Below are 276,602 nucleotides of genomic sequence, written 5' to 3' on the forward strand. Positions count from 1 at the left end.
TATTTTGTTTAACCAAATAACTTATTGAAACTTCTTATTCAATACATGGAATGCGCTGCAAACAAATAGAATAAATTACACATAAATGGTTTCGTTTAACCGAAACTTCTAATTCAGTGCATGAAGGCCACGCGTTGCGAGCACTAACATGAAATTTTATTGAAACTACTCATTTAGTGCATGAATGACACGCGCGGTAAGAATATAAAAACATAAAAAAGAAAGAAGCGAAAAAGCAAAAAGAAAAGAAAAAAAGAGGAAAAAACCTGAAAACTAGAATTTGCTCAGCAAAGCAAAACACACACAGTTGAAAAACAGAGAAGGGAAGCCCTACACACTCTCTCTCTCCCTCTCTGTCTCACTCTCTCTCTGTCCCTTGTCTGTCTGTGTGTGTCTCTCTGCCTTTGATTCTATTTTTGCGCCAATCAAAGTCCCAGCAAGTCTCCAATTCCTTCTCTCTCCTAAAAATGCCAGCTTCTCCTTCATTCCCTTCAGGTAACTCAAACCTAAAACCCTCTCTCTTTCTCTCTCTAAAAATTCAAACTTTTACATTGCAATTAATTATATACACAGCAATTCACAATTCACAATTTTGGTTTTTCACTTCAACAATGTTTGAATTTTCGCAGACTCCCGCGGCAAATGGAGGAAGCGAAAGCGCGACCCCCAAATTCGCAGAGGCAAACGTGAGGAGGACGACGACGAAGACGACGACGCGGTTGCTGCCGCAGAAGACAACGACCTCGAACAGAACGATGACGTTTCAGAGGATCCCCACCATAACCCTCAATCCGGTGCCGCACCGGATCCCGGCCCTCATGAGACCGAGGTCCTCGACGGTGGGGTCCGCCAAAGCGACTTCCCTCCCGTCGTTTTGCGCACCGTGAACAGGCCCCACTCGTCCGTTCTTGCAATTGTGGCGCTCGAGCGAGCCAATCACAGCGGCGGGGACGCCAAGGGCCCCACCAGTCCGATTGTCTTAGAGAATGTGTCGTATGGTCAGCTCCAGGCGTTGTCCGCCGTGCCCGCCGATAGTCCGGCGTTGGATCCGGACCGTGCAGATGGTGCCGGGTCGTCTTACGTGGTCACTCCGCCGTCGATTATGGAAGGCCGTGGCGTTGTTAAGCGGTTTGGGAACAGAGTTCATGTGGTTCCAATGCACGCAGGTATGCATATGTTGGTTAACTATTTGTTTGTGTCTAGTTATTTGTGAGCTATAGAAAGTGGCAAAGAGTTGCTAAAGTTGTAGAGTTTCTGGGTTTTTATGTGATAATAAACTCTCCCCGAATTCTGGGTTGTTTTCAAAATTCGGTTACGCTTAGAACTCTACTACGTCGTGTCTTGAGTGGAATTTTGGTATTTGATGTGTTGCCTTAATTGTTGCCTACTCGTTTTTCACTGTGAACTGCTGCTGGGTTTGTGCAATTAATTTTTTATCATCTGTAGGATATTAATTTGAAGAAATGACTAATTGTCGGAATTTTTTTTGCTGCAAATCTTCTATTAGAAAACAGTTGGAAAGTTTTGATGAGATTGCTATTTGATATTAAATAACTGTTTAGAAGGTTTCTTTATCTGAAAAAAAGCATTTGTACACCGGTAAACTACTCTTTTATGTGGAATCATCATGGTAGGCAAATAATTTAACTGATCTGAGTCAACACTTGTCACTTGTTTGTGGTGCTGACCTGGACTCAAATTATAACATTTATATGATCTGAAAAGGACATAAAGGGAGCTTTTTTTTCTGATTTGCACCCAGACAAAAGATTTACTTTTGGGTTTAGAGGAAGCTAGTCTCTAAAAAGGATTTGGAACTTACTCTGGAAATAGGCCTTGGATTCCTTGATATGAAGTCGGTATCATGTAGATTCTTTATTTTCCATCATCTGTAGGGCCTTAACAAGATAATTGATTCCCTTTTTTCCTCAAATGCTTGGAAGGTGGATGTGTTAAAGCTACATGCTTATTATGCATTTCTGTGTATATATATGCGTATAAATATGGATTTCTGTTTTTGTGGAATTCTCCTGTTAGCAGATTGGTTTTCACCAGCCACAGTGCATCGACTGGAGAGACAAGTGGTGCCACATTTTTTCTCGGGAAAATCGTCAGATCATACTCCTGAGATATACATGCAATGTAGGAATGAAATTGTTGCTAAATACATGGAAAATCCAGAGAAGAGACTTGCATTTTCTGATTGCAGTAGATTAGCATTAGCAGGTCGTCTAAGTTCTGATGATTTGACTCGAATAATTCGTTTTCTGGATCACTGGGGAATTATCAATTACTGTGCTGTAGCACCGAGTCGAGAGCCTTGGAGTGGCAGTTCCTACTTAAGGGAGGAGCTAAATGGTGAAATTCATGTGCCATCAGCTGCTCTAAAATCCATTGATAGTTTAATCAAATTTGACAAGCCCAGATGTAGGCTTAAGGCAGCTGATGTTTATTCGTCTTTGCCATGTCATGATGATGATGATGTCTCTGATTTGGACAACACAATTCGGAAGCGTCTATCTGAAAATCATTGCAATCATTGTTCTTGTTCTCTGCCCGATGTATACTATCAGTCACAGAAGGAGGTACATCTCTATCATCTCAATAATATTATGTTTTTCCTGTCCATAATTTTATCAAATGGATAGTATTTTTCCTTCAAGGGATGAATGAAACTGCAGGAAGTTACTACACCAACATGTGACACAAAAATTTAACACCCATAATTAAATGAACGAAAAGATAACATGTAGATGGAGTTGCATTTATATGTTTAAAAGATAACATGTCATCTTAGATGAGCTTGAATGGTGACAATGGATCCTTATATCTGAACCCAATTAATTAGATGAGCTTGAACGGCGACAATGTATCCTTATAGCTGATCCCAATTAATTAGATTAATGCTTAGTATAGTTTGGCTGAATTCTTATTCACTATACTAACTGATTGGTATCTTATTTTTCAGGTTGATGTACTTATGTGCTCTAATTGCTTCCATGAGGGAAGATTTGTGGTTGGTCATTCAAGCATAGATTTCATACGGGTGGATTCAACAAAAGATTATGGTGATACAGATGGGGAGAATTGGACTGATCAAGAAACCCTTCTGCTGCTTGAGGCAATGGAAATGTACAATGAGAACTGGAATGAAATTGCAGACCATGTTGGTACAAAGTCAAAAGCACAATGCATCCTTCATTTTCTTCGTTTGCCTGTGGAGGATGGCCTGCTGGAAAATATTGAAGTTCCAGGCGTGTCCATGTCTTCCAACTCGTCAGATAGAGATGGTCGTGGAGGATTTCATTCAAACTCAAATGGGGATACGGCAGGTGTTCTTATTTACTTATGGTTCTCATCCTTCAAGTTATCCTGATGTATATTAGACCTTATATGCCAACTTTTTTTTTTTCTTTTTCTCAATTTCTTTTTAGGATCCTGCCCACAAGATGTTGATTCTGAATGCAGGTTCCCATTTGCGAATTCTGGGAATCCAGTCATGTCCCTGGTAGGTGACTAATCCGATGCATCATGGTCCTTTATTTTCTTATAATTCAGTTGAAACATGTGAACGTGTATTCTAAAAAGGTACTGTCCCAAGTACGTAACAGAAAACAAGATTGTATAATTATTTATTTGTTTATTTTTTAACACCCCCAATATCAAAGAGAACTGAATTATGATTTCTTGTGTGATGCGACTTTTTCATCTGTTTGGATAGTGGAAATACTTCAAACAGATGTAGACCGACTATGCAATCAGGATAAATATTTTGATAGAGAGGCAGTTATGGTAATAAACTGAGTGTATTTGATTCTAAGTTACCAACTCAGATGATGAATGCATACATGCTTGTGGGAGTCTTGTAAGACTTTTCCTTGGTTCTTTTTTCATTCTTATTGTGTTGCTGGGACTAGGACCATACATTATTTACAGTTATTCCGAGGTTGCGAAGAATTTACTTTATCATAATTCTTTTACATTCTTGAGAGAGTGGTACAGAGAAAGGATATCTTATCCCTACAACCCGTGAAATATAAACAAAAGAATATGAGATAAAACTTGACAGAGATCCCAGACTTAACATGCGTTCTTGAGTTATAAATGCACATTTAATGAAAGAGATAATGGTTTTCCCAGACTTCACTTGTGTTCTTACACAGCTAACTTGTTGAAAATGTTTGTAGGTAGCATTTCTGGCCTCTTCTGTTGGGCCAAGAGTTGCTGCATCTTGTGCCCATGCAGCATTGACGGTATTTTCTGAGGACAATGGTGTATCTGCTTCTGGAAGTATTTTGCAGATGGAAGGATCAGGACATAGGTGATTTCTCTTTGTTTGTCATATCAAAATAATTCCCTGGGATTTTTTTTGGCTCATGGAGGATTTTTTTAGCTCTGTTAATATACTAAATTTTTTAGGAAATGAGGAGTTTGCTAGTACTGCTAATCCAGTGAAAGCATTGGAAACCCCTTAAAAAGCTTTTCATTCTAATTGTTGCATGTTCTTCATTGATATTGCAAATTTTGTTCCGTTAGCTTAAAATTTATTTTTCACCTATGAAGGATGAACCCTGAGAGCATACATGGTAGAGAAGGTGGGGCTCATGGAAATATTGCAAATTCACTTCAGCAGAAGGGTAGGCATGGAGTTTCATGTGTTCTTTTTCATACTCTCTCTCTCTCTCTCTCTCTCTCTCTCTGACTTTCAGTTATTCATGGATTAAACTTCAGAAGAGAACACAGCAGGACATGGTTCTAGGGGTCAAAATGAGGCAGGGACAATTCCAATACCTGCAGAGAAAGTTATAGCTGCTGCCAAAGCTGGCCTTGCTGCTGCTGCAGTAAAGGCAAAATTATTCGCTGATCATGAAGAACGGGAAATTCAGAGACTATCTGCTAATATCATAAATCATCAGGTATAACTTCTGCTAAATTTAACTGTTTCCTTCTTATTTGTATACTTTACTGAAACTCTTTTCTTGTTACTATTTGGTAAAAAAAAGGCTTGAACCATATTTTTTTTTATCTTCTCATTATTAGTTGCTACCTGTTAGTTGTTAATAGGTGAGGATGGAGATTTTTGTATCAGATTTTTTTTTTTTTTTATAAAAGATGGGCGAAGATGGAGTTGAACCTCTTAAAAAGGCCTGAATCAGGATAAGGGACAAGGTCCTTTTTAGAATCTTGACTTTAGCTGCATACTTAAAAATCATATTTTGAGATGTATCGTTATTTGAAAGATTTAGAGGACTATCAGCATGCTTGTATGGGTTGGAGTTGTCTTTGTCTGTTGTAAGTTGTATCAGTCGTAACACAAATCATTCCATCCTGATTAGCGTTTGGTATATACTATACAGTATCTTGGATATTTTAATTTCAACTGATCTAGTGTGTTTTGGTAGCCTTAACTGGTTATTGATGGACCAAAAAGTATCCTGGGCATACAACTCCAGGATGGATCATCTCTGAGAATAATTGGCCAAATGAGTACTGGCTTATATCCTCAGATCTTTAGTATGGGGTAATTCATTGTGTCGTTGGTCTGAAACTTAACTTCAGACAAAAGAACAACTTATTTTATTTTAAGAGGGACTGCTTTCCCTGTAAATTTTAATTTTGATTTATTTATTAGTGTTGTTATATGGTTAGACAAGTTTATGGACATTATTTTAACACACACATTCATATGCTCTTGATAACTGAATATTCTCTGAAAATCAAAAGCCCATCTGGAGATGGCATTGCCCCAACACCTGACTTGTTTCGACTAGTTTCTGCCTCCCATAGTTTAACCTGTATCTTTGTAAGCAGGGTTTATTTGTTTGCCATTTGAAGTCATACTTAAATTGAATTGGATGAGTATTCTTATCTCTAGTGTGAAATTTATTACAGTTGAAGAGATTGGAGCTGAAGTTAAAGCAGTTTGCAGAAGTGGAAACTTTTCTAATGAAAGAATGCGAACAAGTGGAGAAGACTAGGCAGAGGATGGCTGGTGAACGTGCCCGTCTTATGTCAGCTCGGTTTGGACCTGCTGGAGTCGCTGCACCTATGGGTTTAGCAGGTCTTGGTTCTTCCATGTCTAATAATAACACTAGCACCGGTAGGCAACAAATAATGTCACCTTCAGCTTCCCAGCCAAGTGTATCAGGATACAGCAACCAACCAATCCATCCCCACATGCCATTTGTGCCACGCCAATCAATGTTAGGGTTGGGGCCGAGGATGCCCTTGACATCCATACAGTCATCCTCATCAGCTCCAAATGCCATGTTTAATGCTGCAGGGACTGCCCAGCCGACTCTAAATCATCCAATGTTGAGGCCTGTACCAGGTACTAGCTCTGGTCTAGGTTGAAAGAAAACATGTAGATTTGGGGTTTATGGTTATTCCCTTTGGTCGTTGCTTTCTGCACTGTAACTGAAAGTAGTGGATAACATAGATGTCATTCACGATCAATCTGCCTCACATTCTTTTTTAGTTTTTTTTTTCTATATAGAAGATACCTCCGGCAGATTGTAGGGCCTGTATGTTCATACATTTGATCATTAGAAATTAATTCAGCCAAAAAATAATTGTGTTTCTGAAAGTGATGTTGGTGCAGATGACTTTTTTTTTTCTTTTGGAAAATGTTTCCCGGCTCATTTCTCTCGTCTTGTCTGGAAGAGTAAATTTTCCTCCCCAAAACTCACTTTGCACTTGTGTCTGGTAATACATGGTTGAATGATTTATAACTCCTGTAACTTGTTTTGTTTGGTTTACTGACCGCAAAATGTTGGTCATAAGTATAACAAGCTTTTTATTCCTACATTGATCTCTCTGTAGGAAGAGTTATCATTTAATGCTTCAATATTCTTTCACTCATGATGCCTCCGGCAGTTTGTAGGGCCTGTTTTAATTCAGCCAAAAATGAATTGTCTTCTGGAACTCTGCTTCAATCTTCTGGTTCGAAAGAGAGTTAACTCTGTTGGGAAAATTACGTAGAATTTCTTTTATTTATGCATCTAGAATTTAATGTCGTTAAAAAAAAAAGAACTATATCTTGTTGGCAATACCAAACATCTGCTGAGTATCACTAAAACATCTCCAATGTGCAATGTGCTAGGTACTGTAGATTGGTAACCGATAATTAATCAATGAGCCCTTTTACTAGGGAAAACATCATGATCCAAAATTTCAAATGAACAATTTTATTTGCAACTGTAGACCGATGGGTAACATTCTTTTTATATGATACACTAAATGATTATTCTTCCTTATATAGATAATTATTACCCAATAGAATAAAATAGAACACAAACAGCATACATGTTACATTGATGCAAAGATCAACCAAGAACAAAAAGCCCCTGCTTCTCTAATTCTAACCCCATTACCAATTTAAAGGGCAAGAAAACCCTGAAGCATGTATGTATATAATTATAAACGTGCCCAATTAAGGGCATTGGGTCTCAAATAACCCTCTATTGCGGTAGAGGTATGTCAGCCAAGTCCTCTCTGAAGGGCACTGGGGGCCCACTAGAATAGGGGAGCCCACTTTCCATTTGGTTTTGGGCTGCTGGGTCATTCTTTGTGGGCTCAACAAATGTCACTACACTGTCTTTTCTCAAGGTCAAGTAGATGACTGCAAGGATGTAAATGGCCATCAGGGGAAACACTATGATCCCAATGAACACATTTGCAACTTTTGGCAGGCTGCTGTGGATCAACCACCCCACAAACCCTGTGCTCAGGTAATAGATGTTGATGCCTATGATTCCCATGCCTAGAATCCAAGATACCACAATGATCTTCATGCACAAATCACAATTTTAAATATAAGTATCCGTTACTAAAATACAGATATGTTCGTGAGATTTGAACTCATGACCTCTTTTAATAAAGAACCACTGATTAACTAATTAAGGTTAAAACCACACTCACATAGATTGAGTTCTTGTGGGGTCCCATCTTGGTGGTGCTACTGCTGAATTTGAGTAGTGGGATTAGAGCAAATGGGAGTTCAAAAGACAGTATCATCTGCAAAATACATTAAAAGTTTGCCCTTTAATTAATTATATTTCAGTACTATTTAATTATAATTTTTATATAAAAAAAACCCTAATAGTTTTAATATAAAAATAGTCAACGAACCGATGCAATGATAATGAGTCTGCCTGCTCCTGAAGGGCCGCCGATAATGGAAACAATGAGACTAGGGGTAATTGCTATGCACCTGGTCATTAGGTTTCTAGCCCATTTTTTCATCTTAATGTCCAAGAAACCCTGTAAATCAGCATCAATTTTATGTCAGTTTTCAAACAAATTTAAAGTAATTTTCAAAAGTGCTTTTAAGTTCACATAATTAGTAAAACATAAATCTAACCTGCATGACAAATTGTCCTGCGTATGTGCCTGTAATTGTGGAGCTTTGGCCTGAGGCTAATAGTGCAATTGCATAAATGACTTTGCTTGACCGTCCCAGCACATTCTGCATATACAAAAGAGATTAGTTATCTGGTTTTGTATTCGGAAATACTCCATTGTCAGACATACATTTTATGTTTTTGAAAGTGCTAAAAACGCTTTATAACAATTAAAAGTGTTTATGTAAGCTTTTGGTAAAAATTTCAAAAATATTTCAGAGTCATAAAAAAGTACTTTCACAATAACAAACATGTCATGATTCAAGTAACATAATATGTCAGATATATATCGGTAACAAAATGTTACCATGTATATAAGATTGGTTTTATTTTATCTATAAAGATTATAGTAAAATGAAGGTTAAGTGGTGAGTTTTACCTGGAGAAGGAAAGAGGCAGAATTGAGGGTAAGATCACTGCAAGTTTTGGTGTCCTTATCAGAGAGGTTGGTGTCATGGCAAACCGTGCCGGATACAGAGACGATGGCAACATTAATTAAAAATGCTACAAATAATGCAAATCCACTCTCTATCAAGAAATATCGGCACGCATCCTGCAACAACATAACATTGAATTAGTGTTAATTAAACAAACAGTTTACCAAATTAGCAAGTTTCACTTTATTTATGATTTTTTCTTTTTTTATACTTTTTTTTACCTAGCTCTTCACAACTACAAGGCCAATGGTCAATAAATTTTCTTATATTATAATAACTAGCCTCTTGGCACATGCTCACGCATATGCCAATTGGTTTTATTTTTTATTATTTATTTTATTTTTAGAATTAAGAAAAGATAACATGGGTAGTTATGTTCCATAAAAGTATGACATATTATCTGATTTTCTTTTTTATTTTAATTTTTTTAATATGAAAAAAATGTGAATTTATCATATTATCCTCATTTAATTAATAATTTCAATCCTTAATGTTTGAATTAACCAAGAACATTTTCTGGTATTTTGAATGTTTCACCATTCTCTGCCTTTTGCTTTATATATATAGATTATGTGGGCTTTTTAAAAAAAAATTTATAGTCTAGCATAGTTTTGAAAATAATAATACTAGTCTTACCACATTTTTTATACCACAATTTTATACCACATGATATGGCGGCTGATGTGTACATACCACATCATGTAAAATACTAGTTTCTGTTTTTCAAATTTTATTTATTAAAATACAGTTCATTCATTTAATTAATATATCATATGATATGGACATGCCACATCATGTGGTATAGAAATGTGGGATAATAATATGGTAAGTGTAGCATTACTCTTTTGAAAAACTTATAATAGGTTTTATTTATTTTTAATAATCTTTGTTTGTGATTTTACTTTTGGAAAGTGGATGCATGCATGTCACTTATAATTGGAGTAACTCATTTTTTTTTTCCCAAAAAGGGGAATAGCTAGTGGCGAACCACGACAATCCACCCTCTTTTGGGGCCGGGAAGACTCACACATGCGTTTCAGCTCACCCTTGGCCACGATCAGAAAAAATCAAACTAATATTTGTTTTATATATATATATACATTTACATACTGATAAGTGCTCTAGACAAAGTCATATAAACAATAATGCAACAATGAGTTAATAATTCTATTTTTATAGTTGTTGATTTTCATCCAACGACTTGGATCTTCATGTCATTCAAAGTTATATGCATTAATTATTTATGGCTAGTAATAATGCAAATGAAAGCTAATTAACAAATGGGGCTTACGTTGATGCCATGGACAGATTTTGGAATTTTCCTAGAAAGCACAAGAGCTGAGTGGAGAAAAAGGTTGTGCCTGTCAAAAATAAATTAGAGATGCACGAGAAATGTTCTCTTGTCAGATTATATGTTAAATTTGAAATATTTAAATTACAATAATTAAACGACATAAGCACTTGTCTAACAAAAGATTATGGAACGTACGGCATAACGAGGGCACCCAAGAGGGCAATGGCATCTCCGGTTGCTCCTTGGCCATTGAGCTTTGGGATAAACATGCCTTTGAGCACACCAGATGCTGGAGGCTTCACATAACCCATTTCACCAAAGAAACAGGCAGCCATGACAAACACCAACACTGCTATCAACAATTCCAGCTTTCTAACCTGCCCATGCATATAATATAATGTCACCAAAATATTAAATTAATTTATTAAACTTGGATTAATTTGCAGACTAATTAAAATTACCCCATATCTCTGCAGGCCTAGAAGAAGGAGAGTGCTGAAACCAGTGAGGAGAACTCCGGTCCAAACCGGAATGTTGAACAGTATATTTAGTGCAAAGGCTGTGCCAATCACTACATGCCAAAATTAAGAATCAATATTAGGAAATTTTTTTTTTTTTTAAATTGTACAAATTAAAGACAGAAAAACATAAATTATATATTAGATTTTTTTTTAGTTGAGTTAATATATTTTACCTTCGGGTATATCAGCAGCTATGACGGCAACTTCTGCCAGCAACCACAGACAATACTTCACAAACTTTGGGTACTCCGCCTTGCATAATTCTGATAAATGTTTTCCTGAAAATTCAAGATTAAGTAAATTAATTACTATTATTTAAATTGTAAGAAAACAATATAATCTTCCGTTTATTTTCTCTCATGCTTTCTATCTTGTCTCTATTCTCCCTCTCATTTTTAATTATAAAGAATGTTAAAAAATATAAAGTCCCACGTCGAAAACTTGATAATAAGTGATTTCACTTTTACTAATACCGAGACTTTTTGTGATAAAACCTGTATATATAAATATATATTTGCTATTATTGAGTTAAGAAATATTTTCGTCCTATTTCGTACCGGTGGTCACGCCAAGGTTTGCTGAAAGCGATTGGATTATGAGAGCGAAGATCAGTCCAATAAGAATCACCCAAAGCAGCTGAAAATAGCAAAATTTATTATAAGATAAGACCAATGCTTTAACCTTTTTCTTTTGCATGCTAAATAATGCAAACAACTCTTCAGGATTTTTCTTTTTGTATTTTATTTTAATGTTTGCTTTTAATTTTCCTTTGGCCTTTGTGGCTTTTATTTTACCTCGTATCTGTGATTGGCTCCAGCTTGCAGATCAGTTTCCACTGTGAGATTATGATGTCATAAACAAAAATTTTGTCATTAATAGGAACAAAAATATATACACACTTATACATATAAGCGGTAAAGAGAGTTATTTATATACACACGATAATATTCTTTTGCCAGACTTATGTTATGAAAATATAAATTTAAACTGCGCATTCATGTAAGAATTTAAACCGGCTTAATGGTGGGAATTTGCAGTCTGGTATGTGTTACGACGGCAAAAGAACATTGTTCGTGTATATATACAATGTAATGTTACATGTATGTATAGAGAGAGAGAGAGAGAGAGAGAGAGAGAGAGAGTCACAGTTGCCAGGATCAAGGTAGGCCAAAGAGACAAGGAAGCCAGGGCCTACGTGTGCTAGAAACTTTCTCCATCCAGGCTTCTAAAGATCATCAGAATTAATCAACAAAAACACAAGAAACAAACTCAGATATATTGTTGACAAAATAATCAAAATGAACTCCAGTGTAATTTGATTTGTATCAGACCTGTTGATCATCTTTGGGGTCAATGTTATGATCAACGTCGAAGTGTTTGGTGGGTGGTGGTGTAGCCGCTGAATAGATGGCTGCCATGCGTGTAGCTCCTCCATCTGTACTCACTCTCTGCTGCTGCTCTTGGCTTCCCATCTCTCTTGGCAGTCAATAAGCTAGCTAGCTAATTGATTGAAATGATGCTTGGAAATATGAACAAAGATATACATATATATAGAGGTAGCTCTTGCATGAATTAATTAATATTATTATTAATAATGCATGGAGACTGTGAACCCACCCACTTCCCTGGTTTGTAGACAATTGTGTAGTCGCTAGCTATACTCTAATGTGTCTTCCTCGACGTGGCATAAACGACAGGTCACTAACCTATATATCTTATTTTTTTCCTTTTTTAAAACCTTTGTTTTTGTTTGTAAAAACAACTAATATAATATCTTCAGTTTGTTCCAAATATAGATTAACTGCACACTTCAGTATTACTGGAAAAACAAAATACCATGAATTATTTAATATTGAATGGTATCAGGTGGGATTTATATACTCTTCGTGTTGTTTCTTTCTTAATTCCTCTTTACATTACTCATGATTAGACACAACTAAAAGCGTTTGGCAAAAAACCTTGTAAGTATTTCAGGGTCGTAAAAGCATTTTATGAAGAATTATATCTTTAAAAAAAACTTTTAAGTGTACTTCTTTAAAACCTTGAATTTCTATAAAAAATTTGACATTCTTAACACGGCACTTATAAGCAAAAGTATTTCCTATAGAAGAATATCTTAACTAATTATTTAGTATATTATAATCATACGTCTCACATTTGTCAAAAAGATAAGCATACTAGAAAGAAAGTCAATTAAGATCTTAGAGATTGCATGATCAGTCACATAAGATTAATCAGGAAGTAGAAGTAGTCAAGCTTTCTTGGATAACGTTTTCTATATGGGTCATGTCATGTACATCATCTGCATTAGCGTTAATTTTCTTCAATTCAATTAAAAAAAAAAAAGTACTGGAAGTGACATCTAGAACTTAAGAAGTAAAAATGTTGAAATCTTATCTCTATTTTTTGTTGGGAGCGAAAATGATCAAATGCCATGAATCTTTTTGATCCCCTAATTCACACACTTTTTTGTAGCAATTAAATACATAAATATGTTCAAATCGATACAAACAAGGTTGCCAAGCATATTAAACTTTTGCATATAAGTTACAGATCAAAGATTAGCTAGTATGAGCTCTGCGGTGCTAGCATTTAAGCATGGAGGCTTGTAACTCTAGTAGGAGAGCATACATTTGAGTCGATTTTAACCCTTCTGTCCCCTAAATATCATTTGGCAAGCTAATCTACTCTATAATTATGTTTGGCTCGGGTCAAAGATTTCTTGTAATATTGCAAGGGACTTACTAGTGTAGTGGTTGAAATAAATGCTCTCTCGAGAAAAGGTCATGAGTTCTAGTCCTAGTATCTGTGTAGTGTGTGTGAGTTTAGTATACTATTGTCCCTCTTAATAGAAAAAGTATTTTATTTATTTTTTATTTTAAAAAAAGGCATGTTTGGAGACCCTTTGGTTTATTGATTTTAGAAAAATGGTCTGAACCATGCTGTGCGCCTGAAATCACAAAAAAGTTAATCATATCCTACAAAGATGAGATAATAATTTTTTTTTCAATTTCGAAAACCTCAATCTTCTAAGATCATAAAGTAAATTTGAAGAAATTAAACAACTGATAAATAAATTTTAAAAAAATTAATGAGCCTACTTCTACTCTCATAATGAGTCTAATTAATGAGTCTACTTCTACTCTCTAAAAGAAAAGGACACCAAGAATAGCTTATAGACCTTTGACCTTTAAGCAGTGATCCAAAACCACTCATTTGCACTATAATTAAACTTCCATAATTCAGAGTTTGTAGAATAATTAAGTTGTGAGCATGCCGCTACATCTACTTTCATTTATCTAATGATTCTAATTTTGGTCTCTCACTCCACATGATCCATGCCTTTATTTTCCAAGTAAAGTCCAAAAATTCATGCCCCTCTCAGATTTTTCCACTTCCAATTTTTAATTAGAAATGGCCGAATAGATAGATTCTTAGCCTCATCGTTAGTACTTAAAGTTAGGAGGATTCTCTCTCTCTCTCTCTCTCTCTCTCTCTCGGCTAGAATGGATGTACTCATCACTTTGCACACATGAAAATAAAGAAAACAAAATGAGAACCTGGATCCTATTCTCATGGTATGGAAGACACCTAGACATATTTTCTCTTTCTTAATTTTAAAATGGAAAAAATTAAATTAAAAACAAAAACAACCAATTGGCACGCAGAGTGTGTAATCAAAATTAAATTGGGCTTATAATTAAAGAATTAATGTTGCTATTTGAGTCGTTGGGAGAGGCCCGACTTGCGGTTGCCTTTACTCACAAGTAAGACGAGAGTCCCCTCGCTATCATGAACGACACGATAAGCCTGTTTTTTCGGTTTTGTTAAATAAAAACTTATTCAATTGTTTCTTAAATAAACAAGTGCAATATTCCATTGCTGCCTTCTCCACGCCATCGATCTCATCTATGGAATCATTTTGACTAAAATTCTACGATGAAAGTTGTAAGTTGTGTTAATGGGGGAAGATTTGGGGCTGTTTCCCTCTCGACAATAAAGCTTATCCCCCCTCGTCTCGCTAGTCGACCTTGACCCATGTTATTTTCAGTACATATCATTTTACTTCTTTTCCCATAAATTTGAAAGCTTAAAGAAGACTTAAAATATCAAGCTTTGGCAGGCCAATATACTTCCATTTTATTATAGTCTAAAGAAATGACAAAAGAGTGGTACAATTCGGTAGATTCTCTCTTGATCATGCAAGCATTTGGAGTGAAAAAAAAAAAAACAGTCAGCAAAAGCAAAAACAACAACAACAAACCAACAAAGGAAATATATATATATATATATATTTCCTAATTAATTAATTTGGGCAAGTGTACGGCGAGATGTAACCAATCTTCAACTGATCAGATCAAGAATAGTACACTTCTGCTTTTTTATTCTTTTATAAACCCCTCTTCTAAGCTTCCTTGTATTAAAAAACTAGAATCGGAAACATTTTATACACTTAAATTACTTGTTGTATGTAAATGGAATGCAGTCCATAATAATGTGTTTAATACTTTTAATTCATATTTTTACTTATCAAAAACAATATTGAACAATCATACTATCAATAACTTAAGGGTAGGTATATAGTAAAATTCATATAGTTTATATGCAAACTAACTTTCAAGTAAACGAATAGCCTCCTTTTTTATATCCGTGATCAGACACGATATTTTAGGTGTATGAGTAAATGCTTTTATCCTTAAGATTAGAGATTGAATCTCGTCTTTTTTGGCTTCTAATTGTGATAAGAACCCAACTTAACTTGTGTAAGTAAAATGAGTAACTTTATTGACTCAGAACAATCACAAAACAATTCACCCCCAAAATCAGGACAAAACCAGCTTATAAACTGGGTTAGCAATTGTAACTAATACTCGGGCAGAAAACAGGTGGCTTAACTACTAATCTAACAACCAAAAACCGATTAACAAACTAATCTAACACAACCCCACAAACAATTGAAAGGTGAGAAAGCTGCCACCTGGACCACTCTTCTCTTGCCAAATGGGCCAATGAAATGAATACAAGTAAACCAGCGACTGTCAATTACCAAAAACCGGCCCCAAAAACCAACCTTGTCCACGAGGTTTGAAATCTGGAAATCGACTTTTGAGGCTGTAATAGTCTTCCCACGTTGCATTTTCTTTGGGATGGTAACTAACACTTCAGTCTTCAGTAGCAGCTACATTATTACGTTTAACAATCACTGATTGGAACCCAACTATCTCAATCTTGACACGTGTAAGTAAAACAAGAAACTTTATTGACTCAGAACAATTATAAAATAATTTATACAAATTTATAAATAAACCCAATCCTAGACATGTATTTATAAAAAAACCAAAGCACTATTTAAATATAGAAACACACCCAAAATCAACATCAAAGTTAACTTTTTGGGTGTGTTTATAAATGGATTTTGAGTGTGTGTAATGATGGGTTTTGGGTGTGTTTATATGTTTAAATAGTGCTTGAGATTTTTTATAATTTCAACCCCCATTTTAGGTGTTTTAGTGAAACTCCCAATAATTTACCCCCAAAAGCATTACAAAACCAGTTAGCAATTGGAACTAATATAAAACAGCTGGCTTAACTACTAATCTAACAACCCCCACAACTGAATAACAATTGAAAGGTGAGAAGAAGGCTGCCACGTGGACCACTCTTCTTTTGTCAAATGGGTGAACAACTAAATCAACAACGCTGTGTATCCGAAACATATAACTTTTTTTTTCTTTTCCAAATTAGGGCCTAATTTTGCCGTAAGTCAAAATATTGTTGGTGCCGATTATTTCGAGAATGCTACTATTTCCATTTTATTCTTGATATAATTTGAGAATGTTTAGTAACCATGATTTGCATGGAAGTAGCATTGTGATAGCAAATGGTGTGATCCATGCAGCTCATTTGGTCAACTTTTAACAAATCATACGATCACTTTCACGGGTTTGCATATGCATACAAAAATAGGGATATATGTATTTCAAAAAGCCACCCTTTCTAAATTATTGTAATTTGTATACAACTTATTCTTAGTTATGACTTGCTTGCACCATTAGTTTATATATTTTACAGTTTAGCATATGCCAATTCCCTTTTTATTGGAACCCTACGTTAGCATTTATATATGTTACTGATCTATCGTAAGCATCGTATCTTATCAGATAATCTAATAACAGATTGCATACATATTATATATATATATATCAGAATTCACCATAAGATTTAAGTAAAAATAAACTTAATTAGTACATTCATCTTTGTAATTCAAATCACACATTCAAACAAAAATCAACTTTGGTCATTGTTTCAAATTCGCAATCTGAACCGTATGAAGCAAGATAATATATTTATATATGTGTGGCTACAAACTACTTATAAAATAATACAAGGGTGGTTTCCTACTATGTTGTTTGAGATATTCTAAATTAATTTAGGATAATAATGAAGTTAATTATATATGTATAAACAGTGCTAATTGATTAAAAACGATTTGTTGAGATAATACGTCATGGTAGTTAACGAGTGCTGATCAAATTTATAGTAATTCAACAGAATTTAATATATAAATAGGGAACTTAATTATAGCCTTATTATGTGTGTATGTACGATGTACCCATGGCCATGATATTCCACATAGTCGGAATGGTATTGAAAGAGTCTTTTATATGATATTGCTATAGGGTTTTTAACTGTAGAGGTCCCTGAACTTTACCTCGAGTTACAATTGGGTTCACAAACTTTTTTTTGAGGCAATTAGGTCATCCAACTCTCTCATCAATTCCAATTAAGTCCATCCGTCAATTGGCTGTTAATTTGAGGGCTAAAACCATCCATTTCAATTAAAATATTTTAAATTTTAAAAATTGAAGAAAAAAACTAAAAAAAAGTGAAAATAAAAATAAATTAAAAATCCAAATCCCTCTCTCTCGCAACCCATTTCCCCCTCCTTATCCCACCCCACTCAAAATCCATATCCCAACCTGCAACTTGCAACCCACCCCCCATCTCCCAACCTGCAACCCATCTTCCTGCCTTGGAATGTCGAATGAAATAGGTCGTGCTTGGTGCTTGCGCTAAGCAAGGCGGTCGAAGAAGGCTGCAAGTGGAAGCAACCGATGCTTTGGTCATTCAGTTGGCTTCTTGCTACGAGTCCATGCTTGCTGTCATGCTGGCAAAAGCAAGGGTTGCGAGTGGGTTGAGGTCGCTCCTCTAATTGAAGTATCAGGCCCCTTTTTCGTTGCCTAGGTTACACCTTCGGAATACCCAAAAAGGGAATTTTGCTCTGTTTGGAACCCTATACAAGGGACTGCTTGCTGCTCACCCCTATCTCTAAAGGGGCTTATGCACTCCACTCGTTACCACTAAATGACGAAGCTAGGTCAATCTATGCATTCATCAATCACATTCATGCATGGGCAGTAAATGACAATAATGGAAATGGGCTATAGTTCTATGACCGATTCAGGGAGCTATAAAGTTGGGGAAAAAGTGAGAGAAAATGGTATCTGCTTAGTCTGCCTAATAATGATTAAGAATTTTAATAACCTTGATATCGGCTCTATGATTTGATCTTATTAATCTCCTGTTGTGCATATGTAAATGGAGCCAAGTAAATCATTTGTGGTTTCTACCAATTACAAACTGTTTGATATGAATTTGTATTGTAAACTTGTGAAGATGGAGGTGGGGTTGTTAGGGTTGATGATGGATGAAGAAGGTGGAGTTGGGGTCAATGATGGATAAAGAACCCGAAATGACGCTTTTACCCCCTCACTTTGATAGATAAATTGATAGAGTTGGACGGTTAGACCTAATTAGAACTATTTACCGAGTTAACGGATTTAATTGCCTAAAACAAAAAAAAACAAAAAATCAGGGACTCGATTACAACTCGAGACAACGTTTACAATTAAAAACCCTATTGCCATAATACAAGCTTATAATATAGTCAAAATCTGTTAAAAATAAATGAGGTTTACTACGGCAAATTACTCACAAAGAGTGGAACCCCTACATTTATGCTCTACTCGGACTTGTAAAACCCCTACACTTGTGCTCTACTCGGTCCCACTTTCTGTGAGTGAGCTGCCGCATGGCCAACCTCACCCAAAACTCTTATGTATATCAAAGGGATTGTGACATTGGCGCCATATTTTTAAAATTTTTATTTTATATAGATACAGTTTTCAAGCAATTCAGAGAGTTTATAAAATAAGTTGTTTGAAAGGGGCATGGGCCATCTGGCCTTAGATTTTCGAGAGTGAAAAAAAAAAACAACGGGGAAAAGACTCCAACTACAAACCAAGAAATGGTGAAGTTTCCAAATTTGGTATCTTTCATCTCACATTAAGAAAAATAAAAATGAGAAAAGCCACCGATGGCCGACCAAAGATGGATGCATTGTTGGTGATAGCCTCCCTCTTGAGAAAATTTACACGTAACAGGTATATACAACCTCTCTCACCATAATTCAGACCCAAAAAAAAAAAAAACCTCTCTCACTATAAATATTTCATTTGATACTTGGTGAACAATACTCATGCACTAAATGTTAATGAGAAGAAAATTTTATATACACCCGTTACATGTAAATTTTTCTCTCAACAAAAATATTCCCTGTCTTTTAGTGTTCCGATGAAATAAAAATTTTAAAAATCTTAAGTCACTTTTGAACCCCAACAAAAGATTTCAGGTCATGGATAATGCCCAGATGGAAGGGGCATTCTCATTTAAATTGTGGGTTGTGTGGTTCCTCCAGGATCAAATTTCTTGCAAAATGTAGAATTATTGGTCAGATGGCCCATTTCATGAATCATGATGCAGCTGATTCAGCGGAAGAAAAATTAATAAGAAGAAGACTGGTCACTTGCTATGAATGAGGACCAAGAACTTGTGGCTCTGTACCCCAATCTGTGGAGGACAAAGACTAATAACAACTTGAAGGGAAATGTCGATCGAGATCTTTATAATCAATACATCGTACTAGTTGGGTAGGGTATCCTAACATATTTTGGCTTTCTTTCATCGTTTATGCCTGAAATGATTTATCGAAATGTATTTATTTAGTAAAAACAAAATTCATATTTCGGTTTGAACAAATTTGTCATGATTCTGGGATTAAAATTAACAAGTCATGATTTGTGCTTAACATTTTTTTAAGGCTTAATTATGTACATGCCCCCTGTGCTTTCCAACTTATCTCAGATTACCACCTGTGGTGGAAAAGCGTCTCAAAGTACCCCCAGCGTGCAAAAACTGTCTCACGTTACCCTTTCCGTCGTTTTTGAAGTTCCGTTCTGAATATTCTGTTCATCTCCCCAAAATTCCGAGCAGTAGCCCCTCCCCTTTGTTACTGTTCATCGCTTATTTACCCTCCAAAACTAAGAAATTTCTCCTAACCAACACAACTAGCAGCAAGAACAACTCGAGAGGTTGAAAAATCATACCTGGATAGAAGAAAATGGTGCTCGGAATCGCCCGAACGAGCAATGGAGATTTTGGGTAAAACCGGCCAATTTCTTGCTTTTTTCGGTGATCCAGACGACGGTTGGCAGCGGTGAGATGTGAGGTGGTAGAGGACAACGTCTGGTTCTTTTGATATCCATGTAAAGTCGCTTGGGGTGGCGGAGGAGGCGATAGCGACCCAAAACTGGTGCGATGAGCAGTAAAAAATGGGAGGAGCTGCTGCGGAATTTTGGGGAGATGAGCGATAACGTTAAGCGGACTTCAAAAAGCGCGGAAAGGGTAACGTGAGATTTTGCACGTTGGGGTACTGAGCGTTTTCCACCACAGTGTAATCTGAGATAAGTTGAAAAAGGCATGTACATAATTAAGCCTTTAAGACCCAAATCTTTTTTTAGACCCAACATTTAATTTAAATTTTCATGGTCAGTTTTACATCAAGTTGCAATTACCATTTAAGTACATGTGGGCCGGGTCAGGATGGAGCGTAGTTGTGTAAGGCCTATTTTGTGCTATCGAAGGGGTGAAGCTTGTGGCAACGCCTGCTTGGTCAGCAATTTGGGGTTTGAATTTGAGATACCACACTACCATGGTTTCATAGGATTTCGAACCTGAGACCATTGGACTACCAAATCAAAGCCTTTTTTCACTAGGCTAGACTCCGTTGGCAACTGTCAACCAATTTTAGTTACCTTTTAGGGAGATTCACTATTATACCTAATATAGGGGCTCAAATTATAAAAATATCCTATATGAAATGAACTTTAGAAACACACCCAAAACTCATTTACAACATAACAAAAAAGCTTTTAACTTCTTATAAATTACAAAACTGCCATCAATTTCTTAAAACAAGCCTAACCCCAAAATCTCATAAAAATACTCAAAACACTCAATAGGGCACCAAAGTAATTTAATAATCAATATTAAATTCAATAAGGTCAGCTATCATTTTTTGGGTTTTTTTTTGGGTTTGTTTATAGAAATTCAATGGCGTAGGGTTTATCTATAATATTAGTGCTAAGAATGGATACATCACTAAATATCTCTAATAGGTTTGGTTGGGTGTATAGAGAAAATGAGATGTTGGGTTGGGTTCTTCATGAGTAAGGCTATTTTTGGAACAAATCTTGGGTCTAAAAGAAAGATTGTTGGGTCCAAATAAAATTACCCTATGATTATATACTATTATTGCTGATCTTCAATGCAATTTTGAAGTCTCTAAAACTTGATATTCATCAAAGAAATAAGATGGTATTATAAGCTTTTCATGTTCTTTCAAACTTATCTGCAGAAACAAAGGGATTCACTCTCCAATTACTTGACCATATACCCCCAATGTGAGAAGAACTTCGTGACAGAAGTTGACCAACTTCGACCTTAATTTGGAGCTTGGTTGCGCCTTTTTAACTCTCCCTCATTACAAAAGCAATAGGAGACGATCTTGTCAAAACTGTGCTGATTGTTGAGACCCAAGCATCTAGTCCAGTGAACTAAGCTTTCAGCTCATGGCACCAAGCAATTCAAACTGCTTGAGGCTGACTGAGAATTGCTTAAAACATGCAACACATCTTAAACATCAGCTCCACAATTTTATAACACAATGACAAGGATCATCAGTAAGTTGAGTTGTAGCAATTCGAGCTGCTTGGCGCTGATCCAAAATTGCTTGAAACTAAGATACCTCTTAAGAGCAGCGCCACAAATTTATAACGCGACAACAAGGATCATCAAATAAGTTGTCTCATTACCAATTAATCTTCAATAGATTTTGTATGGCCAGCCAACGGAAGTGCATGAACTTTAGTACCTCCAAATGTTTGTCAAAGAATGACTATAATCTGCAGTTCTTGACCATAACTAGTTTCTTCACAACGTCAAGTTTCCACCATGCTATCGTATCCTTTGCGAGTCATAATCGGCTTCACCTTCATTATCTGCCTATGTCTACTCTCTATACCATATTTTATTCTTCTATGCAGATCATTATCAAGCGAATTGAATTCTCCAGCTGAATTTAGTGCGTTGCAAACTAACTTATAAGTATACTCTCTAGGTATCGAGCCTCCATCAATCAACTCAGCAAGAAAATCCCAAGCCTCTATAACCCTTCCTGCTTCACACAAGGCATGAATGATTGGAGTGTAAGAACTTGAAGTGGGCATTCCATGTTTCATATTTTGCATCTTCCGTAACAAATCAACCGCCTTATCAATCTCATTAACAGCAGAGTAGTATCTAATAAAGGAATCGTAAGTAACCCGATTGGGGGTACAACCCATTCTGTTCATATCATCAAACAACTCCAAAGCCCTCTCGATCCGGTAGGTTTTGCAACAGCCATTGATCAAAGAATTGTAAGTGACAACATCAGGGACAAAGCCTCTGAAAAGCATGTTCCGGAACATGTGGTTTGCTTCCCATATCCGCCTCCTAGTGGCCTTCCTACACCCAGTCTCCAAGCCATATCTACAATAAGAACTAATCAAAATCGTATAAGTGAACACGTCCGGCGGGCATCTAAAGCCCGGCAACTCCATCTGCTCCAACAAAAACCGGGCCTTATTAAAATTCCCAACTCTGCAGAGAGCATAAATAATAGTGTTATAAGCGTACACATCAGGTTTACAATGAAACTGCTTCATTCTATAAAACGCAGCCAATGCATCAGTAACCAGTCCCTCCTCTCCTAGGACTTTTATCAAACACGTAATGGTCTGGGTAGTCACCAGCCCACCACTCCCTCTCTTCGATATTTCTTTAAGAAAATCCCAGAGGGCTTTCAATTTATTCCCTCTAGCCAAAACAACGGCCATATCCCTACAAGTTTGCTCATTGTGAACAAACCCAAAATGGGTTTCGACCCAGTAGAAGAATTCAAGCGCTTTGTCCAATCCCAGCTGAACCTTGTGAAGGTCTCTGTGGGCAGCTGGGCCAAGAACGAGCACGTTGTTATGGAACCTATAAGATTCTTGTCTGAGATTGCGTTGCTTTAACGGAGCACGGTGTCGAAAGCCATGTTGGCGACCGATGGAGCGAGGGGACTGGAAGAAGAATCTGGGTATGGAGATTAGGACTTGGGAAACTGACTCGGAGGTCCATGGCTGAGAGGTGGTGGCTGAGGCAGCGAGCTCGGAATTGAAGGGTTGGTTTTTTAGCATGGCAGTGAGGACTTGGTTCACTACATTGGGTGTGTAATTGCGGCACAGAGGCTTCGAGTGGTTCATGTTTAGCGTTTTTTGTTTTCTTTCTGTGAAAGATTAACTGAGAATCAATAAATATGAAAAATTGATTTCTGGGTTTGATGAGACAAGGGTTTGGTTAAGCTTGCCTAATTCAGCTTTCGAGTGGTTCATTGTTGGAGCTGTTCTAAGTGCTGGTTGGGGACTTTGGGACTTGGAGGGAAGAGGATGTTGTGTAATTTGAAGATGAAAGATACGATTTGAGTTGGGCTTTCAGTTTATAAGGGTCGGCCCATATAAAGTTGCTTCAAAATTGTTGTCCTTTAATTTTTTTTTTTTGGGAATAGTAATTAACACACAAACGAAGGCTAATCCAAATTCATTAACCAATAACTAATAACTCATAATGCATGTGATTGTGCAAATTTCAATTCAAACTTTTTTCCTCACATATTTATTCATGTATAAGTAAGTATTGTTTGATATTGAGGATAGACGGGGAAATAAGTTAGAATTAGATTATGTCAAGGGTTTGATTTATTAGTGAACACGCTTCATATTCTCATTCACAACCTCTACTTTGTTCTTCATGAGTACGTGGCTCACAAACGAAAGCCAATCCAAACCCATTAACCAAAAACTGCTAATGGGTGAGTCATACTTTTTTCCTCACTTATGCACATATAAGTATTACTTCTCAATTGATGATAGATAGGAAAATGAGTTAGGATAAGGTTAGCTTAAGAGTTCAATTCTCTTCTACTAAAACTAAAGAAAAATGTATTATTTTAGTATGGCGTATTCACCCTAACGCAAAGAGAAGCAATATAGAGACTTCATTCGATCATACCCAACATCCTTTACAAACATTGTGGGTACTTTCTTAATCTTTTTATTATAAGTTTTAATGAAGTCAAGTTTATGTAGGAAAAAGGAGTATAAACCTTTCAAAAGGCAACCTTCTATCTTTATTTTCATTATGTATATAAAAAGAAAGGTTATCCCTTCCTTCCCATTTTCATTCCACAACTACATCCAAGATCAAGTATCAACAAAACCTTTTGACTTGACCTACTTTTTGCCATCTGGTACCAAAAAAAACCAAAAACCAAAAACTTCCAAGTACTCTTCTTAGTCTTGTATGACTAGAGAGCTAAGCTTACCCATTAAGGAATTAACCATGTTGGGCTTGCCATAATTACTTACTAATTAAATACAACAGTAAAAAAACTTTTTACTATAAGCTTTCAAAAGAGCCCGAACCCGGCCCACTCAGCGTCACACACGGGTCGAGGGGACGACGAGGAGGACGTGGACGTGGGTGAGTCACGGAACGGTGAGAGCAGTGATTTCCGCGACGACAGAGACCACCGGGCCAGCGTCTCAAGGTCCGAAGTGTAATCGGGTTCGGACTCGGGTACGGGTACCGTTCTAGCTCCGCTCCCCCTTTTGCCATTGCTCGCTGACTTCCGCCTCAGAAGTGGAGACATGAAGCACCCGGCTGAAACGGTGTCGGGTCGTCCGGGTCGCCGGGCAAGGATGTTATCGGGCTGCTCGAATCGCCAGCGCTCGGACCGGGTTCGAGCAGCGGAAGCAGAGCGGAAGGAGCGGCTTCGGGTATGGGGCTCCGGTGGCGGCAGGAAGAGTGACCCGGATGGTGGGGGTTTGAGGTTAAGGTGTTTGTGAATATGCGGATGTGGAGGTGGTGGTAGTGGTTGTTTTTGTTGTTGGGTTTGGATTTTGGGGACGCCGGGTCGGATTTCCCATTTGAATGGGATTGCTCCTGGTTTTGTGAAGGAGTCATCATAATCATCTATTGCCATTTGTTTCATTGTGTTGATATTGGATCATATGGATTTGTATATATAGAGAAGAGTGAGTGTGAGGGGGGTGCCAAGAAAATTGAAAGCTTGCTCCCGGCGGGATTAAAGGCATTAAGTTGGGTAGGTAGGCCATAGGTGTAGATGGGTCCAAACATGCACTTGACTTTAGTTTATAGAATTTGAAATCTCGTCCGTGATTGTGAGTGTTGATACAAAAGAGTTCGCCAATGCATTCATCAATACTATGACTTATATGCACACATTAATCGCAAATAGATACAACAATTTATCAATGGTTAACTCTTGTCAACGTGTGAGCTTCAACATTTAATACAAATAAATTCCACAATTTGATAATATATCAACGACTAGGAGTCATCCAAATGACCGAAATGCCAAAAGAAAGCATTTCAATCATGGCACAAGCACGAGGCCAAGTGGACTTGGACTATTTAGACACATGAATCTTTTAGTCCCATGGCTGCTTGCGTCTTGGACGTGACTTTTGCTCGTTGAGTAGAAATCTCCACCACCCTATTGAAAGAGTCATGAAAAGATGTGCTTGGTGCTTGGTGCTTTGCTTTTTAGATGAATCTGGAGGGAAATTTTGTCTCACAAAGATGGGTTTAAAAAACAGAATCATAGCATTGCAAAAAGCTTAAATGTTTTTCAACGGCATTTGTTTTATTAACAATCTTTTTATTCAACAATTTTCATTTGTGAAATTTGAATTTGGGATTTTCCAACAAAATAATAACTAAATGTCAATTTATTTTTCATCCAATTTAGAACAAATAGGTGACTCGTTTTTAAAATACTTCACGGGTAAATGGCTAACACTTGTCTCTATTTGAATGAGAGTACAGAATTATTGATGTATGGTAGGCCGTAACACATGGCGTCACGGATTCACAGTTTGCCATGGAAGCTGCCAAGTTTCTTTGATTTTCCTGCTCGTGAATCTAAGTAAAATTAGGGTTCCTTCACGGACATTTTGTCCAACAGCAACAAAGATGTAACGCATGTGTACCCCTATCAAATCCAAGCATGATTTTGACCCCGCAGTCTTAGTCTCATTGCTTTGCAAAAATGATGCATATTTCACTAAGGATCGGTTTCATTATGTAAACGTGAAAGGGACTTAATCATGTTGCTTTCAGAAATCATAATCCTCTACAATAACCCCTTATCATGTTTTCCACGTAATGCTCTGCTAATTCCAATTAGCTAAAGCTCTGGTGTGTTGAAAACAAAATAGCTAATAAGTGGTTGGTATATTTCACAAAATAAGTATTTTTTTTCTTCGGAATTTAAGAAACTTTGTCTCTGCAAGATCTAGCAGCGTATGGGTCTGCATCCCGGTTCACAAATTTACCTGAAACCACCTAACATTCCTAAGAGAAATCTTCGGGCATGTTACACATAGCTCGCATTACACTGCTGGCAACATCAAGCAGCTGCAAGTACTCGTCAGCACCGTCAACGAGACGCTGCACATAAACAGGAGCAAAAGTAGAAGTTTGCCCAAGATAGGGCTACATCATCAGTATATTATGCCCAAAAATGTAAAAGTTGATGTCCAGCATCTGAGAGAACACATCCTTTTTAGGGATCCATCAGAATATGAGCCCGTTTAATGAATTTCGAATTATTGAACCTAATAATCTAACACATTTGACATGCCTATAAAATGCAATAATTCGGTCTTACCTTATCTGCTTCACCCATTTTTTTGCATATTCTAGCCTTCTGTTCATCTGATATGTCATCTGATTCAACCACCACCTCAAATAACTACAAGTAACATTGTATTAGTATTACAATCTTACATAAAAGAAAGACCACTAGATTAATTTAAAAGAACAAAAATAAAACCTGTGAAAGCATCTGAGAGACTGGATATCCCTCTGCGATTACATTGTTGACTTCCTTGTTTGCCAAATCAAAGTTATCACCGCTGCAGGCAGCAAAAAATGACTCGACAACCTCCTCCGGGATTACCTAAAGAACTCAAATAATAGATATCAGGACAAGGCAGGGATTTGAAATAAAACAAAAGTATATCTTGGGCTGTCAAACACATATCTGGATTCATTCTTAAGAGAGGCCATTTCATGTTAAATCCTCAATCTAGGATCAAATACAAATCTCCCATCCTAGGATCACTGTACCTAGGACCCCCAATGTAGTGAGACTAAAAATGGGTAATGGCTGGAGTCAGAAGAACATAAATGTTCTGCTGTAATAAGTTTCTTCAGTTGCTAACAAACAAGAAAACAGAAATACTGAATAGCAATGAGACATATACTGATTATCTTGACAAAAGTTGCTAGAATTTGGGATTACAGGAACCAGCTGAGCAAGGATGCAACTTCAAATCAAAAAATACTATTGCCCATTTGTTGCAACTACATAAACTTGTATGCAATAGCATCGAAGGTTACTGCCTGATATAAATAGATAAATAAAATCATCATCAAATTTTCCTCTCCTGTTACTTACCCCAGAGACACTAATCAGCTCCTTCTTAGAAATGGAAGATCCAAATAAGCGCGCAGCTGACTGCAATATTTCAAAAGTACAATTTAGAATTCAAGAATCATACTGTTATCAGTTCAACAATATTCTCATATCATCATACGCAGACCCCAAAAAATATGCATCAAAACAAATATTAAATAAACTTAAAATATGGAGAAATTTTGGGGTGCTAAATTTCAAGAGACAATGCATGAAAGCCAAAGAAATTCTCAATGGAATTTCAACTAGCATCATGCTTTATGAAAAATGCATCATCAATTAAGAAGCAAAAAACATACCAAATACTTGACGTAAACAAGCTACTAAACAAATAACCCATTCAACATAGACAGGCACAACAGTAACACATTCTGTTTCTTGCTGGTAGTTACCTCTCGTGTTTTTCAACAAAAGATATATCAACACGAAAAAAGAGGCAAATTTTCATTGAATAACCCCCACTTACCTGCAAGTATGTAATAGCCCGACGAAGATCACCTTGTGAGATAGAACTTAGTGTTGACAGAACCTACAACGTAGATCATACATTTTGTATAATGATGTCAGAAACCCAACACTCATGCAAAGATCCCCATTTTCAACAAACCACAATATCTAATCCAAGATTTAGCCACATACACACCTCTGGATCTAGGTTGAGGCCTTCTTCTTGGCAAATATGCAATACGCGGCTGATCATGATTTCTTCTGAAAGTGGCTTAAACCTAAACTTTGCACATCTTGAAGCAAGTGGCTCTATGATCCTGCAGAAAGACAACCTCATAGATCACCAACTGCAAGGCCTGCTCTTTGCTAATGTAAATGACAATTTACATTTGATGATATAAAACCTTAGAGCATTTCAATGAGCCTTCCTACATAGACATATAAGTATACATGAACAGTTCATAAAGAAGGTATTATCTCAAAATATTGTAACAGGTTTTATCAGGATAACTTTACATTTTATGCGGCACTGAAAATGATCAAGAACCCTAAATTGATTAGTCGGCACTATTAGGATGCATGCAAGTTCCTCCGAACAAACCCAAACTCAACTATATTTTATCAACCCTGCCCCAAATAGAAAATTAAGAAAGAGGTTGGGGCTACCATAAATATAAATTTAGCAAAAACATAAAAAGGAATTATATATCGCCAAATTAAACAAAGAAAATAGTAGAGAAGGTGCACCTGCTGATATAATTACATATAAAAAAGAATCTTGTGACTTTGGAGTAGGTTTCCATTGTACGTCTTAGAGCATTCTGCATGGCAGAAAGTAATTGTGAGGGCATTCTTAATACTTTTTAAGGAAAAAGAATAAAATAAAGACACTAGAAATGAACAGATAACAAACATACCTGAGCATCTTCTGTCATTGAATCCGCCTCATCTAGGATAATGATCTTAAATGGTGGACAAGGGTAACCCCTGAGGCAGTGAAGAAAGGGCAAATATATCTCAAAAAATTGGAAATGGAGAATATAAGAACTGAGCATGGGAATAAGAGCTCTCAGGTACGAGAACATACCCTTGACGTTGAGCAGAACCCACAGCCACAGCAGCAAAATCTTTGATCTTTGTCCGGACAACATTGATCCCACGATCATCACTTGCATTGAGCTCCAACACTCTAGACTTGTAGAGTTCAGGTCTGCAAAAAGATTGTGGTTAAAATCAAAGAAAATTTTCAAAGTAACGTGTATAGTAAATAAATCCCGGTTCTTGAAATTTGAACTTTTAGTAAAAGGATATAAATAGTGCTGTAGTTCGTATACTTAATCTTTCCAAATAATATCATTTAATTTAAATACCACAAAACCAAAAACCATAACACATCCATAGTGATCAAAGTCCAACCTATATCAACTAAATCCTAGTTTACCCAGAAAGAATATCGCAGGTACTCAACCCAATTGAACATTTCCAAAAGAAGAAAAAGCAATTTGGGATAACAGTTTTTAAGAGTTAAAAGCATATACAGAACCATTGTAATTCTAATAAATGATTGAGCGGGAGGAGGCAAACCCGAAAAGCTGGTGGGCAATGGCGAGAGCAGTGGTGGTTTTTCCGGTGCCCGGTGGACCGTAGAAGAGCATGTGCGGACACTGAAAAATAGAAAAACCCCAATTAATTCAGATGAATAAACTGATGAACAGGAACAAGAGCAGTAGGGTTTTGGAAAATGAAGCTATATATGTTACATTTGAGGTCTCGAGGGTGTTGGTGAGGACCCGAACCACCTCGTCCTGCTGAGCCACATCTTTCACTTGCTTCGGCCGACTGACAAACCCCACAAAAATCAAATTCAAATTCAACAAATTTTTACCCAAATGTGAATATATTGGAGAGAGAGAGAGAGAGAGTGAGTATCATACTATTTTTCGACCCATGGTTGAGAGCTTTGCACTAGTGGCGCCATTGATCCTCTTTTTCTGCAACACTCCCGCCTGAGAAATACTCAGTAGGGCTTTTGCCTTTCCCGCTTTGGGAGACGGGGGAGAACAACAAACAAAAGTCTTTTAACTTCGAATTTTCTACTTTTTTTCTTTTAATATTCACTAAGTAAATAATAACTACTAATCAAAGTAGGGACGGTTGTGGTTCAGTAACTGTGAATTTTTGCTCAAATCATAAACCGACCGACTATTTACAGTATGGTGATTTTTGAAACCGTAAAAAGCGCAAGTTCTTTTTGTGTCATAAAAATCCAATCTTCCACATTTTAGGCCTAATTTTGATGCTTCTTTTGAAGCCTTTTGATTTTAAGCATACTTTAACCCAAAAATATAAATTCACAACCTAAATAAATAAATTCACAACCTCAACTTCTCAAGCATATATAAATTCACAACCTCCTCAACTTCTCAAGCATTCACAACCTAAAGAAAATTAAAGTTACAATTCGAAGCATTCCAATTAAAGTTAAACTTCTCAAGCATTCACAACCTCAACTTCTCAAACATTCCAATTCCAATTCCTTTAAAGTTACAAACCAAAAGGAAAATGCAATGCAAAATGAATTAAAGTTATAACCCAAAGGAAAAATCCAATTCAAAGTTAATTAAAATTACAAACTAAAAGGAAAATGCAATGCACCAATATTACAAATTAAAGTTACAAACTCAAGTGTTGGTGGTGATGAGTGGATTTGAAGGACCCTGTTGTGTTGTTTGAGGACCAATGTTATTTACAAATTGCAATTAAAAAAATATATATATAGTCGCGGTTTGCGGTAACCGTAAGTTTTGAAAATCAAATACCATAACTGCAACCCCCAAATGCGGTTCGGTTTCCCGCGATTGCAGTTCCATTGCGATAAATTATCAGTTGATTTTTGTGATTTTTCAGTCTAAAATGCCTCCCCTAAATCAAAGTAATTAAAAAAGGGAAATCCATATTATGCTACTTAAAGGGTATAGCCGGGCGCGGCTACTTTTAAAATATTTTATTTTTGGGTATAGCCGGACGGCTATACTTTTAAAAAAACCTCTCCCGACGAAAGTTACCTTGCAGACGCAATTTCGTAAGGAGAGGTTAGTTTTAAAAAAATAAATATAAATTTAGTATGTTTCAGTTAATTATTTATTTCATTTTTAGTAATTAAATAATATCTTTTGCCCGATTTAATTAGTCAAATTAGTACTTATATTTTAATTATTATTTCTTTAGTTAATAATTACAGTTTAAATATTTTAATTAACTTTATGAATTACTTAATAAATAGTAATTAAAATGTTCAATTTTTTTAAATAAAATATTTAAATACTAATTATTCACTAAGTAAATAATAACTAAAATATAACTACTAATTAAAGTAATTAAAAAAGAGAAATCCATATGATGCTACTTAAAGGGTATAGTCGCGCAGGTATACCCAAAAATGGAATAGAATAAATAATTAACTGAAACATACTAAATTAGTACTGTAAAAATATTCTATTTTGGGGTGTGTTAATATATAGCCGCACGGCTATACTATTTATTTATTTATTTTTTAAAATGACCCTTCTAGTTGCATTAGTTTATACTTTATATATATTAATTTGTTAGTTTCAATAACTACAAAGCAAATATTGAACATAGAGAAATTTCATAGGAAATTAATTTGAAAGTTCAATTTTTTCTTCTTCTTTTTTTGTGGAAATGTTTGCCTTTGGTCTACCTCATTCTCTCAAGTGCTACTAAATTTTGTTACTACACACATTATTTGTTGTAGAGAATTGCATGCTTTGTTAGAGTGTTTTTGGTAATTGCTTCACATTTCAAACAACACTTTACATGAAGAATACTACCACCTAACTTACTACTATACCCATAAATCTTTGTTTGAAATTGTTGTGATGGTTGGCAAAGAGTTTGCAATATCATCATCTTGCATTTTTGTTACAACAAGTAAGAAATAATCTTAGACTCTCACATTATTTTAGTTAGTAAAATACGGAACGGGAAAAATATGAATACAATACATATGTGTTTTATTGGGCAATATTTTGGCAAATTACAACTGATAAGTTCGGCCACTATATAATATTTTAATAGTTTTTTTTAATATATATTATTTTTGTTCAATAATATGTGAAAATTATGTGTATAATTGAAAATTATGTAAAAAATAAGTGTATTAAACGTAAAAAAATCCATACATATGTGTACAATACGAGTATTAAATGTGAAAAATTCTAAATTCTTTATATGGGTGATAGCTCTAGAAAAGCAAAAACTCAAAAAAGGACAATAGAGACTCGAATAATGGCTTAATAGTAATGGATAATGCTCTAAACTATCCTTATCGATAAACAAAAATCAGGGAAAAACAATTTTAAAAAACAAAAAAATCACAGAGTATAGTCGCTCAGCTATACTATTTATAAAAATATTTTTAAAAGACCACAGTACAGCGGCTATCGTTTTAAAATAATAAAAAACTGCATTATAGCCACCGGCTGACTTTAAAAAAACCGAGTAGAACTATGCGGTGATACTATTTATTTTAAAAAGTGGACCTGCTTGGCACTAGCGCCTGTGTCGCCACGTCAAAAAGGGTATACCCGTACAACTATACTATATTTTTATAATAAAAACTGTAGTATAACCGCGCAGTTATACTTTATTATAAAATAATCCGAGTATAGCCGGGCGGCTATACTCTTTATTATCAAAAAACCCAGCCTGGCACCTAGCGTCCATTTCACCAGGTGTCAAAAATAGTATAGTTGCACTGCTATACTAGAGTCTATATTCTTTTTATTATAAATTAAAAAAACCCCGAGTATAGCCGTGCGGCGATACTATTTTTTTCGCTAATATGCTTATTCTCTCTTCTTCTTTGTTCATCTTCTCTGTCTTTATATATTTCTTCTTTTATTAAATTTTTGTGAAAATTAGGTTATGAGTTTTTCCTTTTGGACATTTTTTTTTCTTGCTGTATTTGAACAAGACATGCGACCTTGTATCCACCTCAATAATCAAATAATCATCATGCGGCTGTGTATCCAACTCAATACATGCTACTGAGTTTTTCTTTGCGTTTTTTTCTTTATGTATTTCATCTTTTTTAGGTATCCAACTCAATAATCAAATTATCATCCTAAGTCAATGATTAGAACAATACATGCGGCTATGTTTTTCTTGCTGTATTTTTTTTAAAAAATTTTACTTTTGGTGCTTTGTTGGTTTGTTTTGTGGTTATTTTCGTGTTACTACTGCTGGCTGTTAGTTCTCTTATTGCTTGCTTTTGTTGGGCTTCAATATATTCTCTTTTTTTTTCTTAATTGTATATATATACAAATTATATTGTTTATATCATCTATATTTCCACTTAAATTATCAAAGAATTTTTTTGTTAAAAAAAGTGTGATTTGATGTTATCCAAAATAGCACCAAACACAATATAACTTAGTCAAACTATTTATCTGGAACAGCACCAAACGCCTTACAATATTATGGATATGTAGTCAGTACTCTATGAAACAGATTAATACTATCCGACAAAAATTAGTTAGTACAATCTGAAGCACCAAACGAGCCTAGTATTACCTTATTACAATATTTGTGTTAGGATTTTTCTAGAATGCCTACAACAATTATGTCTTAAAGCTTGATCTTATTGACTTTGTCAAAGTTAGTGGACATTTCTTGAGTTTTCTACTCTCTTTTTTTCTAGATTTTTCTAAATTCTTCAAGATAAGCATGCATTAAGTTTAACATAAATTATCCAAAAGAGAATCTGAACCACTTGACCTACTCATTTTCATCACATTATTAATTATTTCCTAGTTAAGATGTTAAACCAACAACTAAATAAGTATCACATCACATCACATCAATATGCATTATTGGTAATTGAACTCAAAATAAATTTAATTGAGTATATATATATATATATATATATATATATTTGAGAGACACCCTTGTAGGGCTCATTCCGTATGTATTTCACTAATCTAGACCATCTATTTTGTAGATACTCATTCTAAGATCATTTCTACAAAAAAATAACTTGAATCCAATATTATTTGACCACTCAATTGAATTATTGAAATTTTAATATTTTCTTAAAGCACCGTGTTTATTGATTTTGTAAGACACAATTGGATATCGAAATGGTTTCTGATTTGTCTAATTTTTGGCAAGGATGATCTATAATTTGAAGACCTAAAAAACAGATGATTTGGATTGTTGAAAAAAAATTCGTAGGGCACCCTAAAGGGTGTCCCTCAAATAAAATTATTTGAGGGATATATATATATATATATATATGAGTTTTTCTATTTAAACCCTACACTTTTCTTTGTTCACCCCATGTTCTAGGTTCACCCCAACTTCTAATTCAAATTTTCACAACCCCAGTATCTTCCCAAACTACCCCTAAATACACACCTAGCAAAAAAATAAAAAATATAAGAGTTTTTCTATTTAAAACCCCACACTTTTCTTTGTTCACTCAAATACTTAAATCGTAAAATCCCTAAGATTTATTATTGTGTAAAAAGACAATGTTTTAACTTTGAATATTTATTATATTGTTCTTCAGGCTAGATGGAGGAAGAACAGAGAGCTTAATAAACGGATCTCCTAAAAATGAAGTGAGTGAAATGCACTATTGATATGATAGAAAATAATACTATACTATATGTAGATGATATTGATTAGTGAAGGAATTAAACACTTTATTACATTGAAACACAACAAGTTGAGTATTTAAAGAGGTAGGCTCCTCAACGTTCTACCTGTTTAAAAGAGAAGAGTAATATGGTAATAGGGTGTAGATGAGTTTGTGTTTTTCTAAACTATGAAGAGTGGTGGGGTGTGTGTAGATGTACTTGGGTTAAGTATTAAGTTGGATGACCTTTTTATCTTTTTACACAATGATAAAACTTAAGAGCTTAATAATATAAGTATTGAGGTGAACAAAGAGAAGTGTGGGGTTTAAATAGAATATATATACAGAGCTTCCATTGAAGGATCCTTCAAATAAGCTTATTTAAGGGACACCCCTTGTAGGCTCCACCCCTTGTAGACCATCTATTTTGTAGATACTCATTCAAAGATCATCTTTACAAAAAATAACCTGAATCCGATATCATTTGACCATTCAATTGAGTTATTGAAATTTTAGTACTTTCTTGAAGCACCGTGTTCATTGATATTGTAAGACACAATTGGATGTCGAAACGATTTCCGTTTTGTCTAATTTTTTGTAAGGATGATCTATGAATGAAGACCTAAAAAATAGATGGTTTGGATCATTGGGAAAAAAATTGCAGGGTACTCTAAAGGGCGTCCCTCAAATGAATTATTTGAGGGATCCCTTAATAGAAGGGGACTGTATATATATATATATATATATATCAAGCATCCACTTGGTTTCAAGGTAAGAGGTTCCTTTGATGTTCATAATGCTCCAAATCCAAGTTCCTTCTCTACCTTTCTTTACTTCTTTGGTCATCCTAGTTACCCTAATTATATGTTGGAAGATATTTAAATCCCTTACAGTTAGAGCACCAATTCTTAGGCTGCCTCTAGGGCCATGGAAGCTACCTCTGATTGGAAACTTCCACAATTTGACTGGCTCTTTACGTCACAGCCTAAGAGACTTGGCCAAAAAACATGGACCCATCATGCATCTCAAGCTGGGGCAAGTATCAGCCATTGTCATTTCATCACCAGAATTAGCCAAACAAGTCTTGAAGACTCATGAGACTGCAGCTTTCTCACAAAGGGCTATTGTTCTTGCCGTTGAAGTTTTGTTCTATAATTTCTCAGGCATCATCTTTAGCCCTTATAATGAGTATTGGAGGCAGATGAGGAAGATTTGTGTTTTGGAGCTTCTAAGCGAGAAGCTTGTGCAGTCATTTTCATCGATAAGAGAAGAAGAGGCATGGAACCTTGTTGAATCAATTAGCTTGTCACAGGGCCAACCTATCAACCTCAGTGAGATGATTTTCTCCATGCAAGGCAGCATCATTGCCCGTTCAGCCTTAGGAAAAAATTGCAAATACCAACAAGAGTTTAGATCATTGATTAAGGAGGCATTCATCCTTGGAGACGTCTTTTCTTTGCATGATTTGTTCCCTTCCCTCAAATTCCTCCGTCACGTCACAAGGACGAAGCCTGCACTGGAGAAGATACACTGGAAGATTGACAGAATTCTTGATGAAATCATTGATGATCATCATGAGTTGAAAAGAGTAAAGACCAATATTGTTGCACGTAGCACCACCAGCAATGATGAAGTATTGCAGGAAGGTCTAGTTCATGTGCTTCTACAACTTCAGGAGACTGGTGGCCTCCAATTTGATCTCACCACCAACCACATAAAAGCTGTCATCCTGGTATAAGTTATATGAAATGAATTGCTTAATTTGTCGATGATTTATCTAGTAACGTCCTCTTTCCTGACAAATGTTTATGTTGTGAGACTCTATCTAAATCACCCACGTTCTGACAAGAATTAATGTGATCTCTTTCGTGATCCCTTTTAAGAAGGGGACTATAAATACATAACTAAACAAACCTTTTACAGGACATGTACTTGGCAGGAGCTGAGCCTTCAGCAACAACCACAGAATGGGCAATATCAGAACTTGTGAAAAATCCAACAGCAATGGAGAAAGCACAAGCTGAGGTACGGCACCTGCTTGCAGGAAAGAGGAAAAATATTTTAGAGGAAGACATTAAGAAACTAGACTACTTGAAGTTGGTCATAAAAGAAACTCTACGGCTACACCCTCCTGCTCCCTTAATTCCAAGAGAAGCAACTCAAAGAATCAAAATTGGAGGATATGATATACCAACAGAAGCCAAAGTTCTGATCGATGCTTGGGAAATTGGGAGAGACCCAAAACACTGGGACAATGCTGATTGCTTTCTTCCTGAAAGGTTTCAAGGTTCATCTATCGATTTTCGAGGGACCAACTTCGAATTAATTCCATTTGGGGCTGGTAAGAGAATATGTCCAGGCATCTCATTTGGAATTGCATCGGTTGAGCTTGCACTTTCTCAACTGCTCTACTACTTCAACTGGAAACTCCCCAATGGGAAAAAGGTAGAAGAGCTTGACATGACTGAGTCTTTGGGAATGACCCCTAGGAGGAGGAATGACTTGTATGTAATCGCCACTCCCTTCGTTCCATAATTGAACATTGTGAATTATGGCATATATAGGTCTCTTGCCTGACAGTTCAGCAAAATAAAGCAAGCATATTGTGCATTTAGACCATACATTCAAATAAGAATCAATTAAGTAATCAATAGTGTGGATTTTCAGTTTGGAAATAATATTAATGCTTTATATTATGTTGCCTGACTACGAATCTGTGCTACATATTTATACAAAATTTCAGTGAATAAAGTGGTTTACTAGTGACAAGCTAACAACATATATTATATGCCAAACTGTCTAGCGCTAGCTAGAGAACTTCCCCATATATATATATATGTATCTATTTCAGTGGCCAAAGCTGTTGTACAACAATGGAAGGGCCATGACAATAAGTTTTGGCTTGGCCGGAGTTTGATACTTACAGATGACAGCCCCCTATATATTAATTCAATGTATTAATATTATGCTTGTAGAAAGGATAAAGATCTTTATGTGTATGTGGAATAAATAAATTTATGAATGAAATACAAAGGACAACAGCCAAACTTGTAAACCGGAATTTTAAATGCATAAAGCTGTGTCATCAATGCAACATGTTTTTAGACGGAACATGACAGCATGAATTTATTTACAAAAAGAAGCAATCTTATAATTTCATGAATGTTTTGTGATAAAAAACATAACAATAATTTCCATGTGCGTAAGTTTGGGTAGCTTTCATTGAAAGACGAATTGATTATTGTTACAGCTAGCTAGCCAGCTATCCCAATGACAGTGAAGTGGTGGGAGGATTGATTTTCCGGTCCCTGTGATCAAAACTCGTCGCCGTCAAAATCTTATGAAATTGAGGGCACTAATGATCTCTGGCCCCCCAACTCCGTGACCATAAACTGGAGACTGGAAAGCTTGAAACTTTATGAACCAAAAACCTCAGCCGCCCAAAAATACCACAAAATGCAAACTTCGTTTCACCTATTTCGCCTGCCGACACTTCAAATTTGTCTAAAAACACGTGTGCATGGACACACACATACACACTCCATTATTTGCAGATTGTGTAGAGAGAGAGAGAGAGAGAGAGAGAGAGAGAGAGTATTGGCCAAATAGATGAAAGCTCACTCTCAGTAGCTCCTCTGTGGACCTGCAATTGGTTTACCATCTTCGATTCCCTTTCAGCAGCAGCCAGTAAGTCAGATTCTGATGACCTGCCAGTCTTCTTGGTGATAACCCACTCATAAGAGCTACCCAACTGGAACAATCCAGAGACCAGTGCGTTGAATTTTGTTGCCGACATAGTGTTCTCAAAAAGCAGTAAGGAACAATGAAAGGGAATGATTTGGGGGATGGAAGAATGTTGAGAAATGACATGAAAACGGGCACGTAACAGATGATCGAAATATTCGCGCGGGTGTACTTTTCAAATTTTCTCTTTTTGGTGTATAGCCGCGCGGCTACAATATTTTAGACTATAACCGAAATATTCTATTTAGAACATAGCCGCACGGCTATACTGTTAAAATAATATATGTATGGTGTTTAGCCGGGCGGCTATAGCGTTAATTATACCCGAGCGGCTATACTTACAAGATATTATATTTTTAGGGTATTGCCGAACGGCTATACAGTTACATATTCTAATGTTGTAGTATAGCCGCGCGGCTATACGTTTTAAAATATTATATTCAAAGCAGACAGCCGGGCGGCTACACTATTAAAATATTATTTTCATGGAGTATAGCCGCCCGGCTATACTTTTAAAATATTATATTTATAGAGCACTTTTAAAATATTCTATTTAGGCTATACTCTTAAAATATATGCACCAACAATAAAAATATGGATTTATCTGTAAGCTTATCTTTTGAGGTGCCCTCCGTGAACATCATACATCGAAAATCCACACTCCTATAAAGGTGTGTATAAATAAAGCACTATGATGGTTTGGTAATTTTAGTTAACACTGAATAGTTCGGCTAATGGGCTTGGCTATAGGTTGGGCTTTAGATTTGACTTTGAGTAATAATAATTATATTAATAAAAAATTTGGACCTTAGGGCTCTAAAGAAATTTCATTCAGACACCCAAATGAAAATAAGTAATTTATATTTTCGTTTTTGCGCAGCATAATTTAAATTGAAAATGACAAGACATATCATTTCAATTTAAATTTCAATGAAATTAGGTTTATGACTACTGTGGTTTGAAGGGGTGCAATCAGTACTATAAATACTGAATATCCAATAGCTAGAAACTCACTTACAAGATTTTGAACGTACAAAAATAATACATATGTTTTTAACTTTGCATTTATAGATAGTTGAATTTTGGGAGATAGATTTCATTGAACTACAAGTACTAAGAAGGGGCGAAATTCTGTCTTCAGAACATTGCCAATACGCAAGCCTTTATCTGAAAATAAAGTCAGTGTTCTTTATTTTTCTATGTTATTCTATTCTGCAGTTTGTATAATCTGTTCTTGTATAAACACATTGCTTTTTGTATTAATACAGTGATTCTATACTCTTTAAATATATTATGTTTTAATTACTATTTAATATAACAAAATAAAAAAATAAAGTCCACAAAATAATTTTAAATAATTATTTATTAAATAATTTATGAAATAAGTAACATATTTAAATATTCACTAATAATAATTAAACCAGCCATTCCACATCCTTTGCAACTCTATCTCCTCTCATGTGTCCTGACATTGCTAGTGGCATCGCTTAACTAAGCTAGTAGTCCGGTTAGATACTGACCCCGGTGCCTGAGCATCAACTTCTGCAAGAGTCGGAGCCTCCTCCCCTCACATTCTTTAGGAGCCGGAGCATCTTCCCCTTCACCTTCTTTAGGAGTCAGAGCCTCACTCTCCACCACCTGTACATGTTGGTAACCGTCCGTCAGGATGGAGCAAGCAGCTTCCAATGCCTCCATGTTATTCATCTACGAATTGTTGGCCATGAACTGTGACAAAAATATTCATTAAATTTACATACAATATCTCAAAATGAAACCATATTTAAGTAAGAAATAGGTGATAGCTAGGAATGTGGACATGTTGCTCTCTCTGTTCTTCAATAAACAATTGTATAGGTACCATTTCAAGAGAGAGAACGAGAGGATTTTGAGTTGTAGGGGAAGAAAGGGAGAGATAAGTTGTATGATGTGTATAAAATGGTTGATCTCTTGACTGCCCAAGGTTACATTGATGACAATTTTGCGATAATCGAGAATGTGGTTATGGTAAATGATGAAGAAGATGTTGAGGCAGAAAGATTAGCTAAATTTATGAAGATAAGATAAGAGAAGGATGTTGTTGAGATAAGAAATGAAGTGGATAAGTATTTGTTAGAGCGACGTGAAAACCTTAGAAATACAAATTTTGACTACTTGTCTTGGTGGACAGAGAATAGTCCAAGATTTTCGGTTCTATCCCAAATTGCTAAAGATGTATATTTGGCATTTCAATATCTATTGTGTCTTTGGAATCTGCCTTTAGTTTGGATGGTAGAATTGTAGATCATTTTTGTGTTTCTTTGACTCCAAAAATGGTGGAGGCCTTGGTTTGTACAAGTGATTGGTTGAAAGCCGAGGAGTTTTGCTTTTGCAAGGCCCACTAAGGAGGAACTTTTAATTTTTTATATTTCTTTTTGTTTTCTTGTATGAAATATGTTTATTTTCTTACTTTCATAATTTGTTTAGTGATGTAGAACTGGATTCTAGTTCTCCAATGAAAGGGCAAATAGCTGCTAGTACATCTTGAATGGTACAGTGACTAATAACCTTCTTTTATCTCAAATAACATATTTATTCTTGACTTTGTTTTTCTTTGACTCCAGTACACTAATCAGATTTGGATTGAAGATTACTAGGACTCTTTGTTTCTTTCTTTTTTCTTTTTCTTTTTTTTTTTTTTTTTCTTTTTTTTCTTTTTTGTAATGTTATTAGCTGTTTTGTTATGTATTTTTCATGTTTGTATGTAACTTTAAAACTAAGTTCTTTAATTTCGTACTAGGATGAATTAGACTATTGAATTTTTATCTTTTACATGAATAATTTGGAGTATTTGTTCAAGAAAATATATTATGTGAAATGATTATAAATTGTATTTTATTACATAATTAGTATGTTTTTTTTAATGGAGTTACCGGTTTACTGAACCAACCCAAACTGAATATTAGAGTAACTGATCCGAACAATTAAAGGTCCTAATATGTAGTTAACGGAAGAGAAATTAGCCTACTGAAAATTATGGTTTAGTTAACAGAAGAGGCCTCTATTGTTCCGATTTGGACCCAGGCCTAATTCAAACCAACAAAATTGAGACATTAGACTTACTTTGTTAAGTGTTGTAAATTGCGATGAATAAATTTAGAAAATTAAAATTGTGGTGACCAAATGTCTTTTCCGGCCTAACCCTATTTTTTAACAACAATTTTGTCAATGTCCACAATTTCTTTTTTTTTTTTGGCTAGAAGTGAATTTGTCATAACAAAGATTGTTTGTGCAAATTTTTCACAGGAGAATATTCACTTGTCGATCCTTCACCTTTTGAGCTTCCTTATCTGTCTTCTTCGGTTCTTGCAAAACAAACAAGAGTAAAAGATCACACATGAGGGGTGTTGGCCAAAGGCCTTCTGATGCCTAAGTTAGATCAATTGGATATTTGAGAAACAATAGCTAAAAAAGGATATGGAGTTTTCTCTCACAGGAATAGTTGGGTGCCCGAAGCTGTGTGTGGTGGCGCTTGGCCTTGTGGAAGAGACGAGAGTGGTAAGGCCGGTGGCTAGGGATGCCATCGACTAGGACAGAGAGAGGTTTCGTGGGTTTTGCTAGGTATTTGGAATTAGGTTTAGGATTACCTTGTGTGTTGAATGTGACCATGTATTTATAGGGCTCTAGCCATCTATGGTTTTTCAAAGAATAGCTTCCTATTTGGAAGGTAGATATTCTTTCTCTAAAATGTAGAGATTGAGTCAATTAGGGATTTGATTCATATCAAATCACTAAATTGATGATGTTATCTTTTAATTAGTAATTATATTCCCAAATAAGGATAACATCTCATATTTAAGATAATATCCCTATTTTTAGTATCAATTAATTGGCCAAATAAATAGGCTCAATTAATTAACTTAGGAGATATTCTTTTTGTCCACGTGGCACCTTGTGATTGAAAGCCAGATCATTTGCTCCTATAAAGATGATATTGAAGAAATTGAGCCTAAATTTGACATATATGACAAACCACAACACTGAATTTGACATATAGAAAACTTGGTATTTGTAACTTTTGGCCTATAAAAAGGAAAATAGAAACTCAATAAAAGTTAATTAGATCATATAACCCAAAAGTAAGTATGGAACTCTTTTTCCAAAATCTATGACATAAGATCATGAAATTCCCCCTTTATATGATAAAAGGGTTGACTTTCCTTTTTGATCAAGGGTTGACCTATAAACCATTTTTCAATTAAATCACATACTTTGCATGCATTATTGCAGCCCAAAGCCTATTACTGGGATTAACACCTCCAAACAACCATTTCCTCACAGTACAGACGGTTTAGATTTCTTCTACTACCGCCAACAATCAATCGGCGGTCACGATCTCTCTGCCTTTTAAATCCGTACAACTTCGCGCTTCCACTTAATCCTTCTCTCTCTCTCTCTCTCTCTGCAAAACCCTCCTATGCTCTGTTTCTTCTTTTAGAAGTTAAACTACCTACCTTGGCTTTCTTGCAAAGCAATTCGCCTAGGGTTTGGCCTGAAAATGTCGACCCGAAATCGCCGTCCACCCCCATTATCATCCTCGTCGTCCTCGGCCAAGAGGCCCTCAGTTTCGCGTCAGCCGAACAAGAAGCCCATGGCGACCAGGGCCCAAGTGGCAAATAAGCGCACAGCTCTCGCCGACGTCACGAACCAAAGAAATGGCTCTCAGAGTGGTCCACCGACCTTCATCGCTTCGTCGAAACCTCTGGTTCGTGTACTGTTCATCTTCGCTACGTTGATTAGTATATTCATCTTTGCTACGTTGATTAGTATATTCTATTTATGGATTTTGCTATTATTATAATAGTGATTGTTACTTTATTCTCCTTTCTTTTCTTCTGATTCTTGAAATGGGGATTTCTTGAACCTTGAATTTTTCTATTTACGTAACCCAAACAATTGGGGAACTATAGGAATTCATTTACGCGAATTGACTTGTTTTCGTTTTCTGCTTTTTCCTTTACGTAACCCAAACAATTGGGCTAAATTGAAGTAATTTTCAGTTTCACCATGCAATTAGGGGATATTCCATATTTTACTAAAATGGGTTTCGTTGATTTCTTTGATTTATGAGTCGGACAAATTTCAAAAGAAAAGAAGATTCAGAATCTTACAATGAAACAAATCATGACAAGCTGCAGATCATGTTACTGAAGATGCTAATCTTTTTAATGATTAAGCTTCAATTTAACTGTATCTTTGTTCAATTTTTACAGCATAAGTCTCATACAGCACGTCAAGCTAATTTTTCACTTTTTACAAGTATATGTTTGGCATGGCATTCTTTATCTGGTCTTAGTGAGTAATGGTTTCCTAATTACACATGGGCGTTTTATGTTATAACACTTCATAATTTATACATAATGTATAAATTATGAACTTTCACTTTTTACAACATTGAATGTTGTGTAGTAATAATTTTACTTAAGTAGTTGAATTAGTACATACAATGCAAGTGTATATTTTGCTAAGTAATAATTTAATGTGTGAAGTACAATTGACATGAAATGTTAGTGGAGTTGTTACATCAAATTGCCCTTCAATTTATGGTCATAGTAAAGCATTTTGATCTTTCAAATTGTATTAACATGGATAAGTCATTACCTTTTGACCTTACTACCAGGCAGATAGGTGTACTGATGATAATATTTTGAGAAAATGAGTAACTGTGCTGTATACTTGAAGGTGCCATGTGCAACTAAACTTGCTAAGACAACGAAGGAATTGTCTACTTGCGCGAGTAATACTGACCTGTCAGGGAATGTCTTTCCTCCATCCTTGAGTGCAAAATCAAGCATCGTGGTTCCTTTCAGTGATACATCCTTTTCAGGAAGGAATACGACCACTGAAATAGTTGCCACTAATCCTTCTCCAAGCAGCAGTGTTACTGTTCTTCCTGCTCCCAGTAGCATAGTTCATACATTCAGAAGTAGGGATGGATCTCCAAGAAGATCAGTTAGTGGTTCAGTTTCTTTGGATGAGAACATGTCTACATGTGAATCTTTGAAGAGTCCAGAATTTGAATATATTGACAATGAGGAAATTTCAGAAGTTAAATCGATTGAGAAGAAGACAACTAAAAGCCTCTGCATCTCAGACTATCCAGGAAAAGAAGGTTTCTTCTTTTACACCATAAACAGTTTGGTTGTCAGCCGTACTACATTGCTGAACCTTCTTGAATTTATCTAGCGATTCTTCTTTTCAGGCCTTTCGAAAATAATATTTTCCAATCTTGATTTCAGGAAATATCTGGGAGAAAGATACATATGTCAATGTGGAGACAACAGATAAAATTGTTGATATTGATAACAATCTTATGGACCCACAGTTTTGTGCAACCATTGCATCTGACATATACGAACACTTGCGTGACTCTGAGGTTTGAAATATTTCTTCCGATGAATGATCTTATTTATAAATATTGCTTTTAATTTTGTAAACTTCCTTTATATTACTGATAAACACATTTTACACATAGTTACCTTCTTATGATGTATTAAAGTCTTTCAAGCTTTTTCCAAACATTTGTTAGTATTTTTTGGGAGTTTAGAAATGACGTGTATGCTACATTCTAGAAAATCTTTGAAGGTTGCAGTAGGACAACAGTCTTGCGAACGCTTTTACAAAATTTGATTGAACTCCATCTCTATATTAGATACAGATTCTTAAAATTTTATGCACAAATTTGTCTACTGCACAATAAATTTTCTGCAACTATCTTATCCAGTTATCTTATATCCGTCCTGTTCTAATTCAAGTGCTCATCACTATCTCATGTTCCCTTCCTTTTATCCACTTCTGTGTCATTTGATTTGTTCGATATTTCGGTTTCAGGAAAATAGAAGGCCCTCCATGGACTTTATGGAAAGGATCCAGAAAGACATTAATGCCAGCATGCGCGCAATTCTGATTGATTGGCTAGTTGAGGTAAGTTATGGTGGGCGATGATATTGCCAGGGCGGTTTTTTAATCCAATAAACTCCGCCAACCCACTCTCTGGATTATGTTTACCGTTTGACAACCATTACATATCTTGAACAGTGGGTTTTCCTTGCGTTATTAAAAAAATTTTAAAAAAAATCTCATCGATCTTGACTAGTAATTTCATTTTATAGGTTGCTGAAGAGTTCAGACTTGTACCAGATACACTCTTTCTGACCATCAACTATGTAGATCGTTATCTTTCAGGCAATGCGCTGAATAGGAAACAATTGCAATTGCTGGGTGTTGCCTGCATGATGATTGCAGCGTAAGATTCTAATTTTCTTCATCTTTTCTTTGGGCATGTGGATGTGTTTGACTCTCTAAATATATAAAAGTATTTCAAGATGCAATTTAACTAAATGAATGATAATCTTTCCAGTAAATATGAGGAGATTATTGCTCCTGAAGTGGAACAGTTCTGTTACATTACGGACAATACATACGTCAAAGAGGAGGTAGGGAATTGACTTTTGATCTTAGCTGCAGTTCTATATGCTTGTTTGAGTTGATTTTGATTTAAAGTATGGAATAATACAATGGATGCAGGTTTTGCAAATGGAATCTTCTGTGCTGAATCACTTGAAGTTTCAAATGACAGCTCCAACGACTATGTGCTTTTTGAGGTGATGTCTAGCTTTGTTATTATCACTCAAACAGGCACGTTTATTTTTGTTTCTATGGATATTGATTCCTAGTTCATGACAATTTTTCAGGCGGTTTTGTTTTGTTGCTCAACAGACCGGTGAGGTACCTGTCTTGGACTAGCCTGCTTTTTTTGTTTAATTTCCTCCACTGATAACAGATCTGAGCATGCTTTAACGAAAATAGAAGTGGCTTCCTAGTCTGAATTTGACTTGGATTTGGGCAGGATAATGGATTATGTTGGCTGCTGTTTTCATTTAATGTTATACATCAGGATAATGGATTAGGGTTTCATACATCTTGTTTAACTAAATTCTGATAGTACTGAGACTTCTTGTCTTGTGGTGGTGCTAAAACTTGATATGGTGTGTTGTTGAACCTGCAACTTTTCCTAGGCTCCATCACTGCAGCTCCAGTGCTTGGCCTTCTACATAGCAGAGTTGTCTCTTCTCGAATATAGCATGCTTTGTTATGCCCCGTCACTAATAGCTGCTTCTGCTGCTTTCTTGGCAAAGTATATACTTTCCCCTTCAAAGAAACCTTGGGTATGTTATGAGTTAGAGTATTTGACAGATTTTTCTATTTCCATCCTGTCTAATAAATTTTGGAATATAATTTTTTATTTTCTGGTTCAGAATTCTACATTGAGACACTACACACTTTATCAAGCCGCTGATTTGTTTGATTGTGTCAAAGCGCTGCATCGCCTATGTTGTAATGGTTGTAGTTCTGACTTGCCTGCGGTTAGGGAGAAGTACTGTCAACATAAGGTATGAAGAACCTCTTTCTCTCTCCTTTTTTTTTTTACTCGTCCGATGAGATAGAAATTGGAGCATATAGCACTTCCCCCTTTGCATTCACTACCTTCGTTTAAATTAGATTTCTTTGATTGTCGCATTTCTACAAATTATGCAACCAGGAGATAGGGGAGAAATAGGAAAAAGGAAGTGCATTGTTTAAACTGAATACTTGAGGTTACATGAAAATGATTTGAAGTGGTGATTTATTAGAAGCATGGGGTTATTTTTTTGGTAATTGCCTACTGCATTACCTTTATGGAGGTTTACTTCTTCACTGAGAATCAGTTATGGAATTTAAGTGAATTTATATCCATATTCCTTTCCAAAAAAAAAAAAAAAAAAAAAAAAAATCCATATTCAAATATCCCCGTCCAATCTAAGACATTTTCTTTCTGCTTTAGTACAAGTTCGTGGCCAAGAAGTATTGTCCTCCATCAATACCTACGGAGTTCTTCCAGGATTTAAACAGCTAGAAGCTCACATCACTCACTGTTCCAATTTGATGAAGAGTCATTTCACAATGCCCTATTGCACTCTTTGTATGAATTTCGACACGACGCTGGCTTCTCACTGCACTGTTTCCTTGCTAGAAAACTTACCAGAAGTTAGAATCTTATACAACTTGTGCGATTGTCATTCTTGCTTAGATACTTTATTGTACTTCAAATATCAAAATACGTATAGAACCATTTCTCTTTTGTAGTCTACCTTCATTTTGTTCATATGTTTTTTTCTTAGACCGGAAAGATTGATGTCTACAGCTTTTCACTTAAATGAAGCCCGACTGTTGGTACACCCTTGCAACAGTGTTTTTAACATTGATTTCTTTGTTTCAGGCCAAGCCATGTATGTGATGATGAATGTGTATGTCAAATTAATATGATTGCTATGAACGATGCATCCATACTAGTATCCACATCTAATCAAGTGTCAGATTCCTGTTACAATAACTTAAATAAGTTGACTTTATCCATCGTATTAATTACTGAATGAATTGATCCAAACTTATAATTTCCTATTGGTTTTGAGCCCAGTTATTTTCAAAATTATAAATTAATCAGAAGGATTCTCAAAATAATGATCTTTATACTATTCCTTAAATAGATCTAATTTAAGACCATACAACAAAATGAATAAAATGGGACAAAAATAGGAATTACGTGGCAACGTCATAAAATGAAACTATGACTGTATGTACCATAAACGAGAACGAGTATGACGCTCACGAGTTAGGTCATTTTTGTACGTTGCCGTAGAGTCAAGACAGACTCGCAGACCGTTTGAATTTGAATTCAAAAACCGCAAACAAAAACTTAAACTGACAGCCTGTGACGTACGACGCAAATAACGGACGAATCAGGTTCATCCAAAAAAATAAAAGTCTAAGGTTCAAAAATCACGTGGTCCCCACCCTTGTCCGCTCCTAACGAATACCGAGCACAACCAACGGTCCGGATCTTCTCTCAATTCAAATTATCCAATCTCCCCGCCTAAAAAGTATAATTAACCAATTATTAAATCACTCAACTCTCTCACACTTTCTCTGCTGAAAACCAGAGACACAGTCACTTCAAAGTCTCTTTCTTTCACTCTCTCTCTCTCTCTCCAAGAACGACTCTTTTTTCTTGGGTTTGAGCTTTGCTTTCTTGGGTCTGAGCCAAGAAGGTTAAAACAGGACCAGAATTTGAATTGGGTTTGATCCGAAATGTCGACCCAGAACCGCCGTTCAGCATTTCCGTCGTCTCTGGCAAAACGACAGGCTTTGTCGTCTTCGTCTTCGTCGGCATCGGGGAATGCTGGGAAGGTTGTGGCAGCTGAGCCGCACTTGGCCAAGAAGCGAGCGCCTCTCAGTAACCTGACGAATCGAAACAGTGTGTCTAACAACGGTTTACGGAGCTCAGGGGGGTCATCATGCACTCTGGTAAGTGAAAATTGGTTTTGTATTTGTCGTGTTTGGTTTATGAGAAAACGCTGGAAAGATCAGAAAGTTTGAATCTTTGCTTCTCTTTGTTTGATTGCTATGCCTAGTCTGTCTTTCAGTAGTGTTACTTTTGTTGGTTTTTTTGACTTCTGGGTAATTCAAATTTGGTGTGGTAAAATATATGTTTCCCTTTTCACCGATTTTCTGATCTTTTCTGAAAAAAAAAATTGTTAGACAATGCAAGAAAATGATATTAAAGTTTTATTTTAGTATAGTAAGAAATTAGAGGTAAACTGGGTTGATTAATTGTAGCATATAATATGAGTTGGACATGAAGCATTGATTGTATTATGACCCAATAGAAGAAACTATCTACTGGTCATTTGGTTTTTTAATCATCCTATTCTAAGTTCTGGATGTCTGCTTGTCAATGATAGGAATCAGAAGTATTCATGTCTGCTGCTTTCTGTCCCAATTTGAAATTTTACTCTGTATCAGACACCTTGTGTTTGCATATGAGGAGAAATTGTTCATGGTATCAGATTCTAATAAGCTGAATTTTATATCTGATAGGTACCCTGCACAAATAAGATTGCCAAAGTGAAAAAGGGACCTCCTGCTTGCACTGGTAACAAAGGCATCTCAGCGAGTAGCCTACCTGCATCCTTCAATGTTAAACCAAGTGCAGTTCTTCTTCCAAAGGTTACACCCGGCCCAAGAAGCGACGAAGCAGTCCCTAGCTCTTTTGCCTTACCTGGACCATGCAGCATGGATGTTTCTCCAAGTAAATCCGATGGAAACTCAGTTTCTATGGATGAGACAATGTCAAGTTGTGATTCTTTTAAGAGTCCGGAAGTTGAATACATAGACAACAATGATGTTCCAGCAATTGATTCTATTAACCGGAAGACATTTAGCAATCTCTACATTTCAGACCATGCGGAAACAACAGGTTGCTTATTGTAGCAATTTTTTACTTTCCCGTGGCCGTGCCACTTGATTTCCATGGCTTTGAACTACAATGGATCATTTTTTCTTCATTTCCCAATATAGTTTTTGCTGATTTTCTTGCAGGGATTGCCTGCAAACGAGAAGTACTTGTGGAGTTGGAAGCAGAGGAAAAAATTGCTGATTTGGATAACAGTTTAATGGATCCTCAGCTTTGTGCAACCATTGCCTGTGATATTTACAAGCACTTGCGTGCATCTGAGGTTTGACATCTCTTCCAAGTATATTCAAATTGATATCTGTTCTATATATCTACACTATACACTATCTAGCATATTCAAACTGAGAACAATGTGTTTTAAAAAACTACTTGATACAGGTCAAAATTCAGTTCTAGTTGACACTGTAAAGCTATATTCATTTTGCTTTATCCTTGTTTGATATTTGCTCAATCACCATAAATTTCAGGTAAAGAAGAGGCCTTCCACAGATTTCATGGAGAAAACTCAGAAAGATATAAATCCCAGCATGCGGGCAATACTAATTGATTGGCTTGTGGAGGTAAATGATGTTTCTGGATGGCATGAGATGATTTCCATTGTATCGTTTCTGTAAATTTTCCAAAGGGTTTGCTTGTAATCATGTGAAGGCTGAAATTCAATTCCAACTGCAGGTGGCTGAAGAATACAGGCTTGTACCTGATACATTATATTTGACTGTGAACTACATAGACCGATATCTTTCAGGGAATCCGATGAATAGACAACGATTACAGTTACTTGGTGTTGCCTGCATGATGATTGCTTCGTAAGCTTTTATGGCCCCCATCTCTAGAGTGTTAACTTACGTATGATTTGTTTTATGTTATTCTCCCTTTCTGTTCTCTTGTTCATTGAGTGTATTATTGACAAGAAAAATGGTTTATATTTCCAGAAAATATGAGGAGATATGTGCACCCCAGGTGGAAGAGTTTTGTTACATTACTGATAACACATATTTCAAGGAAGAGGTTGGTTTTACCCTACTTTGGCTGAACTGTGGATTTTAGATTTTTCCTCAAGTTACTCGTTTCTTTCTAAGCCGCATTAACTTAAACTTTTAAATGCTGCAGGTGTTGCAAATGGAATCTGATGTATTGAATTACTTGAAGTTTGAAATGACAGCCCCCACAACTAAATGCTTTTTAAGGTATTGACTAGCTTATATTTATCAACTTTTGCTTTACACATATTCAACTGGTGTTAACCTATGATACATTGATCTGAACTGTAGGCGATTCGTGCGTGCTGCTCAAGGGGCCAATGAGGTATCTTTTTGGAACTTTTCAATGCCCAGTCCGTTGGTTTTACTTATGTTCCTTGTTGTACGCATGACTGATTGCATGACTGATTAAATACTGCCCTGAACATAAATAAATAGAGGTTCTGACCAAATAAATTTGTGTATAAAAAAGATGTACAAAAACAGAAGATGTATAAAAAAAAAGAACTTCCCCTGATGTTCATAATTATATACTGATAGTGAATGGTGTCCTAGTTAAACAGCCAGAAATAATTCAGTGTCACAATCTCCACCCTGAAAATAACTTTGTTCTTTGTGGTGATTTTGTTTTCCATACCAGGGTATATCAATGCATTTGGAGTGCTTAGCAAACTACCTTGCAGAATTATCTCTTCTAGAGTACAGCATGCTTTGTTATGCTCCATCACTTGTAGCTGCTTCTGCAATTTTCCTGGCCAATTTTATACTTCTTCCTTCAAAGAGACCATGGGTATGTGTCCTACAAATCGCAATCACACTTGTGATAACACTTCCTTGTTATACAGGCTGGCTTACTTATCCATTCTTTTCTGTTTTTATCTGTTGGTTTCGGAACCAGAATGCCACATTGCAGCATTACACGCTTTATCAGCCGTCGGATTTGCGTGACTGTGTCAAGGAGCTCCATCGCCTATGTTGTAACAGCCAGAGTTCTAGTTTACCTGCTATCAGGGAGAAATACAGTCAGCATAAGGTAAGAAAAATTCCACAAAGTTTTCTTTCCCACACATCATGTCAACTTGTGCACAAAGGTATGAGTAGCCTAAAAGTGACACTTGTTTTTGTTGAATTCTGCCTCAGTATAAACATGTCGCGAAGAAGTACTGCCCGCCAACAATACCTTCAGAGTACCAAACTTAAGGGCACTAAACATTTACATTACTCTTCCAATGTTCTGTTGGATGAACTTCTGGTGACTTAACTTGTAGCAGCTTTTTTCCTACGTTGTAAATTTTTTTTCCCTCTTTTATTTATTTATTTGGGTTTGTATCTTCAGCATGCCAATAGTTTTGTGCGCATTGGGGCCTAGTGCTGACTGTAGTGTTTTAGTAAACAAAAGCTCAATCTAGTTGATCGGCTTGTATCATGTTCTTGCTATTGGAGTTTTATCCCGCAATTAACTTCTTGATGGAGCCACACGAGAAAAAAAAAAGGACAAAAAGAAAAGGAAATCCAAGAAGACTTTGATAAAGTCCAACAATTGGACCCCAAACAAAAATAAAAATTAAAGACTTACGTTGATTGAAAGTGAACTATTTTGAGGCTGATTTTAGGGTAGGGTTCATTCAAGAAAGGAGCCTCGTCTGAAATATAATTTACAAACTACCTTACGTTGATTGAAAGTGAACATTTTTGTGACTGTTACTTGTCCAGTCAAATCTTGGACTCAAAAGAAAAAGAGTTGCGTAGCTTTCACCTGAGTAAGGATTATGTATCATGTGCTTCTCTAGGTACGACAGAGTCACACTACGCACGGTAAATACATGGACCATTTCCATTGCCTTGTCTCTCCATGTAAGATTTTAAGTTGTTTTTAATGTCTATGATGTCATCGTTGTAAATCTACAGTCGACTTTTTTAGGCGGTGTTAGGGTCGCACTTAAAAGTTTCTCCATAAATAGTTTTAAGTTAAGAGAGAAATTCATTGAAACTTCAGAACAAAGATTACAAACACCAATAACGATTACGATTGTCTTAACAAAAAAGAGACCAGGGGAGCCCTAAGAGTGGCGTCAATAAAACCTTGTCATAAAAACCCCCAAAGGGGGAAATCCAGTCGAAGAAAAAGAGTGCCACACTCCCCACCCACCTAATGTTATAAGTTATTTAAAAAGCAAAACTATTGAGTATTTTAAAATTTGTAAATGCACTTACATCACAAATGTAGTGAAAGAGGCTAAAAGAGAAGTTTTAGAAATTACTAGCCTAATGAACAATTATGTGAGATGCACTGTTAATAGGATGGATTGAACAATTCTAACATATTGCTTTTCTCTATTAAGGATTAATTAAGCTTTTTTCAATTTTCTTTGTACATCACAGGACTGAGTCAAAAGGTTTTCCATTTGGTTTAATTGATCAGAATTTCCCCTACAATAAAATAAAAAGTTTTGTTTTTTTTGGTCAAAATAATAATTAAAAAAATTGTTATTAGCGGTGAAAGATTACAGCTTACCTTGTAAGAAAAGAAATTTGAGAGCTGACCAAAAAAAGTAAACAAAAGGGAAAAGCCAAATATTGCATTCAATTTCTAGTATAAAGACACTGACAAATCAAAATATATGTACAACTTTAACTGCAGTGAGAGTTATAGACTGGTTCAGTCCATATTCAGGTAAGAAAGTGGACATGGCTGCATTGGTTATGGTGTTTTGGTTGTGGCTGGCCTTCAACATTCCTCCTATCACCCCTTCTGGGAGGGGTCTTAGTCACCATGACCAAAAAAGAAAGCTTGCTTCTACTATTCCTGGTACACATATAACTAAACTATTCACAAGCCTAAAGGATTGTTTACCAGTAATTTATGCATCTTTGTTTGTATCTGTTTCATATTAACTGGTATTTTTAACAACCTTTGTACAACAATTTCAAGGTTTCATAAGCGTCGACTGTGGCGCAACTCTGCAGAACTATGATGACTCCAACATGTTTTACCAGACAGATACAGGGTTTATAAGTGCTGGAGTGAATTCACAGATATCCTCAGAGTTCATCAACTCAAGCCTTAACATGGAGCTGAGGACCTTGAGATATTTCCCAGAAGGAGAACAGAATTGCTACACCTTGAAGCCTGAGCAAGGCAGATCAAACAACTATCTCATCAGAGCTGTGTTCATGTATGGAAACTATGATGGCAAAAATCAAACTCCAGTGTTCCAATTGTATCTTGGGGTTAATTCATGGACAACGGTGAAAGACTCATATGTTGTACATGATATCATATATGCTCCCTTGACAGATGCCATACAAGTGTGTCTTGTGAACAAAAACAATGGAACACCATATATTTCTGCACTGGAAGTTAGGCAATTGGACAACTCCCTCTACCAATCAGGTAATGGAGCACTGGCCTTGACTTCGCGAATCAACCTTGGTGGCTCGAATAAGATAATCAGGTGAGCTAGCTAGTTATAGCCCTGGAAACATTTATGTAATTTGGTTTCGAGTAAGCAAATAGTGTTACAGTTTTTATAAATGTGTACTTGGTAACATGGTATAAGTAGAGGATCTTATTTCTTTATCAGGTACCCCGACGATATATATGATCGCAAATGGAATCATGATCAGAAAAATGAATGGATCCCAGTGACATTGGCACCCAACTTGACAATTGAGACCAGCAACAATGGCTACAAAGTACCAGACAAAGTGTTAGGAACTGCTGTCAAGTGTGTCAGTGGCCCCATATACGTCTCATGGCAATCCAAGTTCACAATTTCAAAATTTTATGTTTACTTTCATTTTGCTGAAATAGAAAAGCTTGAGGGTGGGAAACAAAGAACACTCAATATCCGTTTCAATGATTTTTATAACTTGGAAACTCTTACTCTGGACTATCTAAAGACACAAACTGTTGTCAGTTTTGCTCTTACTGGGGAGACAACATATAACTTCTCTATTTCTAGTGTGGACAGTGGCCTTCCTCCTATCCTTAACGCCTATGAAATTTACCAGCACAAAGACTTTTATCGCATGCCAACAATCGAGAAAGATGGTACATTTAACAGTCTAGCTTTCTTCTTCACTGTGCTGGTTACTTACTGATTTTTGTTCTTGTTTGTTATATATGGCGAAGAAATGTCAGATTTTGATAATCCAACATAAGTGTTACCCTTAATTTCTCCATTTTGCATCCTGATGTCCATCTCTTGGTCTCCTTTGACTTTTGAACGAGATCACAGTGGACGCTATCATAAACATTATAAACACATACAGCATAATTGGAGAGTGGCAGGGCGATCCATGTTTTCCTTCTTCATGGAACATTTTGAATTGCAGCTCCATCAGTCCTCCAACTATCATTTCTTTGTGAGTGTTCTCCTTAAAACTCCCAAAATACGTTAGAATATGTATATTTTTATTTTTATTTTGGTCTTTTCTAATATGTTGTTTGAAAGTGGAAATATGTAGTTTTTAAACTATGTAACTCTAACTTGGGTAATTATATAAGCAGGAACCTTAGTTCAAGAGAATTGACAGGAAATATAGCTGTTTCATTCTCCAACCTCAGAACGATAGAATCTTTGTAAGTATAACACATTTTTTCTGTTTTTAAAATATTGCAGGGCAATAAAAAAAGCTTTGAGACTTGAATAATGAATTGACTCTGCCTAAACTACCATACAAATTAATTTAACAAAGTCTTATTTTCTTTAAGAATTATAAGTCTCCTCACACATATTTTTGTTTCTTTGTATTAGCCACTTGGGGTGCTCCTCAGTTTTCGGCATACTTATTTTAAGTTCTTTTACAAAAATTACTGATCCTATTTCCACAATGTTGTCGTTTGTTTCAGGGATCTATCACACAATCAATTGACAGGTCCAATTCCAGAATTTCTAGCTCAACTGCCATACTTGAGAGTCCTGTAAGTTTTCAGCTGTAATATTGTGAGCCTTTTGGTTGAAGATTCTAATGACTTTTTATGCCATCTTGCAGCAATTTAATGGGGAACCAGCTTGAAGATGCAGTTCCCAAGGCTCTTATGGAAAAGCACAATAGCGGAGGGTTAACATTAAAGTATGCCTTCCTTAGAAACATTCAATGCAGTTATATCTTGTGACCTAACAATATGCTTTGACAAGTTACTATTTTCTGCTTCATGCTAGTTTGGATGGAAATCCAGATCTTTGTTTTGGGGGTTCATGCAAAGTAAAAAACAGGAAGGTTGTTGTCATTGTTGCACCAACTGTATCAGTTGTGGTCTTCGTAATACTATGTGCTCTAGCAATCTATCGTATCCGTGAAAAGAAAAGAAGAGGTATTTTCTTGATGCATTTCTCATGATATCAACATTTCTTTGAGGTCCCGGTGCTTATTTTCTTGTTCTTAAAGATTATGAGAAAGAATAGAACTGCAAAATGCATGTTTAGTTGAAAATTTGCTAATTTGTCTTTGCAATCTGCACTTTCAAACGAACGAATCTTGCAGGCAAAAAGTTGCATCTTGGAAAATAGATTCTACATCCTCATGAAAATCTCAATCCTTCTCAATGAATTGTGTATGTTTCCTTTATGATGATCTTTATTGTAGGGACGGGAAGAGAATGGTCACTGAAAGCAAAGAATTGGAGATTTACATACTCTGAGATTGTGAATATCACCAATAACTTCAAATCTGTTATTGGAGAAGGAGGATTTGGAAGAGTCTACCACGGCAGCCTAACACATGGAATTGAAGTTGCTATCAAGGTACTTTCTTCATCATCAAGACAAGGGTCCGACGAATTTCAAAATGAGGTAGATACAAACTGGCCAAATTGTTGCATGCTAGAGAATCTGCAGATATAAACCATATGAATTGCTTCTAAACAGAATTTCATCTTGTTATACTTGGTCACTAAATTCAATTGCAGGTGGAGCTCTTATTGGGAATTCATCACAAGAACTTGGTTTCTCTTTTTGGATACTGCAATGAAGGTGGAAATATGGCACTCGTTTATGATTATATGGCCTGTGGAAATTTGCAACAGCATCTATTAGCAGGTGATTACATATTCTGCTATCAGGGTCATGAGGCTTATCCATCAACATAACCAGTGAACTGCCTCTGCATTATTGCTTGATAAAACTTTTTAAACTTCGATTTGTCAATGAAAATATGTCACATCTTTGTAACAGATGGAAGCACAAACGTTTTAACCTGGAAAGAAAGACTTGAAATTGCAGTGGATGCAGCACGAGGTGGTTGATCTTAACTGATTTGTAAATCTTTTATCTTTACTTGCCCCAAAAGCAAGCAACTGATGGCAAACTACAAATGCAGGATTGGATTATCTGCATAATTGTTGCAAGCCACCAATAGTCCACAGAGATCTCAAGACTGCCAACATCTTACTAAGTGAAGACTTGCAAGCCAGGATAGGCGATTTCGGGCTCTGCAGAGTCTTCACAACTGAAAACGAGACTCATATATCAACCGATGCTAAGGGTACTCGCGGATACGTTGATCCTGAGTAAGTCTTGACAGATTTACCAACTAAATTAGCTAGAAACCCATTGTCTTTTTTATAGCTATCAATTTTATGGTTTTGGGGATTGTTTTATACATCTAACTGCAATCAATTTTCTGTCCAGATATTACCATACTGGGAAGCTGAATAGGAAGAGTGATGTTTATAGCTTTGGGATTGTTCTGTTGGAGCTGATAACTGGCCTGCCTGCAATAATAAAAGGCCCTCCAGTGGAAGAGTTATGTGATTGGGTGGGTCCCCATGTTCAAGGAAAGTGCATTGGAGATATAGTTGATCCAAGATTAGAAAGCTATAACATAAATTCTGCCTGGAAAGCCGTAGAAGTGGCAATGGCTTGCATACCATCAGTAGCAATCCAGCGGCCAGACATCAGCTATGTCTATGATGAGTTGAAGGCATGTTTGAAAATGGAGATGGCTTCTGAGAAACCTCAGATAATGGAAGGCTACCAGACCTGGTCAAGCAGTTCAATTCATACCACTCCTTTGGACCCTAAAGTTGAAATGCACCATACTTGCTAGTTACACTTTATTGTTATTGTGCGAGTGGGCGACTCCTCCTAACATAACTCTATATTGTATACGCACCTCTACTTTTACGGTACATATGAATAACTGTCCCTAGCACTAGTGTATATACACATACCTTCAACTTTTATTGTCACGAATCATGATGTTTGCAGAGTGAGATCTTTATATATAAGTTTTTACTTTTTACATAGAAAAGCTACCGTGGTACATCCAGGATATATATGCACATCTAGTCTAGTACAGAAAACCAATACATCTTACACGCCACATTGAGGCTTGTTTGAGACCCAAGATGCAGCCCCAACACCATAACTTGGTCCCATCTTACTGAGCCACTGCAAGTCCTCAAATTCACAGCCAGGCCTCTCAATTGGCCACTGAACATCAGTGGGCTTAATGAAATGAGGGATCCACACAGGGGTCCCATCCTCATAAGAATTTTGTGTCAACCTCTTAAGATCAGAGCCGTCCAAGTTAATTGTGAAGATCTCACCGTAAGGCTGATAGTGATGCGGGTTTGAGATGGGCTCAGCTGATATAGCCCTATAGTCCGAAGTAAAAACTAGGCTTTTCCCATCCGGGCTGAACCAAGGGTGGTTGGTGCGACCGCCTGATCCACTTTGGATCACTTTCCTCAACCCGGTTCCATTCGGGTGGATCACATACAACTCAAAGCTCCCGCTACCCGGGTCGTCCCGATCCGATGCAAATGCAATCCATTCCCCATCAGGAGACCAATTGCACATCGTGTCCGTCCACATACCCTCCGTTAGTCGTTGGAGCCCACTTCTTTCTCCATCCTCGGCGTCCATGATATACAAGTTCTTATGACCCGACAGACCCGAGCGAAACACGATCCGTTTTCCGTCGGGAGAGGCTGAAGGAAAAGCATTATTTTTCCCATTAGTCGTCAACTTCTTAAAGCTCGCTTGGTCAACGTCATCAACGGTGATGGAGATGATATCAACCTCAGTACTCTCGGGTGCAAAATCAGGTCCAGCCCCAGTGTATAAGACGCCTTTACGCACTGGGTCCCACGCTGTTGAGAAGGCAGCTCCAGGGTACACATGGCGCCGGTTCGAACCGTCCAGGTTCACAACATAAACACCCGGGAAGTTCACGTAAGCGATACGATCACCAGCGGGTGAAAACGAAGGGAACGAACCGTCAATTCTCAAGATCGAGAGGTTAGGGATTGGACTGTCGATGTTCTGAAGAAAAAGCTTGGGGCTTTCTACTCCGTTTCCGTTCACTCTGCACTTGTGATACCCGACCCGACTGGAATCGGGGGATATGAACGGGTTGAAGTGGTGGGTTTGGGGCGAGACGAGCCGGGTCAGCTCCTTGAACTCGTTCCTCACCAAGTCGAATAGCTCCACGTGGCGAAAGCTCGAGGTGGGTCTTCTGGTGGCCACGGCGATGAACTCGCGGTTCCCCGGTGATGTGGCGGGTGTGAACGCGTGGAGACCCGGCGGCGTGACTCGCTGAACCACCACTGACTCAGTCGAACTTGGTCCCTCTCTCCGCAAAATAGCCCTGTAAATACTCCACCACTGATCCTCGCCTCTCCTGTGGAAGTAAATGGTTGACTCATCGACCCAACTCGGCCACCCACCGTGTTCGACCACCTTGACTCTCTGAGTCCCGTCCCTAGTCAGAAAAACGTAGATGTCCGTACTGAGCTCCTCCACCTCCCCGTCCCAGCCTTTCGGTCCGTACGAAGCCACCGCCGTCCAAACCCCAGACGGAGACACCGCAGGGCTGAAGTCAGCGATGCCGTGTGGGGTCAATCTCTGAGTCACGCCCGAGTTGATGTGAGTCGAGTACACCGCGGCCGAACTCGTCCTCGGCACGCCCGAGTCCTCGTGAGTCGAGACGTAAACCAAGTAATCTCCGGTCAAGCTCGGCCGGTCCTTCATAGAAAAACGATTCTGGCCCTGCTCCAAGTTCAATAGCGGGACCTGAATCCGGTCCGAGACTTCGAGAGCGGACCTTCTTCCGCCGATCGTCGTCGGCGAAGTGAGATAAACACCGTCGTAGTATATGTTGGAAAAGCCGTTTCTTTCGGTGACGTAGATGAGGTGGAGTGATGGGTCGGGTCGGGTATGGGATTGGATTCGGGTTAGGTTGGGGAAGTGGCCGTTGAAATTGACGGATTTTGCATCTGTGATTCGGGTCTCGGTGGCTGCGGAAGGTAGGCCCCCCTGAATCGGTAGGGTGAAGATGTCGAAGTAGTAATCTAATCTGCCGAGCGTTGTGAAGACGATGCTGGAGGCGTCGTGGTCCGCCGCTGCACAGAATCGCAGCGCCAGAAAATGGAGGAGCAAAAAGAAAACCGATATGCGTTTCATGGTTTTTGCTTTGATTGTTTCTCTGGTTCAGTGGCTGACTCAGTGAGTGAATGAGTGAGAGAGTCTCCTTGTTTCAGTGGATTGTCGTCCGAGTTCTTCCTACTGAGGTGTTGGAGATAACGTGGTAGTGGAGAGAGGAGTAGATCACAGCACGTGGCAATCTAGGATACGTTGGATATGGAAGTTATTTTCTTGGGTGGGCCCACTATTTGATTGGCGCCTTGTACCAGAGTTATAATGTTGTCTGTTTGTTTGGATTTCCTTATCCACAGACCACAACCATTTTGTTACCGACAAAAGAAAACCCACAATTCGACCGAAATAAATAAATAAAGAAAACCACAACCTCATAGTTTGACACCTAGTCATTTATAGCAAAATGTACAACACAATTCTTCACCATGATTTTTTTTTTTCCGGATAATTGTTTACCGTGGTTATACAATTTTGTATAATGAGTTAGTGCCTCGAGTATTATTGCTACTTATACATACTACTTGCTTTCTTCTATTTCTAACTATAGTATATATACCGTGATTGAGATTATTGATATAATTTGAAGAAAATATAAAGCATCGGTATATATCATTGTCGAATTGAGAGTGTGTAATTGGTACCACTGCATCCGCATGGCGCTTCGTGATTTTTTTGGGTACTTTTATTATTCAAAGTACTTGCACTAGTTACACAAGAGACCCAGACGGAAGATTTGAGTTTTGAGTTAGTAGGTTGTGGAGCCGAGTGATGACAATTGGTGATTGGTCCCCATGACATGGTGGAAGTTTCACATGGAAGAAAATTCAATAATAGTAACTGACATTCACTAAAATAGCTGTACCACAGCATAGAGAGAAACTTAGGCAGCAAGCACATTCGGTCAAAGCTATATATATATTCCCATTTCCACACATTTTCTCCTCCTTTCTCTGTTTCTCTGTTTCTCTCTGTCTTTTAAGTTGAAGCGGAGACTCAGCCATGGCCGTGGCGATTACATTCACAATCAATATATCTTCCCTTTCTGCTAAAACCGTTTGAAGCTTGAACCTCAAAAACCCCCGTGGCCCCCACATTTCTTCTCTTTCCTTTTGCCCTCCTTTGAATTTTGGTTTGTTTTGCTTCTTCTTGGAATCAATCTCGTAAATGAGCTTCTTGAGGCCGTCCGCTCTGCACCAGTGCTTCATTGCGTTCCCTTCGCTGAGGTGGATGCCATGCCAGAGCTGGGAGTTTCTGCGATGGCCGGGGCTTGATGGGCTCTTGAGACTCTTGGTGGTGGTGCTTTTGTGGACTATGTTTTCTGAGATTCGCTTCATTCCTTCCTCTTCTATGTACCCGACTCTTCGTGTTGGTGATCGCGTCATTGTCGAAAAGGTATGAATTTCGGATTATTATTTTTCCTTTTTATTTTCTTTTTCTGGAAAGTATTGTGCAATAAGTTCACACATTTTTTCTATTTTAAGTGGTTCCCATTTCAAAGATTATGGTTTGCTTTGCTTTGTGTTCTTTGTCAAAAAGAAATGCATTTGCCTTTTTCTTTTAAAGAATAATGTGTGAGCTGATTTCCTCACGAGAATATTCGGTTGCAAAGATTCCCCTTTCTTCTTCGCTTCCTCTTTCTCCCCGCACAATAGAACAAATAAGAAGGCCACACCCGGAGGGTGTTGGCCAAAGACCCTCCGATGCCTAAATTAGTTCAAGAGTTTGTAAGAGAAACACTAGCTAATTAGGATACGGAGATGTGTTTAAGGTGTAAACCGAACGGCCGGAACCTTATGTAAAAAAGAGAGAGAGAGAGAGAGGGTGGCTAGGGTTTGAGAGGAATTTTCTGTAGAGTTTTAGTAGAGATTTTAGACATACCTCAACCCTTGTGCGTGGCCATCCTTTTATAATGGTCTCGGAGGGTTAGGGTTTGGAGAAAAATAATCCTTGTTGGGAAAGGAATTATTTTTCTGACTTTAGGAGATTTAAATCAATTAGAGATTTAATGCGAATCAAATCCCTAATCAAGGTAAGAATCCCGAAATCAAATATTCCTCAAATGGACGGAAATATTTGATCTATGGTTTGCTTAAAATTAGGTTCCCACAAATGCCCCACAGCTTCTGCATGGCGCGTGATGGTATGGAGGAGGTGTGAATTACTGTTGGGTTGTCCAGCTGTAATTGGGCTTCCATCTTAGATTTGGGCTCCCAATTGGAGTTTGCTTTTGACTGTTCTTGGAGTTGGGTTCCCAGTATGAATGGGCTTGCGATTCTTTCTTGACCTAGGATACCCAACCTGTATAAATGCAGGACTTCTCTTCACTCTTCTTCACATCGCAAACTTGACTTCTTTACTTTCTAGCTTGAGAGAGATCTTGGAGAATTTGTACTGCTTGTCGAAGAGATGAGTTGTTGTGCATCCTAAGGTAAGTCGAGCACGTATATATATATATATATTTTCTTCTTCTCTTTTCTCGCGAGGACCACTAGGTGGGACCGGGCTAGTTGTCATCACTGGTGGTCAAGACGGTTGGAGTATAGGTGACCACCGTGGTCATGTTGAGTGAGTAGGGAGGAAGTTGGTGGTCTGCCCCGCCTAGTATGTTGAGAGATGATAGCAAAATAGTCTAGACACTGATGATTTGTCGGCTGGGTAGGAGGAGTATTCTGCCGGACTCCTTTTTAAAAAGGAAGGCCGATATGTCAAGTCTTCAAGAAATGAAGCTACGACTTCGTTGGCAAAAGATGTGACTCCTTTGAGAAAAAAGCCAAGGATCTCTTCTTGAGAAGACCTAAGTAAGAGCTGTTCCGCCGCCATCAGCAAGGTTTAAACATCTTGTTGGTGCATATTGCAAGAAGATTGACGGTATACGCAATATTCGGGATGTTCCACTTGAGTCTCCTATAGAAAAGCTGGGAGACCGTGATTTGCTCTGTGAAGTGGTCCGCTTGAGTAACCAGCCGATCTTGATTGTGTGTCTCCTCGGAAATTTATAAGTGCCGGGTCCTCTTAAAGGACTCAGGCATGCTATGCATATCTCATAGGATGTTTTTCTCAGGTTGCAACATGTTTGGCCTATGTTCAGAGACATATCAATGAGAGCGGCCCGTTTGACCTATGTCCAGAGACATGTCGATGAGTGTGACTCGTTTGGCCTACTTCCGGAGACGTGTCGATGAGTGTGGTCCGTTTAGCCTACGTCCGGAGACGTGTCAATGAGAGTGGCCCATTTGGCCTACGTTCGGGGACATGTCGATGAGAGTGGCTCGTTTGACCTACGTTCGAGACGTGTGTGACCTGCTTGGCCTACTTCCGAGATGTGTCGATGAGTGTGGCTCGTTTGGCCTATGTCCGAGACGTGTCGATGAGAGTGGCCCATTTGGCCTACGCTTGAGACGTATCAATGAGAGTGGCCCGTTTGGCCTACGTCCGGGATGTGTCGATGAGAGTGGCACATTTGGCCTACGTTCGAGACGTGTCGATGAGTGTGGCCCGTTTGGCTTACGCTCAAGACGTGTCGATGAGGGTGGCCCGTTTAGCCTACGCCCGAGGCGTGTGAATAAGAGTGGCCCGTTTGGCCTATGTTTGGAGACATGTCGATGAGTGTGGCCCGTTTGGCCTACGTCCGGAGACGTATCGATGAGTGTGGCCCATTTAGCCTACGTCTGGAGATGTGTCGATGAGGATGGCCCGTTTGGCCTATGTCCGGAAACGTGTCAATGAGTATGGCCCGTTTGGCTTACGTCCGGAGACATGTTGATTGCATTTGTGAACACCCCATTAGAAAGAAAAGCTTGAAATTATATTGATGTATGTGTGACTACATTGCTTTATTGCACTAAAGAGATGAGTTGTAGGGGTAACATCAAAAGTAACTTGTCTTCAACGGAGGTGCGGAAGGCTTGGCCGCCTACTTGGAGCCAAGCTGGTAGACGAGGGGCTTCGTGGATAGTACCTTCGGAGGTGATGGGCATTCCATTGTCTTGGAACTTCCTTCCTTTAAAAGAATATGTCAGGATCGTCTTCCATGACTGGGTAGCTGGTGACGGATTGAGAGATTTGCTCTTGTCGCTTGCATGATCTTTCTCTTCTGCTCATCGGTGGTTAGGTCGGGCTCTTAGAGTCGGCTATGATCATGCTGATCCGTATGACTTTTTTTGTGGAGGTTCGTTGGTAGTTGCGTCGCGATCTTTGATTTGATGGATAGCCCCTTTTGCGATGAATTCCTTGCAATGGCCGTCTCCGACCAGTTCTTCAAGTTACTTTTTCCAAGCGAAGCGATTATTTGTGTAATGACTGTGCCCTTCATGGAATTCGCAGTATCTACTGGTATCCTTCTTAGCTTGGTTTCCCTTCAAATGCGATGGTTTCTTCAACCAAGGCATGTTCTTTACTTGGGCTAGGATCTGCTGTATCGGGATAGTGAATTTGGTGTAGCTCTCACCTGTTGGAGCACCTCCCGAGGCTGTAATCGCGCTTGCCTTCATCCTTGTCTTTTATTATACCGTTTCTTTGGCTTGCCCGCTCAATCGTTGATCGGCTTGCTTGGCGCTTTCTTTGTGGGGGTCTGGTCATCATCCCAAAGTGCATAGCGCTCTGCTATCGCGAAGACTTCTACTAGTGTTTGGCAGGAAGAGATGGTCAGCTCGCGATACAGCTCACACTCAATTGGCAAGCCCCTTTTGAAGGCCGATGACGCGATTCGATCGTCACATCCAATGATGTTTGCCCTTTCTGCTTTGAACCTCTTGATGTAATCTCGGAGGGATTCATCGTATTTCTTTCGTAGGTTGAACAAGTGGTCAGGGTTCTTCTTAATTGTCCGATAAGAAGTGTAATCTTTGGTGAAGACGTAAGCTAGCTCTTTAAAGCTTCTGATCGACCCGGATGGTAGGGTGTAAAACCAGTCTTGGGCTACTCCTAACAAGGTCATTGCAAACACCTTGCACATCAGCACGTCGTTGGCCTTGTAGAAGATCATGACACTTTTGAACTGCTTTAGATGGCTCTCGGGATCGGAATCCTCCTTGAAATGAACGAATGAAGGCGTTGAGAATCTCTTTGGCGGAGCATCTTGCTCGATTTTGGCAGTGAAAGGCGTAGAGTTTGCTTGGTCCACCTCCCTGCGTAGAGCATCTTCGAAATTTCCGCCAATCTTTATGTTACAAAGTCGATCGTTTACGAGCTTCTTGACTTCCTCCTCGCACATGGCTTGTCGATCACGTTGGCGACCCTCGTGATTCAAGCAGGGATGGTTGACTTCCTCGTCGACTTGAAGAGGTTGACCTCCTTGGTTGCCCTGCCTATGAGGCAGATTGGTGGATTAAGCTTGCGAAGATTCCTCCATGAGTTGTCGCCGCGAGTTGGTTCTCGAGCAGGTTGGTGAGCGTCGGTCGTTGCCTTCGTCACGCAATTGAGCTCCCTGTGAGCCCAATCTTGAATGGATCGTCGATCGACTCAGAGTACTGCTTGTAGATGTCTGCGTCTTGTCAGCCCGATCTCGTTCTCTCCCAACCAATTTGTCTCGACCGCTAGTCCTGGGATCCTCAAAATGCTCACCAGTATGCTCGCGGTTCCTTCTCTCCTCGCTATGGGCTCCAAAGTTAGGGCATTGATTCAAGTTGATCTACCTGAGTAGTTGGCCAATGAGATTGTTTTGGTCGTCGACCCTCTATGCGAGTTGATCAACCCTTGAATTAAGGCCCACTTGACTGCATAGGTCGGGTAAAGAGGTGTGGATCGGGCCCAATGGCGTATGGGCTAGGGCTCCATTAGATGTGTACACGGGTGCATACGTCAAGTGTGGTTGCAAATGAGGGAGTGAATGGATTTGCTCCAATACTGAGGAATGGTCCGAGATGGCATTGAGGTGGTTACGAATGGCGGCACTGTCATGGGTAGCGGCACCAGTACCTAGGCCTTGCGGTTGCACGACGGAGGAGGCCACAGGGCTGTGTGGCTGCGCTGCAATTTCAGCAGCCACATGGCACAGCTGCTGCTGCGTTCCGGTTGCTATAGCAGTTGTTTGGAGAGGTTGCGTAGCTGCCGGAGGTGGCTGGACAGCATGGGCAGCCACGAGGGGCTGCTGGAATGCGCTGGCAGCCATGGGACGCTGCTGGAAATTGCTGGGAAGCTGTTGGAACGCGCTGGCAGCCATGGGAGGCTGCTGGAACTTGCTGGGAAGCTGCTGGAATGCGCTGGCAGCCATGGGAGGCTGCTGAAACTGGCTGGGGAGCTGCTGGAACGCGCTCGCAGCTATGGGAGGCTGCTGCTAGTCTCCTGGGAGCTGCTGGAACGCGCTGGCAGCCATGGGATGTTGCTGGATCTCGCCGGGAAGCTGCTGGAACATGCTGACAGCGATCGGAGGTTGCTGCAAATCTCTGGCAGCAGCTGTACCTCGTGGTGGCAGCGAGGCTTCGGCCGTTTTGGAGTGCTCCGTCGCGGTGGTTTTGCTCATAAGGCGTTTTCTTCCAACCATGGTTGTTTGGAAGGCTTCGGTGGATTGAAAAAGTAGGTTTGGAGCACGCTTTGAGTATATCTCGTGCTCTCAATGAAAGCACCAATTTGTGTGAGCTGATTTCCTCACGAGAATATTTGGTTGCAAAGATTCCTCTTCCTTCTTCGCCTCCTCTTTCTCCCTGCACAATAGAACAAATAAGAGGGCCACAACCGGGGGGTGTTGGCCAAAGGCCCTCCGATGCCTAAATTAGTTCAAGAGTTTGTAAGAGAAACACTAGCTAATTAGGGTACGGAGATGTGTTTAAGGTGTAAACCGGGCGGCCGGAGCCTTATGTAAAAAAGAGCGAGAGAGGAGGTGGCTAGGGTTTGGGAGGAATTTTCTGCCGAGTTTTAGTAGAGATTTTAGACGTAGCTCAACCCTTGTGCGTGGCCATCCTTTTATAGTGGTCTCGGAGGGTTAGGATTTGGAGAAAAATAATCCTTGTTGGGAAATGAATTATTTTTCTGATTTTAGGAGATTTAAATCAATTAGGGATTTAATTCGAATCAAATCCCTAATCAAGACAAGAATCCCCAAATCAAATATTCCCCAAATGGAAGGAAATATTTGATGTAGGGTTTGCTTAAAATTAGGTTCCCACAGATAATGCATTAACCTTTTCTTTATATATATATATAAAACCTGTAGTCTTCTTGTTGAAGTCTTAGCCTGTTTCCAGGAAAGTAACATCTTGGTTGCAATGCATGTATCCCTGTAAGTGTTTACTGTTTCAAAGGGTGACTTTGTGATTCTATCTGAATCAGGATAAATTCCCACTACTATTGTTTGACTATCCACATTCTTTATTCTTTTCCTTTAACAATATTGTAGTAGCTGACCAATGATTATTTCAGCTCAGGGACCGTATTGAAATTTGATTTCTTTTTCATTTTTTCATAACTGAACAGATGGTACACACACTGTTTTCTTGCATTTTATGGATGGAACTATTTTTTGTTACCGTCAATGTGTCGGGGATATGAGCAACTTTGGGTTCAGTGTATTGCCTTTTGATGGAATTGGAGCTTTTATGTTGCATAGAATTATTCTCTTACTTTATTTTTTTGGAGATCTTTATCGCGATTGATCGATCTTCGACATTGTTTCTGGTTTTCTTCTTTCTTAATTTTACTTTTCGTTAGTACTTGTTAAGTTGTTATAATCAAGTAGCAAAAAGTATATGTTGAATGATATCGATAAGTATTGCCTGCTTATGTAATTGGAGCTTTTATCTTACAAAAGTTAGAAGACCAGTAGGATGAAGAGTGGAAATCCAACCAAATTTCATCTGATATACAGACAAATCATGAATTTCCTTAGCTAGTTCTCTGAAAACCCACCATTTTGAACTTGTGACTTTCCACTCTGTATAGTTACCCCAATTGCTGCAGTGATGAATTCACTGGGGAATGCCTTAGTTCATACCAATACCACTTCAAGCTATAAATAATTTTCAATCTTAAAAGAGCTCTGGAATCCAGTTGGTTATATATTTATGTTAGAGTAATGAGAATCTCTGTTCTGACCCTTTTCATTCAATAATAGTCTTTGTTTCTAGCTTATGATTGTTATTAGCACTTGCATTAACACTGTGGTTACTTGATAACATTTTCAGGCCTCATATTATATTAGAAGTCCTGCTATGCACGATATTGTAACATTCCTGGATCCAACACAGGTTTGTTCATAACTTCACATGGTATAATACTACCTGGCCAAGTCTCTAGGAACAATGGTTTAACTTTTGCTCAAGCCTGTTACTTCTCTGTTTTTCTGTAGCAAACTGGGGACTCGGAACAGATCGTTTTCATAAAGAGGATTGTTGCGAAAGGGGGAGACTTGGTGGAGGCATGTTGAGCAATTAGGCTGTTTTCAGAAGATGATAGACTTTTTCATATTTATTTTCATCTTCTTACATGTTATTCAACTTGTAGGAACCAATTGGAATAACCATGCATCAGGTTCATTGATGTCAACTTTCTCCCAACTCCTTGCAGGTTCGTAATGGATGGCTCTATGTCAATGGAATTGCGCAAAAGGAAGATTTTATCGCAGAACCACCCACATATGTATCAAATTTAACTGTGAGCACCATCTCTACGACTATTTTGTTTTTTGATTTACTGCTCCTTTTATGTGCAATTTTTCAGAAGAACTGTTCATGAACAAAATTATGAGTAGGAACTGCTTATGCAAAAGAACAATCAAATATTGATATATGTAACCTTTCATCATTTATAATTTGGATATTTATGTTAATTGTTAGTTTCTCTTGAGGCTGCAATTTGAAATGGTTGCTTAACACATCATTTAAAAACTTCTGTGGGATTTGCAGTATGTGCCTGAAGGTCATGTATATCTGCTAGGTGACAACCGCAACAACAGCTTTGACTCCCATGTTTGGTTAGTATTACTATTCTCAGTATAATCCAATTTCTATAATATCCCTTCATTATTTTCTTCATTTTCCCATTCTTCCTCTTCTGATCATTTTGCAAATCTTTTCCTTGTCTTCTATGAGCAGGGGAACCCCTTCCCATCAAGAACATCATTGGAAGATATGTAACATGTTGTCATAGGCCTCGCAGTTGATCGGTTTCTGTTTGAAGGTGGGGTAGATACTTGAAACTTTAGCACAGATGACTTGAGGTGGCTTGCACACAATCGAATTTCCGATTCTGATCTGTGATTGCCTTCAATCAAAACAACTGGATGTTGCTCTCTGGATCTATTCGTTTGTTCGTAGTACTAGTACAATGTCTGTAACTTACTGGTAGATAATTGACAGAAATTACTGAACTTCTTGTGAATGCTTTAGCATAGACAATTCTGTATTGTGCTTGCTTCTGTTTAAGTTATGCTTCATATTTGCACTATAATAGATTCTAATTCTGACTCTAACCTACCAATTTGAATTAGAATTAGGCAGGTTTAAGATTTTTTTGGCTACACAGTTAGATTTAGAACCAGACAGGTGCTAACTTCTCTTTTACCTACCAGTCAGTTTCACAATAACAGTGCTAACTTCCATTACCTAGTTGGATGGAATCAATCATATGTTCTGATAAAAGCCTTGAAAGTGTTTTTTATAGTGCAAAAGCTTTTCTCCAACTTTTTGGAAGGTAAGTTCTGCAATGTGGCTGGATCCTCCTATTGAACAAAAAGTATGAAAGAACCCAATCAGATCCGAACCCACCAGCAAAAAAGCTTTTAAAGTTGGGCTTTGCATAAGCTTGAAAGTACACAAGCCCACAATAAATAAAGAAAATGTCTTAGGAAAACTGTGGACAAGGACAGCGCAATAACCCTCTTCTTTCTCTGTCTGGAATCGGACAATGGCATAATGCATTGAGCCTTAATTAGCCTTCTATCTTTTTTGATCGAGAAAGAACAACAAAGAAAACAATGTACAAATAGTACCAAATATGATGCGAAAAGTGATCTCGTTAAAACTTTATCATAAAAAACATTTAGAAGAGAAAAATTCGGTTAAAGAAAAAGAGTGTCACAACATCCAAACAAAAAAACTAAAACAAATGATACAACATCCTGACAAAAATGAAACTTGTAATTGAATGGGAAGAGAACAGTTTTGGAATCTTATGATTGGTCTGTGGCATTTTCTTTAGGCCGAACTTTTTGTTTTGAATTTTAATTAGCTCCGTTCGTCATTGTACTTCGACTCTAAATCTAGTCAAAATGGCACTCTCCCCATACAATACAAAATACACGCATGAGACACGTGCATGGTGGTCAACGTCAGTCCACGCATTACATGAAACTCTAATTCAGATCAATATTCTCCACTCCACCCCAGTCTCCTCCACCAGCACCAGGCCGATTCGCCGCGTGAGTTATATAGAAGGCAGTCTTCTAAATAGTCAAACACACACAAGGGGTAGTGGTGTCAAACAATCAATTCACTGTACTAAAAACGACATCACAACCAACCACTCGTCTTGCTAGCTCGATAAACTTTGGGATAAAATTTTCAGTCATGAAACGTTAACATCACTTGACCTGTTGTGGTGTTACTGAATTTACGGCACGTTATAATTTGAGTGAATTTCATTTCACGTGATTTTAAGTATTGATATTTAAGATTTTTATAACCCAGTTCTCATATCATGTTAAAAATATAAACATCAAACTCAAAATCAATTGACAACAAATGAAAAAGTTCAAAAAAATTTAAACGTTTTCATTTTACAATGTGAAACACTTTTAAAAGCCTAATATTATGCACGAGTGAGTTAAGTCAATTAATCAGAGCACTGAACTTGCTCTTTTACATCCAAGTCTCTTTTTTTTGTAAATTAAATTAATTTAGAGTAATTTAAACTATCACTCGTATGAAAACAACAACCTGATATTATTATTGGTACATACAATGATTCTTCGTACTGCTTCCTCATCCTAAATTTTCATGTTTCTTTCTTTCAATTATTATTATTACTATGATAACAATAAATAATGCGATTGATGAGACAGAGGAAGAAAATGCGCAATCATATATATATTGGCATTAGTCATGGACTGCCATAGTTGACCGCCGTTCGTTTATATCTTTCTTTCTAAATATAAATTGGTCCCTCGTATTACATCGTCGTTGACTCTTTAATTACAATCCAATGAGGCAGCCCAATAAGCTATATTCATTTTTCATTCATTTTCTATCCGAATATCCCAACATGATACAAAAACAATTTGTTCTGGGATCAGTTTTCTTTTGCTAAGAATTTTCAACATCAATTGGATTAGTTAATTCGTTTTTCTTCATTTAATAATGGTTTCAATTTTGATTTAGTCATTATCATCTTCTTCTTTTTTTCTTAAAATCAAAAGCCATTACCAGTTTTGATTTGTCAAGATACATATGCGGAAACTTGTAACGATAATGCACCTAGGTACCTTCTTCTACACTAAAATATCTGCCCTCTTGACTTGTTGTGCAATCAAATCCATATTATACTCAATAAGTGCGATTCCAATTCAAAGAAATGGGTTCTTTTTCCTATCAAACCTATGCAAAAAAATTATATATATAATTCAAATGTCCACACGTTATTATCATGCGGATACTATTGTAAATAAAGAGAAAAACATGAAGGATAGTAAAAATACATGACGTCCGCAAGATAATAACTTCTGGAATACAAGTGATAATAACGTCTGGACTCTGAACGTCCACATGGGAGAATTTATATATACTATATATATTTCTGCATGGTATATTGTAGCCACAACTAAACCTGCAGACTGTTTCTATATTGTCTACCTTAAATCAAGATTTAATTAAGTAGCTTTCGGTCCTAAACTTCAATAGGTTTTGAATTTTATGGATTTGTCTTTTTCCAGAGAAGTTAAAACATTGGTTGCTTTAAAACCAATATATCTAGTGTTACTATAGTTTACTTTATAGTTACTTATATATACAATATATCACACACACAAAGAGCTTTTATTATAGGATCCCTCAAATAAATTTATTTGAGGGAGATCCTTGTAGAGCTTACTCTGCATTGTATTTCACTAATTCAAACCGTCTATTTGGTATTTATTCAAAGACCATCTCTACAAACAAATCGCTTGAATCTGATATCATTTGACCACTCAATTAAATCATTGAAATTTTAGTACTTTCTTTAAGCACCGTATTTATTGATTTTGTAGGATACAATTAGATGTCTCAACGGTTTCTGATTTGTTTGAAAAATTTGTAGGGTAACCCTAAAGGGCATCCCTCAAATAAAATTATTTTAGGGATCCCTCAATAGAAGAGGACTGTATATATATAAATTCTCCTATGTGAACATCCGAATGTTATTATCGTGCGAACGCTATATATTTTGTATTACCCCTCCATACTTTCTTGCATGTTTATAATTACATCTACACGATAATAACATGCGGACATTCAAATAAGAGAATAACTATATATATATTTGAGGTACTGTGCAATTCATAATTATTAGATTAAAACAATAATAATTTGAATAAATGTATTATTAGAAAGATAATAATAAATCCATTAATACTGCTTAAATCTAATGGTTCAAAATTTGTGTCAAAAACATAATGTCACGGATCCGCTTCCATATACTTAAATCTAATGATAAATATGATATATGACAGTCCCCTTCTATTGAGGGATTCCTCAAATAATTTTATTTGAGGGATGCCCTTTAGGGTACCCTACAATTTTTTTTCCAATGATCAAAACCATCTATTTTTTAGGTCTTCATTCATAGATCATCCTTACAAAAAATTAGACAAATCGAAAACCGTTTCGACATCCAATTGTGTCCTACAAAATCAATGAACACGGTGCTTCAAGAAAGTACTAAAATTTCAATAACTCAATTGAATGGTCAAATGATATCGGATTCAAGTGATTTTTTGTATAGATGATCTTTGAATGTGTATCTACAAAATAGACGGTTTGGATTAGTGAAATACAATCCGGAGTGCGCCCTACAAGGGGTGTCCCTCAAATAAGCTTATTTGAGGGATCTCTCAATGGAAGCTCTCTTATATATACATGTATATATCATATTTATCGTATGCTATAAATGTATTTATAGAGTTAAGTTATAACTTGACGTGACACAAAGGAACTTACTTTTGTCAAATTCAACATATTTCTAGACACTGGTTTCTTAATATCTTCGGTTTCAACTTTCAAGTGAAGCAATAGAGCACAATGGTCAATGGGCAGTTGTTTGTCGGTACAATTTGTAGCTAGCATTACTTATTTTTTTTAGTTTTTAATCAAAGCTAACCTTTTTCTTTGCAAAAAAAACTTTTTGACCCATTGAACACTAATTTAGTTTAATATAGTCTAAGAAGATTTTACTAGGGTCCATCCCCATATATATATATACATGATTCCAATATTCCACGTTGAACGGAATTGTTAGGAAAAAAAACGTGGGGGGTTTTGAGAAGGAAAATATTATGAATCTTTGTATAACATATACTTACTGAAAAAACTTGGAAAGGAAATCCTGGCATATGCGGTAATACCAAGTGCAAGAAAAACTAACATGGTCTCATGTGAGAGCATATTATTTATGCGACAAGTTGAACGGTCCTATATGCTTCCTCGTCAATTTTAAAACTCGAAAGTTGTTCAATAATGAACGAAAATAAACTAGTTTCTTCTATACTTGTTCTTCTGATTATGTTAATTAACTTCACTCGGTAAACCAAATCATACGATGCATGCACTACATGAAAATCCACAGCTTATGTATATCCACATATCAGATCAAGGAATGGTTTCCTTATAATAATCATCTTTTCAAGCAATTTGTTAAAAAAGAAAGACTAAAAAATCACTCAAGCAACTTGCAGAATGATCATAAACACAAAGTGCTTGATGCACGCCCAGACACATAACAAATACAAGAAAATCAGAAAGATAACGAAAGATCGTATCTCCTTCTTCTCTTGTCAGTTTTAGTAATGCATATGTACATATAAAAATTGCAAAAACCTTAAATTGATGCTCGTGTTCGCATGTAGCTGATTATTTTTTAATCAAAAGGAGGATTTGTGTGTCGGCACCTTAAGGAATATGTTAATCTGAGACGGAGGCACACAAATTTATTTGGGGACTTAGAGATTTAATCACAAAAATATTACTACTGGGTAGATTTGGGTTAGGTCAAATTGCACCCAAGCTTGATATCTCCATACAATAGAGTAGTTTAGGTTATCATCTTGTTAAAAAAAAAAAATAATAATAATAATAATATTGACCCAACTCGCTAAATGCAGCCAGATATTTAAAAAATTTCAGTCATTGCTTTATTATACACCTTAATATTAAACCTAAATATCCTAAATTCAATACCATTTAGCCATCTCCAGTTATGGGCCATAGGCCAAATGTAGCCCTCAAAACATACAAAATATATCTCCAACCATTGGTTAAAAAACAATTTGGCCAAATTTAGAGGGCCACATTTAGCCATTTAGCCATCCTCTCAGGCCACTTGTAACCTAGGCCAAATTTTTTGTCTTTTTTGTCTTTTAACTTTTAAATGTATATAATTTTTTTTATAAAAATTATATCTATATATATTATAATTATTTGAAACATTAACTTTTTTTTCTTCATCTATTTACATTTTAAATGTATATATAAAATTCTTTGTTTAAAAAAAATTTAAACAATTGGTTCTGACCATTGGGATGGGAGGTCAGAACCTTTTGAAATGTAGCAATTTTTTTTTTCTTTCAAAATTTCCATTGGCTTTCTTTTCCTAAAATATGTCTATAAATACTTCAAAATTTCTTCAAAAAATTTCACACTAATTTCATACCACATTTCTTACAAATTCTATCACATTCTCTACTTATTCAAAACTTTCCACTTTTATTTTTTTGGGTTAAATATTTTCCACACTCATTTCATTCAAACATTTTCTACAAATTTATTCTCTGTACTTATTTTGTTATTCACATTGTTTGAAAAATGTCTCTAAATAGTAATCAAATTTAATTAAACAATACATAGTGTTGGAATGTATGAGTGTTGTACCATATTTTTCTCACAATAATAAAATACAAAGGGCCTTACAATATAGATATGCATGGCTGGAGATGGAAAAATTTAGTCCTGCAATATTCTTAATTTTTTTTTAATATTTTAGAGGGCTAAAATTATAGTCTTAGACTACATTTAGTTCTATGACTGGATTCCTAAAACAATGTCCTTTTTTTAAACACAAAAAAGAAAAGATATGTACAAAATCCAATTTCATATCTACTAAGCTAGTTGTTTGTCCAACAATTTGATTATAGTTATATCCGAAGCAGGTGGCCCCATTCGAGGCTTAAAAAATCTTTGCAACTTGCAAGAAGATATATTTCCTTGGAGATTTGGACACAAAATTTTCTAGAGAGTAACCACCTAATCCTTGTAATTTAAATTATTTAATCATCATTGTCATCTAAAGCTTCTCCAAATGTTTTGTAGGCAATCAATTTAAAATTAGTTGTTGTTAATCATCTATTAGTCCACGTACCCAAACTTTAAGATGAAGAAAGTTCAAATGTTATAATGGTTTATTCATATGCACGTGGCCTTGGAAAGCAAAGCTTAAGGGAATAAACTTAAATTTAATTAGATCAAAGAAACTACCATTTTGTACAAAAAAGGAAAGAAAAAAAAAATAAGAAAGAGAGAAAAGAAAATACAATTTTTTACAGTGAAGATTGAGTTCAATCCCACTTGACATTAAAATCAAACCATTTCATTGGTATTTGGTAGGTACTTCAAAAGCGCTTTAGTTGAGAGTGAAGCAAGCACTTATATCAACATTGCTTTTGCAGATAAAGAATGTTTTTATTCTCTACCTGCCAAACAGAAATTCTAAAAAATTTCAAACATTTCAGCAATTCAGCTGTCCCTAGAAGACCTTTGACTGATGTCATTTTTTTTTTGTTTTAAATTTTATAGTCAAGAAAATCTCTCATCTTTAATTAAAAGAAAAAGAAATCCATAAAACTGCTGCTTAGAACCTCTTCCACAAACAATTCTGTACCCTATTTTCAAGAAATCTTCTGTACATCATGATGCAGCATCAAACTCAAAGCCAAGTTCACACTGTGACTTTTTGAGCTAACTCCCCTACTTTTACATATTTTTCATTTAAATTAGCATATAGTTTAAGATTGTGACTGAATTTTTGTGAATAATTTAATTTTGCACATGCCTGGCTTCAATATCCTCTCTCTCTTTAGATTCATACTCTCATATATATATATATATATATATATAGAGTTATTATCTCATTCGGATGTTCCCACGTTATTACCGTGCAGACATCATAGTAAATAGGGAGAAAAGCAATGAGGGATAATAAAAAAAAATACACGACTTCCGAACAATAATTCATAACGTTCATACATCCGCATAGGAGAATTTCTCCCTATATATATTGGTCATGTATATGTTGTTATCATCAAGTGGAAAAGTTGGGATAGGTATCAACCCTTTGCAAATTAAGTGCTATTATTTGGACTTAAACTAGGGGAAATTCATAATCATATTAATGTCTACATATATTCCCTATCTTAATCAGGTTCCGTAACCATTTTAATATTTTAGACTAGCAGTAGTCATCATCGGTCATCAGCAATCAAGCAAACGAAATTTCAGATAATTTGGCAAATGATGCACTGACAGCAAATCATTTGTCTCCAGCTCAATATATTCTCTGTTGGCTAGCTCCTGCAGACCACAGATTGTTTGGATATGTTCAAACACTCAAATATTTACAGATTGGATAGTCGATCAAGATATTTGATTGAACTAAAGATTCCAAATTGTGCAACGATGTTGAATCCATCTTTACCCAAGAAAAACCTCATTTTGAAGTTGGCTTCCTATAGACTTCCTCCTAGCTGTCTTTTATTTGCAATCAATAAAACCTTTTTCCCAGTGGGGTGGTCAAATCTTGTGCTTCACTGGTTCTTCATTTCAGTACCCTTCCAGCTTTATATATATATTCTCGATTATCAATATCAACCAGTTAATTACTTGATATATATTCAATTTTTGCCCTAGCGGTAAAAAGCTTAAGGGTATCTTGGAATCTTGAAGATAATCGTCTTTTTTGGAAGTAGGAATTCCTACTTTTTTATTAATCACGGTTTGACATTTGTGTAGAGATTGTTATTTTTGTATTTTTTATGAATTATTTTGGCATATGTATCAAACTGTGATTTGCAGAAAGTAAGAATATATCCTTCAATGTCCGTACATATAAAGCATGCACAGAGCATCACCTAAGCCTATGTGTAAATTGCATGGCCTTTTGTAGACTCTAAGCTCTGATACTAGGTAGAAAAGGTAAATTATATAGTTAAATTTGGATTACAATAGAATTACTATAAAATTAGGAAACCCGAACACTAGATTACGTGTTATTAACACCTTTTCTTAGCTCTAAATTATTAAGCTAAGACGAACGTAGGGCAGAATTAGCAGGCCCACGCGAAGGTAAGGCCAACCAGTGCCTAACACTGTCGATATTTTGATACCACCATCACAAAAAAGAAGCAAGTTCACATATAATATCTAACAAGTTATAAATGGCTATATACCTCGCTGTTCATGAGAAGTAATTATGAAACAACCATATTCCCTTCCATTAAAAGGATGGATTCTGCAAAGATCCATTAGTGTAGTGATTTAGAGTAATTGCTCCCTCATACAAATTAAACACAGTATTTTTTAGTACGAATACTAATTTACAGTAACCGAAGATCACCGACAAAACATATATTATTCAATTAATAACTAACTTTCTGTTACTGTAAATTGGTACCGGCTGCCAAAATCTTCCTAATTGGTTTAGTCAACATTTTGTTCATTATAGTTTTCACTTTTACCACAATTGTAGTATAATTAACTACATACAAAACTTGGGTTAACTGAGGACGGTGGCTTAGTCTGAAAAACACGGTACTTTTTGGGTTTGGTGTGTGATTGGCCAGTACCAGATACTTATCTACACTAACTGAAAAGTACTCATAAATAATGATTATCTACTAACTATCCCAAATGTTTCCCTTTTTTTTGGGGTTACTCATTGTTTTTGGATTCCTAGTCCAATTCCTACTTGGATACGGTTTCTATTTTGATTCTATTTTCTTAACCATGTAACCCTAGAACTTATGCACTATAAATAAGGCCTTTAGGGAGCCATATCATTTGTGACTGTGAGTGTGGTAACGAGCCTAATTACGACTTCCTAACACCAAAATACCAAATAATCCTTTACCATTTTGTTTTGTCAACATTTGGTTCATCATATTTTTCACTTTTAACCACAACTGCAGTAACTAACATACAAAACTTGGGCTAACTTAGGCCGGTGGCTTTTACTGAAAGTACTGGGTCTAAGTTTTTCGGGTTGAAAACGAGAGCAGTGAGAAAGTGGTCTCCGGTGGGTCAGTTTGGGTAACTAAATATCAAAGGTTGGGAGAGATTTCGAGAATCTTTTGAGAGTCAAGTTGGAGTTTTGGATTGGGGTCCGTTGCTTGCTCTTGTCGTTGACGTACGCGCTCTTTTGGGGTCTCTTTTAAACCACATGCCCATGAATTTGCTGCCTCAGAGCCCTATATAAACCCCCCATTCCCCATCCTCTTTCACCACACCTCAATTCCATTTTCTGGCTTCTCAGTTTTCTTTTCTCATACATTTTCAAGTCTCTGAGCCTCTCTTTCAGTCTTTTGAAGCCAACCCATCTTTCTAGAACCAGAAAAATCATTTGCGTTTCTGTGATTTTTGGGCTGTGTGTGAAAAATCTCAGTGCCAGGACCTGCAGCAGCAGAGAGATTTGAACAAGCTCACAACTTGGCTTAAACCCATTAAAGAACAAGACCCATCTTTTTCTCTTCCTCACAGATCTTTGCATATATACATTTTGGGCTCATCTATTTTGCTATATTATACAAAAAGGCTCGTGCTTTTGGTCAGTTTAATGGCTAAAATGGGTGATAACCAGCTTAACCACCACCAAGTTTTTGATGTCTCTGTCGATGTGCCTCCAGAGGGAGGCTCCAAGTGCTTTGATGACGACGGCCGTCTCAAACGAACTGGTAAACATTTTCACTTCTCTAACACATTTTACATGTTCAACCATTTTTGTCAAAAAAAAGCAAACACCTTGGAAATGCTATGAATTTTTACTCATTTGTTCTGTTTTGTGTTTTTTTATTTACCAGGAACCGTTTGGACTGCAAGTGCTCACATAATTACTGCGGTAATTGGGTCTGGAGTTTTGTCCTTGGCTTGGGCCACAGCTCAGCTTGGATGGGTTGCTGGTCCTTCTGTGATGCTTCTGTTCTCTTTTGTCACTTACTACACTTCAACTCTTCTCGCTGCCTGCTATCGTACTGGTGACCCTCTCACTGGAAAGAGAAACTATACTTACACAGATGCCGTCCGATCCAATCTTGGTAAATTTTCTGCTAATATTTTTCACTTTTTGACATCCATGTGAAAAAAGTTTGAGTCAAGTTCTTATGTTAATTTGATTTTGAATTTTTTTTTTCAGGTGGGTTCAAGGAGAAAATTTGTGGGTTTGTTCAGTACTTGAATCTCTTTGGAGTTGCCATTGGCTACACAATAGCATCATCTATAAGCATGGTGTAAGTATGAGTGTTTTAAAACTTGATTAAGAACTTTGAATTGATGTTTATATGTAATTTTGGCTAATGGTTTTTTTTGTTGTTGATGTTGATTGTGATTAAACAGAGCAATAAAGAGGTCGAACTGCTTTTACAAAAATGGTGACACAGCACCATGCCATGTAAACAGCAACCCTTATATGATCGCTTTCGGCATAGCAGAAATCATCTTCTCTCAAATTCCAAACTTTGATCAGCTATGGTGGCTCTCCATTGTTGCTGCAGTCATGTCCTTCACTTACTCCTCAATTGGACTTGGCCTTGGAATTGCCAAAGTTGTAGGTAAAAACTAATAGCTCCATAATATTTACTGTTATATTGATAAATTGGTGATCTTCAATCTTAGTTTTTATGATTAAAATTGGTTCTAGTAAATCTGACTTATGAATGATTTTTTGTGATCAATTTTCAGAAACTGGAACTATCAGGGGAAGCATGACTGGGATAAGCATTGGAAATGTGACAGAAACTCAAAAGATTTGGAGGAGCTTCCAAGCACTTGGGGACATAGCTTTTGCATACTCTTACTCTCTCATCCTCATTGAAATTCAGGACACAGTTAAATCCCCACCATCTGAAGCTAAGACAATGAAGAAGGCAACTATAGTGAGTGTAGCTACCACAACCCTTTTCTACATGCTCTGTGGCTGCATGGGCTATGCTGCTTTTGGAGATTCATCTCCTGGAAACCTCCTCACTGGTTTCGGTTTCTTCAACCCCTATTGGCTCATTGACATTGCCAATGCAGCCATTGTCATCCACCTTGTTGGTGCTTACCAAGTCTTTGTCCAGCCCCTCTATGCATTTGTTGAGAAAACAGCAGCAGAAAAGTACCCACATAGCCATTTCATCACAAAAGACATTAAATTCAGAATCCCCTGCTTTGGTCTCTTCAATCTCAACCTCTTCAGATTGGTGTGGAGGACATGTTTTGTGATTTTAACCACCGTGATTTCCATGATCTTGCCATTCTTCAATGATGTGGTTGGGCTTCTTGGGGCTCTGGGATTTTGGCCACTCACAGTTTACTTCCCTGTGGAGATGTATATTGCAGCAAAGAGGATCCCAAAGTGGAGCACAAGATGGATTTGCCTCCAGATCCTAAGTGGTGCTTGCCTTATAGTCACCATAGCAGCTGCTGCTGGTTCAGTTGCTGGTGTGATTAGTGATCTCAAGATCTACAAGCCATTCAAGACCAGCTACTGATTTAGCAAAGAAATGTAACACTAGATGTTGTCATAATTACTTAGTTTCCTAATTTTCAACAAGGAAAAGAGAATTGGTCAGTTTTGATTTCAATTCTTGTTTGTGTTCCTAACAAGCTTAAACGGGTATGATTAATGTTATATATGCACTGCAATTATCACTTGTCAAAGTCGTCAATTTTTGGCCCAACATGAATGAGACTCTAAATTCAAATCTCATAAACGACAATTATGAATCAAGTTACTCGTAATTAATGACGAAAGATACTGAATTAGTTTAAACCAGAAAACGCATGGGACACAATGTGACACATGGTAGTCAATTTGGCTCATGAGTCATGAGTCCATGACATGAAATTAAATGAGAGCTCTGCTCCAGGTGAGTCCAGTCCTAGCCTAGACGACACTGCTCCCATGAGCTATGAATAAAAATTGGAGGCAGTATTCTAAATAGTCAACCACACATATCCATACAACCTCATTTAATAAATATTAAAAAACATTCCATTGAATGAGAAACTCAGAGACGCATCTTCAATACTTGGTACAATCATGCACGAGTCGGTAATGACGATAATTTATGTATCAACGGTTGAGAGTCGTTCACTTTACTTGTACGATTATCCCTAACAAAAATCCTTAGTTGATGACTATGGTGTAGCTAAAACGACACCACAACCAACCATTGCTTCACTCAAGATTCCATGTTTCTTTCAGCTCAATTATTGCTGCTAAAAATGAAGGGTGTGTGAGAGTTGTGAGGCTGTGAAGAGTTTGGCTGTAACCGATGAGATGTGGAAAACAAACGAGCGATCATGGACTGCCTCAGTTGACTGGCATATATCGTTTATTTTTCCCTTAAGTCTTCTGTGGGTCGTACTATCTTACATCATGATTGACTGTTTTATTAACCATCCAATGAGGACCAAGACCAATAGCCATTTCATTGTTTTGTCATCCTCTCTTTTCAATTTTCATTTCTTTCGGGTTTTCCTAGGATAATATTCGTATTCCCTAGAGGTATGTTAACGTCGATCATTTACGAGAGATTTTTAACCGTTGATGTATTTAGAAATCGTTGATTAGAATTCGCCCATGGGCGTGAACGCTTACGATACCAAAAATTTGTTGTGTAACTATAAGGATTCATTTGTTACAATAAAATATCTAGGTATGAGGTGAATTGTGAGACCAATAATTTAGGATCCACATGCAACTTAGAAAACCATTCATTATTCAATAATTTTCAATTTTGATCTTGTTCGTCAGATAAAGCACCCAAAAAAATAAAATAAAAATATCGTCACTCTTCAATCTTTGTCAACATATGCGGAAACTTGTAAAAAACAACTAGCAATAGTACCTAATTCTAACTTTTTCTACATTGAAATATTCCCTTCAATTTGACCTCTGGCATGTGCAAATCAAACTCTACAATCGTAAGAATAATGAATTGCAATTTAATTCCATTTCCTACCAAACATAGAGAAAAACCCATGGTATATTTTAGACACAAGAAAGAAAGAGACCCCAAATTCGTCGGCTGAGATTTTATCTTATTCTGTCACACAAATTCAAGATTAAATTAAAAGTGGCTATAGGTCCTCAATTTCAACAGGTTGTTGTGTTCTGTGCATGAAAGAAACGTCACTAATGCCTTGGCGTGATAAAATTCCACATCAATTGTTCATTCTTGATCGTCTTCTTCTTTCCGGATAATAAAATATTGGTTGCTTTGAAACCTGAATATAATTTGATCTTATATTTATATTGTAACCTAGCTATACAAATATTACAAATTTAGAGTCAACATGTATGCTTCCCAGAGGCTGGTCCCGTATGTCTTCAGTTAAATAATTGAGCACCATGGACAAATAAACAAACAAATAGAACTGAAATACAATCGTGTGATATAATCAGTCTATGTGACGATAAAATTAAATAATAATAATAATAATAATACAACCCGTCAAATTATGATGGTAGAGAAGAATATGACTCCTTACGTGTAAGATGCCAAACATATATTTTATAAAAAAAAAAAGAAATTCACATACTAACAAAAATAAATAAATAAGGAATGGTTTTATTTCTTTATCTTTTCAAATAGATTGAGATAAGGACTTGCATGATCAGTTTAGCACTTGAGTTCATATACCCCACAGCAGCACATGTGCAGATAAAATCATTGATGGTGGTGCATGCTAAATGCACCTGCACATTAAGAGATTATAAATATGAGAAAATGGAAGACAACTTATCATATCCCTTTTTAGGGTTTTAGATAAGGCATGGTACATAGAAATGCATATGACCCATAACTTCATGTTTTGAGCCAATTAGCTGTTTTTCCATTAGGGAAGATATGCGTCTGCACTTTTTAAGTGGCCCAATTCAAGTATGTTCGAGAGTATATTATTATCGCAAATCATAACCTTGAAAAATTGTATTGGGATTATTTTAGAAGATTTTATTTGAATTATTTTTGGTCGAAAATGAGTTTTCAAACAAAATGTAAATTTATAAAAAAAAAACAAATGTCACCTACCCCATGGTCCATATTAGAAGCCCACAAGTGGGCAGCCCAAGCCTTCGCTTATAAAAGGCGGAAATGCTATAATGAGGGCTTAAAGTGAGGAGGTTATTTAAGGAGTTCAATCCAACAGTTCAATAATAACTCTGCACTGAATCAAACGGTTGCTAAAGACCCTCTCACAATAACCCCTCATTCTATGCGTGTTCTTTGTGTAATTGTGTGATTTTACTTTTTCACCCCTTATTGATGAATTTTTGGCATGGACACTCACCTTCAAGTTTTTTTCTTGCATTAAAAATATGATAGTCCACTTCTTTGAAATTAGGAAAATACTAATAGCTCTTTTTTTTCTTTTTTCAAACTTCGTGACATCTTATGTGACACAACATCATTGCATTGAAAACCCACTGATGGTATAAAATTCAACGAGACAATATCATGTTAATTGAGAACCGTAGTATTTTTGTGTGTAAATTCTCATACTTGAGTATAGTTGGAGAATACACTTCAGAAGAAAAACTACGTACCTTCATGTAGAAGTAGCTTATATGAAAATTGTTCCATTTCATTGGTGGGTGCTTTTATAATAAGCGCTTTTGAGAGAGAGTGAATTAACAAACAGGCACTTAAATATTCCAACTGTGCTTTTGGGGATAAAGGAGGGTCATATATTCTGTATACCTTGCTAGAAAAATTATACATATTCAAACATGTCAGCTGTTCCTCCTAGAAGACCTTTTGACTGACTCATATGTACATATATATAGGTTCGATCGATTTTCTACATATACAGCCTCATATCTTTAAACTTCAATTTCTGCAACTTTTAACCATATCAGAAGAACAGAATATACTTTAAGAACTAAGGATAACAAGAGGACTTGTGAGTGGATTGGTAGGACAATTCATTTACACATGGTTCTTTTCGCATTTTTCTGAAAATATTGTGTTCGTCTATTTATTTGATTACAGCTAGATAATTAAATGTTGTCTAATTTAATCTTTTTTTTTTCAACTGTGAACTTTGAATGTTAACTTAAAAATTGAACAACAATAATCATGAAATGACATTGTGAAGTGAGCACGAACAACTAGTTAGCGTCGTATTAACTTACTAATCCGTTAGAGCTTGAATGCATCTTATATACACGTATATAAAGTTTTGATGCATGTATATTGAAGCTCAAGTTAGGATAGAATTCCGTAGATTAGGATGTTCTGACTGCTCAAAATGGTGTAAATCGATGGAAGGAAGATATATTCCCAGTGGCGCACCAATTGGTATATGTTGATTTTATCTAAAACAAGGAACCCCATTTGGAATTTGGCTTCAAGCAGTTGTTATTTTCAGTCCTTAACACCTTTTTTCAATGAAAAGTCATTTTCTTTTAGTTGGGGGTGGTCATGGCTTCAACCTCACTGGTTCTTAATTCACTATAATTAACCTGCATCTGATCTCTCACAGCTAAAAAGTGGTCCTCCCAGCATTATGATCGATAAAATTACATCAATGATCAAAATCAACCACTTAATTATCATATAGCTTTCCAGATTAGAATATATTATTGGAATATCTATTCCTTCTATATATAGGTACATTTATGGAGACTTGACTAGCTGAATATGTTCTTGCACTAGTAAATAGTGAAAAATAAAAGTTGCCGCTGCGTGTATCAATAGTTAGGGTTTAAACAGTAAAAACTGCACAGTAAATGTTAAACCCCAAGAATGCGACATTGTAGGATAATCGATGTTTATAAAAGGGTTATTTTCTCAAATGGTCCTCAAATTTATACCCAAGTTGCATTTTGATTCCTCAATTAAATTATTCGTTTAAATGGTCTACCAACTCTACATTAATTGGCAAATTGATCATACTGTTACACTCCGTCAATACTATCGTTAATTTGAGAGTTAAAATTGTCAATTTATACTGAAATATTGATAAATAAATTAAAATTTATATAAAATACTATAAAATAAGAAAACTAAAAACTAAATGCCCAATAGTAAAAATTAAAAAGAAAACTTACCATAACCCTCCCTCCACCTCCATCCCTGCAACCCACCCCCAAATATTTCTTCCTTCCTTTTTTCAACAGTCAAACTAAGCTAAATTCCCAAATTAAACAAAATAAAAATAAAAAAATCAACAAATTCGTTGAAACCCTTTTAACACCAACACCTTTGCAAGCAATTGGGTACCTGGACAACATGGCAATGAAGGTGATGGTAGAGGCGAAGGAGAGAAAGAAGATGCTTTGAAGGCCAGAGGCTATTGGCGGTGAGGACAGCGAAAAAGGATGGATTCTAGTATAGGGAGAACTTGGAGGTGCAATGGTTTGGGATGTCGTTCAAGCGAGCATGCCCACATCCAGCAGCCTCTTGAGGTACCAAAAAGACAACAACTTTGTCAAAGCCTTCTGAGATATGAAAAAGATGCATATACCTATCCTATATCCCACATGTATTGTTGACTTGACTAAAACTCACAGAAAATGTAACGGTAGGACTAACACGTCGAATAATAAAGAATTGGTGGATCATTTGAACAAATAATTTAATTGATAGACCAAAATGCAACTTGGGTATAAGTTTGAGGACCATTTGAGCAAATAACCCTTTATAAAAAGAGGATGAAAAAAAAATAACTTAAGGAGTCAAATCAGCATCAAGAAGTGAATATGGCATGATTGGGCATGATGAATGGTGATGAACATGATAAGTGGTGATGGAGATTATTGAGGAATTTAACATAATGAAAAGATTGTCAAACAGTAAATGTGAAATATATGTATATTAAAGAAAATACAAACTTACTTAGTTTTGGTTAAGGACAATTTAGGTAGTTAAGTTAATAAAGGAATGATGAAAATGTACATAGATGACATTTTTGGAGTGACACTAATATATACATCAAAGACTTTAGGGTTAAAACCCTCGACACAAGTCAATCGGGCAATGAATTTGATATATGGCTAGAGTAGACATGAGTCTCCTAATTAATCAAGGAGATTTATTTCCTTGATTAATTAGGAAATATTATCCTAATTGATTACTGTATCTATTTCTTTGTAAAACACTCATGTAAACTCCTATATATACCTCTTTATGGAGAAGAATAAAACCCAACCTAAAGAATTCAAACCATATTCATATTTTAGCATGATATCAGAGCAATCAATCCTAGGTTGTCTCTAAACTCTCATATCAAATTTCTCATATTCAAACCCAAACCTCAAATCAAATTCCTCATATTTAAATTCCCCAAATCCAAATCCTTCAAATCTAAATTCCTCAAATCCTCTTATCAAAATCCCTAAACACATACCCTCAAATCTTATATACATACCTCTAAAATCCAATTCCTACATCAATTCATACATCAAATTCCTCAAATCTCATTCCTCCCATCAAATTCCTTACATTCTCATATCACATCTTACTTCCGCTACGATGTCAAGAACCCCTACGATTCTCTCCCTTATTGCAGACTCACAGAAGCATGCGATCAATCATGCTAACCCAGCTACCTAGACTCGTGCTTCTATCGCCACCACCAAAGATTCAGCTTTTCATATGTCCTCTTAAAAAGTCACATGGATTATTGACTCAGGTGCTATAGATCACATGACATTTGATCCTGGCCAACTTATTAGTCTCAAATCATCCATTTCATCGGTGGTGTCTAATGTTAATGGTACCCCCTCCCCTATGGTTGGGGAGGGCTCTTTATCTATTTCTACTTCCCTACATCTGGATTCTGTATTGTTTGTTCCACCCTTAGACTATAACTTGTTGTCTGTTACACAACTTACTACTACTTTGAGGTGTACTATAACTTTTTGGCCGAATCATTGTGTTTTTCAGGACATCCTCACAGGAATGACGACTGGTTGTGGTACTCGGCGAGACAAACTCTACTACTTGGATTGGGCACCGGATAGTGAGACCAAGGTTGGTTAAGCTTTCACAATTAATGAAACTCGTTCTGAGGGGGAGAGAGACAAAGTTTGGTTATGGCATAACGTCTTGAGCATTCCTCGTTCGGGTATCTTAAGAAGTTGTTTCCATCATTATTTTCTAGTCTTGATGTTTTCAGCTTCCAGTGTGATACGTGTGAATTGGCTAAGAGTCATCGTGTCTCGTTCCAATTAAGTTCAAATAAGAGTTTGGTTTCGTTTTCTCTTGTTCATTATGATGTTTGGGGGCTTGCTAAAATTGCCACTCCAGCAAGAGCTCGATGGTTTGTCACGTTTATAGATGATTGCACATGCATGACTTGGGTTTCCCTTCTTAAAACTAAAAAGGAAGTCAGTTCCAGGTTTCAACAATTCCATCGAATGGTAGAGACTCAGTTTCATGCTAGAATGCAGGTTCTTCGTGCTAACAATGGTGGAGAATTTCTCAACCATGATCTTAACCAGTTCTTACAGGACCATGACATCATACATCAATGTTTATGCCCCTACACTCCCCAACAGAATAGAGTAGCTGAAAGAAAGAACAGACATTTATTGGAAGTAGTTTGTGCCTATCTCTTTGGTGCCAATATGCCACTATCTTTTTGGCGGAGAAGCCGTCATCTCTGCAGCATACCTCATTAATCGGATTCCCTCTAGTATCCTAAATTTTTAAACACCACTTCAAACACTTCACCACTATATCCAAATAACTCCCACCCCATATTTTTGGCTGTGTTGTATTTGTTCACTTACATGATCACCAATAAAACCAATTGGATCCCCAAGCTAAAAACTGTGTCTTCATTAGCTATGCACCTCATCAGAAAGGATACCAGTGTTATCATCCTCCTAGTCAGAAGATCTTTACCTCCATGGATGTTGTGTTTTGAGAACACGACTTATATTTTTCAGCATCACAGAAGGAGAATTGAGAATCCACAACTAATCAAATTCTTGATTTTTTTGCTTTGCATAAAAACGACCGATCGCCCCCTAGCTCTTCGAACACTGAGAATCTGCTTCAAAATGACAGGTCACCAATGGCAAACTACCGGTCGCCCTTCCTTAGTTCTTTAAATCCAGAGAACTTGCTTCAAAATGACCGATCGCCAAAGGAAACTGATCAGTTGTCTCCACACTGTCAAAATCATGAGAAGAAAATTGAACCGTTTTATGAGATTTTGCATGCTTCAGCTCCAGTACTACACCAATCACCTATTGAGAAAGTCATTCAGGTAAAATCTTTCCCTGAAACTGATAATACTAATGAAATATCCCATGATAATTTGATTTCAGAAGGTACATAGCCTACATATCAGCTTCCAGAAAGGAAGAATCGTGGCAAACCAAGAGTACAATATGAAGCAGATCTTAAAGCCAAAGAGAAATACCCCATCAATAATTATATATCTCTCAGCAAATTATCAAAGTCACATGTGCACTATGTGAAGCAGTTGGCTGACATATTTGTCCCCAACAGTGTAACTGAAGAAGTAGAAGACCCAAAATGGAAAGAAGCCATGAAAGAAGAAATGCGAGCTCTCCAAAAGAATATCACATGGGAACTCGTGACCTTACCTCATGGAAAGAAGACAGTAGGATGTAGGTGGATTTATACTGTGAAACTCAAAGCAAATGGATCCATTGAAAGATATAAAGCTAGATTGGTGCTAGATTGGTGGGGAATGGGTACACACAGAGATATGAGATAGATTACCATGAGACTTTTGCCTCAGTAGCCAAGATTAACACTATTAGAGTCCTATTGTCTCTAGTAGCAAATCTCAATTGGCCACTACATTAGTTTGATGTCAAAAATGCATTCTTACATGGAGACTTGGAAGAATAAGTATATATGGACTTACCCCTAGGATGTAATTCAGCTTATGACAAGAAGAATCAAGTTTGCAAGCTTAGAAAGTCATTATATGGGTTAAAGCAATCTCCCAGGGCATGGTTTGACAGATTTACTAAATCTATGAAGAATTTTGGATATACACAGAGTAATTCAGATCACACCCTTCTTGAAGCGTGATGAGGGAAAACTTACCGCATTCATTGTTTATGTAGATGACATAGTCGTAAATGGAAATGACATAGGAGAGCAACTAAAGTTGCAAAAGTATTTGTCTAAGGAATTTGAGATGAAGGATTTAGGATTTAGGTGATTTAAAGTACTTTCTCGGAATCGAAGTAACAAGGTCAAAAACTGGTATATTTTTTTCTCAAAGGAAGTATGTAATGGATCTGCTCGCTGAAACATGAATGCTTGGATGTAAGTATGCTGACACACCTATTGAGATGAATCAAAAAGTTGTGTGAAGACATGGACCAAGAACCAACCAATAAGGAATAGTACCAATGCCTTGTTGGAAGGTTGATATACCTGGCACACACAAGACCAGATATTGCATATGTTGTAAGTGTTGTTAGTCAGTTTATGCATTCACCCAGTGTTTCTCATAGGTATACTGTTGATCGAATCTTAAGATACTTAAAGTCAGTCTATGGGAAATGATTAATGTTCTAAAAAAATGGAGATCTTGAAGTTGTTGGATATATAGATGCTGATTGGGCTGGCTTCATTATGATAGACGCTCTACTTCAAGTTACTTTACTTTTGTGGAAGGTAACCTAGTCACTTGGCGGAATTAAAAACAAAATGTGGTTTCTCGGTTTAGTGCAGAAACAAAGTATCGAGGAATGGCTCACAGAGTTTGTGAATTACTATGGATTAAAAGACTATTGACAAAATCGGGCTTCAAGCCAAAAAAGCCAATGGAGTTACATTGTGACAACAAGTCAGCAAGTGATATTGCCCATAATCCAATTCAACATGATTGAACCAAACATGTTGAGGTGGATAGACATTTTATCAAAGAAAAAATTGAGAAGAAGATCATCCGCCTACCATTCGTAAAATCAGAAAATCAACTAATAGATATCTTAACAAAAGCTGTTTGTGGCAGAGTATTTCATGACTCATTTACCAAGTTGGGCATTGGTGACATATATGCACCAACTTGAGGAGGAGTGTTGAGGTGAGTCTCCTAATTAATCAAGGCGATTTATTTAGGGATTTACTTTCCTATTCTATATAGTTCACAAATCATTGTATAATTAGGAGATACTATCAAAATTGATTACTGTGTCTATTTCCTTATAAAGCGCTCATGTAAACTCCTATATACACCTCTTTATGGAGAAGAATAAAACTCAACCTAAATATTCAAACCATATTCATATTTTAGAATGAGTTGCATTTGAAAATGTACTCATCAGTTCTGAATTGTTGTCCATTCAATCCAAATTCATATGGTAAAACATGCCTAATTAATAAATTTGTTTAATGACACCTAATTAAGTTCATGGGTCCTGGACTCCAACAGTGTTATGAATTCCTTATATACTCTCCGTGTTTATGGGAATGAATTATGTAAGAACAATCGGGTCGTTTTTTACCATTTTCAGGAACTGGCTAAGGTGGTCTAATAAAAAGACAGACTAACTATTATTAAATTTTTAGGATATGAATTTCTACCACATATGGTAACTTACTGGAATTCCAAATGAGGCAAAACAACAAATTAAAATGCTTCTCTCTACTTTTTTTCAGACAAATTCTTTGTTGAGGGTTTAGTCTCATTACCTAGAGGAAATTCAGAGAGAGAGAGAGAGAGAGAGAGAGAGAGAGAGAGAGAGAGAGAGATGGATGGCAAGTAAGGGCTATTAAGAAGGAGAAGCTTTTGTTAAATACAACCAGTCATTCCAATTTCAGCCATTGGCATTTTTTGGGACAATATACCAGTTGTGGCCTTAACAGTGCTCAGGTAAGTGCGATTTGAAATGCCATGCCTTTATTCGTGTGGCCATGACCTTTTATTTCTGTCTTTTTTTCTTTTTGGTCTTTTGTGTTTCTGCAACTCTTGACTCATGATGCAAGATTCTTTAATTTTTCTGAGTAGAAAATTTGTGTTGGTGGTGTTTGCTAACTTCATCCCATTAATAACATGTTCACTCATTTCAATGGGGAAATTAAGAATAGAGGAGAGGACGAATGAGTACATGATCAATTACTCCTTTAATTAATTTAATTTTTGTTTTTTCAAGCATTGAATTAAGGATTTTAATATGGAACATATATAATTTCGTCTTCTTTTATGTTGGCAAACGTAAAGGAAGTCACAAATTAGAATAATTTCAATACCCTTATGTTTGTAAACACATGAAAAATCAAGAATTGAAATAATTATAATATGTTAGCAACTCCTACTTTCTTTCCAATCACTATCTATGCATAAATTTTACTTGTTATGTTTTTGATGAATTATTTTACACGTATTAAACCGTAATTTGCAAAAAGAAATGTCTCCTTTCAGAAAAAGGAGGCAGGAGACAAGTGGTGTCCTAATTCTATATGCATGCAAAATGTTTGTATACCTCAAAACAATGGCTTTTACTGCTCTGGGTCATCACCGTTTGGAACAAAAGGCAAATTGAGGAAATTTTAGTTGTTGAAAAAGGGAGCATTAACAAAGTGGTCTGGTGGGTCAGTAAATTTCAAAGTTTGGGAGAGATCTTGAAGTCTTTGGGGTGTGTCTGGGTCGTTTAAACCAAAGTAGGTTTTGTGCCTTTTTTCCTGGAACGGTTAAATGTTACCTCACTCCCATTGGGATTGTGTATATGGAATGAAATTCACTTCTGGTTTTTTTATTCACTACAACTTGACAAGTAAAGTGAGTTACAGGATATCTCTCTTTCTCTCTCTCTCTTTTGGAGGCACATTCGTCTTTTTAAAATTAGACAATAATATAATTATTTGCATCTTATTTATCAGATGATGATATCTCATAAAAATGAGACATATTAAAACGAGTCTTATCTCTACATAAGATGTGATTAATAATGTGTTCAATAAATATAGTCTAGTAAACTTAGTCACATTAGTCAACAGTATATGTCACTCTTTAGGTGTATGTCAATCTCGGAATGAGTTGCAGCAATGACAGTTACAGACAAGGCTCAGATTCATTAAAGAACAAGACCCATCTGTTTTTAATCCCTTATTTTCATTGATTTTGCATACCTACTGAACAAACTTTGAGATCACAATAGAAGAAGAGTAAGGAAATGTTTGACTTGTATTTTACATGAAAAGGCTAAGTTATGTGTCGGTCTTTTTGTAGCAAAGATGGGTGATCACACTACCACAAGGAACCTGCAGCTTCACCACAACCCAGTTTTTGATGTCTCACTCATTGTGCAAGGAGGCTCCAAGTACATTGATGACGATGGCCGTCCGAAACGAACTGGTAAATTATACTTCTGTAATGGAGGTCAAAGCTTAATTTTTGGTTGCAAGGAAAACACCTTCATAATGCTAAGAAGAATGCATGTACTTTATGTTCATGTTAAATTGTTAGTCATTAATATTTGTCTTGCTTGTCCACCAGGAACTGTTTGGACTTCAAGTGCTCACATAATTACTGCTGTGATTGGATCTGGGGTTCTATCCCTGGCTTGGGCTGTTGCTCAGCTTGGATGGATTGCTGGTCCTGTTGTTATGGTCATGTTCTCCTTCATCACTTACTACACCTCAACTCTTCTTGCTGCCTGCTACCGTGATCCGGTCACTGGAAAAAGAAACTATACTTATTCGGATGCTGTTCGATCCAACCTTGGTGAACTTTGCTGATGTTTTGATCTTTTTGGCCACATGAAAGAAGTGTTCTTTCTTCTTTTTTTGGTCCAAAGGTCTAAAGCTCAATCTTTGTTCTTCTAATTTCAAATTTTCAGGTGAACTTCAGGTCAAATTCTGCGGATCTGTTCAGAACGTGGTCCTTACTGGAGTTACTATTGGCTACACTATAGCAGCAGCTATAAGCATGGTGTAAGTCTTGAGTGTTTAAACTCAATTAAGAATTTGGTGATGTTTGAGTACATATTATGTTAGTTATTTTAAAATGTTCATTGGGCTTATGGTTTTTGTTATTGATTAAACAGGGCAATAAAGAGGTCTAACTGCTACCACAAGAGTGGTGGAAAAAATCCATGTCATATTAACAACAATCCCTACATGATAGCTTTTGGTATCTCAGAAATTCTATTGTCTCAAATTCCGAACTTTGATAAGTTGTCCTGGCTCTCCATTGTTGCTGCAGTCATGTCCTTCACTTACTCGGGAATTGGATTAGCCCTTGGAATTGCTGAAGTTGCTGGTACAAATAGCTACATTTTGCTGCTATGCCTCTAAATCTGAACTTAGTTTTAAGAATTCAAGTAGTTCTAGTAAAGTTGACCCAAGCTTGTTTTTGTGCTTTTGAACACCAGCAAATGGAAAAATCAAGGGAAATATCACTGGAATTACCATTGGCACTGTGAATCCAATTCAAAAGATGTGGAGGACCTTCCAAGCACTTGGTGACGTAGCTTTTGCCTACTCTTACTCTATCATCCTCATTGAAATTCAGGTTTATATCTTCTTTCAAAGTCACAATGCCATACGTTTCGCGGTGATTTATGTATTTAACCAAACATTTACATGTAACAGGACACAATTAAATCCCCACCATCTGAGTACAAGACAATGAAGAAGGCCACTCTATTTAGTTTGATAGTGACATCCATTTTCTACATTCTGTGTGGCTGCATGGGCTATGCTGCTTTTGGAGACTTGTCCCCTGGAAACCTCCTCACTGATAAAGGTTTCCACAACCCATTTTGGCTCATTGACATAGCCAATGCTGCCATAGTGATCCACCTTGTTGGTGCATACCAAGTGTTTGCACAACCCATTTTCGCACTCGTTGAGAAAACAGCTGCAGAATTTTTCCCAAATAGCCAATTCATCACAGAAGACATCAGAATCCCCATCCCCGGTTTCGGTGCCTACAACCTTAACCTCTTCAGATTGGTGTGGAGGACATTTTATGTGATCATAACCACTTTGATTTCCATGATCCTCCCATTCTTTAATGATGTGGTTGGATTTCTAGGGGCTTTGGGATATTGGCCACTCACAGTTTACTTCCCTGTGGAGATGTACATTGCTCAAAAGAAGGTACCAAAGTGGAGCACAAGATGGATTTGCCTCCAAATCCTAAGTCTTTCTGTCCTTGTAATAGCACTAGCTGCTGCAGCTGGCTCAGTTACTGGTGTGGTTCAAGACCTCAAGATCTACAAGCCCTTCAAGACCAGCAGTTGATTTAACAAAGCCTTTACATGTAGTGCCATTCTAGTTTCTCAATGCAAAAGACAAGAATTCTAGCAAAACCTTATTGAAATTTAATTTCTTGCTATACAATATTTTTATCTCCAACTGAGTTCTATATCATCAATCAGTCTGTGCATTTTACATATTATTGGAAATTATATCCAATAATGACGGTAAGGATCTTAAGAAGCTCTATGTCAGCTACTAATTTCAAAGTTTGGAACACTTAATTTTTTTTTAGCATGAACTTTCTTCCTACATAAACTAGTCTGTTTTTGGAAATGCTATATGTTAAATCCATCACTAGTTGGCCTTGATGCATGCATACACACATATGTATATGTATATATGTACAAGTATGTATTATAAATTTATGTTATAGTAGTTTTTTTAGTTTTGCCAAAGTTAGGAAGGAGGAGGGTGTTTTTCTCACACACACTGAAAGGGTGTCATGAGAGTTCGAGCTTTAGACTACTAGTCTACAACTAAATATCCTTTTCTGCTAGGCTAGACCATGTTAGTTGTGGGAGCAAATTTCGTCCCACTAGAATATTCGCCTAAGATTCCTTCGTCTTCTCCACTTCTCTTTCTCCCTGTAAAACAAATCGGGGTAAAGGACCACACCCGGGGGGTGTTGGCCAAAGGCCCTCCGATGCCTAAGTTAGGTAGGGTATTTCAAGGAAAATCGGGTGGCCGGAGCCGTGTGTGGTGGCCGGAGCCTTGTGTCAGAGAGAGAAAGAAAGTGGTGGCTAGGGTTTGTGAGAAATAATTTCTGCAGAGTTTCAGTAGGAATTTAGACTTACCTTGACCTTTGTGCGTAGCCAAGTATTTATAATGGTCTCAAGATTAGGGTTTCAGAGGAATAATTCCATAGATGGAAGGGAATTATTCCTCCCCTATTTGGAATTGATTTGATTAATTAGGGATTTGATTTATTAGGGTAAATCAAATCCCTAATCGTTGTAGGTATCAGATCAAATCCTAATTTAATTAGGTAACTCCTCATTTAATTGGGAATTGGGGTAGGAATCAAATTAATTCCCAACTTAATTAGGTAATTCTCAATTTAATTGGGTAACTCCCAATTAAATTGAGTAACTCCCAATTAGGTTGAGTAATTCCCAATTAGGTCAAATAATTCCTTCCATTTTACTCTCACAAATTTATGCCAGCCTAGACACTTTTGGCATGTATAGCGAATTTGACCTTCGTGCCGTGGAAATTGTCAATAGCGGTTTATTCTAGGTAAAAATGCTTCGGAAATACAGACTTGCGTTATCGACCCACTCCTTCTATTATATAAGAGGGCCACCCTGTGGGTGGGCCTTCATGAGTTTTAGCGACGGAATAGCAGTGCTTCATGAGTTGTAGTAGTTTGCATGGCTAACATTTGGTTGATGCACAGCCATGTGATCAAAAGGGATGCCCTGTAAGATCTGAAGTTTTGAACTGTTACTAGAAGTACTATAAAAACTACATCCTAAAGTTAAGCAACTCAAAACAGTGGCTCCTACTGATCTGGGGGTCCTGGCTGTTTGGAACAAAATAGAAGTTACGTGTCAGAGTTGAATCTTGAAAAGGATAGGAGGGAGAAAGTGCTTTGGTGGGTCACGTTGGATGAAAATTTGGTGTCTGTTGCACACAGGCAAATATTACATTGGTGGTTGACGTTTGAGTATCCTTGCACTTTCGTGCCACAGAATTGCTATATGCACCTCCCATTCCCATTTTGTATGCCGACTTCAATTCTCTGAACAAGGATACTTACGGCCTGTCTAACTTTTTGGAGAATGTTTTAAAAAATGAAATTGGGAAAACAAATTTACATTTTTAAGATTTGAAATTGCTTAATTGGAAAACGGGCCCTTAGTCTCTCTTTCATCCTTTTGAAGTTGTAGGGTTAATCGTTTTATTAGTCTATGAATTTAGACTCGATTTGCATTTGAGTACCTCAATTTCCATAATGGTTCATGTGGTCCTTTAACTTTAGTTTCATTAGAACAAATGGTTCTGCCGTCAATTTTGTTAATTTTTATGTTAAATGCAAGAGCAAAATGGTATTTTTGTATCAAAATTGATTAAAATATGAAGAAAAAAAAATTGAAAAAACAAAAAAATTAAAATTAAATCTCTCTCTCCCCCTTTATCCCGATTTCTACTTCCACCAAACTTGATTTTTTTTTTGGGAGTTTCACTAAAACACCCAAAATAGGGACTGAAATTATAAGAAAACCCAACACCCAAAATACTTTATAAACACACCCAAAACCCATCATTACACACACTCAAAATCCATTGATAAACACACCCAAAAAATATACAATTGTTGATTTTGGGTGTGTTTCTATGTTTAAATAGTGTTTGGGTTTTTTTATAAATACATGTCTAGGATTGGGTTTATTTATAAATTTGTATTTTTTTTTTTTTGGTTTTTTATTTGATTTTCTTTTTATTTTAAAGATATGATTTTTTATTCATTTTTTATTGTTTGAATATAAAAATAAAATTTTTCCCCTGCATTTAATGAAAAAAGGTCAACAAAATTAATGGCAGGACCATTTGTCCAAACGAAATTAAAGTTAAAGGACCTTGGGAACCATTTTGGAAATTGAGGTACTCAAATGCAAATTGGGTCAAAATTCAGGGACTAATAAAATGATTAATCCGAAGCTATACTTCATTTGGGTTTCTGTAGTTCTTCTTGGGGTGTGATTAGTGTTTTGTGTTAATGAGAGCTGAATAAGCTCATATAACTAAGCCTAGATCCATTGGCAATTTTTGGGACAATATTTGAGCACAAAGTTTCTTCAAGCTTTTAAATCAATCACCAGTTGTGGCCTTTGACAGTGCTAAGGTAAGTGTGGTTTCCAAATGCCATGCCTTTATTTATGTGCCCATGACCTTTTATTTATGTCTTTATTTTTGGTCTTTTGTGTTTCTGCAACTCTTGACTCTTTAAATTTTTTTATGAGTAGAAAATTTGTGGTGGTGTTTGCTAACTTCATTCCATTAATAACACATGTTTACTCATTTCAATTGGGGAGTTATGAATAGAGGAGAGAACGAATGGGTACATGATCAGTTCTTTTATAGGTGTCAAACCATGATTTGCAAGAAAAAGTGTCTCCTTCAAGGAAAAGAGGCAATCAGTGTCCTGATTATATGCTTGCACAGTGTTAGTGTAACTAAAATCAATGGCTTTTACTGCTCTGGGTCATCACCGTTTGGAACAAAAGGCAAATTGAGTAAATTTTGGGAGAGATCTTGAAGTTTTTGGGCCGTTTAAACCAAAGTAGGTTTTGTGACTTTTTTTTTATTATGGGAACGGTTAAATATTATCTCACTCCCATTGGGATTGTGCATGGAATGAAATTCACTTCTGGTTTTTAACTGTTGAAGAAAAATGTGAATCTCCCAACATAATTTCATCACCACTAATTGGTTAATGGGTTTTATTATTTTAGGTTCGACCCATTCGAGACCCGAGTCTCTTAATTACAATCTCTTGCTAAAAGGGAAAACCCTTTGATTCCATCATAAAGAAACAAAACGTGTGTGTTTGATTTTGCAACTGCTCCCAAGTCCAACCTTAGGATGCCTACGTATCCCTTGCGGGAATCAAGCCACTCGTAGTTCAAAGATTCCCAATGAATAAATGACTCATTGCGAGGGGAATTTGATTTGAATTGTGTTGAGGAGTGTTTGAATGAATTTAGCTGAATAAACCAGGGATTCGATATGGAATTGTGTTTGGGATGGTTGCATCTAGATTAAATCTCTAGATTGCCTACGTACCCTTTCAAAGGGATCAAACCAACGTAGTTCGGAATTGATTTGTGTGGAGATTTGATTGGTGAGAATTTGGTTGTGGTTGCGTCTATTGAGATGTTAGACTGCCTACGTACCCTTAATGGGATCAAACCGACGTAGTTCCAAAATTTGTAAATTAACGGGTAAGTGTGGCCCAATAATTTAGAATTGGTGTCTTTGAGACGATTTGAAGATTTTCATAGGTAGATGACCTATGGGGAAAATTAGAAATTAATGGGTAAGTGTGGCCCAACAATTTAGAATTTGTGTCTTTGAGACAATTTGGGGATTTTCATAGGTAAATGACCTTTGGGAAAAATTAGAAATTAATGGGTAAATGTAGCCCACTAATTGAGAATTTGTGTTTGAGATATTTGAATTTATTCTTGTTAGAATTTTCATGTGTAGATGACCCATGAAAAAAATTGAAAATTGATAGGTGAGTGTGGCCCATTAATTGAGGATTTCTATGTGAGAGATTTGAATTTTATCTCAATGAAATTTTCATGGGTAGATGACCCAAGAGAAAAATTGGAAATTGATGGGTGAGTGTGGCCCATTAATTGAGGATTTCTGTTTGAGAGATTTGAATTTAATCTCAATGAAATTTTCATGGGTAGATGACCCATGAGAAAAATTGGAAATTAACGGGTGAGTGTGGCCCATTAAATGAGAATTTCTGTTTGAGAGATTTGAATTTAATCTCAATGAAATTTTGCATGGGTAGATGACCCATGAGGAAAATTGGATGGTTTTGTACCATTTTTCTTTTTGTCAATGTCCAAGAAAAATAATGAGCAATTTTGATGAATCCACTAATTCTCTACAATTTACATTTGCATTTGGAAAAGTGTTTGGACGAATTTGGTTATGATAAAACCAAGGATTCAAATTTGGTTGCAGTTGCGTTTATTGAGATGCTAGACTGCCTACGTGCCCTTAATGAGATCAAAACAACGTAATTCCAAAATTTGAAAATTAATGGGTAAGTGTGGCCCACTAATTGAGAATTTGTGTTTAAGAGATTTGAATTTAATCTCATTGAAATTTTCATAAGTAGATGACCCGTGAGAAAAATTGAAAATTAACCGGTGAGTGTGATCCATTAATTGAGAATTTCTGTTTGAGAGATTTGAATTTAATCTCAACGAAATTTGTATGGATAGATGACCCATGAGGAAAATTGGATGGTTTTGTACCATTTTTCTTTTTGTCAATGTTCAAGAAAAATAATAAGCAATTTCGGTTAGCTCACTAATTTTCTAAAATTGACATTTGCATTAACCATATAATAGGCAATTTGAGCCTCCGTAAATTTAATGAGTATTTATTTGATTACTCATTAAGGCCCCGTTTGGGATTGCTTTTTTTCGCCAAAAACCTGCTTAACTTTAAAGTTAAGCAGTTTAAGGTGTTTGGTAAAAATAAAATATCCTGCTTCTTTTAAAAGCAATGGTCTTTTGACAGCTTTTAAAAGCAACCTCGGTTGCTTTTTAAAGTGCTTTTAATTGAAGCAGCGCGCTCCCTTTAATGAAATTTTCGCAATTCCACAAATACCCTTATTAGGTTAGAAATCTATCCTAACGTATTTCTCTCAAATATGCAGACACCAAAGTTCATCTTCACGTAGCCTCCCAAGTTTGGAGACAACCATTCGCTCAATCTCTCTCAATCTCTTTGACAAGGTTAGATTCTTCAATCTCTCAAACTTTTTATATACGTGCTGCTCTTGTTTTTTTGTTTTGTTTATTTTTTCCTACTGGTTGTCTATGGTTTCTACTAGTTTTATATACGTCCAGATTTTTTCTACTGGTTGTCCATGGTTTCTATTGGTTTTATATGTCCAGATTTTGTCTACTGGTTGTCAATAGTTTCTTTAAGCATAAAGGTGTCCATGCCAGGAAGTTACAAAGGAGAAATACACATTCTTGTTCCAAGCCTTGAATGGGGCCAAATAAATTTGTATTTGCTTCCATCTTAGTATCTTATCCTCTGTATAAATTCTGGTTCTATAGAAATTCAGCTATTATTGAGCTTATATGTACCCCTCAAATCATTGAGCATTGAAAAAAGGAACCGTCCTAAACTTATTACCGGAACCTTGGCCCTTTTCATGTATCTAGAGCTCTGTTATGTCATTGTCACCTACGATTTTAGGGTCTTCTTGAATATCTCCACAAGCTAAGAGCCAAAACTGTGAGGCCAGCAATGCCAGTCAAAATCTGTTACAACCAGAAAAACTAATTTGTAATATAGCTGCTCTAAATTTTACGAATAATTTGAGATAATTCAAAACTGCAGACCCAACTAGTTTTGCTGCAAACTTTTAATTCCCTTTATTTCTTTGGCTTCCATTAATCTTTTGTGAATAAATATCAAAACTGCAGACCCAAAAAATAAGGGAAAAATATATGGGAGTGTGTTTGAATCCTGGGCACCTTCATCTGGTGTACTTCCAACTCAGATTAGTAAAAAGCATTTTCAGCATCATGTCTATTTTAATAATTATAAATAGTTACAGCACTTTTACGGTAAAATTTACCAAACGCTCTGACACTGCTTTTCATACTCACAACACTTTTAAAATTACAGTTTACCAAACGCTTAATGCTTTACTTTACTGATTCTTTTTAAAGCACAGCAGAAGCAGTTTTTTTTAAAAGCGGCAGCAATCCCAAACTAGGCCTAAATACTTTGGACTTTTGAGGGTTAACGGACAATTATTTTTTTACAGCCCGTTATTCTATCTTGGGCCTTTGATGTTTGAGCAGAAATTGGATTGCAACGGTGGTCTTTGTGACAAAAGAGATCAGCGTGCAGCTCAGGAATTAAAGATGCAAAGGAATTGGACAGGTGAAGGAAGTGCCCTCTTCCCTTGCTTTTTTTTTTTTTTTTTTTTCTGGTTTGCCAACGCCAAGCTGCCAAAAAAAAGAGGCTGATGGCTCCCTCTTTTCTTCATTTTGTTTGCTTGTTGTTGCCATGTGCAACAACACCAAGCTGCCAAAGCCTCTCAAACAAAGTGGATGACACTAGTCTTTTTTTTTTTGACTTAGCAAGACAATAGACTGAGCCTCCTATTTACTCAGCAACATGAACAAAGTGGCTGTACGCCACTTTCGTTCCCAATTTTTTTGTTTGTTGCATATGTGAACCCACTTTCTAGATTTTTTTAGCTGCAGGGATTCTGGGTTTCTCACCCATATGGATTTTGACATCCAAATAATTTCGGGGTTACTCACCCACGGATTTTCATCCAAATAGTTTCGGGGTTTCTCACCCAAATAGTTTCGGGTTTCTCACCTATGTATTTTCATCCATATAATTTCGGAGTTAATCACCTATGGATTTTCATCCATATAATTTCGAGGTTTCTCACCCATGGATTTTTACATCCATATCATTTCGGGGTTACTCACTCATCATGAAGGACCTAAAGAGAGGAGCCTTATTGCAGATGCATCTTTGATTGTTTCTGTCTTTTTTTCTCCCCACCTTTCGGCTGTTCTTCTCTGCCTTTGTGGCCTTGCGAGCCCTTTTTTTTTCTGAAGCCTCCTCTTTTATTTTTGTCTCTGCAACCTCATGGCTGCCCTCCTCTTTTCCCTGTCCTCCTCATTGCTTTTTATAAGCTTCCTTTTTTCCTTTGGATCAGAACCAATTAGAGGACTTTCAATTCTTTTTCCCCTAAAGATTAGCTGAGCCCCACAAAAATTGGAACCACCAACCTCTTGAGATTGGCTGGTCAAACTCCCATTTGTTCTGAACTCCTTTCTTGCACCTAAATACCAAGCTTCCAGGAAAATGAGGGGACTTGCACGTGGGATCAACCCACTTTTGAATTAGTTTACCCTTTGGCTTTGAAATTTGAAAAGCATATGGGATAGTTGGATTTACTTCCTTTTTTTTTAAACACTTATCATCTATATAAGATAAGCTTGCTGGACATGGGCTTAGGCAAACACAATCCAATTTTTTTTGTGAATTTTTTGTGTTCAACATTGACTCATTACAACTTGACAAGTAAAGTGAGTTACATGGTTCTCTATCTTTTTGAGCAACACCATCTTTCTAAAATTTAAAAATAATAAAATTATTTGTACCACATTCATTAGAGGATCATGTCTCGTAAAAATGAGATATATCAAAACAAGTGAATTTTATCTCTACATAAGATGTGATTAATAAGGTGGTCTAGTAAACTTAGTCACGCTCACATTAGTCAACAGTAGATAAATTGGATTTGTGTGACTCTTTGAGTGTATGTCAATCTCAGAAGCAATGACAGTTACAGAAACTCATAACAAGGCTCAGACTCATTAAAGAACAAGATCCGTCTGTTTCTCATCCCTTATTTTCTCAGATCAATCTCAGCCACACATCACAGTCAGCTCACTCTAGTCAAAGTTTTGTTAAAACTGTTTTAGACCCTTAACAAATTGTAACCTTATGCCACATCAGCTGCTAACTTAGTTGAACTGGTTAGTGCTGATGTGGTGGCTAAACTAGATTAGTGATGCCGATTACTGTAATTATTGTGAGAGAATTACTTACAGGACTATATAGGGCTTTTACCAGCCTTCAATATCATTATGTAAGAATTTTCTACAAGTCAAATATATCAGAGTTCTTTTACGATTCTTTGATCTGATTGATATTGATTGAGATTCTGTTGTGCTAAGATTGACTGCCATGGCTTCGATCACAGCTCTAGAGTTATTATAGCTAATAATTTAGTTATTCTTTCACTTGTATGTATTAAGTCAGTTGCCTTGAGAGAAATAATAAGATTTTTATCAGCTTATCAACAATGTGTTAGTCTTTTTGTAGCAAAGATGGGTGATCACATTGCCAGTGGGTATAGTTCAGTTGGTTGAGCTCTTCCACCTCCACCCATGTGACCAGTGTTAGATGACTATTGTCTTTAGAACTCTATCTTGTATTTAGGTTTATCCCATGTGGGATTCCTCTTGGTTATCTGATAACATTGTATCCTTATCATAGTTGATATAGGACTCTATCTGTAATACTGTATAAATCAATACAATATGCCCTCATGATGAATGTGGCTTTTCCCCATACGTTCCAATTCTTTCAACCAGAGGGTCAAAAACCCCTAGGCACCCAATGAATATTTGTGTAAACCCCCATCCCCCTATTGCTTGCACTAAAAGAAACAAGAAAAATAAAGAACAATAAAGATATGGGTGATCACACTGCCACAGGGAACCTGCAGCTTCACCACAACCCAGTTTTTGATGTCTCACTCAATGTGCAAGGAGGCTCCAACTACATTGATGACGATGGCCGCCCGAAACGAACTGGTAAGTTATACTTCTGTAATGGAGTTCCAAGCTTAACTTTTGGTTAAAAGCAAAGCATCTTGACAATGCTAAGTAAAATGTATGTGCTTTGATGTTCATGTTAAATTGTTAGTCATTATTCTTCGTGTTGTTTGTGTACAGGAACCGTTTGGACTTCAAGTGCTCACATAATTACTGCTGTGATAGGATCTGGGGTTCTGTCCTTGGCTTGGGCCATGGCTCAGCTTGGATGGATTGCTGGTCCTATTGTGATGGTCTTGTTCTCCTTTATCACCTACTACACTTCAACTCTTCTTGCTGCCTGCTACCGTGATCCCATCACTGGAAAGCGAAACTACACTTATTCAGATGCTGTTCGATCCAACCTTGGTGAATTTTGATGATGTTTTGATCCTTTTGGCCACATGAAAGAATTGTTATTTCTTTTTCTTTTTCTTTTGGTCCAAAGGTCAAAAGCTCAATCTTTGTTCTGCTAATTTCAATTTTTCAGGTGCACTTCAGGTCAAATTCTGTGGATCTGTTCAGAACGTGGCCCTTTTTGGAATTTCTATTGGCTTCAATATAGCAGCAGCTATAAGCATGGCGTAAGTCTAGAGTGTTTATACTCAATTAAGAATTTGGTGATGTTTGAATGCATATTATGTTAGTTATTTTGAAATGATCTTTGGGATAATTGTTTTCTCTATTGATTAAACAGGGCAATACAGAGGTGTAATTGCAACCACAAGAGTGGTGGAAAAAACCCATGTCATATAAACAACAATCCCTACATGATAGCTTTTGGTGTCTCAGAAATTTTGTTGTCTCAAATTCCAAACTTTGATAAGTTGACCTGGCTCTCCATTGTTGCTGCAGTCATGTCCTTCACTTACTCAGGAATTGGACTAGCCCTTGGAATTGCTAAAGTTGCTGGTACAAATAGCTACCTTTTGCTTCTAAATCTGAACTTAGTTTTAAGAATTCAAGTTGTTCTTGTAAAATTGATCGAAGCTTGTTTTTTGTGCTTGTTAACACCAGAAAATGGAAAAATCAAGGGAAATATCACTGGAATTACCGTTGGCGTGACTCCAATTCAAAAGATGTGGAGGACCTTCCAAGCACTGGGTAACATAGCTTTTGCCTACTCTTACTCTATCATCCTCATTGAAATTCAGGTTTATATCTTCTTCCGAAGTCACAATGCCATATGTTTCTCGGTGATTTTTGCATTTAACACAAACATTTACATGTACCAGGACACAATTAAATCCCCACCGTCTGAGTACAAAACAATGAAGAAGGCCACTCTACTTAGTTTGACACTGACATCCATTTTCTACATTCTGTGTGGCTGCATGGGCTATGCCGCTTTCGGAGACTTGTCCCCTGGAAACCTCCTCAGTGACAAAGGTTTCCACAATCCATATTGGCTCATTAACATAGCCAATGCTGCCATAGTGATCCACGTTGTTGGTGCATACCAAGTGTTTGTGCAACCCATTTTCGCGCTCGTTGAGAAAACAGCAGCAAAAGTTTTCCCAGATAGCCAATTCATCACAAAAGACATCAAAATCCCAATCCCCGGTTTCGGTGTCTACAACCTTAACCTCTTCAGATTGGTGTGTAGGACATTTTATGTTTTCATAACCACTTTGATTTCCATGCTCCTCCCATTCTTTAATGATGTGGTTGGATTTCTTGGGGCTTTGGTATATTGGCCACTCACAGTTTACTTCCCTGTGGAGATGTACATTGCTCAAAAGAAGGTACCAAAGTGGAGCAGAAAATGGATTTTCCTCCAAGTCATAAGTCTTTCTGTCCTTGTAATAGCTCTAGCTGCTGCAGCTGGCTCAGTTACTGGTGTGGTCCAAAACCTCAAGATCTACAAGCCCTTCAAGACCAGCAGTTGATTTAGCAAAGCCTTTACTTGTAGTGCCATTATAATTTCTCAATGCCAAACACAAGAATTCAAGCAAAACCTTATTGAACTTTAATTTCTTGCTACAATTTTTTAATGTCCAACTGAATTCTATATCATCAATCATATGGTCCTGTCACTGACATGCCCTTCCAGAAAATATGGTACCTTCACAAGCACCATTGAGAGTGCGGTTTGTTAAACTTCCACTGACAAAAAATGAAACTGGTCGTCAAATCTAAGAATTACTACTTGGAAAGGTATTTCTAGGTTGATTTGAATATATATGGTCATCTTCTGAGTAGAAGTAAAACAATTAATTAACTTGCACTTTATTTTTTGAAATCTAATAATCAAAATTTTAGGGTCCGTTTGACAACTATTTCAATTTTAGTTTTTAGTTTTCAGGGATTTGATCCCATCCTCTCCTCTCATCCTCTGTTTCAATCTCATACTCACTCCCATTCTCACTGTCCTCTATATCCTAGCACAAAAAATGAAAAATGAAAACTAAAAAGTAAAATTGAAATGGTTATCAAACGAGCTCTTAATCTTGAACTATTTAATTCTGAACATGGATATTTCAGTTTTAGTATTGTCAGATTCCCTATTTGGAAGTTGTACGACTACCCATATTGAAAAGGAATTTTGTTCTTACTTGTAAATGTTCATGCCCAAGTAGGCTTACAAACTGATCATGATCAAATGCTTTCTGGGTTGCGTCAGATCAAGCTATCCAATTTTATCCCCAAAAAAAATACAAAGAATTTAGTTTATTATTATGTCCACACAAAAAAAGAAAAGAATTTCTTTTATCCATTCGACCAAACAAAAAGAAAAAGAATTCACTTTATCTACTTTCAAATATTACAACTGGAATAAAAACTGACTTGTGATAGAATCAATGAAATAGTAGTTACTATACCTCCAAGAGAGGAGGCGAGGCAAATGTGTCCTTTTGACTCCAAGCCTCATCAAAAATATAGGTGGCTGTAAAGGATGAGGCAAATAGTTGAAATAATTATTACTTTCTTATTTAGTTTTACCCATGGAGGTTCTTTTAAATTTATAAAAATTGTTGGGCGTCAAATTGCCTCACACTTTACAACAAGGTATTTTGTCTTTGTCTAGAAAAGGTGATGAATCACTCCTTGAAGCTTGACAATGGTGGCAAGGAGATTTTGGTTTGCTTTGCTACATACCTCATCCCTTGGAGATGCTAATTAAGCAGCTTTGAGAGCGTTTTTCTCTGTTATTTTGGTTGGCCTGGAAAAGAAACAATATGCAACTCAATATGGTTACGGTTGCATCCGAGGTTCTATGTTCGAATTACCCATTTTTCAATATCGCTTGTATAAAAAAAAAGCTCATAACACATCAATTTTGGAGCACAATATTCCTGCTGCAGGCTTGGTGAGACCAAATATCATTGTTGAATATTTATTTAAATTCTGTAGTTTTGTTCTTCTTTTTGTTATTTTTTATCCAGGAATCTTACATGTTGGAGCCTCATCTTTGGTCTGCTGAACAGGGATTCCAAGTGATTCCTCCCTTGAAGTTAAATGAATCAACTGTTTTTTTAACACCAAGATTATTCATATAAATATTCGAAAACCAGTTAATATCTTGGTTTAATCTGCTCCTCTGTTTTCAGCTGCACAACAGCTGGCCAACAAGATGTCTTTTTTTTCTTCTCTTTTTTTCTTGAGTATCCAGTAGAAGATGTCAAAATTCCAATGTTAAATCGAGTGAGTGGTTAAGTTAGTGGGTCTTTTGGTGCAATATGTCTGGATTATTTTAATGTCACTATCACTTAAAAAAGAAGAAGAAACGTTTGACTGATATATTATTGATGAAAATGCTCTGAATGGGTTGATATACTCTCTCTCTCTCTCTCTCTCTGTGTTGTGGGGATGAATAATTATGTGAGAACCATATTCATTATTCTTATCTTTCAGTAAGGGATGGATGATAAGCCTTACACGGGGGACAATTTTTTATTCTGATTTCTAGGGTGGTGTTTTAAAGAGAGATTAAAATATCGGTTTTTAGCAGCTATGAATTCTGCTATATAAGGAAGCTCCGATTGATCCAAGATATGCACAACCAACAACCAAACTAATATCCATCTCTCTGTTGGGTTGCTGCATTTTGCATAAGCAAAGAGGCTTAGCAACTAATGACGGTAAGGATCTTCAGAAGCTCTTGCTTTTCAATGTCAGCTACTAATTAATAGCATTGTTTGGAGCACTTTTTTTTATTTAGCATGAATTTTCTTGCTGCATAAACTAGTATATACGCACAAGTATGTATCACGAAGTCATGTTAAAGTAATTTTTTCATTGCCAAGGTCAAAATATGTGGATATATCGGTTCAAACCTTAGATTACTGGTCTATAAGTTTAAGGTTTTTTTTACCCGATTAGACCTCGTTGGTTATGTTTTTTAGTAGTTTACATGGCTAACATTTGGTTGATGCACAACCATATAATCGAACGGCATGACTTGTATGATTAAAAGTTTTCAACTGTTACTACAAGTACTATAATAATAACTACATCCCAAAATTGGGCAACTCAAAACAGTGGCTCCTGTTGATCTGGGGGTCTTGGCCGTTTGGAACAAAATAGAAGTTACGTGTGAGAGTTGAAAGTTGAAAAGGAGAGGAGGGAGAAAGTGCTTTTGGTGGGTCACTACACTAAAAATATCAAAGTTGGGAGAGATTTTTAAAATCTTTGAAGTTCAGTCAAGTTGGATGAAAATTTGGAGTGTGTGTGGCACACAGGCAAATATTGCATTCGGTGGTTGACGTTTGAGTCTTCTTGGGTCTATTAGACCACGTGGCCTTGCACTTTCTTGCCACAGAATTGCTATATATACCCCCACCTCCCATTTCCATGTTGCATACCGACTTCAAATCTCTGTACTTCATTTGGGTTTCTGTAGCTCTTCTTGAGGTGTGTTTAGTGTGACATTCTAAGTGTCAGTTCATTGTGTTGTAGCAGAGAGCTAAACAAGCTCATATAACTAGTCTTAGATCAATTAAAGAACAAAACCCATCTCTTTGTTTTCCTTCTTTTTTCATAGATATTGAGTGCATAGAGCTAAAGACTTGTTATTTTATCCTACACAAATTAAAAGGCTTGAACTTTTGTGTCTTTTATGACAAAGATGGGGGACAATACAAAGAACCAGCAGCTTCATCACCACCAAATTTTTGACGTCTCAGTTGATGTGCCTCCACAAGGAGGCTCCAAGTGCTTTGATGATGATGGTCGTCTCAAACGAACTGGTAAATTTATCTTCTTTACACAGAAGTATGCTAAAAAGCATTTAAAAGACAGGTCTTTGGCCTTGATCATGTTAAATTGTTGGTCATTAATCTTTGTCTTGCTTGTTTACCAGGAACTGTTTGGACTTCAAGTGCTCACATCATTACTGCTGTGATTGGTTCTGGTGTTCTTTCCTTGGCTTGGGCCACAGCTCAGCTTGGATGGGTTGCTGGTCCTTCTGTCATGCTCTTGTTCTCCTTTGTCACTTACTACACTTCCACTCTTCTCTCTGCTTGCTATCGTTCCGGCGATTCTGTCTCTGGAAAGAGAAACTATACTTACATGGATGCTGTTAGATCCAACCTTGGTAAATTTTGCTAGTGGTTTGATCTTTTTGGCCATATGAAAGAAAGAAAAAAAAAATAGTTAGTCTTTTACCAAAGGTTCTAAAGTTTTGTTCTGTTAACTTTGATTTTCTTAGGTGGAGCTAAGGTCAAAATCTGTGGATATGTTCAGTACTTGAACCTTTTTGGAGTTTCCATTGGCTACACAATAGCATCATCTATAAGCATGATGTAAGTCTGAGTATTTAGAACTCAATTAGGAATCTGGTGATGTTGTTTTAGTGATGTTAAAATAATATTTGGGCTAATGGTTTTTTTCTTCTTCTGGTATTGATTAAACAGGGCAATAAAAAGGTCTAACTGCTTCCACAAGAGTGGTGGGAAGAATCCATGCCATATAAACAGCAACCCCTATATGATTGCTTTTGGCATCACAGAAATTATTTTCTCTCAAATTCCAAACTTCGATCAACTTTGGTGGCTCTCCATTGTTGCTGCAGTCATGTCCTTCACTTACTCAACAATTGGACTTGGCCTTGGAATTGCTCAAGTTGCAGGTACAAATAGCTAGCTTTGCAGCTAACCTTATGATTTAAAATCTGAACTTATTAGTTTTTGGGATTAAATTGGGTTTTACTAAAGATGACTGAAGCTTGCATTTCTGCTTGTCAATTGCCAGCAAATGGAAACATCATGGGAAGCATGACTGGAATAAGTATTGGCACTGTGACTCCAATGCAAAAGATGTGGAGGAGTTTCCAAGCACTTGGTGACATAGCTTTTGCGTACTCTTACTCTCTCATCCTTATTGAAATTCAGGACACAATAAGATCCCCACCATCTGAATCCAAGACAATGAAGAGGGCCACTCAAATTAGTGTGGCAGTCACTACCCTTTTCTACATGCTCTGTGGCTGCATGGGATATGCTGCTTTTGGAGACTTATCCCCTGGAAACCTCCTCACTGGTTTTGGTTTCTATAACCCATACTGGCTCCTGGACATAGCCAATGCTGCTATAGTAGTCCACCTTGTTGGTGCATACCAAGTCTATGCTCAGCCTCTTTTCGCCTTTGTTGAGAAAACCGCAGCACAAAAATTCCCAGATAGCGATTTCATCACGAAAGACATCAGACTCCAAATCCCTGGAATCGGTCCTTACAACCTTAACCTCTTCAGAATGATTTGGAGGACAGCTTTTGTGATCATAACCACTGTGATCTCCATGATCCTCCCCTTCTTCAACGACGTGGTTGGACTTCTTGGGGCTTTTGGGTTTTGGCCACTCACAGTTTACTTCCCTGTGGAGATGTATATTGTTCAAAAGAAGATCCCAAAGTGGAGCACAAGATGGCTTTGCCTCCAAATCCTAAGTGTTGCTTGCCTTATAATAACCATAGCAGCTGCTGCTGGCTCAATTGCTGGGGTGGTCAGTGATCTCAAGGTTTACAAGCCATTCAAGACCAGCTACTGATTTAGCAGAATTTAACCAACTGCCCATTTACTCAGCATTTCCTAAATTAGGGAAGGAAAGAGAATTGGTCATTGGGGTCAATTCTTGTTCATGTTCATATAACAAAGCATAAATTGGTGATGTTGATGTTAGTTTTTGTTGCTTAGTGTCTCTGTGTTGGTTTTTACTGTCTTCAAAAAAAGAAAAGGCGGTGCCATGTACTTATTCATCTGAAATCAAATCAAGAGTACTTCCCATTTCCCAAGTAATTTCTCTGATTTTTCAATGCAAATTAGAAGAAATATGGCAGAAGCTTATTAGTCTTAGTTTAATTTAAAGATCCAATATTTCATCAATCATATTGCCCTGCCACTGATATGTTCATTAGTAGAAAATATGGTACCTTCATAAGAACCATTGAGAGTGCAAACAAACTGTTAAAACCCCACTGATAGAAAGAATTAAACATGGGAAAATTTACCATCCAAAAATTCCATGGAGTGCATGTGCTGCAGACTTGACATAAAGAGATGGACCCCATGAAATCATACTTAAACTAATCAGATAATGTTGTGAAATCTGTCCTTTTCTGCTTTCTGGGAAGATCCAAGATAATGGCTTTTTATTAAAAAACTAAGTACTAAGTACTAAACGCTAAAGAGTCAGCTTTTCACATCTAGGCATCGATATCCATTTAACACAAAGATTCAAGAATGTTTTGGCCTTCAGCCTTTCTTGTACACGAAGTGACCCCAATCAACCTAGCCAATTTAGTCACCTAGCCCAACTCAATATAATTTAGTATGTCCACAAAAATAAAAAAGCCCCAACTGTCCACAATTGCAGCAATTGATCTTGGAAATCTGAACAAGGATATCCTTTTGCAAATGTGAATGTGATCCTTTAAAAAAGTGTTAATTTCCTTTAAGATTGAAATTGCATGTTTTCCTTGCACAGCAAAAGGAAGACTAGTTTAGCTGTGCAGCGTTTCTGGGGTTTTTGCCCCCCTTTATCATTTAAAAAAGAAAGAAAAAGGAAGAGTAGTATAACTAGAAGAAGTTTCTGTGATGTAGGTGTGAATGTTCCTTTTAGAAAAATCAAAAGGGACTGCAGACAAATCAAAAGGGTCTGCAGAAAAATCAAAAGGGTAAAGAAAGGTGGAAGATATATTATTATATAGTGGTTGTGCTCATCAAAAGCTTGACTCTTTGAGGTCATGAATGAAGAAGCTTGGTTTTAGTCATTGCTTATGATAGCGCTCTCCGTTCATCCAAATGACAATGCCTAAGTTGACTCTTTGACCCTCCGCTGCGCATATAGGCAGTTGGAAGACTTATATAAGTGGTGGTAGTGGGAAGGGGGCTGCTCTTGGCAGCCACCCTAGGGTTGTGGATGGCAAGTGGTAGGGCCTCTGTGTCTGTCTCTATCGTCAAATGCTGCTCAAAAGCTTTTCCTTCTCTCTAGCTTCTGCACTTTAGCGAGTTGTTGTGCCTTGTCGGTGGGTAAAGATTAAAGAAAACAAAAGTGTGTGCTAAATATTGTAATTTATTAGCAATGGAGAACTAGAGAAGAATTTGTAAGATTCAGGAGGAATGTGGAAGGAATTTAGTGTAAAGTTCACTTGGATTAGGTCATGATTTAGTGCAACTAGGCACAAATTTTGATGACGTAGAATTTTCCCAAGTTTGGATTCAATTTTCTAGTTAAATAAGAGTGCTATTGTTTCCACTCATTTGTTATATTTCCTCACCCACCTTATCTTCAAAAAATTTAAAGACAAATATACCCCTTTGTAAACCGATTTCAGAGCCTACATATCCAATAATATAAGAGTAATGTTACACTTACCACATTATTATCCCATATTTCTATACCACATGATGTGGTATGTCCATATCATATGTCATATCAATTAAATTAATGGGAAACTAGTATTTTACATGATGTGGTATGTATACATTAGCTTGCCACATCATGTGGTATAAAATTATGGTATAAAAAATGTGGTAAGACTAGTATTATTCATAATATAATGCTACATGTATTTAAAATACAATATTTTTAAAAATTAAAAATTAAAAAACCAAAAGAAAATTCTCCCTCTGTCTCTGCGTTCTCTATCCCTCTCTCCTCCATCTGATATCAACCCAGCCCCAGCCTCGCCCTCGACCCTACCCCCTCCCGTGACCAACCCGCCCCAACACACCAGCGCACCGACCCCCTTCTCTCTCTATTCCAATATCACCTCATGAACCATAAAGTTCCCAAATTCATCACATACAGTATTAAAGGGCAATAACCCAAGAAAGAAAAAAGTGAAGAAGGCAAAAAAAAAAAACAACAACAAACGAGTCTAAAAGAAATGCATCCAAACCTTAAATAAGAATGCAATTACAAAAAGTGGAACACAAGTGCCAGGCCCGTTGCATAGAATCTGCAATTCAAAAATAGGTGACCATGAATGATTTAATTTCAAAATTGGGGAAGGGGTTAGGTGGCTGTTGGGTGGGTGTGCTGGCTATGGGGAGGAGCCACCGTCAGATTGGGGAAGAGCCTCGTTAATTTGCATGAATTAATAAAGGGTGTTTTAGGAATAATGGTGGGTAGAAATATAGAATTGTGTTTTTAAAAATTTACATAATAGATAGGAAGATAAGGCGGATGAAGAAATAGGATAGTGAATGGAAATAATAGTACTCTTAAATGAATTTAAAATTTTAAATCTGGAGATTCAAGCTTGTGCAGATTCAGGTATGAAATTTTCTTAATCAATTGATAATCATTGCAAAATCAACTTTACCAACCCCACAAACTTGTGTGACCTTGGAGTACTTTTTTATATATAAATAATCTAATCTAATCAAGGAATTTTTTTTCTCTTCTTGTTTTTTCTTTGGTCGTTGAGGAATTAAAGCTTAAAACTTTTTCTTTTAAGTTTCTTGAGCTGAAATTAAAGCTGAAAGCTTTAGGATGTATTGTTTCCTGGGTAGTTTAGAGAAATTAAAAAAAACTGGGAATTCACCTTCCTTGATCCTTGTGTTGGACTTCCAAATCGTTTTACGAGGCTTTTGTTTTCTTGGTCCTAATTACTGGAAGTCATCAGATTTCTTTATCGGCCTAACATAGCATAGGTTTCTAGTCAAAGCCGGCTGTGTGTTTTTATCTTTTTTTGTTCTTTGGTTTTTTTTTTTTTTGGTTTTTTTTTTTTCTGGTTTATTCTTAACAAGTTGTGTCGGGTCATTCGCAAATTATAATGGATCGTGTCTAGGTCTGGCATTTTTCATCCGTTTAAGTTAACGAGTTGTATCGTGTCAACCCGTTAAGTTAACATAACACAAACATGATCCGAAACCCATTAACACGACCCATTTGCCAGGTCTAGCTCGAGGTGTGGTGGGATGTCCTTATTAATTATTTCCAGAACTTTTTGATAAATGATTCATTTACAAGTTTTTGGCCAGATGGCTATCCAATATTTCAAAATAAATTTCAAAACAGAAAAGAGTCAGGAATTTGACTACCATCCATGCTTATGAATGTGTTCTGCAACGGCAAGGGTTGTCATATCAAAATGACAATTCAAAGCTGATAATCCTTTAGGCAACTGAAGAATCATCAGGAACTGCTAAATATGGGAAATATTGACAGAAAAACTGTAAATATAAATCTCTCTGGTCAACAACTCATTTATATCCCACAAGATAAAAACTATAGAAGAACTCAATATCACAACAAAAGGGAAGAATATATTGATTTCATCCCACTTTATTTTGTAATATTTCTGTGGCACCATTGATATACAAAACCATAAACATCGGTATTCCTTACCAGGGATTTTACAGATAAAAATGAAGTCTTGTAAATTTGTAATAGATAACGGAAGCGAAATTCAGCCCATCTTGCTTTGTAGCTGCAAACCAGCATTTCCACCAGCACAGCACATGCATCTTTCCTCCCAAGGAGGAACCCTTGTGGATGTTAAACGGATCAAGCTATAAAGAATGAATCATCAAAATTCCTAAGAGAGTTCCTCCTTGTTGAACTTGTTCCAAGCTTCCTGTTTCAGTATAACCATATCAAACATGAAAATAAGCACAAAATAGCAGTCGTTCTAGGGTAAAAGAAAATATCTAAATCCATTTCCAGCGACAATGAATTATGTCAAACAGATCATGCAACATTAATATTAGGGTTTTTTGTAGCAATGGTCCCTCAACTATACTCGGAGTTACATTTTGGTCACTCAACTCCAAAAATAGTTACAAAGGTCACTCAATTAAGTGTTGTGTTGCACCATTAGTCCCTACCGTTAGAGAGACTTGACGGTAGGGACTAATGGTGCAACACAACACCTAAATGACTGACCTCTGTAACCATTTTTTGGAGTTGAGTGACCAAAATGTAAATCCGAGTATAGCTGTTGAGGGATAATTGCTACAAATAACCCTTATTTATTTAATTTTTGTTATTTCGTTTTTATAAATATTTAGAATGAATTTCCAAGTTTACCCATTGATGAAAGGGACTAGTAATGCAACACCATACATAATTGGGGGACCTCTGCAGCTATTTTTGGATTGAGTGACCAAAATGTAACTATGGGTATAGTTCAGGGACCATTGCTACAAAAAACCCTTAATATTAACATAGAAATGAATAATTTTATTAGAAATCTTCTAGATTGAACTGCCATCACTTTCACGGTACAGTCACACAACTTAAAAGTACAGCAAACCTGCTGAACCTGATGAGCAGAGAATCTGGACTACGAAAGAGTGAGTGAAAACATAACAAAAAAAAGAAGAAATCTTCCTACATAAGTAAATCAGAAAGCCCCTAAAAGACTATCCAATCATCAAAATATTACTTAGACGAAAAAGTGAAAAAACCAGCACTTCATAAAGTGTTGAAATAAATACTTTGGTTATGTTAGGAATTTGATACATTGATAGAGGTACCTTAAGGATATCAAAAACCTTCTCCGCAGTATATTTTTGTTCAAGACTAGCACCTTTCTGTTGAACCTTATCAGGATGGATACACAATGTGGCCTTTCTATAAACCTTTTTAACTGAGCCGGATGTAATCAAATCTGTCAGTGAAACTGGCTCCCATCCAGATTCAGGCCAAAGCACCTGTTCATCATTCCAGAAATGAAGAAGTTAGTTGCTATTGAAAAGGTTTTTATGATATCTCGGGCGATGATGCAAGAAAAGGCCCAAATTCTCAACAATTTAGGAATCAAAGGTCAAACGTCATTTTACAAGATGACAATTTTCATTTTTCTCTAAAATATCATGGTATAGGTAATTTTAACATACTGCAACAAAGAATGAAGTTAAATAGATGTGTTGTTCGAGACAAAAATTATGCAAATTCTATTAAGCTTGGAATTCCAAGTCAGCAGGAAGTAACTTACATCGACTTTTAAAGTAAGATGTTAAAGGCAAGGAAGATGGGAAGATAAACGAGAGCAGATCATTTCTTGTGCACTAAAACACTACTATTATGCAAAATCTCAAAAGCATACTAAATGTAGAATAACATACACTTTGCAATGATGACAACAGTGCACGCATATTGCCTTCTTTCCCATACGACCAGCTCTTTATTTTGATATTGAGAGTCTCAGCAATTCTCTGCAAAGTAAAATTAAAAATAAACTAAGCCAATAAATATAAGAAGCTGTGATGATGTATGGAGACAAATAAATTACAAAACGACATACAAACATGAAATAAAAGCTACCCCTAGACCCTAACACAAAAATATATAATTTAAAACACATTTTAAGATTGAAGATATACCATCAGCCAATTTGTAAAGAATCCCCATACACAAAATCCCAAAATATGTATCAAAATGCCAATGATGGATGCAAGACTACTTACACGCTTCTCCTCTTGCTCCTGCTGAGTCTTACGATCGCGTTGGTTCATATCAGCCACTGCTTGTAACTAAAGATGACAAGCAAAACAGTCAAATTGTGCCAGAGGGATACAAATAGAAAATTAAGCCTGAATTAACTATAAATCAGAAACATTTTCTATAAACTATAGATCTTAGCATCATGATGATGTAGGTGAACCTCAAGAGAATAAAGAGCAGTTAATTTTAACTACTTGTCAACTAGCCCATGGCTGCATAACATTATGCTCACAGTGCAGGTAATAAAATGGTGAAAAGGGGTCAACATTGGACTGCTTGTTGGAGAAAAAAGAAAGAAAGAAGGAAAGAATTCGTGGAATTTAGTGATGATTCTAAATTCTAAGGTATAGTAGATTTTTAAAATAGATAAAAGGCTTTTACTATTTACTTTTGTTTATTATGTCCTTTTCAATAGTAACTCATCTCTATCTGCTTCCCTACTTTGTCTAGTTTTCTTTATATTGACCTTCCTTTTGCACTCACCAAAACAAAAACAGAGACAAAACAAAGCATTAAAAGAAAAACAGCAAAGTGATAAGAGGGAGAAACACAGACCGCACGCTCATGTGCTCTTTGGTGACGTCCCAATCTGGCTCTGCGTCTTTCTTCACTTTCACCTTCAACTTCCTCAAATTCTACAAAACCAGGGGAAGCTGATGCAAACAAGAACATCATAGAAATCAGTAACAAGAACCCAAAGCTTATATACAGTCTCTACAGATGAAGTTGAACTTTAACAATTAATTACCTCCATTCATTGAAAAAAGGTCATCAAAAATGCCAGTCGCAGACGAAGACTTCTTCATGCTACTTGAGGTTCCAGATGTCCCTTGGGGTCTAGGCCCTCCTCTGTTGTTTGTCGGTGCATCAAATACTGGGTCCTGAAAATTGCATCAGTAAGCAACTACATAATCCATTGGTGCTGAAAACAGCATATTTACTAAATTTATGCTTCTCACCAAAGTTGCAGGTGCAGCCCATGACCTTGGTACACTGTTTGATCGAAAACCCATTAGATCATCTTCACTAGATCTACCACGTCTAGTGGCTGAGGTTTCTACATCTTCATGAGAATGAACATTTGTGCGTCCAGTTGCATTGTTTTGCACCGTACCTTTGGCAAATTCCTCAAGTTCGTCTATAGAAGACACACCAGAGCTCCTTTCTGCGATCAGTTAAGGTAGTAATGAGGGGAAAAAAATATTCATCAAATTTGCTTTTTAATTTGAGGAAGCAGAAAAACCTTTATCTCCCTTTGAAACTTGGGCTGACTTCGGAGGGGATTTCAATTTTGTGGAACTATTTGATGAAACACCAAGTTTTGCTCCAGCAGAATTGCTGAACTTACTGATTTGTTCCAGTTCTGAAAAAAAATCTGAGGAATCATATGCGGGTGTTGAAGTTGAAGTTGAAACTGATTCTAACACCACAAAGGGGTCGTCCAATGATGAACTGAAGTTTGATTTAGTCGAATGAACGGTCGATTGGTGACGATGATTCTCCTGTGCGTATGTTCTGAACAAAAGATATTAAAATGAGAACATCCGTGTCACTCAGGTTACTTGCAAATAAAGATATTAGTAACTACATTATAACATCCATAAACAAAAAGTGTCATAAACAATGCTCCGATCAAGAAAGTCGACATAATCATGTCTGTGACAGCAAATTGAGGTAACTCATACATTTGAACAAGTAACATTTCCATTGTTATTCCAAAAGTAGTATAAAAACAATTTCACAACTGTAAATGCAGTAAGCTGACACAGCTATGAGACTAAAGTGGTGCATTTTACATGGACAGTTAGTCAGGAAACTCAAATGCAATGATTAAATGGAAATTTAATTAAATCAATTCTATAAATGACTAACTACCATTTACCAGAGCAATTTGCATTAGACTAACATAAGAAGAAAAACCTAATTAACCCATCATTTATTTGCTCAAATCATACATACCCATTATTTGAAGGAGCGCTTCCACCAAACCCAGGTATCAAATCATCAAAATCACCTCCATTCTTCCCCACCTTTGCAGACCTATTAACATTTTTATCATTCTTCACGTTCAAAGTTTGCAGTTTTTGTCTTATTCCGCTGAGATCACCTAGCAGATCATCAACTGTAGCACTCTGCTTCGGAGCCGAAGCAAATGACCCAAAAATATCATCCCCCTTCGCATTACTCTTACCAGAGCCCGGGCTCTTCAAGCCAGGCATTCCACCAAACACGTCATAGGCATCCTTATATCCATTAAACGACGACGATTTTGCATTAGAACCGGAAAATATCGAATCAAAATTGAAAGAACCTTCTGAATGCTTCGTGGGCTTAACGGGTCCGCCGAAGATGTCATCATAATCGTCCAGACCTCCAAAACTGCGCGTTTTGTCGTTAGAGCCCGACTGGAAGAGCCCGTCCTGAGCGTCAAAAAAAGACGCGTAATCGGCATTGGAATTTGGGGGAGGAGATCTGGAAGAGTACGACGACGTTTTGGGGTTCGAATTCGAATCGGCCACGAAGTTCCAGGCCTGGGTGTCGTTGGCGCTCGTGGGTCGTTTGGATGCGGCCATTGGAGCCGACTTGCCTTGGGGCTTCAACCCATATTGCTCGGTTAAGACACCAAACTCGTCCATATCAGAATTAGAGAGAAATGTGTCACAATTGAGCTTTAAAAATATCGAAATTTTGACAAAAAGAAAAAATGGGTTTGATTGAGCTATGACAGAGGAATTTGTGCAATACAGAAATCTAAAATCTGGGTTTATCTAATTGATCTATGATCTACACAGTGTAATTGAGGAACAAACAAAAAAGTTCAAAAATTAAGAACAGGGATGTGGAAATGTGGACAATTGGGGAACTTTTTAATTGGACAATCTGTGCAGAGAGAGAAAGAGAGTGAGTGAGAGAGAATTGGGTTTCAGATGGTAAGGACTAAAGAGAAAGGAAAGAGGGGCTTGGATAGTTTTCCGGAGATTTGTATGAAGATTCCGGCTTTTCTTCTTTCTATCTCTGTCGCTGGATTCCTCTCGCACTCTCTTAAAATTTTTGAGTGGCGGACCACGGCATTTGCCACGCAGCTTCCCAAAGCCTCCATTTTTCAATTTTGATTTATATTTTTTTTCATTTAAATGTGTTTTTACAAACAAAAAATATATAAAAAATTGGTTTTGTTGTTCTCCTTCTTCTGTTGCAAAATGGTACAGTGCATGCATCAAAGTAAAAAATCGAAATGAAGCTACAGGACTGAAAGTCTAATTTAGCTTTTTCTTTTTCTTTTTTCTTTGTCTGATGCTTTTTTCTATATCGACTTTTTTTTTTTTTTTTTGGTTTTTTGTTCTTTATCCAAATTATATAAAATAACAATTAAAAGATATATATATATATATATATTATAGTCCCCCTGTCCGTGTTGAGCCATCAGAAAAAGAAAGCGTGATTCCATTAATCTACAATAATTCTAAAAAGGAAAAATAATATAATAAGGACAACTGGGCATCCACCTCAATACAAGCAAGGCAAGTAGCAGAATGGCATCTCAACTGTTGCGTTGTGGCCCCCGATCTTGATTTCAGCTGTTGCAAAATTTTCATCAGATGTTTGCTTCATAATCCTGGATTTTAACTGCTGGGAGTCCTTGAGCAAGCTGCTGCATGATATGCATATTGAAGGTTTGTTCTCTTTTTTTATACAAGCGATAATTTATGCTAAATTAATCTAATTTACGACGGGGCTTGAATTTGAGTGTAAAGGGATTAGCTCACTGCCATGACCAACTGACATAATCCATATTTAAAGGTTAAAGCTTTTTAGAATAAGGTAATTAAATATTGCATCTAAGCAAAACTAGCACATTTTGATCATATTCATAAACCAAGAATGATGTTGGACATTGATATGTAGCTTCCACAAAGTCAAACTGATCAGAGCTTAATTTAAATTTTAAATGTAGAAAGTAGGTAAGACATTCTCATGAAAATTCATAAATAAAATAGTGTGAACTGGTGTGAAGACATTGCTTCATCATCATGCATCTAAAGCATTGATTTTATTTTTTTCAAAAGCATGCACGTTTTTTATATGCAAGTTCTAGATAGAATTCTGTTAAAACTTCATTTTCTTCTATTCATGCTCGTTTGGTATACCGTATTAGATTCTGGATAGAAGTAAATAGTCCATGTTAGGTGTTTGGTGTCAACTTGTGTTATTTAATTACCTGACTATTTTATACGGATTGAGCTTTTAATACTCTCCTTACCTGACTAACTAATACAATTCACACACTCCGATTTAGATAATACACGTTTAATTATACGGCTAGAGAAAAAGAACACACATGTTATTTTCATCTTCTTCTGTAAAATTGTAATCAAAGGAAGAATATTTGATTACTTGATCATTTCTCTTTATAGTGTCAAGGGTATCTATACCCAAATTTCCTATACAATCAAGAGACTAATAAAGGAAAGCAAATCATGTACAATCAATTACATATAATCTGGCTAATCACTCAATCCCAAATATATTGGGATTTAGTTGACTTCTCAACACTCCCCCTCAAGTTGGAGAGTGAATATTGTGAACTCCCAACTTGCACACCATAGCCGAAAAATCTTCTTTTCCCAAGGCCTTCGTAAACACGTCTGCTACTTGTTGTTGAGATGAAATATATCTTGTAACCACTGTTCTGTCTAAAATTTTATCCCTGATAAAATGACAGTCGATTTAAATGTGTCTAGTTCTGTCATGGAACACTGGATTGACAGATATGTGCAGCGCACTTGGTTATCACAGTGTAAAGTAGCTGGTCCTGGGTGCAGGAGTTGTAGGTCTTGTAATAGATAACGGAACCAAGTAATTTCACAGCAAGCACCTGTCATTGCACGATATTCAGCCTCTGCTGAAGAAAGAGATACTGTTTTTTGTCTCTTTGTTCTCCATAAGATTAAAGAATTTCCAAGAAACACGCAATAGCCACTTGTTGACCTTCGTGTGGTTGGACATCCAGCCCAATCTGAATCACAGTATGCCGTCAACTTCATCTCATTTCCAGCAGGAAAGAAGAGTCCTTGTCCTGGTGTACTTTTCATATACCTCAATACTCTCATGGCGGCATCTAAGTGTGGCTTGCGAGGCTCATGCATGAATCTACTGAGTATATGTACTGAATATGTAATATCAGGTCTTGTTATGGTGAGATAAATCAGACGTCCCACCAATCGTCTATACTTTGCTGGATCATGAAGTATCTCACCTATATCAGAAGAAATTTTGGAATTTTGTTCCATGAGAAAGCTTACTGGACGTGTTCCCAAAGCTTCTCCATCTTTAATAATATCCAGTGCATATTTCCTTTGACAAATAGAAATTACCTTTCCTGGAACGTGAGACCTCAATGCCCAAAAAATATTTAAGATCACCAAGGTCTTTGATCTTAGAACGAGTATTAAGAAATCGCTTGAGAGCATTAATGGCAGCCAAATTATTTCCTGTAATCAAGATGTCATCAACGTAGATCAAAATAGCAGTGAAGGACTTGCCATTTTTGCAGGTAAAAAGCGAATAATCGGCTTTGGACTGAGTGAAACCAGCAGCTTATATGGCTTCAGTGAACTTAGAAAACCATTGGCGAGATGCTTGCTTCAATCCGTACAAGGATTTGTGAAGGCGACATACCAAATGCTCCCTCTGTCGCCAAAGACCAAGAGGAGGTGACATATAGATTTCCTCATGTAAATCGCCATGAAGGAATGCATTGTGGACGTCAAGTTGATGCAAAGACCAATTGTAGGCAGCGGCAAGAGCAAGAACACACCGAACAGAAACCATTTTGGCAGTAGGAGAAAATGTGTCATGGTAGTCAAGACCTTCAGTTTGAGTGTATCCTTTGGCCACGAGACGAGCCTTATAGCGCTCAATGGTGCCATCGGAACGATGCCTGATTTTATAGACCCATTTGCATCCAATGGGTTGCTTCCCAGGTGGAAGAGAAGTGAGGGACCAAGTCTGATTGGATTCCAAAGCTGCAAGTTCAGATTGCATGGCCTTTTGCCAGTGTGGATTAGAAACAGCCTCTGCAAAAGTGTTAGGTTCCACTGGCCGACTAATAGTAGCAATGAAAGCAAAGTGTGATGGTGAGTAACGGTGATAAGAAAGAAAATTAGAAAGGGGATAACGAGTACCTTTGGTGCGACATGGCAAGGAGTCCGACGATTGGTCAAGCATAGGTAAAGTAACCTGTGAGCAAACATAATCGTGGAGATGGGCTGGTTTAACCTTGTGGCGAAGAGAGTAGCGGATGGGGGCTAGTGGTACAGAAGGAGAGGAAGGTTGTGACGGAGCCGGTACGGCAGTGGTGTGGGAGGGAAAAATGGGGGCAGCGGTGTCGAAAGAAGTTGTGAGATCGGGTGGGGTAGAAGGAGATGGAGGACGTGGTGAGGGTAAGTCAGGAGATAGACATGGAGGAGATGACAAATCAGATCAAGGAAAAGGTAAAACAGGAGGTGGAGGTTCCGTGGGAGAGGAAGAAGGGAGAGTTTGGAAAGGAAAGTGACTCTCATGAAAAGCTACATCGCGACTGGTAAAAAAAATTTTGGTGGTAAGATCAAATAATTTGTAGGCCTTTTGACCAAGAGGGTAACCAAGAAAAACACATCGTTTGGCTCTAGGATCAAATTTATGGGAAGGTTGGACAATGGTGGCATAGGCTAAACAACCAAAAATGCGGAGGTGGTTATAAGAAGGAGGTTTATGGTACAGCTTCTCATATGGGGATATCTTGGATAAAAGGGCAGTAGGAAGACGATTGATCAAGTAAATGGCGGTGAGAACACACTCTCCCCAAAAAGAAATAGGGAGATGTGCCTGAAAACGTAAAGCCCTAGCCATCTCTATGATATGTCGGTGCTTGCGCTCTACAACACCATTTTGTTGTGGTGTGTAGACGCAAGTATGTTGATAGATGACCCCATGTTCGTGAAAGAAGCGACGCATGGAAGAAAATTCACCTCCATTATCAACGCGTATTTGTTGTACTTGAGTATTGAATTGTGTTTGGACAAAGGCAAAAAATGATTTAAGCAGGTTCTGTGTTTCAGATTTAGTTTGCATGAGAAATAACCATGTGAACCTAGTAAAATCATCCACAATAGTTAGAAAATAACGAGCCCCTGAAAAAGATGCAATTTTATATGGCCCCCAAATGTCACAATGAATAAGAGAGAATGGTTTAGAAGAGGAAATAGAACTTAAATTAAAAGGTAATCGAGTTTGCTTTGCCAAGGGACAAACCTCGCAAGCATTATTTGAAAAAGGGAAATTTAAAACATTCTTAGCTAAAAATTGTAAACGAGAAGATGATGGATGGCCTAAACGGCTGTGCCAGAGGTGAGTTGAGGCATGAGCATGGTTGCAAGATGGTGGGAGAAGGGAAGGCTTGTCTGACGCCAAAGAAATCAAGTAGTAAAGACCTCCTTGCTGTTTACCCAGACCAATCGTCTTCCTCGTAGCCAAGTCCTGCAAAATGCACCAATTAGGAAAAAAAGAGATGGAACAATGAAGTCCTTGTGTAAGTTTGCTTACTGACATCAAATTAACTTTGAAGCTAGGCACATACAAGACATTGTTTAAAGAAATAGATGAGTTGAGAGAAGCATTCCCAACAGAAATAATAGAAGCCTTTTCACCGCTAGGCAATACAACTGGTGGAATGGAAGGGTTGTTATTTGTGGACGTAAAAGAATGTGAGGTGGATGTAATATGATCTATTGCGCCACCATCAATCAGCCAGCGGTGTAAAGGTAAAGGATAACATGACAAACCTGCAGAGTTTGCTTGTGGCTCTTTCTTATCATTCATCATGGTAAGAATCTGTTGATACTCACTATCAGATAGATTGGGCATGGCAGACTTCAATTCTTGCATAGTGGGATTGTTCTGCACGTGATTGACAGAGGAACTTGAGCCTTTCTTGTTTCGATTGGATTTGTGCAGTCGATGCCCGGGAGGATAACCATGAAGTTTATAACAGGTATCAATTGTGTGATGATCCCGATCACAGTGAGTGCAATGAAAAGGCTTGCGATTAGAATTCGAAGGTCCCTGGTGTTGGCGAACAGCCATTGCAGCAGGTTCCAAGGTAGTATGAGGAGTCCCCAGTTGTCGTTGCTTCTCCTCTTGGGAAATTAAGGAATAGATGTTGCGTATGGATGGTAGGGGCTGCATAAGAAGAATCTGTCCACGAGCAGCAGCATATGAATCATTCAGACCCATGAGAAATTGCATCACCCTATTCCTCTCATCACGTTCAGCGTGATCTTTCATGGCACCACAAGTACAAGTCGGCACATCACTGTATGATGCCAACTCATCCCATAGGCCCTTAAGTCTTTTGTAATAAGCAGCAACCAACATTTGGTCTTGAGTAAGGGAAGCAATGTCACGTTGGATCTGGAAAATTCGAGGAACGTTGCTTTGTGAGAAACGCTCCTTCAAATCTTCCCATATATCGTGAGCAGTGTCAGAGTAGATAACGCTATCAGCTATGTCTTGATCAAGGGAATTCAAGATCCAAGATAGGATCATATCATTGCAACGTTGCCAAAGAGAGAACTCATCAGGATCGGTTGTCTTTGAAGGCTTCTTGACAGTGCCATCAACAAAACCAAGTTTGTTCTTGACACTCAAGGAGATTCGCATGGAACGACACCATGTCCCATAGTTGTCTCCATTCAACGGTTTGGATACAAGAACCATGCCAGGATGGTCAGAGTGATGAATGAAAAAAGGGTTGGAAACTTCAGACTTGTTTCCATCCTTGGAAGAAGTTTCAACTTCTTTGTCATTAGCCATGGCAGAAAGCTAACGTAAACAAAGAAGGATGAAGCTGGGATTTTTGACGGTAAAGAGAAAAACAAGAGCTAGGTTTTTCCTTGCTCTGATACCATGTAAAATTGTAATCAAAGGAAGAATATTTGATTACTTGATCATTTTCTCTTTACAGTGTCAAGGGTATCTATACCCAAATTTCCTATACAATCAAGAGACTAATAAAGGAAAGCAAATCATGTACAATCAATTACATATAATCTGGCTAATCACTCAATCCCAAATATATTGGGATTTAGTTGACTTCTCAACATCTTCTCCCTAGGTTTCTTCTCTGCTATCTTCTTCACATGTTATTCTCTTCACTCTTCTCCAAGTATCCATCTCTCACTCTCTCTCTTTTTTATACTCTCTCCAATGTGCTTCTTTCTTCTTCTCTTTTCTTTATATATTTCATTTTTTATTAAATTTTTGTGAAAATTAGGTTATGAATTTTTCCCTTGAGAAGTAAACTATTTTTGAAAAAAAAAAAAAAAAACTAAATAAGATGCCGCTCGAAGCGTCAACTAAAATATATGATTTATCTCCACATGGTTATTTGACTCCAATAAAATTCCCATGAAACATCCATATGAATCAATAGTCTCCAGTACAACCTGCACAAAGATACAATTTTATCGAAGCAGGAAGAAAACCAAGGGGAAATCAAAGTGACCAGATAAGGTCAAAAGAATTACCTCCACCCTTCTCTGAACTATGGCTCGCCTCAATAGTCGAATTGCTTCAGCTGCATAAGGCTCCTTACCTCTGGGCCATGTGACACCATCAAGTGATGGCATCTAATTTGGTTTTTTATTTTTATTTTTTATACTAAACTTGAAATCCCATTTGGGTCTAGATCATGTTTGGGTTAGGTGTTTGATACTTGGGTCAGTCAGTGATCATTTTGAAATATACATTATTTGGTACTGTTTTTATTAATGTATGTGAGTATGTTGGAATTTTTATGAGATACTACAATTATGATAATAGGTTATAAATTTTTGGCAGAAATAATTGAAAAACAAATATTGTCATATGAATCTTACCAAAACAAAATTTCGTGACATTTCAATTTCAATTTCCACTTAAATTATCAAAGAATTTTTTTTTAAAAAATAAGTCTAATCCGATGTTATCCGGAATAGCACCAAACATAATATAACCTTAGTCAGACTATTTATCCGAAACATCACCAAACGCTTTATAATATTATGGATAAATAGTACTCTCCATAACAAATTAATACTATCCGACAGAAATTAGTCGAGTACAGTCCGACGTACCAAACGAGCCCTTTGTGTTTAATATTTTCGTAATATGATGTATTAGAGCAATTTCAGCGGTACGATCTGGCCCGGGTAAAAGGGTGGCGTTAGGGGACCACCAACTCGAGCAAGTCGAAGGCAAAATGAGTCCAAGCTCGTCTTTGGGGGCAAGCAGCGTCAACAACAAATTTTTGAAAAAAATTCTAAAAAATACCAAAATTTTCAGAATTTTTTAAAATAAATACCTAGCCATATTCTTCACTTCCCACACCAAAACTCTATATAAATTATTCTCCTCGTATTTTATATGAATAATGGTTGCCCTTGGATTGCGACAATTGATGGAAACACAACAAGCCTTTTGCAAAGGCTAACACTATTCACATGAATAGTAACAATCATTGCCTTACCCTTATCCTTTGCCATGATAAATGGATGAAAATGCTGTTATATAAGCTCTCAATTTAACGCAAGATTGAAATCAATTTTTTAACAACATAAAATATCATACTATCTAGTCTCGTGTTACTGTTGTGCATATAAAAAAACACGTGTACTAGCTGCATACGTATATTTTTCACACATATACAAGCAATGTTGTGAGGAGAAGGGTTTGAATACGCGACTCCAATGGTAAGCTCAAACAAAAAACGTGCACTTTGACCATCCGCCAGCCAATGTTGATAGTTCACTGTTCAAACCCCAAAACTCTTTAATTACAGATCCAAATTGTCCCTACACCATTTTAGACGGACAAAAAATCACAGGAAACCCAAGATGAGCAAGACATGCTGCTCCCTTGTCTTCTTAATCTTCTCCATTATTTCCTACATTAACTCAGGCACTTCTTCATGCCCCATGGATCTCAACTATGTAGAAACCTTCCCATGGGACACTTCACTCTGCCTAGACCCCAATGGAAAACACTGCTGTCAAACCCTTCTCAGCCTCTTTGGTATTGGCCTTGCCCAGCACCTCAAAAAAACTTCAATGTTCCAATTACCCAATTCAAATATATCATCTTCTTGTCTCTCAAATTTCCAAACCAGCCTTGCTGCCTTGTCTCTGGATCCTTCTATAGTCCCTTTGTGCTTTGAGAACTCAACCCAGTTTGTGGCTAGCCCTTCTAGCTGTGCTGGGATTGTAACAATCCAGGATTGGACTAAGAAGGTGGGCCCAATGACCCCATTGGACACTTCTTGCAAGGGAGACTTGGAGGGGCTAACAAGATGCAGCTCTTGTCTTGAATCTGGCATGGAGGTGAATTCTCAGTTGACTAATCTTGACTCAAATGCCACCAAATGCTTTTACTTCACTGTGTTATATGCTGCAGGGATTGTTAATGAGTTGGGTCCAAGTGAACCCAAAACAGCTTCTTGCATTCTGGGCTTGCCTCTGTCTGGCTCAGCTGATAAGCAGTCAAATGATCAGCTGAGTAAGAAGACTTTGCTGAAATGGGTTTTTGGGGTCTTGGGGGCTCTGATTGGGATTTTGCTTGCTGTTGGGATTATAGTTCTGTGTAGGAAATGGGATAAGAAAGAGAAACAAATTGCTCTTCATGAAGAATATGTGACCAGTTTTAGAACTAGCTTTCTGCCCAATTCAGGAGCAAAATGGTTTGCTGTATCAGAGCTTGAAAGAGCCACCAATGGATTTTCCCAGAAAAACATGATTGGCCAAGGTGGATATGGGGTTGTGTACAAAGGGACACTTTCTGATGGCACTTTGGTTGCAGTGAAGCATGTTCTTGATTTGGACTCAAAAGGGGATGAAGAGTTTTCGAATGAGGTCGAGATCATAAGCAAAATCAGGCACAGAAATCTTCTTTCCCTCAGAGGCTGCTGTGTCACAAGTGATGATTTGAAAGGCAAAAGAAGGTTCTTGGTTTATGATCTCATGTCAAATGGTAATCTCAGTGACCAATTGTGCAGCAGGCAGGGATTAAACTGGCCTCAGCGCAAGAGTATAATTCTTGATGTTGCCAAAGGGCTTGCTTACTTGCACAATGGGCTCAAGCCTGCCATTTATCATAGAGACATAAAACCCACAAACATACTCTTGGATTCAGAACTGAAAGCAAAAGTTGCAGACTTTGGGTTGGCCAAGCAAAGTTCAGAGGGCCAATCTCACCTCACCACAAGGGTTGCAGGCACACATGGCTATTTGGCACCAGAATATGCTCTCTATGGACAACTAACAGAGAAGAGTGATGTTTACAGCTTTGGCATTGTGATTCTTGAAATCATGAGTGGGAGGAAAGTGCTGGACACATCGAATGATTCGGGTTCAAATCAGTCGTTCGTTTTGATCACAGATTGGGCATGGATGGTTCTGAAGTCAGGGAAGGTGGAGGAAATTTTTGATGAGGCAATAAGAGAGAATGGACCAAAGGGTGTTATGGAGAGGTTTGTGCTTGTTGGGATTCTTTGTGCTCATGTTATGGTGGCATTTAGGCCTACAATTTCTGAGGCCCTCAAGATGTTAGAGGGTGACATTGATATTCCCAAATTACCAGATAGACCAATGCCTCTTGGTAATGAGTCTCATAGATCTTCCTTTGGGTTTTCTAGATTGTTGGCAAGTGAAAGATCAAGACCTAGATTTAGTAGTTCAAGCATGAACACAACATAACATAGATTTGGAACTAATTTGGAAGGCCTAGTTTGGTGTAGTGCAAATAATTCTCAAATCAAACTCCAAAGGTGGTTATGTGTGTGAATTTTCATATTTCTTTTATTTTCTTTCATCATTTTGAGATATTTATTTATTTATTTGCAATTCTTTTTGTGGCAACAAAATCCAAGTTGTTGTTCTTTTTTATTTTTTATTTGTTATTTGTTTTTGGTCAGAATCAAAGTCTAATTCTGTAGGTTGGGTTTTAGTCTGGTCAAAGACTCATCAAAGCCCTTGACTAAAAAAGAGAGACTCAAAGTGGTATGTACTTTGCACACGGATTCTACGGAATAAGGTTGCATGCGTTTTGCTTGTAGATTTTGACTATTGTAAAGTAAAAAAGCACAACAAGATTGCCACATCATTTATAAGTAAAATAGGAAACATTTACAGGAGGTTTTTTATTTTTATTTTTCAATGAGAATTGAATTCAAGACATTTCCAAACTAAGTGGAGAATAATGTTATAGACCACCAGAGGCTTGTAGCTAAAGGTGTTAAGAGTATTTAATTCTGCACCCAAGGTCCTAAATTTGATTTTCCTCTCCTTTAATATTGCTTATATTGAAAAAAAAAAAAAATGGAAGACAAGGTACATGTACTCTCAAGTGCGCGTGAGGAAAGCGAGCTTGATAGAAAAAGTAGGGTTTAAGCCGCTTGATATAGAACCTAATGCGTGTCTCAACTTCTAATTGAGTGCTTGCTTCGTTGGAGGTTTCGCTCCCTCAAAGACATTCACAGAAAGTTAAAAAGTTGGTGTGGCAATACTGAGATCCAAAATTCAGGCAAATATATTTCCTTAAAGTACTCTTTTTAAAATTTGATTTCATTTTAATTGAACAATATTTTTCTTTATGCTATGAGGTTGAGAGTTTGAATTTGGAATCTCTTAAAACACGTGCATGAATTTTTTTATTTTATTTTTAATAATAGTACAAGTAATAGTCTAAATTAGACGGGAGGGTGATTTCTCATACATCCACACACAACTATGATGCTGTGGGAATTTGAATCTGAGAACTCTTATATGCAAATGAAGACCCTTTTCCACTGAGCTAGACCCCGTTGACTGACGAACTCTTTTATTTTTAAAAAGTCAAAGACAAAGCCAAAGGTGGAGAAATTTTATATTTACTTTTTAATTTAATTTTCCACATTTTATGTTTGTTGGGCTGAAGGGCTTGAACTCCTTCACTTCATCTTGGGCCGTGTTTAATTCTTGCAAATTGCAAACGCATGTGTTTTTTTTATCAAACGACATAAATTCATACGTCGTTTTGCAATCCCGGACGTACGCTGCGTTTCATAGCTCGAGAACCCGAGAACAAACACACGCACCTCCCTCTGCAGAGGAGAAAGAGAGTAGACCCAGCTGCTAACTGAAACTGACAGTGCGTCGAGCTCTCCCGCCAATACGACGACGTCTACAGTCCTTAGAAGAAACGCATACAAAACTATCAAAGTGGGTTTGCTTCGCCTCTCTCTCTCTCTCTCTCTTGATTTTCTATTCTTTTGAATAATTTGCTGGAAGATTTTAGCTGAAATTATGTGAGTCTCATCTTCATCTCTGAGAAAACGTAAGAAATGCAAATTGAATTGCAGGAATTTCCGAAAATCTTAACCCCAAGTCCAAACCCAATACTCTATCATTTTTATTTTTGTAATTTTCTTCTCTATATAAATTAAATTCATTGGTCCTATAAAGCTTCATGTTTGTGTGAACAATGCAATTTGGTGACGTAGTTCAAGAGAATTCCAGTTATGTTATTTCAACATTAAATATGCTTGATGTCACTGATTTTAGTTCTCAATGCTTCAGGTGGCTTTGTTCTCAATTGGGTTCCCAAAAATATGATTTTCAAAATACAAAAATGTGGGGAAAGATTGTGTCTTGGATGGAGGATGCTGTCCAGGAAGTACAGTTCAAGTGAACCCATAAGGCAATTTTCTGACCCAACCAAAACAATATGCAAAATCATGATGTCTTGCCCAACACTTGCACTTGATACTGCCCTTGACCAAAGTGGGATCAGAATTTCACCTGAAATGGTAGAGGAAGTTCTCATGAGATTCCAGAATGCTGGTATGGTTGCATACCGATTCTTCGAATGGGCAGGGAAGCAGCGGAATTACACGCATAGCGTGAAGGCTTACCATGCCATGATTGAGTCTTTGGCTAAGATAAGGCAGTACCAGATCATGTGGGAGCTTGTGAACTTAATGAGGGCCAAGAAAATGCAGAACATGGAGACATTTAGCATAATTATGAGGAAGTATGCTAGGGCCCAGAAGGTTGAAGAAGCGCTTTATACATTTAACGTTATGGAAAAGTACGATTGTGCTCCGAATTTAGCAGCGTTCAATGGCCTGCTGAGTGCTTTGTGTAAGTCCAAGAATGTGCGGAAGGCTCAGGAGATTTTTGATAAAATGAAGGATCGGTTTGAGCCAGACTCGAAGACTTATAGTATATTGATTGATGGGTGGGGAAAGGATCCGAATTTGCCTAAGGCAAGGGAGGTCTTTAGAGAAATGACTGATGCTGGTTGTAATCCTGATATAGTGACTTATGGTATCATGGTTGATGTTCTTTGTAAGGCAGGGAGGGTGGATGAAGCGATTGAGATCGTTCGGGGCATGGATGATAGTGGTTGTACACCTACATCTTTTATTTACAGCGTTTTGGTGCATACATATGGGGTGGAGCACAGGATTGAAGATGCTGTTGACGCATTCTTGGAGATGGAAAGGAACGGAATCAAGGCTGATGTGGTGGTGTATAATGCCTTGATTGGTGCCTTTTGTAAGGCTAACAAGTTCAAGAACGTGTATAGGGTCTTAAATGATATGGATTCCAAAGGTGTTAAACCCAATTCAAGAACCTGCAATATCATTCTGAATAGCTTGATTGATCGTGGAGAGACTGACGATGCATTTAGTGTCTTTCGTAAAATGATCAAACTATGTGAGCCCGATGCAGATACGTATACGATGATGATAAAGATGTTTTGTGAGAAAGATGAGCTAGAGATGGCTCTCAAAGTCTGGAAGTACATGAAGCAGAGGCGGTTTGTGCCGAGCATGCACACATATTCCGTCCTTATAAATGGACTGTGTGAGCAGGGCAATACTTCAAAGGCTTGTGTCTTTTTGGAAGAGATGATAGAGAAGGGGATTCGGCCAGCAGGTGTGACATTTGGGAGATTAAGACAGTTGCTGATAAAAGAAGGAAGAGAAGATGTACTCAAATTTCTAAATGAAAAAATCAATCTCCTGGTCAAGGAGCCTTTATTTGATTGAGGTTTCAAGACTGGCAACTGAGAAAACTTGTAGTGTTTGATATTCTCAATCAACACTGACGAGTTCTGGAGTTGTATTTGGCATTGGAGAAACAAGTTGTCTCTAATAGCCTATTTGTGACTGCCTTGCAAGTTTACAGAAAGAAATCAAGAGGAACAGCAAGTGGTTCCGTCACCCGCAGCATCAAAAGGAACAGCAAGTGTTCCAACTGTATCTGTTACGCCACAACTGAAGCAAAAGCAAAGGGTATAACAATTACCTGGCCTTGTACAAAAAGTAAGCACAAAGATATCTTCAAACTCTATCTGGGGCAAATTTGAAGCATTTTAGAGGAAGTGGGATATTTTCTGAGGCATAAGCATTATGCGTGAGTCCCAATGGTGTACGTGTTCTGACAATCTGCTACGGTCTGTCAGATCATCCGTGTACGGATTGAAGAACGTTAATGAACCTTTTTCAACATGCTAGTGGTTGTATTATATTTTAGGTTGTGTTAGGTTTTCGGATGGTTGTCTCATCTCTATCAAGACCGATCTTTGTGAAACGGGTTTAAACTAGGAAGTTAAGGGCCCGTCTGGTAACGTTTTCAGAGAATGTTTTCTGAGAATATTTTGAGAATGAAAACAAGAAAACAAATTTGCATTTTTAGGAAATGAAAATGCGTCAGTAGATAATTAGAAAACTTGTTTAGAAAACAAAAACAATGAAAACGTGTCTGGTAGTACAATTGTTTTTCATGTGTATTTTTACTAATTTCAGTTCTACTTTTTTTAAAATTCTGATATTTTTAGAGGCTAAAATTATTATAAACAATGAAAATATGTCTGTAGTAGTACAAATTGAGAATAATATTATGTGAATTATTTTTCAAGGGTATTTTTGCTAATTTCTGTTTTGAAAAAATATTTTTAAAAATGTATAATTTAACAAATGAAAAATTCTATTGTTTTTTAAAAGATAAAACTATCTTTTTTCTCCTTTCTTTTTTAATTTTTATTTTCTCCTTTTTCTCCTTTTCTTTCTTTCTTTCTTCCTCTATTCTTCCTCTTTTCTTCCCAGACCCGTTCCTTTTTGTTTCCTTCTTCCTCTTCTCTACTTTCTCTCTTCTTCTTCCTTCCTTCTTTTTCACTCACTCCTCCTTCCTTCCATTACATGAATCCCATCAACCCATCTCTCCGGTTCCACTAATTAATGGTTGTGGTGGTTAGATTGGGTGGTGATGGTGGTTGAGCTGGGTATGTGGTGGCTGGTTTCTCTCATCTCTCCCTCTGCAACTCTCTCTCTCTCTCTCTCTTTTTCCCTTTCCCTTCTTTTCCCTCTTTCTGATTCTTTCTCTTCTTTTTCTTCCCCTTTTTTTTCTTTTCTTCTTCCTCTCTGTCTTTTTTTCTTAGTTGCAGATTTGTGTGATTATGAGTTTTTTTTTTCTAGAAATTTTGGGGTTGATTATGGTTGGAAGGAGGAGATTTGATTGTTTTGGATATAATTTGATTGGATTGTTTGCTCAAGTGACGGAGGAGAGTTGGCTTTGATTCGGAGAGATTGAAAACAAAAACGCCGAAAACGAAAACGACTTTCTGGCGTTTTCAACATTTACTCATACTTTCGTTTTCATTCTCAGAAAACAATTTCAGCTTGTTTCTCAAAACAACCCACCGAACACGTTTTCACGTGAAAACAGAAAACAAAAACAGAAAATGGCCCTTGAAAATGATACCGAACGGGCCCTAATCTTTATGCCACCATGTTGATCAGGAAGAAGTCACCTAAGCAATTGCTAATTAGAGTTAAACCATTTTGGTGGTAAACTTTTGCAGCACCTAAAGGACCTAATGTTGAATCCACGATCAACTGTAAATAAGAAAAAAAATCTGCAGTAAAGACGCTCATATGCATCCCCTGTCGACGCTTATATCTCAAGGCTTAAATAAGCGGGTAAAACTAGCAACACATCAAATAACATCTTTCGGAGTCTGTATAATTGACAAAGAACTGATACACGTAAAAATGATACTTTTTTTGTTTTAGTTCTATCTCTAAATTATAATTAGAAGGAAAGGAAACAACAAAATTTCAGAACAGCAGATCATCAAATCCTACACTGTAGATTCAGTGCCTTTTCGATTTAGATTCACTTTTGGCAAGCATTATCCCTGAAAGCTTGTTGACCTCATACAGTAATCCGGCTGAAAACAAGAAACTGCATACAAAAATGAGATCATTAACAATGTTGTCAGCATATACATCTCCAAGAGTCTCAAAGAGTTCATCAGTCAATCATATGAACGGAGGCATATCTTTCAAAAATTCCAAATTTAAATCTCTTATTATCACAAAAAATGGAGACAGAGCAGAAATAATAATCCCCCCTCTTCTTCCTAATTTCTCTTTTTGAAACCACACTCAAACTCAAGTATACAACATATATTTTTTTTCAGTTTAATTCAATATAGTTTATTGCATGCACTTGACCATAAACCTTTCTGTTCAATTTGTACACCAAAAACTTAATACCAGGTACTACTTGAGCATAATATATTATTCAAAAGCTTTTGAATGCAAATACCTGTGTTGAAGTTTGATTTTAGAATGTCAGATACTTTTTTAATCAATTACTGATGATTGTGACTTTTTTTTTTCTAGGGCACTTTTTTCTCCAATGAAAAACATAATAAAATTATGCTTTGCCTTGCGTAGGCCCACTGAAAATGTCTGGCTCCCTATCTATAAGAGGACTGCACCCAAACATGTTCTCAAGAACATGCTTATGTAAGAATATTTAAAATGTATAGTTGATCATGAAACTAGCTTACCATGTTGTGATACAAACTCGATGGACAGTGCCAGCAGCAATAAGAGCAACTGCTTCTGCTATAATAACTGCAAATGTAAAATAGCTAATATTGGTCACCACAAAAAAATGGTTTTTAGACACCTTTAATAGGAAGCATCTTGAATCTTGCAATAAAACTTTTATCCAGCTTGACGTTTCATCCATCTTCTTTTCTCTTCCCAACTAGGAAAACCCGAACATGAGAAAACTGATATAGCAGGCTACTATAATATAAGAGTTGCAAAGCCTCTTGTAATCACTTTCCTTTATATTTTGGCCAAAAAGTATTTTGTAATATGAAGCATCCTTTTGTTTTAAATCTTTTTATCTTGTTCATTTTCCGTCAAACTTCAAAGAAATATGTACAAAAGAGAGGGTTGGTGGTCACAGTGGAAACAACCTAGAGATGTCATTGAGTAAGCAGTTAGCATATCACTGGCGACACCTAGGTCATGCATGAAGTTCTATATGTTCCTAGAGAGTGCGCTGGTGACAGTACCATATCACTGGTGGCTCACTCATACGAACAAAGACAGTGTACTTCAATAGCTTAGATAAGAAAAGAGAGTACATAAACTAGGACAAGCATGTTGTCAAATCCAACAAAATGAAAGCATGAAACTTCCTTTAGCAATGACATTCTACAAAATGTGCTCAATTGTACGATATATAGGGGGTGGCATTTTAAGAATTCCAACTCACAATGACTCTCCCAGTAACAAACAAATTCAAACCAACACACACTCACCGGCACCCCAGCCAGTCCTTACGCCACTTGTTTCTTGGAGATTGCCAATGAACTGCAACAACCGAAACCAATGGCAAGGATATAAGCTTGCGATGCAGGATAATAAACAATATAATTTTTTCAGAAAAAAATAATAATAAAGAGCTTTGAACTTACTGTGAACAGCACAAGGAATAGGAGAGAACTAATGAAACCCCCAAGAATGGTAAACAACTCTGTTGATGCTAACTTCCCTCTGTACATCTGTTGAAGTGATAGAATGACAGTGAACAGAAGAAAGGAATACAACATGGAACTACCCGGCCCCGCCATGAACTCCTAGTTGACCACAAGAAACAAAGTCAACAACAACAACAAGGTCAGAAATGCTCAGAAATGCTCAGTTGCAGAGAAATAAAAATAAAAATAAAAATAAAAAGCACCAATTAAATCAAAAGAAAAGGGAAAATGGACTTGCACCCGTTCATCAATTTGTTATCTTCCACAGTACAATTTTGACAAAATGGGACTTAAACCGCACCGGATCTCAAATTCACCATCAAATTTACATAAAAATAGAGACCTTTTCATGCCCAAAACAATAAATTGAGTACAGATTTCTAATGTACGTCAGAATTTTTCGTGTAATCAACCAAAATGAAAATCAGCTGATCAATACCCTAAACAAATGCAACTGTAAAAGCAGGTTCATTTCAGCGCGAGCACATTTCTCAGCAACCAAACAGAAAACGTACCTCAGAATAGCAGTGTAGCTACCGATGAGCTATTACTTACAGTCTTAGATCTCCCTTCCGTCACAACTCGATCAGCGAGTCGCGTTTCAGTGAGCCCAGGAGTTATATAATTGAGAAGGGCAATTTCGATAATACGGAAAACTAGAGGGACAAAAACGTCCAACAAAAAGAAAACCAAAAATTTATAAGGGCAAAACGATGTCGTTTGGAGGCAATGGAGAGATGGAGTCGCTGGACTTGCCGGAGTGCCCGGTGTGTTTGCAGAACTACGACGGCGAGTACACAATTCCGCGCGTACTCGCCTGCGGTCACTCGGCGTGCGAGGCCTGCCTGGTCAGGCTTCCCGAGCGCTACCCTGAGACTATTCGCTGCCCGGCGTGCACCCAACTCGTCAAGTACCCCCCACTGGGCCCCACCGCTCTGCCCAAGAACATCGACCTCCTCTCCTTCTCCCTCTCCCTAAACCCTAACCCTAATTCTCGCAGTTCCCAAAATCCCCAAAAACAATCCACCGATGGAGTTTGTAAATTCCTGCCTCGCATTTGGTCCGATGAGTTTTATGACACCTGGAAGGAGTGGGTGCTTCCGAACGACGCCCTATCGGTGGAAACAGAAGTTGGTGATGTAACAAGAGATGGGCTCTGTACTGTGTTGAAAGGAAGAACTGGTTCAGGTTCTGGTTTTGGTTTGGGGTCGGGTCGGGTTTGGTTTAGAGAGGATCAGAGTGTGAGCTTTGTTCAGGTTGGTTCATTACCGAATTTGGGTAGTTCTGGTTTTGAGTTTAGTTACATTGCAAGGGTTATGAAGTGTTTGAGTGGAATGAGAGAGGGAGAGAGAAACGAATTGGGTCTGTTGCTGAGAGCTTCTGTGAGACAGTGTAGGAAAGTAGGTAAAGTTTATGGCTTGTGGGGTAATTCGGAAGATGGGTTTTTGTATGTGGTGTGTGAGAGAAGAAATGGGAGTTTTTCAGAGAAGTTGAATGAGTTGAGAGATGGGGATGGTTTTGGTAAAGATGGGTTGTCTGCTTTTGCAATGATTGCTATGGAGGTGTGTGAGGCAGTGACTGGTTTGCACTCAGAGGGGTTTGCTTCTGGTTGTTTTGGTGTTTCATGCTTTGGTTTCGATGAATTTGGTCACGTTTTTGTGGATTTGAGTGAAGTCTTGGTGACAGGAAGGAAGGCTTGGAGAAGTGTTGTAGATTCTGTTTCTGGTACAATGGAAATTGATGCTGAACTATTGGGAGTGACCTTTGGGAAGTTATTGAAAGATGACGTTTTCGTTAGCCCAGAGGTGTTGTTTGAGGCGTTGCAGAAAGAAGGCATTGCAGTAGAATGTGACAGCTCAAGATATCTGGTTGGATATGGCTCGGATGTTTGTTCATTAGCTTGTGTGTTGGTGAGGCTGCTTCTTGGAAAAGAATTTAGTGAAGAGATTGTGAAAACTAGTGAAAACCTTTTTTGTGATCATTCAACTTATGCAAGCTGGATTGAAAGAGTTAGTGCTTTGCTGGAGATTAAATTTGGTTCAGAATATGCATCTCTGAAAGAGAATCTTTGCAATTGTTTGAATTTCAATCCAGAAAGTCGACCACTTGTGATTGATGTGATGAAATGCATTAGGGAACTGATTATTAAACCTCAATGTGATATCACGGCCAGTTTGGATGGGGCAGTTAAGGACGAGAGCGCAAATTGTTGCTTGATTCTTGGGGAACTGTGTCAGATACCCAAGCAAATATCAGAAACACAGAAAGAAAATGAGTTGCAAGGAAGTAAAATCAGTGGAGGAGCAGATTTTGATCAAGTTGGGGATGAGAGGACTAACAATGGCGTTGTTGATGGCCTCGCAGAGGGGAAGGTCAAATCTAAAGTTATGCAGGGCCATCGTGACTCCATTACAGGATTAGCTGTTGGAGGTAGAATTATTATGGAGTACTTTTTAGATTGCATATCTCATACTGTTTCCGTTAAGAAGTGTCCATGCTACTGGAGAGTCTGAAAACTGATATTGAAGTGCTCCCTTCTGGATGAAAGATACATAGATTTATACATTAGTCATGATGCTTGCACACTTTTTTTTTATTCATCAAGTATCTGACATTTTATTTGTATTTTCACTTCTTTCTTGTAGGGGAACTTCTATTTAGCTCCTCATTTGATAAAACCATCCATTTATGGTCTTTACAGGTACAGACTCAAAACGGCTGTAATTTTTGGAGTTCGTCTTTTTGTGTGATTAAAGTGGAACCATCTTTATGCAGTTTCTTTGTGTGTGAGCATGTGTGTGTTCATTTACAAACATGAGTAATTTCCTACTACCACATCTACCAAATAATTTATTCTAATGTATTAAACTTAGAAATGCAGCTTTTCTTTATTGATCTGCTTACTGAACGCTTGATATCTTAATGATTTGACAAGGTGGGGAATGTTGATTATTATGTTTGTATGCTTGCACATATGTGGTGAATATTTTCACACAACAAGCACTTTCTCCATGTTTCCCTTTCACTAAGTTCTCCATGTTTCCCTTTCACTAAGTTCTGTCATGGCAAATTCCATGCAGGACTTCTCTCATGTACATACATTTAAAGGTCATGAGCATGCCATCAAGGCTCTCATTTATGTAGATGAAGAGCAACCCTTGTGCATCAGTGGTGACAGTGGAGGTGGCATATTTATCTGGGGCACATGTACCCCTCTTGGGCAAGAGCCTTTAAAGATATTGTATGAGGAGAAAGATTGGCGCTTTAGTGGTATTCATGCCTTGGCCTCCAGAAATGGATATGTTTATACAGGCAGCGGAGATAGAACAGTAAAAGCATGGTCAGTACAGGTGAGGGGTTTGCATTAATAAAAATTTCTGTTATTTTCTATTTATATGCATCTTTTCAGATTTTAAGTGGAAAAAAAAAACCTTTTTCTCCTTTGAAAAATTTCAGGATGGCACCCTGTCATGCACCATGTCTGGTCATAGATCAGTAGTTTCAACACTTGCAGTTTGTGATGGTGTTCTTTATAGCGGAAGTTGGGATGGAACCATCCGATTATGGAGTCTTAGCGATCACAGTCCTTTGACAGTACTAGAGGAAGACACATCTGGAACTGTGACCTCAGTCTTATCTCTTGCTGTTGACAGGCATTTGCTTATAGCAACCCATGAAAATGGATGTGTAAAGGTTGCCCTTAATCCTCACTGCAACATCTTCCTTTTCTTCTCAAGATAATAATCATCATTTCATGATTAAATTTTCCTTAAATAGGCCTTTGTTTTTTGGGTTTCTTCAGGTCTGGAGGAATGATGTGTTCATGAAATCCATTAAAATGCACAATGGTGCAGTATTTGCTAGTGGCATGGAAGGAAAATGGCTTTTCACAGGAGGCTGGGATAAAACTGTAAATATACAGGTACATGTGCAAAATATGGTTTCATCCTATTCTTTTTTATTTATTTTTAATTTCTGATATTTTTATCAGATGAAGCTGGTTTGCTATGTCATCACACTTAAGAATTCTTACAAATTCATTTGCATGTCACAGGAATTGTCTGGTGATGAGATTCAAATAGATTACAGGCCTGTTGGATTTATCCCCTGTGATTCTGTCATAACAACTTTGTTAAGCTGGCAAGGAAAGCTTTTTGTTGGACATGCTAATAGGAACATCATGGTATGCTCTCTTCTTTTAACTTCTTTTTAGGTGATGAGTATCTTGTCTTCTGTTTACCATGATAAAATTCTTTTTCTTTTTTAGGTAAAACCATGATAAAATTCTGGATCACATAATTTGATTGCTGCAGGTGTTTTACTATGGCAAAATGACCAACCGTTAGGCAATGCTGTTATGGTGTATTTGTTTTCAACTGTTGATTAAGCTTAGCTGATGCTGAGTGGTTGATTCGGGAGATCTACCACCGGTCTGTGCATTGTCGATAGATTGAACTTTGAATCCCCTGTCGAAGAGTGTTATAGACTGCATTATGCTGCTGCTGGCATGTTTGCACATTGTGCCAGCAACGTACCAGTCCTGCAGATACACAATTTCGTGCAAAAACAAGGATATCTTTTTCTTTCGAAATGTTGTTCATGTAAATACAAATTTCACGACGGAGAAACATGTTATACAAAAGATTGTGTATTTTCTGATAGGAAGAAACGATGTTTGTACATAGTAATACAAAGTCACAATATAATGCGTGTGTTAGCCTAAAATGTTGTTCAGCACCTTCTACGCATATCAATACACAGATTGGCGCAGGAACATACATGAGGTCATCATATATGAAAGATAAAATATCATAATTCATTAAAAAAATTTAAAAAAACCTTTAAAATTTTTAAGTAAATATATATTTTTTTTGTTTAAATTTTTTCATTTTAGAATTAAATAAGAGAAAATAGATCTAGTTTTCTTTCATGAAAATAAGACTCATGTTCTTATTTTAATTTTTTAAATATGAAAAAAAATGATAATTTACTATATTATTCTAATTTATTGAATAGTTTTATATCTTAATATTTTCATTAACAAAGAGCATTTTGTGAAATTTTGAATATTTCACTATTCTCCTCCACTTTTTCCATTTAAGATATCATTTAACTTAAATAAATAAATAATAATTTCATTTCAGTGATTTCACCATTTGATTTGAGCAGGGGGGAATTAACGGACTAAACGGTACACTCCAGTTCTTCTCTCTCACTCTTGCTGCCTGGAAATCGTACTGACCTTAGTAGCTGAATAGAGAGTTCCCGCTTTCTACTTGGCTTCACTTTGACAACCCAGAGCTTGATATGATATGGCAACCCTTCCTTGTCTCCAAAGCCCCTGTTTTCTGTCCCTGAAACCACTCCCACAACGCTCCACCCTTGTCTTCACCAACCACCCCCACTCCGTTTCTTCATTTCATACTTCGTCTCGGCCTCTACAGCGTCGTCTCAGGCTCACTCGCACCCCCATTTCTGCGTCTCTTAAGGTAAGTTTTCATCTTCCAAGCATAGTTTTCGCTCTATCTGAATTGCCCATCACATGTTTGATGATATGCTTGCATGGGTTGTGTTTGTTTTAGGAAAATTTGGGTCTTCTTACGAAAACTTGGAGTGACGTTACTAGTTTAAACAGCTGGGTTGTTCGGGATTATTACCGCCTTGTGAGCTCTGTTAACTCTCTTGAGCCCCAAATTCAGAGACTCACCGATGACCAGGTTTGTTGGTTTACCTTCACTTGTTGTTTGTTCTATTGGATTTTTTTTGGCTATTTGAATAATGGGTTGTGTATGTTTTTTGTAGCTTACTGCTAAAACTGCTGAGTTCCGGCAAAGGCTGGGGATGGGCGAGACACTTGCAGATATCCAAGCTGGTTGCAATCTTCTCTACTTACTAGATGATTTTACAATGTCATATGGGATTTTTAAATTTTGGAGTAATTGTGTTCCTTGAATTATGCATATTTACAGAGGCTTTTGCTGTCGTTCGTGAAGCTGCAAAAAGGAAGCTCGGTATGCGTCATTTCGATGTGCAGGTCTCTATTTCTTGCTCTTATACATATAGCTTCATCTACATATGTAACTTTATGTGTATTTATTAACGTAATGTTCACTTTTTATTTTTGTATATGTTGTCAATTTTGATGCCAGATTATAGGTGGGGCGGTGCTTCATGATGGGTCCATTGCAGAAATGAAAACGGGAGAGGGAAAAACACTAGTTTCCACATTAGCGGCATATCTTAATGCGCTGACTGGTGAAGGTGTTCATGGTATGCTTCTGTGTTGGTTGTAATAGAAATTTTGTGATTTGGATACAGATTCAGTTGTAGAATGGATGGAATGTCCAAATTGTCTCCACTGGTACATTTCTATGCAAATGTAATCTGCAGTGTGTTACAAACTCTAGCATATTATTTTTTCTTTTTGTTGGGAACTTTCAGAAATTAAAATGTTTATTTTAATGCTCTCTCTCTCAACACAGTGGTAACTGTAAATGATTACCTTGCTCAACGAGATGCTGAGTGGATGGGTCGTGTTCATCGCTTCTTAGGTCTTACTGTGGGCCTTGTTCAGGTAATTTTCTGTCTCTGTATATTTTTTTATCTCTCAGCAATAGACTTGATTCCAGATACGTGATTCTAAGGACATGACAACCTGCGAATTATTACCTTGCAATTTATGTATATTTTATTTAAATATTTATTGTGCATTTATTCCTATTTGCAACATAGAGGGGGATGACAGCTGAAGAGAGGAGATCCAACTATAGCTGTGACATAACTTACACTAATAATTCGGTAAGTCAATTCTACTGCTTGTTGGTAGTATTGCATTTATTTTACTTTTTATGTTTTTATGTTTTTATGTTTTAACGTCTTCTAGTCTTGGTGTAGATGATTATTAGTTAGTGCATTCCATCCAAAAAAAAATTGAAAATTGCTTTCTTTCTGATATCTCATTCATAATGATTTACTCAGGAACTTGGTTTTGACTATCTACGAGATAACCTTGCTGGCAGCAGTGGACAACTTGTTATGAGATGGTACATCTCAAATAATTTTAGTTTTGTAAATAATTGTTTTAAAAAAAAAATTATTAGCAGTTTTTCTGTGTAAAAAACAGGCCAAAGCCATTTCATTTTGCCATAGTTGATGAAGTTGACTCAGTTCTTATTGATGAAGGACGAAATCCATTGCTAATTAGTGGGGAGGTAAGTTTTCTAATGTTTCTTTGTAGAATATTTTTATGTAATAGTGCGAATGCTTACTATTTTGTAGTGGCTCAATGTGGCGTTGTAATGTGTAATTCCATTTAAAGAAAGAGCTCATTGTTGTAGATTTATGATTTTTTGATGCTTGTCCTTCTATCTCAGGCTAGTAAGGATGCTGCACGCTATCCTGTTGCTGCTAAAGTGGCTGATTTGCTTGTGCGAGACATTGTGAGTATAGCATCTTCCTTTTATTTTCAGATTAACTCTTCTGTTGGTATTCATTTTATTTTCCCAATGCATGTATATGTATATAATTTTTTTTCTATTATGTCGAGAATAATTTATGTCTCACAATCATCGGTTCTACAGCATTACAAGGTAGAACTTAAAGATAACTCAGTTGAGTTGACTGAAGAAGGAATAGCTCTTGCTGAGATGGCCCTTGAAACAAATGACTTATGGGATGAAAATGATCCGTGGGCTAGGTAAAGATGTATAGTTTATGTTTAATTTTATCTTCTTCCTTTTTTTCTTGAGGTGGGGTTCAAATCTGTTGTTATAAAATATCTTGCATTTGTTTCAGCTTTTTAATTTAGGCATGAAATTTGAAATGTGTAGATTTGTGATGAATGCATTGAAGGCTAAAGAGTTCTATCGGCAAGATGTGCAATATATCGTCAGAAATGGGAAGGCTCTCATAATAAATGAGGTATGATTTATATTTAGATTATGCTGAATTGTATTTGCAAAGATAAATTTGGTTATGCATCATAGTTTTAGGTACCTTAAATAAATTAAGAAAGACCAATATTTTGACATTTTTCTAGTTTCAATCGAGAAGTGGTTATAATTTATACCCAATGCCACTTTTATGGATTGTGAATTGTCTTGGATCTAATCATCATGTTGCTTATATTGACTGCAGAAGGGATAGAATAATGGAAAGAAATGTGGAAAATAAATTCATTGATGCTGCATTTTATAACAATTAGTAATGGAGTGTCTCATTGAACTAGAAATTGAAGTTCTTAAAATATTTTCAGCTGACTGGCAGAGTTGAAGAGAAGAGAAGGTGGTCTGAGGGGATTCATCAGGCTGTGGAGGCTAAGGAAGGCTTGAAGATTCAGGTACATCTGAAAGTTGGACAATTAGTGCTTGAAGTTTTTCTGCACCTATAATTCATTACATGGAGAATATTCCGTCTTAGTTCAAAGTTGTAACATCAGTATACCTTTTAGGCTGATTCGGTGGTTGTGGCACAAATCACTTATCAATCTCTATTCAAGCTCTACCCAAAACTTTCAGGGATGACTGGGACTGCAAAAACTGAAGTATGCCTGTTTACAAGCATTTTGACATTGTATTTTCTAAAGGAATTAATTGCAAATATTCATATTTCATGTTTAATGTTAAATTCTCCTTAATCATTTCAGGAGAAAGAGTTCTTGAAAATGTTCCAAGTGCCAGTTATTGAAGTACCAACAAATCTGCCAAACATTCGTAATGATTTACCTATTCAAGCTTTTGCGGTAGGATATTTAATGCATAACCTCAATTTTATCTGATATCTATACCTCCAATTAAAGTCCATCATCAACTTGACAGAAGGTTTCGGTTTGTATTGTTTTAGACTGCTCAAGGGAAGTGGGAATATGTTCGTCAAGAGGTGGAATACATGTTCAGACAGGGGCGTCCTGTTTTAGTTGGGAGCACCAGGTAAATCCAATCTAATCTGTTTAATTTCATGGACTTGGTTTGCTGTGATTTTAATATAAGCTGCTGCTATGTTATACATTCTTATGTGTCAGTGATCATAGATTATAAGCATCCAAAACTTTTAGATTTTGTACTTTGTGAACTGGAGAATTTTGTGTTATTTCATGGATAATGAAGCATTTTTGGTGCCTTTTATAGTTTTCCCAGCCCTTTAGGTTATTTAATTAGGTCATGGAGGGACAACTTGTGATATAAAACGTAGTTGAATCAGAAAGTACTCTTGTATTTCAGATAATGCTGCTGAAACTTTTTTCTCAGTTTCTATTTCAAACTCTTTCAATGTGGTTACATATGTGTGGAGGCATGGTTTTGTTTGGGCTTTTTATAGAAATTCCAATGGTATTTGAATCAAATGTAATATCCTGATGCTAATTACTTGGATTTTGTTGGATTCATCTAATCATATTTACACTGCATAAATTTATGTACAAGGAGACATAATTATTTTGGTCAAATTTATGTTTTGAGTATGCAGACATCAGCTGATCTGTAACTATGATTTCTCATCTTCATGATGCAGTGTTGAGAATTCTGAGTACTTGTCTGATCTACTCAAGGAGCAGAACATCCCACACAATGTTCTAAATGCACGGCCTAAGGTTAACTTAATTGGACCTTACATGTGGATGTAGTCTATCATTCCCTTTTACTTTAGTACCCATTTGACTGGTTGTTTTTACATTAACGTCATGTTCATATACATTTCTCATCAGTATGCGGCAAGGGAGGCTGAAATTGTTGCCCAAGCAGGACGAAAATATGCCATTACCATTTCTACCAACATGGCTGGCAGAGGCACTGACATAATTCTAGGAGGAAATCCAAAAGTAGGTGCCCTTGTCCATTGTTAATTGATTCAAAATGTACTAGTGAAAATGAACCTGTACATTATTTCCAAGAGTTTATGAAATTGGGAACATGTATTTCATGCGTATGCACCTATCCTTTTTTTTTTTTTTTTTTAAATCTAATGCATCCTTGTTTGGAGCCTCTGTGGATAAGTAGAAACTAGAAAGGTGGATTTAATTCGTTGTGTACTTATTATGATTGAAGATGCTTGCAAAAGAGATCATAGAGGACAGTTTAATTTCGTTCCTGACACGAGAAGCTCCTAATGTTGACATTGATGGAGAGGCAATTTCACAAAAGGTGATTCATTTTTTAACTGTAAGCTACAGACCAAATTGATTCTATTTCTAATTAATCATTTGTTGTAGGTATTGTCCAAGATAAAGGTCGGTCCATCATCATTAGCTTTTCTGGCAAAGACAGCGTTAATGGGTTTGTGACTGCTCTTTGACAAAATATTTTATGCTTATATAGATGCATATTATGGATTGTGGATTGTGCTTATATAGATGCATATATAAAATCTTTAATGTAATTATGGATTGTGCAGCTAAATATGTTTCGAAAAATGAAGGCAAGAGCTGGACATATAAGGAGGCAAAATCTATGATATCAGAGTCTGTGGAAATGAGTCAGTCAAGGGATTTGAAGGAGTTAGAGAGGCTTGTTGATGAACAGTCGGAGATGTACCCTCTTGGCCCTACAATTGCACTTGCTTATCTGTCAGTTCTGAAGGATTGTGAGGTACACTGTCTCAAAGAAGGGTCTGAAGTAAAAAAGCTTGGGGGTCTTCATGTGATTGGAACATCTTTGCATGAGTCTCGGAGAATAGATAACCAGGTGATTGTTTTTGGCATACATTTTAAAATTTATATTTTATTACCATTTACTCACAAAGCATGAGTTTTGGCATGAAGTGAATTTAGATTTGATGTGGATTTCCAATTCCATTTTGGGAACTCCCAAGAGTTGTCTTTTATATATCGGTTCTTTCTTTCCTTTGACAATTTTATCTTTATTATGTTAGCTTCGAGGCAGAGCAGGAAGGCAAGGTGACCCTGGATCAACACGATTTATGGTGAGGTAATTCACTGTTCAGTGATTTAGGCTTGCATGGAGTCTTCATGCATATGCTCACACAAAGACGTGGACGTGATTTGTGGGTCTAAAAAAATTTTGGTCTATTAATGTTTATTGAGATGATCTCATGATAAAAATAAGGAAAAACCTGGCCAAGTTAGCATAGGTCTGCTCTGCTCGGTCAACAGTGCTTTATCTCAATCAATGTTTTAAGAACCAAACTGACCTGTTAGACTGGTTGAGTTGTTGATTAGTCATGATTTATGTATGTGTAACCATCTTTATTGTTGGCCTGCATTGAAACATGCAACCTTCTGGTCTGACTCCACAATCGGTCTTTAACTACTTGTTTCGAGACTATTGTAAAACTCATGCAGAGCATGAAGTTTTAAGAAGATTCCATCATTCCATACCTTATTATTTGTTCATTTATGTAACAGCTTGCAGGACGAGATGTTTCAAAAGTTTAATTTTGATACTGAGTGGGCTGTGAGGCTTATTTCCAAAATTACAAATGATGAGGATATGCCAATTGAAGGTGATGCAATTGTTAAACAGGTAATTGGCTAATCTCACGTTCATGATCAACTCATTCCTTTATCTGATCTTCTGAGCATGCTTGATGGCGTCTCTCTCTCTCTCTCTCTCTCTCTCTCTCTCTCTCTCTCTCTCTCTCTAACAGTATCTGTGTTTTATTAACTTGTACCATTACAATTTTAGCTCCTGGCCCTGCAAATTAATGCAGAGAAGTACTTCTTTGGCATAAGGAAGAGCCTTGTTGAGTTTGATGAAGTATTAGAGGTATGCGTTTGTGAATAACGATGTCTTTATTGGAGTGCTAACTGCTGCACAATTCACAAACACTGAGTAAACTTGTTCTTAATCATATTCATTTATTCAGTTCTAAAATTTCTTCACTGGAGAGGAGTATAGTAGACTTCGTAATTCATAATTTCCATGAGAAATTGAGTTACATTGCCTTTTCTATGATTTTAAGTACTCAATCATGGAGATCTTTGATATTAGTTAGCAAATTACAAGTAATGCATCTTGCATGAAAATTACATGCATAAATTCAAAAATAGGAAAGAAAAGAAAGAAAAAAAAGGTCCTTTCTAATCTGAATTCAATCATTGCTGTCAAGCTTAAATGATTAAGACTCTTGCCTTGTTGCTTATTGAATTGTTTATTCCCTTTTCGCAGGTACAGAGAAAGCATGTCTATGAACTTAGACAGTCCATTTTAACTGGTGATAATGAAAGTTGTTCCCAGCACATATTCCAGTAAGTTTCTGAGTCTCACCAACTTCATTCTCGCTGCCATCTAATTTATCACCCAAATATAGTAGCATTTTGTGTGTTACTTAACTTCTTAATTAATAAACACTTACTATTCTAAACATTGTGTGAGTACTTCAAATGTATTGCTTTATTTTGAACTAGAATACAGCAGGTAATCAGTTTACAATAGCATGCTTGTTCGTACCGATACTTGGATATCGGTGAAAAATTCGAAGTAATAGACATTGAGAAATATGGTTTTACCTGGTCAAAGGAAGATTGTTGATAATGAGTTTAACTTTTAAACCGCTTTGTTTGTAGTATTTAGCAATGTTACAAATAAATTTAAAAAGTGTGCCCTAGAATGGAAAACTGAGTCATCACCTAAAGGTAGCTGAGAGAATCAGTATATATTACAATCTGAAGCATAGGAAAACTTGGGGTTGCTAAGTGTGACAACATCCAAAACAAATTATCAATGTATGAATGCGTTTGTGTTAAAAATAAATAGATAGTGTATATTAGTAAGCATGCCTTTGTATTACTGATTGCTGCGACCATATCTTGCTTGGCCTGTTTTTCATATTTTACACATCTTTGCTTCATTTGTTAATAAATCTAGCTGGGTTTCATATTCTTGTTTTTACTAAATTCTCCTATTCGATTTAACATGCAAATATCACATTTTCTTCCGCACCTTTGTTGTTAATTGACTCAATGGAAGTTGATAATAGGTACATGCAAGCAGTGGTAGATGAAATTGTCTTTGCAAATGTTAACGCACTGAAGGTAGTATGAGATTTTCAAATAGGATGTTGTATACTGCTGTCCACTAATTCATCTTACTGATTCCCTACTGCTTAATAGCATCCAAGAAATTGGAGTTTGGGTAAGCTTTTGAAGGAGTTTTTGACAATTTCTGGGAAACTACTGGATGGTGAGCTGATACATTATTATTATCCTTGTCCTGCATTTCCTGGTTTGTTTGACATAAATTCTCATGGAATGTATATTCTCCAGATTCATTTGCAGGAATTACAGAGGAAGCTTTATTAAAATCTCTTGCACACTTACATGAACTAAACTCTATAGATCTTGATGACATTCACCTTCCAAACTTGCCACGACCGCCAAAGGCCTTCAGAGGAATCCGCAAGAAGAGCTCTTCATTGAAACGTTGGCTTGCTATATGCTCTGATGATTTGACTAAGTGAGTGAACTCTGTGCTTGTGTGTGCGCATAATACCCATATTGGAGCATGCTATTTTTATTTTGTGTCATTTCTTTTTTGCTTTTTACTTTTTACAATATTATGAGTTTTATCATCCCCTGATATGTTTAATGTAGGAACGGACGGTACCATGCTACTACTAGCCTCCTCCGCAAGTACCTTGGAGATTTTTTAATTGTTTCATACTTGGATGTTATTGAAGAGTCTGGTTACGATGATGCATATGTGAAGGAAGTTGAAGTAAGAATCTTCTCGTCAAGCATACTTTAATTTATTTTTTTCATATCTGCGATAGGTGATGAATGCTAACATGGATTTATTAACTTATGATTATATTGCCTTTAAGAACAAAAAAAATACCTGCACTTATAAGTTGGAATATTTGTTGCTATATGATTACGTAAATATGACACCTGCTTAATGGTTCTAAATAAATGAGTTTGCTACTATGATTCCAGGTAGAAATTCCAGTTTTCTAGGTTTAAGTTTAGAAGTAGAATAATTGTTTTGCTTACAGATTTTCTTATCAGTAGTTATTATGCTCATTTGTTCTTCAGTAGAACTACCAGCACCTTACCTGTTTTTATAGTGTTCCTTTTAACAATTTTTTTTTTCTTAACTAAAATTTCGTCTGAAATCAGAGAGCAGTTCTGGTGAAAACCCTTGATTGTTTCTGGAGGGACCATCTTGTAAACATGAACAGACTCAGTTCAGCGGTATTATGTAATCTGTTGTTGGTTTTACTTTCATTTAGCTTGTCCATAGTCATGGACTTACATGGAATATCTGGCAGGTAAACGTAAGGAGTTTTGGGCACAGGAATCCTCTTGAAGAATACAAAATTGATGGTTGTCGATTTTTCATATCTATGCTTAGTGCAACACGAAGGTTGACAGTAGAATCACTTTTGCAGTATTGGTCATCCCCAATGGAGTCCCAAGAAATATTTCTATCATAAATATGGAATTCTTGACACATTAAAATGTATGTATTTGCTCTACATTTTTCTTTATTTAAATTTTTTTCCTTCCAGTAACAGGCTGCCTAGATTTCACTATCGATTCTTACTGGGGCTACAATAATAAAGTTATACATTAATTTGTCAATTGCTTTGGGGCCCTAAAGAATCATACCTTGGATGTATAATCTTGCAGTTTTGGTTGGTCGTTCCAAAGAACCGTGATTTGCATCTTTTTGAAAATTTCAAATCAAGGTTTTGGCTTCATTCCCATCATCCCAAGGTTTTGTCAAAATTGGGCAATCTCTCTATCGGGAGGCACCTGGAAAAGATCCGTTTAGACCTGATCAGAAGACACCTGTAAAAAGCTTCTTCCTTGCCAGATCGTACACAAAACAAGTAAGTTTATGCAACTGATATTGCTATAGAAAGAGAATGACGAAAGTACGTGTGGTGTTGTAAATTCTAAATGGCTGTACCTTTTACAGGACTATATATAGACAGCATGGAAGGGGCAACTTTGTCTGGCAGGCAAGCTTCTGCCTATATATGTGATGCTGGGGAAGAGTTGGTGGGATTGAGAAAGAAGCTTGCAGCCCAAGATTCTGGGGAATATACACAAAAATTGCTAATACTACTGATGAGCTGAGTCTTGTCTAACACATTGTCATTTGTGATTCATTAGTTAGTACTGAGCAAAACCACCTCATTAGATTGGGAGATATCGGAAAGAATTTAAATTCTCATTCCCAAATATCGCTTGTATAAATAAAATAATTGAAGAAATAACTCTAGTCCAATGGGCTAAAGTGGTATTTTAGCCCTAAACCTTAAAATAATCTGACAAAATTGTCACGTATAAAATTTATAGCACAACGCAAAAATTCCTAAAAATTTACAGTGTGAGAAAATATTTGTCAAGTATAGCCGCGTGGCTATACTTTTAATATCTTTTTTAATTAACTTCATGAATTACTTAATAAATAGTAATTCAATTTTTCTTTTTTCCTTTTTTCCTTTAATATTCACTAAGTAAAACATAACTACTAATCAAAGTGATAAAAAAGAGAGATACGTATTAAAGGGTATAGTCGTGAGGTTGGAAATATTCTATTTTTTAGAGTATAGCCGTGCAGCGATACATTGAAGATATTGTATTAGAGTATAGCCGTGCGGCTAGACGCTTTAAATATATACACCAACAATAAAAATATAAATATGGATATCTCTGTAGGCTTAGCTTTTGAGGTGCCCTTCGTAAACACCCCACATTGAAAATCCACTCCTATAAAGTCTTTATAAACGAAACACTGTGATGGTTTGATAAGTGTGGTTAACATTGGAGAGTTGGGCTAACGAGGTTGGCTATAGGTTTGGCTTGGATTTGGCACTAATTAATAAAAATTATATTAATAAAAGACTTGGGCCTTGAGGCTCATGGCCTTTGGAGAAATTTAATTAAGACACCTAAAGGAAAATAAGTATTTTTTTTTTCATTTTTGACATATCCTTTCAATTTAAAGTCGAATGAAATTAGGTTTATAACTGCTGTGGTTTGAAAATTGCACAAAATAATTAATTACTATTTATTGAGTAATTTATGAAATAAGTAACATATTTAAATATTCACAAAAGAAATAATAATTAAAACATAATTACTTATTAAAGTAATTCAAAAAGGATAAGATATTACTTAATTACATACACTAAATTAAAGAGGTTGGCAAAAAAAGAGTAAAGAAACTAATTTTTAAAAATAAACATAAACACCTCTCCCGACGAAATTGCGTCGGCACAGGTTTATGCCGGCAAATATTTGCCGAGTTAGGTTTCTCCCGACGAAAGCCCTCTACCGACAAAATGTCGTTTGGAGAGGTCTAATGGACTTGTGCCTACGAAATTTCGTCGGGGGAGGTCATTTAAAAAAAAATATATATATAATCTTAGGATGTTTAGGTTAATTAATTTTTTAAAATTTTATTGTTAGTAATTAAATAATATATTGCCTTGTTTAATTAGTTAAATTAGTAATTATATTTTAATTATTATTCATTTAGTGAATAATTAGTATAAAATTATTTAATTAACTTCATGAATTATATTACTTGATAAATAGTAATTCAATTTTTTCTTCTTTCTTTTTTCCTATAATATTTACTTAATAAAAAAATGTCATGCACAGTATGCTTGTATATAAAAAAATTGGGATATTCGAAGGAGATAGGAAGTACTCCATTTTTTGACATAATATGTATAGCTTTTCATTTATCTAATGGTTTCCGTTTTGTGCATCGATGTTTCTTACTGGTCCTTTGTACCATTTCCTTGCATCCAAAACCCACCAAAGCATTATCAGTGCCAAAGCAACACTGAGAGCAATCGGTGCATAGTTGAAAGTTTTCCATCTAAGAGGATAAGAAGTTGGCAACAGGAAGATTGAACAGGTATAGCATATCCACAAGAAGGCCACCAAGCAAACTGGCCTTCTTGCTCTCCCCAAATAAAACGGCCCTGGTTTGAAGTTGTCTTCAGTCATGACCAGCCTAGCGAAAATCGGCACAGCATAGCTGCCCACCCAGCCTATTGTACTAACTGAAAGGATGGCTGTGAACACCACATCAAGTTTCAAGATGGGCAATCCCAGCAGCATGCTGATGGCTGCACAAAGCCACACGGCATTTATTGGAACCTTGCTTCTTGGGTGCACTTTCCTCCAGATTGGTGACAATGGGAGACATTTATCCCTTGATACAGCATAAACCTTGGAGCAAAATAAGCAAAGTTAGTTTGCAGCTTCAGAGAATAGAAAGGGAGGGTCAAGACTTGAGTGATTCGGATTTTCTTACTGCTCGGGCAGCAGTGGTGGTAACAGACAGCCCACAAAAGAAGAAGGAACCGCAGATGATACCCAGGAAAATCACAGCTCCAGTTGAATTGTGGAACCTCCCATAAAATGCATCATATATTATCTGTGCTGGTACAAGTGCACCAGCAGTCTCATTGTCTTCGTTGTACAAATAGTCCAGATCCTGCATTAAGAATTATGCTACTAATAAAGATCCAATAACTTTACTGCCTTTAACTTGATCAAAGAACAAAAGGGTTAAAAAAAAAAAAAATCTATTGAGCTTTACCCTGATGCTGAAAGTGAGAGCCAAGTAATACGCCCAACCAAACACTGATATAATCCCAATGCTAGACAGAATGGCTATAGGGCCAGTTCTATCTGCTCCTTTTGTCTCCTCAGTAAGATGAGCTGCAGCATCATAGCCATATAGACAATAGTTGCTTAGAAGCACTGATAAAATCACTGCATAAGGTATGCTAGAGACTCCAGTTGCCTCAGGAGATGTTTCAAAATGAGTGAAGACATAAGAAGCTGTCTGTGTTGGCTGTGCCACCAGAGGAAGCATTATGATCATTAACAAGCCACCAATTACCTGTGCATTTGGTCGAGGTCAGTATTAATTAAGCCTACTTAAACATACACATGATCTACATGACATCAGTAATTTTTCAGTCTATGATGCAGAATTGCAGATAACATGTGTATATTTACAAAGAAAAGTAGCAAGAAACAGAACAGTTGAAGAGCACACCTGCCACCATATGGAAATTATGTTGAGAAATGCTATCACTTGTAACGCAAACGTATTTAGCACAGCCCATGCGATGGTCAGACCCATATACATGCACAGAAATACACTCCTGGATGCAAAATAGCCTCCGCCCTTATTCGTCCCAGTGGCTAATAGAATGAGCATCTGCAATGCTTGTGATCCAGAATATGCCTAAAGGGTAGACAGATAATCATACAAGAAATCAGATTGGTTCATTGTTAATGCATCATCATCATCATCATTAGTTGATTAGTTGATACCTGAGCACCTATTGCTGATACTAGACCGATGGTCTCAAGCCAAGCACAGCACCATGACGCAAATGGCCCCCACCTGGGTCCAGCCAAATGAGCAGCCCAGAAATAAAGAGAGCCAGTGGTCTGGTCAATGTTTGAAGCAACCAAGGTCATCTCAAATGCTTGTTTGCAAGTCCAAAGGAAAAGAAGGGAAAAAAAGCAATGCATACCGGGAAAGAGGAGCATATCTCAGCCATGGCGATTCCAACAAACCATGTGAAGAATGTGACAACAAGCCACCCCCATATCAAGGTTGCCGGACCCGCATAACGCAAGCTTTGGCCGTAGAGGGGTGTACCGGTGAACACTGACATGCATGAAAATGTTATTGCCAGTGTCTTGAACAGAGACTGTAGAAAACCCAAGTGAAAAATATTAGATTTCAACACTTCCAAATTCTTTATAGATCAAAATCCAGATTGAAAATAAGAAAACTCTCAACATGGTTGCAAGAAAACAGTAAGAGAGATAAATAGATGACCATTTCCCTTCTCAGTTCTTGCTTGTATCCAAGCTCATTGAGGCGCTTTTCTCCGGAATCCATTTCCAAAGCCTGGTGATCCATTCTGATATCCTCCTCTCTCGGACCGGTTGCTACAATGTACCTATTAATGGAAGAAAGAAAAAAATGTCATGTCTTCAAATCCTCAACTGGATGGTTAGAATATAAGACTGAGGATTTTGAATTAATCTTAAAACTCAATAAACTAATGCTTTGATCAACAGAGGAGGAAGACTGGTGGAAAAATTAATGGAATGGGTCATAAGCATGTGGCTTCTAGTTGACTTAAGAAAAAAATAATGTATGAGATTTCCTACAGGTGTTTTGATTTAACGCTAAGGCTAACCATAGAATCTGAGAATCTGACTTCTTTTATTCTCTCATGGCAACTTTTTGCATGATTGCTCTTGTCTTTATCTTAAGTCCAACTAAAAGAGAACAAGCAAAAGCAGTTGGAAAGTTTGAAATTTAGTTGGTCCAAAATGCCAATACTAATAAATAACTAAGGTTGATTTTTCTTTGTGCATCTGGAAGCTGAAAAAATAAACTTTTTCTTCCACTAAAGCAAAAAAATAGTATTTCTGGACCAACTGAAATTCAAACTTAGTTATCCAAACAAGTAAAGAGAAGAGAGTTGCCATGATGAGAGAGAGAGAGAGAGAGAGAGAGAGAGAGAGAGAGAATAAGTCACAAATCCTATAGTAATCTATTGTAAAACCTTTTTCTTTGGCCTATGTCATGTAAACTTCAGCATTGAATCATGGATACACATAAACCTTTTCCTTGGGCAAAACTCAACAGATAAGTCAAAACTATCATCCTAGAAAAAATCTTAAGCATGATTATCTCTACAGCCCACCATAATAATAGGAGTATTGGTCTTCCACTCCACTTGCTTGTGACTAATTCCATTTTCATGCATGCGTGGTCAGTGCAGTCTTTCATTAATTTGAGTTTCATGCCTAATTCCAAGCCACCAGTCTTGTACTATAATCATCCGACTTAAGAATTTGAGATAGGTTCGATCGAAAGAGGGGGATATTGAATATCAAAATGACTACCTTGCAGGTTTTGGAAATGGATTCTGGAGAAAAACGTCTCAATGAGCTTGGATACAAGCAAGAACTGAGAAGGGAAATGGTCATCTACTTGTATCTCTCACTGTTTTATCTAACTTCTGTTATTTCCCATTGGAATTTGGATTTGTAAAAAACTTTCAAGTAGTGAAATCTAATCATTTTCACTTGGTTTTGTTTACAGACACTGTTCAAGACACTGGCAATAACATTTTCATGCATATCAGTGTTTAGTGGGACACCTCTCTATGGCCAAAGCTTGCATTATGCAGGTGCCGCAACCTTAATATGGGGATGGGTGGCTGTCACTTTCTTCACTTGGTTTGTTGCAATTGCCATGGCTGAGATTTGCTCCTCTTTCCCGGTATGGATTTCTACCATCTTTGGCTTTTCCTTTCCCCTTATTACTTACAATCTGAAACTTTGAATTATGTGAAGCATTTTCTGAAAATGTAGGTATTTAAGATGTCCTTGGTTGCTTTGACCATTGACCAGACAACAGGTTCTCTTTATTTCTGGACTGCCCAATTGGCTGGACCGAGGTGGGGGCCATTTGCATCATGGTGTTGTGCTTGGCTTGAGACCATTGGAGTGGTATCTGCAATAGGTACTCAGGTATTGCCAGTACTTCCATCTGTTAGCATATTTCTTGAGTGAATTTGGTGCTTGAATGCAGCAATAAATTTCAGGAGATTAATAATGAACTAATGATAAAGATGCACTATCAAAGGGAAAAGTATCATGCACTGCTACTAATTTGATTTTTTTCCCCATTTATGAGGCATATTCTGGATCACAAGCATTGCAGATGATCATTCTTTTAGCCACAGGGACAAACAAGGGTGGAGGCTATTTTGCATCAAAGGGTCTGTTCTTGTGCATGTATATGGCTCTAATCATAATTTGGGCAGCACTAAACATATTTACATTACAAGTGATAGCATATCTCAACATCATTTCCATATGGTGGCAGGTAAGATAAGATATATGCTCATTATATATATATATATATATATATAAGCATGTTCTCTGCAGACTCTGCTTCATGCAGTTTATTATAATGTGTAATTATTTATTGCATTTCCATCATATATACCAAATCTATTGAGTAGGCTTAGTACTGACCTCGCACTCAAGTATGCAGGTAATCGGTGGGTTACTTGTGACTATAATGCTTCCTCTGGTGGCACAGTCAACACAACCAGCTTCTTATGTGTTCACTCACTTTGAAACATCTCCTGAGTCAACTGGAATATCTAGCGCACCTTACGCAGTGATTTTATCGCTGCTTCTGAGCATCTACTCTCTATACGGCTATGATGCTGCAGCTCATCTTACTGAGGAGACAAAAGACGCAGACAGAACTGGACCTGTAGCTATTCCATCTAGTCTTGGGATTGTATCAGTTTTTGGTTGGGCTTACTACTTAGCCCTGACTTTCAGCATCAGGGTAGGCTGTGGTGAAGTACTCTCTTGATTTTGATCAAGCTAAAGGCAATAAATTTATTGTATGCTTATTAGAACATGATTCTGAGTGCAGGATCTAGACTATTTATACAACACAGACAATGAGACTGCTGGTGCACTTGTACCAGCACAAATAATATATGATGCATTCTATGGGAAGTTTCACAATTCAACTGGAGCTGTGGTTTTCCTGTGTATCATCTGGGGTTCCTACTTCTTTTGTGGGCTGTCTGTTACCACCACTGCTGCCAGAGTGGTAAGGAATACCAAAACTCTAAACCCGAAACCCTCCCTCTTTTCTGAAGCTAAAAGTTCATAATTTTATTTGTTTTACTGATCATAGGTTTATGCTCTATCAAGGGATAAAGGTATCCCATTTTCACCAATCTGGAGGAAAGTACATCCAAGGAGCAAGGTTCCAACAAATGCTGTGTGGCTCTGCGCAGCCATTGGTTTGCTGCTTGGACTACCCATTTTGAAACTTGATGTAGTGTTCACAGCCATCATTTCAGTTAGTACAATTGGCTGGGTGGGCGGTTATGCAGTTCCCATTTTGGCTAGGCTGGTGATGGCTGAAGAAAATTTCAAACCAGGACCCTTTTATTTGGGTAGAGCAAGCAGGCCAGTTTGCTTGGTGGCCTTCCTGTGGATATGCTATGCCTGTTCAGCCTTCCTATTGCCAACTTTCTACCCTCTAAGATGGAAAACTTTCAATTATGCACCTGTAGCTCTCACTTTTGCTTTGACACTGATAATGCTTTGGTGGGTTTTGGATGCAAGGAAATGGTTCAAAGGACCTGTAAGAAACATTGATGTACAAGACGGAAACTAACTCAGCTATATACTGGAGTTAGATTTCTAGGTTAATTACAACTTATTTATATAACATTCCAATAACATACAGAGAAATGTTGCACTGCAACTTGAAGTGCAGTAAAACTCTCTCTCTCTCTCTCTCTCTCTCTCTCTCCAGCCTCCTCTTGGCATTTATTCCCATTGGTTCAGTCCTGTCATGCTCTTCATGATTGATCCTATTGTCAAGTTTCGAGTCAAAGTGGTATAGCAGTTGAGGGAGTGCAAGTTCAGCCTTAAGAGTTTCTTTCATGACCAACTTCATGTATTCTAGTTTAGGGATATGGCACACAGTATGTGCGAGTTATTGTGGTTGAAGATCTTTTTAAGGGGAATTTGAGGATTACTTATAATGGTCCTTGAAGCTATTTTGTCATAATAAGGCAGCATTGCTCACAACCCTGTGCAACGTGATCAAACCAAACATGTTTGGCAGAAACTTTGTTAAGCAGAAATTTTCAGAAGGATTGATTTGCACTTTCTATGTGAGAACCAAGCATCGACTTGCTGATATTCTTACTAAGGGAGTTTCTAGCAAGGTGTTTATTTTACTCAAGCCAAATTGGGAATTCGAGCTATTCTCCAGCTTGAAGGGAGTATTGACTTGTATATATTTAATTGTACACAAGTAAATGATGATTAGCTTAGTTATAGGCTGATTCATAGGAGGAGCTGACTTTTAGCTTTTATTCTCTTCCCTTATTTGTAGTTAGCTGTGTACTATTTATTCCTCCTTGTGGATTCCTTTACAATAAATTTTTATATGAAATTTTATACAATATATATATATATATATATGTATGTATTTTCTGCATGTGCTTTCTTTATTCAAAACTCGATGGATATTATCATGCTAAAAAAGTCTTATTGTAAAGCATGCATGACGGCCCACCATAACATGTTCCCCGTTTACTTCCTTTTCTTGCGTCGTCAAGTGCAAGTCTTTCATTAATTTGAGATTCAAGGCTAATACAAAACCATCAATAGTCTTATACTGTAACAATCCAACTCAAGAATTTGATACAGGTTCAATCAAGAGAGGAGGATATCGAACATCTGAACGAGTACCAACCCGGTTTTGGAAATGGATTCTGGAGAAAAACGTCTCAATGAGCTTGGATACAAGCAAGAACTCAGAAGGGAAATGGTCATCTACTTATATCTCCCTATCTCTCTCTCTCTCACCATTTCCCTTAGTTTCTGTTATTTCATTTCCCATTTGGATTTGAATATGTTTTAAAAACTTTGAAGCATTAAAATTTTGATCATTTTCACTTGCTTTTTTTTTTTTTTTTTTTTTTTGACAGACTCTGTTCAAGACAATGGCAATAACATTTTCATGCATATCTGCTTTCAGTGGGACACCTCTGTATGGCCAAAGCTTGCGTTATGCAGGTCCTGCAACCTTAGTATGGGGGTGGGTTGTTGTTAGTTTCTTCACTTGGTTTGTTGCAATCGCCATGGCGGAGATTTGCTCCTCTTTCCCGGTATGCATTTGCACCATTTTTTGCTTTCCTTTCTTCTCCTTCTGACTATTGCTACTTATAATCTGAAACTTTGAATTATGTGATCCATATGTTCTGAAAAATTAAGATGACTTCAATTGGTCGCTTTAAAACTTTGACCAGACCACAGGTTCTCTTTATTTCTGGGCTGCCCATTTGGCTGGACCCAGGTGGGGGCCATTTGCTTCATGGTGTTGTGCTTGGCTTGAGACTATTGGTGTGATATTTGCTATTGGTGCTCAGGTAGGCACTTCCTTACACAGCATATTTCTTGAGAAAAGCATCAAGCCAGCTACTAATTAATTTGATTTTTTTTTCCCCATTTATAAGGCATATTCTGGATCACAAGCATTGCAGATGATCATTCTTTTAGCCACAGGAACAAACAAGGGTGGAGGCTATTTTGCATCTAAGGGTGTGTTTTTGTGCTTGTATATGGCTCTAATCCTCATATGGGCAGTGCTAAACACATTTAAATTACAAGTGATAGCATTTCTCAACATCATCTCCATATGGTGGCAGGTGTTCCCTTCAACTGTTCTCTGTCTTGCTTCTTTTCATAGTAAAATATACATATGCATGATTGTAGGGCCACGTCGTCCAAGCGTGGGTTTTATCTCATAAGGCCATCCATTTACGGACACTGTCTCTTCTCCAATGTGGGACAATCGGATTTGATTCCTAACACTCTGCAGACTTTGCTTCATAGTTCATTATAATGTGTAACACCTTTGCTTTATTGCATTTGCATCATAATATCAAATCTATATATTAATGAGTTCTTCATACTGAACTCAAGCATGCAGGTAGTTGGTGGCTTGATTGTGATTGTTATGCTTCCTCTGGTGGCCCAGTCAACACAGCCAGCTTCTTATGTGTTCACTCACTTTGAAACATCTCCCGAGTCAACTGGAGTCTCTAGCATACCTTATGCAGTGATTTTATCAGTGCTTCTGAGCATATACTCTCTATTCGGCTACGACGCTGCAGCTCATCTTACTGAGGAGACAAAAGGCGCAGACAGAACTGGTCCTAAAGCTGTTCTATCTAGTCTTGGTATCATATCAGTTTTTGGCTGGGCTTATTACTTGTCTCTAACTTTCAGCATCAGGGTAAGCTCAAGAGAACTTTACCCTTCTGTTTTTTGGGTCAAGTTAAAGACAATAGCTTATTGGATCCTTATTAGTAACATAATTCTTAATGCAGGACCTGGAGTATTTATACAATGTAGACAATGAGACTGCTGGTGCACTTGCACCAGCACAGATTATATATGATGCATTCTATGGGAGGTTCCAAAATTCAACTGGAGCTGTGGTTTTCCTGTGTATCATCTGGGGTTCCTACTTCTTTTGTGGCTTGTCTACTACCACCACCGCTGCCCGAGTAGTAAGAAAAACCGAAACTCTAAACCCTCCATCTTTTCCGAAGCGAAAAATGTATAACCTTATCTGTTTTACTAATCATAGGTTTATGCTCTATCAAGGGATAACGGTATCCCATTTTCACCAATCTGGAGGAAATTGCACCCGAGGACCAAGGTTCCAACAAATGCAGTGTGGCTTTGCGCAGCCATTGGTTTGCTGCTTGGACTGCCCATCTTGAAACTTGATGTAGTATTCACAGCCTTCATTTCAGTTAGTACAATTGGCTGGGTGGGTAGTTATGCAGTGCCAATTTTTGCTAGGCTGGTGATGGCTGAAGAGAACTTCAAACCAGGACCCTTTTATTTGGGTAGAGCAAGCAGGCCAGTTTGCTTGGTGGCCTTCCTGTGGATATGCTATGCCTGTTCAGCCTTTCTATTGCCAACTTTCTACCCTCTTGGATGGAAAACCTTCAATTATGCACCAGTAGCTGTCAGTGTTGTTTTGACAGTTGTAATGCTTTGGTGGGCTTTGGATGCAAGGAATTGGTTCAAGGGACCTGTAAGAAACATTGATGTACAAAACGAAAACTATTAGAGCATCCACAGTAGGGGGTGTAAATTCGGGGATGTAAAGCCACTTTTACATCCTCTTTATACCTCCGGGGGTGTAAATATGATTTTTGCTGCAATGAGAAAATATGTAAATCTAAGATGTATAATTGTTTCTTCATTTTCCTTTTCTTTTTTTGGGTGGGTTCCGCCTACAATGGATGTAAAAATATATGTAAATATACATTTTATTTACATTCTCATGGTGGTGATATATATTTACATCTCTTTACATTTCTCCATTGAAGACGATTCCGGTGACAAAGAGTGTATATTTAACATACACCCCCCCCAACTGTGGATGCTCTTAGGTTCTGGGAAATGCTAGAGAGATCACAATTTTAAATCCTATTAATTGACCGCATAATGTGACACTGGATATATTAATCAACGATTCGCTAGCTATAATAACTTATATAATAAGTACATATCAGCGTTATCAACTAACGCATTATGCGAATGCGATCCCGCTATATTGTGATATCAAGTTTGAGCAGAGTATAGAAGAATTCATACAAAACAGTCTGAAGCTAATACCCTCATTCATTCCCTAATGAAGGGAATGGCAATAGCATACAAGCCACTACCCCTAGATACTTCAATACATGTCTAGTCTCTTGAAATTTGTAAATTAGCATGAATTTAGTTAATTAGAGAAGTAAATCTTGCTTCTTCTTTTTTACCTTTTTTTTTTTTGAGTAAATAAATTAGTGGTGGTGTGCGGAGGGTTGTAGGGTCACAATTACTGCACCTTTTTTTTTTTTTTTTTTTTTGAGTAAACAGTCTGAAACACAACCCTTTTGGTTCTTTGGATTTGGACCGACCATCCAAAAATCCAAGTTCGGATGCGAATTGGGCTGAGCTAGTAAGATTTAAATAATCTTTGTATTGGGCTTTAGATTTTAAATAATATATTATTATTATTATTATTATTTATTTAAGTCTTTAATTTTATTTTATCGAATATAATGAAGTCTTTTTTCTATAGAATTATTATACTATAATTTATAGAATAATTTAGCTAGCTAGCTAGATTCATGAACTTTTCGTAATGTCAGATAAAAGGGGTGTGATATTGTTGGAGAATATTTGCTGTCATTGTCTTAATTGCCATGATAAGAAAGCAAACTCTAATTAAACAAAGTGATTAAGGACGAAATACTTAATGACCCGTTGACTTGGTATGTGTATGTGTTAATATAGCTTACGACAAACTATGTACGTATATATATTATATGGCTGCCATAGCTTGTTTCAGCAAGTAAGATTCGTCAGAAATGATGTGCAATGAAATTAGAAGATTGTTTTAGTCATGAATTAAGGGGCGTCAAGAAAGTGACATTGTTAGGATCAAATATCAAAACTTAATGAGTTTGACTATTTGCAGGCTTCCAAGTTTCCAACATCTATATTTTTAAAAAAAAATTCCAAATAGTCTAACACGTTATGTTGTTATATTGTTCATTTAAATGTTTATCGAAACAATTTGACAATAAAATATGTCGAACAATTTAGCTGGGAAAAAAAATGCATATACATATTGAAATGTTCTCTGGTCAATTAATCTGGCATGACGAACTATTTTAGAAAATTTCTTTGTATAGATATACATCTATCTATGTGTAGTTTTTACAAAATTGTATTTATTTTGTAAAAGGGTTGAATTTATGAGGAATCATGAGCTTAACTAGGGACGGAAATGGGGCAGGTCTTGGTGTCAAGGATAAAAATTCTATCCCCACTCCTGTCCCCCATCCCTATTAAGGCATTTCGGGGATTTTCTCTCGTCCCTTGATACCCTGCATTTTTTACTCATAAATTCTAATTATTCAATCCCACCTTCATACTAGTACATGAATCATCAATCATCATTAAAATAATTTACCATTTAATTGAACCCTAAAATTCAAAAATCGATACAACTCAATTCATTTATCATTCAATTGAAACATAAATGTATATGCAGTTATTAGTTAAAAAACATATATGTAATATTATCGGGACGGGTCAAAAATGGAGATCACAATACCATCTATGTCTCGTATCCAAACGGGGATTTTAAAAGGGGGGGTCTCGATTTTTCCCCGAATTCTAGGAATTAGCAATTAATTAACTAACTATAACAAGGAACCCTAGGAGGACAGTTGCAAAAGTGTTACGTAACCCTATAATACGGTTATGTAAGTTTAAGTTAGTTATATAACTAATCGTGAAGGGTTTGAAGTTTTCAACTCTTCCATTTGTGTCATTTTAAATTGTTATTAACAATAAAAATTACTCAACAAATAAACCCAACATGTTTCCCAATGATCTCATTGAGCCTAAAGAATCTAAAAATCGAGTGACTGCCTGCCGACCACGCCCGTGACTTTCTAAGCTCATGAATTATTGCATAAAAAAATAATTGTCTTAATTAATTAAGTAATTATGGTAAATTATTTTATAATCTTTGTGATAGAGGAGGTTTCAGAGGTTGATTAAAAAAGAAGGAAAAAAAAGACAGAGCATTATTAGGCAAATCTATGTAAAAGGGTTCAGGCTCCCTAGACTCATTTTTTTCTTCATCTTTGTCACCCCTCATGGGTGCCTTGTGAGAGACAATTACTCAGCACCATGTGAGAGTCGACAGAGCTGATGAGAGGGCCTGGTACTGCTGAGACTTCTTGAAAAGGAAGGCAAAACCACAGAACAAATATTAATTTATTTGTTTAGATTAGACCACCATGTTTGAATATTAATTACTCAATTCAATTGTCTCGAGGTACTTCTAAGCATAGTCTCCGTTAGACAATGTTCTGGGGGCATGTATTGAGTCACTTGGGTTATGGAACACCTGACACCCTCTTTCTTAAGAAAACAGTTTGTTTACGGTTAATCGGCATCAACTAATTTGGAAATTACTTTTGAAGAATAAGTCGTTGAAGTTACTTTTGAAGAATAAGTCGTTGTCAACTGTTAATGTATATCTGAGATTCTTTTTCACCATTGATGTATGTAGACTTAAATGAGATTTAGAACGACTAATAATCATTTATGCGTAAGTGGGCAATTATCATTAACTTATATCCAATTGATTTATTAATTTTGGGACATCATGAAGTCCCATTGTGGTGTTTACAAATATTTGACATTGCCAATGCAATAATCGAAATTCACAATTTGACAACATTCAAGCACTTAAGCTATAATATTTAGTTAACACTCTCTAATTAAACCGTTGTTAGTTTCAATATCTTTTTTTTTTTTTTTTAATACGGTTTCAATATGTTATGATGATGCATGAGATCATCAAGAGTAGTTAGGCCAACCTAAGCGGCTAGGCTATAATTAGTAGGGAAATCCAACTTAAGCTAATCTTTGGAGAAGTTTAAGCCTTTAATTAAGTTAAAATGCACAAACTCCAATCCAATCTATCAGCCTTAAGTTGTGGAAAAAAAAATTAAGTAAATTTCAACTCCTAATTAATAAACATGATAATTTCCTAAATTCAGATCTTTATTAATTCTTGAGCACATTACAATCAAAGTAAACTAATGTTCATCTTTTCGGTTTTATTTGTCGCTCAGATTTGCCAACTCTAATCGTGCTTTGTGAGGGAGCTTAGGAATATTTTCTTGTTCTTTTTCTTTTTTTTAATCCTACAACCTTTCAATTTACACCTAAGCCCTTAATTAAGATTTTCAAGTACAGTTGACCTTTGACCTTCGTGCCCATGTTCTGTTCAACAAAGTTCGCAATATTAGGAAAGGTAGAAGATTGAAACGAATTCGCGTCTCTTCACTCTTCATCCTTATTAGAAGATTGAAATGTTTTAAATAAATCAAGTTCTATTTTGCTAAGGCGAGCATCTTCAACAGTCTCTTCAACAGTTTTGGAATGCTAATCTGCGCGGCTATACTGTTTTTAACAAGTGTGTCGCCTTTTTGATTGGGTATTTTTCAAAAACGTATAGCCATGCGGCTATACTCGGATATTTTTTTAAAATAGTATCGCCGGGCGGCTTTACCACGACAATATTTTTTTACAATAATATAGCCGCTCGGCTATACCGGTTTTGACACGTCTGGACGGGCCTTTTTTTCCCATATATAGTATATCCGCGCGGCTATACTCAGGTTTTTATATATATATATAAATTAGTATAGCCGCGCGGCTACACCGGGGTAAATTTTTCCAAAATAGTACAGCCGGGCGGCTATACTCAGGTTTTTTTATTAGTATAGCCTCACGGCAATACCGGTTTCCATAGGGGTTGCCCAGCACTTGGCGGATCCTTTTTTATTTATAAATAGTATAGCCGCGCTATACTCAGGTAATTTTTTTTTCAATATTTGACACGTGTCATTGGAATAATCATTGATAACTCTTTGCTTTGTATTTATGAAACCATGATTATGCCCATGGATATGTGTCAAATATTGAGAACGATGATGAGAGTACACTTTGGGTTAAAATGGTAAAATACAAGTAAAATGAATTTACTTTTACTGCATATTTGACTTTGCATGACAGAAAAGTTTTCTATATTCAAATGTATCTAGGATAGTATGTTAAAGAGGAGAGAAAAAAAAGGCCGCAAAAGTTGATTAGGCTACATAGAGCAGGAAGATTACATCCTATGGGAAAGAGTAATATACTATACATCATAATAAACCCTAAAGTTTGGAATACCAATATTTATGAGACGCTTATTTAATTTGTTTTTATACTGGTTTTATGTTAAAAGTCATTTATTTCAAACAACAAAAATACTATCATATCATGTGTAACATTATATGATGACCAAAAATTTGATAATATTTTTTAATGTTGGGTAGGTAGACCATATAGTTCGTGTCCATACGTATATAGACGGCCTTGCTGTCACATCTATATTCTACAATTTTTTAGGGTTTTTCCCCATTAGGGAGGTAGAAACCACTCTCTGATTGGCAATTAATGGCTCCATATTAATTATTTCTCAATCCTAATCAAAATTCAGTAGTGGAGAAGAAAAATGCTACTAACTTTGATTTTCCAGCCCACATAGCACATGATATGGGGTCACACCAAGTCATCACATGCTAGCATGCCTCATGAGGAGACATTAATATAATATGTTATGGAATACGACTACATGGTATAATTTGTTCACGTGTTATAATATGAGTCGACGGAATAGTTCATATATATTCCACTTTTAGGGTAGATTATCAATATAATGCCCACTTATATTATAATATATGAATTAGTTATACCAAGTGATCGTACTCTAGTATCATGCTATAATTACTCAACATAATTAACATTATCCAAATCCTTTTATGACCTAATTATATTTAAGCTGAGCAAGGTAGAGGATGGAAGCCCTATGCTCAAGCCTCTCAAACCCTACTTAAGTTTTTTTTTTTTTTTTTTTTGATAGAGAAACCCTACTTAAGTTGGTGATGCCTCAATAATATGATATATGTGCATTATACACACACAGCACACAGGTATCGAAATGAATAATTAAAAACTCTTTTGATAACCATTTCTTTTTTTTTTCTTTTTTTTTGGGTGCTAGAATATAGAGGAAAAAGAGGGAGAATGGAAACTGAAATATAAATTAAAATGGTTATCAAACCAACCTCTAAGATAATTAATTAATCAAGCTTGTCAACCAATCAAATGCCATAACATTATCCTAATTAAATCTCGACCTGCGAGATTCAACCTTCGGTTCCAGCACATTTTCATAATTTTTTTAACAAAAATAATAACATATGAGCCAAACCATGCAACGTGGCTCACACTACATCTCTGGAACCATAATGCAATAATCAACCGTCCGATCCATGCAAAATTGACGCTGGTTTTGAAGTACTACAAGGTACAGCAATGACATCATTCGTTTTACAAGATTGAGTTCTTGATCAGACGGCCATGATCATCTCTGTCCTCTGATATGTACCCTCAAATTCGGACAAGTGGAATCAAATCAGACGGTGGATCATATGTCCAGTGTAACCTACAGCACATAGGGTTTGAAATTTGAATTCCAGATCACTAACCCTACTAAAAAAAAGTGTGCATGTTAAGCTTAATTTTTTTTTTTCTTTTCCTTTCAGGTAAGAAGCATTATGATAATTTATAAATAAATTAATTAATTAATGAATCCCACATACACACATATATAAATTATAATAATGAAGTTGACAAAGTTTTAATTTAATTAATTAATTATTTGGTGATGATTGCTTTGTTTATAATGGTCATCGGCCTTGCCTTGCCTTAACCCTCAAACCATGCCTTCAAATCAGTGTATTAGTTTAACCATGGAACTAACCACTCGTCATAAAAAAGCACGTATGTGTGAAAGCCAAAGGACCACAAGGCATTGCGGGTTACTGTCAACATGATGAACCCCAGTCGGCAGAGATTTATGCTACAAGTAAAATAAGCTTAAAATAATTATGGGATTAGTAATAATATATGGGGGAAGAAAGAGGGGGAATAATTTTGCACATGAAGGACATGCTATGATGCCACCATGGATTGAGATTATCTGGAATCTATTATCTGGCAGGTGAATGAACTAGAACCATTTGATTTGAAGAATTCTTCTCTCATAGACATCCCATGCCCATCACGGTGAAAATCAACTTGATCGACCTAGCTTAGCTTACCCATGATTAGAGAAAAAGAAATAAAGGCTCACGTAAAACAAGTGAAATTTAATATGGGTCGATAGTCGAAATGTTATATGTACTATATTTTTCACGTAATGAGACATGCATGTAGACAATGATGTGGTCAGTAAATGTAAATGTAGTGCAAATCAATCATATTAGATTGGTAAATTGTTAGTGCACGTTAAGATATCCAAATGGCAGCTAATTGATATGGACATGGCACATGTATATGCTTCATAATAGAAGGGAAATGGAATGAGGTGAATCACCTGAAAGAGTATGCTTATGTTGTGGGTTATCAGTAGGTACCTCACAAAGCATTGACCTTGGATCTAATTTTAAATGTAAAGCGTCACCGTCCCATACCTTACCCTAACGGCCACATTGGAAGAAACAAAGAGGAAATAATAAAATTAATAAAAAAAGGTTGACATATCCAACTGATGGCGGGACACTTTGCTATAAATAGGCCTAATCACCCTATCTTCTTCACCACCAGTGCAACTTCAGCTAATTAATTAAGCAAGCATTGTACTCACACTACAGAAACCAACTCTCTCTCTCTCTCTCTCTCTCTCTCTCTCTCTCAACTACCGTGCTAGCTTAATCTCTTGCTTTAATCAGATCCATGGCAATCCCAGTTATTGATTTCTCAAAGCTTGATGGTGAAGAAAGGGCCCAAACATTGGCTCAGCTTGCCAATGGATGCGAGGAATGGGGCTTCTTCCAGGTACTGATTTAATTATTTCATCTTTTTTGCTTCAATATATATTTAAAAATGTAATTTCAGCTCATTGCTTGTCATTCCATTGTTTTTATGTGTTTTTTTTTATCTCTATGCCAAGAGTGTTAATTCAGTGTTTTTTGTGTTTGTCACAGCTGGTGAACCATGGAATTTCAGATGAGCTTCTGGAGAGGGTGAAGAAGGTGAGCTCTGAGTGCTTTAAGCTGGAAAGAGAGGAGGAATTCAAGAAGTCTGCACTTGTGAAGTCATTAAATGGCCAAAAGTTGGAGAATGTGGACTGGGAGGATGTCTTCACCCTCCTGGATGATAATGAATGGCCCTCGAAAACCCCCGGATTCAAGTAAGCAATGAAAATTATATATAATTAGTAAGCCGCATGCTCCAGAGAAAACGTTCTCTTGCCAAATACCTGACATATATTATGTTTTTAAATTATCAATCTGAACGATAAGTTCAATATCGACAGCCTAACAATATAACGTGTTAGACTATCTAGTCTCGTCTCCATGGCAATGTTCAATTTTATGCCCTGCTCCCTAATCTAGAATCTGATCACTACTTCTCTTATTGACAGGGAAACCATGACAGAATACAGGACAGAACTGAAGAAACTAGCTGAGAGGATCATGGAAGTGATGGATGAGAACTTGGGCTTACCAAGGGGATACATCAAGAAAGCATTCAATGGTGGAGAAGAAGACAATGCCTTCTTCGGCACCAAGGTGAGCCACTACCCACCATGCCCTCAGCCAGAGTTAGTGACTGGTCTCCGAGCTCACACCGATGCCGGGGGTGTCATCTTACTCTTCCAAGATGACCAGGTGGGAGGCCTTCAAATCCTCAAAGATGGGCAATGGATTGATGTGCAGCCACTGCACAACTCCATTGTCATTAACACAGGGGACCAGATTGAGGTCCTGAGCAATGGCCTCTACAAGAGTGTTTGGCACCGGGTTTTAGCCACCCCAACTGGAAACAGAAGATCAATTGCTTCATTCTATAACCCATCACTCAAGGCCACCATAGCTCCTGCACCACAACTGGTGGAGAAAGCAAACCAAGAAGTGGATCAAGCATATCCCAAGTTTGTGTTTGGTGACTACCTCTCTGTTTATGCTGAGCAGAAGTTCCTCCCCAAGGAACCAAGGTTCCAATCTGTGAGGGCCGTGTGAGAAATAATAGGACTCATATGGACAAAAAGAAAAAAGAATACATCAGTTTCTCTCTCTTTCTTTTTTTCCTTTTTTTAATTTTATTTTTTTGTGGTGCTTAATTATAATTACTACATACTCGCTCATCTCTCACTCTCAACTTAAACTCTGTATGGGAGGAGAAAGCTGAAGTGGGTGCAAGTCTGTGCGCTTCATATTTCTCTATATCTTTCTTGTTATGTAATGCTGCAAAAAGTGTGCTCCACTTGGGATGTGCTCTGTAAAATAGTAATATAATGGATTGCAATCTTAAATATTGCTGGTTATGGCATCTCTTTCTTTCCTTTTGTAGTTGGTGGTCACTTTATTACTTTATTGCCAGACATAATTTTGTTTGATATTAATGTTGTTGGTTCCCTAACGGTGGTCTGCCCAATAGAAGGGAGTGAGAAATCCCCTTCCCTGTAGTTTAGACTATCGCTTGTACTAAAAAAAAAAATGTTGTTGCTTCAATATAAGCAAAGTAACCCACAATACTTTTGTTAAAAAAGACCACCTACAAATTATTATCTTTTTATCTTCTTATGTTTAGATGGTTCTTTGCATATATGTTCTTAGCTGGGTCACAGCCTTGTGACAAAATCCACCAAACAAAGAAAAGAAGCAAGTCACCAAATACCAACAAAGTTATTAACCACAAGGCATGATCAATAAAAGCCTACCAGAGAGACCAATGAAATCATGCTTGGGAGGCTTTTAATTTTGATCACCTCAGAAAGGCTTTCCTCCCATAATTCTCGTACGAAAACAAATGTATCAGAAAACAGCAGTAAACAAAGAGAACTATGAAAATAAAGCATGGATCAATCGGATACATCCATAAAAGAGTTTTATGTATAATTTTATTGCTCTATACTGACAATCTACAGTTAAATCTTTCGACAAGAAAGGACAATATACTAGTATACGTAAAATTCTACCCTCTTGTGGGAGCTATTGAGAAAGAGTACATTTACTCTCAGTTTGATTTCCTATAATCTACAATATGTACAACATTATACACTTGATCAACAATGAAGAGTGAAACAGGTTCCTTTCCAGTTTTCCAGTTTCAAATGTTTCAAAGGGCCTTTTGATCTAGCCTTTCGTTCCAATTTAGGCAACGAATCAAGCTTCGAAACCAATCACCTGTTTGGTCACGCTTGTTGACAGTCGGAAGTGGGTGTTGGCTCATAGATATTCTGACAGAGTCTCCTCTTGAGAGTTGCTGCCTTCTCTTTCCATCAAAAGAAACCCAGGCATTGCTTCGAGCATCCTCTGGAATCTGTCCAAACAAATGTGTTTTCTCTTGAATAAGAATTGGTTGCTAAAATTGTAAGAATAATCTCTTTTCCTCTGTGTGTGTGACGTAGAGCATGTGTTGTGCATCTTCTTTGTATATGTAATAGGATGCATAGCTAACTAAATTAAATGTGGCAAAAAAAATGCTTTCAATACTTGACTTGCATAGTAGAAAAGCTATACATATTCCAAATTCAGACTTAAATATTAGTTCTAGATGTTGTTGGCCCTTGAAAACATGTTTACAATGTTCAGCGCCGCATGGAAGGAAGAATGTGACTCCAGGACAAAATAAAACCACGTAACAAAGCTTGGCAGTCCTTGAGGTGAGACCTTAAGGATATATCTAAAGTGAATGGCATAAATAAATGGTGCACAAGACCAGCCAAACTTTTTTAAAAACCAAGGGACGTGTGGAGACAAAAAAATATGGGGGAAAGGTCAAAATCAAGGATTTTTAACTGAGAAATATTTATACCGCATTAAAAAAAAATAATCGAGATTTAACTAGATACATGAGGAAAATAATTCACCTTTAATTCAAGCTTTGCAGAATCTGGAAGTATAACTGGTCTAAATGAGAGGGAGTGTGGACAGATTGGCGTAAATAACATGCAAGGAACATTTGGATGCACCTGCAATTCATATTATCTGATGTTAGATGCACAATCTCCTGTTGACAAAGTCAACTGACAACAACCAGAGACAAAAAAGATTTAGAGAAGATGGCGCTACTTCTCAATGATAATAGACGGCTACCATATGAGTTTCCATTATCTGTATAGTAGGCACTGGTATTTTTAAAAAGATTATGCATATATGGCTGCAAGTTACAAAGCATATGAGAAAAAAAAACATCACCTCTAACAGAAACAAAAACCCAAGCCCCTGAATTTGCACATTGCTAGGTACTAAAGTTTGTATTATGGTGACTTCAAAACTGAAGAGGAATTTCTTACCATGGAACCTCCAGCAGCTGTGGAGTATGCAGTACTTCCTGTAGGTGTGGCTATGATGACCCCATCACCTTGGACCTAAAAGATATGGTATTTGTCAATAGACAGCACGATGACATCATATAAGTTATTGGAACACTCTCGGTGTCACATATAAGTATAGTCACATCAGATGTAATCCACATGGTAAGAAAGCAAAGTCTAACTCATTTGCTTGGGTAAAGTTTAGGACATTACTAGAGCCTATTAAAATAATTATTTTATAAGATATGCAATAACTAACAACCTCACCTTCGTTATAAGCCGGTCTTGTTCATAACATTCGATCTTAGAAAGGTATGGATTAGACCCTCGATCAACAACTATTTCATTCAAGACATCAAATACTTTCCCAGGCATTGCTCTACCATTTCGAAAAATTTCACACCTGAGCCGCATTCTAAGAGTTATATAAACACCATCACTTGTGTTATTCCCATGGATCACCTGCCTTAAGTCCTGCATATAGTCTTCGAACTGAATTCAAAAGTATAAGATGGGTTAGAGGAATGGAAATCTGTGAGAGAACATAAATCAACTACAAAAGACAAAATCAAAGAACTTACCGTATGGGAAGTCAAAAATCCAAGAGATCCAAGGTTAAATGATACAATTGGGGGAACAGCACCTTTAAATAGATTTGAAGCATGGAGTATAACCCCATCTCCTCCCAGGCATGCCACAAAATCAACCCTCTCATGCAGATCACTGAAGGCACAAGTAAGCAAATTTCCAATAAGGTTGTGAAATATAAAATATGTTGTCGAACTTTAGGTACAACTTCGGTACCTGGTATCTTGACTATAGAAGGTCTGAACAAATCCAAACCCTGGGATTCTAGCAAATATGTCATGCACTTCTGGTTCCACCAGAACATTCATTTTCTCTTGGTAATACATAAACGAGACAACCTACACATTGACACAGCAAAAGCTATAATTTTTCCAGCAAACAAACTCCCAAACAAAATAGTCAGAGATTTACAGTAATTCCAGACATTATTAAGATATCTTCCAATATATAGATATATACGAGGCCCTTCCATTAAGGGGATGCCCAATTTTTGCAAAAATGGGAGTCCCTTGTGGGGCTCATTCCTCATTATAGTTTAATGATTTGAACCATCTATTCTTTAATGATCCCCTGTGAGGGTAATTCCCATTTTTTGCTAAAAAGAAAAAATGGGGATCCCTCTATATATATGTTATTGAATACAAAATTGCTTGAAAATACCTATTCCCCTTAACTTAGCCTTTTGTTTACACAAGTTCATGTATTAGCATAGCATAAGCAACCTCTAATAATGAGTGAACTAACCCCATTTCTTAAGTTGTTCAAGATTCTCATTGTGGGACTAGCTGTGAAAATTTTGTATCTTTCCAGCTAACACTCTTTCTTATATCTATCCATACTCATTACTCTTTGATACAAACTCATTTATTCTTTTAAAGAAACAAAACTTTATCAAGAAAAGAAAAAAGAGATACAAGAAAAGACAGACAAGATTTCCAACTAAATAACAGAATTTAGAAACTCTGTTACTGACACCAATTCTGTTATCAAATCATATAATCAGTTAATAATATAATTCATAGTATTTCAAAACAAATACTAGATGCTTAAGTACCTCTTTAGCTTGTTCCATGAGTTCTTGCCCCAGCTTCTTCAACACTAATACAGTCTTTGGTGTGGATTTCCACATTAGCATTTGTTGCTGGGTACTTGGATGAGTGAAGGCCAAGGAGGATTCTGTCACCTTCTCTCGGCTACAAGAGTATCCATCCGTTCGAACTAAAAACATCTCTGCTTTCTTTCTTGACTGCACCCTTACAACACCAGTTGCAGAAGCACACATATTTCCTTCAATTGACCCCAGGTCATCATCACTGGAAACTAAATTGGCTCTACCGTTACTCTTCCTATCCACCTTTACTTCTTTAGGTAAGACACTCTCATCATAATTACTGCTCAGAGTAGCAGATACATTAGCTGTTGTTTGATCCCTTTCACCAAATCCATTCACAACTGGAAGAACGGAACCAGAACTAACACCAGTAAAATGCGTCCCATTGCCAGAAGTAGAGGTCTGGACTTCTGGAGATAGATCTTTTCCATTAGGTGGCCCATGTGAATTTCCTACCTCCACAAGCTCTGGTGCTGAATCAGTACCAAGAATCCCACCTCTCCGCATTGTCTTAATATTCATAACTCTGGAAATTGGTAATGTCTCCAACCTTTTCAACTGATAATTAAAATAAGAGTTAGGTGAGATCTTTTTTCCCCCTAGAAACCCGGAGATTTCTTTTCTTGAAAATACATTACAAGGGGGAACCTGAGCATTCAGGGGGTCAACTTCCCTGCAAAAGTTCACCCTAGGCCCTTCCCCATTTTGATCCGGTTCTACTGATGACATATCTTGGACAGACATAAGGTCATTATATGTCCCATTTAAGCTCTGATTTGTTTCATCCCTATCCGGAGAAACTTCTTTGGGCAATACCCCATTTGAACCATTAATTGTGTCCAGTCCCTCTTGCAGTGACTCATTCTTTTCCAGTTGAAAACTTTTCTCAGAAGTGGAAAGCTCAAGCACTTTCCCTGCCCCATTTGTATCTCGTAGTGCCACATCATTGAGAGCGGTCAACTGCTTGGAGACAAACTGCAAACCATAGCGAGTTGAGTACTGCCTCCATCTGGAGACCATGGCAGAAGTTCTGAGTGCTCCTTCCTTACTATGAAGATATATAGGCTTTTTGCTGCAATCTGAGACCAAACGTACAAAGTTCTTAACCTGCTCCATTGAAGGTGCCATCCCAACTTCAACTGGAATTTTGACCATTTCAACTTTCCCAGATGCAATAGCATCATCTATGGCTGACTGATAAGCATTGTCTTTAATAGTCTCTGCCCTAAGATCAACAATAGTCTTATAACCTTTCTCCAGTAGCCACTTGAGACCTTCTTCTGTTACCTGGCCACCCCTCCAAAAAGCTACTTCTGAATCTACGGACCTACTGTCCTCTTTAGAAGAGGATATGTAAACAGGAGTCCAATTCGCAAAAAGAGTATGGCATGGATAATCCTCCCCACGGGGAAAACCAGAATCATAACAGACATTCTTCAGTCTCTGAAGTTTCCTCCATACATCCAAGCTTCGATCATCACCAGGTATCAACCAGTTTTCAAGAGCAACATGCAAGCTCTCACAACACCTTTTCATCTCACTCCTGAAAATGGCAAGTGGAGGAAGCGTATCCTCCATTACACTCACATCTGCGAGGCGAAAGGAATTCATAATGGAGGATCTTCCAGAAATCACATCCTCCCTTCCTTTGTTCAACAGGGATATCATGCAACCAATCACAGAGACAATTTTATCCTCCAACAGCGGTTTTTCCTCAGATGGGAAATCATAATAAACACTACATTCACCCGTTACCGGATTGCATAATGTGTCCATTAATGCAGTATGAAGCCGTTCAGCACTTCTAAAGATTCGACAGTAAGCCTCAATTTCTGCAATATCTCCGGGAATAGGGCCAAGCCTAGGTAATTGTGTTGAATCATGAGGCTGAAAGGTCTTCAAGTTCAGTAGCAGTGTCAGTCAATTTATTGATTTTCCAGTAAAATAAGAGTTTTTCTATTTAAACCCCACACTTTTCTTTGTTCACCTTAATACTTAATCATTAAGCTTTTACGTTTTACTATTATGTAAAAAGACAAAAAAAGTCATCCAACTTAATACTTAATCCTAATACATCTATACACACACCCCACCACTCTTCACATTAAGTTTTAGAAAAACACAAAAACATAAACTCCTCTACACCTTAGTGCCAAATTACTCTTTTCTTTCAATCCAAGAAACCTATTACACTCTCATCTTTTCTTCACAAACCCTAAATACGGTATGCAAATAGTGGCTTGTAGGTCGTCAATTGAGTTTGAAAACAGTGTTTTTATCTCTTTAAGTAATGTGAGGTTGAGGTGAACTTTAGAGTGGCGAGGGGCAAGATAGCGGGGTGTGGGGTGTGGGTTATGAGTTTATGAGTTTTTTAGTTCTTTTCTTTCTGTTGGGTGTGTATTTAGGGGTAGTTTGGGAAGATAGTGGGGTTCTCTTAGAAATTGTGAAAATTTGAATTAAAAGTTGGGTAAACTTAGAATATGGGATGAACAAAGAGAAGTGCGGGGTTTAAATAGAAAAATTCTAAAATAATTATATGCTTATTTATATGCACAATACCATTAAAAGAAGGTTATATAAGCAGTACGTAAGGTTCACCAAAAGTCACTGTCATCAGAAAAATAATGTTCACCAACAGACATGCATGCTCTCTTCTGTCTGCATAAACTAAGGGAAAGCAAAAACTGAAAGGGAAGAAAATGATTTTTCTCAAATGACAACAAATATTTCTTGCCAATGAACTAAGAATGATACAATAAATTTGGTTTCTGTAGACTGCAAATTCCAAAACCCAATTTTGACAGATTTCACCTAGCACATAGCACCAAAAATTGCTAATAGATGCGCAAGCACTGATGATCAAAACAAATGGCCCAGCAGAGCATCCAGAGAAAGTGTGCAAGCAAAAGGGTTTCTCGCATCCCATCCAAACTTCGAAAAAAAGAATATTGATTCTATACACGAAATCTAACATAATTCTATCAATAAATTATCAAACCAACAGAAAATAATGTGACCATAATAATCAGCCAAACTTTGGTCAGCTCACAAAACACACTACAAAAAAGGAACCCAAATAAACCCATTTCAGTTTTAGCTCAATCTCAGTCTTGAACCAAAGAAAAGATGATGATCATCAAGTCTCTCCGTCACCAAATCAGTAATTCAACAAACACCACCATTTCAAATGACTGAAGAAAAAGTAAAAGAGAGAGAATAAAGACTATAGTAAGTAGGTGTGACCTGAGAGTCCAAACCGAAGCTGAGAGCGAATGGCTTCGAAAGCTCCGCACTGAGAACGAACTTAAGCCGCCTTTTGAATCGCTCCTTCCTCTGGAACTCGAACCCGAACCCGAATCCGAAGAGGCTGGTGCTGGTTCCCGAGAACTGGCAAGGCTTAAAGGCGCAGAGATGCGAAGGTGACGAAGTACACCGATTCATGTCGACGACGATGGCCAGCTGGCACCTGAGGCAACATGCCACCATATGTATTTTTCACTGCCCTCTCTCCCCCTCCCTCTCTCTCTCTCTTTTTTTCTTTTTTTTTTTTTGGTTTGTAAAAGTTGTTTGGATGACGAGAAAATAGAATCTGTTTTGGACAGCAATATGTATGGCCGCAAAATGGCGGGTGGTATGTGTTCTTGATTTTTCTTTTCTTTTTTCACTTACTGGGGAATTTATTTATTTTGGTGAACTTATTAATCACTATATTGAGAAATTATCCTTTTTTTTCCTCTTCTGGGGCAGTTTGGTGGGGATTGGTTGCGTTTTTGGATGTGCTTTCTTTTGGAGCCTTCTTGGGATGGGATGGGATGAATTTATCAAGGAAACGCAATCGTGCCCACATAATAATCATCCGCCATTTAATTTGAATATTATATCAACTATACTCAACTTTTTTAAATATATATATATAACCTCACATCGCTTGTTGCATATGACATTGGACAATCAATTTTCACAATGGAAAATAATTAGTAGCTGTGATAATCTAAGTCCGCCGGTCTATTTTTTTTAAGTATTCTCTCAAATATCTTCTATGCAAAAGCCACTCAATGAAATGATTATGATATTTTTTTGAAACACCTTGTTGTGGGTTTTAATATTAAATAGGTTTCCAAATTGTCTATTTTTTGTTATTTTTGAATGAAAAATAGACAGTTAGGATTATTGAGCCACAATATGTAATAGACCCCACAAAGAAGGGCACTCTTTTCACCATATTTTTATCATGAGGTGCTGCTTAACAATAACTATCTGTATAGACAGTATATACAACTTGCATGTTAGACATCCAGGCAGGCATGCACAATAGATACAGCTTGCTGTCAAAGCCTCATCTTGAAAACTTGCACCACTGCCCGCCAAGAATTGCTACTCTCGCATTTGCTCAAAGTAGCTGACAGGGTTTAATTATAAACTCTCAAACAAGCAACTGGTCTGTTGCCGACGCCGTAGAATGAAAAAAAAGTCTCGAAAATGAAATTTACCAAGAAGCCTTCACCCCTATTTGAGGAGGGGACTGCACAAGTACTTCAAGCCAGGCTACTACGGGTTCGAACTCTGTCTATAAGCATTTGCCGGCCCGACAAATCTTCCTCATAGCCTACAACCTGCATTTTGTAGTTTGAGCACTATCATGAGGATGTAAAATGGGAAGGAATGGGGTTGAGGTACAGATGCTTTCAGAATGTGTTAGAAGCGTATCAGCTTCACTAAAGTTGACAAAATTCTATTCCTCATTTAGTATAGTAATAACACAATGTAGAATATTGATGACTTAGCGAGCATCAGATAAGCATTCATATTTAGACAGAGAAGAACCAACAAATGCAGTTGAGTAAGAGCTGAAACCTGAGACTCGGTCTGTGTTTCACTAAAGCCATCATAAAAGCCAGCTTTTTGTTCTCCAGAAGGATCGTGGATGTCATCTTTATTCCCAGCCCTAAAAGGAAAATAAGTTCAATATTTGAGTCCAAGAAGAGCAGAAAAAATGCAGAATTATCATCTTTTGAAGCAGGGAAATGTCATCAAGCACGTAACCAAGCCTGTATCATAAACCCCCTCCCCAGGACCAGCAACAAATTCTTTATTACAGAAGCCCAGTTGCAAATTACTAAAAGGTTAACTAGTATTTTTATGATGCAATTTTTTGTATCAATTTCCCACAACATTGAGTGGCTGGTGTCATAAACGCTGGTCAAAAGGAATCTCTATAAATCATTTATATGCTCAAAGCTTTATATGAGCCCTAGTAGCCCAGATGGAGAGGGAGGGGCAAAGGGAAAGCTCATAAATTCATAATTCATAAGGCAGGAATGGAAATAGAACTTTCCCTTGGTTCCTGTATTTAACAATCAAACATGTCACCTGTTTAACCAGTGTCTCGATAATCCAATGACAGAGTGAGAATCAGAGTGGTCTTGACGAAGAGCTGAACAATCCGGCGAAAAAATCTGTTCAGCCATCAAGGAATGTAACTAATGCAAAAGGTTGGTAGTATAAAATAGAACTTATAGTGTCTGAGGGTAAAAGGATACACTGCTATCACACAAACTCCTCCCTGGTGACTTCTGATCATGAATCTAAAAAGGAAAAAACAGATATAAATGAAAAAACCGGTAAACTTGAAAGGCAACATGAAAATGAAAGATCTGTGACGCTTTTACCTTACTTGTCTGCTCCAACAAGTCCTCAATAGCAGAAGCTACATCAGGAACCACTTGAGAAACTTCACCAGAACTTTTTACTTTTCTGTCTCCAGTGGTACAGGCAGGAATACGTAAATGTACCCCAGATGAAAGTAGACCCTTTTCGCCATCATCTTCTGAAACCCTTGCCTTCTTATAGCAAAAACTTGGTTCGCTGGCCTCTTCCCTGAGGCTGTCATTTCTACTGCCAATGTTTTCTCCTGATGAGGTTCTCAGGTCTTGTGATTGACTTGGACACTCAGATGAATTGCCTGCAGATATCATTTGAACAGCTTGTGTAGGATACTGACTCATAGTACACAGCCCTGCCTCTCGATCTTCAGCAGTGACTTTTTTTGGATAAAATTGGTCAAGAGCAACGACTTTATTCTGCCAGACATTGAAGAGTTAAGGCAACGATTTGATATCTTAACAGTAAATGGTCCAAATAAATTCCCACATGCACATGTGTACATAATCATTTACTCAAGACAATATCAAAGACATACCTTCTTCACACACTCATATACCCACTCAGCTGTAATTGGGTGTATCCCCTTTATACAAGCAGCCTGATACTTTGGTCCATTGGTAAACTTGCATAGTAAATGGGTAACCTTCTTTGTCAGCTTTTCCCCAAACTTAGCTCCAAGTACAAAACACAAATTTCTTAGTAACAGTCTGTCTTTCTCTTCATATTGCGAAACACAAAACCGAAAATTTTCAAATCCAGGCAAAGGAATCCGGCAGGGAAGTGGAGCATATAAAATGTGACTACTAACATCCAGCAAGCACCCGTCCTTCAAAATTGTTTTGATCTCATCAGCATTTGCAAGGAGCAGAGTACATATTTTATTTCACTAAGTCAATAAATAATCAAATGATGGCATACTGATATAAAATGGTACAGAAAGTGGAGTAAAACAAGGAAGACCAAAGATGGGTCCAAAATAAAATGCATATAATTTTTGTTTTTATGATGTGTGCATATATGTACTCAATTTCCAGTCATCTCACTGCATGTGGAAGAATAGCGTTTCATACAATTTCCCAACATATGATCCTGCAACCATAAAGAAAAAACAAAGTAGTCGACACTGAAGAAGAAAATGCATTTATGAATTACACAATATACCTCCAAACAAGACCGGATCCAGTGACTTGATACGTATGTAGTTTGAGCAACATCCACAGAACTAGTTATCACACCATGACACTCAATAGTGAAGTGCACTTTCTGTTTTAAATAACCATCAACTACATCTCCTCCTCCTTGATTTACCCATTGAATGATATCACCTCTCTGGCAGTTGAAATCCAAATATTACACACACACACACACAAAAAAAAAATTGGAAATAATGATGATTGTGCTAGTAAAGTCTGCATCTAAAGAAATTACCCTATCTTCAGGAAAGGAATTTGAAAAGCAAAATAATCTCCCCTTAAAGACAGATGATTCCTTGCCATTTTGAACACTTGAATCATATTGCATCGTCAGTCGACCGTCAATTGTATTGTTTAACTGAACCTTACTTTTGCCATTTATGACAGGTAGTTTACTCCATTTGGATGGTCCAACAGCTGCTTCCATGGATTTGTCACCTTTCATGTTAATTTCTGGTTTCTTTTCTCTCTTTTTCTCCAACGATCCCATTCCAGGTGCAGCACTCGTATTCCCATGTAACTGATCAGAAGGTATGCTTAGATGAGTGGTAGAGATTGTACCTTGAATCGTGCTAGTCATACCTATCAGTGCTCCTGGTGAAAAAGAAAGGATCAAAGTCAATTAGGATGTCTGCTTGGGAAGAAGATAAACAGAAACAACTTACATATCTGAAAAGATATGATGACAGCTAAAAGCTACAATTCCAATACAATGGCACAGAGTTTATATATGCTCAGCTTGAACAAATTCAACTAATTAAGAACCTTCAGGCAGAACTAGATCATAGGCAATGTGCTTTGGGAGAACAGGGATCTCCTTTTTCTCACGATCACAGTCTTCAAGCCAGGTAGTTCTAACAACATGAATTACGCCTAAAGCAGCAAAACCCCTCACTTCTTTCTTTTGGCTGGGAAATTATAAAAGCATGTCAGAGATCAAAACATCAAAGCAATAATTATGTCTTTACCACCCTCGAAAAAGGACTTACATTTCTGAAGGAGTTCCAACTACTATGTGTGTTAACTTGTCATTGAATGACATGTATCGGGAACCCCCACCTCTGCGAATCATATTAACCAACCTACGCATTTCAGAAGCCTTAAAGCCAACAAGAGATATTCTACATTCTGACAAGTACAGGTCATTGTCTTCAGACTGAGAATCATCAGCAACGCAACCATCAAGGTAAGCTTCACTTTTGGACTCCAAGGGAGGTGCTTTACTATCCTCATTTTTCACAACATGAGGAGCATGAGAAAACATAGTGGTCATGTTTTGTGAGACAGTAGCTTCTAAATCAGAATCCATGGTCCCAGAATAAGGAGCAGCTGTCAAATTCGAATCTGCAACCACCGATGGTGGCACAGATTGCAAGTTCCCACTACTGCTCCTTTGGCTATTCTGCAAAGTAAAGCAACCCCTTACACTTTTATTTGAAGATATAGAACCACCTTGAACAGGATAGGAGTCCTCATTAAGACAAGCTATTCATCCAAAAAAAAGAGGGGGAGACAGTGAGAGAGATGATTCCAAGGTCAGACATATAGCCAAAAATCCTTGACAAGAGATGGAAAAAAATATAAAGTGAAATTCTATAAATTCAAAGATGTCCATCAGCTATAGCAAAGCCTTACCTCTTCTAGAAATAGATTGATCAAACCATTTCCGAGTTACAATACGAATGTGGCCCCATCTTTGTGCAACCTTGTATTTGTCACCTTCTGGAACTTAGAAACAGTCAAGAATACCAATGCATATAGACCTTCAATAACACATCAATCTTGAAATTCAAATTGATGCAGGCTTAAAAGGAAAGATATTCATCAATGGATTGCAATAATAAGGGCACACACATATATAACTGACCACTGACCAGAACCGAAACATCAAAAAGGAACAGCCAAAAAAACTGTTCATGCAACCGTATTTTCCACATCAAGGGAGTGAAAGCAGAAGCAGCAATGCATCAAGATTTGTTATATTCAACACTTTTGAACCCACCCAGTTAAAGAAGTATGCCAAAAAAATCTTTATAATAGGCTTATTCATAAGGTAAATTAATTTTGAAGGCAAACTTTAGGAATGCGTGGATGATGTTGCTCAAAAACTTCACTTTACAGAAATCTCACACATAAATAGGAAAGAACTGAACGCAGAAATGAGAAAAGGTCTCTGTACACTCTTAGAAGTCAAAGGTAGAGTCGGTGTGATTATTCAGGAAAGATTGCAGCTATGATGAGCAAAGTCTAGATTTATAGGAGAGTGAATATATGATCTTATACCGCACACAAAACATAAATATTTCAAGGTTTGCTTCATTAAGTTGAAGTCTGCTTGTGTTATGCAGGTCTGACATAGAAAAGTACACATATGATTCCAATTCCTTGCTTATCTTAAGAATCATAAAAGGATATATCAGAAATTAAATGTGTGCACTTCTTTGTAAGTTCAGCAGAATACTTTCCACCATTTTCTGTGATAAGCTTTTCAATCTCCTTTCGCTCATCTGAAAGAGACAAGCACATTTAGTCACGTATTTAAGATAAATAAAATAAAACCTTCTTACACAGGACCAATAGATAGCTAACTTCAGAACCTGCTGGAATTCTGGTTACAGAGATCATCAAACCAGAAAAAGGAAGAACCCTAAAGGAGTCTTGAGGAACATTACGATGCTCATTCCAGCACTGAGATAACCAATTAATAGTGACAATCGGCTTCTTTAATGTATTCAAGGCCCACTGCATAAAAAGAACTAATTCAGTAACTATATCTCAAAAACATAAGAAATCTGCCATAACCAACCTTTCCAAAAATTACCTTCCCAGGTATAGTCTGAGATCATCACACAAATATGCAAATTCCTCATTTTCATAAGAAATGCTAACTCTAAAGTGATTGCAAGAGAACTCACCATCATTGAGTTCCAGTTAGAAGTGATTCAGTAACAACAAGAGTCAAATTATATAACATTGTATAGTGCGACATGGTAAATGAGTTTTAAAGTTTTTTATTAGCTAAAATGTACCAAAATATCAAATTCCAACATGACTGACATAGAAATAAATCATAAGGCATTGAATTTTGAAAAGAGAGAGAGAGAAATTAAAGTAACTAGCCTTGTATTTTCCAGCCAAGACATTTTTCACAATAACAAAGTTAACATCCAATGATGCTTTAGCATGCAAAACTCCCCCCATTGCTGTTACTAACTTCTCTATCTTAACCTGCAACACAATAATAAGCATTAAAATATCAATAATGAGATAGAGAACGAGAGAAAGGTCAGTCACTACAAATAACCAGAAGATTTTCTAGTAAAATTGTTCATGCTGAGTACAAAATAAATAGGACTGAAGATCAACAATATAGAACATAAGAATGCATATTTTAAAATAGTAACAACAGAAGAAAATTCAGAAAGGTAAGATGGATAACAAACTTTATCAAATGGAACTAGCAAACACAGATGATTTTAATGTTGGACTTGGAAACTACAATTGCTGATGTACCTCAATCAAGAAATTTTCAAATAAGAAATCTAGATACATAACATACAGTTAGAGTTTATCAAAGCCAGACTATCACCGATGGAAGTACAATACCTTTTCGTCTCCCTCAAAACCAGAGGCAAGTACTTTGAAACCATCCATTGCAAGGCAACAAGTAAAACCTTGTTTAGGCAGAGCCCTGTGCTGGTTTGCACAAGAAAACACGCATTGAGGGCCTGCCCAACATCAGAAACACGTATCCAAGTGAGCAACACTTCACAAGGAAGAAATTGAATTAAAAATTCCAGTGGTCGACCATTCATACCATCAACATCATAACTTCTTAAGTGAGTAAGTTCAAATGGTTCATGATTTAACTGATAGCCTATTGAGCTTCGACTTAATTGTTCACTTGGGCAGGACAATACCAACTACAGGCTGCTAAACTACAAAATTGTACTACAAGCAACTGTGGACGGAATGGAGCCTTTGGTTCATTAGGATAAAAACATGGAAACACTTCATGATATTTGCCCTCTATATCGCTTTTAATGATTCTTTTAATTACTCATAATCATTATGTTATCAAGCAAATTACCAAAAACCCAATTTGCCACTTCACTACAAACAACAACAAAATTATGGAACCCTAGTTCCTTTCTCTCTCTTTTTTGTCGAAAACCCTAGGTCCTGTTTAACAGAACTGAAAAGCTAACACAGAATTTCCGAAGCACAACAAACTCAAGAAAATCAGCAAAATTCGGGAGAAACATACCGAGCAAATTACAGCCCTTGGCTCTAAGATCCTCAAACTTTTCCTGAAAACAAATATATAAAAAATCAGAACCCAGAAATGAAAAACGAAGCGAAATATAAAACAAAAATTTCAGGTGCGGGAGTTGAGACGAGACGTGATCGGAGGAAGCGATGACGTGGTAGTCGTCCGGCCCGGTTCGCGAGGGGTCGCAACAGAGGAAGACATTCGCTCCATTGAGCTTGAGAGCATCGTGAAGCGCGTCGAAGATCTCGGGCGGGACCAGGTTCCGCGACATGAAGACATTGGCTCCCTTAAACGTCGTCGTCTTCAGCATCTTGGGCGACGCCGGAGACGTTGAAAATTTTATATGGAATTTCAGAGAGAGTGAGAGAATTGAGTAAAATCAGTGAATTTAGGTTTTGAGTTTTGAGAACCCCTGAATTCGGGAGGGGAAAGAGAAGAAGAGGGAAAAGGAAAATAAAAAGGCGGGAAGGGTTTAATGCAGCCGTTGCCGTTGGATGATTGCTAGATACTCATGCAACGTCGTCGTTTTGCTGTACGGCTTACAAATTACAATCTACGGCTTCTCCTTCTTTCTTCTTAGTACAGCAGTGGCCCTAGAGGCCTAAGGTCCAAAGAGCACAGGCCTAAACGGGTACGGGTTTGGGCCTAACAACCCGACCCAGATCATCCATCAGTAACCTACAATCAAGCTCTCACAAGAACTGCTCTCTGTTTTCAGATGAAAATTTTAATTAAGGAAAGAAATGAAATGTCAACAATAATTCTATCAAAACAAGGTAAAGCCTTCATATAACTCAAACAGAACTGGATATTAGAAATTTCAAAATGAGCATATTTCCACCATCAAGGGATGAATTCATAAATTCATTCACTAGCTAGTACTAGCAACAGAAGAAGAATCCCAGCAAAAGTTTAATAACATTGTCTGAAAATAAAATAAAATATAAACATCAATGACGAAAACACATGCTTGGTCACATTGTTCAAAATCAGGAAACATCAACAAAACCAGCAAAAGTTTAATCCCTAGTTGCTTCAAGACCAAAAATTCTCCAAGTTCCAACCCATGATGCGCCACAAATTCTTTCCAACCACCAACTTCGAAGTAAAGCAATCCATCCCCATGCTTGCGAACTTTAACAGGCCAAGATCCCTGACAGCTTTTCAGAAGTGCTTTATTCTTTTCATGGAGACTTCTAGAAAACACTACCGGAATTGACTGTTGCAGAACATAATAACAATAATTAGGCCACATTTCCTAATCTTCAATTTGACATGAAAGCTTAAACAATTGACATTTCTGTTAATATGGATGGATAAACAGTTAGATTTATTGGAATTCCAAATGCAACTATCAAATGCAGAACTACAGAAAACATGATGCAAATTCTACTGCATCTGCACTCTATAATCACATACAAACTAGATGGCATAAAAGAGGATTGTATACCTATTATACTGATCCACTAAAACTGAAGATGAATTCATAGTTGAACTCAACAATATATTTTCAATCAAAACATTAAAATCTCTGTCAAAACAACCAGAACACAATTTATTTAAGCATTACGTTAAGCTGCATATCAATTCATACGTAAGAAATCAGAAACTGCGAAATCAGTAGTAGCATTATTGATAACTCAATATGAGAAGACACATTTAATGGAACAGCTGCAAATTAACCTTTTACTCCCACTGGTTGATTGAATCAAAAGTCTTGTAGATGCCCATTCGAGATACCAATCTTTTGAACACTCGCACTGGCAGAAACTTTAGTTGGAGATTGATTGTGTGCCAATATTTTCAATATCAATACTGTCTGCATAGCGTTAGTAACTATAGTAGTTTGATTTGCACTTTTCCGAATTCAATGTGCCAAACATATGTTTGAAACCAAAAACATATTAACATATTAATAACTGCATGCATCTTTATTCGACTGCAAAACTTAAACACCAATTTAATTTCCTAGACAAATATCCATACTTTGTAAAACAAGATCAGTAGCTAAGAAACTAAATAGCCTGCCATCAAAACAAATTATTGAAATTTTATTGGAAACAAAAGTGAGAAGCATAAAAATAATAAGAAGGCTATGAGTGTAAAGCCCAAAATTTCTTTCTTACATCACTTCTCCCACTTGGGCAAACACTCACTACTTTGCTGCTTCAAAAGAGAGCACCAAAATATTTATGCTGGTTAAATAACTTGTAAACATAATAGCTGGTAAACACTTTGATAAGGTGATATAAAACAATTTTTCAGATATACTACTGATGTAGTCCATAGTAAAAACCATAGGTGCAAAACAAAAAACAACAACAAAACTACCAAAGAAAGTTTCCAGCAATGACGTCTACTCACTTGAAAAATTATCGTAATTAATTTATAAGTCTGATTAACACAACTTTACATAGAATCAAACTAGGGACACTAATCTTTATAAAACAAAAATGTGGAGTCATTTTATCTCCAATTAATAGTCCAAAATGGCCTCCAAAGTTACTCATAAAATCTGCCGGCACATACTTTCTCCTGAACATAGATTACTTAAAAATACACAATAAATAAAATTATTATCCAATCATCATGAAAATTTTCAGTATATAAGAAGACATGTATATGTTCACCATATCAAAAATTCAAGTCATTTCATGATTTGTAGATGATGAAAATCTGTCAGGAAAATTTCTTTTCAACTGTCTCAACTTTATAAATTTCCATAAATTCAATTATTAACATATTTTCATGAAATCAGTGCCTAAAGAAACATGAGAAAGTCTACTTTATCACCTAATTTTATCATGAATTAATTCGAATTACGACATTATCCAAATAGACATCATAGTAGAATAGTTCAAAACTGAAGAAGTGAACGATAAAAATTACTGAATACTAACATGTACCTACAATCTAATCTTAGGCTGAAGATAATATAGTCCAAATAAGTGCGCTTATATGATTATTCTTCTCCTTAGAGCATTAAGTTGAAAATTAGAACCAATATATACAGTGTCTTAGAAATCCTAGTTAAAATTCATGCAAAATAAACATTAGGTGCCAGAATTGAAGGTTTTAAAGTATAACTATTTGAATTTCTAAAACACTGATCCAGAAATTATTAAATAAAAAGAAATGTGTATGCATTATTCTTCCCTAATTTCAACTTTATTTCACTATCATGTAAGATCAAGGGCAAGATGAAGAGTTGGACCAAAACAAGGAGTTCGAAGGAATGTGTACCATAAACATGATGCACATAATCTCTGCAGTGGAAAAGGCAGCAGCACAATCATATGACCAGGGAGATGTTTCTTGTTAACAAAATCAAGTTTCAGGGTTTTATTCATTCAATTATTTATAATAAATAATTTACCAAGACAGCAAGATGATCTAATTGTCTGATGTCAAAAGCATAGAACACACACAAGTGCATACATAATTGCACGATCATTGCATAAAACAGAATATCAAAAACAACACCCACACCTTTAGGCAGAAAGCAACATCAAAGACATTGAATCCTTTTACTGTAATACATTAACAATGAGTTGGACCGGATAAAGGTAAATTTCTTTTGAGAAATTAATTCATTTATCAATAACTTAAGGTTATAATTTTTGGCTTATGAAACTTATTAAGTTAAATCACTTTGATGAGAAACTAACAACCTCCATTCAAATTTAGCCAAATTGTCAAGATTATAAAAAGATGTATGGTTAAAATTAAGAGTTTGTTGTATCTGCTGTATCCGAAGGCAGTCACACCCACCCCTGTATGCATTGTTTTGGTCCTACTTTATGGTTCTTACAAACCTCTGAATGTCCCATTAAGAAACCCTTATGCTAAGTTAAAGAACTAAGCAGTTTTATTTCCTTACGGCCATTTGCAAGTAGTGACACCTCATAACAAAACAACACTACCAAATAAACCATAGAGGCTGAAAACAAGAGCTCAATATTTATAATCTGAATTCTGAAATTTAGAACAACAATGCAGTGAACAATATCATTACTGATTCAAACATGTCAGAAAAACAAAATTCATGGAAGTGATACGGAAACTGCAGAGTCTGGAGACGGAGAAGTATGATTCACATATATTTACGAGTTTGCTTAATAGGTTTCGACATTCTCCCACTTGAGTATCAAATGAATACAATACAACGTGACAATTAATAGAACTAAAATAACAGTGATCACTGAGTCCAACTTAAACTAGGATAAGCTCCTTGTAACAACCGTCAAAACTGGTCCAAATGCAGAACTACAGAAAACATGTTGCAGACAAAATAATATGGCACAAAAGAGGATTTTATACCTATTATACTGATCCAGTAAAATTGAAGACGAATTCATAGTTGAACTCAACAATATATTTTCAATCAAAACATTAACTTTATAAACTTTCTGGGAGGTGGAGTTAACCCAGCCTTGAACCCTAAATGACCAAATGAGGTGAAGAAACGGAATGGAAACGAAAATATGAGTGAATTTTCTTTGTATTCAGTTCAGACCCAAAAAAAAAGAGGAGCTTTAGCATTTAGGGTTTTGTTGCCTTACCAGCTGAGGCTGAGGTTATAAATATATAAGGGTGAAAGGGCCAATAGCAGTGCTCCAACGCAGCACTGGATTGCAGAGAATTGGTGGCGATGCCATTGATGGCATTGGCTGTACGGTGAGCTCGGACTGTTCAGAGACAACGCGGGAAGCGCTTGCGTCTTTCTCTGCTCTGCTGCGTCTCTGTGTCTAACGGATATAATAATAATAAATATATGATGGGCTGAACCAGAGAAATTGGGCCTGATTTCGATGAGAAAAGGCCCTCCCTCCCTTTCTTAATTAATTTTCATATTTTTATTAATTTATATAATTTATCTTCGACTGTTTTGCTCATGTCACTTTTTCTTTTTTATTTGATAGTCTTTTCAAGAAAGCTATAGGTTTTTTCTGAAGAGTGAATTAGTACTTGTCAGTATAGGTATTAAATCTTTTGTCTTTGTAATTTGACTTGTTCTTCACTTCAGTTTATCTCGTTTCAATTTGGGCAATTTTAGTCGTTTCAATTTGAGCTAATTTAGTTTCGTATTTTAGTTTGGCTTGCAATCAAACTAAATTTTGTGGGATTTAATTACTAAAACAAAAATAAATGACAACAATTACCAAAATTGAAATGCCGAGAACCTAAGTGAAAATGAGAAACTTCCAGGACCAAAATAAAAGTCTTTAGCCTATGGGGTTACATAGTTATGTAAACGTAAGTTTAAATAGTGATCTTCTTTTAAATAGAGATTCATCAGGTAAAAAATATCCTAAAACTATGTTTCCTGTTCAGATTATATAAAATCAACCTGAACACGAGAAGGAGACAATGCAGCAAAATTAACAAAAAAACGTAAATCCAGATTAGAGTTAATTAATAGTCTCTACCAATTTGGTATGATATGACCTGAACACGACACAATTCGATTATCAAATTGCCAATGCAACCAGGCGAGGTGAGCAGAGGGGAAAAGAAGAAGAAAAAACTACATTGCACAAGAAAATTACAGCTTTTTGCTATCTATTTAAAGTTAAATCTCTGATCCATAGGGCACCACGCAGTAACATTTGTTGATAATTACAAAAATGGCAACGATCAGTAGGTCAGAATGAATGAAGCCCAACCAAAGAAGAAATAACCCAAAAAAACAGAAGGAAAAAAAAAAAAGAAAAAAAAAGACTTCGTTACACAACAACTCTAATGTTGTAAAACTTTCTAATTAGGCTATATTTATGTCAGCTAGACTGCTCCACACTTGGAACGACTGTCGACTGGAGGTTTGATTTATGGGGCAGACCAGCAGCCTGCTTTAAGGACTTGTGCCTTTCCTCCCCCTGTTGGGAAGGTAATTTCTCCGGCCGGATACGAGTTTCATCCAACTCCTGTTCTGGCTTCCTCTTCACCTTCTTCTTTGTCAATGCACCATCACCTACCCTCGCATCGTCTGGGGAATTGCTTGAACTTCCCTTCAGTTTCTCTTGTTTAAGCCTGTCGAAGCTGGGACCATTTATTGGACTGGGTGTCCGCACAGCTGCTGCTGTACCAGATACCGCCTTGTTTGTCAGACTATGACTGCTAGGTTCAGTTGCCAATCTCTCTCGCATATATTGTTGCTGGGCAATTGAACTCGCCTCAAGTCGAACAGTCTCCTCTGTTCTTGGTGCCAACATCTTTTTCCTCCTCATTTTCTCCTGATCCTGTAGAAAAAATTCAACAAAGAAATTGTCCAGATATAAATCAACATAAAGAACTACTACAACCTTCAAAATTATATCAGATCATGCATGGAATTGAAACCCGTATGTTTACATAGAGCATAACCCAGCAGACTGACATGTTAGTTCAACATTGGCTCATCAAATATCCAGACCATAAAATGGTTATATGATCAACTTCATCCCACACAAGTTGGGTAACTTCAATGTCCACAACAATCATTAAAATCACTATGTTTTTGGGTTGAAGGAGTTCGCAACTTTACATACTTTATTTCGGCCGTATCGCTCCCTCCGTCTTTCTTTTGACCGACAAATTGCACGTTTGATCCCATGGTTGTCCATGAAACCATTTGGCCACAATCCTGCTAGCTGAATCATATGAAGACTAAATAAGTCAGGAAAGTTCATACATTTAGGTGATTAAGAAAGCTTCTAAAAGAACACTTTCAGAGATGTACCGTTACTGGTTGAAAGTTGCTATGTTGAATTCAGATATTACACCTTCTCTTTGTGAAAGAAAATATTACCGTTGTTCAAAACAATGAATTCGCAAACAAAAAAAATGGTACAGAGAAAAAGGGGGAGAGAGAGAGAATAGGCACTCGTTCAAATTCAAGCATTTAAGTGAAACGACCAAAAATTGAACTGCAAAATCCTAGTACAGCAGTAAGACGCATCAAATCCTAGATCTACTGCTTTCATGTTACATTGCAGTTTGTACAGAAACTTTAAACAGAACATGTTGGAAGCTACAAGAGAGCCCAGGCAACACAAACCATAAAACAGGGGGAAAACAGTGAAAAAGGTGAAGTACCTCAGCATAGAGCTTTCTTATTTGGGGACCTGCATCTTCATCCAGCCCCTATAACCAAGAAATAAAGACCAGGGAATCAGACAACAATAAAGGAAGTTATCTGCAAAATAAAGGAACAAAATTTTCAATGATGGAATTTGCAAGCTTGAGTCAGTACATCAACAAAAAGGTCATAGAGGTCACAAATCTTATCCTCCAGTGCAGCATCCATGCTAAATTTTCTTTTAGAAAGTTCTTTGGCTCCAGAGGAAATTTCTTGAAAATCATCTGATGCTCCAGATTGTTGTTGCAATGCCTGAAAACATATTATGCACTTTGCATTAGAGCCACATACAAAGGTTATTCTTATTACTCTTTCCATTATGACATGGTGCAAGCATCACGTGGGGGAAATGGAAAAATAAAACAAATGGTTCAGAATCTCTCACAATGGAACAAATATGAAATATCTTCCACAGAAGGCAGTACTTAAAACATGAGTTACTGAAAAAACCACTATTCCATTTGCAGCAAAGATAGGGAAGTAACAATGAAGAAAGGATGGTTAAAAAGATATAAAATAAAATAAATAAATAATCAAATCGAGAGCAAGTAATGTAAGATGACTTGGTCAAAAGTGACAAAGACAAGCGAACAACCAGCAATGGAAAGAAAGCTGGGGAAACCAGGTCAACATAAGGAATGTAAAGAAAGAGGCCCTGTCTCGTGAACTAGCATAAGCAAATGCCCCATGAAAACAAAAGATGGTGGTCAAGAGCAACAAAATTGTTGACAGAAATATCAAGAGAAAGCAAGCTGGACGATCCATGAGAACAAGAGGAATACTAATTGAACAGATGTAGCATATCGAAAGGCATAATGGCCGCTGATTTAGTAGGGAAAATGACAAAAAGGATGCCAAATCATGACTTCGTATTATCTGGATACCAATATCTTTTTAACAAGGGTAAACTGCCAAATACCCCCTGAACTATCACGCTTGTCAAAATCTCCACCTTGAATTATTTTTTTACAAATTTATAAATAAACCCAATCCTAGACATGTATTTATAAAAAAACCCAAGCACTATTTAAACATAGAAACACACCCAAAATCAACCCCAAAGTCAACTTTTTGGGTGTGTTTATAAATGGGTTTTGAGTGTGTGTAATAATGGGTTTTGGGTGTGTTTATATGTTTAAATAGTGCTTGGGTTTTTTTATAATTTCAACCCCCATTTTGGGTGTTTTAGTGAAACTCCCTTTTTTTTCAGCCAATTTAGCCCTCATACTATTTTAAATGGTCAATTTAGCACCTTCGTCAAGTTTTTAGACTTCCATCCAATTTTCCGTTAATTATAAGGGTTCAAAGTAGGCGTTGTCTTCTTCCCCAAGTGCACAACGCCTTCTCTGCAACCCATATTCTGATATCCTGGTGCACCCGCCCCAGATTCAACAGCATCAGCCAATTCCATCTGAAGAATTTCGTCCCAGGCCTGTACCATTGTCCACTGCACCTCCAACCAAACCCAGAATGCGTTGGTTCTTTATTTCCATGGGTATGAGAAGTGACAGCTTCTTTTGTCATTGGCTAATAACTAACAAACAGGAGCTACTCCTAAGGGTATTCACTCGAAAACTCTTGTGGATGTGGGATTGCAGACAGAGACTTGGGAGGAAGGGGCTGGGGAAGATGTTGATTGCCTTCCCCTTTTTTTTTTTCAGTTTTGTAGTTTTAACAATTTAATTATTTTAAACTTAAAAAAATTAAATTTTAATTGAACAGTGAGTCACGTGCCTAAAATGTCACATTTAGACAGAAAATTGGATGAAATTGCATGAAAACTAACGGTAGGGGCTAAATTGACCATTTAAAATAATCTGAGGGCTAAATTGGCTGAAAAAATAATTCAAGGTGGAGATTTCGACAGTCGATATAGTTCAGAGGGGTATTTGGCAGTTTACCCTATTAACAATGATGATAGTCAATATAATTATTCCAGTTTTGTAAATCACTTCTACCCAACAAAAAAGACATAGCACTTAAAACACCACACCTCAGTAAGGCCCTGCTACACATACCTTGGACTCTGAAGATGGGGCCTTTATCTTAATCATATCTATAACTTCCCTCTTTATCTGTTGAAACCTGTCATCTTTCTCCTTTTTTGCTGAAAGACCCATACTAATCATGACCTTCAAGTTTCTCTACAGGAAAAACACATTGCACAACCATAAATAGCCTAGCAATTTTTTTCATAAACAAGAAGTCTACATACTTCACAGCCCAGAGAAATAACAATCCTCTAGAGCAGCGTTACTGTGTTATATGTCATATCTTATTCATGATAACAACTGCATTTAACATCATTTACATAAAAGGAAATCATTCTACCACTTACCGGTTATTAAAAAATTATTCGTGTCAAAGTAAAGAGCCAGTAATTACAGTAAATTGCCGTTTAACTCATAACCAAAACAAAATATACCAACAGTAAGACTGTAATACAATCCGAGTATTGTATAAAAAGTAATTTAACAAACCGCATAAATTATCCAAAAGTTTTCCTCAACTGATACAAGAGCCAGTGCTCAAAGATAAAGTGTGAGAAAAAGTATTAAGGGTTCATATATTTGTCGAATTGCGGCATTCTTTGTCACTAAGTTCCAGAACAATAAGCAAGCATAATTTTGAGTTTAGGTCCTGCACCTTAAATTATATATAGTTCACAATTTAAAGCAGGTATAGAAAGGCTAAAGCTTTCTTCAAAATGAATTGTGATACCTTTAATGTTCTGAGTTGTATTAAGTGACCAAGGATATTCATAAGCCGGTTGAGTAACTCTTTCGTTATTTTCCCATGGCTAGCCTGCTGCAACAAAAAGAGCATTTATATTTAAACTTATTACAGGTTTCAAGTTGAGATGTGAATATGCATTCAAGTTTGTGAATACGATGATTTAAATAAACCACAACACCAAGAGTTAAACAGTTACAATCAAAATGGCTTTTCAGAATACCGCTAGTCTAGCAACTTTAGCAAGTTTCGCCTTTATTTCTCTAGGCAATCTCCTTTTAATTGCTTGGGATAAATTATCTGCGTCTTGATTATCCGCAGCAGGTGGCCTAGCTGTAATTGTACACAGAAGACAGATTATTTGCAAGGAGCTTCCTCAAATCATCATCTACAAAGCATAGAGAGGGAACTGGAACAAACCCAAAATATCATTTAAAACAAAAGAAGAAGACAAAAATTCAAAGGATGAATATAACTTACATTCTGCAACCATCTTCTCTAAATCCGTAATAGCCTTTTCAAGCATTGAACTTTTTGACCTTACACTAGAACTATCCCTTTTGTGCCCATGTGAAGGTTTCTGCAAAATGTTAATGTTCAAAATCAAAACTACCATCATTGAGAAGAAAAAAAGTAAGTTAGCAAAATATGCAGATGCCGATCCACTTGTGACAAAGAGAACCTTAAGGACAACCTCAATCTGATACCCTTGAATAAAAAAGACTATAAATGTTCAACATCTGAATACCTGTAATTTTAAACACCTGTATTTACAGACCCTGGATTCAGGATATATGGATCACAATGAAGCCTTGAATGCAAGCTTGAAGCAAACATGATGCTAGTGCAAGCAATTTACTACCAAACACATATCCACCTCTTCCAAATAAACTAAAAACGCAAAACCCATGCCTCACTATATTTTTCATTTTATCTTGAGATATAAATGGAAATCATGATTAGGATCTTGTTCTTGCCTTTTTAAAGAAACGTGGCCTATAAAAAAGATATCTTTTATGTGCAATACCTTCATGGTTAAGGTCTATCAATTGTGAGGAAAAAGGATTCTGCCATTATTTTTTATCTTTTTTATTTCCTCTTCTCCTTTTATTTCCACAGTCAAAGCAGTCTCTCTTGCACACATCTTGTGTACTTGGGGTGCCCCTTACAAACTGTTTAACATTTTTTTGAAAAATAAAATTAAACAAAAATGAAAGGATGCATAATTGGAAGCAAACTCAAATCTTACAGAATTATTAGAGCATAAAGCAGCAAGCAACCAATGTCAACCCCCTTTAGAAATTTAGCAATTGGCAAAAGGCAATAACTGAAATGAACCTTTTTGCTACTTGACCTAATGGAAAATATCACTTCCATCAATATGCACTTCAAAGGATATCGATAGCAAAACTCCCTCCAATTTCTTTTATCTCCTCTTTAGATTTCCACTAGTGTACTCATCTTACACCCCTTGACATATTTCTAGCGCATTTTATTATGTATCTAATAACAATAACAATAAAATGATCAATGTATAATATTACTCACTGTTGTTGGAACAGCGTACTTTCCGTCAGTGAGATTAAGGTCTGGAATTTCACAAACCCCATTTTTCTCTCTGGCTCGAACTGTTTCCATCTCATCAGCATTACTAGATGGTCTCCCAGATTGGGGTTTGGTTTGCGCGTAAGCACTTTTCTCATGGTATTTCTGATATGAACCATCTGAGGATCCACCTGCATCTTTAAATCTGTTACTTGGGTCCTTTGACAACAAGACTCCTGTCTTCTGCTTATCCATATCCTTCACCTCCGCTTGCAGTGCGGCAGCATCTCCCTCAGAAACTTTCAGAAGAGAAGGATCCAGAATTGTTTTGGAATCAGTAGACTTCTTTGTGGATGAAAGTCCACAAACATTCAACTGGTTCTGAAATTTCACATCTTCACAGTGTTCAGTGGGTACAGTGACGGTTTGAATGGGAGCAGATGAGTTCTTCACAAGTGTCGATGTAATCTTTGCTGCTGTCGTCTTACCAACTTTTGCGTGTTTATTTGGCACATGACTATCATCATTTTCACCAGGACCCTTTGCCTCTTTTCTTCGCCTTTTCTTTGGTTGTTGGTTAGGTAATGCAGCAGGTACGCTACTAAGGATGAAAAATTCAATAAATGAAGAAAATGTCAAAATTTAACTAATAAAACACCACAATGTCAAAAACCCAAGTATGAAACTGAAATTGATTTCAATCATTAGGCAAACTCAATTCCTCCATTGATGTATTACGTAGCAAACACCAAGCATATCTTCTCATGTTCAAATTATTTAAACACAAGCAAATGGGTCAAGTGGAAACGGCTGATACCACTGATCAACCAGGAAAAGAGACAGAGAAAATTCTAGTGTTTGAAAAAAATCTATGCCTTCAAATCCCTACTGAAACACACAACATGCAGTCCATATAAAATTCCACACATATCTATAGCCAGTAATCACAAGTAGATCAAGGAAGAGAACATTTGACATTCCATCTGTTCTGTCAAATAACACCTATGGTTTTATTTTACCATCACTTTTATGTACTCAAAAGATAAACCTTGTTAAAGTCTAGACTTCCGTAGGCCATACATGAATCATGGTGGCCACTTGAAAGGAAATATTAATATGACCTTCTTCCTTGTTGAATTCCAAATAAATGAAGAAAATTCAGTGAGTAAAGTACAAACTCTTGTATGTATAGACTATGCAATTAAGAAAAAAATATATATACATAAATACAATCAGGTAAATGATTGAAGGAAACTTACATGCGTTCCAGTTTCCCCCTGTTAACAAAGAATCCATCATGTTTTATTGCTGAATTGTCAACTTCAAAATACTCATCCTGCACAACACACAATGAAAGAGCATTTGCAAAGCCATAAATATAAAATAACGTTCGTTCAACAAGAAGAATGCCACCAATTAAATCAGTACAATGGCCAACACAAATATAAAACAATAAGATTTATGAATAGAGGCACCTACCAACTCAGCATCATCAATAAAAGAGTCTTCTGTATCATACTGATCGTCATCAGGAATATCATTTAGATCTTCATCATCACTACTATCTTTACCCTGAGACATTCAATGAAACGGATTTGTAATAAATATAACACATCTTTTATTTAAACAAGAAAATCTGCTTGATAGCAAAAACCAAAAAATGACATATTAATAAATAAGAGCTACCATATAGAGGCGTTCAATCTTCTCAATTACAGCGCTAAAACGATGTGGCGCAGCTTCATCTTTCACTTCATCTCCTGACAGTTGTTGTACCTGAAAAATGTGAAGCACAATTTAACTAAGAAAAATCATCATAGTGCATGGTACAAAAGGCACGTTGAGGGGGGCAAATCCATACTGTGCATATCTTTTAGGCATAAAATCATGATAAACACTCAACCCTTTTCCATTATAATCTGATAGACAGTCATGATATGGACTTGAGTCCATTGAAATAATGACCAATGTAAATGATAATCTTGATTATGAAAAATGCATTGCATTCATCCTGCATTCCAGCTTAAATTTCTACTCTATTCTGAAAACAAACCATGAGTTTTTGAGTAACCAAAGGACCAACTAAGCATCCACAAATAGAAGTTACAACTTACAACTGCAAAGTACATAACTAGAAAGAGCAAGTCATTCTAAAAATAGTCCTGCAAACCATTTTCACAAATGCACTGAAGTTCTACCAAAAACCCAAATTACATAAACTGCAGCTAATGAGAAAATCTTAATTGCATTACAAACAGAAAAAAACAACACAAACCCAAATACGAACCCACATGAAAACAATGAACAATTCACAAAAGTACCAACTTTCTTTTTCTTTCTTTTGAATTGGAGGGTCTCACCGGAGCTATACGAGACTCGAGAGCTGGGTGAGCGTTGGCGGGAGGAGGCTCAGGAGCAGAACTGGTAGACGGCCCATTGACCTTGTTCGTATCTTTCAGGAGCTTCTTCCAGGAGACTATGGTGGTCTCCCCGGGTCGGAGCTCCACTGTGAACATTTGCCGGTCACCGGCTTTCACAAACCTGGACGAAGCCCTCGACGATTCGCCGCCGCCCTTCTCTTCCTCCATTGAACTGACGAACCCGGTCGAGAATTCTAGGGTATTCGGATCGACGATTCGATAATTAAGATTGGAGAAACATTGGGGACCAGGTAAGCCCTAGAGGGCAAATTGACTCTAGAGAGAGAAGGAGACGGGAATTTAGAGAGAGAGAGAGAGAGAGAGGAATGGAGATTGGGCGGGACAGAGAGAATCTTTTCGGGGAAGGGATTTTAACTGAAATTTCTCTACTGGGTCATGGAAAAAATTTCTCCTTCTTTCCTTTCCGAGAAAACGAAAGAGGGAGGGAAGAGGATCGGACGGTAAAAGATGTTGCGGGCCGGATCCGAACCCGGCTCAGAATTTTAATACAACGGCATGAACTACTATGAACTTGTGATATGTATCTGTGGAGCTTACGGTGGCAGTTTATTTCAAGTTTTTGTTTTTCCATCTGGTCCATTGAATCAGACATCAAAGATAAAAATCTCATCCATTGAATCAGAGATGCATCTTATTGGTTTATATTTAGTTCTATTTTTTTTAATCAATGAATGAATGGGCAGCCAAATTTGTGTCCTCTCATAATTTTGACGAAATAATATTACTAAATTAAAAGCTAATTAATATCTATGAACCGGCGTAATCTAAAATAAATTCAATTTCATCTCAAATCATACACATAAATCAATTAATTGAAATAGCTCGCACTGAATCAATTTTGGCCTCAAATTAAACCAGCCCATTTGGTGATTGGTTTAGTTTATACTCAATGATCAATTTGACCTCCAAAACGGAGTAAAAACCTTAAAACACAAGCACACATGCCATGTAATTTTTTTATCTACAAGCAATCGAGTCATGCATGTTTAATGTGGATCTTGAGTTTTTGGATTTACAAATTATGCATTTTCGTGCATTTCGTTTAATTTAAATTATTATAACAATTTAATGGTCTTGTTGTCACATTATTTAGCAAAATGTAACTATTAATATTAGGCTATTTGATAGGGCGACAAGTCTAATAATTAGATTGTTGTCATGGTAAACCCGAATATATATATATATAATATATATGTATGAATTTTATCAATTGAGATATGTATGTGTGATGAGAGATGAGAGAAGTGAAGTGATGATTATGAACAAGTACTTGTCGACAATTAAAACAATGTTTCACCTTTCACTATTATAGTTGCAAACAAATACCAATGTTGTCGAAAGCAAATGAAAATGCAGACAACTAATAAGAGCATGAAATAAATGTGGGATTTGGTTCAATTCAGCTGGGTTCTAAATTGACTTAAAAACTGTGAAAACAACCCAAATTCATCGGTGCAAATTAGTCAATTCTCGTAGATTTTATGAGATATTTATTAAAAAATCTACTTTAGCATGAAATATTATACAAAAATCCATATATGACATATTTGGAGATAAAAACCCAAAACTTCCACTTGTCGTTTTATAAATTATTCTTAGTGTGTTAAAATTTTATAAGAACCAATTAGAAAATAACAAGTGAGAGTTTTGGGTTTTTCTCTCTAAATAGGCCTATATGGGCTTTTGTATAATATATCATGCTATAATGGGCCTATTTGTAGAAAACCCATATATTATTCTCATGCCTAATACAAGTACTCAAATTTTATTTTACTTACATGGATTTTTTTTTTGTTGCCAAAGTTAGGAAGGGATATGGGGTTTTATGACATACACACTATTAAGATGTCATAGGGGTTCGAACCTAATATCACTGGTCTACAAGTCAATACCATTTTTCCACTGAGTTAGACATATTAAGTATGATGTTTGGTCCAACGTTCAAGACCCCAAGTTCGGGTCCTCAGTCCCAAGTCTAGGAGGCATGGTCAGGTATTATGTCACAAATATAAGTCTACTATCCTAATACTAGTTTTGGGTCAGAGGTCCAAATTATAAGGTCTCGTATATGAACCTCAAGTCTATGTTTAGAGTCATTTGTTCCAAAATTTGGCATTTTGAGTGATGGTATACAATTCGAGTCTAAGATCAAGGTATGAGGCTCATTTGGTGACTCGACTTTAAATGTATTGGAGTTGAGTCAAAGTGAATACTTATGAGTCACGCCCATTTATATGAGACTTGTAATACACAATATGTTATATTGTTGTCCGATGTAATAAGCTCAACCCCAACATACCAAACAACAATTGAAAATAGTCCAATTCAGTTTGACCTACCAAATGTGTTAGGGCCACGATTCTAGATACTTGGTGTCCTAATCAATAACTTTTGTACAACTTTACCCAAATGAGCCACTTATTTACATTTTAGAAAGCCCTCCCAATAATGTGAAACTTAATTAAGTCAAACCTAATTAATTTATCATTAATATCATAATTTATAGTAGATAGTTACACATGCTTCTATGTTTTTTTTTTCTTTTTCCGTTTTTTGTTTCTCAAGCGTTCAACTAGTAACTTAATATGACACTTGTCACTTAGTTGGGCATATAATCCCACGATATGAATCTTTTATTTTTTAAGCCGTCACTCACGCAAATTGTGACTCAAATACATAAATGAAGATAGTGTTTTCAGCGACAATGAAATATTTACCATCATAATTAAATTCCTAAATAATTTTTTATTTGAATAAAACAACTCATGAATGAAGAGTTTAAAAATAAAATATTCCCTATTCCTATACCCAAAACAAAAACAAAAACAAAATTTGAATCTATATCTATATATATAGAGCAAAAAGTAGAGAATGGTGAAACATTCAAAATACAAAAAAATGCCATTAGTTAATTCAAACATTAGGAATTTAAATTATTAATTAAATGAAGAAAATATGGTAAATTCACTTTTTCATATTATAAAATTAAAATTTAAAACAAAATCAGATAATAAGTTCTCCTTTTATGGAACATAATTACCCATATTATTTTTTCTTAATACTAAAAATAAAATAAAAAAGAAAATCAATGTGCACATGAAGGGGCTAGTATACATAAATTAATAAGCACGATACCCAATTACTAACTAGTTAGCTCTTCAATTTTTGTTTAACAAAAAAATAAGAATGCAATATTATGAATCACATTCAAAACCTGATAAGCTGACACCGCGATAATTAGATGCGCAGCGCGCGCTGTTATCTTCAATCTTCATTTCCTCATCCAAGACATCTGAAAAACCACAAAAGCCATGAGAGCAACCGCTCTCGTCCTCTCTCCACCACCATTCTCCACACGCACCCCTCTCCTCCTCCTCCACTCTCAGCACCCCCTCCTCCCCTTCCGCTCCCTCAAGCCCAAACCCCTCCCCAAACACCCCCTAATCCTATCCCCGTCCCCAAACACCCCATCCTTCCTCGTCCGCGCCGACGACGGCGACGGTGACAGCGCAGGCCCCGATGAATATGACATGGACGACGAAGAGCTCGAGGAAGTCGACAACAAGAAGGACTTCGACATTGAGTACGACACCCTCGCTGCCGCCGCAGCAGCCGTTGCTGCCACCAACGGCGAAGAGGACATCGCCATGGTGCAGAGCAAGAGCTTTGTGTTTACGCAAGGCTGGGACTCGGAGATGGTCGTCGATTATCGGATTAACGAAGACGAGTTTCACAAGATTAGCTTGCTCGATTGCGATTTCTTCATAAGGAAGCCCCCCGATCCCGACAACGACGTCTATGATTTCAGAGAGGTGTGTAATTTTTGCTTCTTCTTTTTTCAATTTTAATTTCATTTTCAGTAAGAAAATTAAGTTTCTTATAAATACTTAATGTAGATGTATGTTACTCCTCCGGACACAGATGTTTATGCAATTCCCAGGGTTTTAGCTCCAATGCCTCAGAAGGTACTCTAAATTTTTACACTTAATTATGATTTATTAAGGCCAATTTGATGTTTATTTTGTTTAATCACTGCTTGCTTTAAATCTGTAGTACATTCGCTGTGCCAAGAGTGATTTTAGCTGCTACAATGTGACAGAGCCACCAATTGATGCTCCTAGAGATCCATTGTATAAGTCTGAGCGGGATGTTTTAAAGGTATTGATTGAATTGAACTACGAATTTGATTTCATTTTGTGCAACTATGTAATGGGTAGGACGGTAGGACCGTAGAATGGAAACATTTGCAATTTGATTGCACAAAAATGGTTCTAGATGTAGCAGTTAACATTACAACAATAGGTAGGATAATTGGTGGTCAATGTTGCACTGAACTTCTTTAAGATAGGTGGGTTTTTATCCCAATGGATGGTGTTCCTGTTTTTAGTCTTCTTTGATAAATGGGTGTCTCTTTTTAGCAGTAGCAATCATTCACCAGGCTACTTTTTCTGTTTCAGGTTTACTTGACAAAGCACTACAGGAACCGGAGGTTGGGCGACCCTGATTTTGTTCTGGATTTTGAGGAGATTTATGTGATTGATTCCAAAACAAAATCTATAAGCAGAGCAAAAGTTCTGGTAAGAATTTTACTTTTTCTGTTTTGCTTTCCAAGTTGTTATCTGAGATTCTTCTTTTAGTGTATAATTCCTTTGGTATCACAATCTGCTCCTTTCTTTAAATTTTAGAAAGTCTTTTTAGCTTAGATAAATCATATTGCTTACACGTTTCTTTATGTGAGTTTGATAAGAAATTGACAGCGTCTTTTGCTAGTTACAAGTTTTTCTTGTCATTGGAGTTTACTTTTGATCCTTACTAAAGAATACCGGCAAAATTATTAATCGGTAGAGAACATTTTAATTTTTGAGACCCATGTTTCTCACGTCTTATGTCTTGGATCTTGACTAAACCAAGTGGGATTTGTCTTTAAGATAAAATGTATAGTTCGCTTTGAATTTTTCACTACATCTGATACCAAAATGTAGAAAATTCCATTTTCTTTATTTTCTGTCCTAATGCTGTGCATCTTTTTTATTTTGTTTTGGTCTGATAATGCTGTGACTGTATATGAGCGTTATAGTTCATATTTGACTCCTCCTGCGTTCCTCCTTTCCCACATATGGTGTAATACTGTAAGTCTATGACCTTGGCCAGGCCTGTATAGTACGCATCAGTAATTATATCATCGTACAATCTGATTTATTGAACCGGGGTGCTTGCACATAGAGGTCCTATCTCTATGGCAGCCCCATGGCGTAATTGAATTGCAAAACTTGAGTTTCAAAAGTGTCAGACATGGAGTTCACATCACTTGTCCATATATTGTTATGTTTTTTCATTTCTTTCTATGTTTGATTCTGTGATCCTGAAATTGTGATATAAGTGATTCCATCATTGGTTTTATCTTGAATGTTTCCATGAAAGTCATTATATTCTTCACCATTTTCACCTACGTATATTTCATAGATGAGTCAAATTATGAGACTATCAAACCAAAAGTCTGTGTGAAATCTAATGTAGCTTATATTATGTATTCCCCTATTTACTTTCAGGGAATAGCACCCCCTTGAATCGTTTCTTATGCTCTTTCAATGGTTGTTATGCATTCTACAGGTCAGTGTTCCAGGGGGAAGAAGCAGAGATAGAAGGCATGACCTGCTTGTAATACGTGATAATGGCAACTCCTTCAGAATAATTCATGGGGTAACCAACTTCGATCCAAATTGGTTTCTTCAACTTTATTTGTTATTCATCATCTGAATCACTGTTCTCATCCATCATTTCAGAGTGAAAAGGATGATCCCACCACAGTGATAGAGAGGGAAGAGTGGAATAAGACCAGACAGGACATGGAGAGGCATCTTAGCAAGCTACGGGACTTCAGTGTTTCAAATTGGTTCTAGTCCATCAGCAGAATTTAGAGATAACATCATGAAGGCACATGAGCAACAAAATGTGGATTCCCAGAGGTGACTGCAAATATGTTGATGTTGGACTTTCAAGATATATTAGCTATCCTGAGCACATAATATTGAGTTTATGATGCTCTATATGAGAAGGTCCTCGTTGCTGATATTTTGGCAAGCACTTGTGCTATAAATTTTGTAAAGTAGAAATGTTGAGTTGATGCTGAATATCAAAGTTATTTTGTGGTGCAGGTAAGCATTTATGTAGCTTGACCTTGTTGTAATGTTGAAGTAGTCCAAATTTTTTTTTTTTCTTAACTTTTAAAAATACATTATGAGAATACTAGGGTTGGTTGCACGCGATTGATTTTTAACTGTTCACAAGACTCATGCATCTATGATCAGAAATCGCTTGTACCAGTGCGCTAAGGATTGTAGCATCCCCAAACAATATTAAATGAATTTTTGGTTTGTTGATGCAATAAAAGCAGCCCTCACTTAAACGATCTCGTGAGAAGATACTACCAGCTTAGAAAGAGACAAGGAGAATCTGTTTGTTTGTTTGCTCGAGGAGAGAACCCTTGCAAGTAAGCAATGGCATGGGTAAAAATCTAGCCCATCTGTTTTAACGTGACAGCCGGAAGTGGATTTCTTTTTCAAGTCACCCAAACTGGACTCTGGTGCATGCTATTTTAGTCCAATCTCACCTTTTATCCGGTCCAACAAATGGATCTACAATCTACTTCAAATTCTTTACAAATGAATTTTTTTTATAAAGATTTTGAATAGACGACTATAATTTAAACCAAGGATTGTAATTCAAATGCACAAGCTAGGCCACTCAAAATTTTGTTATAAAAAAATTACTAACAATTACAGTTTTGTTGTGCATTATAATTATAGTTATGCTAGCGACAGTTGCTTACGCGCGTGTGAGTGATTGTCAGTCATTAATGCATTGCAAGATCCATTTATATTAATGATTGACACCTACATACACTCATTTTAGCATGTTCAAATTAAGGAATTTGGAAGGTTAAATTTGTATTTTACGTGTTCAAATCTGTGGTAATTGTGGAAGCAATGGGATTTTACCGATTAGCAAACAGTAAAATACGTACTAACAGAAACCCTAGACAGCATATGAGAAAAAAGTGGTTGCCAAACAGGGAAAAATAAAGGGAAAAGTCCTTTAAGACCAATTGATTGAGTGGGGCGTGGCCCAGCTCTTGCCCGTCAACGCAAGGAAAGGATCCTCTCTAGTAGTCTAGTACCATATAGAGTGAATCCAATATACTCCAAATATATATATTGAAATTCTCCTATGTGGATATTTATATATTATTATCGTGCTTGTGTCATGTATTTTTTACAACATGCTTTTCTCTTTGTTTACAATGATATCCGCACAGCGAACATCTACATGAGAGCATAACTATATAGATATTTTTTTTCATGCTCTTCAATTTTATTTTATTTTAAAAATTTTAAAAATGCCCTTTTTATCATTTTGTTGGTACCTACCGCTATATTATTATCATGAATTGTCATAGGTAGCTCACTGTTGCCTGTTGGAAGTTAGAACCTTTCTTACTGTTAACATGATATGTAGTGAAGGTGATTTTCTCCTAATCCTTGTTTATACTGTATATGTGGATGATGAGTCGTCTTCGTCTTTTCTTTTAATTATCTAATCTAATCCGCAATTTATCTTTATAAGATGTCTTAGGTCATTTGAATTTGGGACATCTCCGAATAAAGTGTAGAGAAATATCACTAAACAAATTAAACCCTAATTTTAAACATAAACACAAATCCACATACTCATGTAGTGAATAGTTAATAGTTTATAACTATTTAAGGGATTAATTCATATAAGTCATAACTTAAGAAGAATTGATTCTTATTTTTCAATTTAGTGACTATTATATTGTATATCTGCAAATCTCGTTTGCCTGCCGTTGGCTAGAGTGAGCTTTCAATGTGTTTCATTTTTCTCCAGCATGTGCTTTGGTTTGATAAATGTTGACTAAAGTTACATGCATTTCATTTATAGAATGTCTAGAATCATGCATTCCGACTCTCTTATATGTGGGTGCAATGCATTCACCTCATGTGAAGGAGTAAAGAAAAAGTTTTAGGGGGTAAGTTCCTAATTTGATAAACAATCTAGGTGTGATGGTAAAGTATAGTTTTACTTTTTCTTTTTGATACGTGGTAAGAATAGTTCATTCAATTCAAATAAGTTTGAGTTTACTACTTTCGTAACATTTATTTTTTTTTATTTTTATACAAACGATATTCTACTTTAATTTAATCTAAATTACTAAAAGAAGTATTAGAGTGGAGAGCACATTCGATTTCTATCTAGCCGACTTGATAAGCCATGTCTGCAATTCATAATATTTACTCAAACCGCAAATGTAACACTTTTTTACATATCCCACTTCCCAACCTTTCCATAGAACCACTGAGCTAGCTGTGTATATAGGCCATATAAAATAGACCAAATCCCAGACAGATGTCTTGTTTAATGATCTTGACTGTTTGAGTTGGAGGTACCAAAATATATCATATTTTCCTTTCTCCGTATTCGGGGCACATAAAACTTACTTTGTCCCCTTCTCTTTGCCCCATCGCTTTACCACCTAGAAACCCAGTATTACTTGCTGAGGAAAAACACATATTGATTTTGATTTGATGGTTAAGATTTAAGATTTGATTATTATCCTCATTTAGATCCATCACTAAAACCCTAGACAAGACCATCACAAACTTCAAGACCCAAAATTGCACATTTACGTATCAATTAATACAAACACACATATCGCCTAGTCCTAGAGTCTTCTTTCCCATTTCACACTCTTAATTAAGCCTATATTAAGGAAACCCTAAAAACCTTGGAGTTAAAATCAGTCACTGAAACATCGAGTGAGGCAAACATGGAGAGAGAGAGAGAGAGAGAGAGAGAGAGAGACCAGTGGTTAACAAGGTGCAACAAAGCTAACAAAGCCAATCACATATCAAATATCAATCAAAAATTAACATCACAGATTAAAACAAAAGTAAACATAAAAATGAAAAGAGAAAGCAGTTGGCTTGGCTTTGTCACCAACCCATAAACGAGCCCTTCACTTCTGTGCCACATGAAAGTTGTTTAGCTTCCAAACCCAGAATAGAAATGCCCCTCTATTGCTCTCCTGATCATCTTTACTCTCTTTTGAACCTTCTTTTCTATTATATATCTCTTCTTTCCTCTTCCCCATTTCACAAAGCAAAGAAGAAGAAGAAGAAGAAGAAGAAGAAGAAGGAGAAGAGAGAGAGAGAGATAAGTCTAAAACGAAAATTGAGAGATATGGGGAGGGGCAAGATTGAGATTAAGAGGATTGAGAACTCAAGCAACAGGCAGGTCACTTACTCTAAGAGAAGGAATGGGATCATTAAGAAGGCCAAGGAAATCACTGTTCTATGTGATGCTAAGGTTTCTCTTGTCATCTTTGCTAGCTCTGGAAAGATGGTTGAATACTGCAGCCCTTCAGTCACGTAGGAACCTGCAGCTCATGCTTTTCTGCTCATGATTTTTTTTTCTTTTTTGGCTTTTTAGGTTCTTGGTTTTTCGTTTTAATTTACTGGGTTTCCTTCAAATTAAAAAATAAATAAAGGGTTTTTTTCGTTTATATTTTATGAATCTAATTTCTTCTTGGTGTGAAGGGTGACTGATATCTTGGACAAGTACCATGGCCAGGCTGGGAAGAAGTTATGGGATGCCAAGCATGAGGTTTGATCTCTCTCTCTCTCTCTCTCTCTCTCTCTCTCTCTCTTCATTTTTGTGTTTTTTGCTATCAAAGATCTGTTGGGTTCTTCCTTGGGCCAGATGGAAACAAGCATGATTTTTTCTTTGCTCAAAATATGTCAAGAAACATGAAGTATGATTTCTATGAGCAGATCTACAAATAGGATGTACTAGTTGCTCTCTTTCTCCGGCTCTGATAGTTTTTCTGTCCTTCTTTATTGACAAAGAAAACTGAAACCATGTGAAATGTAGCATCCATGAACAGATCTGGTAATAAAATGTTTTTCTCTCCCTTCCTTTTCTTTGCAAAAAATTCAAACAACTGAATGCATATATAAGCATGTCTCACAAATATATAAGAAACGTCTTTTCTTGATATAAATATACATATAAAATCTCCCTGTGTACCCTCTGGTTCCTTGACTGATACAAGCATATAAACCGGCTTATTATACACACTTTTCTGCTAACAGGTCTGCATATGAAAATAGACCCTTTTACATGGGTTTTTATATTTCTTTTAATACTAAATTATAATGTTTTTATTTTGTTTTCCTTAATAATTAAACGAATTAACTATAAGGGTTTGCAACAAATGTGATAAACTCCTGACAGAATCTCAGCAATGAAGTGGATAGAGTCAAGAAAGACAACGACAGTATGCAAGTCGAGCTCAGGTAGTTTAATTGCACTCGTCATCTTTCTCTCTCTCTCTCTCTCTCTCTCTCTCTCTCTCTCTCTGTGGAAATGTTTAAGTATATATATTGTTGTTGCAGGCATCTGAAGGGGGAGGATATCACATCTTTGACCCACAAAGAGCTGATGGCCTTAGAGGATGCACTTGAAAATGGCCTTGCAAGTATCCGGGACAAGAAGGCAAGTCTTGCGCAATAATATAATTTCTTGTGTGAGAGATTCTGCTATATATATAAGGTTCTAACTAGTTATTTTTTGTTGCCTTTTTGTCACAGTCCAAGTTCGTCGACATTCTCAGAGAAAATGTATGATGATTAATTAATACCTTGAGTTTATTTAAATTTGCTTTTTAAATTATGTCACAACAATAGGCATGAAGTAGTAATACATGATAATATATGATATCATGTGCTATTTTTGCCTAACTTTTTGCATTGTTTCTGTGCTGGTCTCAGGAAAGAGCACTGGAAGAGGAGCATAAGCGCCTCACTTATGAGCTGGTAAACTCATCGTTAAAACTGTTCAGGATGTATACACACGCATATTATGTACACAGGCACACATGCCTCAAGCAAAGGGTTTGGTTTATATAACTACACTGTTAATCACATCACAAACAGTTTTAATCAATACAAAACTATTTTTATCACATCGTAGATCACATCTCTAATAAAGTTCACCCACTTTGATCTATAGACATGATGCGCACTACTAGAAAAAAGGACAAAACTCACGGATCACCTAGCCACAGTGCACAAAGAATGTCCGTTCTTGGTTCAATATATTGAGAAATGTTAACCTGATTCAATAACACATGATCATATATACATATCCATTTAATACATGCATGATACTATATATGCAAGTTTTGGTGTATTTTATTCATTTGATTGTGCAAGATATTGAACACATGTCATACATGCATGGTTCAACTACTTAGGTTTCACCTGCAATATTTGTTTCCCTGTCAACCACATTGATGGAATTTTCAGAATAGGGGCACGGTTTTGATGAGCAAGTTTATTACTAGCATTTGTAGAATTTGCACTTATTTTTATCTTAAATTTGTTTATGCATTGAGGAAATAAAAAAGAACAACAAAAATAATACTTGCAGCAAACTCATCAGTTTCATACATAAATGATATAATCTTTTGTTCAATTTTTGCAGCACAAACAGGAGATGAAAATTGAAGAGAATGTGAGAGAGTTGGAAAATGGGTATCATCAGAGGCTGGGGAACTACAACAACCAGATACCGTTTGCCTTTCGTGTTCAGCCTATTCAGCCAAATCTGCAGGAGAGAATGTAATGCATCTATATTTTCATCTGTCAGGAAATGCTATCAACTTTCCATGGTTTGTAATAGTAGAAGCTTTCGTATAAGCTAAGTAATTTGTGAAACTTGTAATAACTAAGGTGTGTGCACGAACTTGGTTTGTGGAATAATCACTGTTTTGTCTGCTACAACATTACCTAATTATATATGTTTGCCTATATATATATATATATATATATACTTCTGTTCATATTGCTCCATAGCGACCCTAGCTAGGTCTAAATCATACTAGCCTACACATGTAATGCACGAAGATGGAAGTTATGGCAAAGGGGAGAAAAAAAGAAAGGATTTGTGGGAGTGAGAAAATGGTACTCCTCCTCCAGCCCTTTTATCAGTTCTCAACTTCTCATGCTAGATGTGACAGAATTGTTTGTGATATGTCCCTTTTTGTTAATATTAATTTGATTACCAAATGAATATACGGTAATAGAAGGCCAAAAAAGAAAGAAGAAAAGATACTAGATAGATAGAAAGGCCCAAGCCCAGGCCCAAACAAAACATGTGCTGTATTTTTTATTTACAAAAATAATAATAATAATAATCATTAGTGGTATAACTCGGTTGGTTGAACTCTTCCACCTCCACCCATGTAGACAGATGTTCAAAATTCCTAAGCACCCAATGAATATTTATGTGTAACCCTCCTTCCCAATCGCTTGTACTCCAAAATAAAAAAATAAAAAAATCAGTAACTTGAAAGTTAGGCTCCAAAACAATCATAATGTACTTTTTTCAATGTCTCTATAGTGGTCAATAAACAATCCTTGTTTAGTTCGAATGTGCTACCTACTGCGTTCGAGTTCGAATATCCCTTCCTTTAGATTATATCAAAATATAATATTTCTTGTATAAATAAAAAAATAAAAAATAAGTGGAACAAGTTTTCAAAATTGATCTCATTCTTATTTTATAATTATTTTTTAGTCTAGTATGCCATGTAAAATAGTAAGTTTCTTTTATCAAATAAAAACTCACTACATGCGGAAATGACCAGTACGAACCGAAGTCAACATACACGTCTGTGCCGTTTTCCAGATTATTCATGCATTTCAAAGGAGCCCTAGCCACGTACTCACTTGCAAGCCCAAATGTCAAAGCGACGTCACCATCGGAATCGGGTACATCGGTAATTTAAGTCTGTCTCAAAGTTCCCTTAACATGAACACAAAGAATATGCTTGTGCGCTTCGCATACTTAATAAATTAATATTAAAAACTTTGTTCTTAACTATTGCACAACCACCGGTAACGTTAATCAATAATAAAGGTAATAAATTTGTTCTGTAAAACCCATATATCACTAACGATTAAGCATTAGCTGGTTAATAAGTTAATACAATGCTAATCACTTATTTTGGTTCACTCTATAATGCAATCACATAATCATAATAATTAACTCCTCTTTCAAGAATTATCTTTACAAAAATTCACCTACATCGGCAATCTTTTAGCAACTTTTTCTTACTGTGAATATTTTTTCTTTGTTTATCGCAATGATGTGTCCGTCTTTTTATTTTATCATAGTTAAATAACAAAACGATTTTTGTAGTTGATGTGAAATTTTGTAGAAGTGATCTCTAAATAAATATATGAACAATGAACAGTTCATATAAGCCCACACAAGTAATTAGTTTTGTATTAACTTACTAACTAGTTATTCCTTTCTCTCTCCATGAGTTCCAAAGAAAAACTTCAGTGGGGAGGAGGAAGAAGCGTTAATGCCCCTCTTCGCTCTTATGTTTTCTTTCCCTTTATTTTGGATTAGTGAATAAAGCATTTTCAACCATCCTAAACAACAATATTAATGTATTATAAAATAATGTAAGACATTTGTTTTCAATATTAGTTTCACTTCACAATGACCATCATGTATCCTAGTTGATGTAAGATATTTGCTCTTAATGATCTCCAAAATGCACACAATCGTAATCGTTTATAAAGATTAAGTATAACACGAACACAAAGATTATTCTTGTGTGCTTCACATTCTTACAAGTGTATATCAATAATTGATGTAAGAGGATTGTTTAACGATCGTTACTAAACGATTGTTTGAAGTTCAACTTCAATCTAGGGAGTGTTGCAAAGTGGCTCATGTTATTGCCCATTTTGCTTTACATGAACAAGGTCCTTATTATTGGTTAAAAGAAGGTTCTGTATGACTAATGAATTGTATTATTGATGATCTTATATTGTAACCAATGCTTCCGTTTAGTGAAATTTACTTATTTTAGATAAATAAAAAATGATCGTTATATCAATAATTAATGACATAGATTTTTTTTAACCGTTAATGTATGAACAATGATTAATGTAAAACCATTTACCAATGATTAATAATCGCCCACATATCAAAAATTAATTTGTCACGTTGATAATTGTTTTTAAGATTCACTTAACATGTTATAATATGAACAAAAAAATATTCTTGAATACTTCACATACCAAATGCACCAATCATTAGATGTTTGTTTTTAATTGTTATTCAAATCAACCGTTAATGCATGTGAAATTTACACACATTAATAGTTAACAATTTTATTATAAGCAAATATTTCCAATATTGTTTCCATCTAAACAAAGGAAATTACCCTTTAACGGTCACTCAAATGGACTGATTAACAATGCTAATATAAGTGAAAACCTATACAAATCCGTGATGAACTATTGCTGCATAAGCAAATTATTTGCAAGATTCTTTCCCAAGTGAAAGAGGAAACCCTTTTTAAAAATAAAAGAAAAGAAAAGAAAAAGGGAAAGAGAAAAAGTTTCCGCAACCGATAAATAGTTGGTTTGTGTGAATGGCGAAAGTGCCCTTAACTAGGACACTTGTCCTACAAAAAACCAAGCCCTACCCCACAAAACCGAGGAGGGTGAATTGGTATAAGGCGAAATCGTCCATCAAATTGATAAAAAGCCGTCCCTCTCCCGGTCGGAGCCTTCTGCAGTTTTATTTTATCTAAGTTTCTTTTCCCCCTTTAAACCGTTTTCTTCTTCGCTTCACAATAAACACAACTCCACCAACCCCCCCCCCCCTCTCTCTCCCCTCGTCTTTTTCACAAACACAAAGCAAGCCAAAAAAAAAAAAAAAAATTTAAGAAAATTTAGAAGAGCCATTTTTGTATTAATATAGATAGGCCTCTTTCGTCTCTCAGTCTCTTCTTCCCTGCGCAGGTATATGTTTATCTAATCTCTTTTGCTGTTCTATATTTTTTGTTTGGGTGATCTTTTGATTAATGTATGCGTGTTGTGTGTATGTATGTATGTGGGTTTGTTTTTGTGTGGCGTATATTTGTGTATGTGCATTACTTCGCCAATTTTTAGATTTGGGGTTTTGTTTGTGCAGAGGAAGTCAAGGGAATGCAATTTTAGGGTTTTCTCTCTTGTGCGCAGACTGCTTTGGATAAGGTGTTATTTAACGGGGAATAGAAAGCAGAGTTAGGGTTTGGTTTGGAGGTGCATTGCATTGGGTTGGGGTTGATTTTCTTTGCCAGGGTCAAATTTTATTTTCTTTGATCATATACACTTATACAGTGTTTGCGTTAAATGGGTAAATTTGCTTAGTTTAGGATGGCTTCTTGTGAAAATTCGGCTTTTGTTGACGGTCTTTTGTGTGAGTCTGTTACAGAGCAGCAGATGGGCTCAGAGATTTTGGTGCAATCTATTTCTGAGCTGCCCTCCTGCTCGGACGATAAGTCTTTACTTGATTCTAATGTGGACCCTATCAGTATATCAGATAGGTCTCTGGGATTGTCTAGGAATGACAATGCTGATGCTGGTTGTATGAGCTGGGGTGAGATTGTAGATGTTGATATAGGTGGTTTGATGGGTGAGCATGAAAATGCTAATGTTTCGGAACCGGGAAATATTTTGACCAGGGAATGGGGGCTGAACAGATGTTGCTTGACTGAAAGTCAGAGTAATGTTGATGACTCAAATAGGGAAGGTGGGCCCCAAGGTGAGGATAGATCTGCTGGTTCATTTGGGGACTGTGAAATCCCTTTGGAAGTCATACCTCAGACTGTTTCACCAGGACATGGTATCCAACAGGATGAGCAAAGGTATGATAATTATCTGTTTTCTGAAGGGGTTAGGGAAGTTACGGAAGAGATGAAGAATGATATCCATGAACTAGTCTCTCCTTTACAGGGTTGTGAAATTCCCTCAGAATTAGCTGACATGGAAGCTTGTGGAAGCTCCCAACAAGAAGAGAAGGGTTTCAACATCATATCTGGTTCCTCTTTTGAAACTGCTTGTGAGGAAAGTGTTGTTTTGGCCAGGATAGAAGCAGATTTGTGCAAGAGTACATCACCTAAACGGGATGGTGGAATGCCTTCGGAAGTATCATATGCATGTGATTTAGTAAGTAATTGTGTCTGGAAGAATGAAGAGATGGAGGACAATGGTGTTAGTGGTCTGAATAGTCTCTCTACAGAAAGGACTACAGAGGTTGTTGAGACGAGGTGCAACCAAATATTGCCTTCACAAGGTTTCACTCAACAGAATGATCAGAGGAGTGATAAGGTTAATGGCGGTTCCTTTGTTGAAAGGGCTACAGAGTATTTGGAAGAGACAAGTGATGCTCTGCCAGATGAAAGGGCTTTAATTCACACCCAGATATTACCTGTAAAAGCTAATGTTTACTATTCTAAGGAAGGTTCTTCCAAAGTAGCCCCTGACTGCGTTATTGAGAACTCTGTTTCCATGCAGTCATGTCAAACCTTTGGGATTGCCAATAACAGTGTCAATGGGCCCTCTGCTGATAGTGTTACAGAGGTTGTTGAGATGGAAAGCCATATTGATGCGCACAATCAAATAGTGCCTCCAGAGGGTTGCCAGAGGGCCTTTGAAGGTTCACACGTGTCAGATTCACCAAGTGTTTGCACCCAAGAGAATGGCGAGAGCAATGGTAAGATTATTGGTTTTCTCACTGCCAAAAGGGTAACAGAGTTTGAAGAACAGAAAAGTGATGCTACAACCGACATAAAGGTTGAAATTGGTGCCCAGATATTACTACTGGAGGAAAAAGCCTCCAATCTGAAGGAAGGTTCTTCTGAACTAGCCCCCAAAAGTATTCATGAGAAATCTGTTTCTATGCAATCGTTTCAACCTTTTGATATCGTCAACAGTGGTTCTTCTGAGAAGCTGGATGTACCAGATAAGGATTCTCCTGCTCATGTTGATTCTAGCACTTCATTTGACCGTTATGGAGAGATGGATCATGAAGGAAATGATAATGTCAGAGTTGATTGTGTTTCTAACACCAAATGTGTTGCATTGTCTTCTCGAAGGAGCGGCCGAAGCCGCAAGACTCAGACAAAAAGGGCTCCAAGGAAAGGCAGGAACACATCTAAAGTGTTAGACCCGCTTGGAAGTGTTGAAATTGTCTTCAAGGCTGCTGGAAGGAAGAGGAGCTGCCTTTCCAAACCAGCTCGTTCTTCTATCTGGGGATTATTAGGGAATGTTACACAATCTTTTGAAGAGAGTAACAGGCTTGAGGTCAGTCAAGGTCTGATTCAAGGAGGATCACAGAAAGGAAGGGGTGGCCAAAGAAGTGGAAAACGGAATCCAAGTGGGGCTAGTGGAAACTCACGAGGGTCAAGGGGGAAATGCCGTGCTTCAACTAATCATGTTCGTTTGAAGGTTAAATTGGGGAAAGAAATGGGTAAAAGTTCTTTCTATATCAGAGTACCTGAGGTTGTTGATAACACAGCATATGAAAATTCTGTTGAAAAAGAGAATGGCATTGAGGGTAATTGGAATAAAGAAGCCACTCTTAGGGAGGATAAAACTTGTCCAGATGCTCCTCTTCTGGATGGAGATCTGGCTAATAAGGACTTGGAGAGTGTTGTTCTTACAGAGAATTCAGCTGAAGATGTGATAGAGAATTTTCCTGGGGGTTCATCTCATACAATTGCTGTATCATCAGGAGGATCTGTTGGGACTAACTATAGAGATCCTGGAACTTCACCTGATTCAGAAGTAACCAATTTAGTTCCGGATGCAGATGTTGAGGCAAGACCACTGGAAGATTCTAATGGTATTGTTTTGACTTCTGACAAGGCTTTTTCTGCTTCTGGAGACTTTATTAGCACTAAGAGAGGAAAGAAGAAACATAAAGTACCTCATGCGGAAAATTGTGTTCGGGAAGATGGTATACCGTGTCCAGCAAGCATAAATAAAGAAAAACCATCAAAACAAGATGGACGCAGACAGAATGTTAGTCAGGATTTTTGCCCTAGTGAGACATTCACTTCATCCACCTGTGCAAATGCTTCAAGTAATTCATCAAGCGACATGGAATCATCTTTGGAGCCCTTGCGTTTGTCAGGAGAAACTGATCATGGAATTTCTAGAGATGTTCTCGAAGTTGAAATTGGTGCAGAAGCTAAAACACATTGCAATCTAGATGTAGGCTTAGGGTTATCAAAATCACAATCCTCAAAAACTAAGGGACTGAAGCCTCCGAAGGGCAGGTCCAGAGGCTGTGGCTCAGCGAGCAAGAAAGGTAATTATCATAGACTGAGGGAAAACCAAAAGAAGTCTGTTAATCAGAAGAACGCTATGGAGAAGGCTGTTGGTGATCAGGTTGCCTTCAAAGTGGAAAGTCTTCCAGAATCAGGTACTTGTTTGTTATCAAAATTGTTTATGCCTGTCTATGCTATATATGTGTGTGTTTGTGTGTGTGTGTGTGTGTGTGTATTCTTTTCCATCCAACCTTCTTATTTTTGTTTCCACTGTTTATTATATGCATGTTTGAGCTGATTTTACATGCTTTAATGTTGCAGATGATCACTTAGTGGATGAAATTAGAAAATCCAACTCTGTCAAGGATGCTGTATGCATAGGTGTTCCCAACTCGGACACTGTACCTGTTGACTTAGATAAGCAGTATGCACCGCTGCGTAATGCTTGGGTGCTCTGTGATGATTGTCATAAATGGAGGCGTATACCAGCTGAGCTTGCAGATGTTATAGATGAAATAAAGTGCACATGGTAAACCATTCATTTCTCATTTAACCATACAGAATCCGTAAAAGGGGATAATTTAAGCATATGTTTTTCTTTTAAATATTGTTTTCCGTATTTTTATAGGATCATTAGAGTTTACCCTATGCCATGGTATTTAGAGCTATGGTTTAATACACTAGGATAAAGGGTGTTCACTTTGACGTAAAAAAAGAGGTATTTGACCTTTGATTTAATAGATCCTTTGAGTTTTTGGGATTGTTTGGTCCAAAATATTGATGGTTGGTCTGTTATTGTTTCCTTATATTGGAACTTGAACTGGAGCAGCTTTTAAGCCTACAAAACCAACCGTCCCCTAAAGTTATACGAATTGCTCAGATTTGTTTTTCTACTTAGGTTGGTATGATTTGTTGTCTTTCTTGATAGTTTTGTTAATAGCAATAATCGTATCCATTTGTTGTATTTTCTTACTTTGTACCTTGGCATAATAAAATTTCTATCTACTAATGTTGCTTGTGTAGACAAATGTGTGGTTTGTTCCTATTATATGTATTAATCTCTAAATCTATTTTATGGAGGCGTACATGGGAAATATTTCTGTTAAGATTATTCCTTGGAACTTTATTCTAATATTGTACATTCGATTCAATTTTGTAGGACCTGTAGAGATAACAAGGATAAAGCCTTTGCTGATTGCTCAATCCCTCAAGAGAAGTCAAATTCAGAGATTAATGCAGAGTTGGATATATCAGATGCGTCAGGTGACGAAGATGCTTCCGTCACCCGATTAAATTATAAAGAATTGGAACGTCGGCGCCCAACAGGTATATGTTATTGATTTGTGATAGAAGTAAGATAGGGTTCAACTTTTGCTCTCTCTCTCTCTCTCTCTCTCTCTCTCTCTCACGCACTCATTGACGCTCATGGACATGCAAGTTTACACATATCTGGGATTTAATTCTAATCCTTATTTCGGTCTCAATGCATTGCAGTTTCCCAACAGAATGTTGCAAGCATCAAAACTAATCAGTTCCTTCATCGTAACCGTAAAACTCAGACTATTGACGAGGTTTATGCCGGACTTAAATTTTTTCTTAACCTGATTATTTTAGTCATTTATGTCTGTAGCGGGCACGCGCGCACACACACACACACACGAATGGAGATGTGCTCAAACAGGGTGTAAACTATTATTCTTTGCAGAAAAATGGTGTGGTGTGGACCGGGCCTACTCCCCCCTAAGTATTTTATATCCTGACAGTACCCTAAATTTGAAAGCTTATCTCATCTGTTGTGGAAAAAAAACGCATGAATTTCTACAAGGCTTCTAGTCATAATTTTGCCTTCATCAGTAATGTGTACTGTAAAAATCTGATGAGAATTGTGGCTTTTCCGACTAGTGTACATAATTTCCTAATTCATTTTTTTTTTCTCAATTTAATCAGATAATGGTTTGCCATTGCAAACCACCTTCAGATGGCCAGTTGGGTTGTGGAGATGATTGCCTTAATCGAATGCTTAACATTGAGTGTATTCGAGGAGCCTGTCCTTGTAGAGACCTTTGTTCGAATCAACAGGTATTTTAGCTTTTCCTTATGGCAATTTTTGTTTTATTGTGCAAAGGGAATTGTTTTAGTTAAATGATTTGTTTGCAGTTCCAAAAACGCCGATATGCCAAACTGGAGAAGTTTCGATGTGGGAAGAAGGGTTATGGGCTCAGGTTGCTTGATGATATATTTAAAGGGCAATTTCTCATTGAATATGTTGGAGAGGTAAATTGACAAAATTCAATTATTATTTTTTTTCTCAATTTGTTTGGTTAATGCAATGGTGAATTCAGTGTAGAGAAGTTATTAACTTTTAGTGCTTTGGTTGGAATACAAAGCTAAAATTACTTTGATGTGTGTTTTTGGTTTTTAATCATAAATGCTAATATATAAAGGTACACCCAGCTTTGGTATGTCCTCACTTGATTTTTTTTATTTTTTTTTTATTTTTAAGTCCAACTAGTCTGATTCACACCAAATTCTACGCCAGCTTTTATGCACCTATCAACGCTAACTTGCTTATAACATTTAAACCTTGAAGCACTAACATCATGCCAGATAGTTGAAATTCACTTCTTACACCATTAGATTTTCTTTTCTAATGCTCTCATAGTATCCATATTTGTTTGAACCACTTTACTCTTTTCTCTTCTTTTAGTATCTTTCATTTCTAAGATGGTTCTCCTCAAGTATCTTTCGTTTCTAAAGATGTTTCTTTTGGTATAGTCTTCTCAGATGCATTGCACATGCAGGGCTCTAGAATGTAAGAAAATTCACCAATTTATGACATGACTGAGCTTTAGGAAGTATCAGCTGCAGCCTTCCATTTGATTTTTTTGTTTTTTTTGTTTTTTGTATTCATTTATTACGTGGAACAATGAAGTGTGGGCGAGGGCTCTCTTTTTGTTGCACAAACCAATTTCATCACTCATTACAAAGTGATTGGAAAAAAAAAAAAATACAAAATGAGGCACGCAGCTTATTTCTTCCTTCAGTTCAGCAGATTTAGTTTATCTTGAAGTTATCTATAGGAAGAAAACCTTTCAGAGATAGAAATTTATGTGTGAGCGGATTTGTGGCTTCCTATGAGGGCTTATGTCAATTTATAAGAAAAGATAAAAAGAAGTAAAAATCTGTCACAGCTAATGGGTTAAAATATTCAGAGTGGTTTCAACTTCTGTTCTTGTACTCTAATTGTTGGTTTCAGTGTTTGATTGTGTGTGCGATGTGTGTGTTATGTATGCTTATATGTATATGCACAGGCAATCAGATAGAATGTTACCCTTTATTTACCTGCTAAGATCTTTTACTACATCGTCCAAACAGGTGCTTGATACACATGCTTATGAGGCACGGCAAAAAGAGTATGCTTTAAAGGCTCACAGACATTTCTACTTCATGACATTGAATGGCAGTGAGGTTTGTATTTTTCTTGATTTATTGGCGTGAAAAGTTCTAGGTTTTCATCTCTAAAACATATTTAGTCTTCATGTATCTTTGGGTCCTTTGTAATTTGCATGTCGCTATGTAGCCCCATAAGTATGCTGCATGATGTGATACTCAGATTGGTGTTATTGACTTAATGTGGCCTACTTGCAGATGCATAACAACATTTGGACTATACCTTTTCATTAATTTAATAGTTATTAGGTTATATCAAGTTAAGCTTCTGTTTCCTATTTTTAAAAAAAGTTATGTAATTATATTAATTTTTCCGGACATATGTTCTTTGCAAATCTTATGTGAAAATAAGATAATTATTTTGAATCTGCGCATTGGGTTGTATATAATGTTATACTGCCATTTCTTTTCTCTTTTTTCCTGATTATCTTGCTTGTCGCATTTTACTGCGCTATTGATGAGTTTTCCTTTTATTTCAGGTAATTGATGCATGTGCAAAGGGAAATTTGGGGCGTTTCATTAACCATAGTTGTGATCCTAATTGTCGCACAGAAAAGGTGAATGTTAATATGAGCAAATTAGTTTTATAAAGATTGTTAGATTCTTTTTGTTATATACTTGGTCTGGATGAGCCTTTTTTTACTTTTGGCAATAACGGCTTGTAGCCCAATCAGATTTCCCTCCCCCTGCCTCAATAAGGGATATTGCCCCTTAGTTACAAAGGACTTTGGTGTTGAGTTGTGCCAATTTGGATATACCACTAAGGGAAGTCCATATTTGTACAATATATTTTATGGATATGTTAATTGATTAGTTTCTCTTGCAGATTGTTTCCTACTTTTTTTTGTCCTTTTCCACATGATTTCCATTTTTTGGACCTTTATTTTGAAAATAATTGTTGGGTAAGTATAATGTGGTGAATTAATGGGTTATATTTTGTTTAGGAATGGGCTGTATGAAATCCTGCTAAGAGGACTGTTAGGCATGGACGTAGTGATGCATGTTTGTCACATTTTTATGTTAGTGAGGCATATTCTGCATACGATCAATTTTCTTTCAATCATTCCTTTGTATTAAATGTATGAAAGTTTAAGTCTCGTATAAATTCCTTAGAAAAACTATATATGAATGGATTTCATGTTCTTTGTTATAATAAGTGACCCATTTCCTTTATTCTATATTTTTCTTTGGATCAACCTTATACTAGATTATGCATGTTGCTTACTTGTAATTTGCATATTTTATGGGATATTACGTTGATCTAGTGTATGAATCATTGATTCGATAGTGATGTCGCTTCTCAGCAGTTACATTCATTTTGTATCTGTACAAGCTAGAGTAAAGTTTACGGTATAAGGATTGGGACATGAGATTAGGAAGTACTCCTTTTGGGTATCCTATTACCATTCCACGTATATCTAATATTTGGCCTTTCATTTTTTCTTTTCCTGGTTTTGGGATGCATTCGACATTACATCATTTCCTGTGCTTGTTGCTTAAGGAAGCTCATTTTTTTGTTTGACTATTACTCTTCTTTATACTCTAAACTCCCTTTTTCCTGTTCTCAACAGTGGATGGTGAATGGAGAGATTTGCATAGGACTATTTGCATTGAGAGATATAAAGAAGGTATGATTGCGCCTTGCACAGTTATTTTCATGCTTAATTTCTTTGTTAGAGGCATGATCCTGATGTTTGATTGCTTGAATTGCATCATAAACATAATTTGCATGGCTTCCAACCCTTTATAAGCAGGAAAAAATCAATTTTTAGTTCCACATTTATTTACCTTAAATCCTATTAAAGCTGAACATGACTAAGGGCTTCACTTTGTTGCTTATAAGATAAAGGGTAAACATTTTTTAGGTGGGGTTATTGAATAAATTTAGCTCCTTTTTGGATGAGCCATTTGATGTAGCTGCATTTTATTCAATTATGAAACATACGCATCCTCTGACGTTTCTGTTTTGGAGTTTGATGATGTGTTATATGAGATAGATGGTTAAACTAAGTCACAGCTGCCCTTTTTAGGGACTTTACTATGTCATTTCCAATTATAAGCACGCAATTCAAGAAATCCGTCCACATATGCAAAAAAAAAATTGTGGTATGCAATTTTTGGGTTAAACTTTTTTTACCGGTCATCTCTTTGCAAGTTTATCATTTTAGCACCCTTGTCATCGATTGTTCCTAGAGTTAACGATTGTATTGCTTGTCCCAACTGTAAAGCTTCTTCTCTGGAAAGATTATATTATCAGTTATTTTAATTTGCTTTGTTTTTATCTTCTTCTTTCAATCTACTTTTCCTTGTCATTGATCTGTGTTCATACTCACCATTTTGTATCTATGTCCATATAATTATTTTTCAGGGCGAAGAGGTGACATTTGACTACAACTATGTAAGGGTTTTTGGAGCTGCTGCCAAAAAATGTTATTGTGGCTCAGCTCAATGTCGGGGTTATATAGGTGGTGATCCTCTTGATAGTGAAGTCATCATTCAAGATGATTCAGATGAAGAATATATTGAGCCCGTGATGATTCCAGAAGATGGTATATCTGAAAAGGTGGAGAGTGCATCTACAAATAAAGAAATGGATAAGTCAACAATTGCTGTTGGGGAATTGGAGTTTACCACACAAAGGGAGGAGTCCGTGAACCCATCTGAATATGCTGTTTCGCATATACATGATTCACTGGAACTGGAGCACTCAAGACAAAAATTACCATCTTCTGTCCAACCAGTTGAAGCTTCCGAACATAAAGAAGAAACTAGCAGACCCATGTCCGTTGTTCAGCAGGAGATTTTAAGGGAAAATGAGACTAAAGAAAAATCCTCAAGCTCATTTGAAAGACTAGAGATTGCTTCTCCAATAAAAGTTCTTAGCAAGTCTTTATCTGATGGCATTGATGCTAACAGGAAGTCCAAGTCTGACACCACTGAAGATAGGCAGGTTTCTTCTAAAGTGCGTCCTAATGTGAAAACTTCCCGTTCATCCAGTTTTGTGAAGAAAGGCAAAGTGAGGATTATCCCAAGTGGTAACAAAATTCAAGTGGCAGCCAACAAATCTCATGTGCTTTCTATCAAACCCAAAAGATTAACAGAAGGTTCAGGTAAGGGATTCTTTGTATACTTGTTTTTTAGAAAAAAGAGTGATGGATAATTGATTAATTGAGGCTTGATGCTCTTCAATGCTTGCAGTGGAGGAGAAGCTTAATGAGCTGTTGGATGTCGATGGAGGGATAAATAAACGGAAAGTAAGTAGCTGTGCCATTTTCTATCTGCTAATGTACTTCATTTTGTGGGTTTCCTTGTCATATTATTGTTCTATTCTGCATTGGAGCATTATGGACCTGTACATTGTCATAATACACCTTGCATTGCTTGGTTTTGTTTTTGAAACCTGTGTGCTGGTCCATCTCTGCTACTGAGCACACTGCACCATATTTTCTTTTTAGTATTTTCCTTTTGAATGTTACTTCTGAAGCCTATTGCTGGAATTTTCCAAAACCCTTTCTTGTGTCGAATTAATAATGATCATAATCTTTTCTGCAAGCAATTAGCCTTGACAACCTCTCTTTTTCTAAATTTTATTCTTATAGGTTGTCTTTTATGTTGGTAGTTCATGTATGCATGGTTTTTTCTTACAGGATTCCACTAAAGGCTACTTGAAGCTTCTGTTCCTAACTGCAGTATCAGGTGATAGTGGCAATGGTGAAGCAATTCAGAGGTTATTTGAAATCTTTTACTCCATTTTCTTGTCATGTGTCGTAATATTGTTCACTTAACAAGTTTCAGTTATTGTCGTTTAGATGAAGTGTTTAGTTGACAGTTCTCCAGTAAAAACCCTTTTTTTTTCTTTCTTTCTTTCAGCAATCGAGATCTTTCGATGATCCTTGATGCGCTTTTGAAAACAAGGTCACGGGTGGTTTTGATTGATGTAATAAATAAAAATGGTGTGTATCCTTGCTTTTGTTGCCTTTTCTGCTTATCTGTATACCCTTTTTGGGTTGGGAATGGATGAATTAATTAATTGTGCCCTCATTTGCTTCAAATTGATGAATCAATTTTTATTTATTTTTTGGGTAGGTTTGAGAATGCTACACAACATAATGAAGAAGTACAGAGAAGACTTCAAAAAGATACCAATCCTCCGGAAGCTTCTGAAGGTCTCTCTCTCTCTCTCTCTCTCTCTCTCTCTCTCTGTGTTTTCATGTGGAGTGGCTTCAGGGATTTAAGAAAAATTGATAGAGAGAACATTGCTTTATTAATATTTTGGCGTTCTGCAGACTGCTGACTAATGTTATCCTCGCAGGTCCTAGAATATTTGGCTGTAAAGCAGATACTTACGTTGGAACATATTACTGGAGGTCCTCCTTGCCCTGGAATGGAGAGGTAATTATTTGTTTCTTCATTGAATATCCTTTATTAATTCTCTTTTCTCCTTTCTTTTCTTGTTTATTGGGTGGCCATGTGAGAATGGAAGTTGGTTTCAGATTTAGTGAACGGAAGTGTTTTGGACAAATTTTTCTAATTGCATTGTATTTTATGAATGGGAGCACTTCTCATATTATGATTACCTTTTTTTAATTCAAGTTGAATTGTATTTAACTTCCAACAAAAAAAAAATGTATATTTAACTTTTGGCTGTGTTGCTTATTTCCCGAAAATTTTGTTTCTCTGCAGCTTTATGGAGTCAATGCTATCATTGACAGAACACAAGGACAAACAGGTCTTGTTTTGATAATCAGTTTAGATTCCTTAATCATTTAGTATGTTCTTCTGTTAATAGAAATATTTGCTTAGGGGCTTCATTTGATGTTTTCTATAATATGTGTCCTGATGCATCAATGAATGAATATAACTACTCTGAGTTTAAATCGGTTGAGTATTTTACAGGTCCACCAAATAGCACGGAACTTTCGAGATAGGTGGATCCCTAGACATCTCAGAAGACATGGCTTTGTAGACAGGGATGATAGCAAGATGGAATTTAACAGGGGTTCAAACTGCAACAGATTATCCACATCACATGATAATTGGCGTGATCAAAGTGGAAGGTCTACTGACACTATAGATAGTATCAAGCAATCAGTGCTTTCAACGACTTCTGTGAGTACAGGTGTCCAGGACTGTTCTGCACCTTGTACAGGTGGATGCCCAACCAGTGTGACAAAAGTTCGCAAGCGTAAAAGCCGATGGGATCAGCCAGCAGAGACAATCCCTGATTCAAGTTCACTGCAGAACAAAGAACAGAAGACTGAGTCTGGATTGCATAGACCTAGTCCATTGTCTGGGACAGGTGAAGTGGCATTGCATTTAGAGAGGGTGAGTGGCGACGACGGAAATTGCTCAAGCAGTGTGCATGATTACTCTCAGCAAAATGATGGAGCTCAGATCAACCTTGAGGATGTTCCTCCTGGGTTTTCATCTTACATTAGAACCCCTATGGTTTCATCTATTGCTTCGTCATCATTTTGTCCTTTGAAGTGTCCTGCTGCAGTTATAGGGCATCCACAAGAGAAATTTGTTTCTCGCTTATCTGTCTCGTATGGATTTCCACTGTCAATGATGCGGCAGTATGGGACACCACATGCTGAAACTGTAGGGACTTGGGCTGTTGCACCTGGCATACCTTTTCAGCCTTTTCCACCATTGCCCCCGTTTCCCCGACATAAGAAAGATCCTTCACCTTATCCTACCATCAATCATGTATCAGGTAATCAACCTGCAGGAGGACAACCGGACTGGTGTGTTCCTGCAACTTCTCAGTCTGAAGAAAGCACTCCAAGCACAACTGGTTCCAATCAGGCAGACTTTGGCAGTCCATGTGCAAACAATCAATATTCATCTAAACGAGTTAGAGAATCCTCGAATGATTTGGGAAGGAGATACTTCAAGCAGCAGAAGTACTGGAATAATACAAAATTGAGGACCCCATCTTTCAGTGACCGAAACGGGTGGGGATGTACTGGAAACAACTCCGGATGTGGTACAGCAGATGGCATAGGCGTAGGACATGTAGCAAATGAGCTTAGTACTTCATATTGTTCAGAGGATTTAAGCTATAGGGTGGAGAAAGCTGGGAATAATGTCAATCAGCATTCACATCACCATTAATCAACATTCATTCGTAGGATGAGCTACTTTTGCTTTATACCTCAATGTGTTCCCAATTCTTTTGTTTCTGGGTTTATTTAAATGAAATTTTATTCAATGTTCAAGTCTTGGAATTGAAGTTATACTACTAAGACCTCATGAAAAAGATGCTCCTGTCTGGTGATGTGCTCTTATAAAATATTGATCCATCGACTAACACCTCAAAGAGGTATGTCATCTTTTATTTACATTATAAGGCTTATGAATGATTTTTTTTAAGATATATAAAAGGCATTTATCAATTTTGAACCCCCTTCATAATGTTCCCCTTGACTTTTTTATTATAATTTTTTTATTATTATAGGATTGTATGGCGTGCATTAATCTCGAAAGCATGATTTATATTTTGTATTATTAGGTTATCTTCTCTTGTAATATAGTAACCATGAGCTGTAATATTAATAGAAAGTTTGCATCTCTCTGGTTGATTTGTAGAGTTAATTGGTTAGTTTATTATGTTATTATTGCCTGTTAGGTTAATTGTGTTCATATCTGCCTTTTCATCATCTCTGATTAGTTATTGAGGATGAAAATTATTTATGTATTGTTTGGTACTTTTGCAACGTTCAGACTGAATACAAATGGGTGTTTCAACTGTAATAAGATTTTACTGTACCACTTATCTATCCTCGTTATGATTTACTACAGTGTGATTCCTTTTCTTTTTTGCTCTTGTTTACTTGTTTAAAGTTATTAGGGTTAACTGTGTTGCAACATCTGGAATCTTTTACTTTAAGGATGGCAATTCTTGTTAGAGTCGTTTATGTGATTTCGTAATTGTGTAATTTGTGTTAATTACTGATCAGATTATAGTTAATCTGTGTAATTACTCATGTAACATGACTCATTAGTATTTCAACATGTTTATATTTGTCTTGTGTTGGAAAATGGATAGACCGAGAACTCATACTACCCATTAAGAAACAAGAAAGATCAGTCATTTTTTGTCATGTCATATATAAGTTAACCCGTATTCAACACTAACTTGACCCGTGTATTATCCTTCTTAACGAATCATATCATATACAGGTTTACGCCAAGTAATGGTTAATCCGAACTGGTTAACAGGTTCGTGCGGTTAACCCGATCCGGTTAACTTTCGGTCCAATTTGAATATTGCTACAAGTTGCCACCCCTTCTTATTCAGTCTACTGGCATCAAAATTAACTTCAATTTTTCAGCAAAGTTAGCCATCAGAAAGCTTTGCAAGACCTACAATAAATAAAGTATACATATGCTTCTCTATTAATTATTTCAAGTATTTTCTACATGAGAAGAACAGATCTCCAGATATAGTATCAATTATTGCTCAATCTCCTCCAAAGAAGGATGATTTTAAAAAAAATGTATAAAGAAAAGTACATACACTATATTCTCTTCTCTTTTTACTTTCTTTTTCCAATCTAATGCAACTGAGCCATTTACAGCATGGGAAGAATACCATGCATAATTCATCAGAATTTCCTTAGCATGGTTCTGATGTGAACTATGCACCATGTTTTCACGAATGTTTTGTGCTTCCTCCAGCCACAGAAATGCTTCCCAATCACCTTCTTATAACTAGGCCTCTGCTGCACCATGATCCAGTATTTAGCCATGTTCGGCCGGCCACCTATATACTCATCCTCCAAATTCAAGATCACTAACCGTGCGAGCACCGGAATGAGCATCACATCTGCCATGCTAAACTCTTTCCCGGCTAAATATGCCGTTTCATTCAGCTGTGTTTCAACTTCATCAAGAAGTCTTATTAGGTGTTCCTTGTCCTGTTTCAAAACATCCGGGTTTTTCAACTTTTCTTCCGTCTCATATGCTTCTTTTAACTTCTTGTGATAATCAGCTGCCAAATCAGGAGTTTCTGCCATTCGAGCAATGAGCACCTGCCTTAGGAATTTAGAGACATAACGACGGTGCTTCTCTGGGATGTGACAAAGTGTGAAAAACTTGGGGTTCCATTTTTGTATCTTATGCATCCATTCAATGACTTCACTGCTGCTTAATGGGATGTTCTCATCGCCTGATGAGACTTTTGCAATTTTTTCTAAATATCTGGAAAAACAGATAGATAGCAGTTCAAAATCTTCTACATTGTCATATTCAACATGCTTTGGGAAACAAGAAAACACTGCTTAAACATTGAAATAGAAAATTAGAGGAATTCAGTCTGATGCAAATCTAAAGTGACTTCCAAACTCAATCTCATATTTATAGTAACAAGGAGTGAAGAGTGAAGTATGTAACATACTGAATGATCTCAATCGTGTCGAAAATGACATGGCCGCCGTTCTGGAAAACTGGGAGTTTTGCGGTCGGATTCATCCTGAAGAATGAGGCATCCATGTTCTTGCCTGTTACAGGATTGACATGGAATGATGTATAATCAATGCCTTTTTCCTCCAAAGCAAATCTCACTCTTTGGCTGTCCAATGAGAATGGGTGGTGATATAACTGCATGGTTTTTGTTACCGCAAGCAGTATGAAGAAATTGGGCTCTTTTGTTCTGTCTCTGAATGTTGAGTTTCTGCAAATGGTAAGAAAATGTCAATTAACATCTTCCACAATAGCTTCAAGCATAAAAAGTTCAACACATGATGTAATTAAAAACAAACCAAGCTTCAATTCCTATTGCAAAACTTTGCTTCCCAAAACCCATTAAGAACTGAAAATCCACACCACCAAAGCAAATCACAGAGCACCACTTTAATCAACTCAACAGTAAACATATCAGAGCTCAGCATACCAATCTGACCGTGTCCATGACAACTCAAAAGTTAGAGACTTGAAAGCTCAAGCTTCCCAAACTTCAGGCTTGAAGCTTCCAAAACTCCCAGCGGAAAATATTCAATGGAGAAAACAAATAATTTGCAGACCAAAACTAACTGAAAATTAAGACCCCAATAAAGCTTTTTGACAAATACAGTCAAATTCATAGCTTGATTCAACTTCCCCCCACCCACCACACACCAACACACCCCCAAACAAAAAAAAAAAAAAAGATTCTTTGCAACAAAAACAAGAAAGAAATTCAATTGACAAGAACCTGACGATAGGAAATAGTGATTGAGAACTTACCCAGAAGATGACAGAAAAAGAAAATAATAAAAATAAAAATAAATTGCCTATTTGGGCTAGGGTTTTTGAGAACTCTGCAGGCACACGAAGAAGCTTTTGACCTCAAACTGGGAAAATAAAAAAAGGTTAAAAGGGAATTTTGGTTATTGAATTTGAAAGCAAGGCAATGAGAAAGGGAACAACTGGATGGGACGGGGAAGGACTGTTTAACTGTAATATGTGCTTCCAAAGTTGCAACTGGAAAGTGCACAGGCAACTATTTGGTACCTTTACTCGCTCAAGTAAGATGGGACACTGTACTCTCTCCCTCTCGTTGGACACGTGTCCACCTGTACTTTTTCCAGCTTGACTTTATGACGTCATTCACAAGGTCAACTAGATCACGATCTTTCTGTCCGATTAACCACGTGTGTAGTATATGTACCTATATCCCCTCCTTTTTTCTCTTTCATTCTTTTCTTCTCTCTCTTGTTGCAAAGTTGGGCACGGAATTAAAAAAATTCTAAGAAACTATAACATGCGATTCTTTACGAGTCCAAGAAAAAATGCGCAATTCTATGGAACATGAATTTTCAAGTAACATAGGTCGGAAAGTTACCTGCAAAATTTGATAAGACTTTACGGCCGGTGAGGGGGCACCGATGTGGTGTCGGTTAATAACGCTTTACCGATTATGTTAGTAACTTTGTAAGATTGAACTGTGGTAGGTTTAGGGTTCATAATATATTGTACATTGGTTAGTAGTGGAGATATTTATAATAACTTGGGAGGGATATACATCTAATTAGGAATATAGAAAACCTACTTGTTTGTAATCTCAAAGATAAAAAAGAAGCTAATGACTATCTTGCTCTTAGCTTTTTTGAGCTAGGTTTAGACCTTTCCTTTCTTGTTGAGGAAGGAAATGTTCGAAACCGGTAAATACTTGAGGGGTTGGTGGAGATTGTTTATTGTCACTCTTTATTCAAAGCGATTGATCGTCTCTGCGAGAACTTAATTTCTTATTTCTAATTTGAGTTATTTGGGTTTGTTCTTAGTATTGGGTTGTGTGTAACTTGTTCTAGGGTAACTAGGGTTTTGTAAGGGAGCGTATAAATACATAAGTTTATAGTGTTAGTCCTTGTGTGTGATCAAAGTGGAGTAATGGATTTGAGGGTCTTGTCTCTACGATTTTGAAATACCGACTGAGAGACTCAAATCACCAAACATGGGTTTGAATATTTGTTTGAGTAAAGAAACTTGGGCTCTACATAAGAACTTATATATATTGTCTGTTGGGCTTGAGCTTTAGGCCCAGGCAATTGCTTTTCTATATTTTATTTTATTTCTGTTTTGGATTTATAATCACGTGCATGGATGATGGAAAGGGATGTATACCTACTCGTGGGTGCCCAACATTAAATTTGAAGATTTATGAAAATTAAAAATTGACACTTAACTAACAAAATCATGGCCACGCTCACAGTCGCCTTGCATGCCTAAATACTTTGATAACGAAAATATATATCTTACTGCTGGTTAGCTATTTAATTAGCCTATGATTAAGACCCAAACCCAAAAAGATCTCAAATCGGAAGTGGAGAAGGATCTATCATTAAATTTAAATTCAAATAAAGGGAGGTCACATTAGATATCATAATCAAGGCGACAAGCAACATGGCTTCTTTTATATGAGCCCACTATGGGTAGCAAGGTAACATGGCATCTCATGACTTTGATGGATTTGATTGGAGTGTGGAGTTTGGAGAATTGGTCTAATCTAAATTGTAGCTTCATTAACGGGAGTTCGGGGTCCTCAAACTCTTTAGAGCTGATATTGTGTTTATGTTTAAAGTTAAGTCGTTTTTAAGTTTCTATATCGTGAGACTTGTTATCCATACTCTAAAAAAGTCATACTATATGCATGATAATTTTTCAAGAATGTGAATAATGACGGTACTAAACCCCAAGACGGTTAATCCTACATAAGAATCGTTTTGGACACTAAGCAAAGAATCAACACCGAAAGTGTGAGTAACCTCTATGAAATAAATAGTGTTGTTTTGTGTGGCGAAATGCGACGATCCCTAAATAGAAAAGAGGAAATTATATTAATGACGGAGCTTTGCTTATTGAGGATCATACTAAACTTGTAGTATCTTCAATGAAACTCATTTCATTTTCTTCATTGTGATTGAAATTAAGGCAGCCCACCAACTGCCAAGTTACGTTTCGTTTTCAAGTAGTTAAAAATGTTTGAGTTAGTTGAATGGATATAGGGCAGGCGGGAAGCTTATTAGTGGGTTTGCCGCTATTGCTTCATTTTCTTTGTTTGGTTAATGTGTCATTTTGGGTAAACTCAACACCCCATTTACTATTAGAAGCTTACAACTCTAAGCAATTATTATTACAAGTAACCGCCGAACCAAACCACTTCGTAAACATGAGCTTCTTTTTTCTTGCTTCTTTTCCTGGTCTTAGGCAGAGCAGATGTGAGAACGACAAGCCATTTGGTAATTAATTTGCTAAAAACTAAGTACGGATGTGGAATTTTAAATACATTTGGGTTTTGGGGGCAATGTGACAGGAGTATTTTACAAGCAAAAACGTCTACACTCTACAGAAAGGACCTTGTTTTGAGGCATAAAGCAAGTGCATATTCTAATTTTCATTGTGCCCAACAATTTTTCAGAGCTCCCAAGATTGACTTTTGGGAAAGAGGTAAATAAATATTCTTCACGCAATACAATGTACCTAGTCAATCGATGGGTCAATTTGCCATGAATAGTAAAGTCAAGTCGCAGCGTCATAGTGAAAATATAGTAACGTGTGGAAGATAAGAAAAGTTTAGTTGAAGCAACTGTTTGTGGAAGATAAGAAAAGTTTAGTTGAAGCAACTGTTTTGTTATTTTCGATAAATAATATTATGCCACGTAAAAGTGTTAGCGCGTTTATCATAGCATTATTGGCTAAATATAACAAAATTACATTAGCAAAATAGTTGTGTTAATATAGCAATGCATGGCTGATGATCATGGTAGGGCCATAGGGTTTAGGGCATTATTGCATTTGGTTTCAGAAAACGAATTAGTTAAGAAGAAAGTGAGATTTCTAAGTCGAGTAATTCTTTAGTGTCACACAATAGTTTTGTTAGTAGCAATCTGTTCATATTATAATAATATGTGTATCGATATATTAATTTTATACTCTAAATTTATAACGTATTAACCAAGTAGTCTGCTACAGGGAAAACCAATTAAGGCCTAATCAGTTGACCCTACCCCTCTTGGCCAATTAGTTTCCCTAAGCTCCTTATGCCCATTTTTCCAGCTTTGACTCGCTTGAGATAATTTACCCATAGCAAGGGGTGGGTGGGTAGGAGGTGTGAAATTTTTTTAGTGACAAAGTAATAAGTTTGACCCTATGAGCCTAGAACTGGTTGTTTATAGGGTTGGTCGCTGGCATTTTTCTTCCTCTGGTTACTCAGACTTAGACTAGGAAAAATCTATTGCACCTGCTATGAATTCATGTTCAGACTATGAAAATTTGGTGTATAGAAGTCTTTGAATTCATTGTATAATAAACTAAGTTTTATTAAACGAATTAAGATTTTGTATTATTGAATGAGCTCACGTCATGGTTAATCTCTTGAGTTGACTCCTTTATATAATTTCTGACTCTGAATTGATAACATGACGTGATGAAAATATACTTAATTAAAAAAGAAAACATATCGCATCTCATACATTGTATCTCATTCCCATAGACTATTATGTACTTTTGGCACCCATGGGCCATGGGTACAATACAAGTAAACCCCACCATTAAACCATAAGCATATCTTAACGTATCCTAGTGATTAGAAATATATTTGCTTTGTGTGCCCAACTAGCTAGTAAGATGCCGTGATGGAAATGGGGGTAGCTAGAATTTGCCCTGTCATCAGGCCCGCAAATATATATATATGTATATTTCTGATATCATATATATTTTTGTGTCGCAGATGTGATTGGTGTAGGACCAATGATCCGTACATCCACTAGCAATATTTAGCTTAAAATATTATATATTATCTCCATGCGTCCATAATTAAAACTTGAATGTTAGTTGTATTTAAAAAATAACTTTATTGTTGGTTATTTTAAAAGCTTTATGTATTTATATATACAATTTTGGCTGGCATGGTTATTTTAAAAGCTTCACGAATTTGGGGCTATAATTTAGGTTTTTATTTTATTTTTTATAAAATTTTATAAAGGGCTATAATTTTGTTTTGGGATTTGACTCAAATAATGCTTCATATAATGTGGGTGTGACCGACCGAGTGAAGGTGTAGGATAAACCAAGAATATGCAAAACATGAAACATATGGAGGATACCATTCCTTTTCATTAGACTAAGTATAGCTATAGGGATAAATATATATAGCATAAATTATCATGTTATACAATTTTTTTTAAAGACAAACTAGTTGATAAGTCCGATCATTGTACCCTATTACAAAAAGTTCAGTCTCGTCTCATAGAGTCCTGCTCTTGGTGAAAAGACTTGTTATCTCTAATATGTTGGTCCGTTGTCTAACTTAACGAGTCATTTCATGCAATTATGGTCATGTTATATCTAATTTTATTAAAACAAAATTAAATATAAATATACGTTACCAGTGTAACGAATCCGCCCCCTTCTTGAATCAATTCTTTCAACTTATGATCACTTGATCAGAAAAGAAAAGAAATCTGATCACTTGGGTTATTGCTTGTCATTTTCATCACGTGAAAGAACCCAAACATTAATCCACCGACAGAAGGAGCTGGCCTTCAAATTTTTTTTCCTTGTTGCTCCTAAAGCACACATTGGCAGGCTACAACTATTAACAATAGCCCCTCCAAACAGTGGAGCACAAAAATAGGCATAATTCCAGCACTAAAGACTAAACATGAGGAAGCTGCCTATGGACCCCTTTCAATTATATTAGGACCCATAATTTTAATCCTGGTCACAATTGGACCTAATTAAAATAAAATTTTAAAAATAAACCCACCCAGTTGTTCTTGTTGTTCCATAATTTTTGGACGTATTATCTTTCAGAATAGTCCCTTTCTTCCTCCACTAGTACCGTTCCACAGCGTCACTTCACTTTCTTCACCTAATTCTATTTATTTATTTTAAATAACATTATTATACTGGTGGAAATTATGAGACACATGGCGGAGAGCCGTCTGAGCCACGTGTTAGGACAGCGCCGTTGGCTTTACCGATAAAAATTAAGCGCCGCTGCCCACGTGTAAGAGGTCTGATTGGATGTCACGTGATAATAGTTATATTTACACGCATTGAATAGGAGGAGCGCAGCGTGCACCGTAAAAAAGTTCTTTTCTTAGGCTGTCACACGGGCATAGTTAATTTCTGCCACCGACCGTAATTTAATTGAAAAGTGGAACTGTTTTTACCTAACCCTAGATATTTTGATATGTAGACAACGAAATAAGTATTTAAAATAATTGATGTTACGTGAAAAAGGGAAGATTGAGTAGGAGGGGAAGAATATATGGTTTGTCCAGAAGCATGAATGGGAAATTATCATAATTCATGCTTGTTGGTTTAATAGTAAAAGTTGTACTCGAAAACAACGATCGTAATATCGTGACGTGGTGCTATCAATTTATCCATGTAATTCATTATATTGTAACATGTGAATTAATAACATCATATAAAAATCTATTCGGTTTAACAAAATTTGAACTAAAAAGAATTCACTGTGATAAAATGAGGTACTATGACTGTTTTCATGATTGAGTGAAATTCTTAATCATGGATTATAACAAGTAGTGGTATAACTCCGGCCTAGCGAAGGTTCTTCCTTCATATTAAATGAGAATTGAATTTATCATTTAGTGACCTCCTTCCCTATGTATCATTTCATTTTGTTTGATATGATCTTTGTTGTTGATGATAAAAAGATAATCACTAAGAAATGACCTACTAGTGTAGTAATTTGGAATAAATATTCCTTCAATGAAAGATTATGGGTTCGAGTCCTAACATTCGTATGGTGTGTGTGAATTTAGTTTATGTATTATCGCCTCTCTGTTTGTTCATGATTTCAACCACAATACTCTAAGAATCCCTCTATTAATGATTTCACTCGCTATATATTGATGAAGAAAAAAAATGACATTATAAACCTTTGTCACTCTACTTTATGGCCTCACTTTCAGCAATTCCACGGCATTAAACAACCAAAATCCTATTAGAAAAGGCGACCAGCATAAAGTAGAGACTAAGATGCTTTCTTGACTAAATCATTAGCGTCATCTTTTTGTGATGGTCCATTCCTTTTGGCTAATGGTCGGTATAACATATTTATATATATATATATTTCATACCTTATAAATCAATTTAGCATACGTAGGTATATCAATTTATAAAGTATGCGTGGAGTCAACCTTTCTTATCACAAGCTCATACGTGTGTATTTTTTTCAAAAATATACAAGTAAGATTGGGAGACGGGAATTGAATAACTTCAAGTGTTGGGATAAACACTTCTTCTAATCACTTCAACCGTAAATCTCTTATCGTAAATCTCTTATCACAAGTTTAAATTGGATTGGCTAGTTGATATAAAATCATATATATTTGGCCAACAAAATTTAAAAAAGAAGTTTGATAGATTCGTCGGTCATACAAATCAATCCAAAAGCTAGGAATATAGAAAAGTGAATAACAATAGTATAAGTACCTCCAATGTTATCACATTCACTGTCGAATAAAAGTCAATAACCTTGAGCTTGTGGCTCCCGCCAAATTTACACTCCCATTATCCCATTTGCCCATGCTCTACGCATTTATGAAGCCCCATGTCGTTCTCATTTACCTCCCCATGTTCATCCAATTTAAATCACATCCAGAGACTAGACCTAATTTTTCCTTATTCTTTCACGTAAGTATAAGGTTTATCTAAAATTTAGGAATGACATGACATCCTTCACGAGTGTTCAAAACCCATTAAATAGAGTTTTGCATGTTTAGGAAAAGAAAAACAGGTTTTGCATTTCCAACTATGAATGTGGGTTTCTTGTTATAGTTATCGTGTTTAAATTTCAATGGCACGTGTACTTACATTACAAGTAATAAGAAAGAAGAAAAGAAATAATTTCCATTCATGACTTTTATGAAAATGAAGTCTCATTGATGCTTTCGAATACCATAAAGAAAATTGATATTCCAATCCAATTTAAAAGGAGAGAAACTTACTTGTTCAAAATAACAAAAAAAATAGAATTGAGCCGAATTATAAATAAATTACATACTGCCAGGTCATTTGTTGAATAAAATATAATGGGTGTAACCGTAATGTGATGCTTCATGTGATCCACAGGGATATATATATGTATATATATATATATACTAACCTCTCTGCACGCGCTTCTGCTCATGCGAAAGGCTTTTTTTAAAAAAATTTAAATTTATTTTAGAATTAAAAATAATAATGGGTAGTTGTGTTCCATAAAAAGAGAATCCATTATCTGATTTTTCTTTTAATTTTAAATTTTTTTAATATAAAAAAGTGTAAATTAATCATATTATTCTGATTTAATTAATAATTTTAACTTTTAATGTTTGTATTAACCAAGGTATATAGATATATATATATATATATATTTTTTAAGGTAAGTATTTTAAGCCCATTCCATTCCCGTCTAAGTCCATGTGCGTTGCAGGTGGGCCAACCCAGAGATCCAATCACCATAAACAAAACCTTAATCCCTTGCACAAAAAGCTATTAACCAATAATAATAACTCGCGGTTGAAGCAGCTCGATCAGAGTAAACTAAACGTGAGTTGAATTAGCGGTAAAAGTAGGACCGCCCTGTAGCCTTAAATTGCTACGCTTTCCTTTTCTTCTACTGGTATGACTGCCATTTGCGAGCACCTGAAATTGAAAACCAAACCAACGACGGTTAAAGCCAAGCTAAGCCAAACCAACTCATCTCTCATTCTCTCTCTCTGAGCCTCTTTATAAGCCTCTTGACATGAATTCACAGCACCGGCAACGGAAACACAGAGCTGCCGGAAACTGACCCAGATACCAAAACGACATCGCTTGGACTCTGACGCATTGTAGCACTTGAAAATGGTACAAGATAATTATGGTGAACAAGCAGAGATGGAGAGCTCTGGAGGCCGTTCGGTTGTGGTCGGAGTGAAGCTGGACGCCAAGAGCAGAGAGCTGCTTACTTGGGCTCTGGTCAAAGTGGCTCAGCCTGGTGACCGTGTGATTGCTCTGCATGTTCTTGGGAAAAATGGTGAGTGAAATTTAAGTGAAAGATTTTTTCTTTTCTTTGTTTTTTTTAAACTAACTGGTTTTGATGAATTGGGTATGTGTAGAAATTGTGGATCAAGATGGGAAGTCGTCGCTTCTTTCCCTTGTCAAAGCGTTCGACTCTGTTCTTGCCGTCTATGAAGGTTTCTGCAACTTGAAACAGGTTCATTTCTCCCAATTTTTTGTTCTTTTATTTGTTGGGATTTTGTTGTCCTTTTGTATATTTTGTTATATCCTCTGGTTGTTTGCTTAGAAAACGAAGGAGTGAAAGGGCGAATCATATTTTCTTTTATGTTTTCCACTACTTAAGAAGTTCAAAGTTTCAAAACAATTAAGCCAAGTTTTGCCTCAGTCTCAGTGCATTGGAGAGTTTCATCATTTTTTCAGTGGCCTAACTTAAAAAGTTGGGATTTTGGTTGAACATTTACAGGTGGATCTCAAGCTTAAAATCTGCAGAGGAGCATCAGTCAAAAAAATTTTAGTCAGGGAAGCAAATTCTTATACTGCAAGTAAGGTTATAGTGGGGACTGCTCAGAACCACCATAAAATCCGGTCATCGACCACCGTTGCCAAGTACTGTGCTAAGAAACTGTCCAAGGATTGTGGGGTTCTTGCTGTAAATAATGGGAAAGTTGTGTTTAACAGAGAAGGCTCTCAAACAACTTATTGTGACCCCCAAGGTATTTAGATTTTTTTTCTTCTTCTAATTTTGGGGTGCTTTCTATGGTTTTTATTGTTTAATTTGTTAATAGCTATAGTGGATGGGGTTCTAAGTTGAGAACTTGTTTTCAGGAAGTGAAGAGCATCGCCGAAATGGTTTGCTCACTGCATTTCACCGATCACTGCATAAGTCTTCCAAAGTACTAAATGAAGGCAGTGACAGTGTGGCCTTAAAGGACACATATGGTCCGGTCGATTGTCAAAAATTGGAGCAGGGATTTGCTAAACTCTTTTTGGAATCTTCTGAGACTGTTGCAAAACAGAAATGCTCAATATGTTCACGGCCCTCTGTGGATAATTCTTGTCACCAGTCTGCAGTGGAATCTTCTGCGGATGATGGTGAAGATAGATCTATGGCTATAGTGCCAGTACAGAAAGAAGAGGAAGCAGCAGCAAGTTCTATTTCTATGTTGATCAGAGAATTACCTGAAGCGAGACCCGGTTGGCCACTGCTTCGACGGGCTGTATTACCAGACCAGCAAATTTCAGAGAGGTCTCTGGTCCGGAAGATCTCAGTAGTTCAGTGGGCAATGCAGTTGCCCAGTAGGCAGCCTTCAGCTACCTCCAATTTTGATGACAGAAAAAGTAGTTGTGATCCAGGTGAACATCAACCTTATTGTTTGAATGGAGAAAGTGGTGCAATTGTTGCAGTGGGTACTGAGGCAGTGACTGCCCCACCTTCACCAGACCACAGTTCAAAAGGCCTGCCTAAAGAATTGGAGGGTTTGCATGAGAAGTACTCGGCTACTTGCAGATTGTTCACCTACCAGGAACTTCAGTCAGCAACATCATATTTCTTGGCTGGTATGTTGTCCACACAATTCATATGTCAAATATCCTGCTCATTTTCCCATTTGTATTTATGTGGTTTATTCAAGAGAACCTTTTTTCTTTCTCTGTAATCCCAGAAAACTTCATTGGGAGAGGCGGTAGCAGTCAAGTTTATAGAGGCTGCCTTCCTGACGGCAAAGAACTTGCTGTGAAAATCTTAAAACCATCTGAAGATGTATTGAAGGAGTTTGTTTTGGAAATAGAGATTATTACTACCTTAAACCACAATAACATTATTTCCCTTTTGGGGTTCTGTTTTGAGGATAACAATCTTCTCTTGGTTTATGATTTCTTATCAAGAGGAAGCCTTGAAGAGAATCTCCATGGTACATACTATATATGTCTCTGGCTTTAGACATTACTTGAAGAGATTTGTGTTTCTGTTCAAATTCTACTTTAATTTACAACTTTTTCGATTTTTATCGTATTAGGAAGTAAGAAGGATCCGCTTACGTTTGGTTGGAATGAGAGATATAAGGTTGCTGTGGGTGTAGCTGAGGCCTTGGATTATCTGCACACCAGCAGTGCTCAACCTGTAATCCACAGGGATGTCAAGTCATCCAATATTCTACTATCTGATGATTTTGAGCCACAGGTACCTGATCATTTTGTTGCTTTCAAATTTGCATTTTTTTTCTTCTTCAAATGGTCAGTGTTTTATACTATTTCTACATGGTTTTTTCAGCTCTCTGATTTTGGACTGGCAAAATGGGCATCAACCTCCTCTTCACATATAACATGCACTGATGTTGCAGGCACCTTTGGGTTTGTAACTTCATCTCACAGCTTTTTAGCTTTCATCTTCTATCTGTAGACTTCTGTTTTTCTACGAAGATGAATAAAATTTCAAAATTGTGATTACTGCTTAGGAAAACAATGTAAATTATGGCATGCTGATTAGTTAATAACATTATTGCATTTTAATGCAGCTACTTGGCTCCTGAATACTTTATGTATGGCAAAGTAAACGACAAGATTGACGTATATGCATTCGGTGTCGTACTCCTTGAGCTTCTTTCTGGAAGAAAGCCTATAAGCAGTGACTATCCAAAAGGCCATGAGAGCCTGGTCATGTGGGTATGTCCCTCTTTTCCAGTAAGGTTTAGCAGTACTCTTTGTACCTCTTGATGTTGTCTCCTGACAGAAAGTTGAATTATTGAAATGTATTGTCCAGGCCAAGCCAATTCTAAGCGGTGGGAAGGTGTCTCAACTATTAGATCCGTGCTTAAGCAATAACTACAACCAGGACCAGATAGAAAGAATGGTTTTAGCAGCCACTCTTTGTATAAGACATGCCCCACGAGCTAGGCCCCAAATGAGCTTTGTAAGTAGTATGTGATGGCTTCATAGCATGCAACTAATATATCTGAATAAACTTTAACAAAATTATATCTGTTCTTTCTGAGCACAGATTGTGAAGCTCCTTCAAGGTGATGCAGATGCGATTAAGTGGGCAAGGCTACAAGTTCATGCTCTGGAGGAATCCGATGTGCTCGAGGACGAAGCATGTCCACGTTCGAATCTGCAGTCTCACCTTAACCTTGCACTGCTAGATGTGGAGGATGACTCACTCTCCATGAGCAGCATTGAGCAAAGTGTCTCTTTAGAGGACTACCTGAAAGGCCGGTGGAGCCGCTCATCAAGCTTTGACTAATCAACAATTTTACTGGCACAATGCTCTAGTAATTTCACTTCCCATTTGCGTGATTCATTTGTATATTAATCCCCCTCAAGAAAAAGAAAAAGAAAAGGAAAACTAAAAACAATGGTTTTCACATCTTCTCCCAAGTGGTTGGCGTATAGTTATAGATGGGTTTAGGATGAGAGGTTGTTTCTGTGTGTGCCCTCCTCCTTCCCTAACAGTCATAAAACTAGTCCTTGTTTATTGGGCTGGTTTTCCTTTTACATGTTTTTCGGTTTTCTTTTTTCGTTTGTCTTAATAGTGTCAATTTACTTCTTGGTCTCAATTAGACCAAGAGTTGGACACTGTTGTAATGTTGAAAGATGTAATTCTGGATGGTTTTTCATTTTGCTCAGAGCGAGCACAAGCCTGAAATATGAGTGATTCTGCTTACGTTTGTGCACATGTGGCCTGGAAAACCTAGAAGATGTCTTAAATTCTAATATCTTATTTCGATTATAAAAGTACAGTGCTCATAAATGTGAAAGGAAATATGGGATATACAAATGCAAGTCATTATCCTCCCTCCAACTTGGTAAATTTGCTTTCTCCTACAAAATCACATTGTTGTTAGATTGCTTTCCACTGGACCACACTATCCATCAGCATCCTCACATGGTGATAAGCCCTTTATGCCACTAAAGTCATGAGGGTCTCCCCTACACCTCACAACCTACCAACAGAACCACCATTTCTATGGACCAAGTTTTTGGTCAGAATTCATGGCAAGTCACCGACACTTCAGACCCATTTTGGTCATTTCCACTACAGCACACATAAATTTCACCAGCAAGAGTACTTGCCACCTACATTTACCAAAAGTGTCAACCCAAAAAAAAGAAAAAAAGCAAAGTTGTTCCGACTCACCTCACTATTTACTAGCTAAAATAACTTATTTTATAGGAGTTCTTAAGATGAGGCTCTCTTTAATTTAGCCTGACATTGAAATACTAGAAAATATTTTATAACCAAAACTTACTATCGTTTCCTTCTTTATTGCATAATGGGGAAGTTTTGAATTTTTAAATGTATAAGTGAATTTAAGTAGATATGGGCTTAGTCAAGTTGGCTAGAAGCGGATATGCTTTCCACTCTGCTAGTCTCATTATTTGGCCCGTGGGCTCATGGGCGATGGGGCCCGTCCGACTCATCTAAAAAGCCCGCCCATTATGGGCTTTAAGATGGCCCGCCTGGTGAGACTTAGGTGTCTGCCCGACCCATAGGCCCACCTAGTTAAGTCCAAGAAAGCCCGACCCGGTCCACCCACAAAGCCCGGCCCATTAGGTCCGCATACATATATAATTATGTATAAATAAGAGTTTAGGTTTATGATTATATCACTTAAATCCCATATATAATTTGTTTCACTTCATTTACTTTTCTTTACTCATTCATAGTTTATAATTGGATGATTAGCACATTAATTTGTGTCAATTATTAATACAACAATTATATATATATATAAATAAGATGAACAACATATCATATCACCAAATATAATCATATCACGAAACATAATCGTACCACCAAATATAATCATGCTTTTCTTGAACACATCATCAAACATTTGCATATTTATTCATACCATCCTTTATTATTATTATTATTATTTATACTTACTATTTTTTAAAATTATTTCTTAAAATTAAATAGGCTATTCTCAACAGCTTGACGAAAACCCATTAAGCGCTGGAAATAACGTGTTGATTAATATTGCACACGAGCCCAGTAAGCAACTTGTAGAAAAGCTGTCATCGTGCTCCACCCTTGTTAGGACTCCAAGATGGTCAAATAGGAAGCCATGACAGAGACCAACGGAAACCCATGAGTGTAGGAAGAATATCCATCGGACAAAAGCCTCTATCCATATTCTTTTCCACTGCAAGCTCCATCTTGAAAAACCAGAGAGAAAGCAGGTGGTACTTCACTCTTATGGAGAAGACCAGCTGTGTCAAAACCTTGGAGCCACAAAGGGCTCTTTACCCATGCGCATTGGATAGGAAAATTGCATCAAATAGGATCAAGTGGGAATGAGCAACGAAAAGGGAGAAGAAGGTTAGATGAAATTAGGGATTCTTTGTGCCTATAAAAGGGAGCTTCTTCTACCCAGCAAAATCATCATCCAAAGCCTGACCAAGCTTTGTCAAGCAAATTGGGAATTTTACTCAAGCCACCCAATTTTCGCCTCTAGTTGTTTCATCTTCCCGTTAGGAAGAAATCCTCCTAATTTTCCTTTGCCATATTTGTTCTTTGTAAGAAATTCGTGCTTCTCTCTCTCTCTCTCTCTCAAATTGCTAAACTTGTGAAAACTTAGCTCCCATGCCACAAACTTCTCATACTAAGCCATTAATCAATATATCATGTTTATTTTGCTATTGGTGAAACGAACCTGATGGTGTTTTTCTAAGGTTTCATCAAACCTTTCAAAAACTCTTTTAGGAGCTTGGTTTCTGAACTCAAATACTTGGGGAATTTCTGTTCGTTTTCTTCTTACGGCAGCCCAAGCCCATTCTTCAGTGTTGGAACAAAAATACCCCACAATCGCTTGTATAAAAAAATAAAAATTAAAGACCCGTGCTATTGCTCCACACATGCTTTACATTAGAGTTCAGCCCCTAGGGCTCGGGCTTGGGGGAAGAGCCCAAAACGAACTTCCAGCAAGGAAGGTGGCGGGTAGAGTGGGGTCCACGTGCTGGGCTGGCCCGAAGAGGGAAGGCCGACGTCATCGCGATGCAGACGTTAGCACGCAATTTTAAACTTTGTTACCGTTGGAGCGTGCAATGCACACGCCAACGTTAAAATTCAAAATCGCGTCAAGATTCTGCCCAACGGCTATGTGCGATGTGGTGGCCTCTCGTCCTTTCGATTTCGCCTTGTCATTCAATCCAACGGCCTTGCATTTTTCAAGGCAAAAAATTATGAAAAAAAATCATAATTTTTTTTAAAATCCCAAAAAATACTGACTTTTTTTTCTTCTATAAATACCAATACCTACTCTTCATTTTTAACAACAAATTCTCATACATCTTCTCCTTCTCCAACTATTATTCACTTTCTATTCAATATTTTCTTCACTTTTTACTCTAAATTGTTTTCATTTTCAAGTTTAATTTTTCTCTATCATTATGGCTTTTTCTCAAAAAATCGGAGGGGCATAGAGCATCATGGAAGATGTCTTGTTGTGTGAGTGTTGGGTCCAAATTAGTCATGATCCCATATCGGGTAATGAGATGAAATTCAGTCAAATGTGGAAAAAAATTCTTCACGAATTTGTTGAAAGATCGGGTTCCACCCGTACGGAAAGCGCATTGTCAAGTCGGTGGAAACTTCTCAACAAAGAGTTGGGGAAATGGAGATATGCCCTCACAAAAGCGATGAATAACCATGCAAGTGGGGAAAATCTCAGTGATGAGGTAAATTATTTGTAATTTTCATTTTATTAATTTTAATGTCCTATTAATTTTAATTTTAATGTTTCTTGCAATTGGTATATTTTGTTAATATTTCTTGTATTTCCATATTTATTTAAATGTTTCTTGCAATTTTTATATTTTGTTAATATTTCTTGTATTTTCATATTTATTTGAATGTTTCTTGCAATTTTTATATTTTTTATATTTCTTGTATTTCTAATATTTATTTGAATATTTCTTGCATTCTCTATATTTTGTTCATATTTGTTGGATTTTCATTCATATGTTTATCTTTTTTGCATTACCAATATATTTTTTAAGTTCCTTGCTTATTCAATTTTTTTATATATAGATTGTGCAAGCTCAAATGTGGTATGGTGCTACTGGTGTTCACCCGTTTTGTGATCACTCATGTGGTGGAAGGGCAAAGTTCCCCACTGCCTTAAAAATCATTGACTGGTCAACAAGTCAGCTTTCTTTGGTGTATGAGCGTGCCACTGCTAGCAATGAAGATTCTAGCAGATTTATTCTAGAATAGATAACTTGCGCCCCAAGTTACTGATTTCCATAAACAAGCGATTGTGAATTTGGGTGAGGAATATCTCCCAAGTAAGTTCTTTTCTTGCCTCAGACTGGTGATGACTTTAACAATTTATCTCAAGTATAAAGAGGTTGTTCGCCGAATGGTTGATGGAATGTGTCTTAGGCAGAATCGCCTTTTACAAAACTATAAGCATAAATATCCAAGCTAGAAGGATGAAAGGATAGCTAGAACTCCATTTCTGCCTAGATAGGAGGTTCGATCCTGGCGAACTCGAAATATCCGCTAGACTGGATTGTTAACAACTTCAGCTGTAGATCAATACCAAAGGTTAATTTTGGCAGAGTTTTAATACAATTCAAGCTTTTGTGAGGCTTCGAGTGGGCAGAATCTGCGGCTTCTTCACCTATAAGGCGTATGGCTGTTCTCGAGGACTTCAGTGGGCTAGAGACTGCACTGTAAAATTTGTTGAGGTTTTCATATTTGGGAAAAGCTCAAGCTCTACCTGTCTTGGTTTTTTGCTGAACCAAATTTGCAACGAGAGAAATCTTGTTTTGAATGACTTATTTTCTAAGTTTGAACCTTGAGAATTCCGATCTAAAGTTAGTTTTCACTTGGAATTCAAGTGAGCTTCTGGTTGATTTTGAGTTGTTTGTTTGATCGATGACTTGAGTGTTGGATTGATTGTTTTTTGTTGTTGTCTTTAACCTATTCACCCTCTCTTCTATTTATAGAAAAATGTTTTCTGGAGCAGGGTAATTTTTAATAATGGGCTGCAATTTCTTAAGAAAGATCTTTTTAATTTTAAAACACAAGAAAAATGAATTCTATCTAATTTTTTTGCAGTCGAGCTCTCAATAGTCACTTCTCTGTCTTTGAAAGAGAACCTAACTCCTTTCTAATCCAACTGCCCCTTTGTGAGAGCTAAAAAACCGTGATGGTTAGTTTGATTTCCCAGTTTGAACGACTCTCTGTCTTCTTTTTCAACTTTTCTGAGAATCATAACCTGTCTATCTTTCTTTAAAAATAGTGCCTTCCTTTGGAGCAGGTTTTTCTCTGAATATAAAAAAGGATTTTGATCTTTTAATGGCTTTTAGATCTGCAGGGAAAATTTTGCTAAATGACATGCGTTCATTTAATTTCCTAGTCACTTCTTCTATGACAGTTGCATTTGTTGACTTTTCAAGGTCGAGAAAAATCAGGTCTGCTCCTGCTTTTTTATAGGCTTTCTCTTTTAATCATGGCAGGCCCAATTTCGAGTTTTGAACAATGGGCTGCTTCTTTTCTTTCCTTTCTCTGCGTCTTTCGAGACCAAAGTCTTTTTATGTTTCAGACATGTCCTAAGCTGGGCCTTCTTTGTTTTGGGTCTTTGATCTCTTCTGCAAAGCCCAGACTATTCGGACTCTGTGGATCCGTTCTGGGTTTTAGGTTGGACGTGCCAAATTAGGCCCAAACAACTGGACAAGGGAAATTTTTTTTCAACCATACCCAATGTTGGGAGGTGGTAAAGCATTGTAAGAGATTTAGCATTATTCCAACGGCTCCAACGGTGGTGTTAAACGAGACGCCACTCCATGATTCACAAGCTTCGGATTCGCCTATGGAATCCCCTATGAGTGAAGACTCACCCATTCAAAAGGAGCCGAGGCCTATTGGGAGGAAGGTGTCGAAGGCAAAGAGGGGAATTAATTCTACGAGTAATACCTCTAAATTCTTGGAGGAAATTGCAAGGCAAAGCGCCTTGAGAATTGAAATAGACAAGAAAGTCCAAGAAGATGATAGGGCAATGACAATAGAATCTGCTAAAGAAAGGGAGTATGTATGCAAAGAAAGGGAGTATCAACGTAAAGAAAACGAAGAAAAGAAGGATCGGGAAACCATGGCCATGGATACAAGCCATATGTCTCCTGAAACAAAACGATATTGGAAGCTAGAATGAAAGGCTATTATGAGACGAAGACTTTTTCGTGATGATGGACCTAGGAATACGGATTCGTTAAATGATGAAAACCCTTAAGTTAGTCTGCTTGCCTTTTCATTTTATTGTATTTTAATGTTTTGTTTTAAAAATTAGTTGGAATTCATGTATTTTATTTTATTAGTAGTATTGGTTTTCTTTGAGTTACCAAAGAAACTATTAAATAAAATTCCTTTTTATTCAAAACATTCAACACATAAAAAAACTAACTACAACCAAAACATTAAAAATATTAAAACAAACAAACCACAACCAAAGCATAAAAAAACCAAACATAACTAAACATAAAACATAAACATTAAAATCTTAAAAATGTTCTTCACTTCACTTCATTCACCGTCATTGCCTTTCACCGCCCATAAATGCTCCATTAAGTAATTTGGCGGCGTTCATGAATATACGACGATTGCATCTCCGTATATCGATCAATCATACGGTTCATGAAAAGACCATCTCTAACCAACGGTTCATGCTCCACTAGTCCTCCATTTGGCCCTATTGGTTTTTCATATATTCGGGTCAAGGCCGTGTTCATGGGATCGGGTTCGTACACCTCTTCAGCTTCGTAATCATACTCATCCTCCACAATCATGTTATGAAGGATGATGCATGTCATCATGATGCTCCTCAACACCTCCTCATCAAACATACGCGCCGCACTCCTAATGATTGCCCACCGAGCTTGGAGGATACCAAAACACCTCTCCATATCCTTTCTGTAACCCTCTTGATATGTACCAAATAATTTTTGTTTCTGGGTTCGGGGATGCGGAAGTGATTTCACGAATATTGTCCACCTCGGGTAGATCCCGTCAGCTAGATAATACCCAGTTTGGTAGACGGTATTATTGACTTCATATGTGATTTTTGGGGCTTCTCCTCTCAAAACATCATTGAACACTGGGGATTGATCCAGGACGTTCAAGTCATTTTGAGATCCAAAGAACTCCGAAAAAGGCGTGCCAAACCCATGTATTGAAACCGCAACGGCTTCAAGGATGATGCTTTTTGGCCTTTCCGATTTCCGTACTCACCCCGCAAGCGGTTGGGCAATTCTTCCATTGCCGGTGTATGCGATCGATGCTACCAATTATTCATGGAAATCCTCTGCTCGGCTTTCTGCGTCGTTGCAGTCCTTGGCGTGGTTGGCGCAGTAGTCCCGTGTCTGAGTTTATTGCATCACAAAATCTAACCAAATTCTCCAAGGCGTGGACTTCCCATCCGGGCAATCTCATCCACCGATCGCAGATGCACCATACGCCAACATTCAGTATAACATTGTGAACTTTTGTTCGGGAAGCAGTCCCAAAACACCAGCATAATTTATCTTTTGAACAAAGTATTCATCATAATTGCAAATATCATGCGTGATTTTATTGAACAAATGTTATTGCATTCTATACCTCCCTCGAAAATGAACATCAGAGTACATAGATATTGAGATAAAATAATCTTCCATAAGATTCTTACCCCCAGAATGCCTATATCTGTCAACATTTGGGGCACGGCCTTCATGTGAACCACGACTGCTCTGGTTTTTTTCATCAAGCATGGCCACAGCCATGACAAGTTGCTGATCTAGATCTCTCTGCGCTCTTTTACTTGCAGCTCGTCTACGCCTTCTTTTTCTTATTTCTTGCTCTTGCCTCTCCAAGACCTCCTCCATGTCTGACATTGTGAATGGAAGATGAAATATGAAATCTAAAATCTGAGAAATGAAATTTTTGAGAAGATGTAGTGTGAGAGGTTTGTGAGCTGAGCCTTTGTTCCATAGAAAAATTTAGGTCGATAACATGACACATGCAAGTTGATAGGGTGAAAATCTTATCCGAAATTTGAAATTCAAATGAAATGTATCTGAAATGTGAAATTCAAATGAAAAGTTGAAATTCAAATGAAATTTATCTGAAATTTGAAATTCAAATGACACGTAATTTTATAGGGTGAAAATCTTATCCGAAATTTGAAACTCGAATGAAATTTATCTGACATTGAAATTCAGATGAAATTTATATGAAATTGAAAATTTGAAATTTATCTGAAATTTGAAACCGAAAATCTTATCTGAAAATCTTATCCGAATATTTTATCAGAAAATCTCATCTGAAAATATTGTCCAAATTAATTGTTTTGGTAAATAAATTTGTGAAAAAAATAAAAATTGAATAGTACCTCCCTTGCCATGCAATTCTTTGGAACTTACTTTTTTGAGACTATTTTGTGAATAGTGTCATTTTTACCATAAAGAACATTCTTACTACTGGAAGTGCTCTTAGGGATGACTGTAGTAAAACATTTTTTACGTAAGAGTGGGGTTGAACTTTGTTAAAGTCAAAGACGATGAAAATCATTTGGGTATTAGTGGATTTTTTGTATCTTAAACGTGTATCTTGTCAAATTATTGACTCATTTATTTTACATAAATGATAATAAAATTATAATTGGAAAAGTCAGTCAAGATTCAAAGAATGGGTTTGGCCAAAATAAAAATAAAAATTTGTACACCTCTAACACGTACGTCCCATTTGAAAACTGAAACATAAGAACGACATGTGGTCTTATTTCGAAAACTGAAAAAAACCTTTACATCGGTTTCAAAGTGTGAACGCGAGAAAAAACTGCCCACCCAAAAACAAAAAGAAAAAAAGCCGATCCAATTTGGATTGAACCCAAACAAAAGAAACGCAAAGTCGCACAAGAAATTCAAAGAAGAAGAAGAGCAGAGCCAAGAAACCCAAGAAGAAGCTAAAGAAGGAACCCAAGATCTGCCTTCCATGGACCTGCCTCAGTACCTTCACCACCACCCAAGGTACGCTACTTCTCATCCCTACCCAGCCGACCCCCCGAATTTCCCAAACTATCCTCACCGCCACCACAACAACCACCACTACAACCACCACCACCAGCAGCAACCACCACCACAAATCCAACCACCGCCGCCTCCACCGCCACCACTACCCCCAACGTCGTCATATCACCCCCTGCCTCCACCTCCACCACCGCCGCCCCATCCCTACAACCCCAGCCAGCCCCAATTGCCCTTTGAATCCGAACATTCTAGAACCTTTCACTCTCTTCACGACTTCCCTGTCTCCTCGCCCCGTGTCTCCAGCCGAGTCACTCTCGATGCCGAGCGCCATCGCCATCATCGATTGCCCCAATTTGATCTTCCCTACCTCGAAAAGAATCCCGATTCTTGGGACCCTTCGAGGGCTTATCTTGATTTTGAGCGTGATCGTGAATTGCATAAACCCCAGTTTAGGCTTGAATCAGAGGGTAGTGGTAGTGCTAGGTTTAGAGGCGAGTACAATGAACAACTGCTCCGGGATCAGCGGGTGGGCGACGATGAGTATAATAATCGTCGCCGAGCTCGTGTAGAACCCAATTCTGAAATTGCTTATCGCGAATTGGGGTTTGTGTCGAATCAAAATTCGAATAATTTGAATTCCAATAATTTGGATTTTGATTCGAAATCCGGAGGTTATGATGGCAGGTATGATGAGTTGATGAGGAGTGGTGGTGGTAGGAGGGATGAAGTGTATGAGAATACTCAGAGATGGGTTCATCATGACAGACAAGCTAGTAGAGAGTTATATGATCCGTTCGAGGTTGATGAGACTAATGGAGGTCGGAATGTTTCAGGGAATCGGGAGTATTATGGTTCGGAAACAGGAAGAGGTAGTAATAATAATAGGAGGAAGCAGATTCAGAAGAAGAGTGCTTTGCTCCGGCTGCAAATGGCGAAACCTAGTCACAAGAATTACTCTGCTTATTTTGATAATTCTGGCTCTAGTTCCCACAGAGGGAAAGGACATTATGAGTATTCGGATCGTGAGATGGATGAAGAAGAGAGAGGTGGGAGCCCTTTGGAACTTGATGTATCATTTAAATCGAATTCCCTAGTGGCGAAGACAGTTGGGAATAGGAATTTTAAGAGAGATTCAGTGTTTGACAGTGATTTTTCAAATTCGCAACTCATTAAATTCAGTGAGGATGCTGTACATTTGGATAGCTCTGTAGTTGTTGAGGATATGACATCCAATTCAGACAAGGACCTGCGACTGTTGGAAGAGGAAGTGACTACTTCTGGTGTTGAGAGTAGGTGTGATATCGATTCACAGCCGTGCTCTAATGTGACTGATCATTCGTTTGGAAAGAGTGAAGTGGAAAGGGCTTCAAAAAGCAAGGTTTTACAAAGAGATGGTAAAAGTGCTGGTTCTAGTCAAATGCCCTCTCTCAAGGTTTCTAAGAAGAAAAAAGTGGCAAAGAAAGTAGTGAAAAAGGTCATAAATCCTCAACCACTGCCAAAAAATAAGATTGATGAACTTGGGGTAGCAGATAGCTTTATTTGTAGACCATCTGCAGCCTTTGGGGCTGACAAGGGCGAAACCTCTTCTTTTGCTGATCCTTGTTCAAACGATGTGCATGTGTTGCCTGTAAATAAAAAAGTAGATGGCTCTTCCCTGAACATGTTATCAGATGAGCATGGCACTGAAGCCAACTCTTGTAGTAAGAGTACTGGGCGCAACTCAACTTCAAAATTGGGTTCTTCGAATCATGAAGAATTTAACATTGATCAGGGTCCTCTGACTGTAGATACTTCTGTCCAGGGCTTGCTTAAGATTTCAAATTCTAGCAACAATGTAACTGATTCACTTAGGGTAGCTAGTTGTCCTGAAACTGATGGTGTTATAGATGTCAGCAAACAGATTTGTCACAGTGGTAACAGTTTATCGCTTGATAATGTCATGCGAGAAGAATCATCAGAGGCCATGCTGTCTGTAGAAGGCAATGCCAATTCTGGTTTTTTAAGTTCAGAGAAAATTTTGATGCATGACGACATTATGAATGCAAATGGTTCAGGCCATGGTACAGAAACCACCTTGGATATTGAGAGTGGGAGAAATGTGTTGCATCAGGAAAAAATTGTTCATGACATTGGCACTGTGGATGCCATCAATGAGAAAGTTTGTAAATATCAGTTCCCTACATCACTTCAAATTGGTTTTGTGGAAGAACTTCCAAGGGGTATATCTTCAGCAGAAAGTAGCATGACTGTTGGTTTGTCAAGTTCGGGGGAGACCTTAGCTGTTTGCTCCAATTCTGGTAGAGGTACCACCTGGGATTCTGACAAAGTTTGTACTAATTATGATGAGAATATTATTGGTAAGCAACCATCTGCAGATGGTGCCTCTAGATCATTTGGAATTTGTGCCACCCAAAGATCTCCAGATATTACAAAGTCAGTTGGAGATGGTAAGAGTGGTACTCATAAGAATAAAAAGAAGAGAAAAGTTAGGACTCGGTTAGACTCTTCAAGGGCTTCCAACACTTGTGCAGAGCCTATAAATGTTTCCATCAACAAAAATTCTGTGGATACAACAGTAAGTTCATCCCTGAAGGATGCTAGTCATGCAGAAGTTTCTGTTTTTGGTGTTGGAAAGTTAGATATTGTCTCACAACCTGTTAATGATGGGGTAAGTGTTATTCATGGGAAAAGCTCAGTAGATGGGCTTTGTGAGGCAAAGTTATCAACTAGAAGGGATGTTAACTGTGATCCCAATGAGACTTCACCGAAGTATATAAAGAAGAGAAAGTTATCTGCCTCTCATTTAGTATTGACTACATCTCAAACCAATGATGGACCTGCAGATAAATCAACATTTTATACAGAATCTACAGATGCACCTTTGAAGTCTAATGGTGATCCAACACAAGAAGAAGGCGAAGTTGCTGCTTCCAGCACAGGTCTTCTCCTTGCTACTTCTAATTTAATGCCTTCCCAAGAAGGAAGCACTGTATTTCTTAAGGATAATTTAGCAGGAGTATTATCTGATGCTTTAGCTGCAGCTAGGGATGCCTTTACTAATGATGGTATGAAGTCTGAGCACCAAGGTGTGGACTCCTGTTCAATTTATGAAGAGTCAGTTCCAGATACACTATTCCTTTGTCCATCACAATTGAGAAATGAGCAGAAAGAGGCAGGTACTCAAGTTATGGTCATGAATAATCATCACCTTGACATTATGGACATAGAAAGCAATCGTGAAGAAAATTTTGATATAGTTGCAACAGACGAGCAAGTTCTTATACACGGTGAGACTGCTTTATGCAGAGTTTCTTCAGAAGTCGAGCCTCCAGAGTTAGGTTATAAATTTTCCTGCACAGATATGGAATCAGATTATGCCTCTGTGAAAGATACATTGCCGTTTGCGTCAAATCGTCTGCTGTTGTGCGCCAATGACAATGAAGTATCCACCACTAACTCTAATGATGAAGGGGTGGAGTCTGTGCCTGATACACTATCAGATACGGGTTCTCCAGAAACTTCAACTGATGTCCCTGGCGTGCAGATTCGAACTTGTAGTCCATCAGTTATTGAAATTTCTGACGGAAAAGATTGTGGGGATGACCAGAAATTAGATTTGAAGTCTGTGGTTGAAGTTGGTTGCAGTGCATCTGCTCGAAATTCATTATCAGAGTGTACCAAATCTAATTTAACATCACATCCTGTAACTGAAGCTGGCCAATCAGTCATGGGGAAGACAGTAGCTTTGCCATTGCAGGATATCAAAAAGACAGCTCATGGTTTGAATCTCGTAACTGCTGAATCTCGGTTGAAGAATCAGTTGGGTCAAGCTACTCATAGGATTGTTCCAGGTCATTCATATTCTGTGTTTTCTACCTCAAAGAAGACTGGCTCGTCAACTCATATGGCAAAACCTCGGACTTGGCATCGAAATGGTAATGCATCTGCATCTTCTCTTCCTGCAAGTATGCCTTTCTCGAGTACTGTTCCACCCCAAAGGAATTTACCACAAAAAGATGGAAAACTTCAGAGTAATTCTTATGTGCGTAAAGGCAACAGCCTTGTTAGAAAACCAGTTCCAGTTGCTGCTCTACCTCAAAGCTCTCATGGGTTTAGCTCAGCTGTTTATCGGTTGAACTCTTTAAGTATAGATGGGTTGAAGAAGAATGCAGGATCTGACAGTAGGGTTGATGTTAAAAACCCTCCAAGTCTCATGAGAACGGGAGAAATGAATGCTCCTTTGGATAGGCCCAGACCCCCGTTGCCCAATGGAGCCAAATTATCTACTTGTGATGCCATCTCTTTGGGGGTTCATACATCATCCCAATTGGCTGAGCCTCTTCTTAGTGGTGAAAATACGTCAGATCCTAAGAATTGTTTGGAAACTATGGATGCAAAAATTGTTGTCAATGACTCACTGGTAACTTCTGAAACTCAGGAAAATCATATTGGTCCATTCAACAGTTTGGAAAACCAGACGGAACTACATGATGTGAATTTGGCGCCTTCAAATACGAAGAATATTGTCTATGTAAAGCGCAAGTTAAATCAGTTGGTTGCATCTTCCAGTCCTTGTGACCTTCCCGTCCACAATGCTGATAAGATCCAACACTCATCCTTTGACGGCTACTACAAGAGGCGCAAAAATCAGCTAATTAGGACATCTTCAGAAGGTCATGCTAAACAGGCAGTTATCATGTCCAATGACAATTTAAACTCACAGGTGCAAAAGGTTCCTAAGATTGTCCCCAGCAGAATATGTGGCAAGAAGCGATCACAGAAGGGTATGCTATTAGAACTTTTTCAATGAGGTGTTCTCCCTGCAATAATATTCTTTTACACTGATAGGTGGCATCAACCAATATTTTGAAATGCATTTTCTGGATCTGGGCAAAAGTAGCTTTGATCAATTTCATTTATTGATTACTGCCAACTGTTATGCATCTGAATGTTTTTCTCTTTCCTTGATGTTGTCCTCTTCCAACTTTGTTAAATGTATTTAAGCTTCCTCTTTTTTTTTGCAACCTTTTCCAACTTAAGTTCTTTTCATGCTTCACATTTCAATGATGATATCATTTTGCAAATTTGACATTCTCGTATGGTAACCCATTCCGTGTTTTATAATCATATTACCTCTGGCATGATAAAATCAAGTGGGGTTTCTATTTACAGTTATTGCAAAGACAAGTAAAACTGGAAAAAACTCTTTGGTGTGGACGCCACGTGGTACAGAGTCATCGAACAATGATGGTGATTCATTTGACCATCAGAAGGTATTGCCTCACCTGTTTCCTTGGAAAAGAGCAAGACACTGGAGGACTTCCATGCAAAGTCAGGCTTCTAACTTCAAATATAGTTCCGCATCAACAATCAGGTATGTTATATTTTTTTTTCTTGCTTTGAAGCTGCATTTAGTTTTAATCACATTTGGATATGTTGCTTAAGCAGATCAAATATTAATCTCTTCTTTCAGTAAAAAACTGCTGCTGTCAAGAAGGCGGGATACTGTATACACTAGGTCAACCCATGGATTTTCACTTAGAATGTACAAAGTATTAAGTGTTGGTGGGTCCAGTTTAAAATGGTCAAAATCCATTGAAAATCGCTCAAAGAAAGCTAATGAGGTTAGTTGACTATATACGAACAGGCAGGCTATTATTTTTCCCTTGAAAGTTATCCCCTTTCTTTTAAGTCAAGTAATGGTTGCCAAGTCAGAAACCGTTTTTCCCCTCTCCATATTAATTATTTGTATTAACATTGTCTAGGAAGCTACACGTGCTGTTGCTGCAGTAGAGAAGAAGAAAAGAGAACACAGTGGTGCTGCTTGCGTTAGTTCTGGGTCTAAATTTAGAAATAATATATCAGGTAAGTCAGTTCATAGTGTAGTGAGCCTTATGATAATTCTGATGTCTCAGATGCATGAGCAGTTCTTGCTTTTTGTATTGCATATGGTGTGCACCTTCAATATGTCGTTTCTCAAAGGATGTTTACTTGATTATTAAGTATCTCATGATATGGCAGGAAAACGTATATTCCGCATTGGTTCTGTCCGTTACAAAATGGATCCTTCAAGGCGAACACTTCAGAGAATTTCAGGTGGACTTAATTTAGCTGCATATTGAATGCCCTACTCATCTTTTTGTGCTTCATATACAAGGAGCTTTGTTTACTTTTTTCTTTTTCTGGACATTGGATCTGGTCGCCACATGTTCTTAAGTTTCAACCTTTTTTCCCCTTACGAGTAGATACTCACATCTAGTTCCCGAGTGACTGGGAAGTGGGAAGAGATTTCTTTCTTTCTTCATATCTTTGGGATTTATAATTTTGGGCTGATGATGTGCCCCTGATTGCTGACTAGTTTGGAACTGCTGATTTCTATTGCGACAAGATTTTGACATTATTTAGCAGGTTAAATGTATAGTTTATCAGCATGTGCCTGCACACTGTACTCTGTTTTTTGTTTTCTTGTTTGAATTATATTTAGCTGTATGTCCAGAGTCTGGAGAAATATTTCTAAGCTGATTGACCTTTTAGGTGTTTTCTTTTTCAAAGCCTTCTTTTTTCTCTCAGTTTGGGATATGTACACTCTATTCTGATATATCTTATCAGCAAATTTGTCATACAATCTTCACTCATGCTGTGTGTAGATGACGAATCATCAAGCTCTGCTGTGCTCAATCCAGAAAAGGATGCCAAGAGATCTTATGTTCCAAGGAGATTGGTGATCGGCAATGATGAGTAAGTTGCTTTAGTTTATGCTTTGAAATAGAGTACATAGATTGCTGCAATTAATATGAGCAAATGTGAATGCCAGTTGATTGTGTTGACATAGAAACCTCCAAGTTATAGTTACTCTCCTCTTAAGCTTTTAAGTTGTCAGATATAAATGCATTCTCATTTTGGCAGATATGTGCGGATTGGCAATGGTAATCAGCTTATCAGAAATCCGAAGAAACGAACTCGCATATTGGCTAGTGAAAGAGTTCGATGGAGTTTGCACACTGCCAGACTGCGGTTGGCAAAAAAGCGGAAGTACTGTCAGTTTTTTACGAGATTTGGGAAGTGCAACAAGGATGATGGAAAATGCCCCTATATTCATGATCCCTCTAAAATTGCAGTCTGCACAAAGTTTCTGAAGGGGTTGTGTTCCAATCCCAACTGCAAGTTGACTCATAAGGTTTACCATGTGATAGGACTTCACGTGATCTACAGCAGATCTTTATACTTCTTTTCCGACATTTTATCTTCTTTTTTTTTCTCTATTTATATTTATCTTCATGCAGGTCATTCCAGAAAGAATGCAGGACTGTTCTTACTTTTTGCAAGGTGCATTCTGGTAACATTATGCTATTTAAGGTATTAATGGAAATGAAAAATTCTAACAGGTTTCCTGGCAGGTTTGTGTTCCAATGAAAGTTGTCCTTACAGACATGTAAATGTGAATCCAAAGGCATCTACTTGTGAAGGATTTCTTAAGGGATATTGTGCTGACGGGAATGAGGTAATGTTTTATTATATACAACTTTCTTTTTGTTTGTTTTGATCTTTATATTGGTTTGAATCTGGGACTCATTTCTCTTGTTAGTACGAAGGCTAATCTGTTAGTTTAATTTGTGCATGTGGCATGTGGGGATGCATATTGATTATGTGGGAAAGGAATTTTCAAGCATTCCTTTCCCACATTCATTTGGACATGCCATAGGAAAAACTGGTTGGGTGTATGGGAAGATAGTGGAATGGTTGATGGAAGAGGAGAGTAGAAAGTTAACTGTAGTGGACGCATCAAGCATGCATATTGATTTTGTGGGAAAGAAATTTTTGAACACTCATTTGGACGTATGGTTCAATGGGCACATCATCCTTTTTATTAAGGGTGTTTTGGGAATAGGATAGGTGGATGTGTTGAGTATAATTTGTTAAATTATAGATATGTGGAAAATAGGTGGATGCAAAAAGCATTTCTCGTTATTATATTAGGTTTTCACCCTCTCTCTCTCTCTCTCTGAACAAAAAAACATACACTAATGTTGGAATAAGTAAAATGGAATATATATATCTCCCTCACAGTGCCGGAAGAAGCACAGCTATGTCTGCCCGTCTTTTGAAGCAACTGGAACCTGTCCTCAAGGTACTAAATGCAAGCTTCACCACCCCAGAAACCGAACAAAGGGAAAGAAAAGGAAACGAACAAGAGAACAAAAAAATGCTTGGGGCCGTTACTTTGTATCCAAGGATATCAAATTTTCTGAGCCGAGAGCAGTGTCTGGAAAGCACTGTGCACAAAATGGTGATAACATATTTGCTAGTGATGAGGCTGCTGATTTCATTAGCATTGATGCTAGTGATGAGGAGGCCGGAGAAAGCAACAATCCAATAAACGAGCAAGCTGCGTCATGCGACAGTGATTCCTCTGAATTAGAATTAGATGATCTTGATGAGCTAATTAAACCGGTTCGTTTACTGGATAGGAGTCTGAAGACAAACATCTTATAACAGTGGCAGCTGAAGAGGGACAGCATACAAGCTATATGCCATGGAGTAATTAGTTTGTTGTAAATGTGGTTCGAGTAAATACTGGAAGAAATTAGGAGGCAGATCCGGGAGAATCTTTTGTACACCATAGCCCAGCGGATATTTTAGCCAATTCATCAGTTTCAGATGTATTAGTTATAGATTTTTTGTTTCTTTACTAAGAAATTGAGATTTTTTTTTTATAAATTTCCTTGTACATTGTATACTGTAAAATTACAAGTGTTAAAATAAGATTGTTTTCAATGTGAGTTTTGCCCTGAGCCTGAATTTTTTTCTGAATGTTGGAAGGAGTTAAGAATTATTGTGGATCTTCTGCGTAATTAGTTAATAATTCATTTTGGATAAAACAAAACAGGAAGTGAATATGTGATGGCTGCTAATTGCCTGATCATTTTTACCACACAACTCAATCTTATCCTCATAAATACGCGGAACATCATCATTGCCTATTGGCCTTCCATATTTCCCAAAGCTTTGGTACCCAAAAGCGACATCATTACATAAAAACAAAACTACATAAAAGATCGAGAAATTTGGGCCACAGGGCAATTATAGCTCCCTGCATTCAGCCATGGCAGCAACTTCCTCTTCTATGGCTTTGGCAAAGTTTTCCATGTTGGGTTATGTTGGAGGAGGGAGGAAAGAAGTGGGAAAGAGAAGGGGGTTTTCCATATCAGTATCTCAGCAGCCAGAAGTCCAAGAACCACAAGAGGTGGAGGTGCAGGAAGGGCAAGGGTTGAAAAAGGAGAAAATAAAGCCAAAAGGAACCACACCAAGGCCAGTGGAAAAACAAGTGAATGTGCAGAGCAAGAACATGGGCAGAGAATACGGAGGGGATTGGCTTAGCAGTGTGACGAGGCATGTGAGGATCTATGCAGCTTACATTGACCCAGAAACCTGTGCTTTTGATCAGACACAGATGGATAAGCTCACCATTATCCTGGACCCCACCAAGGAGTTTGTGTGGACTTCTGAGACCTGCAATAAGGTCTACTCCTACTTCCAAGAGCTTGTAGATCACTATGAGGTAAATTTAAGTCCCATGACTACCTTTTTTTTTTTTTTCTTTATACAAAGTAAGTTAGGAGAGGAGCGAATTCAACCTATAATCTCAGATGCATGAGTAAATACTTTTAATCACTTAAATTATGAGCCCCTTCCATGACTACCAACATCTTCAAAAGCAAGACTTAAATCTTGAATTGCATACAAAACCCATATTCCTCTTAAATCTTGAATTGTTTCTAGCGTTGAAGGTTCTGTTCCTTGTTGAGGCATTTATATTATTTGGTGTGAAAATCAGGGTGCCCCATTGACAGAATATACTCTGCGTCTGATTGGTTCGGATATAGAGCACTACATAAGGAAGCTGCTATATGATGGAGAAATTAAATACAACATGGATGCAAGAGTCCTCAACTTCAGCATGGGCAAGCCTCGCATTATGTTCAATAACAATGATATCCAACCTCAGGATGTACAATGATAAGATCCAAACAGACTGGCTGGAGAAAGAAAATGTATATTTTATATTAGATTGTCGTATGATAATGGCTTCCCTTCTATCTGTTCTTAATCATTGAAGGTTAACTTTTATGGAGAAAAAGAAAAATATACGTCTGACTTGGAGAGTCAAATATGGTTTTAATATACAGTTAGCAGATTGTACTCCATTAGTGAGAACAAAAGTATGCATCATTCACAAAAATTCCTAAAGCATAGCATACTTGCATCGTATGATGCAGCTGTAAAATGTGCCACTTTGAATCCCTGACAACTTTCATGCTAACACCTTACCCAGCTGTAGCCTAATCTGTACAACTGCGCTTCCGTCACAATCTGAAGATAATGCAAGAAGTCCTACATGCGGCTAAACTTCCTTTTTCTATCAGCTTGAGGCAACACCTTCAAACAAGACGAGTCACTCCAAGGACAGAAGCATCCTTCTTGCGCCACATTCTAACAAAAATTTAAAACAATTAGACAAATCGATGCAATTAGAAGAGAATGCAATAGTCGTCACTGGGCATAACTGATAGAGAAAATGTGCATGATGCAAAGTAACACATGCAAATTCATGCACCAAAGTATAAACAACGATGTAAAGGCATGTCAATCCATGCATACGCCATGTGTGTGATGAATGCTGCTTTGGTTAGTCGCTGCTGTGATCAAATGCAGATTGGTGATTGTAATGTTCAACACAGAGAGAAGAACTGTGTTGCGTATGGCCTGGCTAATTGGAGCTACAATATGGATTTAGGGGCTTGTGTGTTTGAGGATGCTCCTGTTTGGATTAGTTCCCTGTTAGCTGATGATTTGTTAGGATTTGCTAGATCTCGTTTGATTTGTTCTGATGTAGGTTAGTTGGTTGTTTTCTGGGGCTTTGCCCCCCTTGTTCATAAATGAAAATCCCCCCAGTACTTAAAAAAAAAAGTCTTAGGTCAACACGGGTATTGAAAACTGGACAAAAATTGCAATCAACCCCAACAAAATTTTAGTCAGTGTATCACTGGATTGAATGTCAAGTGGCAACTGCCACATTACACCAAATCCTTTTCCTACCTTTTTCTAATGGATGGTTTGCTCAATAAATAATTCAGCTAACAAGATACCCTTGTACCAAGCACACAAATGCAACAAGATATAAAACAAACTAACCTTCAGCCAGTAGAAAAATCCACGCAAAAGATTCAAAATTCTAGGGCGGTCGCTACCAGCAGCATCAATCTTTCTTGCCAGGACTGCAAGATTAGAAAACAAATCAATTAGAAATTAAATACAATAAAATTGAAATAATGCAAAACTGGAAAGTTGTACACAGAAGCATCTAAAACAATAAGTTTCAAAGAAACCATGGCACATGAAAAAAGAATAATAATAATTTTTAGTCATTAAAGAAGTCATGTTGGAAAACACTCCCACTCCCACTCCAAAAAAGATGCCCTACACCTCTCTTAAGATAGCAGTCCTCACTAAATGAGCTAAAAGGCAGTACGCAAAGACAATGGCATTACACAGACAACAAGGCCTTACACCATCAATCAATTTACAATATATGCACATAAATATATTACTGAACTTTAAGTCATTAAAATTTAAACCTAAACCAGGCAATATAAGTACATATAGTTAAGGGATAAACGTAGCAGGATTGACCCATAATGGGTCCAATCGAACTCTGGGGACCAAATCTAATAAGGCCCCAGTTCATCCCTCAAAAGTTTGCAAGGAAAGGCATGAGGATTCAACTAGAGAACTTCCCAATCAATAAGAATCAGAGTTCTATATAATCTAAACATGCATAATAGTGTGTGAAGCATCTAAATCTTTGTACTTCTAGAATTAAAATGTAAACAATATAAAATATGAATCTAAAGGAAGGGATCATATCACATTATATACTCAATGCCCAATTCAGTTCATTTAACATGTATACGCGCTCCCATATGTACCCCCCCCCCCCAAAAAAAATGACAGTTGCAAGCATGGGAGAACAAATGCATTATAAAGAAAACCAACCTATGTGCTGCTCTCGATATGAAGCTCCTAATTTCCCTGCAACTGGGTAGGATTTTGTTCTTCCATTGCGCAGATTTCTGTCGTGATTTATTGGCCTTCGTAGGGTCAGTTCTTTCAAGAGCCTTATATACTCTTCTTGGTCATAAGGCCGTTTAAGATCCTTCATAAGCCCCTTCCTAAACTGGTCATGACTTGTATCACAAGTTTCAACACACCACCCACTGTCTACGTCCACCTTTTTATTTTCAAGGAATTAAAAGTAGAAACAACCATTAAAAAATAATCTGAAGCCACAAATTAATAAAACTACGCATGCACGTGTGTGCATGTGTGCGTGTGTGTGCATGTGATAGCATAAACTAGAAAAACAAACGGAAGGTGAAATGGGGGAAGATGCATACTGCCGTAAATGAGGTAAAATACTCATTTTTACTCTCCACATCCTCCTCAAGTACAACTGCCACGGGTCCACCAGTTGTAGGTGTATACACCACTTTTCCACCATATTGTCTTAGACCATCTAGAAACTCTTGATAGTCCATGTCCCAGTCTATTTGATCAGACACAGCTCCATAGTTGTGTCCATTCTCAGCCAAATGAGGTGTTTTAACAGGAAGCCCCTTTGTCCCACCATCCGCACCTTTCTTATTTACATTCTTCTTCTTCACATGAGAGCTTTTTAAAGTTTCTCGAGTAGTGGGAACCTCTAAACCATGGATTTTATTAGAACGCCCTTTTGTCCTATCAGAAACAGGATTCGGAGCTTCCACATTTACATTCTTCTTCACCCCTGAACTCATTTTCTTTGACAGACCCTCTGAATCTTCCTGAATTCCCCTTGTTTTTTTCCTCATAGCATACCTAACAGTTCTTGGGCTCTTAAACTCTTCTTTATTCGAAGGAATAACAGAATTCGTTCAAAGCAATAAATTTGTTCCCTCTTTATACCACCCCTCAAAGCTTTTTTTATTTCAGTCTTCTTTTTCATCTGAGATTTTTGCAAAGTTTCTGGGGTATCTAAAATGGTCTCATCTAGTTCCCCATCTTCTTGTTCAAACTTTATCAGCTCTAAATTCTCATTCTCTCGAACAACCACCAGTACATAGGAGCTTCCATCTTCCGTCAGATTTTCCAAGAATTTCTTATAGTCAGGATCCACATCATCATCAATCCAATCACCATAAAGATCTAAACCATTCAATGCTTCCTCAAAATCCTTATCCGCCATTTCTTCTTCCCCTTGGATACTACAGTCTCTTCTTTTCTTTGTAGCACTGAACCAGGATTTGGGCTCAAAATTCCTATCAGCAATGCACTTTCTCTTCCTCCGCCTGGCCAACCTCTTGTCATCCTCACAATCGTCCTCATAATCCTTCTTTAAACTGTTGAGCTCTCGTATCCCCTTATAAGGCGCCATTTACCAACAATCAGCACACAAAAAACCCTCTTCGTCTCTCCCCACACTACTTCCAAGTCAGTGACTGAGACGTTGCACTACCAAGCTTCTGTTTCAAAACACGTAGAAACAAAATCATATATCGATAATGCAAATATCAGAGCATGCATTGTGACCCACAATTCTGTAATGTCGATGGAACAGAACAACCCCGTTTGGTTTCTCAGAAATTACAGAAAAATGAAAAACCAGTGACGATCCTGATTCCTACACTTTCTTTAAACAAAATAACAAAACTCACCATCATTAAACCTTAATCAAAGCAGTAAAGTTTAACACTTGAAATTCAGCACAATAAAAAAAAAATTCCCGGGTTTTCCCAGGAACCAAAAGGGGTCTTGGGCTGAGAAAATACAGGAAAAGAAGAAAAAAACAACGAAGATCCCAAGTTTTACACTTTCTCTGAACAAAATAACAAAAACCCAACATCAGTGAGAAACAAAAAACAAACACTAAAAACAGAGACTTTAAAATTAGCGCAATAAAAAAGTAAATAGCTTTCCCGTGTTTTATCAGGAGGGATCTTGAAGTTAATTCTTACCTAAATCCAAGCGACGCGAGAGATCGAGTTTGCACAATGAACCCTAAGATAAAGCCAAAAGCATCACTACACTTCGTCAGGTTTGAGGACTTCAGTCGACTGCACACTTTTTTTTTATAAGAAAAAAATTTATAATGAGCAAAGGAAAGATTACAAGGAAAAGCGGCGATGGCAACCCAGAGAAAGATAATCCCAGTTCGCAGCCCTACCTGCAGCAGACGCAGGAAGATTATTCTTTACAAAGATGACGAGAAGAAATTTGGTGCCCAGTACTTGCAAGAGCGGCGACGTTACGGTTTTTAATCTCTAGAATGTTTCTCTTTTTTTGTTTGTTTTAAACTAGTAAGTTACTAATTACCAAAAAAATAAACTACTGAATTACAAATCCTATGTTTCTATTTCTTTTTGCTACAAAAGTCCTGACCTTTTCTTGAATAAAGCTTTTATTAATTACAATTTCATTTTCTCTTATCTAGAAAAACAAGCATTATAATAAATAAATATATATATATATATAGCAAAAGACAGAGGATAGTGAAACATTCAAAATATTGAAAAATATCCTTGGTTAATTCAAACATTAAGAATTGAAATTATTAATTAAATGAAGATAATATGGTAAATTCACATTTTTTATATTAAAAAAATTAAAATTAAACAAAATAAGATAATATGTCATACTTTTATGAAATATAACTACCCATGTTATCTTTTCTTAATTCTAAAAATAAAATAAACAATAAAAAAGAAAACCAATTGGCACATGTGTGAGCATGTGCCAAGGGACTAGTAAATAAAATATGGTAAAACACCGACTTTCCTGATTGATGATTTTCTTAATAAACATTAATGGTGTGTTTACTAATTAGGAATTGAATTCCACCATTCCGCTGTTTACTTCACATTAAAAAATTAAAAAGTAAGTAGGGCTCACACAAAATTAGGAATTGAATTTGTAATTTTTGAAGAATTCAATTCTTGAATGGGAGGTGGTCTTCTAATTCATGGATAACTAACCTAATTACAAATTCATCTTTTTTACTCATTATATCCTCACACAATTTTTAAAATTTCCAAATTTACTATATACGTTAACCCAACAATGAGGACATTTTAGTTAGAATTACTTCTTCCATTTCAGGTTTTTAAAGGCAAGTTTTTACGAGACCCCTCTTGTTGCATCACTAATGTCTAGCTTTTACTTTTTATACCCTGATGTTGTTTCAATACAGTTATCTTTCCTTGATCCCCAAAAAAAAAAAGTAATTAGAATCACTCATATCCCAATTTCATATGATTTAGTAAAAAACTTCAATAGGAATCCGTAATCTAACTCCTCTCAATTCATATGGTTTAGTAAATAACTTCAATAGAAATCCGGAATCTAATTCTCTTCAATCCAATTCCTCATAATCTAATTATGGATTAGTAAACATGTCGTAAGGTAATATTATTGTTGAAGATTCATGACTTTCCTCATTCTAAGTTAGTAAACATTAATTCAGTAAATAGTTGAAACTATGAGTCCTTTTTTTTTTTATGTGGATAAATTCTATGATTGCATTCATAATTAAGCCAAAAAAATCAGTAGCCACAAAGGGCCAATATACAAACTAGCCACAAAAGAGTCATTACAATAACGGCATAGTTTAACATCAAAATTAAGACAATCTGGTATGTATCCACTAACAATTATGCATGATCGAAAAAATTGGAGATCCAACACCGAATCGCAGTCATCTATGATAGTTGGAGGAAAATCATAACAAAACAAAGACAAATAGGGACAACTTTTTGTCTTTGGAAATGAGGGAAGAAGATAGGGAGGAAGAGAAAAAGGGAGAGGGGAGAGGGGAGGAAGAACAATGGTTTCCTCCTCACTTAAAATGAAAACGACTCTATAAGTGTTTTTGGGAGAGGGGGCTGGGGTTTAAAGGTGACTGCTTTAAAATACTATAAAAAAATTATTGAATAAGTATGATTACCAATAGAGTCTAGCCGAGTAGAAAGGGTTAATGACTTGCAGACTAGTGGTTTCATGTTCGAACCCCTATGTCACACATTGCTAGGGTGTGTATGAGAAAATTCTCTCCCTCAATATCTATTTTATTATTATTATTATTATTATTATTATTATTATTTTAAAACTATATGATTAAAAAAAGTTAAATTAGTACCAAATATTTTCTTCCTAGTCGTATTAGTAGTAATGATATTTGGTAAGTTGGGAAAAGAAGAAGGGGATATAATTTCTTCCTTTTATTTATTATTTATATTTTATGGGTAACTGAAGATATTATTAGGTGAGGAGGATATGCTTGATAGCATATGCTCATCGTAAAACAAATGTAGAGCAGGTTTACTGATAGGATTTTTAGTACCTGTGTAAACAGGTTAAAATCATATACTTGCAAGAATACAAGGTAATTGTAGTATAAATGCTCATGCAAGGTCGTTGTCCCCAAAGATTGTTTGACTAATCTGTAATTAAACTAACTCTTAATTAATAACATAGATTTTATCAAAGATTTGAAGTTTATGAATTTGAAAAGATTAACTAGATAAAGAAATCAGTAAAGAAGAAAAATGATTTCTTTTTAAAGACTAACAATTTAGAGAAAACTAGGTTCAACCAACACCATCGCAATCCTATGCAATTCTATCAATTACTTATGAATTTCCACATATATGCTTTGAAGTTAGGTTTTCCTAATGCATATTTTCCTTTGATGTTCAAGCAAACGTATATCTAACATAAGTTGATGGATCAAATCTAAACATGCAAGACTCATTAAGTTTTGTGAAAACCCTTTGAAAAACCATGCAACCCTTAAGAGCGTGATGTTGGGAACTTACAATTACTAATCACAAGAAGCCCTCCTCAATTTCAGGGTGATGTTCCAACAGAAATTGCATCAAATTACTTGTCTACACATCCTAATTTATATTTTATGGGTAACTAGCAGATAAAATATTATTAGGTTTTGAGGAGGATATGCTTGATAGCATATGCTGATATTTTGATCATCTAAGTGTAAGTCCTCAACTGGAATTACTCCAAAATTCGTCCATTTGATTACAAATGTCCTATAGAAAATATAATTCAAAGTATCAAAATTCTTCCAAAATATTAACCAAAATATACTAAGAATAGGGTTAAATATATAATATAAAATCGACTCATCATTTACCAACGGACAAAGACAAGGATTGACCACTTCAACCTTTTCATGCTTTGCCGGTTTCTAACTCATCTTCAACCTTCAATGTTTGGTCTCCGAATTCTTGGTCCACTCATCTGCTTCGTTTGAAAGTGCCCTTTTTTTTTCTTTTTCTTTTTCCTTTTTCCAAGAAAATATAATTGGAAAAAAAAGTATCATTAAACCAATATTATATATAGTCTATAAAAATAAATTTATACACTCGTCATACAACTGTTTTGTAATTTATAAAAACCAATATTATTGGCTCAAATAAGTAAAATTATGTACATTTTAAATAGGATCGTTGGTTTATATCAAGATAATAAGATTTGTAGATTGTTAGATATATTTGTACGAAGGAGAAATTCAAAAATATAAAACAAATTATTAACTGAAACTTTGGTCTATGAGGTATTTCTCTTCTTGTTGCAATATATTCCGAGTTCAAATCCTCCTTGCTCCGAAAAAAAAAAGAAGACAAACAATCTGATAAACCAATAGTTGTCCTATTTGCCTTTATACGGCACCGTATTGTTGCAATCACCACAACGGAATTTCCGAATTAATTCGAAGGACGAGAACGACAGCGTGAAATAAACGCCCACGTCACGGAGATGCAAGAGAGGCACGCAAACAGTGGGCCCAAATAACTAACATTTCGTGACCAGCATCTAGAAAAAACAAAACCACCCATACAATACAAATACAATCCGTTTCTGTGCAAGCCACTCCCTCCACTTCCACCACCACAGCAATTCCGCACGCAGCTCATCAGTTTCGCGCTCTATTCGGACTTTCGTCGAACACAACAAGGACTTCCATTACTGCGTATCTTCTTCGCTCTTAGCCACAGAAACAATGGCTTCCGCGCTCGATGTCGCCACCGAGAAGCTATCGAACCTCGGCATCGACGCTTCCCCTCCGAATCTTCAGAAGAATCTCCACCTTCTGACCGCCGAACAGGTACGTATGGGATTATTGTTTTTGTGAACAATTTTGATTGCGTGTTTTTTTTTGGAGTGGTTTTGAGTGGGATTGTTGGTGAGTTGTAGATTGAGTTGGCGAAGATCCTGTTGGAAACGGGACAGACTCATTTGTTTGAGCATTGGGCGGAGCCTGGTGTTGATGATGAGGAAAAGAAAGCTTTTTTCGATCAGGTTTGGTGTTTTTTTTTTGTCTCTATTTGCTTAAAAGATGACCTTTTTTTTGTTTTTTTCCCCCGGATCTGAAATTGAATTTTGTTTTGCAAATTTGGAGGCGTTGGATCTAAGTTACAGTTCGATACTCTCTGTGTAATCACCGTTTCTTTCATATAGCGTCCATTTCAACTCAATTGAGCAATGAAGATAGAGGAATGAAAAATGTTAAATCATATATATGATATGCTTTGGAACAAAGTTGGTTTTATAGAAAATTCAAAAACCAGAATTTATTCATGATTTAAAAATTGTAATTAAACATGCTAGATAACACCATTGCCTTAAAAGGCAGTGTTTCTGGAAAATGTTGTTTTGCTGGTGGGTTCCGATACTATTTTATTTTATATTTTCAAGTTGTCTTCTGATTGAAATTCACTACAGGTGACTCGGCTTAATTCAAGCTATCCAGGGGGTTTGGCATCATACATCAAAACTGCTAGAGAACTCTTAGCCGATTCAAAAGCAGGAAAGAACCCATTTGACGGCTACACACCTTCTGTAAGTGTACATAGGTCTCATTTATTTAAATATTATATACATTGGATAAAGTTGATGATTCTGGATAACTGGTATAAAACCATTGATCCATACTATATCATTTGATGTCACTGTGCTATTAATATTGTTTATAGAACATTGGTTATTAAATGACTTCTGATCGACAACATGAAACTTGATAGACTGATACTTGAGCAATGACATTTCAGGTTCCAACAGGTGAAACATTGACTTTTGGTGATGACAGCTTTATCAGTTTTGAGGAGGCAGGTGTTAAAGAAGCTCGGAAAGCTGCATTCGTTCTCGTTGCCGGTGGGCTTGGGGAACGTCTGGGATACAATGGGATTAAGGTTTCTAATTCACTGTCAACTATGGTCACTCAGTTTTTCTGTCAATTTTAATACTTTCAAGCGCATTGCATCTCTCAAGACAACTTACAATGATTTTTTACCAATTATTTCTGATGGTTTTATCCGTACTCTCCTTATTGGTTTTTTTTTCCTCCTCTCTAGCCTCAAGTGTCTTCTTCTTGATTTGCATCTTTGCCGTGTAGCACCTTCCTTCTGAACCAAATATCTTCTTAGTCAAGCAGGCTCTAGCCTTCTTTGAGCATGGTCAGGGCTCAGATTTGATTTTCAAATCATTTGCTCATATTTTTAATACTGATGCATTTGCACTTTATTCAGTCCTCAATGTAGTATTTCTGATCTATTGTTGGCATTCTTGAGGTGTACTAAATTAATCTTATGGACATATTTCTTGACCAAACATTCCCATGACATGAAGCAATGTTGGCCTTGTGGGCAAAGTTGAACATCTCCTGTGATTATATCAGGTTTTCATTTAATAATAGCTTGCAATTAATCTTACTGGGTTAGATAAATGCAAGTAGCTTGATGTCAAAACACATCTTCTTGTTGATACAAAAAATGCCAAAGTACTAATGGGGCTGATTACTTATTGCCACATATTAGCTTGCATTAAACTAGTGCCAACATGTGTAACCTATTGTTTACATTTTGCAGTTGGCTCTTCCAAGAGAAACCACAACAGGAACATGCTTTTTACAGTATTATATTGAATCAATTCTGGCTCTTCAAGATGCTAACTCTAAACTTGCACCACCAGGTTTGTCACCAGCTCAGTATCACATAGTATGTGGTTAAAGTTTGTAGGATGCTAGTGCTACCTTTAATGTTGAGATGCTCTTTCCCCATTTCTACTTTATAGTGTCTCATGAATATGAAATACAAGATCTTCAAAAGCCAATGTCAACCTCGAGCTGGTATGAGAGCAGCATTCTGGAACCAGTGATACAGGGTTCTAAATTTAAACTTTAGTCCTTTGCGTTAAACACTTCATTTGTGTGTGTGTGCTTTGTAACACGGGACTGTTACAGTGTTTGACCATGACCCCTAAATACTAGATCATCTTAGAAAAATGAAAAATGAGAAAGAAACAAAGATGAAATATTAGAAAGATAATAATAGGGAAGTTTTCTCTTGGATTTATCATGCATAGGAGATGATGAGGTGCCAGTCGGCATAGAAGAGAACATGGTACCATTGCGTGGAACCCATCCAAGTTTCACATATAACTTTTTCTCTATTTGTGATGTGAGGAAAGAGCAAAAGTTCCCTCTACAGATTTGTTCTTTTTTTTTTCATGTCCAACACTAGCACTTAATGCTGATGTGGGACCAATCTCAGCATGCTTAGATTATTATTATTTTTTAATTCTTACTCTCTTATTTTGCACCAGAAGCACATAAAACCATGCCAGATACATGGTGAGATTAATTATTTGATGTGGCATAGGTTTCTAAGTATTTGGGTTTTATTTAGGAAAGGCAGTTAATTATTGTGAAGGCAATTGTTGTGTTAAATTTCCTTGTCTTTTCAATCATATCAGTGTTTCTTTTCGAATCTGTAGGTGAATCCCAAACAAAAATTCCTCTGGTTATAATGACATCGGATGATACACATTCTCGTACACTAGAGCTTTTAGAGTCAAATTCTTATTTCGGAATGGAACCTACTCAAGTCAAACTTCTAAAGCAGGTACGTGTGGTCACTACTGAGTTGTTGAAGAAAACTCATTCTAGATGTTATATGAATTCTCTAGAATGTTACAGGAAAAAGTAGCATGCTTAGATGATAATGATGCCAGGCTTGCAGTGGACCCACGTAACAAGTACAGGATTCAGGTAACAGTTACTCATACATGTAACTAATCATTATATTTCAGTGACTAAGGGTTTGAAGAACTTTGTTATTTCCTTTTCCCTAAGTATTCAATTTGTCTGTTTCCTCTTCTGTTTCTCTTTTTGGTAGACCAAACCTCACGGGCATGGTGATGTGCATTCACTACTCTACTCTAGCGGCCTTCTAAATATTTGGTATGTCATTATTCATCATTATGGAATGTGCACAACTGCCACCCTATGATTTTACTTAATATTTATTATTGTAATTTATGATTTTGGTATCCTAGATTCTAAAAATCAAGAGATAGATGTCAATTGGTCTTCTGTGTGTGCTCAAAGTTTGCTGAATAGTGTGGTTATCTCTCACAATTTTTCTGGTCCTTAGTACATTTAAAGCTACTAATTATTCTGTGACTGATGATACCATGATATGTGATTATTTATCATTTTACAGGCGTGAGGCTGGTTTGAGATGGGTTCTGTTCTTCCAAGATACTAATGGACTTCTATTCAATGTAAGTTGCTTTAATGCTTTCCTCTTATTCTTTCAAGCCATTTGAGGAGTTGTGGTTGGATGTATAATCAGAACCCTATCTTATTATATTTCCTAATTTGTAGGGAATCCCAGCGGCATTGGGTGTCAGTTTTACCAGACAATACCATGTTAACTCCCTAGCTGTGCCACGGAAAGCAAAAGATGCAATTGGAGGAATTACCCGTCTTACTCATGCTGATGGTATATAACACAATTCCTTTTCCTTATAACATATATTTTGATAATCTTCACAGTTTTAGGATTTGAATTGCTAACTTGTATGATGGCTGCCATTGTGTGCAAAGTTATTTTCAAGTGACTTTGGTTTAATTCTGATTCAGTCTATTCCAGTTCACTTTTGTTTTACTCCATACTTGGTGATTTAAGCATATGCTTTTGTTTCCCTTGTTGTACAATGTTTAACCAATGTATGAAGGATGCTTCCATATTTCAGATGAATCAACCTATTCTTGCCACTCTTTTTCTTTGTTTTGAAAGTTCATCTGATGTCTGGCTGTGAAAATGAATGCCAATTACATCTTTGGGATTTATATTTGAAACTTCTTAATTTAGTTCTACCTATAGAGAAAACTAGCACTTGGTTTCACCACTCATGAGACAGTTCCATATTATGGCACTTTTCTTGAACATTTGGATCTTTTAAATCAGGAGGAAAAAGATTACTATAGATTTTAAGATGTTTGCTACTTGTACTTAATATTTCCTTATGTAGAATGTAGATGGAATTTGGCAGATGTGTATATGTATGTCTGTATGGAATTTTTAGATATCTCCAATCTACGCTGCTTTCTAAAACTTTAGTCTCAGTGTCCCCTAAATTTGTGTCTAAACCATGGTATCTAACTATTTTACAGTTATGCTTAAATGTGTTTAGTGTAAAAGGTTATGTAGTTGTCACATATGTCTTCATCTGCAAAACTTATTTCAGGGAGGACGATGGTGATCAATGTGGAGTACAACCAGCTTGATCCACTGCTTAGAGCAACTGGGTATCCAGACGGTGATGCCAATTCTGAGACTGGCTATTCTCCATTCCCTGGGAATATCAACCAAGTAATCTTCTGGCCAGATTTTCATCTCTCTCTCTCCACCCCCCGTTTCTAACCATCACTAGTTTTATCAAAATTCCTTATATTAGTTCAGAGAGAGGCATCTATATTTAAATTGTGTTTCTATTAACAGTAAATTGATAATGATAGAAATGTGCATTTATCTTAAAACTTCCTGGAATTCGTAGATATCATCACAATTGATATCATTGATAGTGACCAAATTTATTTTAAAACATTAAAACAGTAATTTTTTTATTTTTTCATTTGCAGTTAATTTTGGAACTTGGTCCATACATTGGGGAGCTCACAAAAACAGGAGGTGCCATAAAGGAGTTTGTTAACCCAAAGTAAATCTCCACTTGATTAGAACTTCCCATATTTCTGCTGCTGTGCTTCTATTGTATTTTGTTAATTTCGTGCATAAATCAAGTTTTGAAGATATTAGGAGTTGCATTTACATTTGAAAATGGTTCTTTTAGCTGCATTTTTTTTCTTTCCCAAAGTCATTAAAATCACACTAGTATAAAATGTCAGTGTGGGTACTTCAAATCTTTTCCCTAGGTAATAAAGTAAAATTATTTATTTGCAAGTAGGAGCTCCTACTGATTTTGGATGATAAGGCATTATAAAGAAGTTAGATTCAGCATTATATCAGGATGGAACTGTTGCTCCAGAATTCAGAATGAAATACCTTTTTCTTCCAAATCTTGACATATATGATATATTCTTCATTTCTCTTATTCTGTAATCCTTTGCTTTCCACTATAGATCATCCTATCTAATATTTCTGATCTTGCTGCAGATACAAAGATGCTAGCAAGACTTCATTTAAGTCCTCGACTCGGTTAGAGTGTATGATGCAAGACTATCCAAAAACTTTACCTCCAACTGCTAGGGTGGGATTCACGGTAATGGAACCATGGCTTGCTTATGCACCTGTGAAGAACAACCCTGAGGATGCTGCTCGGGTATGGAAATTAAGTACCTTGTTTCCAGAGATTCTTTTTATGCTGTTTTACATGCTCAGCCAAATTTCTGACAATCCATGTTAAGAAAGAATTAAAAACTCTGCTGCTGAATCCGCCTTTTACCATAGCAGGTTGGTGTTTGGGGTTGCCAGTTTGATTTTATTTCTAATTATATGCTTGAATCTAACTGAAGGTACCAAAGGGAAATCCATATCATAGTGCAACTTCTGGAGAAATGTTAGTTTATCGTGCAAACAGCCTTATTCTCAGAAAGGTAAATAGTAGTAAGAATAGTATTTTGACATCATGATGCTTAGGTTTCTTTTATTGTTGTGCTATACCTTTTCTGGAATACTTGGAGGATGGTGCATTAGCTCTTTACAAGTATCAATTTGGTCTTCTTCCCCATGGCTTCTAGATGAGGAAGCTCAGGGGAGCTGCTATTCTGATTACCAGACTATCATCCTCAGTATATGATTGTAATCACTTTACAGAATAATACCACTATCAAATCAGAAGTTAGGTATCCAACCTGTGCTTCACAACAACCCAACAAGAGAAGAGCCTCCCCAATTGAACCATGACCTAGGGTCACTTTAGGGCTGTTTGTGTTTCCATTTATTTGGGTAGTCTTGCATTCTACATGTAGTGATGCATGCACGGTTTTAATAAATGTTGGTCTACATGCATGCATAAGAAATGTTCAGTTGCTGTAGAAAACCATCAGTGCCTCAATAGAACTAGTAACATGATCTAAACCACAGATCTACAGTGAATTCAGTGATTCTCTCTCTCAGAGTTTGAATTTGGGTTTCACTTTTATGTCTTTCAGGCCGGAGTCCAAGTTGCTGATCCAGAACAACAGGTGTTCAATGGCCAAGAAGTAGAAGTGTGGCCTCGTATCACATGGAAACCAAAATGCGCTATCACTTTTACAGGCATAAAAAGCAAAGTCAGTGGAAGTTGCTCAATTTCTCAGAGATCCACATTGGTTATTAAGGGCCGCAACGTCTTTATAAATGATCTCTCCTTGGACGGGGCTCTTATTATTGATCCTGCTGATGATGCAGAGGTATGTGAAGAATCTAAAATTTGATTTCAAAGTTACAAATTTGCACAGATTGGTCAATATGACAGACTTTAGTTTTTATTTTTAGAATAAATAAATATTACTTCCTAACTACAGATAAACATGCACAAGTTCCACGTATGTAATCAGAATAAGCTAAAATATCAGCAGCATTAGCAAATCCCCTAGCCTGTGCTAAATTTTCGCATATTGTAAGAGTTACCATGTATATGCTCTTCACAAATGCTGCCTGCAACTCAAATTTGTGAGGGCCCAAAAACATAAGTGTCAGGCTATCTTCATATCCTCTGAATTTCTTTGGTGTCTAAATCAACTCACATATTTTCCCGTTTTGCAGCATTACTTATCCCGTGGATTTATGTTTTCAATATAACAGAGGCATTTTAATTAAAAAGAAGGAAGTCTCTCTGTAATTAAAGCATATGGTTTTGTACGTTTATATAATGTCACCTTTTAACAGGTAAAAGTGGAAGGTTCAGTTCAAAACAAGGGCTGGGTCCTCGAACCTGTCGATTACAAAGACACTTCGGTACCTGAGGAACTGAGGATAAGGGGTTTCAGAATCAACAAGATTGAACAGCTGGAGAAGAACTAAACAAGTGTTATTGTGATCATGGCATGGAGAGCCTTGAAGGTGATACTTATTCATAGCCTGAATTTTTTATTTT

General features: G+C 36.8%; 34 protein-coding genes and 3 pseudogenes across 55 annotated transcripts in view; 23 read left to right on the plus strand and 14 right to left on the minus strand.

Annotated features, from left to right (window-relative positions):
- Window positions 1-268: 268 nt before the first annotated feature.
- On the plus strand, window positions 269-6,586 carry SWI3C (SWITCH/sucrose nonfermenting 3C). 4 transcript variants are annotated; one of them, XM_016792460.2, is made up of 9 exons: window positions 269-495; window positions 630-1,166; window positions 2,038-2,585; window positions 2,969-3,332; window positions 3,435-3,508; window positions 4,188-4,321; window positions 4,564-4,637; window positions 4,732-4,916; window positions 5,893-6,586. In XM_016792460.2, exons 1-9 carry the CDS (start codon window positions 468-470, stop codon window positions 6,352-6,354), a joined length of 2,406 nt encoding a protein of 801 aa, XP_016647946.2. In that variant the 5' UTR covers window positions 269-467; the 3' UTR covers window positions 6,355-6,586. The 4 variants fall into 4 exon arrangements, with proteins under 4 accessions (XP_016647946.2, XP_088901581.1, XP_008219603.2 ...); XM_089045455.1 differs by having other exon boundaries at window positions 4,735-4,916; XM_008221381.2 differs by having other exon boundaries at window positions 2,041-2,585.
- A 575-nt stretch (window positions 6,587-7,161) lies between these two features.
- Window positions 7,162-12,189, minus strand: LOC103319788 (metal transporter Nramp6.1-like). The gene is made up of 13 exons (XM_008221380.3): window positions 11,986-12,189; window positions 11,801-11,879; window positions 11,449-11,489; window positions 11,212-11,290; window positions 10,828-10,932; window positions 10,595-10,704; window positions 10,329-10,510; window positions 10,131-10,200; window positions 8,782-8,955; window positions 8,363-8,467; window positions 8,131-8,262; window positions 7,921-8,016; window positions 7,162-7,787 (listed from the first exon to the last, which is right to left on the minus strand). Exons 1-13 carry the CDS (start codon window positions 12,124-12,126, stop codon window positions 7,461-7,463), a joined length of 1,641 nt encoding a protein of 546 aa, XP_008219602.2. The 5' UTR covers window positions 12,127-12,189; the 3' UTR covers window positions 7,162-7,460.
- A 9,161-nt stretch (window positions 12,190-21,350) lies between these two features.
- On the minus strand, window positions 21,351-23,562 carry LOC103319910 (Pentatricopeptide repeat (PPR) superfamily protein). Its single transcript, XM_008221501.3, has one exon. It carries the CDS (start codon window positions 23,341-23,343, stop codon window positions 21,994-21,996), a length of 1,350 nt encoding a protein of 449 aa, XP_008219723.2. The 5' UTR covers window positions 23,344-23,562; the 3' UTR covers window positions 21,351-21,993.
- Window positions 23,563-24,237: 675 nt separating this feature from the next.
- Window positions 24,238-25,167, minus strand: LOC103319787 (uncharacterized). Its single transcript, XM_008221379.2, has one exon. The coding sequence runs from the start codon at window positions 25,128-25,130 to the stop codon at window positions 24,546-24,548; it is 585 nt and encodes a 194-aa protein (XP_008219601.2). The 5' UTR covers window positions 25,131-25,167; the 3' UTR covers window positions 24,238-24,545.
- Window positions 25,168-26,376: 1,209 nt separating this feature from the next.
- On the minus strand, window positions 26,377-30,179 carry EMB1968 (ATPase family associated with various cellular activities (AAA)). Its single transcript, XM_008221378.2, has 12 exons — window positions 30,023-30,179; window positions 29,849-29,927; window positions 29,673-29,752; window positions 29,176-29,298; window positions 29,006-29,075; window positions 28,836-28,909; window positions 28,285-28,405; window positions 28,108-28,170; window positions 27,624-27,683; window positions 26,997-27,122; window positions 26,832-26,915; window positions 26,377-26,611 (listed from the first exon to the last, which is right to left on the minus strand). The coding sequence occupies exons 1-12, from the start codon at window positions 30,064-30,066 to the stop codon at window positions 26,516-26,518; spliced, it is 1,020 nt and encodes a 339-aa protein (XP_008219600.1). The 5' UTR covers window positions 30,067-30,179; the 3' UTR covers window positions 26,377-26,515.
- Window positions 30,180-35,491: 5,312 nt separating this feature from the next.
- LOC103319907 (melianol synthase CYP71BQ5-like) lies at window positions 35,492-37,315 on the plus strand. Its single transcript, XM_008221500.3, has 2 exons — window positions 35,492-36,481; window positions 36,673-37,315. The coding sequence occupies exons 1-2, from the start codon at window positions 35,537-35,539 to the stop codon at window positions 37,282-37,284; spliced, it is 1,557 nt and encodes a 518-aa protein (XP_008219722.3). The 5' UTR covers window positions 35,492-35,536; the 3' UTR covers window positions 37,285-37,315.
- Window positions 37,316-42,884: 5,569 nt separating this feature from the next.
- Window positions 42,885-47,965, plus strand: LOC103319785 (cyclin-A1-4-like). Of its 3 annotated transcripts, none has more exons than XM_089045942.1 (11): window positions 42,885-43,234; window positions 44,212-44,641; window positions 44,769-44,905; window positions 45,361-45,453; window positions 45,642-45,775; window positions 45,890-45,965; window positions 46,057-46,133; window positions 46,224-46,257; window positions 46,548-46,697; window positions 46,788-46,922; window positions 47,789-47,965. In XM_089045942.1, exons 1-11 carry the CDS (start codon window positions 43,028-43,030, stop codon window positions 47,804-47,806), a joined length of 1,491 nt encoding a protein of 496 aa, XP_088902068.1. In that variant the 5' UTR covers window positions 42,885-43,027; the 3' UTR covers window positions 47,807-47,965. The 3 variants fall into 3 exon arrangements, with proteins under 3 accessions (XP_088902068.1, XP_008219599.2, XP_088902069.1); XM_008221377.3 differs by lacking the exon at window positions 47,789-47,965 and adding an exon at window positions 47,354-47,747 and having other exon boundaries at window positions 42,888-43,234; XM_089045943.1 differs by lacking the exon at window positions 47,789-47,965 and adding an exon at window positions 47,354-47,747 and having other exon boundaries at window positions 43,094-43,234; window positions 44,150-44,641.
- Window positions 47,966-48,486: 521 nt separating this feature from the next.
- LOC103319784 (cyclin-A1-1-like) lies at window positions 48,487-52,237 on the plus strand. The gene is made up of 11 exons (XM_008221376.2): window positions 48,487-48,873; window positions 49,447-49,825; window positions 49,948-50,084; window positions 50,290-50,382; window positions 50,495-50,628; window positions 50,755-50,830; window positions 50,933-51,009; window positions 51,094-51,127; window positions 51,443-51,592; window positions 51,701-51,835; window positions 51,943-52,237. Exons 1-11 carry the CDS (start codon window positions 48,658-48,660, stop codon window positions 52,000-52,002), a joined length of 1,491 nt encoding a protein of 496 aa, XP_008219598.2. The 5' UTR covers window positions 48,487-48,657; the 3' UTR covers window positions 52,003-52,237.
- Window positions 52,238-53,317: 1,080 nt separating this feature from the next.
- LOC103319906 (putative LRR receptor-like serine/threonine-protein kinase At4g29180) lies at window positions 53,318-60,675 on the plus strand. The gene is made up of 7 exons (XM_089044381.1): window positions 53,318-54,257; window positions 54,387-54,894; window positions 56,388-56,600; window positions 56,717-56,846; window positions 56,982-57,044; window positions 57,127-57,316; window positions 57,438-60,675. Exons 1-7 carry the CDS (start codon window positions 53,788-53,790, stop codon window positions 57,853-57,855), a joined length of 1,992 nt encoding a protein of 663 aa, XP_088900507.1. The 5' UTR covers window positions 53,318-53,787; the 3' UTR covers window positions 57,856-60,675.
- On the minus strand, window positions 58,010-60,215 carry LOC103319783 (DPP6 N-terminal domain-like protein). The gene has a single exon (XM_008221374.3). It carries the CDS (start codon window positions 60,213-60,215, stop codon window positions 58,122-58,124), a length of 2,094 nt encoding a protein of 697 aa, XP_008219596.2. The 3' UTR covers window positions 58,010-58,121.
- A 271-nt stretch (window positions 60,676-60,946) lies between the features above and the next one.
- On the plus strand, window positions 60,947-69,572 carry LOC103319782 (chloroplast processing peptidase-like). The gene is made up of 6 exons (XM_089045647.1): window positions 60,947-61,583; window positions 68,309-68,371; window positions 68,473-68,541; window positions 68,691-68,777; window positions 69,029-69,095; window positions 69,218-69,572. The coding sequence occupies exons 1-6, from the start codon at window positions 61,356-61,358 to the stop codon at window positions 69,283-69,285; spliced, it is 582 nt and encodes a 193-aa protein (XP_088901773.1). The 5' UTR covers window positions 60,947-61,355; the 3' UTR covers window positions 69,286-69,572.
- An 8,848-nt stretch (window positions 69,573-78,420) lies between these two features.
- LOC103319781 (amino acid permease 3-like) lies at window positions 78,421-81,270 on the plus strand. The gene is made up of 5 exons (XM_008221372.2): window positions 78,421-79,311; window positions 79,438-79,671; window positions 79,770-79,863; window positions 79,970-80,184; window positions 80,315-81,270. The coding sequence occupies exons 1-5, from the start codon at window positions 79,194-79,196 to the stop codon at window positions 81,106-81,108; spliced, it is 1,455 nt and encodes a 484-aa protein (XP_008219594.1). The 5' UTR covers window positions 78,421-79,193; the 3' UTR covers window positions 81,109-81,270.
- An 11,526-nt stretch (window positions 81,271-92,796) lies between these two features.
- On the plus strand, window positions 92,797-94,812 carry LOC103319905 (amino acid permease 3-like). Its single transcript, XM_008221498.2, has 6 exons — window positions 92,797-92,920; window positions 93,062-93,289; window positions 93,405-93,498; window positions 93,612-93,826; window positions 93,939-94,078; window positions 94,159-94,812. The coding sequence occupies exons 1-6, from the start codon at window positions 92,800-92,802 to the stop codon at window positions 94,810-94,812; spliced, it is 1,452 nt and encodes a 483-aa protein (XP_008219720.2). The 5' UTR covers window positions 92,797-92,799.
- An 8,441-nt stretch (window positions 94,813-103,253) lies between these two features.
- On the plus strand, window positions 103,254-105,972 carry LOC103319779 (amino acid permease 3-like). Its single transcript, XM_008221371.3, has 6 exons — window positions 103,254-103,949; window positions 104,091-104,318; window positions 104,440-104,533; window positions 104,647-104,861; window positions 104,967-105,103; window positions 105,185-105,972. The coding sequence occupies exons 1-6, from the start codon at window positions 103,829-103,831 to the stop codon at window positions 105,836-105,838; spliced, it is 1,449 nt and encodes a 482-aa protein (XP_008219593.2). The 5' UTR covers window positions 103,254-103,828; the 3' UTR covers window positions 105,839-105,972.
- A 1,918-nt stretch (window positions 105,973-107,890) lies between these two features.
- On the plus strand, window positions 107,891-111,183 carry LOC103319778 (amino acid permease 3-like). Of its 3 annotated transcripts, none has more exons than XM_008221370.3 (6): window positions 107,891-108,031; window positions 109,018-109,138; window positions 109,252-109,485; window positions 109,600-109,693; window positions 109,805-110,019; window positions 110,142-111,183. In XM_008221370.3, exons 1-6 carry the CDS (start codon window positions 108,026-108,028, stop codon window positions 110,933-110,935), a joined length of 1,464 nt encoding a protein of 487 aa, XP_008219592.2. In that variant the 5' UTR covers window positions 107,891-108,025; the 3' UTR covers window positions 110,936-111,183. The 3 variants fall into 3 exon arrangements, with proteins under 3 accessions (XP_008219592.2, XP_088902383.1, XP_008219591.2); XM_089046257.1 differs by lacking the exon at window positions 107,891-108,031 and adding an exon at window positions 108,686-108,803; XM_008221369.2 differs by lacking the exon at window positions 107,891-108,031 and having other exon boundaries at window positions 108,876-109,138.
- A 3,457-nt stretch (window positions 111,184-114,640) lies between these two features.
- Window positions 114,641-119,931, minus strand: LOC103319777 (Chaperone DnaJ-domain superfamily protein). 2 transcript variants are annotated; one of them, XM_008221367.3, is made up of 9 exons: window positions 118,802-119,931; window positions 118,086-118,357; window positions 117,802-118,007; window positions 117,591-117,723; window positions 117,398-117,495; window positions 116,806-116,871; window positions 116,464-116,553; window positions 115,873-116,049; window positions 114,641-114,971 (listed from the first exon to the last, which is right to left on the minus strand). In XM_008221367.3, exons 1-9 carry the CDS (start codon window positions 119,476-119,478, stop codon window positions 114,933-114,935), a joined length of 1,758 nt encoding a protein of 585 aa, XP_008219589.2. In that variant the 5' UTR covers window positions 119,479-119,931; the 3' UTR covers window positions 114,641-114,932. The 2 variants fall into 2 exon arrangements, with proteins under 2 accessions (XP_008219589.2, XP_008219590.2); XM_008221368.3 differs by having other exon boundaries at window positions 118,191-118,357; window positions 118,802-119,909.
- Window positions 119,932-121,255: 1,324 nt separating this feature from the next.
- LOC148919528 (uncharacterized) lies at window positions 121,256-125,695 on the minus strand (annotated as a pseudogene).
- Window positions 125,696-127,685: 1,990 nt separating this feature from the next.
- Window positions 127,686-129,776, plus strand: LOC103319776 (putative receptor-like protein kinase At1g11050 pseudogene; annotated as a pseudogene). The gene has a single exon (XR_016124279.1). The product of XR_016124279.1 is annotated as a putative receptor-like protein kinase At1g11050 pseudogene (transcript).
- Window positions 129,777-130,975: 1,199 nt separating this feature from the next.
- Window positions 130,976-133,407, plus strand: APPR6 (Tetratricopeptide repeat (TPR)-like superfamily protein). Its single transcript, XM_008221365.3, has 2 exons — window positions 130,976-131,112; window positions 131,470-133,407. Exon 2 carries the CDS (start codon window positions 131,502-131,504, stop codon window positions 132,945-132,947), a length of 1,446 nt encoding a protein of 481 aa, XP_008219587.1. The 5' UTR covers window positions 130,976-131,112; window positions 131,470-131,501; the 3' UTR covers window positions 132,948-133,407.
- Window positions 133,408-134,872: 1,465 nt separating this feature from the next.
- Window positions 134,873-137,399, minus strand: LOC103319774 (keratinocyte-associated-like protein). Its single transcript, XM_008221364.3, has 5 exons — window positions 137,260-137,399; window positions 136,682-136,843; window positions 136,526-136,577; window positions 135,758-135,824; window positions 134,873-135,144 (listed from the first exon to the last, which is right to left on the minus strand). The coding sequence occupies exons 2-5, from the start codon at window positions 136,835-136,837 to the stop codon at window positions 135,054-135,056; spliced, it is 366 nt and encodes a 121-aa protein (XP_008219586.1). The 5' UTR covers window positions 136,838-136,843; window positions 137,260-137,399; the 3' UTR covers window positions 134,873-135,053.
- Window positions 137,400-137,458: 59 nt separating this feature from the next.
- On the plus strand, window positions 137,459-151,968 carry SECA2 (Preprotein translocase SecA family protein). 2 transcript variants are annotated; one of them, XM_008221363.3, is made up of 38 exons: window positions 137,459-139,174; window positions 139,390-139,445; window positions 139,825-140,094; window positions 140,201-140,437; window positions 140,547-140,666; window positions 140,799-140,927; window positions 142,327-142,461; window positions 142,547-142,616; window positions 142,714-142,778; window positions 142,894-143,014; window positions 143,227-143,318; window positions 143,477-143,542; window positions 143,723-143,787; window positions 143,868-143,955; window positions 144,118-144,183; window positions 144,325-144,440; window positions 144,574-144,664; window positions 144,999-145,082; window positions 145,194-145,286; window positions 145,389-145,484; window positions 145,586-145,671; window positions 146,252-146,330; window positions 146,445-146,558; window positions 146,785-146,880; window positions 146,949-147,012; window positions 147,131-147,420; window positions 147,608-147,663; window positions 148,101-148,218; window positions 148,381-148,461; window positions 148,864-148,943; window positions 149,675-149,729; window positions 149,808-149,877; window positions 149,961-150,150; window positions 150,288-150,411; window positions 150,813-150,887; window positions 150,965-151,155; window positions 151,326-151,528; window positions 151,618-151,915. In XM_008221363.3, exons 1-36 carry the CDS (start codon window positions 137,482-137,484, stop codon window positions 151,127-151,129), a joined length of 5,496 nt encoding a protein of 1,831 aa, XP_008219585.2. In that variant the 5' UTR covers window positions 137,459-137,481; the 3' UTR covers window positions 151,130-151,155; window positions 151,326-151,528; window positions 151,618-151,915. The 2 variants fall into 2 exon arrangements, with proteins under 2 accessions (XP_008219585.2, XP_088903726.1); XM_089047600.1 differs by lacking the exons at window positions 137,459-139,174; window positions 139,390-139,445; window positions 139,825-140,094; ... (1 more) ...; window positions 140,547-140,666; window positions 140,799-140,927 and adding an exon at window positions 141,888-142,233 and having other exon boundaries at window positions 151,618-151,968.
- A 1,325-nt stretch (window positions 151,969-153,293) lies between these two features.
- On the minus strand, window positions 153,294-155,856 carry LOC103319903 (amino-acid permease BAT1-like). The gene is made up of 7 exons (XM_008221496.3): window positions 155,527-155,856; window positions 155,216-155,395; window positions 155,010-155,129; window positions 154,729-154,920; window positions 154,264-154,569; window positions 153,976-154,158; window positions 153,294-153,890 (listed from the first exon to the last, which is right to left on the minus strand). The coding sequence occupies exons 1-7, from the start codon at window positions 155,608-155,610 to the stop codon at window positions 153,399-153,401; spliced, it is 1,557 nt and encodes a 518-aa protein (XP_008219718.3). The 5' UTR covers window positions 155,611-155,856; the 3' UTR covers window positions 153,294-153,398.
- Window positions 155,857-156,586: 730 nt separating this feature from the next.
- On the plus strand, window positions 156,587-160,017 carry LOC103319902 (amino-acid permease BAT1 homolog). Its single transcript, XM_089046204.1, has 7 exons — window positions 156,587-156,687; window positions 156,808-156,987; window positions 157,119-157,238; window positions 157,405-157,596; window positions 157,768-158,073; window positions 158,164-158,346; window positions 158,434-160,017. Exons 1-7 carry the CDS (start codon window positions 156,601-156,603, stop codon window positions 158,920-158,922), a joined length of 1,557 nt encoding a protein of 518 aa, XP_088902330.1. The 5' UTR covers window positions 156,587-156,600; the 3' UTR covers window positions 158,923-160,017.
- On the plus strand, window positions 159,368-162,566 carry LOC103319901 (amino-acid permease BAT1-like). The gene is made up of 8 exons (XM_008221493.2): window positions 159,368-159,570; window positions 160,008-160,089; window positions 160,250-160,429; window positions 160,571-160,690; window positions 160,778-160,969; window positions 161,254-161,559; window positions 161,654-161,836; window positions 161,917-162,566. The coding sequence occupies exons 1-8, from the start codon at window positions 159,368-159,370 to the stop codon at window positions 162,406-162,408; spliced, it is 1,758 nt and encodes a 585-aa protein (XP_008219715.2). The 3' UTR covers window positions 162,409-162,566.
- Window positions 162,567-169,568: 7,002 nt separating this feature from the next.
- Window positions 169,569-171,297, plus strand: LOC103319772 (2-oxoglutarate (2OG) and Fe(II)-dependent oxygenase superfamily protein). The gene is made up of 3 exons (XM_008221362.3): window positions 169,569-169,805; window positions 169,955-170,160; window positions 170,395-171,297. The coding sequence occupies exons 1-3, from the start codon at window positions 169,704-169,706 to the stop codon at window positions 170,990-170,992; spliced, it is 906 nt and encodes a 301-aa protein (XP_008219584.1). The 5' UTR covers window positions 169,569-169,703; the 3' UTR covers window positions 170,993-171,297.
- A 546-nt stretch (window positions 171,298-171,843) lies between these two features.
- Window positions 171,844-178,731, minus strand: NADK2 (NAD kinase 2). The gene is made up of 8 exons (XM_008221361.2): window positions 178,235-178,731; window positions 174,935-176,887; window positions 174,097-174,218; window positions 173,874-174,015; window positions 173,560-173,784; window positions 173,272-173,346; window positions 172,846-172,947; window positions 171,844-172,295 (listed from the first exon to the last, which is right to left on the minus strand). Exons 1-8 carry the CDS (start codon window positions 178,475-178,477, stop codon window positions 172,092-172,094), a joined length of 3,066 nt encoding a protein of 1,021 aa, XP_008219583.2. The 5' UTR covers window positions 178,478-178,731; the 3' UTR covers window positions 171,844-172,091.
- Window positions 178,732-179,174: 443 nt separating this feature from the next.
- MEI1 (transcription coactivator) lies at window positions 179,175-186,580 on the minus strand. The gene is made up of 17 exons (XM_089047601.1): window positions 186,252-186,580; window positions 186,116-186,158; window positions 185,455-185,576; window positions 184,969-185,076; window positions 184,446-184,590; window positions 184,264-184,355; window positions 183,484-183,577; window positions 182,838-183,333; window positions 182,614-182,756; window positions 182,084-182,442; window positions 181,817-181,984; window positions 181,191-181,481; window positions 180,661-181,071; window positions 180,532-180,576; window positions 180,362-180,447; window positions 179,846-179,936; window positions 179,175-179,604 (listed from the first exon to the last, which is right to left on the minus strand). The coding sequence occupies exons 1-17, from the start codon at window positions 186,429-186,431 to the stop codon at window positions 179,527-179,529; spliced, it is 2,952 nt and encodes a 983-aa protein (XP_088903727.1). The 5' UTR covers window positions 186,432-186,580; the 3' UTR covers window positions 179,175-179,526.
- Window positions 186,581-191,653: 5,073 nt separating this feature from the next.
- LOC103319767 (ubinuclein-1-like) lies at window positions 191,654-200,448 on the minus strand. 4 transcript variants are annotated; one of them, XM_008221356.2, is made up of 13 exons: window positions 199,877-200,448; window positions 199,203-199,292; window positions 198,996-199,088; window positions 198,776-198,852; window positions 197,520-198,117; window positions 196,452-196,551; window positions 196,195-196,304; window positions 195,960-196,046; window positions 195,257-195,382; window positions 193,353-193,490; window positions 193,196-193,243; window positions 192,649-192,750; window positions 191,654-192,360 (listed from the first exon to the last, which is right to left on the minus strand). In XM_008221356.2, exons 1-13 carry the CDS (start codon window positions 200,102-200,104, stop codon window positions 191,899-191,901), a joined length of 2,259 nt encoding a protein of 752 aa, XP_008219578.2. In that variant the 5' UTR covers window positions 200,105-200,448; the 3' UTR covers window positions 191,654-191,898. The 4 variants fall into 4 exon arrangements, with proteins under 4 accessions (XP_008219578.2, XP_008219581.2, XP_008219579.2 ...); XM_008221359.2 differs by having other exon boundaries at window positions 195,960-196,043; window positions 197,520-198,114; window positions 199,877-200,446; XM_008221357.2 differs by having other exon boundaries at window positions 197,520-198,114; window positions 199,877-200,446.
- A 2,714-nt stretch (window positions 200,449-203,162) lies between these two features.
- PTAC6 (plastid transcriptionally active 6) lies at window positions 203,163-206,218 on the plus strand. Its single transcript, XM_008221354.2, has 6 exons — window positions 203,163-203,769; window positions 203,854-203,922; window positions 204,011-204,115; window positions 204,415-204,534; window positions 205,568-205,657; window positions 205,741-206,218. Exons 1-6 carry the CDS (start codon window positions 203,269-203,271, stop codon window positions 205,855-205,857), a joined length of 1,002 nt encoding a protein of 333 aa, XP_008219576.2. The 5' UTR covers window positions 203,163-203,268; the 3' UTR covers window positions 205,858-206,218.
- A 2,895-nt stretch (window positions 206,219-209,113) lies between these two features.
- PI (K-box region and MADS-box transcription factor family protein) lies at window positions 209,114-211,877 on the plus strand. The gene is made up of 7 exons (XM_008221353.2): window positions 209,114-209,403; window positions 209,572-209,638; window positions 210,269-210,330; window positions 210,430-210,529; window positions 210,625-210,654; window positions 210,805-210,849; window positions 211,520-211,877. The coding sequence occupies exons 1-7, from the start codon at window positions 209,216-209,218 to the stop codon at window positions 211,658-211,660; spliced, it is 633 nt and encodes a 210-aa protein (XP_008219575.1). The 5' UTR covers window positions 209,114-209,215; the 3' UTR covers window positions 211,661-211,877.
- Window positions 211,878-214,610: 2,733 nt separating this feature from the next.
- EFS (histone-lysine N-methyltransferase) lies at window positions 214,611-227,950 on the plus strand. 6 transcript variants are annotated; one of them, XM_008221352.3, is made up of 18 exons: window positions 214,619-214,863; window positions 215,036-218,311; window positions 218,478-218,685; window positions 219,316-219,482; window positions 219,651-219,727; window positions 220,104-220,235; window positions 220,314-220,430; window positions 221,532-221,624; window positions 222,086-222,163; window positions 223,178-223,234; window positions 223,975-224,716; window positions 224,805-224,860; window positions 225,254-225,333; window positions 225,477-225,559; window positions 225,693-225,772; window positions 225,919-225,998; window positions 226,290-226,335; window positions 226,503-227,950. In XM_008221352.3, exons 2-18 carry the CDS (start codon window positions 215,260-215,262, stop codon window positions 227,721-227,723), a joined length of 6,369 nt encoding a protein of 2,122 aa, XP_008219574.2. In that variant the 5' UTR covers window positions 214,619-214,863; window positions 215,036-215,259; the 3' UTR covers window positions 227,724-227,950. The 6 variants fall into 6 exon arrangements, with proteins under 6 accessions (XP_088901240.1, XP_088901239.1, XP_088901237.1 ...); XM_089045110.1 differs by having other exon boundaries at window positions 215,318-218,311; XM_089045112.1 differs by lacking the exon at window positions 214,619-214,863 and having other exon boundaries at window positions 215,621-215,750; window positions 215,839-218,311.
- Window positions 227,951-228,980: 1,030 nt separating this feature from the next.
- Window positions 228,981-231,079, minus strand: LOC103319898 (Glutathione S-transferase family protein). Of its 3 annotated transcripts, none has more exons than XM_089045116.1 (3): window positions 230,835-231,079; window positions 230,008-230,283; window positions 228,981-229,811 (listed from the first exon to the last, which is right to left on the minus strand). In XM_089045116.1, the coding sequence occupies exons 2-3, from the start codon at window positions 230,214-230,216 to the stop codon at window positions 229,217-229,219; spliced, it is 804 nt and encodes a 267-aa protein (XP_088901242.1). In that variant the 5' UTR covers window positions 230,217-230,283; window positions 230,835-231,079; the 3' UTR covers window positions 228,981-229,216. The 3 variants fall into 3 exon arrangements, with proteins under 3 accessions (XP_088901242.1, XP_088901243.1, XP_088901244.1); XM_089045117.1 differs by lacking the exon at window positions 230,835-231,079 and adding an exon at window positions 230,503-230,692; XM_089045118.1 differs by lacking the exon at window positions 230,835-231,079 and adding an exon at window positions 230,372-230,501.
- A 7,539-nt stretch (window positions 231,080-238,618) lies between these two features.
- LOC103319763 (kinase with adenine nucleotide alpha hydrolases-like domain-containing protein) lies at window positions 238,619-242,773 on the plus strand. The gene is made up of 10 exons (XM_008221350.2): window positions 238,619-239,121; window positions 239,204-239,301; window positions 239,569-239,818; window positions 239,931-240,662; window positions 240,767-241,015; window positions 241,121-241,284; window positions 241,375-241,454; window positions 241,619-241,766; window positions 241,864-242,013; window positions 242,101-242,773. Exons 1-10 carry the CDS (start codon window positions 238,950-238,952, stop codon window positions 242,341-242,343), a joined length of 2,286 nt encoding a protein of 761 aa, XP_008219572.2. The 5' UTR covers window positions 238,619-238,949; the 3' UTR covers window positions 242,344-242,773.
- An 8,107-nt stretch (window positions 242,774-250,880) lies between these two features.
- Window positions 250,881-259,886, plus strand: LOC103319896 (Zinc finger C-x8-C-x5-C-x3-H type family protein). The gene is made up of 10 exons (XM_016792203.2): window positions 250,881-255,895; window positions 256,284-256,485; window positions 256,585-256,735; window positions 256,877-256,976; window positions 257,133-257,207; window positions 257,759-257,849; window positions 258,018-258,288; window positions 258,395-258,437; window positions 258,509-258,612; window positions 259,179-259,886. The coding sequence occupies exons 1-10, from the start codon at window positions 251,077-251,079 to the stop codon at window positions 259,602-259,604; spliced, it is 6,282 nt and encodes a 2,093-aa protein (XP_016647689.2). The 5' UTR covers window positions 250,881-251,076; the 3' UTR covers window positions 259,605-259,886.
- A 213-nt stretch (window positions 259,887-260,099) lies between these two features.
- NDHM (subunit NDH-M of NAD(P)H:plastoquinone dehydrogenase complex) lies at window positions 260,100-261,206 on the plus strand. Its single transcript, XM_008221348.2, has 2 exons — window positions 260,100-260,670; window positions 260,947-261,206. The coding sequence occupies exons 1-2, from the start codon at window positions 260,215-260,217 to the stop codon at window positions 261,127-261,129; spliced, it is 639 nt and encodes a 212-aa protein (XP_008219570.1). The 5' UTR covers window positions 260,100-260,214; the 3' UTR covers window positions 261,130-261,206.
- Window positions 261,207-261,257: 51 nt separating this feature from the next.
- On the minus strand, window positions 261,258-265,454 carry LOC103319762 (uncharacterized; annotated as a pseudogene). The gene is made up of 6 exons (XR_016123845.1): window positions 265,372-265,454; window positions 265,163-265,268; window positions 263,567-264,670; window positions 263,166-263,400; window positions 262,305-262,387; window positions 261,258-261,602 (listed from the first exon to the last, which is right to left on the minus strand). The product of XR_016123845.1 is annotated as an uncharacterized LOC103319762 (transcript).
- Window positions 265,455-269,009: 3,555 nt separating this feature from the next.
- The window catches only part of USP (UDP-sugar pyrophosphorylase), an 8,134-nt gene continuing 541 nt past the window's right edge, over window positions 269,010-276,602 (plus strand). Inside the window, exons 1-16 of the mRNA XM_008221347.2 lie at window positions 269,010-269,328; window positions 269,418-269,522; window positions 269,946-270,062; window positions 270,272-270,412; window positions 271,088-271,190; window positions 271,995-272,122; window positions 272,197-272,268; window positions 272,396-272,460; window positions 272,723-272,783; window positions 272,887-273,004; window positions 273,753-273,877; window positions 274,147-274,223; window positions 274,679-274,844; window positions 275,038-275,118; window positions 275,677-275,916; window positions 276,395-276,568. Coding sequence (XP_008219569.2) covers window positions 269,224-269,328; window positions 269,418-269,522; window positions 269,946-270,062; window positions 270,272-270,412; window positions 271,088-271,190; window positions 271,995-272,122; window positions 272,197-272,268; window positions 272,396-272,460; window positions 272,723-272,783; window positions 272,887-273,004; window positions 273,753-273,877; window positions 274,147-274,223; window positions 274,679-274,844; window positions 275,038-275,118; window positions 275,677-275,916; window positions 276,395-276,529 — 1,839 coding nt within the window. The 5' untranslated portion in view covers window positions 269,010-269,223 and the 3' untranslated portion in view covers window positions 276,530-276,568. The remainder of the gene's footprint in view (window positions 269,329-269,417; window positions 269,523-269,945; window positions 270,063-270,271; window positions 270,413-271,087; window positions 271,191-271,994; window positions 272,123-272,196; window positions 272,269-272,395; window positions 272,461-272,722; window positions 272,784-272,886; window positions 273,005-273,752; window positions 273,878-274,146; window positions 274,224-274,678; window positions 274,845-275,037; window positions 275,119-275,676; window positions 275,917-276,394; window positions 276,569-276,602) is intronic.

Source organism: Prunus mume, linkage group LG2 (genome assembly GCF_029339155.1).
Source record: "Prunus mume cultivar Tortuosa linkage group LG2, ASM2933915v1, whole genome shotgun sequence".
NCBI classification, from domain to species: domain Eukaryota; kingdom Viridiplantae; phylum Streptophyta; class Magnoliopsida; order Rosales; family Rosaceae; genus Prunus; species Prunus mume.

Coding starts and splice junctions, on each gene's coding strand:
- EMB1968 (XM_008221378.2), bottom strand. CDS start 30,066: ATGGCGCCACTAGTGCAAAGCTCTCAACCATGGGTCGAAAAATA. Junction 29,076..29,175: donor GGTTCTGCTCAACGTCAAGG/GTATGTTCTCGT, acceptor TCACTGCCTCAG/GGGTTACCCTTGTCCACCAT. Junction 28,171..28,284: donor GCCTCAACCTAGATCCAGAG/GTGTGTATGTGG, acceptor TCTACGTTGTAG/GTTCTGTCAACACTAAGTTC.
- PTAC6 (XM_008221354.2), top strand. CDS start 203,269: ATGAGAGCAACCGCTCTCGTCCTCTCTCCACCACCATTCTCCACACGC. Junction 203,923..204,010: donor TAGCTCCAATGCCTCAGAAG/GTACTCTAAATT, acceptor TTAAATCTGTAG/TACATTCGCTGTGCCAAGAG. Junction 204,535..205,567: donor TAAGCAGAGCAAAAGTTCTG/GTAAGAATTTTA, acceptor TGCATTCTACAG/GTCAGTGTTCCAGGGGGAAG.
- LOC103319910 (XM_008221501.3), bottom strand. CDS start 23,343: ATGAACCACTCGAAGCCTCTGTGCCGCAATTACACACCCAATGTAGTG.
- LOC103319779 (XM_008221371.3), top strand. CDS start 103,829: ATGGGTGATCACACTGCCACAGGGAACCTGCAGCTTCACCACAACCCA. Junction 104,319..104,439: donor TGCTGTTCGATCCAACCTTG/GTGAATTTTGAT, acceptor TCAATTTTTCAG/GTGCACTTCAGGTCAAATTC. Junction 104,862..104,966: donor TGGAATTGCTAAAGTTGCTG/GTACAAATAGCT, acceptor TGTTAACACCAG/AAAATGGAAAAATCAAGGGA.
- PI (XM_008221353.2), top strand. CDS start 209,216: ATGGGGAGGGGCAAGATTGAGATTAAGAGGATTGAGAACTCAAGCAAC. Junction 210,331..210,429: donor AGTATGCAAGTCGAGCTCAG/GTAGTTTAATTG, acceptor TTGTTGTTGCAG/GCATCTGAAGGGGGAGGATA. Junction 210,530..210,624: donor CAAGTATCCGGGACAAGAAG/GCAAGTCTTGCG, acceptor TTTTTGTCACAG/TCCAAGTTCGTCGACATTCT.
- LOC103319781 (XM_008221372.2), top strand. CDS start 79,194: ATGGCTAAAATGGGTGATAACCAGCTTAACCACCACCAAGTTTTTGAT. Junction 79,672..79,769: donor TGCCGTCCGATCCAATCTTG/GTAAATTTTCTG, acceptor TTTTTTTTTCAG/GTGGGTTCAAGGAGAAAATT. Junction 80,185..80,314: donor TGGAATTGCCAAAGTTGTAG/GTAAAAACTAAT, acceptor ATCAATTTTCAG/AAACTGGAACTATCAGGGGA.
- LOC103319774 (XM_008221364.3), bottom strand. CDS start 136,837: ATGGCGGGGCCGGGTAGTTCCATGTTGTATTCCTTTCTTCTGTTCACT. Junction 136,578..136,681: donor TATTCCTTGTGCTGTTCACA/GTAAGTTCAAAG, acceptor CGGTTGTTGCAG/TTCATTGGCAATCTCCAAGA. Junction 135,145..135,757: donor CGAGTTTGTATCACAACATG/GTAAGCTAGTTT, acceptor TTTTGTATGCAG/TTTCTTGTTTTCAGCCGGAT.
- LOC103319901 (XM_008221493.2), top strand. CDS start 159,368: ATGTTTGGCAGAAACTTTGTTAAGCAGAAATTTTCAGAAGGATTGATT. Junction 160,090..160,249: donor AAGAACTCAGAAGGGAAATG/GTCATCTACTTA, acceptor TTTTTTTGACAG/ACTCTGTTCAAGACAATGGC. Junction 160,430..160,570: donor AGATTTGCTCCTCTTTCCCG/GTATGCATTTGC, acceptor AACTTTGACCAG/ACCACAGGTTCTCTTTATTT.
- LOC103319782 (XM_089045647.1), top strand. CDS start 61,356: ATGAGCTTCTTGAGGCCGTCCGCTCTGCACCAGTGCTTCATTGCGTTC. Junction 61,584..68,308: donor ATCGCGTCATTGTCGAAAAG/GTATGAATTTCG, acceptor TAACATTTTCAG/GCCTCATATTATATTAGAAG. Junction 69,096..69,217: donor CAGCTTTGACTCCCATGTTT/GGTTAGTATTAC, acceptor TTCTATGAGCAG/GGGAACCCCTTCCCATCAAG.
- SECA2 (XM_008221363.3), top strand. CDS start 137,482: ATGGAGTCGCTGGACTTGCCGGAGTGCCCGGTGTGTTTGCAGAACTAC. Junction 139,446..139,824: donor TCCATTTATGGTCTTTACAG/GTACAGACTCAA, acceptor AATTCCATGCAG/GACTTCTCTCATGTACATAC. Junction 145,485..145,585: donor TACCTATTCAAGCTTTTGCG/GTAGGATATTTA, acceptor GTATTGTTTTAG/ACTGCTCAAGGGAAGTGGGA.
- LOC103319907 (XM_008221500.3), top strand. CDS start 35,537: ATGTTCATAATGCTCCAAATCCAAGTTCCTTCTCTACCTTTCTTTACT. Junction 36,482..36,672: donor ACATAAAAGCTGTCATCCTG/GTATAAGTTATA, acceptor AACCTTTTACAG/GACATGTACTTGGCAGGAGC.
- LOC103319785 (XM_008221377.3), top strand. CDS start 43,028: ATGTCGACCCGAAATCGCCGTCCACCCCCATTATCATCCTCGTCGTCC. Junction 46,134..46,223: donor ACGACTATGTGCTTTTTGAG/GTGATGTCTAGC, acceptor ACAATTTTTCAG/GCGGTTTTGTTTTGTTGCTC. Junction 46,258..46,547: donor TTGCTCAACAGACCGGTGAG/GTACCTGTCTTG, acceptor AACTTTTCCTAG/GCTCCATCACTGCAGCTCCA.
- NDHM (XM_008221348.2), top strand. CDS start 260,215: ATGGCAGCAACTTCCTCTTCTATGGCTTTGGCAAAGTTTTCCATGTTG. Junction 260,671..260,946: donor AGCTTGTAGATCACTATGAG/GTAAATTTAAGT, acceptor TGTGAAAATCAG/GGTGCCCCATTGACAGAATA.
- MEI1 (XM_089047601.1), bottom strand. CDS start 186,431: ATGCTGAAGACGACGACGTTTAAGGGAGCCAATGTCTTCATGTCGCGG. Junction 181,985..182,083: donor ATTCCTTTCCTGAAGATAGG/GTAATTTCTTTA, acceptor TTCAACTGCCAG/AGAGGTGATATCATTCAATG. Junction 181,072..181,190: donor TATATGAGTGTGTGAAGAAG/GTATGTCTTTGA, acceptor AATGTCTGGCAG/AATAAAGTCGTTGCTCTTGA.
- LOC103319906 (XM_089044381.1), top strand. CDS start 53,788: ATGTTTTACCAGACAGATACAGGGTTTATAAGTGCTGGAGTGAATTCA. Junction 57,045..57,126: donor TGCAGTGGATGCAGCACGAG/GTGGTTGATCTT, acceptor CTACAAATGCAG/GATTGGATTATCTGCATAAT. Junction 57,317..57,437: donor CGCGGATACGTTGATCCTGA/GTAAGTCTTGAC, acceptor TTTTCTGTCCAG/ATATTACCATACTGGGAAGC.
- LOC103319896 (XM_016792203.2), top strand. CDS start 251,077: ATGGACCTGCCTCAGTACCTTCACCACCACCCAAGGTACGCTACTTCT. Junction 256,486..256,584: donor AGTTCCGCATCAACAATCAG/GTATGTTATATT, acceptor CTCTTCTTTCAG/TAAAAAACTGCTGCTGTCAA. Junction 256,736..256,876: donor GCTCAAAGAAAGCTAATGAG/GTTAGTTGACTA, acceptor AACATTGTCTAG/GAAGCTACACGTGCTGTTGC.
- LOC103319772 (XM_008221362.3), top strand. CDS start 169,704: ATGGCAATCCCAGTTATTGATTTCTCAAAGCTTGATGGTGAAGAAAGG. Junction 169,806..169,954: donor AGGAATGGGGCTTCTTCCAG/GTACTGATTTAA, acceptor TGTTTGTCACAG/CTGGTGAACCATGGAATTTC. Junction 170,161..170,394: donor TCGAAAACCCCCGGATTCAA/GTAAGCAATGAA, acceptor TCTTATTGACAG/GGAAACCATGACAGAATACA.
- LOC103319787 (XM_008221379.2), bottom strand. CDS start 25,130: ATGAAACAAATGGCAATAGATGATTATGATGACTCCTTCACAAAACCA.
- LOC103319905 (XM_008221498.2), top strand. CDS start 92,800: ATGGGTGATCACACTACCACAAGGAACCTGCAGCTTCACCACAACCCA. Junction 92,921..93,061: donor TGGCCGTCCGAAACGAACTG/GTAAATTATACT, acceptor CTTGTCCACCAG/GAACTGTTTGGACTTCAAGT. Junction 93,827..93,938: donor TGGAATTGCTGAAGTTGCTG/GTACAAATAGCT, acceptor TTTGAACACCAG/CAAATGGAAAAATCAAGGGA.
- LOC103319902 (XM_089046204.1), top strand. CDS start 156,601: ATGACTACCTTGCAGGTTTTGGAAATGGATTCTGGAGAAAAACGTCTC. Junction 156,688..156,807: donor AAGAACTGAGAAGGGAAATG/GTCATCTACTTG, acceptor TTTTGTTTACAG/ACACTGTTCAAGACACTGGC. Junction 157,597..157,767: donor TCATTTCCATATGGTGGCAG/GTAAGATAAGAT, acceptor TCAAGTATGCAG/GTAATCGGTGGGTTACTTGT.
- LOC103319784 (XM_008221376.2), top strand. CDS start 48,658: ATGTCGACCCAGAACCGCCGTTCAGCATTTCCGTCGTCTCTGGCAAAA. Junction 49,826..49,947: donor AGACCATGCGGAAACAACAG/GTTGCTTATTGT, acceptor ATTTTCTTGCAG/GGATTGCCTGCAAACGAGAA. Junction 50,629..50,754: donor GCCTGCATGATGATTGCTTC/GTAAGCTTTTAT, acceptor TTATATTTCCAG/AAAATATGAGGAGATATGTG.
- LOC103319788 (XM_008221380.3), bottom strand. CDS start 12,126: ATGGGAAGCCAAGAGCAGCAGCAGAGAGTGAGTACAGATGGAGGAGCT. Junction 10,705..10,827: donor AGCTGCTGATATACCCGAAG/GTAAAATATATT, acceptor TTTGGCATGTAG/TGATTGGCACAGCCTTTGCA. Junction 10,201..10,328: donor TTGGGTGCCCTCGTTATGCC/GTACGTTCCATA, acceptor TATTTTTGACAG/GCACAACCTTTTTCTCCACT.
- LOC103319763 (XM_008221350.2), top strand. CDS start 238,950: ATGGTACAAGATAATTATGGTGAACAAGCAGAGATGGAGAGCTCTGGA. Junction 241,767..241,863: donor ATGAGAGCCTGGTCATGTGG/GTATGTCCCTCT, acceptor TGTATTGTCCAG/GCCAAGCCAATTCTAAGCGG. Junction 242,014..242,100: donor CTAGGCCCCAAATGAGCTTT/GTAAGTAGTATG, acceptor TTCTGAGCACAG/ATTGTGAAGCTCCTTCAAGG.
- LOC103319778 (XM_089046257.1), top strand. CDS start 108,744: ATGTTGCATACCGACTTCAAATCTCTGTACTTCATTTGGGTTTCTGTA. Junction 109,486..109,599: donor TGCTGTTAGATCCAACCTTG/GTAAATTTTGCT, acceptor TGATTTTCTTAG/GTGGAGCTAAGGTCAAAATC. Junction 109,694..109,804: donor GCATCATCTATAAGCATGAT/GTAAGTCTGAGT, acceptor TTGATTAAACAG/GGCAATAAAAAGGTCTAACT.
- SWI3C (XM_016792460.2), top strand. CDS start 468: ATGCCAGCTTCTCCTTCATTCCCTTCAG. Junction 496..629: donor TTCTCCTTCATTCCCTTCAG/GTAACTCAAACC, acceptor GAATTTTCGCAG/ACTCCCGCGGCAAATGGAGG. Junction 4,322..4,563: donor ATGGAAGGATCAGGACATAG/GTGATTTCTCTT, acceptor TCACCTATGAAG/GATGAACCCTGAGAGCATAC.
- LOC103319898 (XM_089045116.1), bottom strand. CDS start 230,216: ATGCAGTTATATCACCACCCATTCTCATTGGACAGCCAAAGAGTGAGA. Junction 229,812..230,007: donor GACACGATTGAGATCATTCA/GTATGTTACATA, acceptor CTGTTTTTCCAG/ATATTTAGAAAAAATTGCAA.
- NADK2 (XM_008221361.2), bottom strand. CDS start 178,477: ATGGTGGCATGTTGCCTCAGGTGCCAGCTGGCCATCGTCGTCGACATG. Junction 176,888..178,234: donor GCTTCGGTTTGGACTCTCAG/GTCACACCTACT, acceptor CTGAACTTGAAG/ACCTTTCAGCCTCATGATTC. Junction 172,296..172,845: donor CTGCAAAGCTTGAATTAAAG/GTGAATTATTTT, acceptor TTGTTTGGACAG/ATTCCAGAGGATGCTCGAAG.
- LOC103319903 (XM_008221496.3), bottom strand. CDS start 155,610: ATGGATCACCAGGCTTTGGAAATGGATTCCGGAGAAAAGCGCCTCAAT. Junction 155,130..155,215: donor AGATATGCTCCTCTTTCCCG/GTATGCATTGCT, acceptor AACATTGACCAG/ACCACTGGCTCTCTTTATTT. Junction 154,921..155,009: donor TATCAGCAATAGGTGCTCAG/GTATCAACTAAT, acceptor TCTACCCTTTAG/GCATATTCTGGATCACAAGC.
- APPR6 (XM_008221365.3), top strand. CDS start 131,502: ATGATTTTCAAAATACAAAAATGTGGGGAAAGATTGTGTCTTGGATGG.
- LOC103319777 (XM_008221367.3), bottom strand. CDS start 119,478: ATGGACGAGTTTGGTGTCTTAACCGAGCAATATGGGTTGAAGCCCCAA. Junction 118,358..118,801: donor AGCGCTCCTTCAAATAATGG/GTATGTATGATT, acceptor TCTTTTGTTCAG/AACATACGCACAGGAGAATC. Junction 117,496..117,590: donor CCTTTTTTCAATGAATGGAG/GTAATTAATTGT, acceptor TGTTTGCATCAG/CTTCCCCTGGTTTTGTAGAA.
- EFS (XM_008221352.3), top strand. CDS start 215,260: ATGGCTTCTTGTGAAAATTCGGCTTTTGTTGACGGTCTTTTGTGTGAG. Junction 225,773..225,918: donor TCCTCCGGAAGCTTCTGAAG/GTCTCTCTCTCT, acceptor TTATCCTCGCAG/GTCCTAGAATATTTGGCTGT. Junction 226,336..226,502: donor CAGAACACAAGGACAAACAG/GTCTTGTTTTGA, acceptor AGTATTTTACAG/GTCCACCAAATAGCACGGAA.
- LOC103319783 (XM_008221374.3), bottom strand. CDS start 60,215: ATGAAACGCATATCGGTTTTCTTTTTGCTCCTCCATTTTCTGGCGCTG.
- LOC103319767 (XM_008221356.2), bottom strand. CDS start 200,104: ATGGAGGAAGAGAAGGGCGGCGGCGAATCGTCGAGGGCTTCGTCCAGG. Junction 199,089..199,202: donor AGATTGAACGCCTCTATATG/GTAGCTCTTATT, acceptor TGAATGTCTCAG/GGTAAAGATAGTAGTGATGA. Junction 193,491..195,256: donor CCCCATCTTCAGAGTCCAAG/GTATGTGTAGCA, acceptor ATATGTTTTCAG/GCATTGCAACAACAATCTGG.